This window comes from Pholcus phalangioides, unplaced genomic scaffold, assembly GCF_987345545.1.
Source record: "Pholcus phalangioides strain wild (caught in Gottingen) unplaced genomic scaffold, Ppha-v1.0 ptg000015l_1, whole genome shotgun sequence".
In the NCBI taxonomy this organism is placed as follows: domain Eukaryota; kingdom Metazoa; phylum Arthropoda; class Arachnida; order Araneae; family Pholcidae; genus Pholcus; species Pholcus phalangioides.
In genome coordinates, this window is record NW_028301608.1 from 13,694,406 (window position 1) to 13,982,763 (window position 288,358).

At 37.7% G+C, this 288,358-nt stretch overlaps 10 protein-coding genes and 1 non-coding gene across 16 annotated transcripts; 8 read left to right on the forward strand and 3 right to left on the reverse strand.

Moving 5' to 3' along the window:
- The first annotated feature begins 844 nt into the window (after positions 1-844).
- Positions 845-14,464, forward strand: LOC149075472 (uncharacterized). The gene is made up of 11 exons (XM_089242832.1): positions 845-1,349; positions 4,069-4,132; positions 5,706-5,825; positions 5,932-6,008; positions 6,114-6,281; positions 6,378-6,462; positions 7,107-7,169; positions 10,685-10,756; positions 12,069-12,146; positions 13,397-13,517; positions 14,273-14,464. Exons 1-11 carry the CDS (start codon positions 931-933, stop codon positions 14,374-14,376), a joined length of 1,371 nt encoding a protein of 456 aa, XP_089098958.1. The 5' UTR covers positions 845-930; the 3' UTR covers positions 14,377-14,464.
- Positions 14,465-15,388: 924 nt separating this feature from the next.
- On the reverse strand, positions 15,389-33,543 carry LOC149075473 (KAT8 regulatory NSL complex subunit 2-like). 3 transcript variants are annotated; one of them, XR_016194000.1, is made up of 11 exons: positions 33,463-33,543; positions 30,233-30,284; positions 28,950-29,179; positions 26,526-26,758; positions 25,414-25,519; positions 24,299-24,462; positions 21,809-22,058; positions 20,224-20,368; positions 19,260-19,424; positions 16,628-16,757; positions 15,389-15,676 (listed from the first exon to the last, which is right to left on the reverse strand). XR_016194000.1 is itself a non-coding variant. In XM_089242833.1 (11 exons), exons 2-10 carry the CDS (start codon positions 30,251-30,253, stop codon positions 16,680-16,682), a joined length of 1,392 nt encoding a protein of 463 aa, XP_089098959.1. In that variant the 5' UTR covers positions 30,254-30,284; positions 33,463-33,543; the 3' UTR covers positions 15,389-15,676; positions 16,640-16,679. The 3 variants fall into 3 exon arrangements, 2 of the variants coding, with proteins under 2 accessions (XP_089098959.1, XP_089098960.1); XM_089242833.1 differs by having other exon boundaries at positions 16,640-16,757; XM_089242834.1 differs by lacking the exon at positions 33,463-33,543 and adding an exon at positions 33,360-33,378 and having other exon boundaries at positions 16,640-16,757.
- Positions 33,544-33,794: 251 nt separating this feature from the next.
- On the forward strand, positions 33,795-48,216 carry 140up (RPII140-upstream gene protein). The gene is made up of 7 exons (XM_089242835.1): positions 33,795-34,068; positions 39,030-39,195; positions 41,693-41,781; positions 43,682-43,749; positions 46,587-46,665; positions 47,223-47,324; positions 48,073-48,216. Exons 1-7 carry the CDS (start codon positions 33,923-33,925, stop codon positions 48,149-48,151), a joined length of 729 nt encoding a protein of 242 aa, XP_089098961.1. The 5' UTR covers positions 33,795-33,922; the 3' UTR covers positions 48,152-48,216.
- Positions 48,217-52,053: 3,837 nt separating this feature from the next.
- On the forward strand, positions 52,054-79,908 carry wkd (TBC1 domain family member whacked). Of its 3 annotated transcripts, none has more exons than XM_089242837.1 (10): positions 52,054-52,147; positions 55,788-55,973; positions 59,334-59,433; positions 60,563-60,670; positions 61,953-62,059; positions 63,447-63,627; positions 63,741-63,815; positions 68,290-68,404; positions 69,596-69,750; positions 71,182-79,908. In XM_089242837.1, exons 2-10 carry the CDS (start codon positions 55,822-55,824, stop codon positions 71,317-71,319), a joined length of 1,131 nt encoding a protein of 376 aa, XP_089098963.1. In that variant the 5' UTR covers positions 52,054-52,147; positions 55,788-55,821; the 3' UTR covers positions 71,320-79,908. The 3 variants fall into 3 exon arrangements, with proteins under 3 accessions (XP_089098963.1, XP_089098962.1, XP_089098964.1); XM_089242836.1 differs by having other exon boundaries at positions 52,054-52,143; XM_089242838.1 differs by lacking the exon at positions 52,054-52,147 and adding an exon at positions 52,965-53,132.
- A 239-nt stretch (positions 79,909-80,147) lies between these two features.
- Positions 80,148-108,964, reverse strand: cad (caudal type homeobox). Its single transcript, XM_089242839.1, has 2 exons — positions 108,314-108,964; positions 80,148-82,373 (listed from the first exon to the last, which is right to left on the reverse strand). The coding sequence occupies exons 1-2, from the start codon at positions 108,879-108,881 to the stop codon at positions 82,051-82,053; spliced, it is 891 nt and encodes a 296-aa protein (XP_089098965.1). The 5' UTR covers positions 108,882-108,964; the 3' UTR covers positions 80,148-82,050.
- Positions 108,965-137,752: 28,788 nt separating this feature from the next.
- Positions 137,753-145,996, forward strand: LOC149075477 (mitochondrial fission process protein 1). 2 transcript variants are annotated; one of them, XM_089242841.1, is made up of 3 exons: positions 137,753-137,911; positions 139,479-139,606; positions 142,176-145,996. In XM_089242841.1, exons 1-3 carry the CDS (start codon positions 137,833-137,835, stop codon positions 142,458-142,460), a joined length of 492 nt encoding a protein of 163 aa, XP_089098967.1. In that variant the 5' UTR covers positions 137,753-137,832; the 3' UTR covers positions 142,461-145,996. The 2 variants fall into 2 exon arrangements, with proteins under 2 accessions (XP_089098967.1, XP_089098968.1); XM_089242842.1 differs by having other exon boundaries at positions 137,766-137,911; positions 145,726-145,988.
- Positions 145,997-154,043: 8,047 nt separating this feature from the next.
- On the forward strand, positions 154,044-168,506 carry LOC149075478 (uncharacterized). The gene is made up of 8 exons (XM_089245407.1): positions 154,044-154,146; positions 164,337-164,468; positions 164,555-164,840; positions 164,958-165,225; positions 165,333-165,479; positions 166,538-166,596; positions 166,737-166,795; positions 167,701-168,506. The coding sequence occupies exons 1-8, from the start codon at positions 154,131-154,133 to the stop codon at positions 168,192-168,194; spliced, it is 1,461 nt and encodes a 486-aa protein (XP_089101533.1). The 5' UTR covers positions 154,044-154,130; the 3' UTR covers positions 168,195-168,506.
- A 33,119-nt stretch (positions 168,507-201,625) lies between these two features.
- LOC149075479 (uncharacterized) lies at positions 201,626-214,835 on the reverse strand. Its single transcript, XM_089242843.1, has 9 exons — positions 214,199-214,835; positions 210,241-210,372; positions 209,362-209,459; positions 207,677-207,735; positions 207,174-207,498; positions 206,868-207,032; positions 206,617-206,684; positions 204,046-204,139; positions 201,626-202,006 (listed from the first exon to the last, which is right to left on the reverse strand). Exons 1-9 carry the CDS (start codon positions 214,288-214,290, stop codon positions 201,885-201,887), a joined length of 1,155 nt encoding a protein of 384 aa, XP_089098969.1. The 5' UTR covers positions 214,291-214,835; the 3' UTR covers positions 201,626-201,884.
- A 2,796-nt stretch (positions 214,836-217,631) lies between these two features.
- LOC149075480 (lysozyme C, intestinal isozyme-like) lies at positions 217,632-224,704 on the forward strand. Its single transcript, XM_089245408.1, has 5 exons — positions 217,632-217,815; positions 218,685-218,776; positions 222,797-222,854; positions 222,952-223,027; positions 224,363-224,704. The coding sequence occupies exons 1-5, from the start codon at positions 217,680-217,682 to the stop codon at positions 224,457-224,459; spliced, it is 459 nt and encodes a 152-aa protein (XP_089101534.1). The 5' UTR covers positions 217,632-217,679; the 3' UTR covers positions 224,460-224,704.
- A 7,045-nt stretch (positions 224,705-231,749) lies between these two features.
- On the forward strand, positions 231,750-285,181 carry dtn (transmembrane protein 132C dtn). The gene is made up of 11 exons (XM_089242844.1): positions 231,750-231,989; positions 260,980-261,375; positions 261,470-261,914; positions 265,779-265,946; positions 270,130-270,328; positions 271,466-271,609; positions 271,758-271,960; positions 273,397-273,505; positions 277,712-277,942; positions 278,037-278,228; positions 282,848-285,181. The coding sequence occupies exons 1-11, from the start codon at positions 231,920-231,922 to the stop codon at positions 284,162-284,164; spliced, it is 3,474 nt and encodes a 1,157-aa protein (XP_089098970.1). The 5' UTR covers positions 231,750-231,919; the 3' UTR covers positions 284,165-285,181.
- Positions 254,953-255,024, forward strand: TRNAA-GGC (transfer RNA alanine (anticodon GGC)). The gene has a single exon. It is a non-coding gene; the product is annotated as a tRNA-Ala (tRNA).
- Positions 285,182-288,358: the final 3,177 nt, after the last annotated feature.

Below are 288,358 nucleotides of genomic sequence, written 5' to 3' on the forward strand. Positions count from 1 at the left end.
ATTTCTAACGAATCGGTACATCGGGGACTATTGATATACATTGTTTATATGCATGGCCCTAACGTATTTCTGTTGTCAGCTGGACTAGAGAGTTTCATGTTCTTGATGGGATACCGGCAGTGCCGTCTTAACGCATGGGCGGCCCACCCCGGCGCGGCCCAGGGGCCTCAAGAGAAGAGGGCCTCACAAAAGTGAGATCTGTTTGAAATTTTCTAGAATTTGCCAGGTGGGCGTCAGAAAAACCACTTGGCCCAGGGGCCCATAATGCTCTTAAGACGGCCCTGGATTCAGGCTCGCATTTGCATAGATCACGTTACTGCCACAGGAAGTTCCCACACAAAGGTTAGCGTACCAACCCCTTGGTGAGATCTTTTTTTGTTTATGGGGGACATAAGTGCCGTTCCAACGCCATTCATGGTTTTTCACCGCACCGATCACAAAATTCAAATTTTGTGAATCAACACTTATGTATTAGCAACTCATAAAAGTGAATATTGCTATTTCAATTTTTCGAAATTTTGCTACTGTAATTGTAACCGTAAGAGCTACGGCTGTGTTTTTCTCTTCATGCCCGAGCGCATACTTTGAAACACCTGTACCTAGAATTTCATTATCATTCGTTGATTTTTGCGGCCACCAGGTACACGTGTATCAGCAAGGTTATTTCATGACCACTCTGGCTATTCAGGCCGACAATCATCACCACACAAAATAAAATAGGAATATTTATAAGAGCACTAATGCTTATTCTTTAAACCGTTCGTTTTTTTTTTTTTTTTGTAGATAACGAGCGTACCGTTGAGAACTGATATGGATTTCGGCATCACCTGTTCGATTTCTGTTCAATTCAGCGAGAAGTATTGATGCACCAAGAGCAGCAAATATAATCTTTCAGTGTCTTTTTTTTAAACGGTACTGAGTTCAAGCGCGATGAATATCCATTCCGTATTTTGTATCTTACTTTTTTCGTGCTATTCCACGTGTATCATCGGAAGCGATGGCAATCATCGGGAAGATGATCTCCCAATCAATTCATTAGTACGTGATTGTTTTCGACGTGATGATGGTGACATCTCCGAAGTGTATACGGTGGAGAATTTCACAGACGCTCGTTTGTTTTACGAGGAATACGTTCAAAAGAGAAATCCGATCATGTTACGGGCGGCAGCGAACGAATCTCTAAAGGACTTCGACGTGGAGCAAATGATTGATCTCCCACAAGCGTTTACCATTTACGTTGACGTACGACTCGGCGATCGTTTATCGGATCCGATGTCGATTCGGCAAGTTTTTCGGAACGTTTTGGATAAGGACGTTTCGGTGGACGTGCCTATCCCTACAGCGATAAAGTAAAGTGCAATTTTTTTTCATTGAATAATTATGGATTAAAATTTTTTTTTAAATCAGAAATTATCTTAATATAATAAATATTTAAACTTTTAAATAATATTTATTTTTTGACGAGCCCATTTAGTCTTGCCATTTTGAAAATGAAATGAAATTTCTGTGCTCAGTTGGAGAAAAATGTCACATGAGTCACTTTTCTCAAAAAATGCAGTTGTTCGCATTCTGGAATCTCACTCATCAAAATTTAGGAAAATGGCAAAATTTCGTCTTTCTCTTTCAGTTTGTGAGGAAGCAACAGAGGCACAAATTGTAATAACTCAAAAAATCACAGTATTGCATTTTGGTAACATGTTGCTTACAAATTTGCCATTGCGAAATTTTGAAAAAGTAACAACATTTTGCCATCTCAGTACAGATTTAATCATTGATGAAAATTTTGTCGTTCATTAAATTGATCCTTTATCTACCATAGGCATATAGGTAATATTTCAGTGAAGTTACGGAGGGCACATTTAATAAGGGGGGTGGAACAGGGGCTTGGGCAGCCCCCTCCTGATAACTATACAAAAGTTGTAGTAAAATTTGAATTTATTTTGCAGAAAATGAAAAATATACAAATAAATTATAATTATCAATAATTACTAAGTTAATCATTAATTATTAGTAATAAATTAATTTCATAAATTTAAAGCTCGCTCATTCTGAGAATCAGTCTGATTTACTATTGATAAAAAAATTTCTGATGAAATTCAGTAAATTTTATAATAAATTATTCTCTTATTCTATATAACTGTGAAACCAATGGAAACTGCTTAGAAAGAATTCTGGTCCAGATTTGATTTTTCTGCAGATATACAAGCTGTCCAGCTCTTCGCACGATTAGAAAGAATGTCCAAAATGAATGAGAATTACGATCATATTTTCAGATGCCGATTTCATTTTTCACTAATCAGTGTCTTGGTGGGCCACCAAAATGTCACCAGAGGGCCACGGGTTGAAGACTCCTAATTTACCACATTATGAAAAGTAGAATAAGAAGAAAACGATAATGAATGTGCAGGGTGTATTTTTATTACAGGGAGATTATTAAATACAGTGCAGTATTCGCTAAGATAAGTTAGTTGAAATAAGTGCAGTATTCGCCGCCTGGCAGTCGAGTGGTTAGATAACTAGCTTCTCACTGTGCAGGTCTGGGTTCGAATCCCGGTTCGGGCATGGATGTTTACTAACACTAACAAATTCCCTGGACAGATCATGCTGATCCCTTGGGAATACGTGAGGATCACGTTATTATTATTATTCGCTAAGATATTCGAATTCAAAATTCGAGAAAAGTTAAGAAAGAACCGCAAAAAACTAACGGACCCTTTTCCAACTTTTCCCCTTTTTTTGAATTCGAATGTCTCAGCGAATATTGCACTTAGAAACATGGAATTTTTTGGTTGGCCTCAAGACAGGGCAACAACTTTCTAACTGGAAGTTAGAGCGCGGGGGACCGTATAAAAATTTAGATGATTTTTTGATTTAGTTACACACTATTTTCAGTCTCAAAACTGGTACAGGGTAATTTTTGAACGCCTATTGAGCATTTTTAAAGTGAAATCATACCTCAACGACGGACAGTTGATGAGATAAAGGCCGTGCTAGCACTTACAGGACACCCTGTATAATGACAATAATAAATAATTATCATGTAAATTATTTGGTAAGCCATTTAATTAAAATTTAAAAAAAACAGTTTTTCAAACAATTAATCGATACATAACAAATTATCTAAACTGGTACTTTTAAGTACCAATAGATGAAGAGTTAAATATGGAAATTAAAATGTAAAAGCACAATTAGTGTGATAAATTTCTCAATTTGTTACGATCTTCCCCCATTAACAACTAATCATTTATTTAATAATGGTATATCTACGTATCCCTTCATTTAAAAAAAGAGTTAACCTTTTGTATTCCACGGTTCAGAGGGGCATTTACAGGCGGGGCCTAAATGGGCCCACGGACCGTATATAGCCCACGGCAGCAAGCAAGGAAAAAAACCCCGTAAATCCGTCTCTATCTCGAGAGCAGTGACCATGTGAACGATCATAACGGGAGGGGCCCCTTAGCCCCGATTTTTTCCATCTGTACGGGGGGGGGGGGGGAATCGAAAATTCAGAAAATGAAAATCATGAAAATTCAGAAGATGAAAATCAACAGCAGCAAAACTTCTTTACGAAAGTAACCCTCCATTTCTCAGAATACTGGCCCTTCGTAAAAGTGCTCTTGAATAGAGAGGTTACAAGCAATAATTTATTTTTTTAAAGTTTACATAAACTTATGTAACCATGTAGTAATTTAATAATCCCGACTGCAACTACAATAGACACTTAGCAAGACGGGGCAAGCACGCATTTTGGCACCCCCGTATAATTTTCAAGAATTAAAAGGGCGAATTAAACACCCTCTGATCCGCCGGCTTACCCCCTAGTTATGGTCCTGATTCTGATGAAATAAGCGTTCAAGATTATAATTTAATTTAATTTTGGAAATGATCCCCCATCTCACACTCGCGCAATGTTATTCAAAGAGTTCCGCAATCGAACGGCTTATTTAGAGTACTAAATCAACTGATACTTTAAAAAGAAAAACGGTATGCATACTTCAATATTTATTAGCATGTACGTATTTCGATTTGTTTACTGAAAATTTAATTTATTTTCTTTCTTTTTGACAGAGCCTATCTTATATTCCCGGTTTTCTTGGAATGTGATCCAATCAAAAAAAACTTGCTTCATACAGTAAGTAAAACAAACTTATTTTATAGATCGACTTATTTGCACGAATAGTTTTTTTTTAAATAAAATGAAACCCATCAAAAAGTAGGGCCGTCTTAATAACACCATGCCGCCGTGCCAAATGATTTTTCCGAGGTCCTATCTGACAAATTCTAGAAAAATCCAACCAATTCCCATTTTTGTGAGCCACTCCCCCCCCCCCAGGACGTGCCTGGGTGGGCCCCCCATGCGTTAAGACGGCACTGTCTAAAAAGGCCACCTTCCATTACAAGTATCCCTCGCTTTACGCGATTTTTAGAAGTTGATTTTAGGAATTCCAACCTCCAAAATTAGGCTTGGAGTTCAACTAATCCTGGAAATGGGGACTTGCAAATTGAATATGTATATACTGCATAACATAGTTAAATCCTTTAACGAGATGAAATACGTTGGATTTGATGTTGGTGAGACAAATATGAGAGAAATTCTGATATAACTCACCAGATCTCACTGATGAACAACGTTTGACAATGCTATGAGAAATTTAATCAAAAAATGCGGTTCCAGCGAAACTAGAATTTTCATATTTGCGAGAAATATGCAGAATTCTCTGGTTTTGCTACGAAAGTTTTTATAAGACGAAAAATGTGCTGCTCGTCAGCCGAATCTCGACTGTTCCATTGAAAAGAGTTATCAGCCTATCATACCAGGCTCTTCAGGAAAGGAAAACATCCACATTCACACCAGAATCAATCAGAAGCATTGAAGGCAGAAAAAGTATTAGTTTAATTCTTTCATATCGGCTAAATAAACGGGATTTATTCATAAGTGTGAATAACTAATTCGTTAAAAACATTCCTTTTGTTCAATTTTTTAAATCGTTCTGAAGAAAACCCCAACCCCACTATTCCTGTTAAATTCAATTCACTTTGCGCGATTTCGTCTTACGCGACTATTTTGCGGGACCAATCAATAGTGTAAAGTGAGGGAAGCCTGCATTCAGAAAACTGTACCTTAAGAGATGTAGGCACCTTTAAGAGTTGGATAATGTTTAGGGAAAATTTACAGAAAAAAAAAGTTTTTGGAAGGCAACCCTTTGGAGCAGTGCCGTAACTAGTCATTCCCGTGGCCTGTGCAAGAATTTGCATTTAGGCCCTTCTCGGCCCCCTTTCAAGTGGGCCCTGTACGGATGCACCTGTCTAGTAACGGCACTGCTTCGGAGAATTCTATGGGTTTTCCAATTTAGAGTGCGAATGTGTGAGCCGATCTTCCATTTAAAAAAGTCTTTCCACAGAGAACAATCATGCCTAAGACATTTGAAAAATTCTAGCATAATACAACAAGTAAAATTACATAACGAGTTATTTACTTCTGAATTTGGAAGAGAGATGGCAGCACTTCTTGAAAGCAAAAATCATTCCTCGGAAACAAACTCTACGTTAGCTACAGAACATATACACGGCACATTCCGACGTGTTCTAATTCGTCAGAAGTTCCTCAGAGGAATATGTACGAGGTGCATGCGCGGGTGTAGTGATTGTCCTTCAAAAACGTTTCACTGTGCTTGATTGAGAAAAATTCTTGACTTCTCTTCTAGAGACTGAAATATTCTTCGAGGCAAAATAATGAGAAACCAGTAAATATTGGAGAAGACTCCTTATTATGCCAAGTGATGGGAACAAGTCATTTGACATTCATAGATGATGGCAAAGCGGAAGTGAGTTCAACAAATGGCCTGAAGATCAAATTACAAGTAATATTAATATCAATCTAATATCAAATGAATTGAGGATTCAAAACATTTTATAGCTTTTTCTTTGCAGATCAAGAAACCACTGGAACCGAATTGTTTCAAGGCATCTTTGACTTCTGGAGACTGCCTGTACTTACCAGCTGGTTGGTAAGGTCAAAATACTTCAAAAAATTATGATAATCGATTTACATGTGTAATGGGAAAACCCCCAGTATTTTTTACTATGTAACCAAATTACTTTTTGATGTCCAGGTCTTATAAGAAGTTCAGCTCTGACAGAAATCTGATGATATGGATAACTTGGAAAAAGTCAGATTCAGATGTGGTTTGTGGTACAGCCTCAAACACGAGTCTGATTTCCTTGGTTTTCCCCGAAGATCCACCAATGGATATAATTTCCTTTTTCGAATTTGGTGAACTGTAAGTTCTATTTCACGATTAAAAATGATAGCATTGTCTACGTATCAAGAGAAATTTTTCCATGATGGTTTTTTTCTCCCCTCGATCGCTGTGTAGTCACCATGTCATAGAATCGTATTTCATGAGAAGCTCATCCAAAGAAAATCTCACTTCAGATGTCTTTCAAGTGCTCTTCAAACAGGTATTCGTTTTTACTACTCTGTATTTGGGACTGGGACCATTTGGACAACCATTTGTAACAAATTCGGAAAAAAATTATCAGACCTTAGAATAAATAAACATCTCAAGAAAGAAATTTTTATATTTTCAAAAGCTTTAATGAATTTTGAAATATTTATCGAAAATATAAATAGGTAAGCAAGACAAAATTTTGAAATACCTTAAAAAACCAAATAAATCAAGATGAAGAGAATGCTGTTTATTGTACACAGAAATTTTGCATATGCTCTAGGACGGACCAAGTGGGTCCCTAAGAGCTGCATAGTGTATGTATTGTTTCGTTGTCTTTCATTTGTATTTTGTATTTCATGGTACGGTGTCAGTGTTGTGTTGTTAAAATAATAAAAAAAATATATGAAAAACAGTAATTAATGAGACACTATATAAACAGCTAAAGTATATTTACAGTAATTTTTATCAACTAATTGGCATATTATTTTATGCATATATTTATTACATTGCATGTTTAAACTGTAAATTTAGTAAAACAGTACATTAACATCATCTAGGACTCATTTTACTGAAGGGTGTATGATTTTTGGAATAATATTTTGATATATAGAATTCGCTTAATTTGATTCTCTTTCATTATGAATTTCATTTCAGGATACGAAGATAAATAGAAAAATAAACTGGACAGACGATGAATGCAATGCTGATGTAACACAGGTATAATGTGTGCATTAAATACTTTTAATTGATGACAGTAATAATTTTTCTTTCCACATGAAACATTAACTTGGCCCATGAACATTATTTTAAGTATGCATTTCATACTTAAAAATTTCGTACAGGTTCAAAATATATAAACTATACATATTACGCGTTAAAGTTTTATGTTTAATGTCTTATATAGTAATTCTCGGAGTTTCTGTTGTCGCTGTCAGACACATTTCCAAACTTGAGTGTGAAAAGCTGCACCCTCACATAGTGATCCCAACTCTTACTGTCATGAGCAGGGTCTTTTTAAAAGCACCATAAGCCCTCAGGCCAAGTGATTTTTCTGTGGCCCTACCTCAGGCAAATTTACAGCATACTCCTAAAAAATTTCAACTATATCTCATTTTTGTGAGGCCCCTCTTCTCTTGAGGGATCCGGACAGTGCTCTGGTGGATCCATGCATTAAGACAGCACTAGTCATGAGAGCATCACAGGTGGCTGCAAGGACAGGGGAATCGCAACTCTAATCAGCAAGAGTAAAGGAAAAGAATTATCATCACTGAGCTACGACCTTCTCCTGTCACTGATTTTGGCTCCTGCAACATTACATAATTTTTGAGAGAGAAAGAAACAATTCCTGAAGAAAAAGAAGTCTCTTAGTTGATTTCTAGTCCGACTCTAGTCTACGAGTGTGTTTTATTCTTTAGAAAGTTAGAAGTTACTTTTGACCAACTGTCTCCTCCATGGTTTTCAAAAGAAGTCAGCAAACCAAGAGGTGTACAAGATGTGATTCAGAATACAGAAGGAATCAGAATTCAGAATGTATTAATGGCATAGCTAAAGTAGTTCCTGCAGAGCTATAGTTCTCAAATGATGCCAAGTACCCTATAGCAGTGGTTCTCAAACAGGGGCCATATGGCCCCAAGGGGGCCCCCAGTATATACCAGGGGGCCACGGAGGAAAATGTCGCAAAAGGGGGGAAAGAGATTTATTAAAAGAGTGACCAAAAAAATTTAATTTCAAACAAAATGCGAACAGTATTTTTTTTGTTGGCATTAGAAGAGATGGGGCAACAACTTTGTAATTGGGTTTTTGAGCACACTGTGTCCATATAAAAAGTTAACATTTTTATTTGAATCCCTATATACACATCCCTTGCACCATGAATGGCATATCTGAGTACTACACGTTATTTGGATAATTTTTCTAATTGAAAGCATTCCTGTAGGGCAGCAGTTCTCAACCGGTACTCTGTGGAGCCTTACAGCTCGAGTAAATTAAAAAAACCTATAAACTTGAAAAAAATAATTATTAATATTTTTGATAATAAAAAAAAATCAGTATCTTTGATGAATAAATAGAAATAGGACTACAGGGCTCCGCCATAGAAATTATACACCAGAAAGTGCTCCATGGGTCAAAAAAGGTTGAGAACCACTGCTGTAGGGTGAACACGGTTTGCCAGTAAAGTACCATACGTCTTGTTACTTATGCACCCTGTACATTACATACAGTAGTGTCTGTTATGTGAAATATTGTGATGTGTTTAAGCCACCTCATAGGGTGCTTCATTCGCCTATGGGAGAGAGGTCACATTATGAACCAAAAAGCCACTTGGAGATAGCTTGTCATTCAGCGAGACATCAGATTTTCAGGATGAATGTAAATCTCACCCTATCAAAATTATAATCAATAAACCGATAATTTTCTTATTTGAAATCTGATTATTTATAATTTTTGATTAGTTTGAAATTTTGATTCACCCAAATTCAAATTTACCCAAGAAAAACTAATTTGTAAATAATTCAAACTTCATCCTGTACAGTAACTTGATGACATTATGCCATCTTCAAGCGCAATGTTTATATTGAATATGAAAATAATTTATTATATATATTGTTAACTGTGTTGTATTATGTTTATTTTGCTTTTTCGTTATTTTCATAAATTAAAAATTAAATTGAAACATATATTTATACTTCAAACAATATTTGAACAATTGTCTTTTAACGGGAAAACGGGGGTGGGGGGGGGGGTAGGAAATTGATCATGGTCGCAAGGGGGCCACAGGAATGAGAAATGGTTAAAAGGAGGCCATGGGCAAAAAAAGGTTGAAAACCACTGCCCTAGAGTATAGGTTTCCAACTATCATTCTGTGAAATCCCACAATTACTTGAACCGAAATCTTCTTTTCGAGCTAATCACTGATGCTGAGAGACATTCTAGATATTCTTCAATTTTAATTGAACACAATTTCAGATTTGTGATTTTCAACCAGATGAGCCACAATAAATAAGCATGCTGCTACGAAACCTTAATAGTGAGCAGAGGAAGTGCCATGAGATATGTAAAATTCAAATCTCATTTCCAAGGGTGTCGCAAGCATAAAAAATTTGTATATCACATCCTTGCTGGATGCCTTTTTTTTCAAAGCAATCCAACAGTTTGAATTTGTTACAAAATAAGTTTCAAAATCTGAAAAACAAATTCTGTGTATGAAACAACACGATAACTCATGATCCTCAAAAATTTAATCCTGGCAATATTGGCGGCTTATAATTCAGCATTAATCAAAGATAATCTCATTACAACATTTATCAGAGATTTTTGCATTTAAAACCTAACACCAGATACAGTAGTGTCCAATAATTCAAGATGGGACTGAGGCCATGTCAAATTATTGAAAAACTTGATCTATCCCAAAAACAATAAAAAGTGCTTTGCATGTTGGCTTCCTTAAAAAAAAAAAAGACAAGCAAAAGCAGCGCTAGCATACTTTCTGATTTTTGATTCTTGAATAAGTTATAGACGAAATTTTCATTACTTGAAAAAAAACAGTCAATTGTTTTTGTTTGAAAACAGTGCTCCTTTTGTTAACAGCAAAGCCTAACCACTGTTCATACTGAGTTAGCATAAAAACAAATTTTCTTTTTCTTGTATTTTTTGAAGTAATTTTGCATTATCTCACGGAGATTACAAACAATACAGAGAGAGATCTCATGATGCTGTACAATAAGTTTAAAAAAATGAGGAACGTGAAAAGGTCCTGAAGATGAAAGATTGAGAAGAGTTGGGAGGGGGGGGGGTGTTGATGGTGAACGACATTGAGACTGATAGCTTTCAACTGCCTTCCCAATGATTAAGCAATTAGAAGAAAATGTCATTGTCTACCATTACGAAGAAAACTGTTAAACTTGATCCTCAGCTACTCTTCTGGAGGTTAAAACGATCTACCCTATGTACATCATAATATTTATGGGAAAAAGTAACAAACTTGGGTTCTTGGAGTGGGGGAGGGAGAGTGAGAGAGAATTTACAAGGAAACACGAAAATTTTCAGTGCCTTTGAATTATCCAGAAACTCAAACTCTTTCAGGGCTCGGATTTACGACACTCTACTGTATATCTCAAAACTATGCAATCCACTAAGCTATGCAAATAATGGATTGCCATTTTAAAATGAGAAAGTCTAATAATTTTCTCAACTTGAAATCACTGTGTGATGTCAGTTCTTTTTATTTCAAGATGTTTAATGCATTGGACATTAACAATGACGGAATACTTTCACGAGATGATCTGGATACCATAAAGCAGCAGGTGATTTTCTCATATATATTTATAGTTATAATTTGAATTCCAACAGAAAAATCATGAACCTGTTATATACTAACTACACCAGGGCTGGACAAGTGCCAGGCCGCCATGGTGACTAAAAAATTGGTATTGGCACCTAAAAATTTTCTTCGTGTAATTACTAAATTGCAGGCTGAGAGCAGCACAAAATGTTTGGAATTTATAGCAGCATATATGCCAACATGAAAGAGAGTCAGTATGCCCTGAGTAAGTCAAAAGTAGTATTGTTTTGGACCTTTTCCTAAGGGTGAAAATCTTTTGGTGTCACTTTTATCTGGTGCCTAGATTTTGTTGCAATTTGTCCAGCCCTGAACTACTGTATGTTAAAAAATTACTGCAATTTTTATTTATTATTATAATTATGAGGTCATGTAAGAGCAGTTATTTATTTGCAAACTGTGTCAATGTTTAATTAAAACCTGATCATGAAAAACATTTAGAGATATCTAATTCTTATAGGATGGCACCTAGACTACTGCGATTTTGATTACATTTTGTCCCACATTTACTTACCATGGCTTTCAAGTCAAATTAAAAAGTACAAAATTATGTAGAATTATATGTTATGGCCACAAGCTGGCAAGTGAGTTAACCCGACAGTTGGAGAAAACAGCTGAAAATCAATCCCTATATAATACTAATATCAATCCCCTAAGGTAGTGATGGGCAAACTGCAGCTTGCTTAGAGGTTCTACTGGCCTGCCACTGATTTCAAAATAATAGCATAGAAATGTTAAATTTCAGTGTTCCATTCAGAAATCCATTTAAGGGGTTTCCTTTTATGCATATGAAAAATATAGTTTGTGAGAATTTAAAACTTTTGCATATGCAAAAGAATGAAACACATATGCAATAAATATGCATAAATTTACTAAATTATACTTATTTTTTTCACAGTTATAAAGGATAAACCATTCTTTCTCATTTCCAGTGAAACTGTAACAGTCTTCACACTATACAACACATCCTATTTCATTTCCAAACATAAAAATTCCAATTATGAATCAATGTCTGAATATGTCCTGGCCTGCAAAAAATTTTTCTTTTTGTTTTTTTGGCCCGCTCATAAAAAAGTTTGCCCATGACTGCCCTAAGATATAAAGTAAGTGGAGTGACACATTATGTGGGTTGGAATTTCCTTAAAAAGTGGCCTAGTCCTTTGGACACTGGTTAAAATTGCTATATAGTTATAGAGCCTAATAGTATTCATAGCATGGTTCTGTTAATTTAATTCAACTTATATTGCAGGGTAATTAAAAAAAATTTAATCTCACAGGATCTGAAGATTTTGTCAAAAATTATAGAGAAAATATATTCTAAATTCAAAGGAAGTGAGAAAGAAACAAGTGGATTGGTAAGCATTGACACATTTCATTTTCACCAATGAGCGTTTGAACCATTTTGATCTATTTCACTGATTTTTGTGGTGTATCAACGAGTTCATAACTATAACAAATTCTTGTCATTTTTGTGCTATAAGCATTGAATTTGTAACTTTTTAAATATGGCAGAGTAAAAATATAACACTTTTAATGTTTATTTATCATAGTGATTTTTCACAATGTAATTTTGTGTGTTGTGTGTGTATACCTTTATTTTAAATATATATTTCTCAACAGCAATTCCCAAAGTGCTAATTTTTTAAATAAAAAATTCAAATAATTTTTTTTTTAAATAAATCTAGAAAAAATTCCTCCACACTTTATATTAGTTTCACAAAATCATAAACACCAAAACTAATGTTGAAAAAAAAAATACTGATGAATTTTTCTAAAAAATATAGCCATACATGCCAACATTGGCTTAAAGCTTGTCAGTAGTGATGAATGTTCAGCTTTGCCATGGGATGGGGAAGGGGGTACTCCCCAAGAAGACGATCATAATACAATAAAAAATAATCACTCAAATTTAATTTTTTTTCTAAATTTTAGTTGAAAGTTAATTAAATACAGTACCTTATTGGCACTAGAACCTAGAAGGCTAAGGCCACATGAGCCCCGCCCTCCCGAAGCAACTTTCCGAGGTTGCTGAGTTCCTTAATAATTCATGAATATTCAATGCAATTCCAATGCCCTTGTGGGCTGTGTATATATATATATATATATAGGTCTAGCAACCCTAGACTTCCCCATTCACGTTTGGGTATCGAGTAGAGCGGCAGGTTTAGCCACGGGTTTCACAGATTGCCTTTCGCACACAGACAAAACTGATCGGCTCCGAGAGTTTGTCTTCTCTTGAACTCTCTCACATGCATACACAAATTCATTGTTATGGTAAAGATCTATGCAATTTTAAAAAAATAATAAAAATAAGTAAAACACCACAACAAACTCAAAGACCTGATTTTTTTAAACAGATTTCCGGTATTAAGAGTGTCTTCCGTAGCTCTGTAGTTTATTGCAACCATCTGTAGAAACTACGGACAATCTGTAGCAGTTGGCAACTCTGTAGAGCCAAAATAACAGTAAATGAATAGAAATAAGCTTGAATAAATAGGGATATATTTTAGATTTCTATCAAATCTTTAATACTTATTTTTAACCACTGAAAATGATTAACGCTACTAGCTAAAACTTAAAACAAATTGTTTTCAAACTTTCTCAGGAATCTATTTTCGACCTGACACAGATGTTAGTAACAGACATGGAACAAAATGTAGAGAATATGGTGAAAGATGAATTTGCCAAACTTTTCCAAGAAATAGAGGAAGTAGAAAAAGAAATTGGTAAAAAAAACCCTTTATATCTTAATTTTTGCTGCTTCTTAAAAACAGGTCATAAAATTTTACATTTAAGAAATGACACAAATAATTTGATGAAAATGATCATTATGTTCATATGCAAGAGATGTAAAATAATCATTGATTATTTCCACACCATGACAGGAATTTTTCACAACCAACAAAATATCAAGAAACACCGGGTGTCTGTAATTAAAGGCAAAATGTTTAAGTTACTTACTTCTTTAACTACCCACCAAACTTTTTCAAAGCTCCTTTAAATTTAACATTAAATTTTGCCATAGCTTTTGGTGCCAAATCACTAAAAAGTTTCATCAGCAGAAGATGTCCTTAAGAGTTCAACAGCATACTCTGTGTTGAAGAAATGAGAATGGCAATGGCTCTATTCCGAGATGTTGATACCCTGAATATATATATATTCTCAATTTCTTACCCATCTCAGAACAAGATGTTTTGAAAAGTTCATACCTTTTGATATGTTTCAGGGGGCTGTGGACAGGTCAGAAAATGCAAATTTAATTATAGTCACCCTATATTGTAATAAAATCTTTATTTGGAAAAAATAAGTTGCGGCCATTTTACTATAACTTCTTTTAGCAAATTTATAAATTGAATGCCAATATATGGCTCAAATGCTATACAAATGGTCTAGAACTCCTGTTCAAACCTTCCTCAATCAACATTATCAAACAAATTCTTGCATTCAAGTAGTATAACTGTTTTTGTTTCTTTAAATTGAGATGCACGAGAGCAAAGACAGAGACACATTTCTGAGACAACATCTGATGAACGAGACAACCATGAAAATGAAGAAATCATAGCATCAAAGAAAGATGAATTGTAAAAAGAAAATTGCACGCGAAAAGTGTTTCGATAGTGCAAATAGATCTGTGGGAGTTTTTGAAAGATGGATGAATAAATTTTGATGTTGATTTTATTTAGTGGCAATTGATATACGGGGTGATTATAAAAAAAACTATCCCGAATATGGGCCCCTAACTATCATGCCATTCACAGAAACTGAATGAAATTTTGGCATAAGGTATTTTGAGGTATGCGCTCAAGAATGATATGGAAAACAACAGTGTCACTAACAGTTACGGTTACAGTGAGAAAATATCAAATAGCAACACCAAGTTTTTTGTATTGGAATGCGATCTCCATACTGAAAAACACTAAATAGAATTGGAATGGCACCTGTAGCATGAAAATCCCTGGAGCTAGGCAAGGAATAAGTGAAAAGGACTTTGCCGTGCACCAGAGCATTAATGTTCGTTTCATTCGTCACACCGTTTCTTCGGCTGAGATCCCAGCCTGATTAGTCCTCCACAAGGTCATGTGGAAAATTGGTGAAACACAATAAAATGCTTTATTTTATGCTGCTTCTCTGTCCTTATTGGTTGTCCTCGCTTTTAGCCTATCTACCACCGGTGATTTTCATGCTACAGTTGCCGTTCAAACGCTATTTAGGGTTTTTCACAATGGAGATCACATTCCAATACAAAAAACTTGTTGTTGCCATTTGATATTTTCGAAATTTTCTCACTGTAACCGTAACTGTTAGAGTGACACTGTTGTTTTCCATATCATTCTTGAGCGCATACATCAAAATACCTTAAGCCAAAATTTCATTCAGTTTCTGTGAATGGTATGATAGTTAGGGGCCCATATGTCGGGATAGTTTTTATATAATTACCCTGTACTTTGTGGTGTCTCTCTCTCCCCCCCCCCCCTTCAAATACAGATTTCTAAGGAATTTCTTTTTGTATTTTGTTGAAACAGCTAAAAAAATATAATCACGTTCTTCCCCCTCCAAAACAATGACAAGTGAAAGGGGGGAAAAAACAAGACAATCATTTAAAAAATGCTTCAGTTTTTTTATGCAGAATGGAGTTTACAGATGGATAAACAATTCACTTTTTTTTCATATAAAAAGGAATTACTATGAACTAACGTAAAGTTCTTGTAACACATAGGAAACAGATGCATTTCAACTGAAATTGTTATCGATACAATTATGGTGTGCATAGGAGATTGGACATTTCATGTATGAAACATGAACACTTTTGAAGACAAATGACTAGCGAATAATTCATTCCTTTCTCCTACAAGGAGGTGAATCCATTACAACAGCATATTCTTGCCTATAAATGGAGGAGAAATTCCAATATGAGATATAGGTATTGGAGAAAACAATAGATGCAATCAAATACTTATTTGAAATATGTGTACAGATAGAGGATTTGACATAATGCTGGATGAGTCTAGTCACTTAAAGAATGCATGTCAGCAAAGACATCAAGTATAGTACAGTAGATTCAATAATTCAGCAGTGTGCTAATCTGGCTCGTCCAGTAATCCAGAGGTTTTCTTTTTCTTTTTTTTTCGAGCATAGGAGAGGAAAACATGTCACTGCATGCCTGCTCAGAAGTTTATATTATTTAAACAAACTTCCAATAATTAGATGATTTCAGTAATCTGGCATACCCTGGTCTGATATGTGCCAGATTAACGAGAGTCTACTGTACTACATTTTCGTTCATAATGTCATATTTTTTTGTCATAATAAATTTCATTTTGTATTTGCTGGCTTCAGTTACTGACCAATGAGTTAACAGTGAAAGTTTTAAAGACAAACGTAAAGATATTAAGAATCGTAATGGCATTCATCAATGAAAATGAGCTGGAATATACTGATGAATGCAAACAAATGGGAATTGTAAGAATAGCTTGGTTTAGTTAAAATAAATACTTTCACAGCGTTTGGCTTCAATTGCAAAACAAAAGCATTAAAAGACTGAGGCTAAAGAATTTTACAGCTTTTTTTTGTTGGATAAAAAACTGTCTAATGAAAAATTACAGATCTCTTTAATGCAAAATAAGTGTTATAAAACCACTTCCCTAAACTATTTACAATATGTATTGTTATAATTTTAAATACACAGAAAACCTTTTTTAAAAATATGGAACCTCTCAACAATGGTAACCCGCTAATAACAACCACATTTTTACACATCCATTAGTGGTCACTATTAGGAGGTTTCGCTGCATTACAAGACATATATTACCTGTACTTGATAAATAACATAGATTACCAAAAGTCTTACTTCAAGTTACAAGAATGGAAGAGGAAAAAAGTTTTCTGTTTTAAAATCTGTCAGAGCTGAAAAAATGAGTGCCATCATTCGACGTTGCTGAATCTGTTGATTCACCAGGTTCACCGAACTGTAAAAATTAAAAAAATGTATTGTATAGAATAAGCCCATTTTTACATTTTTTTTCTTAAATAAGACACCTGCAAAGAAATTGCTAGACGATAGCTGTACATGGTTTGAAACATGTAAAAGATGGAATTTCTTAAACATCTGTTTGTGAAATTTAATAGTAACTTTGTCTGTTGTAACCTTTGCTCAGTAGACCCACACTGATCTAGCACATATCAGACTAAGGTTATGTCAAATTACCAAATCAACCAAACTACCATTAAGTAAATGGGAAAAACTCATTTAAATTATATTAATTTCCATGCATATTTTTCTCCTCCACGCTCATAAGCAGTCTAGCTGTTTTGACAGATTATGTAGTCTACAAGGGCTAGGCAAGTCTCCAAAAACTTACATGCTAGACTTGAAATAATACACGACCATCTCAACATTTTATACGCTAGTGGATGAAAAAAAACCGAGGGCATATGGTTAAAAAAAAAAAGAAGAAAACTTACAGTGTCAGGATTTTTACATATATACATTGAGCGTGCCAGGCAATAGATTTGTCCAGCCCGAATAATCTACTGCATTTTTATTTTAACTTTTATACTTAGTTTCTGATGACAAAAATATTTTTGGAATATAATTAGTAAATATTTAACTTTCATATTATTAATTCATCATTTTTTTAATCTTTAACTATAATTTACTCATAGTTTTTGACTCATTTTTAATTTAAAATGCGAAAAAATAATCTCGATTCATATGTAGACTAGATTTTAAATTGTCTGAATATTATAAGGTCTGTTTACTGTTGACAAAAACTTGTTGAAAAATAGATTATTTAGTGAAAAACAGTCATCCCTCATTATTATAACAACCATTCCATTACAATGACTGGTAGGACAAGTTCCAAATATTTTCACATTAAAAACTATCATACAGTGGAACTTCAGTTAATGAGCAACTCTCATAACAAGCAAAAGTTTTGAACAAATTTTGACTCAGTAAAAGAGCAATGATTCGCATTATGAGCAAAAATTTTGCATTTTATTTACTTTTGCATTATCTTAACTGAGCTGATGGTTTTTTGCTTTTGCCCACACATGTACTGCCGGGATTATGAGTAATATTCTCCTCCACAGTTTCTGAGTAGTGTGCCTCACTCAGAAAAAACACATGAGCGAGCATGACTATTTATGTTACAAACTAGGTGTAGCATTGTAATTACGTGTATGTGTGTGGTTATGTATACGTGTTAAATTTTTTTTTTTTAATTTTGCTTGGAGAAAACTGTGCCCTGATTACATCACATGATTTTTTGGGGTACATTATGAACAGGTAAACAGGAGTAAAAATTGTTAAAATGATTTGAGGTTATGTTCCTTGGAGAAGACCATGGGACTGGAAGTGCATGAGGATGTCATTCAAGAACTAGTAGTAGAACATGGCAGGAGTTGACCGTAGATGAATTGATGGATCTCTTTTGAACGCTACAGCAAAAGTTTATATGGATGGTATCTCGTGTAAGGAAGAGAGAAATGAGATGTCCCTCACTTCAAATGAGATCCAAAAGATGTGTAGAATGTGGAAATCTGTATTGTGTATTATTTATTACATTATTGTGTTGTGTATTGTTCATTATGTTACATGTTATTGTGTTCTATTATTGATTGAATGCTGTTTTTATTAGTCACTGTTATGTGAATGAATAATTATGGAATGAATTATCAGAGTGTACCTTATTTCCGATGGGGAAGTTTGATTCGATTTATGAGCAATTCGGATAACAAGCACGTTGACGGAATGAATTAAGCTCATTAAATAAAGTTTCACTGTATATGTTTTCCTTTTATAATGACCATCTGATATAACATCAATTTTTGACAGACAAGATGGGTCATTATATAATGAGTGCAACTGAATTTAATTACATAACTACACCATTTTGATTAAGCACTATCAACCCGAAAATTGATATACTTAAAAATAACATAACATAAACATCAGCACTAGAGCTTGACGAATAAAAAAAAAAATTGTCTTATTTGTACGCGAGTGGCCCAGTGGTCAGATGCTCGTCTTCCACTATGAAGGTTGCCAGCAAGGTTCACGGGTTCAAATCAGAGCAAAGACATCAAAAACAAGTTCTTTACCTACCAAGCCAGGGGCAACCACGATGGAGATGGCAACTTCATTCCCCCACCCAACTCCACTCATTGGTAATTGCCATATGGCGATATATGACCAGAGTTGATGTGAGGTAAAGTAGTTAAATTTCTTAAGAGCCAACCAAGTATGGTTTTTGCCTTAAAAAAAAGGCATGTTTTTCAACTTTCTCAGAACTTATTAACCCTCCACACCTCTTCCGGCACTGTTATGAAATCAGGAAATTTTGTGTCATCCATATAAACCTTAATTCAGAGATCACATATAGAAAATTTTAGGCACCAACACTGATTTTTTAGTCACCATGGTGACCTGGTACACTTTTAAAGAACAAGGGAACTAACTGTCTTACTTGGTTCAATCCAAATAATGACCCAGGAGTAATCTCATCCAAGCCAAGGGAGGCTATGTCATCCATAGCTTGAAAATGATCAACATCCTCTTTTTCACACGGAAACACAGTATTTACACTTGCATATCCCACTGGTGGCTTAGAAAATATTGATGGAGCAAATGTCTAAAGATAGAACACGATCATTTATGATTAAAAATATATATATATATATATAACAAAATATACACTTCCCTGCTTTAAAAAAGATGCCTGAAAGTATCTAAAAAATTCCTTATTTCGTTTATGTGAGAATATTGAAAAGTACAGAACTTCCTGAATTACCAATTTAAGCCTTTGATAAAATTTGAGAAATATAAAATTAACATTTATAATTTGAAAAACCTGTGTTTTTTAATGGAACTTCTAACACATATATACTTGTATTAATATTACAATATATATAATTTCATCACACAGATGAGCATAAACCTGTGTATCACTACTATTTTCATACATTGAAGTTGAGACAAAAATCACATATTGTGCATGCAAAACCATTGTTTTTATCCCATTTTGTCTTTGTAATACAGTAAGACCTTGATACACGTCAATCATTTTTACCTTCAGCTCACCTATAACATTTGTTTTTGAAGGCCCCTTGCTAACATAATTAATAAACTGAGTTGACCATTGGCATACGCAGAATTTTCTCGAGGGGGGGGGGGGGTCCGATTTTTTTTCCTTTTCTGGGGGGGGGGTTTAAGTTTTTTTCTGTAAAATAGCACTATAATCTTGGCTCGGGGGGGGGGGGAGGATTAGAAACCCAAACCCCCTTTGCGTATGCCAATGGAGTTGGCTCGTAATTAAGTTACCCCCTTCCCGAGAATGGATTCCATTCAGTTCAGCACTCAGTTACAAGAAACAGAATTGGTCCTCATGATTAGAGAATATTCTTTAATGTACTTAAAGTCAATATACCCACCTTTTCATTAGTGGTGGAGACTGGTAGAGGATTTTGAACATGCACAATGCACCTGGAGTCATCTTCATATAAAGAAACTGGCTTCCTACAATCACCACTATTTCCTGGACAGTACTTGAATAAAACTTGCTTTGGATCTGAAGTAATATGTACAACTGTCATTAAGGATGAATATCTCATGCATCATCAAATTACACAACAAGTTTATCCAAGGCCAATGTGACTGTAAAATTACCATGTGAAAGAAATGAGTTCATTAAGCATCTCATTCGACTATTATGCATAATTTGATAATGGCAACTTATGAGGTAGAAATTTTTTACCTCATACAAAAGAAACAAATGATAAAAGTGCAAGTAAAATCATGAACTTGTTCCACATTTCAACACACAAGGTCTGTCCTCTAACCACTATGACACTGACCGCAGATTCCCCCCCCCCCCCCCCCGGACAGATTACCCAATCTTAACTCATGGTTTCTCAGTGAAAAAATTATGACTCAATCAGAATTCTGCTTTGGACTTATATGCAGGCATTCAGCATCATTCTGACCATAGAATCTGACTTATATGAACGTAATTTTGGGAGTCACAATTTGGTAAGTGTGATTCAGTTCAAGAAGATGAGTGCCAGAGTGGGATGGTGGTAAGATGCCTGTCTGCCACCGTGAAAGGTTGCCATCAGGTCCTAGGTTCGAAATAAGGGAAAAATAAAATAGATAAAAAGATATTTTCTATAACGAGCTTGAGGTGATCACCCATAGATGACGATTTCATTTCAAACCCAACTTGTTAATGGCAGTAACCTGAAGTATAGTGATATGGGCACAGTTGGTGAAGTGGTTCTAGAAGGGTGACAACCATAGTGTATGATGACAACTCCATGGGTTTTCCTTGCTATTTGTCTTGTTGTTAGTTTCTTTGTTCTTTTGTAATTAGATAGTTACTATAAAATACAGTATTTTTGCAATTCTGCCTGGAAAAGGCTAAGTATTTAGGGTTCATTCAAGTATTATGTCATCATGGATTGGGGGGGGGGGGGGGTTAAAAATGACTAAAAATTTGCTGACGTAATACTTGAACGGCCCCTTTATCTAGAGTTAACTCCCCTCCATATTTTATTCAAAAGGTAAACTACTCAGATTTTATAGTGATAAATTCTACATAAATAACGCACAGAAAGTGTTGCCCAAACTAAGATGAAATAAGCTACAATGCATTCAATTAAACTATTATTTGTTCCAGTAAATAAAAAATCAAAATGCAACTTGATTTGATAACATGCAATTTCTTTTTCAATCACATTAGAAATCAATTCATTAATATTCTCAGAACATTTTCAACATTCTCTTGAAAGCAGGGTTTTTTCACATTGTGTGTGAGGTGGGGGAGAACCTATAACTCTTTTTAGCTACTCAGTGAGACACTTTTTTTTAAGCATCACCTATATAAAATAGGACATGGAAAAGTGCATGTAGATTTTGGAACTCAAGAGGAGTCATCGCAACAAAAAGTATGAAAGCCTCTTCTACATAGAATGGTGAATAAAAATCAATATACATAATATACACTAAGAACCAGAAAGGATATGATCAGTGCAGTAGTTTGATAACACCAGTGCTTCATTTGTACACCGGCTTTCATTTTCAGTAAAAGCGCAAGACTTTTGTTTTGTAGCAACAGCCTTCAGTTTGCTATCACAAAGACTTTGTTTCTTCTGCATAAGCTTTCTTCGCAATATAGCCTCAGACCCAGAATGTTTATGGTACTTAAGCAAAGCTATAAGCTGTTCTCTCATCTTCTTCTCTTCCTTCGCCAATTTATTAATTCCAGCACCTGAAAGAGTATCAGAACAAAAATTATTGTCACGATTGACAAAGCTGATTTAAGATCCATTTTAAAGTGATAAAAATGGATTTTAAATTACTGAATCAAAATTTTTCAGCAAAATTCAAAAAGTAATGTTTAACAAGTATTTACAATCTATATATATAAAATTGTTTGTATGTATGTGTGTGTTCTCTATAGAAATCTACAATTTTACATCCATCGTCGCCAAATTTTACATATATGGGGACCCCCTACCTGAATGATAGGCTACTTCAAAAGTTTGTCAGAGCTGGGCAAATGCCAAAAATGGGTGAAAAACTGTCGGGCAGCACTCTGCCTCAAAAATCACTTTCAAAATGTTTACTTTGGTTACTGTGGTTCTCTATCAATGCGTTTCAGACACTTATATACCTTTACAATGGTTTATCACTTCTTTAATCCTGTCAGTATATGTATAACAGCTTATATGCCTTTATAGTGGTTTGTCACTTTTTCAAACCTCCCAGCAATTGCTGGGTATTATAGCTAGTATTAAATAAAATATAAGTAAAACTCTTCAGTACGGGCATATTTAATATGAAATCACAGCTGAATACAAGTTAATTGCATCACAATTTTCACGACAAGCGATAAAAAATTAGTTTTTTTTTTGTGCGAGTAAATTTTCTGTATCAAATTTAACATAGCAAAAGCACAATTAAAAACAATTTTTACTAACCTTTTTTTTATTAGTGTATAATAGTTAAATTTACCCTGTAAATACTAGTGTGTGTGTGTGAATTCTTTTTTTTTTTCAAAAATAGGTCAATGGATGATTGCAAAAGGGAACTGTATGACAGGCATGAGATAAAAATACCAGTGAATTTTTATGTAGCATGAGCTTTTGTCATTCCCCAAATATTTTGAGGGCTGACTTTGCAAACTGGTCAGACACAATATATTTGTTACATGGCTTACACTACAATTGCAAACATTACATAGTTATGATTCTGTGCTCAGATGGGGAAAGAGTCACTTTTCCCACAAAAATTGAGTTCTCATTCCAGAGTCGTTTTGGAAGGTGGCAAAATTTCGTTTTTCTCTTTCAGTTTATGAGAATATAACGGAGGCAAATTGTAATTAGTGAAAAGGCCAAAGTATCACATTTTGTCAAAATATTGTTTGTAAATTTGCTACTGGAAATTTTGAAAATGTGACTTATATAACATTTTTCCATCTGAGCAAAGAATTATAAAGAGAACAAAAGCTCAATTGCTTTTCGATCACTCTATTTAAGCAGTATTGGACCACTAATTTGACAATACAGGTAATTAAATTTTATTGCTACTAGTTAACTCTTTGTGCACTGAGAAATCTGAAAGTCAGACTTAACATTCAGAAATGACAGCTGCTCTGATGCAAACTTAAAAATAAATTATACTTCATTTAATTACAATTAATTAATAATTGATAATAATTAGAGACTATTGTTAATAATTAGAGACAATAATTTATAATCAAGAAGGTATAGAAGGAATCACAAGTAAAAAATCTATTATAAATATATGTCCCAGCATTGATTTTGGAAGCATAAAACAACTAATAGTTCATAAGTCTGATAAAAATGCACTTGAAAAACGTTCTGGTCGTTGTTACTAAATTACTTAAAAAATGCTTTATCTATCAAGTAAAGGACATTTCAAAATGGGGTTTTGTCACCTTTGCCATACCTCTTAACTATACAAAAAGCTGAATAGCGGACTATACTTTGTGCATCTGAGCATTTTGCACAGGGCCTTTTGAAGTCAAAGATAATATACACAGAAGTCTGTCATATTGACAACAAATTTGCAGAGAAAAAACATTGTTGGTAAAAAAGTTCAACATTAGCTCTTTAATGATCATTTGCAAATTATTAGCAATAGCAAGATTTTCGTTATAACAGACTTTTACTATATATATATATATGCAGAACTGCCAGTTGGTTAAAAATGGATTTTTTTTAAGCAGGACATATGTCCCGTTGCTGTACAAAGAGTTAGTACAACTACTTAACAACAGTGATTGTACGGCCTGTGTTAATTATTTTTCCCAACAATTTTTCTATAAAACACATTTTCTACTTGATGGGAGTGGTGAAATTTTTTGAGAAAAAAACTCATATGTTCCTAAATGGACTAAACTGGCCTTTCTCATTTGATAGGTCAAGGAAATGAGCTTTGATTTCACAAAAGCGTAAAAAAAAAGTACAACAATATTTTCATTACCTGGAATTCTTTTTTCATTTTTGCTTCGAAGCAAATAGTCTCGCCGTCTTTCTTTAAGAAAGTATTGAAGCAGTTTGAACTCTTCCAGATACCTGGAGTGCAGCTGAACAAGTTTGTCATAATATATCTTGATCACTTCTTCATATGTGTAAACACCTGCATGTCTGAAGATAAAAACTATTTTCAGAAAAAAAATGATTCTGAATACATTTACTAAGACAGTCATAGGAATAAATGAAAATTTAGTAATTAGTTTAGGGCACAAGGTCAGAATTTCATTATTCGAAATGTCTGGCTTAGAAATCTATATTGCTATTTGTTTTACTCTCATGAAGATAATTTTCCTGTGTATAATTAAAGTATGCATTTCAAACCCTAGATGAACGATCACCCTTCTTTTATGGACAATTTTTTTTTGTCCCAGCGGTGTCTGCAAAAGAGAGGTTATACTGTACTAGTCAAAAGTACTGAAGGATGTTTAGAGGTGTCGCCAGTTTGATCTTTTATGTGTACAAAGCTTTTTCCTTTTGTATGTTTCATGCTTATCAGTCAAACATTTCTTGTCAAGTTGGAACATTTTAAAAGAATATTCTTGGTCATAACTAGGATTACTTCGAAACTGAGATACTTGTAGGTCAAGTTACCAGTGTTATCTGAAAAAATAATTTTGAGAGTAATTTCACTTCTGTTCAAGATTTTAAGGGGTAATTTTGTAATAAAAGAGAAGGGATATATTTTTGTGGAAAACACAGAAATAACTATTAAAAATTTCCTAAAATTTGAAGTAGTATTTTCACTCATCAAAATTTTGAGTAAAATTGAATTTTGATGTGTGAGTCATGTATCTAGATGGATATGGGCAAACACTGCTCACTTTGCATTTGGCACTATACATTGTCATTATATTTTTAATTTTTTTTGTCTCGCAGCAATGCATGTACCCCTTTACAGCCCTTATTCTCGGATAATGTAAAAATATAAGAATGCATTTGTATACATATGCAGGTGGTGATATATATATATCAAATTTAATATACAAACTTTCAACTGCATTTTATGCTATATTAGAATGGACATGAATACATATTCAATCAAACACACATGAATGCACCTACTTAAGAGGATCATCTGTATCACTCTCATCCATGTCAGATTCACTCTCATCAGATTGTCCAAGCCATGTTTCAGATACCTGAGTTTTCCTTTCTTCTACAGATGAACCTAAAATTTGAAAAAATCTGATCAAAAATTAAATATATTTTGAGATTGGAAAATGGATTAAGAAACCTGAATGTGATGAAATTATGAACAGAACCCAGTGTGTAATGTTAAAAAGTATAATGAAAATGTTGGTGGAGATAAATTAAACCAGATCACCAATTAATACATATACACAGTGTGAAGCACCTATGTAATATAATCCAGGGACTGGAGAAATGTACCAACATACCATTATAATGCAATTATCATTATAGATATATTAACACCATGAAAAGTGCATCAAAACCAGATATTAATATCATTATACATAGGATTTTCACTGTGTATGCATTAATGTTTCAATGATTTTCAAGCATGACTTGTATAATTACAAAAGAACTACATTTTATTCACATTCTTTTCAAAAGAACAAAGTAACTAACTAAGCCTTGCCCTATCCTTTCATAAAATTTTATTGATATCTAGGCAGACATGCTACCATTGGCAAGAACCCTCTCAGCAGCAATGAATGTTGAGCTTAACCACAGGACGGTGGGAGGAGGCGGGGGGGGGGGGGGGGTGCTTGTCTTGATTTTTTTTTTTTTTGGCTAAAAATGAAAATGGCTTTGAAGGGAAATTTTTATGGCCATGTAGAGAGGGCATTCAACAAAATGTGATGCTAGTTATAAAAGGTATTTAAAAAAAGGAGTGCCATTTTATAGTGTGTTCAAGAAATTTATGAATGTTTTAAAACATATACAAAGAGAAGTCGCCATTGGGCATCAAAGTAAAAATTGGAATGTATATGCAAAATTCAGTTTTTTTCATAGAGGTAGTCTCAGAACTTTTTTAACATAGACAAAGAAATATATACTCATATACACTGCTGAAATCAGTTTTTTTTTTTGCAAAAAAAATAATTAAATATTAGAAAACGTGCATTTAGTGGGAGTGGCTTAGAAAATAGAGCAATTAAAAATCATTAAAATTTAAGCATCTTCTGAATAAACTTGAATAAAATCATTACCAATGTACTGAATATTATCATCTCGGTCCATAACAGGCTCATCTCTAAGCAATTTCTTTAGCAAAGCTAGTTCATGGTCAGGATCATAGTTTGGATCATGATTGCCATCTTGACAGTAACGTTCAAATAGGGACAGAATTGAATGAAGCAAATTTTCTGGATTTCTTTTTTTAACTTGAGGCGCTGGTGGTAATTTGGCAAGTTGAGCTTGCTTTAGATGCCAGGGGCACAAACTGCATGAAAAAATAGAATTAAATAAACACACAAAATTTAAAGGAAAAACTTGCAAAATTATAATTGAGATTCAAGGTATAATAGTAACATATTTTTTTTATTTACAGTAATTTATTTTGATATGAAATGAAGTTGTACAATTCATGGGTAATTGACTATAGGACATATTATTATTCAACTTTTATTATCTGCAAATGTGAACAAATGGGAATCAACTGTGAAAAGATGGCTAGAGTTGCTAGAGATGGCTAGAGATGGCTGTGGCTAGAGTTGAAATGATTGCTTCACAATTATATTTTACCAGTTAAAAATATCAAAAAAAATTTAAATGGTTTTATAAGTAGATGTTAGGTTCAAAGCTAATGAATACCAGAGAATTTATATCTACCATAATATTCTGCTTCATATGGAGATTGCAATTGATAGCTATATAGTAGCTTTTCTAATTCTTTAAGCAAAATTTAGAGTTTTCAAGGTTTCCCCCCCCCCCATAGGTTTCTATGGAAAATCATTTTATTCATTCAGAGTATTGCCCAAAAATTTAAAGATAAGTTTTTTTAAACTACAGAGGAATGCTATGAAAATGACAAAAACTGACCCGAAGGCTAAAATGAACAGCTTCAAAATTGGATAGATGAGAATTTACAGGAAGACAAGATACTGAAGAGAGATTTTTTTTATTTTTTACTATGTACACAATCAACACCAGCTAGTTTTAAGTCTGCTAAAGCTGGAGTTGACTCAACCCAGTCAAGTTCGTAGGTGTTCCCATCCATTTGTGATTTAGTCAGCTCATTTTTGTCTGATACATGCAGATAAAAAAAGATAAGCTCCTAGAATGCCAAACTGTTCAGTTTGATGCTAAGGGGCTGTTCAAGTATTATGTAAGCAAATTTTTAGTCATTTTTGACCCCTCCTACCACTTGTAAGCAAAAGTCAGCAAAACTCTGACCCCCCCCCCCCCTTGTCAGCAAAATTTTGTCATCAGCTCTGCCCCTCTGAATCTAACACATATTGGTGGGATCAGAGACGTTCACGGGGGGGGGCTTGCATTTTTTCAAATGCATTTGTTGCTCTCCGAATCTTTCGTTTTACATGAAATGGTTCAAAAACTTTCAGCAATAGAAGTAGAGGTACATCCGGAAAAAGATTCTGAAATGAGCATGAATTAATCTGGCTCAAGTGACAGTAATTCTGATGATGATTGCGCTAAAATTTAACTCACGTGGCTGTGTTAGGTTAGAATGTGGATCTATATCAACGAAAATATTTGTAAGCCAAATCCATATTCATTCAGTGTAAATATTATTAGTGAGGATATTTCAGCATAATTAATATATCAATGTTCTTTAAGCTATACTTCAGTTTGTAAGGAACTGCTGAATTCACATCGGAATAAAAAAACTGTTTTTTCCCCATTGACTCTGAATAGTTTCATGGACTTCTGTGATTTTTATTATTTTGCTTCATTTATTTTTTCTATATATATAATATAATTTTAGGACAATATAATGATATCATCGAGAGTAATATACAGTGAAATCTTGATATGAATATACTCATCGGATCAAGGAAAAATATCATTGTATAGAGCAGTTTAACATTAGAATATAAGCATTTTCAAACAAGACTTGAAAAAAAACATTGTTGTAGTGGGATTTATCGTTATATTGATTATTGTTGTAGCGATATCATTGTTCCACTGTATACTACACTTTTGGTAATGAATAGATTTCAAATTTCACGAGTCCAATCAATTGTAAAAGATGCATCATTGTCTTTCAAGGAAAAACTTTACTTAAGTCATTGTAATCAATTTTAAAGTAAAAGAAATACATTTTTACCAAATCAGAGACATCGCGAGTAGAAAATGCTATCCTCCAATACTGAAGGAGTGGGTTTCCCTTATCTGTATCTTCCTCTGAATATTCAGAGAAAAAACTATGCTTGTTTTCAGAGGGGGAATGGATATAGTACCAAATTTTCCCTTTTATTCTTATATTGTTATAATTGGCACAGATATGTATCAGATTTCTGATAAGCATGAGTAGATAGTACTGCCCCTGTGGTCTGTAGCAATACTTAGAAATTAAGGGCAAAGGCAAAGCATTTAAATATTATACTATATTTAAATACTATAGCTAGCTATGAGTTAATTTATAATTACTACAGTGTATTAAGCAAGTTTACCTTTCTCGCTTTTCATTTTTTGGAGCCGCATTGGTGCATCTTCTTTGGTTGAGTGGATGAATAAAAGTGCATTGACGAAAAGGAGCATCTTCATCAACTAGGATATGCGATATACAGTAGTCGTATCCTTCTAGTCGAGGCCTAAGACAATGACGATGCATATATTTACACAAAGGCTTATCTGCTGATGCTCTATATTTTTTGGATGCAGGAACTCGTTTGACTGAACCCTAGACAGAAGAAAGTTTTAAAAAAAAAATAGAACAAAGAGAAAAATCTTGAAACTACGGATATTGTCAATTTCCATAGTTTCAATATAGATAAAACGCACAAGGCTTTATCTCACATACAAATACAAATGCAACGCCACAACAGGCAAAATGCCCAACGAGGTGACTGATAAAAAGATGCCCATAAAAATATGGATGTCATATATTTCAAAAATACAGCAACCCAATTAAAAATGCAATTAACACAAATATTAAACAATATATACACATGATAAAATATTATACAACGCCCATAAAGAATAATTATGGTTGTCTTATTCTAAGAATTGATAACTTCTCGATTTACCCCAACATGTTTATATGACTAATATCTTAAATAATTGCACATTATTTTCAGAATATAGTAAAAGCAGGGCTTGACTTGACAAATTGGAAAAAATTTAAATGCCAGCAAAATTTCCTAGGCGCTAAGCATATTTTCCACAACAAAATTAATCCAAAGCAATTTATTCTTTCACTTAGGGACCCCTTTCCATGCTATCAGACACATTAACATAATTTCAGATAAGTCTCTGCTGTCTTCGGACTTAAATTTAGTTACAATACAAAAAAAGGCACTATTATCAATTTTTTAGTTACATGATGACCTGATGCCTAGGATTTAGCTTTGCTACAGAATTGTGCTCAAGGAACAGCAGAAAAGTATCATCATACAGGATTTATCGTACAATTTATTAACACAATGAAAAGTGTACTGGTACTGAAAAGTAATACTGTTACATAAGCGATTATTATTGTAGAGAAGCGATTCCCAACATGGGCGTTAATGTCTCCTGGGAGGGGGGGGGGGTGATGGAATGTCCAGGAGGGGGGGTGGTAGAAGCTAAGGGTATGACAGGTTTCTATGGGTTAGATTGCGTTGGGGAAAAAAATTTCTGAAAGAGGGGACAAATAAAGGGTGATGGGACAAATAAAGGTTGGGAAACTATGTTGTAGAGGATATCATTATACAAGATTCTCACTACATTGGATCAACAAAATAATAATACTCACAGTTTTCCCCATCCTGTGCATACTTATAAGACTTCAATAAAATCTGAAAATACTGAAATAAATATATAATAATAGTATTATTGAAAGAAATATTCCTTTTTAGATACACAGTGAATATAATTCATGAGAAATTGCTTCATTGATTGTAGAAAGAGAATATAAGAATTTTAAGTACAGTCGATGCTTGTTTCTATGAACCAGCACAGACTTTAAAATTGGTTTGTCAAAACCAAAAGTTCATAAATGGAAGAAAAAGTGAAAAAAATGGAAGAAAAAGTGAAAAAAATGTGAGAAATGAAAAATTAGTTGATCACACACAATTATTTGATAATTCCAAAAAAAAAAAAAAAAAAAAACCTTGCTTGTTTTTCATCATTACATTTGGCTGTAATTTCAGTCAGTAATCAATGATTTTAGCTTCCCCTTATTTCCATTTCAGGGATCTGTCCAGCCAAAATTTGGGTTCGTTTTCCAGACCCTTCACAAAAATCTGATTTGAAAAACGGACCCTTTACAAAATATAAATTAATGAAACCATAAATTTGACATTATATTTCTTTTGTAATAAATTAACAATTTTAAGGGAAGAGAAATAATCTAATATTTCACAAAATTAATGACAACAGCTCGGATTTCTGTCTTTGCATATATAAATAATTTTTTTTTTGCATATTTCCTATTTTTACGTGATAGAGCATATTTTCCCAATTTTAAGGCATATTTTGCAAATTTTTCATAATTTTTGATAAAAAGTCAATTTTTTCCTTGCTATTCTAAACCTGTTTCAGACTCGTTTTCTCGGTTCCCACCTCCGACGAGAGCTCTTAGGGCTAGGATTTTTATGCACTAAAAAAAATGAAACGTCGTCGCTGATTGGTAAAAAACCCAAAATTCAGGTTTTTCAACCAATCAGCAATGACACTAAATTGTTAGAGCATAAAAAAGTGTGTGGTTGTAAATAGATTAATCATCTGAATCAGTGTCTGTGATAGTAACTCGGGGGGAAAAATTGGCTAAAATTGGTAAATGAGGGAATTTTTTAACATTTGTGGGAAATTTCAAGTTTTTCAAATTAAAAGGATTATTTATTTTAATTTTGCGAAATGCTTTCCTAAAGCTAAATACAGTACTTGGCTAGGTATTGTCACTGATAGATGGCAGCACATTAATTCTGAATTTTTAGGGGAAAACTTAAACAAAAAATTTCTGTTCATACAATAAGTAATGGTTTAAAATAATTTAGACAGCATCAACACTATTATTATCATATTATTTCACTAAAAACTAATGTTATTTGAGATAGGAATGAAAAAAATTTTTAGGACATTTTTTTGTTTTATAGTGCATATTTAGTTTTTCAAGAGCATAAATGCATATGTTATAGAGCATATTTTAGAAATTTCTAAAATATAAAAATCTTAGCCTTATTAATGACCCTTTTCACAAAAATAAGGAAAATTTTCACAAAAACAGGACTCTACAGAAAAGTCTGGACAGACCTCTGCATTCATTGGTGAAAGTTGTATCCACAGCTGCACTTTCTCTGCTTAATATCTGAAAAGTCAGGCCGTGTCTTTTCTTGAATTTCTGCTGCCATCTATCTGATCTTTTTAAATACTCCAATTTTAATTTTGAGGCAAATAATTTCACTTGTTGTTTCAAAAGGTTTCCGTCAATTGGAATTTTTACCTCTCATTTTTCTCAGCCAAGCAACAAGTACCTTTTCAAGCTCCAGAAACCTTGATTTTCTAAAATAGTTTCAGCAGGGTGGGACCCAGCTGGATCCACTTGCAGCAGAAATGAACGTTTGCAGATCTGTGATTAGAGAACTTTTGTACAATGTACCTTTAGATAATTTCTATCTTGGCAAGAGAGTTCACACATTAATTTCTTCCTAAATCTTTTTTTTATATTTACTGTGTGTGTGTCAAGCACAATCTTTTTCATTTCATTGAAATTGTGAAGTGGAAAGTTAACGAACGTCATATATCATACCATTTCTCAAACCACCAATCATACGTAATGTACAAAGGGTGAATTATATTGTGAACGCATCCTCACTTCAAGGTCAAGCATGCAACCTATCGAATGTGGATTTTCATATTGGTGAACCCTTAACTTCCCTCCACTTTTATTGACCCTCACCCCCCAGAGAGTGAGGGTCCAGGTCAGTCATTGACCATGCCACTTGAAGAACAAGTAATTAGGTTGAAGAACAACCAAATGACTGATTTAAGACATGCAACCATGTGAGTGATCAAAAGAGTGACCTAAAGAACAAAATACCAGGTAAGTGAATGACGGAATGACTCACCAAGAAAGTGTGCAAGCAAGCGAGTGACTAAAAAAGTGTGCAAGCATGTGCAGGGCCGCAACTAGATGCTTGGTCAGCCAAGCCAAGCATGCATTTTGGTGCTCCCTCGTAATGTTGAAGTTAAAGAGTGAAATTTGCATCCCTTCTAGTCTAGCACCTGGGGCACCAGACCTCTCTTAGTTGCGACCCTGACCATGTGAGTGATCACTAAAGTGCACAAGCATAAGAGTAACCAAAAGAGTGACTTAGAGACAGAATCATATTTACAGAGAGCGGAGCAAGATATATTCTAGGCCAGAGGGGGTTCTTAAACTCTTTCCACCCGAGACAAACCTTTCCCCCTATTCAATGTTTATCCGCAAGCTTCGCTTGCTCCCCTGAGCTGTTTAACAAAGAATATTTTCGAAAAACCTCTGTCAGGGTCACCGCTCCGTGGCGCGCCCCTGACAAGGGTTGGAGATGCACCGGGATACACAGTTTGAGAACACCTGGTCTAGGAACTAGATTCTAGGGCAGCAAATTCGAAGAATGAGTGGTCAGACTAGAACAAGGAAAGGGCGGCAAAACTCGTAGCCTCTATGTTTATAGTCATTATCTCTGTAAAGAAGCAATAAAAACGTTCATCAAGAAAAAACAATTGAATTTCGAATATCCAAAGGTAGTCAAATGGTTATCTAACACTATCACATCTAATACATTGGATCAATATCTTGTGATAATTGAGCATCACATTTGATTTTTTTTCTCTTCACTACTTTATTGTGCTGTTTTTGAAAGGAAGACAAAGAAAAAGGATTTTATCAATATAAAAACCTTGAATGAGAACTTTTCCACCATTAATGCTAAAATGAATAGTCAAAATAATCATTTTTAAAATGTAAACACTTCATAATTGAAGGGATGAAGAGAAACTTACCAGCTTGTGTGTAAATGACCAGCCGAGTTTGAACACCTTTCAAAACAAACATGCGTTGCACTGATGAAATTTCATTTCCACGGACTTCAGTCAGCCTAATTCGATTGGTCAATATATAATCTTATATGACGTCATACTAAAATGATGATGCAAATGTTAGCGGGGACTAAATTAACTTTCTTCTATTTATATAAATAAAGAAAAATAAAAAAAAATTAGACATCTTAATTAGAGAATTTCTCAATATCAAAACCAATATTTTTAATTCAAGTAATTAATTTATAGTAAATGCCAACAGTTCAAAAACTCAAGTCAACGACGTCAGTATTATGCTTCATCGACATGTTGAAAAAAAATTTAACCTTGACAGTTGTATTTGAAGCACTGGAAAGTTTTTTATTTTGACGTTTTATGTGAATTTAATCGTTTTTCATATTTGTAAATAAATCTAGTTTTTTCGATGCATCCAAATTTGTTTTTGATAACTAAAGCTTATGCGGAAGAGGGACAACCCGTAGGACATGCTGCACAACAGAGAGAAATCCTTAGAAAACGATTAAGTGGCGGAACAGGATGGGATCGAGTGAAGAGGATGTATTCCTTCGAGTGAGTTCAATTGTAGTAAGAAAATATGAATTTTTGTTATCAACGCCATCGAACTGCAGTTAAACTGTAATAGTTCGAACCCCACCGACAGACCAGACACGACCCAGGCTCTGTCCCTCCCGGGAACCCCACCGGCACCACAGTGTTAGTGGACTGAAGTTGGTTTTCTGTGGTTCATAACTTCGAGTCGTGAACGCAAGTAGATCTCCCCCATTAAATCGTCTCCCCAGAGAGACCAACAGGCCTACAACTACAGGCCAATATTCAATCACTTCACTCAGTCAATCACCCAATCACTCACTAGTTTGACAAATAGATGGTGGTACTATAACAAGCATTACACAGAAACAAACTTCATGTTCGGTTCACTACGCGTACACACAAATTCCAACATATACTCATTCATAGAAAGACATCACTCTCCGTTGTTAATATAATATATACAGAAAAACTGCTTGCATGAAGATGTATTGATGTTTCAGGAAAGAAAAATTCATCCATGCCCTCACTGTCAGACCAGACATGACCCGGACATTCCTGCACTTACTGAGACTCTAACCCGTCTTTCATTTGCCAGATGAGTGCACTTCCAACTAAGCTATGAAGACAGAATATTTTCCCCTTGGAGCATATACATACATATTCTCCAAGATAGGAATGTGTGTGTGTGTGTGTGTGTCACCATCTTTCTTTTCTTTCTTTTAAACCAAGTACAACTCAGGTCTATTATACTATTACTATCTATGGATGATTTACTACCTAGTGAGTTGTGCCGGAACTGTAACTGTGTGTGTACCTAACAGTCAGAATGCGTATATAGTGTTGTGCTTTTCGATTTTTCAGTGCCGCCATCTATATTTCCAGAGTCGATTGAATTACATTTGTACGGTTTGTAGGTGTGTTGCTCTCTGTGGCGAAACTTTTTAAAGGGGAGATCTCTGCTTTGCATCTCTGATTCGCACCTTGAAGTTGGGAACCACAGAAAACAAACTTCAGCCAACCACCACTGTGGCGACAGTGGGGTTCGAACCCGGGACCTCGTGACGCGAGTCCGTCACTATGACCACTCGACCACCACAACGGCTATGCCACCATCTGGTGGCCTTGATGTCATTTGCTAGCTGGTAGCAGAATAGCAGAATTTTTCACCCACCATTGTACAAAGCCATTCAGCATATATTCCTATATAAATATGCTCCAAGAGGAGAATATTCTATATGTCTGTAGCTTGATAGAGCACTCATCTGGCAAACAAGAGACTGAGTTCGAGTCCCAGTGAGGGCAGAGATGAATTCTCCTTTCTTGAAACATCAATATCTCGTCATGCAGGCAGTTTTTTGTATATATTGTATGTAGTACTCATTCATTAGAAATGTATCCATAGAGGAATATGGATGAAGTGCATGTATGGTTTAATACTAGTAGTAGTTAAATTGTAATGCACTGAATGTTTATGAAATCTGGATTTATTTGTTTTAAATAAATTTCATTATTTTACTGATTGGATCATGGATTTTTTTTTTTTAATGATGCTGTTAAATTACCCTGGGGTATAACACCTTCTGGTTCTTAATAAGAATCCGCTTTTTAACTACATATACAATCTTTAGTTAAGAAGTGAGAGGAAATTTCGCAACCACATTCTTAACTAAAAATTATTTTCCTTCCGTAGTTAATAATCAAGTTAAGAAGTGTGTGTGTGTGTGAGAAAGAGGGGAGGGGGAGAGAAAGAACTTCTTAGCAGACAATTTTTTCTTCCATGTGAGATGACATAAATTCTTTAATAGAAGTTTTTTTATGTGATTCATTACGATCATATTTTAAAAGATGAAAGAAAAAAAATATTTAACAGATGCATTTTTATTGCTGGGTAAGGAATTTGTTAAACTTTTTAAAAGTTATTGAAAAGATATCTGAAGGTTGTGTGGGAGAGTTGAAAACAATGTTGGAGTCTACAGATCTATACAAACATATATGTTGGTAATAATCTGAGGCACATGCAGGGGAAGAGCAGGTTGTCCATGCAAATACCTTTTATATATGAAAATATATCCGCAAAGTCAACGTTTTTGTGGACATATTTTCATATAACTTCAGTTGTTATATTTACCACTATTACCATGGCCTTATAGATGATCATCCCTTCTTTCATGATATGTTCAACATTCAGACAATAAAAGCCATTATTGCTTCTCTTCTTGGTTGATAATTTTCAAGTCCTGACGGAATACCCAATTGTTTCTACAAACGTCAGACCAGATATATTCACTTCTTAGCTCCATCTTCACATCCTTCTATCATTATGGATCTATTCCATGCTCTTAGAAAACTGCAGTTATTAGTCCAATTTATAAGAATAAAGGTTACAGGGCAGATCTGAATAATTATTGTCCAGTATCATTAACTGATATATCATGCCAAGTTTTCGAGAGATGCATCATCAGTCAGTTACTTCCATTTGCCGTCGAGATGGGCCTAATCCCCCTCAGTTCAGTTTGGCTTCGTTCCCGGCCCCTCCTTGTCAGTGCAACAGTTGATTTGTCATGATATATGGGCTAGTGCCATCGATTCAGGACAAGAGATTGATATAATTTATGTCAATTTCTAAAAGGCATTTGATAAAGTAGACAGATTGCTACTACTGAGGAAGCTAGCTGGCATGAGTGTTCCTGATAAAATTGTGAGAATAATTCAAGTACTGCTATCAGACAGGGTTCATCAGTTTCGCATAGCCAGCATCATGTCCAGAGAATGTCAGATGCCAGGCAGAGTCTGTGTTAGGCCTGATCTTATTTATTTTGTACACTTATATCACTCAAGCTGTGTCACCCATCCCTCTATTGCAATTCACTGATGATGTGAAGTTATTCTCTCCAGTAGAAAACAATAGGGGTCTAAGAATTGCATGCCAATAACTTTTCCAGTGGAGTTGTCATTATAAACTCCCTATTTCAACAGAAGTGGATCAATGCATTTACGCAAGTGCACTGGTCCTGAATATTATCAACTAGGTAATGAAACGTTACACCAATAAGATACATGCATGGATTTAGGTATTGCAATGAGTCGCATTCAGGATTTTGCTGATCATTATCATGGCATAGTCTGCAAAGCTAACAGAATTGCATACATGTTATGTATGACATACCGCAAATATGATGCACATATGTTGTCATATGCTTTCTGTGTGTGTGTTCGCCCTACTCTAAAGTTCTTTTCGCAAGTATGGAACCCTTACAAAATTAAAGACATAAAGCTCCTTGAAAAGCAATAGATTTTCTTTACCAAATGAATAACTGGCATGAACAGCTGGTCTTATTGTGAGAGGCTTCAATTTCTGAGTTTGCACTCACTGGAATGGTGTAGAATCGCTGCAGATCTAAAGATGTGCTACAAACTAGTCCACCAAATGGTTTATCTACCACTGGGAGAACCTTTCTTTGAGATCATAGATAGGCAAGTTAACCTACATAGGCATCGCTTCCAAATAAGAATACCAACAACAAGAAAAGATTGCTTTTTTTATGGATTAAGATGGTGTGTGTCTAGAAATGGGACAGTCTGCCATCAGAATTTGTATGCGTCTCATATGCAAAGATTTTTGCTTTCGCTATTTAGAATTTCGACTTGGCTCTATATACGAAATGTTTTCCCTTCTGACTATATTATTTCTAATTATTTTTATTATTTATTCATTATTATTTTATTACTTATTATCACTTTTCCAGTGTAAGTGCATTTCATGCCTTCTGGGTTATTGTAAATATGCTAAAACTCAAAATTTCCTGGGAAGAAAGTTTTGTGCCCCCTTCAAAGGTCGATCCTGCATGTGCCCTGGTAATAATAATAAAATATCGGATCAATAAAAGTTTGGTGCATTTATCAATGATTATACATAATTCTCAAATTTTCAGTTCATAAATATCATGATCCATAGGTCATAAATACCTTACTAACATTTTTGTATTATGGGAACTTGTGTGTGTAGATTTGACAATTTTTCTTAGTTTAAAAATTGAGAGAAAATTGAATGTCTCCCACAAAATATGTGGCAGTTACTCGTATCTATCAGCTTCTTGTTGCGGTAGGGTCTTCAAAGTAGGTCAGTTGATTGCAGTAGTGCCGTCTTTATGCATGGGCCAATCACACATTGTATTAATATTCCTATTTTTATAACTATTACTAATCAGAATATCATGTAATGTGTATTTCATGTAACTGCACTTTCTCTTGTTGCCAAAAAATGCTATGAAATATGTGAAAGTATTATACAGACATCTGATTTTTTTTCTTTATATTAACCACCACTTTAATTGTTTCTTTTATTTTTCTTGCAAAAATTCATATTATTTTTCATTTGTTCGTTATTTATTCATAAATTTTGTTTTTGTTTGTTTTATTCATTATAAATTTACAATGTGTCAACCAGTATGGGTCTTGTGCCTCCTTGGCTGATTTTTTTTTCACATTTTGTATTTTTTTATAAATGAAATTAATAAATTTAAATTAAATTGGCAAGATCATTTTTAGTCAGGCGCGGGCCTCAAAGTAGATCAGTTATTCTGGGGGACCCCGTGATGTTCTTGAAACTGCTCTGGCAGTAGGATTTTAAAGTTAAACATTAAAGTACAATTAATAATGAAACTATCTCTTGATTCCGTTTAAGATAAGTTTTCATTTCACACAGTGTCAGTCTTAGACAGGTTACACTGTATTTGCTGAATAAGTGGGACCCTGGATTCTGTTGAAAAAATTGTTTGTTTTGACTCTATTCTCATTTTGCTGGTAGAGTTCTAGGAAAACCATTTAAAAAAAATAAATAATAATCATTCTTAGAGACCAAGAAAGCTGCAAACTTCTTTGATTAACCTTTTTTTTTAACTTCTTGTATTTATTTTTTAAGTTTATTATGCAGATTTTTCATAAGTTACTAGTTATTTACTCTACATTTATATTTTCAGTTTGATGCACCACCCAAGTCCTGAGTTATTGTACATAATAAAAGGAAGTTATCTAAGTCTATTTTTTGGTGCTATGATGGGTGGCATATCCCAGTTTGGTAAAGCCAGAGAAGATTTCCTGAGACGCAATGTTGCAAGTGCGTTTGAAAGTGAATACCTTGCTCGAGTGTGTATCAATTTAATTTCTTCATTTTTTTATATTGTGTTGAATTAGGTTCTCTCTATTTTACAGTAATATTGTGTAAGGCAAATACAAACTCAGCATGTCAGAGAACTTTGTAACTCAAACCTATTTGTAAATCAATACAAGAGATGAAACAATCTAGTATTGGTTCATACAGCGAAACTTTGCTACAACCATACACCGCAGAACCTGGTGTCTGAGACTATATGAGCCCTCCAATTATTAATGAATTTACAATGCAATTTACCAAACCATGTCCTTCATATGAGCTTGAGTTCCAGACACAGGATGAATGGCAGTTTTCAGGCCCTTCAATGATTTCTTTGTGTCATGCCTCTGGCTACAATGTTATATAGGATTTATGGTTTTTTAGGTTTGTTATCGTATTTATATGACAATTGTTTTTCAAGTCTTGTTTAGAAATGCCTATAGTCTAATATTAAACAGCTGCCTCTTATATAATGATAATATTCTACAATGATATTTTTCTGTGGTCTACTAAGTAGACCACGTTATTTATCTTGAATAATGTGGTCCATTAATAATAATAATCCACATATTATCTTGAAATATTATATCAAGATTTCACTGCATTAGCCATTACTCAGGAAACCTGTGGCAGAATGAAAATCCTAATAACACCACACGAAACACAGCATTTTGAAGTTTCGTTGAATGTGAGACAAAACATGGAGTAGGAGGAATGCATGAATATGTATTCATATCTATTCTTTGATGACAAGCAACCAATAATAATATAGCATAATACTTAAATCTGGGCTTCTTGATATATTCTAGGCACTAGGTTACCATGGTGACTAAAACATTGTCTTATTAGTATTGATACTGAAATGTTTCTATGTGTGATCACCAAATCCCAATCATCTGTACTTCATATATGTCAACATGTTTTCCAACATGGAAAAAGTTCCCAAAGTCAGGAAAAAAAAATTCTCTAAGAAATTCGGCTCTAGCGCCTAAATGTGCTTTTGATTATTATTATATCATCAAGGCCTATCTCAAGGGATTCATTTTTTACATTTTGCTCTCGCTAATATAATCCACCCTATGCCCATATGGCTCTGGTTGAGTCCATATATTAAAACAGTAATAGTGACATCTTGAATGGTGCATAATAATCTTTGGTTCATTTGACAGATAATTATTCTTTGATATACATTATAGATGGGTTTTTATTATTCGAAATATTATAGATGGGAAACAAAAGACATTTTTCAATAGCCAAAGTTTGACAAGGGCAGACAGAAAAAGACTTTGACTTCTTAATGCATGGGCCCACCTGGGCACGACTTATAGGCCTCACAATCATGAGATCTAAGTATAATTTTAGAGAGCAAACATACGTAAATATGTGTGTGTGTATTATATATTTCCAGCATTTTTAGGCGAGTTTTCTTTGAGCATTTGAGAGGAAAAACTATTGTTGTGCGGAAGTTTATATTATTTAAATGGGCTTTTTCAATTGACTTCTAGTCATCTGGCGATTTTTGTGATCTGGCACACCCTTGTCTGATATGTGCCTGATTAGCAAGAGTTTACTGTATTGAAATTCTACGGTATACAAAAACTTAGCTGAAACGGAGGATCAATTAATTTCGCAGCTTACTCTCCACAATGTACTAATCAATATAAAATAATTACACTGCTAAAAAAATGTAATGTTCTTATGGAAATTTTAATGTTTTAGAATATGTTAGAGCTGCTGATTCCAAGTCTAGCATTGGTTTTGTCAGATTGCTCTAGTTTTTGAGGTAAAGTGAAAATTAAACTCTAATGGTAATACATAAGCAGCATACAAATCACATTGTTGAGAGTATGCATTATCCTAAAAACCAAAGCCAATTTTACAAAATCAATGCTAGATTCAGAATCAGTGACCCAAAATGACTCTGCAATCATTGAAATATCTTTGCCTATGATTTAATGAATTTATGTACAACACCCAGTTTCAATGTGGTTTGTAGCTGCTTATGCTATTGCCATTGGAATTTAATTTTCGTTTTATCTGAAAAACTAGAGCCGATCTGACAAACAGTTGCCAGATTCGGATTCAGCAGCCCAATATACCCTAAAATCAATGAAATATCGCTGAGAACAAAATCAGTTTTGAGCAGCGTTATTATTGCTGGGTATTTTCTTTTCTATAAATAAAGCATGCTCTATCTTAAATAAAATTCAGTGGGGCGGGGGGGGGGGAGGAAATCTAGTTCAGTCACATAGTTTTTCTTCTACAAAAGGTATATAAAGAAAAAAAATTATTCAAGAATAATTGATTTCTTGTGAAAGGCAGCACATGAACTGCTCCTTTTTTATGTTCATTGCAAATAATATTTACCTGGGTTATAAAATATGTGTATATTTTACCTTTTTGATTTTACATACCATCATTACATTTAATTTTAGCACATTAGCATTATGCATTTCCCCTTCTTTATTTATTTTATTCATTCATTTCCAGAGGAAGCTCACTGATTCAATGTCGCTCGCAGCAGTTAGAGGAGCTTTTAAAAATGGCGTAAAATTTGGTTCTTTCACTGGGTCTTACTTGTGAGTTAAAATACTAATTGAATTAAAATACTAATTTTTGATTTTTTTGTTTCATTTTAATATTCATAAATATACAGTGCCAAATTATATAAATCTATTGATGTGGGGGAAAAGTTGTGTCCGAGTAAAATCTCATCAGTTGTTCATTGTACAGGTATGGTTTTAGTTTAAAAAAAATGCTCAAAATATGTTCAGAAATCACTCTGTTTCAGATTGGGGAGTGAAAATACAGGGTGTCCTAAAGTAACCAAGCAAAATCTGAGGCAAAGAACAAAATCAAAATTAAATTGTATAGACTTTGCCAATATTTTCCTAACCCATATCAATATCAAGACGAAAAATGTGCATTCTCCAACAAAAAATGCTTATGTCACTCAGTTTTCATCATTGGTCTCTTCAAGGATTAATAGATGTCTCATACAATGCATAAAAAATTTCATCTTTACAACAACAAAAATATCCTAGTGCCCTGAAAAATTGTAGTCAATTAAGTTTAAACATGTGAACTGTTTTTCCTTGTAATTATTTTGTTTTGTGAACTCACATTTTATTGTTTTTTGCCCTTAAGACTTTGAGTGTTGTCCCTGGTTTGATTGCATGGGTTTTGAACTTGTAAATACTTTATATAGCAACCATGGCACACACACAAGAGCCAGGCTGGCAGGGTCTGGGACGAATCTTATCATTTTTTGTTTTCTCGCACTATGAATTCACTACAGAGGGGGGCCTATCAAAGGTCCCAGTCTAAGTTCTGGGCTGCAGAATGTGGAGGCCATGATATTAACCTACTCCGTATTGATGTTAGAAGATATAGTCTTCATTTAGAACAAAAAGTAAAAAGGACATGAAAATATTTCTGTCTTAGCCCTCTCTGTATATAACTTTTTTTATAACAATGTGTTTATATTCATGTAATGTATTTTAGGCCTATATGCATAAGAAAGCACCCGACTCCACCCAGCCCCCTCATCTGGGGCAATGGTTAAAATTGACAGTGGTTGATAGAGTCTGGGCGGTGTGCTGTATGAAATGAAATGAAATGTTTTAACCCTCTCATAGGCAATGTAAAGATGTCTCACGTCTTTAAAAGCATATTATTTTGGCTATGATGAGTTCAACTATTTTTTAAAACTGGCTTCTTAGTGAAGCTTGTATTTTATTCCCTCGAACCAGTCAGATTGACAGGTAGTAGGCAGAGCCATCTTTTGCCCACATTAAGACAATGGGAAAGTAGTTGGCTTTCGAAAGTGTTTTCCTTTCCTATGTCTAATTCAAGTTTATGAACAAATATAAGTACAGGATATATAATATAAAAAAGTGGAATATATTGTTCTCTGCATTGGGACGTGGGAAACAGTCCCATGTATGGGGTGGGGAGGGAATCTCCTTCTTGAAAAAGATTATGTCATTTTTAATGTGAATCAGTGAAAATAGTGAATAGGTTAAAGGGTTGAAATAAATTTACGACATTTAAATTTTTTTTAGCAAACTGGCATGTGTCATTCTAAGAACACATTCCTCTAAATTTCTTGAATTTCTAATGAATTGGTAGATGCTGGAATGTGTGTGTGTATGTTTAGTGAACCTTATGAGAAGTTTTTTTTTGTTTCTGTGTAATGCATGTTATGTATAGTGTCACCATTGGCCATCAGTTTTTCTAACTATTTTGGCGTGTATGCTGCGGCTTGACCACCCCTGAAATACACAAACTTTATTTTTCAAATTTCAAGCAATTTTATTTTTCAATGCTGATTGAGCTAATGGAAAAGCATAAAAATTCATAGTCTAAAATTTCAATCATGATTATCATTTGAATATTCTCTGTATTATAAATAATATTGTCATTTGTGTCGATTGTTACTTTCCTGAAAAATTGTGTGAAGCTTCATTCTATTTCTAGGATAATCACTCTAACAGCTGCTAATTACAATAACAAATCAACTGTGTTAGAACACATAGCTGCAGGAGGTGAGTGTAAAACTTCAAGAACATATTTCTAAAAACTACATCAAAAATTATTCTTTTATGCGGTTTTTCCTATTTATATGCTAAAACCTCGTAAATTTAAAACCACTTTTCATAAAACACGTATTTGGCTCTGTCAAAGTTAATTAAAAAAAAAATTATCAGATAGCATGAAAAATCTATTTTTCCTTTGGTTTTATTCTTGTGAAGATGATCGTGATAGTTGTACCTAAGGTGCCTATAAAGGGGGAGCAGACTCATCATTCATCTTTGAGCAAACAATGGGTTTGCTTCTCCAAGTGACTTCTTGGAAATCATTGAAAAATATTATAGGGAACAGCGATTGGCTATAGTGATAATATTGATGCTGCTACTTTTGCTTAAAGATGGTGTTTGAGTCGGCCTGGTATATCAAGGAGCTCTAGTAATATCTATCTATTAGCAAAACTATGCGACAGAGTTTTCTCCACATTGTGAGCATAAGAGAAGTGACAAACCATTGTAAATGGATAAGCATGTCTGAAACGCATTGTTTGGCAACTTTGGTAACCAAAGTAAACATCCTGAAAGTCATTGCTGAGGCCCATAAACCCTATTTTCCGAACAGTTTTTTGCTCAGCTCTGAAGAACTTTCAAAGTAACCTGTCATTCAAGTAGGTCCCTGGTTCGTATGAATGCACAATTTGGCTGTGATTGGTCAAAAATTGGGGATTTGTATTGAGAACATACACCCATACATACAGACAGACACACAGAAAATCCATTATATTTACAGGGTGATTCAAAACTCAACGTACACACTTTTAGGGGAACTAGAAAACACGAAACAAAACAGAATCACATAGGAATATATGACCGGGAACCCCAACCTGATCAGCTGGAGGATAAATGACAATGCAGAAATGACAAACTAATAGTGGGTGGAAAAACTCTTTATTTTGCAATATTTTTACACGAGGACATGTTAAGTTTCACAACAAGTGCTCAAAGTTCTTACCATCTACAGTTATGCACGCTTGAGGGCACTGTTTGTCAGTGCTGTGCAGTCATTTGAAGTTACAATTGCATGAGGAGAGCATGCAACAATTTACGAATGTGGAAACGGTGGCTATGTACCTTGTGTATGGTGCAGTTGACAGTAACAGAAGGACTGCAGCATGGTTGTATGCAGTATGGTTGACTGCAGCATGGTGCCTGAACAGACTTGTATTGCATCATCAAATGTTTGGGAATTCACACCATAACCTGTGTGAATATGGAGCATTCTGCAGCAGCAGGCGGGATACAGAGTGGCCACGAATGACACGAACACCTGCCTTGGAAGAGGAGACATTGCAACAAGGGAAAGAAGCTCCTGGTACAAGCAAATGCCGTGATATTGCAGCATCTCAATCCAGTGTGTGGCACACATTACATAGGAAGCATTTACATCCTTATCATTTGCAATGGGTACAGTCATTACAGCCTGAGAATTATCCTCGACATATGGAATTTGCATGCTGTCACTTGGGCAAGTGCAACGAGAACCCAGCATTTCCAACCTTCATTCTGTTCACGGCTGAAGCCATTTTCTCTCGTGAAGGGGGTCTTTAATCAACAGAAGGTTCATTTGTGTGGAGCCACGACAACCCACAAATTATGCACCCACATGCTGCCCAACAACCGTTCTTCATGAATGTATGGGTGGGTATTATTGGTGATTACTTAATTGGGCCATACCTTTCACCACCCCGACTGGATGGCTGGAAATATTGCATCTTTCTGGAGGAGGTACTGCCGGAATTACTCAACATTGTTCCCATGTCTGTTCGGTGTGTAATGTGGTTCTAGCACGATGGGGGGCTGCATTGGGCATGGTGGACCCATCCCATGGCCACCACAATTGCTCAATTTATATAGCCTGGATTTCTTTTTGTGGGAGACCCTAAAAGCCATGGTCTACAAGATGCCTGTTGACTGTGACACTGACCTTGTTGTAAGAATCTCCGTCAGCTGCAGTTGAAGCGTGCATAACTGTAGATGATAAGAACTTTGAGCACTTGTTGTGAAACTTAATGTGTATACGTATTTTTGAAAGGGTTTGACAATCAATGCATTGCCCTTGTGAAGCGTGCATAACTATAAATAGTAAGAGCTTTGAGCTCTTGTTATGAAAATTAACATGCACACGTACTGTCCTTGTGTGAAGTATCACTAAATAAAGAGTTTTTCCACCCATTATTGGCTTGTAATTTCTGCATCTTCGTTTATCTTCCAGCTGATCAGGTTGGGGTTTCCAGTCATACATTCCTATGTGATTCTGTTTTATTTTTGTGTTTTCTACCTCCCCTAAAAGTTTGCACATTGAGTTTTAAATCACCCTGTATACATAGATTTAAGTGTAGTTTAGTATTACTATCAAGTCAGATTTCAAACATACAAATCAAAATTTTGTGTATTTTCTTAATGAATGTACAGTGAATATCTCTCTCTTAAAGATAATGGTTTATGTCTCCAAATTGTGTATATAATTACACTGAATATATACAAATAAATCTCTATAAATAAATTTTTTTCTCAAAAAAATTATTGATCGATAAGAAATTTTTTATTTTGAAAGTAACTTCAAGTGACAAAAGGCTGTATTGATTGCAAAACCATAGAAAATTGTATAGGAAAAAATGATTCAAAAGATTGCATTTTGTGTGAATGTGTTTAAGAGAATTTTGTGAGTTTTTTTAATCCTTCTATCATCTATCTGTACTTACCTTATAATATGAAGCAGTCTTTTCAGTCCACTTTCATGGTTGCTTCAGATTAATAAGTAGCAATAGTTAATTTTTTTTCAAATTTTATTCCAGCATTATTTGGAGGAGCAATGAGGGTCAGCTATGGATTGAAAGGAATGGTAGTTGCAGGAGGGCTTGGCGGAGTTTTAGGGTATGTATAATATGTATTTGGGGTTGATATTCAAAACCCTCTAGTTATGTTTCATTCTATGGGCCAGACAATGATAACATGTTGAACAGAATACAATGTATAGTAGAACCTCTCTGTCTTTGAACTCTATCTTGAAGGAAAAATGTCCCTGTATTACTGTACTAAATCGATGCATTTTCACCTCTCTGTCTCAAATTATTGTTTTTTTAAACTTCTCTAAATCTAAACCACAATGATTGTAGAAAAGAAACAATTTTTTTGCATAAGTATGGTTTTCTTCTGAAAATGAAAGAAATTAAGAGGAAAGGGAATTTTCATGGCAGAGAATTATTACCCATGGTGATAAGGGGATTTTATTGTCGTAAACTGCTCATGTACGAAAAACCATCACTAATTCCTTTATGTTCACTCATATTTTAAATACTGGTTACCAATGTGTTTGTCAACCACTTAAATATCTCATGAACTATCTAGTAGTGCTAGAATGTTCTTTTTATGTGTGTAAACTACAAAGCTTTTCGATTTTTATTTAAAAAAAAATTATTGTTTTCCAATAGTCTATTTGCAGGAGGAGCAGTTATTGGAATAATGAAACTATCGGGAATAAATTTTGAAGAGTTTCGTTTATGGATGCATGAATATTATGCAATAAAACTGAAGTAAGCTTTCATTTTTTTACTATTATTATGAAACTTTTGAATTTCGTTTGATTATTTTCCTCATGCCAATTCATTTATTTATTCAAATCTAATTTGGGAAAGATTTTTTCTCATTGGTATTGAATTATTTGGCAATCACAAGGATGCTGAATTTTTACAAGTTATGCAATATTTTCAAACATTGTACAGTAATAATAATCTTTATTGAACAAACCCCCTGATTAAATGACTTTTTTGTATTTAGCAAATAAAACTGTCAGACCTAACAGATTTGTTAAATCCAGGTTTGACTACTGTAGTATTAATTCAACATTCCATACAATATCCTATGGATTTCACAGTATTTTTATTTTTTTTAAATTTATAACTGACACTAATAAAATGTTTGCATTGTCACTTTCAAATAACTCACTCCTGATCAGAATATTTTTTTTTAGCTTTGTAATTAAATATGTTAAATTATATATTTTATATAAATACTGTATATGTGGCTCGAAGGGGAAGTTTATGACCATCACACACACACCCTCATTATATCGCACATGTTGAGAGACAAAGAAAAGGTGCAATATAATAGATGACTATATACATTGTAATATTAGTTGAATTTTTAATAGCAATTTTAATAAAGGCTCAAAATATCCACGTACATGTTATAACATAAAGCTATATAATTTTCTTATATTTAAGGGGGGGGGGGGCAAAGCATATACATATATTTACGGAAGCTTTCTTCTTTTATTTTCAGACCAGAGGAAGACTTTGATCAGGAATCTTCAGAAAATCTGGGTAAAAAAATTGCAAATATAAACAAAGTATTAACATAAAAGTTTTTAAAGAATACATTGGAAAATTTTTTTAGTAATAAAACATTTATTTCTCAAAGTTTTAAGCATTGTTATGCATTATTTGACTTGTCATATATTTCTATTTATTTATTACTTATGCAGCGATTAGATATAATATATTGCACGTCAAGTCGAAATTTAGTTATTTTGTCTTTGTTCCCCCCTTGCTGGAACACAAGTTTTCCTCCACAATTAATCAATCCAGACTTCAAAATTAGAATCAGTTTTTGTTTAAGGAAACAAAATGCAGTAAAACCCTTTTTTTTCAGACACCAATGGGACAAAAAATTTGTTCATGAAAAATGGATGACTGTTAATCAAGGGTTTGAAATGCATACTTTTATTATACAGTGAAACCTCTCGAACAGCTACTAACTAAAACAACGGCCACTAATGGGATAAGCAACATGACCAGAGATATGGGGGGCATGGGGGAATCCCCCCAAGGTGGAGTCGACTGATGTAATGTATGTATGTGTATATATAAATTTACATCATCGTGTGTTCCCCCAAGACTTCCAAGTTTATCTACCCCTGTGCCAAGCAAGTGTGGCCATTATTGGGAGGTTACCGTTGTTAAGAGGTTCAATATTTCTGACATAGACTGAATTTTTTGGTCACTTGTAAACTTATAATAATCCATGATATAATTAATTAGGGAAAAGAGGGGCCTCAGAAAAATGAAAAGAAATAAAAATTTTCGAGAATTTGCCATGTAGGGTCTAAGAAAAATCACGACCCGTGGGCCCATGATGCTCTTAAGATGGACTTGACTTGGGGGCTCTCGAAAAGATCTCTACCTGTACAGGAGGATTTGTTGGCTCCCCAGAAAATGTTTTTTGGTCATCAAAGCTTTTTCTGCCCTTTCTACTCAGATTTGGTGCTCTTCCTAGAGGAGGCAGCCCAGGGGCCACCCCTGCCATGACCCCCACATCCTGCAGCAGAGCTTTCCAGACGTCAGATTTATCACAAGCCTTCCTAAGGTAAATTCTTAGTGTGGAAAAAAAAATGATGGGAATAGTCCTGGGTCTCTGAGCTGGAACCCTACCCTTGTGGGGGTCATGGCCCTGAACTCATTAACCTAGTTCTTTGCTCTCTATGTAGAGAAAAATAATAAAATAAAAACATATGGTTTTATATATGGTTTTATCCAGGGCCCATTCATCGTAAGTTTCGGCCCCTTATATGTAATGTTCTTTGAGGTTATGTTGTCAGAGTTATGAATGTTTGTGTTCAACATGTGTTGCCATCTGTCTTCCATATTTTGAAGTGAAAATGGTGTGGCATCATCCAACAGTTACGAACAATTGCCATAAACTGGGGTGACTTTGTACCACTTTTTTGATGTTTTTCCTTGATATTTTCTCTTATACTTTGCTTAGGCTGCTAAGGAATTTACTAAAGGTAACCTCACATCTCAGCTTTCAATTTCTGGTTTTAAAAAAATTAATTAATTAATTTAATTTATGATGACAAGGAAGAGACAGGGAATTTTTTTCACTTGCCATTACCTTTTGTTGTCTACAACTCCCTAAAAAACAAGTTGTGGTACATTGTCACATCCAGTTTTATTGAATTTCGGATGTTAACTTTATTAGGAACTCTTTGAAAAATTATTTCTGCCCAAAATTAGGTCATTTTTGAATTTTTAAATAATATGGTCTCTGAAACCTAAAAAAACCCATTTTACAGACATTTTTAAGTAAAGAAAACACAAAACATTTTAATTTGCTGAAACTTAAACAACAATAAAGAAGAACTTGAAAACATAAGGTTCTTCTTAAAAAATAACATTATATAAATGTAACACTCATTTTTTAAATTCCACTACAAACTCTTTGTCACTTCTAATTGGTCAAGGTTTTTTGATTTTCATTATGATTGGGCTCCTTGGATACTAAATTTCATCGGCTGGGTCAGGCCATGATTAAAATTTGCAAACTTTCTTTATGGCCCTTACACACGCCATATTTCTGCCAAAATGCAATATTTTTACAATTCAAATAGGTATTTCTAATTGTAAGTAACTTGTACATAGAAATGTTAACTTATCTATTTTCCATGAAACACACCAGGAGAGGTTTACACGCACTTGAAAAATTTCGTGTAAATCACAATGTAACATAAAAAATTCTATAGACAACAGTTGACTGGCAATGATCCAATAAATGTGGTTGGTGAGTCATCTAAAGCTCCTGAATCGGCATGAAAATTCTTGTAACCGATACTTCATCCATATGCTTCCTGGAAACGCTTGCATCCTAAAATCTGTGAATGGCACATAGTCATAACCTAGGCACAAAGTCACCCCAATTTACAGTACCAATCAAAATGAATTCTTACGTATACTATGGCATTAGCTTACTTTGCACTTTCATCAAGGTATTCAATTTCAGGCTCGTCATTTAGGGGGGGGGGGCAAGGGGGCCCCCATGGCTTTTGAAAATACACTAAAAATGGTATACATATATGCACACACACACACATATATATATATATACATTAAGTACATGTGCTTTGCCCTTCCCCCCCCCCGGAAAAAGTTGAAATGACGACCCTGTGTTCAATTTTGCATTTAAAAATTCAACAACATGAGAAACTAAATATGCAGAACAAACTCATAATTTTTTACTTTGAAAATAAACATGATTAAAATATAAACAAACGATAGATAAAGATGCGGTGAGGATCTACTTTGTTCCAACTAGCATATCTTTCCATGAAAAAATCATTTAGATATTATTCGTGAATAAAATTAATGAACAATTATCATAGACTATGTTAACACATTTTTACAAACTAGTGAAAAGCATGAATTGCTGTCAGGTATTTATTTAATAACATGGAATATCAAATTTGTATGTGTTTGTGGGTGTCAAAACAATAATTCAAATTGGCTTTTCTTCTTGACTTCAGTGATGTAAAGTCTCTAATGAGATCCTCATACTGTAAATTCAAAGTCATGTTACTTTCAAATGAAAGTATTGAAAGTTCTGTAAGTTTTTCTTGACCCAGTACAGTTCTTAAGGAAGACATCAATCTTTTCAAAAGGGAAAACTGCTCAATTGCTTATGAGAACAGTTATAAAAAATTTTAGAGTTATCATCAAAATGTTCTCTGACGTTATACTATGAAAGGGAGGTAAATGACTAAAAAATATAAAAGGCAGAAATTTTTTTGGTCCTTGAAAATTAGTGGGCCCTGGGCCATAGGCGGAGATAGACTTGGAAGTCTGGGGGGGGGGGCAAGATGATGATGATGATGCCGATTCATCTAGACATATATGCATTAGATCTATCGACTTCACCTTTGATGGTCCCCCCCCCCCCGTATCTCCGCCCATGCCCAGGGCACGTGCATATGATAAACAAGCCCTGGTTTTACCACCTGTGAGCTACAAAATGTTGTCACCTCTTCTGCAGTTCTACTAATTTTTCTGACCCACTCACTCAAATTTGCCGCCCGTTCGAACCAGGGCTGTATCCCGTGTAAATACTCTTCTGCCTGCTGAATAGACAGGTGGATTTTGGTCGTTTGAGGCCCCGGGCGTATACGAAAATATCGGGCTCCTTAACTTAGAAAAAAGTTTAAAGTCGGGGTTTGCGGAACCCCCCTTCAGAAGTCGCGGTCCAGGGTGCGCTTCCGGTGGCTCTCCCTTAGATCCGCCTCCGTGAATGGAACGAATCTTCAAAAATTATGTCAAACAAAAGAAAAATTCACCATCACTAAACGAGTACATAAATTTATCACTAGATGGCAGTTAAGTATAGTGTGCAAATTGTTCGTACTCAAGCACTGAGTGTAATCAAGTCCGTAGTGTTAACACGCATTTGTTGCCATAAATTTAATGCGAAATAAAAAATAATCATTTACCAATAAGGAGGTGTGGACCGCTATTTGTGTGCTTTTCCATCAACAATATCAATCCAATTTGAGCAGACTTTGATTAAATACAGGATATGTGTTGATAAGTTAGTGAGTTTATCTTGCTGATTTTGAGTAGTTATCAAATATTGTTATTTCCCGTGTTTGAGCTTGTCCTTGATCACTCGTCACACTGTTTATCCGGAGCCATTTGTTTTTATTTTCAATGATATTCGAGTAGCCCAAAATTTTCCGTGTTCCCATTTGTCTATTAATTTTAAACAAATACAAAGTTATGATAGGGTAAATTTTCCTGTAAAAAAAAACTATTTTCTCTCTAAGTTTGCACGGAGAAAGTTAATGTCCTCCAATTTCCCAAATTTTGAAGTGCAATATTTTAGATGTGGGTGGGATCAGAGGCATATTTATATACTGGGAGGGTGAAGTGGGATATGGCCCAGGGCGGCAAATTTGAGGAGTGAATGATGAAAATTAGAGTAGAATGGGAGAAGGGCGAGGAAACCATGAAAAATTGCCTCTGCTTGGAGAGAGAAAAAAAGAAAAATTAACCATCACTAAATAGGTACATAAATTTATCACTAGAGCAACCAGGTCAGTGAGGAATCAAGAGTGACCTACTAGGAGTGGCCCGAAGAGTGTCCTAAAAGCAACGTTTCTCAACTGCCGGTCCCTGAAATGAGTCACTGGCCTGCGGTTCCATTGCTGTTTCGTTTTTCTCAATTTACTACCCATAAGCTGTGTGTATGACCAGGCCTTCCACTTAGAAAAATAAATTTACAGAGCTGCAGACTTTTCAAAAGATTGAGAACCGCTGTTCTAGAGGATGTATAAGCATAGGAGTGAACAAGAGCAGGGCAGCAACTAGATGTTCACCAAAGCAGAATGTTTTGCATTGTTCTGCAATGAACCCTCGGCTGACTGGAAATGTTCTACAGTAAAAATTCCCCTAATAGTGTTTCTACACTAAATTTTTCTTGAAATTCTTCCAGATTGTTCTGCAGTAGCACTGACTGTTCTGCGACGTACGTTGCAGACTTTGGCATATTCTGCTTTGGGGACCAAACAGTCAGCTGGGGTAAGCACTCATTTTCAAAACACTCTTGTAATGTTAAAGGGAAAAATTTGCTTTTCCCCACTCTGGTTTGTCATCTGAGGCACCAGACCTAGTTGTGGCTTTGAGCAAGAGAATGCACAAGCATGACGGAAAAGGTTTAGTACAATAACTTTCAGTGATTTTTTTCCTTTGGCGAGAAACATGCCGTGAAGTCTCCAAGAGTGAACTGGAGTCTTGCTTACACGTCTTTCTTGCGAAAGGAAAAAATTGCCAACACATTGATAAAAAGGTATGATAATACTATGGGCATTAAAACGAAAAAAAGAAAAGAAAATGAACAATGAGAGAACCAAATACAACCCGAGAGAATCTGAATAAAATGTTACAAATAAAACCAATGAAACGTGTTTAGAAAGAAAACAGTATGTATGATACAATATATGAACATATAAAAAAAGCTCCAAAATGTGTGTGTGCGCATTTATGGACTTAATTCGAGCACCGCAGTCTAATTACAAAAGTCTATTATTACTACAATAACCAACAATAAAAAAAGGGAGTGGCAACCTAGAAGCCTGAGGAAATAATAATAGCGAACGGAAACGCACAATCAGGGACAGGCTTAAGTATTTTGCGGCCCGATGCGACAAAAAAATTGCCGCCCCTCTGAGCAGAGGTTTTTCAATACCCCAGGGTGTCCATGGGTACTCTAGTGCCCGAGAACGACTGTAAAACTCCTTCGTAGTCATATAAAAAAATTCCATTTGGCAATAAATATGGACAAAAGTGTACGCTCCCCAGTGAAAAAATTACAAGTGCTTCCGCAGGCACTCGAAGATTTGGGGCTCTCAGGGCTAGAAAACCGATTGTCTCCTAAAACCTTAGAGGTTCTCTATCTTGGACTGAATTTTAAGCTATTGCTTTGCTAAGAAGTTGAAGTCAAAATGTAATCAAAACATTTTTATCCCCTTTTGCGGCCCCAAAAATTTAGCGGCCAGGTGCGATAGCACCCTTTGCACTTGCCTAAGTCCGGCCCTGCGCACAATGAAAAAATGAAAGGAAGAAAAGTGCCAACTGGTTATAAAGGAAATCTCTAAAAAATGTTGCTAAAGAAGAAAATGAATTACATAAGAGTGACCAAGAAGAATGTTCAAACATGTGAGCGAGCAAAAGCAGGGCTGCAACCAGACGTTTGGTCAGATGGGGCAAGCGCACAGTTCAGCGCCCATCCTATAATGTTGAAGGAGAGATTATAAAGAGCAAAATTTGAACCCCTTTCTGGTCCGGGCACCAGACCCACTTCTCCCCCCCCCCTCCCCAATTGTGGCTTCGAGCAGAGAGTGTAAGTGTGGAAGTGACTAGAAAGGTGGCGTCAGGAGAAAGGAACTAGATCAAAGAAAAGCCAGTGGATAAATTCAGGTTGATTCATCACCTGCCATTAATGCACAGTGTGACACCAATATTATCTCTACAACCAATAGCTGTCCTCTATTCCGTTTCTTTTAACGATTAGGCCTCACTTTGACCACATTGAACAAAACTGTTTTTTTCACCCTCAATGAGCCCACTAGGGATTTCTCAATGTGCCTCAGGGCAGTGTATGACAGAAAGAGTCACTTAGACTGTGCAAGCATGAGAGTGAGTGTGCAATCACGACCAAAAGTGATCTAGAGAGCATGTGATACTCTTCCATTATAACTATGCCAATCGATGCATTTTTTTGTCTTTGCGAATTTTCTTCAAATTTATGCCTCCTGTTCAATGTTTCTTATTTTCATAATGTGTATTTTAAATAATTTTTTTAAAAAACAAGGCGTGCCGAAAGAAACAAGCAGAAATGCACCAATTTAGTGTTGAAAATGTGTGGTATAGCTACAACAGGAGAGTACAGGATGGGAGTAGTACTGTATGTAAGTGAGCGAGAGGCAGTAATAAAAATTTTTGGATAAACCTATCCTTCAGGAATGTTCATATATCTCTACAAGATGGAAAGGGATTCATGTTTGGTTTTCAAAGGTCATAAAGTGCAAATAACAAATTTTTTTAAACCAGAAGTCTTTATAATTACAATTTTCCCTTTGATTGTGAAGTGTTGTTATAACAGACTTTTACTGTGTATCATAGATCAAGAAACGCTGGAGAATTGATATAGAAACTGGTTGTGTACATAATTATTATTTTTATTTTACCATCATTATAATGGTGTCTAACTTAATGATTCGAGTAGCTTTCGAAACTTATAAGAATCAGCTGGGATTAATGTTATCTCTAGGTCTTTCAAATGCTTGCACACTGGTTTGATCACTCCATTGCTCTCTAGGCCGCTTTTTTGGTCATTCACAGTTTGCAAAATTTCTAGGTCACTCACTGTTAAGGCAGAGTTGGATTTTATGGTTATCAGCTTATGGGCTGTAAAAATTTTTGCTTTCCTTTTCCCATTCTACCAAATCTTTTGACTTAAAATTTTCCTTTGAATTCCTTAAATTTGCTGCCTGTCTGTACTTGCGGCCCTGCGAATACACCACAGACCAGGTTGTAAAAGATTTAAATTTCATGTGTAGGAAACTGCTAACCACTGATATTAGAATACCCATTTGATTATTTTTTCTTGTGCATATCGATCCGGTTTTCCTTTATTTTGAAATATTGATATGTTTTTCTAATTTTTCTCTTCAGATTATGATCTCTTCTCAAAAGCAGGCAGCTTGTAATGGCTAGTTCATTTAATGATTCAGTTGACGACAGCGATGGAGATAATGCTGAAGATGGTGTTGCTCTGACTGAACAAAATGGATCTACTGTTGATTCAGATCAAGCTGCTGTTGATAGGTTTGGCTTCATCGGAGGAAAAGGGCTTAGCAGGTAAATGGGTTTTCTTAACTCATTAAAGATGATTGATTTTTAGAAAGAAAGAAAAAAACACAGTGGAACCGCTCCCACCATTTACTGGCAACGGAATTTTTTTATTTTTTTTAACCAATTGCGGTCAATTGATGCATGTACCAAACTATATGAATTATCAATTGAAGCAGCTAAATACCAGTCTGTTACATTTTTTACAAGATCAGGATTTTAGCTGAATAATGTTTTATTTAGCTTCTGTTATATTTTCCTTAAGTAAGTTCTTGTGGAAACCAACAGATGTAGTTGTTATGCCACTTTACATAGCTGAAATCCAGAAAAAAAAGTTTCCTCTGATTCTGCTATGACTTTTTCTTTAATCGTGTCTCCTCTAAAGTTCAAGAAACCACATAGACAATTATTCTACCAAACCTTTTGCTTGTCTATGGCAGTGTTTTCTCAAAGTGTGTATCACGACTCCTAGACTTGGGGGAATCACCAATTTCTGTCAGATATCTCGCTGTGAACTGTCAATATTAATGTTTGCCTATTCAGTGAGCATCATGGGTCCCCGAGCCAAGCGATTTTTCTGAAGCCTTACCTAGTAAATTCTAGAAACTTTCAACCAAATCTTATTTTTGTGTTGGGGGCTCCAAGCCATGGCAGGTGGGCCCATGCATTAAGACGGCACTGTCAGTGAGGTCCTCTTTTGGTACTATTCTGGGGAGTCACAGATAAATTATGACTAAGGCAAGGGATCTATGGGATGGCAAAAGTTTGGAACTGCTTAGCTTATGAGGCAACAGTGAAAGTTAATAAATGTGCCAAAAAATTCATATCTTCGAAAATTAATATAAGCAGTTATGGAGCATCATCAAGAGATGTTAAATTAAATTGACGTAAATGAACAGAACAGAATTAACCCTCCTTGACCTACTGAATTGTGGAAAAGTGGTGCTATATCTGTAGTGGAGTTGACTCACTAGGATTGGTTGTTTACCATCTGTCTAGAAAACTCCCACACTCTGGTTCCTTTTCTTCATTCTGGGGCTGTACTACCTCCTCATGCTTATTCTCATCCGATCCGAATTATAAGCATCGGTTCATAAGCATGACGTTAAGAATAATCCGAAAAACGATACCAAGGAATTATTCGTAGGCTCACTCCTTAACGTCACGTGACGTGAAAGAGGGAAAATCAAAGAAATCGCTTTCTACACAGGGAAAAGCAATTTTTTTTCCCTTTAGCCGATCGACCACTGACTAATCAAAATTAAGCTTGGGGTATACAACTACTACTATACATTTACTGAATTTTTTGTTCAACGAAGGTGGCAACGCAATTCAGTTTTACTAATTCTTTCTTCCATGTAATGCACGTGCAGAACATTTGTTGTTGGTTTTTTTCACATTCTTTAATGTTAAAAACGGAAGGTGTTAGCGGGGCTATCAGCTAGATACTTTTTTTTATTTTTTTTAAATGGGGAGGATGGAAAATAAGAGTATATGAAGAGTTATTTCTATAATTAAAATATATTTTTCAGCATGTAAATATTATTCAGAAAGATATTTCAGCATTCTAATTAATTTATTGAAGTTCTTTTTAAGCCGTATTTCATAAGGAACTACCGAAATCACATTGGGATAATAATGTATTGTCCTCCATTGCCTATTTTGATGGACGTGGGTGATTATTATACTTTGCTTCATTTATTTATATATATATATGTATATAATTTTAGGATAATATAATTATATCATCGAGAAATATACCGTGAAAAAAAATCTCGAAAAAATATAGCTGCAGAGGAAATTATCGTTATATCGAGCATCGTTGTAGCGAGGTTCCACTGTATACTACACTTGGATTTCTAATTGAATCCATCCAATCAATTACAAAAAGCCGACGAAATTGCATAGTTTTCTTTCAAGGAAAAACACCACTTAAGTCATCGTAATAAATTTCCAAGTCCAAGAAATAAATTTTTAATTTTTCATATTTTCTACTCGCCATCGCGGGTAGAAAATACGATCATCCGATGCTTAAGAAGTGGGTCTCCCCTATCCTTATCGTCATCCGAATATTCAGAGAAATACGATGCTTGTTTTCAGAGGTAGAATGGCGCTAGTACGGAAATTTCCCTTTCATGCTTATATTTTCATAATCGGCAGGGATACGGATCGGATTCCCGATAAGCATGAAGAGATAGTACAGCCCCTGATGTCGGCCACAAAAAAGTTGAGCTCCTTAAGTTGGCAGGTTCTGCTCCTGACTTGACTTTATTGCCGTTTCTCCCTTGTTACAGCAATTCCAGTTCTTGAAGATTTCTATTGCTCTCAGTGTAATGGAGGAATGAAATCATCTTTATTACTACTACTTTATCGTACATGCTCCATGCATATATTCCTCTGCAGAATTTCTAACGAATTGGTACATGCCGGAACACGTGTTCTGAGTATATGTGGGGCTCTCAGCACATTTATGTTGTGAAAGTTCTGCTTGTTTCATGTTCTTACTGGTGCAACCATTTGTCTTCCATAGTTTAAAGTGAGGTTGGTAAATACTCAAATTTTTGTGCTAATATAAGTATGTTGTAGGTTTGCCTGCTCTCTGTAAAGAGATGTTTTTAAACAGGGGACTGGCTTGCATTTGCACCTCAAAGTTAGAAAACCAACTTTGGGGCACAATATGTGAGCCAGTCTTTCCTCAGAGAGCTGGCAGACCTGCAACAATACTTATATAACATTAAAGTTGAAGCATTTATCATCTTTACTTCAAGCTATGGTAGACATATGGTCGACAACTGGCTGCACTAGCAAGAACATGAAACAAGCACAACTCTGACAACCTAAATATGTTAAGAGCACACATAATTTCGGAAAACGCATTCCAGCATGTATCAATTTGTTAGAAATTTTACAGAGAAATTTATATATTCATGAATCATATTTACTGGATGAACTTCAGTTTTCTTGAATTTGATTAGGTGGTCATTGGTTACCTTTTTTTCCCAACAACTTATGTCATAAGTTGTAAAAAACAGTTTTCCTATTGTTTAAGTCATGTACTATTTAGTTATGGACTTGACTACCTGCAAAATTTTGTGAAGGTTGGTCAAAAACTAGATTTGTATTTAGAACACACACACAGACTGAAAATCTGAAATATAGTGAGAAATTGAATTTTCTGGATGTTATGCCGAAACTAATATTTGGAAATAAATCACTTTTCTTTCCAAATATTAATTTCGGCATAACATCCAGAAAATTCAATTTCTCACTGTTGAAAATGTTCCAGAATTTCATTTATAGTTCCATTTTTTTTATTAGGTGCCCAGAGTTTCATTTCAGTGTGATGCTTAATTATAATTTCTTATTTAGTTCTTCAGCTTTACCAGTTGATGTGTTGCGACAAAGAGAACTAAAATGGTTGGATATGCTAGAAAACTGGAATTTGTTCATGTCAAAAAGATATAAAAAGGTATGTCATCATTTAAATCTGATATTTGTCTTGGTTGATCCGGTAAGGGTAGCTTTGTTATTTCAGATTATGAGTAGAAAATATTTACACACTTTTTATCATAAATGATTTTCTTTATTTGTACATAAATGTTTGTTGAAATCTGTTCTCTTGTTTGTACAAAAACATTAAAATATTAAGATTTGTAGCTATACAATATAAATAACTAAATATAAAATCCCAAGGCTACATAGTATTTGCAGGTTACATAAATTTTCAGTGGAATAATTTATTTTCTAGTTATTCTAAATCTATTGGAATTACTACAGTGGAACCTCTTGATAACAAGCATCTTTGGGACTAAAACTTTCTCTAACAAGAAGTGTCTGTTAATAAGTAGTAAAACACATTGAAGTTTGAAGTACAAATGACTGGATACCAAGCGAAGATAATTGGAAAGTAAAGTCACATTCCTCTGTGGGGAATCAAACTACCAACCTTGCACTTGCACGTTTCGTCCTATGTCGCCATCTGGAGGCGAATTTTGTTACGAGCTGCTGCTGAGTTAGGAGGCTGTCTATTGCTCAGTCCCGTTCAGCGCAAGGGAACACAGTGTTCTTAGAAAAGAAAATGTCTGTCCTCTGTAGTTTAATGGTAGAACACACGTCCGGCAAGTGCAAGGTTAGTGGTTTGATTCCCCACAGGAATGTGACTTCTTTCCAATTATCTTTGGTAACCAGTCATTTGTACTTCATACAATTAGCGAAGAGGTTCATTGTTTTGCCAAATTGAAGTCTGTTGACGTAATTAAAAAAAGTCCACTATTAGAGAATGTCCCTTAGGGAGGTTCTACTGCTTATTTGTTAATTACTTTGTAAGAACATGTTCTTTTATTAATTTGCTGGTTGAAAATCATTGAAGATTTATTTTGTAATCGAGAATAATTTTCAATTTCAAGTATGCTTTTCTTTCATCAGTCTGTAAGTTAGATATTATCTCTGTTAGATATTATGTCTGTAAGTTAGATATAAAACTCTTTTGACTGAGCATGTTAAGTTTGATATGTAATTGATTTTTTTTCTTGATTTCATGTTAAAAATTGTTCATCATGAGTTTGAATATTCCCCCCCCCCATTTTTTTATATTTAAGGTCAGAGAAAGATGCAGAAAAGGAATACCACCTTCTTTGAGAGCAAGGGCTTGGCAATACTTGTGTGGAGCCAAGTTCTACATGGATAATTATCGGCATAAATTTGCAGTATGTTACTTTTTTTAGATGTTTTTTGCATGCGAAATGCTTGCTCTGGTTTATTTGTTATTTTTTTTTATTTCTTGGTTGCGAATGAATAAAAAAAAACAGCGAAATAATTGAGCACGTTTCAAACTGAAGTGTAGCTATCACAATGGTAAAGAACGTTGAAAAACATTGGCCTTCTTTTTCCTTTAAAGTATTTAAAGTTTAGTGGAAATCTCTATCGTCTCCTCTTGTACAGGTGTTCAAAGTTCTCATTGTTTTCTTTTGATTTACAAAAAATAAGACAAAAAGAGAGGCAATCTTTGTTTTTATAAAATAATGGATTGCAATTAAGTTAATACTCAATTTTCTTTTCTCTTCTATTCTACTTTCCTTTAATTTTGCAAATGTAAAATACTCCAAGTACTCCAATTATTTGGATCACTCTGAGAAAAACAATCAGCAAAATCTGCATTTTAAGAGTTTCTTATCAGTGAATGATAAAAAAAGTGTGTTAGAGTAATATTAGCGGATACACAGACAATGCGCCACTAGTCTTGTCACTTTCAGTCTGATGGTTCATTTTAATACAGTATGTAAGTACAAAATGTAAACAAAGTTTTTAAAATAAGTTTTTTTACTAAAAAAAATAAACTTTTTTCATGAATTATCCAAGTATTCGGATATTCAGTTATTTAGATGGTGTCTGAACCCAATTGATCTGAATAATTGGACTTCTACTGTAGCTATCTTTCATTATGGTCCACCTCTGAAAGAGGTTGCTGGCTGTGAATCATTGAAGGATGATCTGCTGGGGCTGTGATTGGTTATTGGTTGGATTTCTCATTCAAGAAGTTCCCACTCAAGATGTTTTCCTATTTGAAAAGTTTTCTTTCCAGAGGCTTTATTTTATTCCTGTATCAAAACATTTCTTATTTAAGAAGTTTTCTCGCTATGTTTATAATGCATGCTCCTGACAATGACATATGATGCAGGATTTGCTGTATATGTAATTTAGAGGCCATTTTTGGTTTTAGAAATTTACCAGAATATGCTCCAACTGGGAAAAATATATGTTAATATATATATTTTTTTATGAGGCACACATAGTTTATGAAAATAGTTGATCATGATAATGCTCTATTACTTTTATGCTTTTAAAGAAATTTATGGTCGATTTTTTTCCTTGGCTTTTGGGTAAGGAATTAGATACGAGTTCCTGAAGTCTTCATTTTCATGTTATATGCATCCAAGTGTTGTTCCAGATACTGATGTATGATATGCATGGGTTTTATTTTAAACGCAGGAGCTAGATGCGTCACCTGGCGATCCAAAGTGTGTAGATGACATTAAGAAAGATTTACATCGGCAGTTTCCATCTCATGAGATATTTGTCAGAACTCAAGGACATGGGTAAGGTCTTTCTGTAGTTGAACTACAATAATTAGGGCATCATATAATTGGTACAGCAAAATAATCGTGTAAAGTGAGGTGAATTTAACATGGGTAGGATAGGGATTGGGAGTTTTCTTCAGAAAGATAAAAAAAATAAACCTAACTTCCAGCAGCAAAAAAATTATTATTTTTTGAATGAATTGAATTCAAACTTTTAAATAAATCTCCTAAAATTAAGCTTTATTAAATTAAAAAGTATTAATTTAATTAATACCTTTTACGTCTGTCTTTTGAGTAGGCACTTCTGATTAATTCTAGTTAGTATGGAAGTTTTTATTTTTTGAAGAGCCTGGTATAATAACTGGCTAACTTTTTTTTTAATGAAACAGTCTAAATTCAGGTGACAAGCTGCATTCTTCATCCCTATGAAAACTTCAATAACAAGAGAATTGCCAGAGAATTCTGAATATCCCACACAAATACTACAATTCTAGTTCCATTAAGATCTTTTTCTTTGATTAAAATTCTGATGGCACTGTCAATGTTATCAAAAGATGTTGATTAGAGGGAGATCTGGTAAATTGTATTTGAGCATTTGCCTTACATAACCCAATGGATTTTGTCATTTTAACTATGTCTTCAATTTGTTTGTCTATGTCTTCAATTTCGATGCTAATCATGTCCATTTTCAGGATTAACATCGAACTCCCGGACAAATTTCACAGGTTATGATTTCTAAAATCAAATTTTCAAAATCACATAAAGTGAAGGATACCTGTAATAAACCTCCAAATATAAAAAATTAACCATTTGGTTGAGTGTCATGTCTCATAGGAAGATTACTTATTTGATTGGATGTAGCAATCCAAATGTTCAGCTTCTTGGCAGAGGTGGCCCAGCCACTAGTCATTATGACATTTACATCAATGGTGTATTTGGTGATTTTATGTGAGCAGAAACATATATTTTTGCTATGCAGAGGCAATGGTAGTTGTTAAAGTGTCTAAATATATAATTATGTGTATTTTTCAATTATTTGTCTAAAATTTGGGCTCAAAGGTGTTGTGTGGCTTCAACTTATGAGATTTACTCCTGAAAATTACTCGTATCATGACATTCTTGTATCTCAATGTGGATCAACTTAGGGACGTAGACTACATAAATTCTTTCCACACCTCAAAAATATTGATAATTTATATAAGGACTGATCAATATTATACCATATTAAGTATTTTACGCAGAATAAAAATGAGATTTTCCTGGTGGAAACAGATTTTTAGTTGTCACAAACTGGGAAATTTATAAAAAAAAAATTAGTATTATATGTCCATTGTAATTTGTATTACCTTGTCCATTGTTTATGTATAATGAATACATCACTTTTTTTATTGCATATTTATTTCAGTCAAGCTGACTTGTTTAGAATTCTTAAGGCCTATTCCATATTCAATCCGGCTGTTGGTTACTGCCAAGCCCAAGCTCCTATCGCAGCTGCTCTTCTTATGCATATGCCTGCTGAGCAGGCTTTTTGGTGCCTTGTTGCAATATGCGAGAAATATCTGCCTGGATATTACAGTCCTGGATTGGTAATAATAATATTAGCTATTTAACCTTTCAATTTGCAGATATCTGGCTTTGTATATATGTTTAGACTATTTTCAGTGTGTATTTGCCTTCATTTTTTTTCTGTAATCTACAGGAAGCTATACAACTTGATGGTGAAATTCTTTTTGGGCTCTTGAAAAAAGTTTCGCCACAAGTATATCGACATTTGGTAAGCTTAGTACTGCATTTTAAATCATGTATAGCAAAACCTCTTGAGCAGTAATGCACAACCTCTAGCCCACAAAAGGTTTTCCAAAAAAAAGTATGAACACCATACAACACGATGTGTACCTAGGTTGATCATATTTACTCAATAAAAATATGGGAAATTGAATAAACAAAACAGGATATCGGAATCCCTACACAAAAAAATATAGGACATCACCATTTCTCTCACTGAAATAACTGAATACAAGTGGTGTGTGTGTAAATTGCACATTGGATTAACCTTTTATGTAATTCAGATTTATAGATTAATTTTTATAATTTTTTCCATTCTGATCCTTCAGTTTACACATGGTTCCCAACCTTTTTCATTTCGCGTACCCCCAACTGGCTCGGTTCCTTTCTGCGTACCACCACTAAATTCTTCAGGCATTCTCCCTCCAATCTGTTTCACCCATTACAGATTCCAAAAACTTCTTCAAAAAGGTACACGTTGAATTAAATGGTCTATTTTTTTAATTAGTTTTTATTTTTGAAGCAAACAAATTAACACAAACACTGGAAAAAAGAAAAATGAATGCGATATTTGGTGCTATTTACAAAGTTTTGAAAGATTTGGCTCAAAAGAGGATAAATACAAACTCAAATCCCCTGCATTCAATTTGCTTCTATGCTTATTTTTTATATAAACATACAAAGAAAACACCCGTTCAACAAGCTCTGTGCTAGCAAACTGCAACAAAAACATTGACTTCTAGAAAGTTCACTGTATTCGTCACCACGACGAGAGCACAAAAACTAACTTCTGCCATTGAAGAGGTTCTTCCAACACCTTCTATAGCTGAAAGCCTCCACATGAAGCTTATGATGTCACCAAAGTTGTCCATTTCCACGTATAGTCATTGGCCCCAAAGTAGAATGTTTTGCGTTCTGCATCGATCCCTCAGCTGACTTAAAATGTTCGGTAAAAATTTGCATCTACATAATAGTGTTTTTCTACACTGCAACAGCACTGGTTGTTCTGCAACGTATTTCACACATTTCAGCATATTCTGCTTTGGGGGTCATTGGATATACTGCAAAAAAAAAGGTAAAGATTTCGCATACGTCAGACTGCTATATCCAATGGCTGCAGGTGAAATAGATGACTTCAGTGACATCAAAGCTTCGCATGGAGGCTTTCTGCTATAGAAGGTGTTGATTCTTCAGAGTGGTATCTGATGCGAGCTCTAGCAATTTCTCCTTTTCTGGAATTTACAATGAATCCAGTTCAAAATACTCTTCTTTAAAAGGATTAGATACCCATTGATCACCCATTTCCGGCTCTGAAAAATATTTTTCAAACAAGGATTTTAATCCTTCTAAGTGCTTAATTATGTTATCGCCGACTGTTAAATTTAGCTTGGCTTGCGACAACAAATTGTAAGTGTTCTGAACACTTCGGGCTGTCGTTTTTTAATCCACTTTACATAAAAATCATTTTTTCCCATGGATTCAATTTTGTAGACAACTTGTAAAATGCTACTATTTTTTAAAGTGAAAGATTGAGTTTATTAACCTGATGGAAAATATCACTCAAGTATGCAAGACTTTGATCCAAGATTTTTAAAAGGATGCTCTTCCAAAGAAAGGGTTACCTCGTGTCGAAGTTCTAACACCCACATCAGGACTTCACCCCGGGCCAACCACCTAACTTTGGTGTGCAAAAACAAAGTGTTGTGAAGGCTCTCCATGCCATCACACAACAATTTAAACAACCTGGAGTAGCTAGGATTTGCTTTGAGATAAAGTTGACAACTTTGACTGCTTTATCAACAATGTTTCACCAATCTGGAGGCAAAGGTTTTGATGCAAGGCGCTGTCATTGACAAAAATAGCAGAGAGTCCATTTTATTTTTGAGGCGACGTCTGCTACGCGTGCATGAAGGCCTGAGTAGCAATTTTCCATGGATTTTCCTCTATCTGTGGTGAGCCCAATACATTTTGACCATTGAATTCCCTTTTCAATGAAATAATGATCAATTGCTTTAAATATGTACTATCCCTTTAATGGGTGACAAATAAGGAGATTTTCTTTGAATTCTCTAACACCAAGTAAGAGTGAGCCACGAGGAAGGAGAGCGCCAATCCTGATTGGAAGTTGGATGCGGGGGGTGGGGGAGGAGGGAAGGTGTGTACCGTGTATCCTGTTAATAACATTTTTCAAAACTCTGTCATGGGAAAAAATTGTTAGTAGGGAAATAATGCTTTATAAACAGAAAATCTTAATCAGTGTTGATAAGTTAAGACCACAAAAATATGTGTACTAAGTGGGTAAACGTTCTGAGAACATTACAATTCAATTTAATTTTATTCATAAACACAGAAAATACAGAACAATATAAGTAGGAAAAAATTGCTAAGAAGCTGAGACGTGGCTCTCATTAACAACCACATTTTTTTTAGGCATTAGTTGTAAGGATTTTGATTGAGAATTAGATAAAATAATAAATGAGAGAGAAAAATACAAAAAAATAAAGAACAAAAAGGGGGAAAAAACTCGAAAATGACAAAATATAAAAATAGCTAATGGTTTCGATTGCGGTGCAGCAACAATAGCAATTGGAAAGAAATTGTTTGATCTGTTTTCCCTTCATTTTATTCCAATATTTTGTTGAATTGAACTTAATTAAAAAGTCGAAAGAAAAATAAACAATTAATAAATAAAAAGTTGAAAGTTATGTTATGAAGGTAGTAAGAAAAAATTAAGGAGAGGATGCAAGCAGGATCTACTATATTCATGGAAAAAAAACTATAATGAACATGTGAGATAGATATTTATATTCATAGCTGTAACTTAATTTATATATTATGGAAATAATTCCTTGATTTCATTAAAGAATAAAAATTCAAGTATGCTTTGTCAAAATATAAGAAAAAACAGGACAGTTTTATAAAAAAAAAAAAAAAATCTGGATAGCGCCAAAGTTATGGTAATGTTCTGTAAAATGCAGTCATTTTGGTCACCCTATATATACTAGTTTCTGGCCTGTGAGTGGCAACAATATCACATACCTGGCCCACCGAAAAAGTTATGCACCCTTGCTTGTGAAACAAAACCTGTGACCAGTTTTCTGTTCTGAAAATTTTGACACGTGTATTTTGATTCACAGTTTTACATCAGGGCAGAGGAGGGAATATTTATGTTTTCATCTTTTCATAAAAAATTAAGACCACATCAGAATTAAGGCATCAGTAAGAATCGAACTGCATCATACAGGGTTCATAAGGTCAGGGAATTTTTTTTTACTAAAATAAGTCAGGTAAATCAGGGAAAATGGTCTATTTTTGCTGTAAAACCTGGAAATTTCAGACAACGACCTGGAAAATCGTCACGATTGTTGTCTAATCTGAAAAAAAAGATCGATAAAAAATAATAATAAAGAGAAAAACGAGGATTTCGTAAGTCTGCGTGAAAAAACGTATTGCAGCAACCTTATTGTAACTCTTTCTAGTGTTTCCAGAAACAGCATAACTACGCATCACATCGTAGAAAACCATGGGTACAAAGCTCAGTTGCAAGTTGACTTCAGTTAGGATGACGCACAATTTTTATTTGAAAATAATGAGTTGTAAGAAAACTTTAGTGGGCAGATGAAAACCTGAATCGTCAGTAGGCTGATTAGTTTGAAGCAGTCAAAAATGACCCGTATAAAGCATGGTGTCAGGTTTGCTGAAAAACTCTCAACTTGAGCAACATGGGTATATAAGTTATCCAGAACCATGCCAAGCATTGGAAACAGAGGAGTTCAGTGAACAACCCCCTATTGCTAAACTTCTCAGTTCTAGCGCTTATGCGAGTGCAACCCAACTGGAAAGCATTTAGATGCAGTGAAACCAACTATATCTTTGTCTAATTATGTCACAAAGGAAACAACAGAAAAGACTTAAATCTTGTATTGAAATTGCAGAAAAGGGAAATCTTTCATTTCTTAATTGTGTTCCATTTTTCTTTTCCATCAGAATTATGATTAGAATGATGATTCCATCAGATTATGAAAATGAGTTTGAACCCTGATCATATTTGATACCAGAATATAATTTTGCATGGTTGATATTTCATTTGCGAATGATAGAGAGAAATAAAAGTTGCAAGAGTGTAATATAATGTTTATAACTTTTTTCCCTACTTTTTGTGTTATAAATGCAATATGATAGTTTGTATAAGGGACCATTCAAGTATTACGTCAGCAGATTTTAAATAATTTTTGACCCCCCCCCCCCCCCCGTTTTGTCCGCAAAATTTCGTCAGCAGCTTAGAATATTTAATATATTCAAAAAAGGGTGTTGGGGACATAAGCAACTTTCAAACCCCCTTGTCATCAAAAAAGTCAGCAAGTTCGAAACCCCCCCCCCCCCAATGCTAACGTAATACTTGAATGACCCCCTAACCACTTGTAATAACTGTTTATTTTATTTTGTTTATTTTTTATTATCAGAAAAAGCAAAAAGTTGAGCCTATTCTATATATGACGGAATGGTTCATGTGTGCTTTCTCACGAACTTTACCTTGGGCATCTGTTCTTAGAATATGGGACATGTTCCTTTGTGAAGGTACATACAAGTTTGGTATTTTATATATATCAAAAAAATAGTTTTTATTTTATTTTGTTTCAGTAATTGAAAAACAAAAAAAATGTATAAAATGTCAAATTTTATGTGATGAGTTGATAAAACTCAGTAGTAACAAAGAGTCAATAAGGCCGTCATTAAAGTTTTGTAAAGGCTTTTTGATAAAATTTGAAAAATGCAACTAATAAGTGTATTTATTGGTTATATTTGAGTGAATGTAACCAGTAGGCTTATTGGTTGCTCTTCTCAAGTTTTGTAAATGATCTTTTATCAAACTTTTATAGTGTGATCCTGGCTTAAAAATTTTTGTGACAATTTTCTTTTTTAATTTCACAAATACAAACATATATATCAATGCATACACCCTTGCACCACCACTTCGTGGTGGCCTCAAGGGATGTTGAAAAGTTCTTCCAGCAGGCCTAAAGGAATTAGTTTATTAAATATGTTTTTAGCAACAATGCTATTATATTTATTAGATATGTTTTACTATATTTTTGTTTACATATTTTTGAATAAAAGTTCAGTATTAAATTATGTATTGTAAAGCTCAATAGAATATATCATTTCTTTTTTATTGGTGTACTCTGTGCAACATTGTTTTAATATACGTTTACAATACATTCATCAAAAGTGGTTTCATAATCTATACTTTCAACATTTAAATACAGTGAAACCTTGCTATGATGATACTCGATGTAATGATAAATCCCGCTAGAACAATATTTTTTCAAGAATTGTTTGGAAATTTCTATAGTCTAATGCTAAATAACTGCCTCTCAATATAACAATAATCCCTCGACAACGATATTTTTTTTCTTGGTACCCAGAGTATCATTATATTGAGATTTCACTGTATTACATGATAAGTTGATTTTCAGTGTAGAAAATGTTTAATATATCTGAGGGTGAGGTTTTAATGACATTCCTATGTGCTTTCACCTCATGATTATTTTGTGAATGTTATCACAAGTTGCTGAAAATTTCAGAAGATACAATTCAGAGTACATATTTTTTTTTGTCTATATATGTGAATGTTTGTAACTAGCCCATTTTTTTTTCTGTTTAAAATTAATGTGTGTTATAATGAAAAGATCAGAGGTCTATGGTCTATGAATCCTTAATGCATATGAATCTATGCACTCTAAATATCATTTATATATATTCTATTAGGTGTCAAAGTGTTGTTCAAAATTGCTCTAGTCATTCTGAAAACTGTTCTGAGTAAACCAGATGTATTAAAAGCTTGTCCAACTATGTATGAAACCCTTGAGCAGTTGAGACATATACCAGAGGATTTACTTGAAGAAGACTATTTGGTTAATCAGGTTTGTTGAAATTTTTTCTGTTTACACTGCATATATACAGTACAACCTGTCAAAGACAGATACTGTACGAGATGAAAATTTTCCAAAATCAAAAGATAATTCCATTGACAATTGGTGTTTTAATGTGCACTTTCATAAAATGGAATATTATTTAAGTATCTCGATGTTCTGTGTTATGCACATTTTCCTGTATATGCTTATAAACCACTGCCAAAATTTAGTTATAGCTCAGTACTACGAGATACAATAAATCTCTTTGATGGGAATTTAATTGAATTTATTTTTGAGTTCCTCTCAATTGTGTCATATACAACAAAATTTTTAGCTAAGAGGAAGATAATACTTAATGCTTAATGACATTTTTATTCTTACAGGAACAAAAGCAACAATGCAAAAAATTAGTAATTATTATTTTTAAGTTTACCACTTAATCAAATAAGAGAAAACGATTCCAGGTCTTATGTAGAAAATTTATTTTTAGCAAGTAAAAATTACTTTTTATAACAGAATAGTCTTTCTTCTCAGCAACTAGTATTATTTGTGTTTTCTAAAATGCACCAAATAGAGTTCTTTTAGAGCTCAAAAGTAATTTCTTTCTTTCTAGTGCTGCTATATTTTATGCCATGTTGCTTTTCTGAAACAAGTAACCATTATACCAATTGAAATTACCATATTATCCTGAATGTGATCCGCAGCAGCATATAATTCACAGATGTGAATTTTGCTACTTTGAGGAAAAAATGCTGTTGTATAGTCTGCATGTAAAAATTTCATTCATCACTAATGAAATCATGAGAAGTAGAAGTTGTTTGTCACATTTTTGTAAAAAAAAATATCAATTTTTCTACTTGCATCTCACCATCTATAAACTTTAAAAATTAATTTTTGACAAGTTAATTTTGAAAGTATTTATTTCTATTCAAACCACTTGGGAGAAAAAACCTACTTTTAAGATGCACTGGTGTACAATTCACACTAAAAAATTCCAATGATTTTAATGTACAATCTGCAGATTATACACAGGAAAATATAGTAAATCTAAACGACACCATCAAATCAATTTTCTCCAAGGTAAACATTATGAATGACTAACATGATGCTATAAATAAGTTGATGCTGTTGGAAAACATGTACAAACCATTTTAATCTATAATTGCATCTTTGCAACATAAATTATCGAGAAAACAAACAAATTATGAATTTTAGCAAATGCATGAAAGAAAAAATGAACTTCAAGAACATGGATGCTACTGTGGGTGTGTTTACAAACGTTCCTTTGCTTGTGTGAAAAAGCAAAAATATTTGTCAATATCGTAAGCAACCAGAGATTGGAATGATTTATATGCTCTCTTGAAATGCATCAATGAGGTTTATATTTAATGGCATGCATTGTGTATTATCATAATTTCCTAAAGTATTAATATTTTATAGTGCCTGAAATTGAACATCAGTGAGCATGACATGGAGAAAGAACATCAGAAACAAATTGCTAAGAGACGAACATTACGCGAGCAGAAAGCCATGCAAGAGGCGAATGGCATGACAAAGAAATCATCAAAGAAATCTTGATTTATACTTATGATTTTCAGAAGCACACAATCACTAGATTTCTGTAGTCCCTATTTGTGTCTTTCCCTTCCCTCCCATCATTTTATTTTACTTTAAAATTATTTAATTAGTGCTCGCTTAGCAAATATTTCTCTCCTACAAATCCACAAAGTATGCTTTTGGAAGCATCCTTGTTTGTTATTTTTTGTTTCACAGATTTATAATTAGATTAGATACTGAAGGGGCCTTAAGATAGCATCATGTTTCATAGATGTTAACTTTATGACGTATCTAGATAGTTGCCATTCTATATAAGTATTTCTATGTTCGTTTTTTTTTTAAGTTTCTGATGTTTTATATGCTGCCTTATTTATTTCATATCACTTTTATTGTAAATCCAGTATCTGTGATAGCATATTGTAGTCATTCATATTTAGAAATTTGTGTAAAGAAATAAGATATATTAATTTGGTGGATGAGATAAAATCGAACTGAACTACAAGTGAACAATTCTGTTAGTCTGATGTACTAGTGCAGGCATCATTTCAACCTGTTGCATGGCTATCAAATCAAACGAGTACCATTGTGCTCACTGAAGTTTCCCATACATACTTGAGCGTTGTGTATTTATCAATACCTAAACTAACCACCATAATCAAGTTGCATCTAAGGCAGTGATGAATACTTCACTGATGTTGAGCATAGACAGTGCTTGTAATTCAAATGATTGAAGTATTTTTTCCTCCTAATGGTTATCTTCCTATGCAGGACGAGTAGTATGGTTGAAGCATATTGATTGTTGGAGCAGTAAGAAATGTCAGTAAAAACATTTCACAGCCATCTGGTATTTTATTTCATAGGTACCAGCAGAAATTACAGTTGGTTCTAATGGGCATCTTTGAAAAAATATATTAATTTTTTTTTCATCTCCATCAATTGAATCTTTTATTATTATTATTATTATTATTTGAATTATTAAATAAAAATTTCTCATATGATTTATCATTAAATATTTTTGAACCAGTGCTGATTTCAAGCATGAAATTTCTATAAACTATTTTTGATGTAATGTAAATCAGTTTCATCAGTCTGGACAACTTTTTTAATGTAGTTAGTTTTATCTTTTTTTTTGAAGAAAATAATCATTCAGTTCATGTAGAAAAAATTACTTTTATGATTTTTTTTCCTCACCATATTGCCTGTGTACCTTTAGATACTCTTTGTCCAGGACAAAAACTGTCTTTTCCTTTCACAATGACTTAATCCTTATACCAGGAATCCCAAGATACCTTGTCTAACTGGATCTGCTTTATTTTTGTCATCCCAAAATATCTTGGGTTCTTAAGATGCTTTTGTTTTGGCATTGACAAGCTCAAATAAGTGTTAAAGTTGTTTTAAAGTCAATCATGTTTGTGTGCTATTCTTACCCCCCCCCCTCCCCGCCTCAGCAACCTATCAACTGACTTTGGACCAGTGGGCAGACTCCAAGAAATTTTGGTGTAGCATAAAATCAAATGAATCCAAATATTTCTACAGTAAATATTGAACTAATTTAATTATGTTAAAAGTTCACGTTTGCTTTAATTTTCATTATTTTTGTTTACAATTCACACATTTTTTAGAGAGGAAATGGTCATGCATGGGGGAAAAAAATGTCAAAGTATATAAAATTATTCACATTAATTTAATGAATGATTTTTATTGAAGGTCATAATGTCCTTTAGGAAGCTCTCTTTGCCAAAATAAATAATTTGGTATCTATTTAATATGTAGTTTGCCTTGCATTTTTTTCAGTGTTTGTCCTGGACACTTTTGTATGTTGTGGCATTTCCTTTTCTGGCCAGATTTGTATAAAAAAAAAGTTTTTTTGTTGATGAGGTTATGAAGATGATTCAAAATTGTGATATATGTCGTGCAAAATGTGTAACTAACCAGAGACTCAGAGGTTTAGTTAAAGCTTCTTAGGTTGTATTTCCCATATGTAATTTTTCATACATATATATATTCCAGTTTCTCTTATTCCTATTCATCATTTAAGGTTGTCTGATATACTTTTTGATGTAATAATATTTATATTTTCTATCTCTCTGATTAAACCAATTTATGCATATTGTCACCATTTGCTTGCCTTTCCTGTGATGTGATGCTCCAGTTCTTGTAGGTTTGCTCACTTATCGACCACACACAATAGGCTTGGGATGCATGTATAAATGAAGCATCAGTTTTCTGTTAAAACTGATACAGTGGTATATAATGAAATATGGGTTTTTTGACAGTGGTGCCAAACATAATAAATATATAAAGGAATCGAAAGACAGTGATTATGATGAAATTAGAGAGCACGGTTTGTGTTATCAGTGTTCTTTCAGGTTTATATCATGTTTTGTATTAATTGAATGTTAAATGCATACAGTAGACTCCCAACTATCTACAGGTTCCACCGATGTTTTTTTTTCTTTTAATTTAAAAACCTTTTTATAAAGGTCATCTATAATTAAAGTTTGTGTTCTGAGTAGTCTACAGCCTTAATTGCTTTTCAGAAAATTACGACAGTTTGGACAGTCTAAAATTTAGACCCTAAATCAGTTTCCCAAACTTTTTGTCCCAATTCTTTCTTCCATATATATTTTTTCTCATTACCCCTAACTCATGCCAACACATGGGATCCTATAAAGCGGCCTTTGCACTATGACTGGGTCCAGTTACCCGCCTTGGAAAAGCAATAATTTATAGCTTTCAATACAAAGGCGGCTTCTTCAAACCAAGGACAACTCAGGTCTATCGCCATAGGCAATTTACTACCTAGTGAGTTGTGCCGGAAGTGTAAGTGTGTGTACCTAGTGTTGTGTATGATTTTTCAGTGCTGCCATCTATATCTCAAAAGTGAAGTGAGTGTTGTGTAATGACTGAATATTTGTACTGTTTGTAGGACTGTTGCTCTCTCTGGCAAGACTTTTTAACGGGGAGATCGGCTCGCAAACCAACTTCAGCCGACCACCACTGTGGCGACGGTGGGGCTCGAACCCGGGTCCCCGCGATGATGACCATAGTCCGTCACTATGACCACTAGACCACCACAGCAGCTCAATACAAAGGCTGTAGAATAATGATGGAATGGGAGGTTTTCTCCCCCACCAAGCGTCTTTGAAATTTCTGTAAAAGTAGAGGATGGCATTTAGAAGTCTGTGGTTTATGTCCAACAAAGACTTTTCATTATCTTTCACCTTAATTATCTAACGCTGCGTCTGGACCCAGTCATAGTGTGAAGGTCGTTTAATATACCCATAGCTTCTATCACATTGAACCATTTCATATTGCCTACTTTGAAGAAGCAATGGTTAAAATGAAAAGATGGGGAAATTTTTCGAAGTCTCTAGATTTTTGCATGAATTATGGTGTGGAATCAGTGTTTGTGGGAGTTTCATTAGCAAAACACATTCTTTTAACCTACTGTCATTTTAGTGAAAGTGTAAATATAGAAATGGTTTTTTAACTGTAATTATGTAAAATAGTACATGACTTTTCTAGTGGTGAATGTTGGAACTAATTTTTTATACTTTTAATTTTATCTTTTCATTAAGATATTCCCAAAGTTTCATAGTTTTCTGATGGTATTTAAAGCTGTAGACAGATCTGAACATGCCAAATTTCATTATGGGACTCTCTTTATTAACAAAAAAATTTGTGTAATAAAGTTAATGCATGCACTGCATTGAAAAATAGCAGTTAAAGAACAAAAAATACTTTGTATTGTAGTCAAATTTTTTCTGTTTTGAATCAAGTTGCAGGATATTTGCAGCCCAGATAATGAGCAGTCTTCTGTATTCAGGTCGGTCCAAAATAACTTTAAAAAAATTTCCCCTGCAATACATTAGCAGTGGTAGTGATTTGATATTTTGTTATATAAGGAGTTCAGCAACTTATGTTTATCTTAAAATAATCAAAATATAGAATTTTGTTTATGGAATATTTCCTCTTGTAGATCTTTCAAATTCTTCAAATGAGAAGCACTCCATTGGCGACACTGAATAAACAGATTTCTCTTATTTCATCAATCTGCATATCAATTTTGATGAGCATTTAAAGTAAGATTGAATTAAAACACTAGAATTTTATAATCAGAATTACTACTGAAGGAAAAAAAGATATTTGTGAAAAATTATCAAAATGTTATGCCCCTTTGTATATTATTGATGTACATTTATATACAAGTATTGTATTTACATATTTGTTTATTTTTTGTTGCACATTATTGTTGAATGTGTTTGATTGTTAAACGAAGTTTATTGTATCTGTTTTGATCATGAACAGAGGAATGTGTCCAATGTACTGTTTTGTTGTTTTTTTCCCCGCATTTTTTATTTTTGGGTAATGTTGCTATAGTCCATGTCAGAGATGTAAATGCCATAATAATTTGATCTTTGCAGTATGTATAGCCAATACATATTTTCCAGTATCAAAAGCATTTGTGCCTTGAAAGATGAATATATATTGTTGATTTTGCTATACTGTGTACTCGAAATAGTCTTTATTTTTAGTTATTTTTCATGGAGTAGTGAATGATTAGATTTAATAGATATCAATTGGGTGATGATCAATGGTTCTGACGATTATGAGAAAGGTATTTTCGCATGTTCTCTTGGCAAATTTATGATGTAGGCTTTTTTTTTGTTCTGGGCACAGTATTCAGAAGACATTTGTGCCATAAAAATAATAGGATCTCTAATAAAACATAGCACGTGGAAAAGCTTTTTTTTTATTCATATATAATTTCCGAACTTATCAACTCAGCATGTTTTGATTTTTGATAGTATTTGAATTTTCATATTTATATTGTGAGATTGAATTTAAAGTGTAAATTTTTCATGGAATTGTTTTTTTTTGCAGACCTTTGTCTTGTAATTTTCTTTATATTTCATAGTGGCTGTTAGTGAGAATGTATGTTCAGTGTTTGTAATTTATCCTCTTCCATGTTTTTGAAGAAATCGGGATGCAGTAGAAAACCTCGATTATCCAGTGTGATGGTAAAGGAAATTATCAGTCAGGGATAAACAAAAATCAATGTTAAACTCTTGAGAATAAAAATATTTGTAACATTACACACTGTGTAATCATAAAATAAGTCAAATTATATAGTTTCCCATTCAGCCAGCTTTAAATTAGATATTTGTTTATATTCTCATGTGTGTGTGTTATTCATGTCAAATGACCACAATTTAAATTAACGACAATGAAAATGCATTAAAAATGTGTGTAATTACAGTATATTCTCCTGCACTAGCATGCCAGGAAACAGCGGGGGGGGGGGACCACCATGCTGGGAATATGTATTTTTTCCAGCGTGCTGGGGAATTAGTCTGAAAAATCGCGTCTTCATTGTAAAAATCCTTTGAATTGGCTGAAATCCTCACTGTGATCCTTATTAAACCTTGTTTATCCCAGTGTGCTGGTAACAGGCCCCCCCCCAATATTTCAGAAAGCTGGTGTCTCGTGAGTTTTATGACATGCCAGCTAATGTGGGGAGTGATACAGTACGTAGTTATAGTGACGGACTCGCGATGCGAGGATCCGGGTTCGAACTCCAGAGTGGTGGTCGGCTGAAGTTGGTTTTCTGTGGTTCCCAACTTCAAGGCACAAATGCGAGCCGATCTCCCCGTTAAAAGTCTCGCCACAGAGAGCAACAGTCCTACAACGATAAATCATTCGATCATAACACTTCGCTTTCACTCATAGTTAGAAAAACTGGTGGCAGATAGCAGCACTACACATAAGCATTACAGAGAAACAAAAAGAAAACTTCACGTCAGGTTTCACTACACGTACACGCACATTCCCACATGTACCGATTCGTTGGGGGTTGTGTGGGCGGGGTGCATGTGTGGTGTAGCAGAGGTACATAGGGCCTCCAAAAAATGGCTCTGGGATCCATGATGTTCTTAAGTCAGCCACCTTGTTAGGCAATTTGCCTGTTGTGGCGTTGTATTTGTAGTTCAGTGCCGTCTTAAGGCATGGGCCTCACAAAAATGAGATCTGGTTGAAATTTTCGAGAATTTGTTTCGTAGGGCCTCAGAAAAATCAATTGACCCGGGGGCCCATGATACTCTTAAGACAGCCTTGCCGTAGTTACCATACAAACGGCCTAATTTCTGGACCAAGCATCTGTGCATCATCTTGGACTTTCATGATTTTGCCCTTTCTTTCAAACTGAGCACAACTCTGGTCTATCGCCATGAGCAATTCACTACAGATGGAGTTGTGCCGGAAGTGTGCGTGCCTAACAGTCTGAGTGCATATATAGTGTTGTGTCTGATTTTCAGTGCTGTGATCTACATTCAGAAAAGTGAAGTGTAATGACTGAACAGGGTAATGATAAAATGTATGTATAACTGTAATAATGAACTGCAATCAGGGGGGGGGGGAAGCAGGTGGATCTAGTGCCCTGAGCAGCGTGCTGGGGGGGGGGCACCAATTTCACCCTTCAAACACCAACATTACAAGAGGGTGCCAAAATGTCTCTTGCCCCACTATCTAGTTGTGACCGTGCGATTGAATTTGTACCATCGTAAACCTGCTGCTCTCTGTGGTGAGACTTTTTAATGGGAAGATGGACTCACCTTCGTAACTCAAAATTGGAAACTACAGAAAACCAACTTCAGCTGATCACCACTGTGGCGACGGTAAAGGCTCGAACCCAGGTCCTCGTGATGCAAGTATGTCACTATGACCACTCGACCGGCTCACAGTTTTGTTCTATAAATTTTAATATATTCGACAGTATATATTTGATACTAAATCAAACATCTTTGACAGCATTCACTGGAGTCTTAAATCCCACTTTTTCCTTGGTCGCCTTAGCAGGTTCTGACTTCAGGTTAAGCCGTAAAGTTTCAGGGGATGTACCACCTTCTGATTCTTTATAAGAATCCGCTTCTTTTGTTTTTTCACATGCTTCGGTGTATGTAACAAAAAGCCAACATTACAGAAGTGGTGACCATTTTTAATATTAATGTATTATCCGACCCCAATATTGTTATTTGACCACGAAACAGCTATGCAATATATGTGGAGAGGGGTATGAAAGGTTGCTTACGTCATCAACCACCCCTTTTTGAAGATACGAAATATCCTAACCTGCTGACGAAATTTTGCTGATGGGGGGGGGAGGGGGTCAAAAATGGCTGAAAATTTGCTTACGTAATACTTGAATGGCCCCTTATGTATAATGTGGGATTATACAAATGTTAGATTCATGGTATATGAGCAAAATTTATCAACTTACCAAAATAGCCGGTGATCATTCATATAATAACAGCTCTTTATCACTTTCACCATAACACATATAGCATAGCCCAGTGAATGTTGGATGAATCATATCGGATGATCAAGTATGAATATGTTCGTTTTTTACTGCAACATGTTAAAAAAAATATGTATTTATCATTTTTTCTCAACCATATTCACATTTGCTGAAATAATCTCCGCCATTTTTTCAGGCTAGTATCACTCTAAAATTCCTTTTTCCTCTTCCCCCATCTTAACAAGTTGTTAATTTTTAGCTGGGTGCTGATTGGTCAATGGTCAAATTCCCCAAAAGGGAAATTTTTAGGCCTGTCCATTGTCACATGACCTTAAGAATAACTTTTAACAATCACACCGTGGTTGCATTCGGAGCTCGATTCTTAACGTGATTCTTACGAGCTAATTCTTGCGTATGGATAATTGGTTATTAAGAATCAGGTGGTGGTACACCCCCTGGTGTCATAGTAAATAGAGTAAACTTATCACCCTTTTTGTTCCAGGGCACCAGATTACCTGTGCTTCCCTAGTTGTGACTCTGACTCCGGTTAATCTGCTGCTTAGATAATCAGGGTTCTACTGTAGGTCCTTAAGTTGCCTTAAAAATGGTTGTCACACAACAGATTTTTTTTTTGTTGCTATCAGTTTTGTTTTCACATATGAATCAAACGAGTATGTGGGAATCCTGTGTTTTTTTCATGGGTTCTCTATTACTCCATCTCTTTTTGTATTGATTACTGGTATGCCTTCAATGTTCTGATCATTGCACAAATTTTGTATAACAAGCATCGTCTGTTTTTGTTAGTATCCTGTGGATTTTTTTCATATTTCATATCATTTTATGTTATTTTCCACCATCATATGAATGTGTTTCATTTCTTGTGCATCACATAACAGCACATCTGTGAAATCTTTCACCGCTTTCATTATGTAAACAAAAATCATGAAACACTAGATGTATATAATATATACATGTTATAGCATCACTTCATATTTACAAAGCACATGTTCCTACCTCTAATGGTCTTTGTAGTCCAAGGTTAAAAAAAAGTGGAGATTTCATTCATACGAATATGTTCTTATCTATGTATATCTTCCTTTATAAAATACATTATTGTATGCAAGTGTGATTACAATTTTGATTATTTTTTACACTTTTGTTTGGAATGAGCAGTATTATGTTATAATATCATCCATATCCTGCTATTATTTTAGACGGTTTTGCATAGTTTCAGTAGTAATGTTTATTTAGAGTTTATGTTTGCACTTTTCTGAAGAAATCTTGAATATTAAAAGAAATGTTTTTTTGAGAAATGCTTATATATAGTTGTTTTTTAATAAACATTTCATCAACCTTATATTCATCGAGTTTCATTGGGGGTAAAAATGTATATACATTCCTTTTTTTGGTTTCATGAAATGAAGTTATATTTCTGCACATTGTTATAGAATAAACAGAACGACACATTTTTTGGGATTGCCATATTTTGAGTTTTTTTTTCTTCAATACAAACAAATTCAATAAATCAAAAAAGTCAAAGAAAAATCCAAAATTTTTCAGTTCAACAGATTTTTAATTATAGCACAATATTTTGATTCTAGATTAAATATACGTATTTCATTTTCCAGCTTATGTATCACAAACTGGACTTTGCACATTTTGCTTCCATAGATGCAGTTTCTGTTTGATGGCATGCATTTCATAATTCTTCATTTCTCCAACGACAATATTTGACAGGTTTTATATATATATCTACATTTTTAATGACTCAGACTTGTTTGCATGCATTCTTCTTTTTTAGTTTTTATAATGCTCCTCACACACATCTGAAGAGCCAGTAATATGATAGTAACTTTAAGGATTCGAGGTATTGAAATTTTGAGCACTATGTCTATTAACTAGATGAGCAGTAAAATCTATAAAGTGTGTAGGTTTACGTAAATTATTGTATTTTATTTGCTAAGGAAATATTTGATAAACAAGGTGGTTATAATTAATTTTAATCTGTTCCAAGCTGTTTACACCTGAAACTGTTACATCGAAAATCAACAAAATATGTTGCAACTGTTTATGAGAAACGGGGGGGGGGGGGGTAGAAGACCTTGACAGAGAGCAAGAAAGTTTCAACCAACACCACTTAGATGTTTCCTATGTGAAGTGATCCATTTTTGGATGAAAGTATTATCTGCCATCAACTCTACAGAACCTGCTGAAATCCACCACCTCATAGATTGTTCTGTTGGTCAGTATAGATGGGTGGTCACATTACAAAATACACCTGCAATATATAGTTTTGAATTCAGGATTAACCAGTAAGGAACTCGTGGTCATTTCACCAGGCAGTCACGTGTTAAGACACCTTCCTAGTGGGAGTGAAGAGAATGAAAGTGGACTGCAAAATTTTCAAGATTGATCCTGTTATTAATCATGCTATTTTAAATTTAAAGCTTCAGATGGTTGCTGACAGTGATGGCCATCAGAATGAACAGTTTTCCTGCCTTGACATCAATACTTTTGTTTAACACTAGGTTTACCAAGGGGTCATTTTGACACCTCTGAGAAAACTTTTCGTTAAAAAATTGAAATTTGTAAAAAATGCTTTACATTAAAATATCGAAAATGAATAAATAATAACTAATTGTATAACTGATGTAATTTTATTGAGGTTCGTTTTTTCTACTTTAACTTCATAATAGATAGGTCAATTTATATTTTTTCTAATTAAATACCGAAAGGAATCATTTTGACCACTTTGGTAGCAATAGGTATGTGTCAACTAATGGTAAACCTAGTGTCAATGTTAAATTACAAACCTTTATGTGCCGTCTTGCGGTGAATTTTGAAAATAATTTTTTGCAGTACCCCATCCTTTCATAGAAAGACATTTTGAACATTTCATCCTGATGAATAATTGCAGCTGTAGACAGCTCGAAACAAGTGAACTTTAATTATAATCTATAAAGACACCCTGCACATCTGTCAGAGCAAAAAAGAAAGATAATATTTATTATGTAGAGATATACATTAGAAGGAAAATATTCAAGTACTTATTGAATTTTTTCAGCGAATTTCAACCTGATTAGAATCATTTTGCTTCGATTTGTAGCGATATATTCACTGATATTGGTGCGAAATGTTCAAAGTAATACAAAATATATAGATTTCAATTTCTCTTGAAATTTTTGGTATTACGGATTCTTTTATGAGAATTGTAGCAACTGGCATATTCATGGACCACAAGCAAACTGAGTAAGTTTTCAATTAACTAATTAATAAATATACAAGTCGACGAGTTCTGTCCTGGTCTTTGTCCTGCATTTGTCTCTGACAAAGTTATTTCTGAATCTCGTCAGTCGTCGCCATTAACAAGACATTCATTTTTCCTAAAAGTTTTCAGGGACTAGAGACAACTTTTTTTTTTCTTGTGGATAATATCGAGTGTGTATGACGTAGCTTCATATATCAGACTCGCACAAAATTGGCTTGAAAAAGTTCAACGTGGCTGCCATGGAAGCAGCTGGATGGTGGTGGTGATGCATCAAGGGGTCATCTTTATGCTTCTGCAGCATCTCGTCTTTCTTCTTTGCTTGTTTCCTCTCCTTCGCCCTTCGATTCTGGAACCAGATCTTGACCTGGCGTTCCGATAGCCCCAACAGTGCGGCCAGTTCGGATTTCCTCCTGATCGTGATGTAATGACTGTAGTGGAATTCTTTCTCGAGCTCCAGTCTCTGATGGTCTGTGTAAACGACTCGGTATTTGTCTTTCGTCCTCGTCTTACCTGCGGAAAATATAAATACGTGGTAAATACTCGGTTTCGAGATTCAAAACAATTTACACGATAATCTGAATGTAAAGTTTCATATCATTCAGGAGTAGGGTTGGAACTGGGGGGGGGGGCAACTACTTCAAGCGGCAAGCTTTAGGGGGCAGAACATTTTTTAGGTAAGACCAAATACACTGAAAAATTACGAATTTTACAGTGGTGGGGGTTGACAAAATTATGTTTGCCCTTCCTCCTTTACAAAACTCCTAGTTACGGCGGCCCTGTTAACAAAAATGCTAGTTAAGAAGTAGACGAGAAATGTTTAATACATACGAAAGCATGCAAGATTTCACAAATGTGATAACCGTGTAGAACCATTCTCAACCGAACAAGAACTGGGGGGGGGGGGCTGTCTGTATGTGTACTCCCATGTGTAAGGCATAAGACATTTTTTCATATTTAAAAATGTTAGAAATTTAAGCTAGGGTGTTGCTAAGCAGCTAAACTCTGAAATTCGAAAAATTGATGGCAGCACTCTCTATAACAAGTATATTACACAGAAACAAACTTCACTTTAAGTTTTCTATCCTCCCCCTTTGCGGCATTTACACTTTCTAAAATCTTTATTTTGGAAAAAAAAAAAAAAAACGATTTCCTTTACCTATTAAATAGTTTCATATCTTCCCCAAGATTTAATCATTTTTATTTGTGATTGCAAAAAATAGTAAAACAGTTGGTAAAAAACATTTAACACCTATCTGATTCAAAATATTTACAGTAATTGGCCAAATGAAATCAATCATTAGCAACACAGCATCTATATCCACTTTTAAGAAAATCGTGAAAAAAGCATCTTTTTAGGTCAGGTCAGGCATCTTTTTAGTATTGACAACATTGAGAGAACATTTTTTTACAAATTTGCATTCACCAACCCCTTTTCGAAATCATGTTACTTTCTATTATTTGCCACGGGTTACCTGTTCTTAATTTTTTTTACCACCTTCATAACATTTAACTCTTTCACCTTTTTATTTATTTATTGCTTATTTTTCTTTTGACTTTTTAATTAAGTTCAATTCAACAAAATGTTGGAATAAAATGAAGGGAAAGCAGATAATTTTTTTTTCCAATTAACTATTGTTGCTGTGCACCGCAATTGTCACCATTAACTTCTTTTGTATTTTGTCATTTTCCAGTGGTTTTTTCCTCTTTTTTGTCTTTTTCTTTTATTTATTATTAGTTTATCTAATTCTGAATCAAAATCCTTCTAATCAACTAATGTCTAAAAAATATTTTAAAAAAAACGTGATTGCTAGTAAGAGCCACGTCTCGGCTTCTTAGCAGTTTTTTTCCACTTGCAGTGTTCTTATTTTCTGTGTTTATGAATAAAATTGAACTAAATTGAAAAAATTCACAACACGTACACTTTTATTCCAACATGTACCAATTCGTTAGAAATTCCGCGGAAGAATATGGACGAGGTGTATGAGTGGTTTAGTAGTGGTACTTAAACTCTGAATCAATGTTTTTCAAGCTGTGGTCCATGGAATCATTTTCATTTATTTATCTTGCATAAAAGAGGCATTTAGTATTATAAAATTGTAATTTATTACTTTAATTTTTATTATTTGTAAATTATTTTTTAAAAATACAGATTTCATATTGGGAGTGGTACGTGGTGAATTGACATTTGCTGCAGGGTCTTCTCAAGAGCATCATGGACCATGACTGGGCATCACTGGGCAAAGTGATTTTTCTGAGGTCCCTACCTGACTAAATGCCTACTTACCAATTTACATGCCCCCTTCATGAGGCTCCCCCATGCATTTCAGGCACGTTTCGTCCCATGCGTTAAGATGGCACTGGGACTGTGACATGAAAAGGTTGGTAAACACAGATCTAAATCATACACGTAGTCAATGTGTTTTTAATTTTACGACCATTAATGTTTTGAAGATTGATGTGACTGCACCCTTCATATCTATGTAGGTTCGACCCTGGGCGTTTTTCTTATACGACTCTCTACGGTAGATATGGAAGTCACATTCAAAGATAGCCTACAACATGGATACCATACAACTCAGATTACACAAAATTTATTCAAAGGTTCCGCAAGGGTAAAAAAAAAGTAGACAAACGCTGATCTCTACCCAGTAGAAAGATCCATTTCCAATAAGCGCACCTGGTTATCACAAAAGTCAGTTGGTAGTTCAGAAATCATTCGATCAGAAAGATATAATATATGTACATTTATGGTTGTATGGGCGATAGGAAGGAATTTTATGTCATACAGGTACACGGATAATGTTACAGCGGGTCAACACCAGGGACATAGAAAACGGGTGCGACAAAGAAAGTCAACAAGTGAGAGAAAAAAAAAAAAACATTCAGTTGCGTATCACACACTTTCTAAATACAAAAGGGGGGAGGAGAAGCCACTTCGTAGTTCCTATTGCTGCAAACTATATTTTATCAGCAGTAAGAAACGGTATCTGGATTTCTGTCGGCTCTCTCTCTATTATTTTTTTCTTAACTTGAGGGGAGAGAGAGGGAATGCGTTCATCTTATCCTCGTTCGTGTTTGGAGAGTCCACAATTTGCTCGTGGCCGCTTTCGCAAAAGATAAAAAAGAGGGCGAAGAAGAAAACGTGCCGCCATACATTACAAAAGGTGTGAAAAAAAAAAGCATGATGTGTGTCTTAATAAAAGAAAGGAATTGCGTAATTTATTGTACAGGGTGATTCTAAATTCATGGGAAAAATTTTAAGAGGTGATATAAGACTCCTAAGCAAGCATTTTTGGTCATAGAATATGCAGTCGAATCGCAACAGCAAAGGCGGTAGAGGGTGTTTTTAAGAGTTCTTAGCAGCACTTCACCAAAAGATGAATATATTTTTCCATCAACCATTCGAGAGTGCAGGGTATTGTAACCTGTAGATCCTTCTCCTGGTATAACTTGGGTAACGCGAATTCTCCCATAAGTCATAGTCAGGACTGACCAAATCCCAGGGGCTAGGTCACTATGAAATGAAGAATAAGAGAAATTGGTATTGGCGCCTAAAATTTTCTTTTCGTAGTTACTAAATTGCTGGCTGAGAGTAGCACAAAATATTTAGAATTTATAGCAGCATATTTGCCAACATGTGAAAGAGGATCACTGTGCTCTGAAAAATTCAAAAGAAGCATTATGTTGGACTTTTTTCTTAAAAAGGTAAAAAAATTTTCCGTGTCTAAAAAATTGTTCTGGCGCCTAGATTTTTTGTTGTTTGTCCAGTCCTGGTCATGTGTGTCACCCTGGGCGGGGTGCATGTGTGGTGTAGTAGGTAGGGACTCCAAAAAAGGGCTCGGGGATCCATAATGTTCTTAAGTCAGTCACCTCGTTGGGCAATTTGCCTGTTGTGGCGTTGTATTTGTATTGTATTGTATTCCTTGAAATTCTTCAATCAGATTTCAGCATATTTTGCTTTAGGGGCGAAAAGTTTGGTATATTTACAGAAAAAAAATCAAATCTTGACCAGAATTCTTACTGACCGGTTTCCACCTTAAATCAATGAAATAAAAATTTATTAAAATTTTCTGAGTTTCATCAGAAATTTTTTTATTAATAGTGGTTGAGGGGAAAACCTCGGAACAAATTTGTTGAGGAATTTGCTATTTCAAGATGAAAGATGGGTTTTTTTTTCAGCATCAGACTGAGAGTCCTGGGTATATTATTGAACAAACCTCTCAGAGTGAGCGAGTTCTAAATATGTCGAGTTAATTAATAATTAATTATTGTTCATTAATTAATTATTTATAATTATAATTTATTTACATGTTTTATTTTTTGCGAAATAAATTCAAATTTTACCATAAAAACTTATCTTACATAAAACGTGGCTTATGTAACTTTACGGAAATATTGATGTGGCCCTCGTCCCCAAATCAGAATAAGCCGAAATTCGCAAAGTACGTTGCAGAACAATCTGGAAGAATTTTAAGGAAAAATTATAAAAAAAACACTATTGTGGGGATTTTTACCACAGAACATTTCCACTCAGCCGAGGACTCGGTGAAGAGCAATGCAAAACATTCTGCTTTGAGGACCCTTGTATGCAATGCATTCTGCATTGAGGACTCGTACTCTAATTACAACTACTATTAGCAGTAGTCTGAGTGCCCACGAGGTGCATATATGGATATTTCTATAGGTACTATTATAGAAATGGTTGCAAATACTGGAAGGGGAGAAGCTTTGCTCTATGGGCCCAATGCGAATTTAAGTTGAATGAGTTGTAATTAAGTTACTAAAAAAATTTTTTTCTTCAGTGGTATCTGCTCTAATGGATGGGCAGATTGGGCTCGAACCCATTGATACGAGTCAAAAATGGCCCTCCTCTTCCTCCCCAAAAAAATTATTGCGAATGTTTATTTATATCCATACATAGGATTTTTTACTCTTCAATGCGTAGCTTTGAATGTGGGCAAAGCGTTTTTCAACGGGTGTAGGTCGATTGCCCTCACTATGGATTGTTTAGGAGAAAAAATTAGTCGATTGCCCTCATTCCTATTCAAAAAAATACGTTGTTTGTGAGCTCACCCCACCTCAAATTCCTTAACACGACAAGTAAATAACCTTAATCTATATTGTTATTAGGTACGTTATCCTAATAACATAATACTCGGACAGCAAGCGAAACGTCTTTCGCACCTCCATCTTTTTTCCGTGTCCGGAAAATTCACTGATAGCAATTCATCGACGAAAAATTCCCCGACAGTTTTACATGAGTGAATATACGAGTGAATGAAAGAACGAGTGATCAAGTAAACGAGTAAATGAATGAGCATTGAGTGAGCGGATATATCACCCACTCCTTAGGTCACTCACTTGTTCATCGGGTCACTCACTTCATAGATCAGTTACTCACTATTCGCTCATTCTATTACTAGGTTGCGAAATACTAGGTCGCTCATTCTAGTTTAAGTTTCACCAGTTAAGTACTCACCAAGTTTCTCACTCTGTCACTCACTGACTAACTAGGTTGCTCACTGTCACACACTCAATCACCACGTCACGCACTTACTCACAAAGTCACTCGCTCACTCACTAGGTCACTTACTCGACCTCTAGGTCGCTTACTCAATAGTTTGCTCACTCAAAAACACTATAACCATTCTTTCACTCCTCACTAATTACTGTATCATTTACTGACTCTGACTCGTTCGCTCGAACTATAGTCGGTAAATCTTTTTTTCCTATAATAATATTCGACAGTTGGTAAAGGGCATGTCAAACAATAGAAGATTCGTCCAGCCCTGGTCCCTTACATGCAAAACAATAAATAAGCAGTACGATATACTGTATATTGGAACGGCATCAAGTTTTTAAACGTTATTTCAATGCTCATCAAGACAGACGAGATATCATATTAACCGATATTTCACTATATCCGATTATTTTATATTGGGCGTGACTTATCAAAACCACCAAGTATTCTGTAGATTTTTGAAAAATAATTTTTGCAGATAGCACAGAAACGATATAGAAAGTAAAAAGATATCACAAAAATTCATACGTGTGAAATCAGAAAATGTCATTTAACGTCAAAGATAGATGACGCTGCAAACCAAAACTGATTTATCTTGGCACGTTTCATGGCTTAAAGTTCACGATCGTGGAAGAGAAAATCGTATTAACCGATATTTCAGTATATCCAATTTTGTTGTAAGTGGGCTAAATTTTCTTAAATGTTATTGAAATAATAAATTACATACGTATTAAAAAAATGTTTTCCGGAGAAAATAAAAAGAAAATATCGTTCACGCGTACACATAGATTAAAATGAAAAAAATCATGTACAATTAACAATAGATGCCGCCATTGAAACCGAAACTAATTTCGATTGGAACGCGCAAGTAACGAAACCGAAACTTGATACGGACATTAATGCAGTGATTGCAATATTACAAGTTTAGAAGAAAAAAATAAATAAAAATTATTTTAACATATATTGGATTGTACCAAATTTCACTCTCATTAAACTCAAATGTAAAAAATTTAATTAAAATATTAACTCATTACTTAATTTTTTCAAAACAAAGAGAGATAAATATATTATTCACATATACATCAATTCAGAAATTAGTGTTTTAAATCAACAGCAGGTGATGCTAGTAAAAACCTTTTTTTCTGGCATAAGCATCAAATCATTTTTTAAGGTATCCTACTACCTTTCTCGGCACTTTTCTATAAAAACAATGGTGAGAACAATAATAAATTCTAGACCTCTTATGTTATTTTCTATGAAAAAGTCATTTTTGTGTCAAATTTTAAGCTAAATTCATGTAATAATCGAAACGCGAATGTAAAAAAAATTTCATAAATGAAATGCTTTGTTATTTTTCACAGTACTTTCAGCTAGTAATGATACAGGTTATGGGCCAAAATTCAAATTATTCTATGATATGATCATAAGTTACACCCAAATCTATTGATGCAAGTGTGAATTCTTTGAAATTTCATTTAACATATCGTGTTCTAAAACACTGTAATCAGACAAATACATGTGATAGACCTTAGATTTTGGTTCATAACCCTTAACAATATACATGGCCCGAAATAGAGGAGGCGGTGTGGGGGGGGGGGGCAACTGCCCTGTTCGGAAAAATTTAGGGGACGACAGGTTTAGGTGGGAACAAAGAACACCGTTACAATATTATCGAATTTTGAAGTTGCGGCAAATTAATGTTTGCCCCGGGCGACAAAAATCCTAGCTACGGTCCTGCAATATATGACAGAATAGCATATTAAAATTTTGTATACGATACGTCAATAATGGATGTTATTCGATACGTCATTTTTCATACGTCATCCATTATTGCAGACCGGGCATACAAGAGGGTCTGGGTTCGAGTCCCATCGGAGACAAGATGACTTTTCTTTCCGAATTCACTTTAGCATAATATCCAGAAAATAAATGTCTCCTTGAATCGGCATTTTCTTCCAAAATGAAGTTTTATACGTAGATACCTTTTAATGCTCTTTCAATTCTTCCAAATTGTACATAAATGTTGATATGACTACTGGTTACTCAAGTAATAAGTATGAGAAATTTAAAAAAATCTCCAACCCCCATCACCTATAATGAATAAAATGAGACTGAGAGCAATTGACCCGTTGCGGGGACACGTTGTAAATTCAAAGTCATCCATTTTGAGGGCAATTGACCAATCCCCTCTTTTTAAACGTTCATTACTGCAGCCAGTTTGAAAGTAAAAATTCAGTCTTCTTCTAATATTGCTCCATCTGGTAATTTTTCGAGAATTTTTAAAAAAATCTTTGCATAAAGTACATTAAAACCTCACTTTGCCGGCGGGACAAAAAAAAAAATTGTCTGCAAAAGAGGGGCGAGCGTTAATCAGGGATCTGAAATCCATACACTTATTATACACGGGGAAATTATTGTTTGATCATAAAAAAAGGGTGACAGCAACTGAGGGGTGATCGTTAAGAGGGGTTTTACTGTATTTGCTTCAAATATTTCTGGGAGAAGCTATATAATAGCGTTTTTTTACACATTTGAAACTGCATCTCTCATAGAATTCGCTGCGATTCCATAACATACTAAAAAATAGCTATTGTGCGTATGCTAGATGTGGTTATCATTTGAATTTTGTCAGAGAATTTCAATTATAAGAGTGATTTGATTAATTTTTTGTTAATTTTTCTAACTGAATAAGATAAGAAGCAATAACTAAAAAAGAAGAGATGAAATAATGAGAAGATTATATATATAAAGTCATATTTTTAAATTTTAAGGTCATATTTTCATGTTTTTTAGGTGATTAATGATTGGATATTTTTAAGATTTTTAGGGCATAAAAATCCAATCCCTAATTATAACATTTATTTTTAAATACGATACACTTGTCAATGCAAAGACAAGAAACCAAACGTTATAGAAATACAGGTTTCATGTTTCTCTACCATATTTCAAACAGGAATAGTCGAAAAAATATAATTTATATTTCATATTACCCGAATGTACTCTATCAGCAGTGCAATTCGTAATAGATTTTTTAAAATTACTTTTTCTAGCTTTCAATACGTGTTAGTAACTATGGGAAAAAATATCAGCTAGAAAAATAAATTTAAGGGTTAATACATACATTTTTTGGGACTCAACGGGCTCTGCATTTAGTTGAGACATTCATGTTTTTTTTTCAAATTCGAGATATTTTGTCGTTTTATTTTTATCCATAAATCGCAGAGAAACATTTAAAAAATGTAGCATAAAATAGAAATTCTACCTTTTGTGTAAATTGTGGTAGATCATATAAATTCTCCCCCTTAAAACATTAACTTCAGTTTTATTACCGGAAAGAATGGTTTTGTTCATTGAAGTACAGAATGTTCTCATTTTACCCCAAATATTTACTTCGGGAGCGATCCCGCCCTCGCTTCTATATTTGGAGGAGGAGGAGTAGGTTGTAGGGCCGATTTGTGTTGGAAGGTGCACAGTTTAATAGTTTGGCATTGTGGGGGGGGGGGGGTGTCACAAAACATAACCGCAACTAGAAGGAGAGGGAGAGAGAATGTCTCGGACCTATTTGTCGACATGATAAATGGGCGCCCACGTTCAGAGGGAAAAAGCCGCTGATCGTTGTGGCCCTCCCCGTGTACCACTAGCAGTGCTGTTTGTTAACGACCCCCCGGGGACACACCATCGATACATTTGTTCGAAACGACCGGTGGGGGTCTCGGCACAGTCTTTCGTCATCCAAGGCGAAAGGTTCCACGGGACGTATTAATTCTCGTTCACGGCTCCGTAATCCAACAACTTTTCTATATCCAGTACAAACATACAAAACTTGGGCGGTTATCGTTTTTTTTTTGCCACGTTATTATTATCATTATTTTTCCGACAGTTATTTCTGTGCGGAGACGTGAGCTTGATTTTTCTTTTACCTACACAGTTACCGTCACGGACAACCCTCCAAACTGGACGATAAACCTCTGAGGATTTGTACGCATCACGAGTGCACGCAAAAATTGTAAGAGTACTTATGCATAAATATACGACGGTGAAGCAAAATACGAGATTTTTAATAGACTTGAAAATCAAGCCCCTTCACCATAAGTAAAATTCTAAAAAAAGTATTGTCCTATATATTACTATGTGTCCAGCAAGGCCTGTTTCTCGCGTTTGATTTCAGTCGTTGTTCATTACATTTCATACATTTAATACAATTTATACATTTTAATGTTAAAGTATTTTATTTATCCGAAGCCCAACCTCAATTATTCGACATTTTCACTTTGACTCGAACCACCCACAAATCTTTGGAAAAGTGGCATCATTTCCATCCATCGAATTCACGTAATTTATCTAGATTGTAAAAAGCATACCGTCAAACCGAAAGATACCCAGGCCACATCGCCATATGGCAATATCGGCTCATTGTCCACACGGACTGGATACCTCTGGCAATTTATTCATAAAAAGCATACATTACAAAATATACATTACAATCATAACAACTATAAAATCATAATCTAAGTGTAAAATCAATTGCGAGATCACAAATCTACGTATACAATCGGAAATCAAGCATATAATCCTATATATTCCATATTAAATCTTAATTCGAATATGAAGTCCTGAATCACATATTGAAATTAATAATAAATCAGATAAAATTCATAATCGATTTCATCCTCAATTTAAATCGGTCGATTTCCATGACATTATATTGGTCTTGTGCTATCAGTCAGTCTTCTTTGTAGTTGATCAGTTTCTTTTTTCTTTGTGAGCGGCGAGGTGGTGCAGTTTGTACTTGTGCTATAGGCTGATAAGGCGTCCGTGGGATCACTTTGTCTTCATTGTCTTCTATCCATCTAATTATTTTCTTGACTTTATTTATTCTACTTTTGTTTTTAAAACTCTCTCTGATCCAGAGTGTGGCATTTTCAGCAGCGGGCACAGCCATGTGCTTTAGATGTGCAGTTAATGTACATGTTGTCAAGTAATGGATGGGAGTGCCGATTTCACCACAAAGGCAATGATCTGTTCCTCGTTTTTTGAAGCGGTGAAGGTAATTTGGAAAAGGTCCGTGATTGGTTGTAAAAAATACAAGTTCTCTGCTCCAATTTTTTGCATTGTATGAAACTTTTGGTACTATTTGTGGACACTTCTTCCAGTTTTGGCATCATTCCATTGGGTTTGCCATAGATTGAGTATTTCTTTTCTTGCCTTTTGTTTCGCTGTTGATGATGGTAATAATATTTTAATTAAATGGGCGCCATTGATTGTCGCTGCTTTGGCTATTGCGTCTGCTTCTTCGTTCCCCCACTCACCCACGTGCGCTTTGATCCAAGATATGCGAATTTGTGGGTTCAAGTCCTTCTACTACAGATATTTCGTTACTGAGCAGCTGTAGTTATTTGCATATGGAAGTATATATATATACAGTAAAACTTTGTTAAGTCGTCACCCTGATAAGTCACCACTCCGGTTAAGTCGTCATTTTTCTTCAGACCCTTCCAGCTCTCATAGACCACAATGTAACCCTCGTTTACTCGTCTCTAATTTCGGTTAAGTCGTCACTATGAAAAAGTTTGCGAAAGAGAAACAGACTATTTTTATGGCTCCATTAAAAAAAGAGCTCGTTAACAGCATTGCCATATGCTTAGAAGTCACCATAAAATTCTATATACCCAAACGGAACAGTTTAAGTAACGAAAGTTACGCTGGGGAAGTTTATTTGCCGAATAAGGTTTTTGGAACGTTGGGGACTGTTCAAGCTAGATGTCATTTCTGCCTGGGCTCCATTGGAGAAACTGGACAAACCGCGAGACACCCAAGCTGTGTCGCAAGAAGCAACGTAAGCACTTCGCGCTGCCCCCCCCCCCCAGTTAAAGTCAAAGTGCAACGCGGGCACGGATAATAAATAATCATAGAAAGCATGGGCTCTAGTAATTTAGGGCTTCAAATTTAAACAAAATATATCTTTGTTGAAAAAAATCAGACATTCTTTCACAGGTCTTCTGTTTACTTTTCCCTGCACAGGGTCCCCCCCCCCCCATGTCAAAAGTGTTAGAGATTACCCTTTAGTTGTATTAGGAACTACTGATAAAGAATTAAAACACTAAAATTAAATTTGATGTACATTAATGTGCAATATAGAGTTCTGTTATGAAAAAAGCTACCTAACAGTTGCTCTGTTAGTCTAAATTAAAAAATTACTAGCATAAATCAAAGTGTACCAGTACATTTTACCACAATAAGTAATAAGAGATCAAAAAAAGGTTAAAAGTGCTATTATTATTTCTTTTGCAATCTATAAATTTTATTAATATTGCTATATTGATTCATACTTTAATAAATGTCATATTACTTTAAATTTATACGATTTTCATAACATCGCACATTAAAACTGACGGAACTCCGCTTAAGCCGTCATAATTTTTCGATAACTTGAGGTGACGACTTATCGAGGTTTTACTGTATATGTGGGGATGTTTTTGAAATGAAATATACAAATACAAATACAACGTCACAACAGGCAAAAGGCCCAACGAGGTGGCTGAGAAAAAGATGCCCATGACAAATATGGATGTCATATATTTCAAAAATACAGCAACCCAATTAAAAACTAAAATTATAAACAGTATTATGCACTAAGAAAATATGCATTTTATAAACCTATCCGTTTTTTTTTTTGCTTTTTTTTTGCATGTGATTTTTTTTTAATGAATATATTTTCTAATTTTTGGTACATATTTCGGAATTTGACTTTTCGGGACCTCTTAATGCATATTTCGGCCTTTTTAATGCATATTTTAGCATTTTTAAGTGCATATAATCCGTGCTCTAGTTATCACTAAATTAGAGTCTGAGCAGAAGAGAAAATTTTCGAAATTATATTTACATGCCTACAATGGCGTACGCAAAGGGCCGCCCCCCACTCAAGCCGAGATTACAGTGTTATTTTTCAGGAGAAAACGTAACCCCCCCCCTTCCTTGAGAAGAAAAAATATTTTGGTGATCATGTGGTGCCGATGTTATTAGACGCCTTCAGAAGAACCAAAACAAGTGACTAAGAATTAAATTCAAAACGATCTTGAGTGAAATATTTATAAAAAAATCTCTTTTTTTTTTAAGTGGTTTCAAAAATTTCCCTAAAAAATATCGTTAAGGCCTGTAGAGAATATCGTTTTATCAGAAGGAGTTTAACATTGGACTATAGGCAATTCCAAACACGATTTGAGTTGTAGAGGGATTTATTGTTGTATAGAGTACCGGTGTAGCGAGGTTTCACTGTATTAATTAACAATGTTTACTCGTAACTTGGGTTATTGCAATTCGAGACATTAGTAACATCACTTTATTTACTTAACTCGAGTCAATCGCTTATTTTGAAGTTTTTATTGGATATTTGGTTTTTGGACAACTCCAACAAGCATTTTGAATAGAAAGAAAAAAGACATTAAAAAAATAAGTTATTACTTTCCATAATGATAATCATTTACAGAAATTATACACAGAAGAAAAAAGGAATCCGCGTCCATTCATAGGCGCACAGGTGCACTCTCTCACTGAAAAGAAGATACACCATAATAATAATAATAATTGTATACATCCTCCAAACTCACGGCCGGAGGGCGGAAAAATCAGTGAAAAAAAGTGCTCATAATGTGACAATGGGACAATAACAAAGCCATTAGCCGTATGGCTCACTTTCGATGGAAGGATCACTTTTTCGGAAACCACAATCACCATGGGTGGGCCCGGTCGGAATGGCCCTCGGAAGCACCCTCTCTTTTGTTGGGAACGAGGAGATGACAACTCCCCTGCGGGGGATACGCCCCCCTCCCTCTTTTTTCTATCTTGTTCTGGACACTATACATCCCAGCGGTCTAGACTTGGAAGAGTGCCGAAGTGGTTTTTTTAAGTGGATAGTCATCTCATGGGATGAAAAAAAAAGAGAGAAGTGATCGAAAAAATAGAGCAATCAAGGGAGATATCCAAATCACCGCAGACACGATCCCAATCCCGATTAGCCGTTTCATTTCCATCTATGAAAAGGCGGCATCGCTTGAGACACATCGGCCTATGAACTGTATAGGCATACAGAGTTGTTTCATGGCGACATCGATGTCATTACAGGAATCTTGATCAAGATATCATTTTCCTAGGATTTTATGGTTTTCTTTCTTTATTTACGTCTACGAAACCAAGAAACGGTGCGGTATCTGATGTAATACGTACAAAAAGTCGGCTGTGTCCTTGAGGCCGCACAAAGTTAACTTCTCTATTCTTTGTGATATCATTCTCAAAAAGTCTATGTGTCTCTCTCAGTGGTCAAGGGAGCCGAAAAACAATCTTCCGAGCCAAACAGAGAGGCTCCCTCCTTCAAATTATTTTCATTCATTCTGAATTTTCTCGTCAATTTTTTTACTATGCGCGCAATTTTACGCGTAGGAATCCATCCATCTCTCTGCGGTTTTTTTTTTTATGGTGATAATTTCTCTTAAATACAGTCAAACTCGGTTATAACGACATCAGAGTTTTCACGAAATTTTGTCGTTACAACCGAAGACGTTCAAGACCTTTTTTTAAGGAAAAATGTAATCAGAGACTGTTAAATACTTTGTATGAAGTTTTTATTTCTTTATGATTGGGGCAGGACCGTAACTGGGGGGGGGGGACAGCTGCCCTGGGCGGAAAAGTTTAGGGGCGGCAATTTTAGGGAGAGAAACAAAGAACACCGTTATAGAATTATCGAATTTTAAAGTTGGGGGGGGGGGGCAAAAATCCTAGTTACGGCCATGGATTAGGGTGACCAATTTGACAGAGAAGAATATGAGAGATTAGGATAATATTAATACAGGATATATCACCAATTCTCACCAATGAATTCTCTCTCCTGATTCCAGTAAAGATTGGAGGAATTAAAGAAATTTTCTTTCATAATGCAGTCGACGTTCTTTATAACAACCACACGTTATAGCGACCATTACATTACAACGACCCGTCACACACACACACACACACACACACACACACACTGTGTTTTTATTATATAAATTATATTATGGTAATTATGGCAAAATAATACTCATCATCTCACATATTTGTCAGGTTTAACGTTTTGTCTTCGATTTTTTTGGAAGTTTAATTATGATTGCGATGAGTGTGCCTATTCTCTACATGTTTTTGATGAGAATTGGCGATGTCCCGTATTTTACGAATTACTATTTAAGATCCCAGTTTACCGTAATTTTCTCAATGAAATATGGTCATCAGATCATTTAAATATTTTTTTCGTGAAATAAATTTTTGTTTACTGTGTTTTGTAGTAGCTCTTTATTTCCACTCCTTCAGCAATTTCAGCAGCAATTAGCAAATTGCATTTAAAGCAATGAATTACAATTTTGCAAAATTTAGTGATATCTCGTATGTAGAGTCGCAATATTTCCCGCATTCTCCTCCATGGTGTATGGTGAACATAAGTGTGAAAGCATAATTTTATTTGAATCCATATATGTGGATATTACCAATATCAATTACAACGGATGAATAATTTTATCAAGTCTGTCTGAGGGCCACCTATGCCATCGTCACGGACCATGTCTGGTCCACTGACCATAGATTGTGAAACACTGACTTATACACAATTATTATTTTATTATAACGTTGCAGCGATTGCATGATTCTCGGGCAAGGGAGCCACGGATATCAAAAAGTTTGAGAAACATTTCTTCAAAGAGTACATTCACCATTATAAACAAGTAATTATCAGGACAACTAGATTTAATTATACATAGTATCGATTGCTGGTGCAATTATGTGTCTTAAATCGAATAAACTTAGTTTTCGTTGATTCGATGAACCATTAAAATGCAAACTTCGAACAATAATTTTCATTTTTGAGGACATATTCATTCAGACGTCCATTTCTTCATGAAATATTAGTCAGCAATACGCTAATTGAAGAAACTAGCTGTAGAGAATATGTCTTCTATAGAAATATGGCAGTTTTGGAAACTGCCGAATTTTGTATTGTATTCATAATCGGTCACTTAAGAAACAATTTCAAAAAAAGCCCTTGGCAGCCATCATAATTCCTAATTGCATCGGGAAAAAATGAGTTTCTGGACATGTGGTGCCGATTAAGCATTCGGAAATCGTTTTCTTTTTTGTGCTCTCTGTTACTGACACATATGGTGCAATGGCCCGAAGCTGCGTCATAATTAGGAGGAACGTTTTTCTCGTGGGAAAATAGTCGAAACTCGCTGAAATGAGATCTTATAACCAATCATGTTGAGAGTGCAATATTTTGAATCATTGTTCCAAACCCATTTAAAGCTCAACATTGGTCTTGTTGAACGTTCATAGAATTAACGAGTCGACGCTAAATACCGCGAGTAATCTGCAACCTGTTTCAATGTATGAGTGCAGCATTTCTGGAATTTCGCAGAACTCCGAGGTTCCCGGCGACATCGCTAGATAGATATTATTTAAATGTTTCCTTAGAACGGGAATACAGTTTTAAGCTGAATAAAATATTTATTCCAAGGGTTTACTAAGATCGAGCATCTATCTGCCCAGGCTCAGCCATTTAACAACCTTTTTTATCATGCAACCTTTTTTTGACAACCTCTATATTATCTATAATACAGTATGGCTAATCCTCTTAACGGTATCCCCTCTCCTCCGATGATTCCCCCCCCCCTTTTACGGCCAAATAATAATTACACTTGTCTATTTAACGTATGCATTTCAAATCCGGTTTAATGGTCATTCCCCCTTTACGAACGAATATGTTTGTCCCGCCGGTGTCCGCAAAAGAGGGTTTTACTGTATCTGCATCGTACAGTAAAACCCCTCTTTTGAGGACATCGGCACACCTATGTTCAGAGCTATCTAAACTACCACAAGGAAGGACCCGTTAAAAACGGGTCATTGGGGGGGGGGGGGGGCGTGCTTTGAGTATCAATCAAAAAACAAAAAAAGAATGAGTTTGTTGGGTGGGGAACCGGAATTTATCTCGGGTTTGATTCGGGCCCCTTGGACATGGGCCTCCACTAACCCACAAAAATAAGATGATAGCTCTAACATCAATGCGTGTCATCGTTATCGCAATTTCGTTTCAATTTCTTTCACCCTAAATATATCAGAAAATCAATATAAGGGACTCGTTAAAGATCCCGGCTGGGGAGCGGGGGGGGGGGGGGGTTGCAGCCTGTTTATAACTCTGGGTGACGTAAATGCCATTTTGAAGGGTATTTCACGATGTGGATCCCATTTAAAAGGACGGAAAAGTGTGAGGCGTCGCTGCGTTAACATTGTAAACATGCGAATATGGATATGAAAATTCATTATCACGAGAATGTATTGGAAATGCGATACAACACGAACAAATATTTAAGAAGCAGTTGCTGTGTTCCGGCCGCGTGCGTATCCCTTCGCCGTTAAGAAGTCTCATGTAAGTACATACACTGTCGCCAAGAAAGGCCACGGGACTTCCTTTCAGTTGTTTTTTATCAGTTGTTGCAGATTAGAGACAAGTTCTCGTATTTGAGCGGCATCATTCGCCTTAAAGATAAAAATAAAAATGAGAAGAAGGGCGCTGAAAGGTAACGGTTATTTATCTACATGATTTGCGACACCCGGGACATTACACAGTGTACCTTTGTCGCGTTACGAGCTTTTAATGTAAAGTCACCGCTTTTCCGATAATCATTTTAGTAAACTTTTGATATCATTTTCTCGCTTTCGCAAAAGACAAAAGATTAGGAGAAAGAACCACGTCCACGTCTGAACACACAACATCTAGCTCATTGTCCTGTTGTTGCCAGACGCCTACACCCCCCCCCAGACGCATCATATCTATCTTTACTTTTTTTTTCTGAAAAACATTCTTTTTGATGCGTACTTTTCGCATAGAAATCCGGAACTTTGATAACAAGGAGAAATTTTAATGGCTTTTTTCAATCACAGGCACATTTACAAAGAAACTAAAAATTGAGCCATATACAGTAGGGCAGGGGATGGAGAGTCCTTAAACCTTTCGGACATAGAGGGACAAATTCACACTTTCTATGAAGCCCGCGGGCCACCGCACCAAGTCCTACTGCGGTATTTATAATTGCAAGAGAATCCAGATTTTCAAGGACAGCAAAACAGTTGGTTCATTGATAGATTGTACAACATGATTCGGAGTTAAAATAAGGGCCCCCAAATGGTTTAAGAGTTTTGATTAGTATGAAATCATTTTCATACTTATTAATTTTTTGATTAATTATTTCTTTCATAAAATTCTGAAACTAGTTTACATGATTCTGAAATTATTTTTTCAGTCTGAAAATATTTCAGTAATAATTCTCAAAATATTTCTTTAGTAAGCTTGTGAATTCTAATTACTATTATTTTTTATTAAGGGCTTGGGTTCGAGTCCCGGAGGAGATCAGATGGCATTTCTTTCCGAGTTCACCTGGACATAAAATGCAGAAAATATCTGTTTCCTTGATATATTGGGGCTGAGAAAAAGCATTGTATCTCTATTAGGACAATTGGGCAATTATTTCCTTTTTTTGTAATCGCCTTTTAATGTTCCTTAGCTATTAGCTGAAAATGGTTAGCAGAGCTCGGCGAAAAGCTCCGAGGGCCATGAGTCGAAGCCCACTGCAGTAGTTTCCAATAATTGGAATCTCGGAAGTTCAAGGTTCCGGATAATCCGAGGTGATTGAATTTTTCGAAAATCCTTCTCAAAATCACATTCTTTCTGTTTTTCGCCAACGACGAGTTTTGCTTCCTTTTTCCTCGGAATGCCTGAAATTTTGGTTTACGGGGGAGTTTTGCCCGCTCATATCTCCGTCCACGACTGAAGGAGTTTTGCTCTTGTTAGAGAGCATGCCGTGAGTTATCCTCTTATCTTCAGTGGGTCCTCTGACTCGAATTTTCCGCAGGCCCGTCTATATTAAAAATTTGTAGTTTAAAAAAATATGTTTTTTCATATCAGGTCTCCAGGGCTGGAGCCCCTGTTATGAAGAGGACATGGATCTTGGCAGCTTTAATGAATTAAGCCCGTGAATCAAGTATCGAAAACCTAAGCATAAGTACGAATACGTACGTCAGTTGGAACGAAGAAAGCCAATAAGGGTCACTGGCAGGGCGGGCAGAAGTTCAAAGAAAATGGGAGGGGGGGGGGGCCGATTCAAAAGAAAAGAAAACTGGGCAAAAATTCAGAAAAACGCAAATGTAGAAAAGATGCCTGATGTCGGGCCCATAGGCCTTTACGGGGACCTTTAATAGACCTTAATAGACCTTTGACGGGGAGCATGAAAGGATTTCTCATCAGGGTCTGTGCAAAAAAAGGAAAAAAATCATACCAATCCGGGGCCCCAGGTCACACATAATTCAATATTTGAAATTCTTTATTGATTTGTGAGGGGGGGGGGCGCCTGAAAGTTCTCCAGCCCACTATTTATTTATTTTTAAAAGATAAAAATTTGCCTTATACGAGTCTGTGAAAAGTCTGGGGGGGGGGGGGAGCGATCAATAAAGATCCCAACTTATGATCCTGGCTCCAGGATGTAGGCGTAGGCTATGGATCTACCTTGTACAGCGAGAGTAGGCCTACTGGCTTTGTACTGGACTAGCTGTCTGTCTTCACGCATTGGTCGTCTTTCAGCCATAGGTTCCCACCAAATTGAAAAAAAATAAATGATCAGAAATTTTCAATTAAAAAACAACAACATAGAATTAAATTCTGAAGTCGTTACAGCGCATATTATTAATGCAGGGCTTGACAAACCCTTGTCGCTAGATCACCATGACAACCAAAAAATTGACTGGGACATCAATTTCTTTTATTATTATTTTTTTTATGATGATAACTTAAGTCTGAAGACAGCCCAAAATTATCGGAAATTATGTTAGCGTGCCTGCTAGCGCGGAAATGAGCCCCTTAACGCTTCGGACGTGTCAAAGAATACAATCTTTTTGACAAACTTTGTCATGAAAAAAAATTGATAGGCCTGGATTAATGTTTATTTGACATTATGATACATGGCAGTGATTTTCCACCGGCCCCCATTGCCGTATAAAAATGGAAATAACTTGTTCGACGTGAATGCATTGTTTCCAACCACGAATATACGGTATTTATTGTAGAAATCATACGCACCCAGAACGCTCGATGCTCGTGTCGATTTCGTACTTGCGAGCACTTGATCAACGTCTCACTTAAATACCTTGTACAAATTGGAGGTTGTTTCAAGGATTTTCATGCATACGTATGTCAAACTTGCCGTAAGGGTGCTCTTCTTTTGATCAAGATTACAGGCAGTGCTCGCGACTACAAAAGGTTGAGTTATATCTTCTTTTCGCTACAGATGTGTACATATGTATACCTCATTTTTAACGGATTTAGATGGTTTTCAATGATTCTTTTTTCAAGATAAGACCGGAGATGAGGTATACATATGCGTACTTAACTCAAATAGTTTTAGCCAGCCGTTCTCAACCGGTGTTCCGCGGAGTCCCAGGGGCTCCGCAGCAGCTCGAGGAAAGTAAAATAAATCAGTAAATTGATTAATAAATAAATAAAAAGGTCTGAAGGATTCCACCACATAAGTTATATATTAAAAAGGGCTCCTCGAGCTAAACTCGGGGCTCCGCCACAGAAATTATACGTTGGAAAGGGCTCCGCGAGTCAGAATAGGTTGAGAACCGCTGGTCTTAGCAAAAATATCGATCCAAATTAATTTTTTTGATTTTTAAAGGACATTTTGACATAGAATAAACAAATAAGAAACAACTAATAATTTAACATTCAAATAATAATAATAATTAACAGTTTTGGTTCACGTATGAAGAGGATACAGTATTCTTGAAGCACCCGGTCTCCAGTGTAAGAATGACACAAAATTCTCTCATTTCATAATGATGCCTCTTCCAACATGAAAATTGGCCATCAAGTCTCGGAAAAATCGAAAAATATTATTTAGGATTGTTTTTCTGGGGTAAAAAAACTATTGTTGGCTCTCGAGACATTTGTCTAATGCCTAATTTTTTTTTCAATTTGTCAAGCTCCGCTTTAAGTTTAGGATCCTCCGAAACCCATTACAACACGGTGTAATGGTTTCGGCACCTCGTGTAAATCACACGCAATGCGCCGAACTGCGAATTTATCTCGGCTGAGCAAATTTCTACCGTGGTTTCCTGCGTATAATCCGCAGATGAAAATTATACTCTCCTGAGAAAAAATATCTTCGTATTTTCCGCTGGTGAAAATTTCATTCACTAATAACGATACCTTGAGATATAAAAGGGTTTTTTGTCACCCTTTTTCTTTTTACACAATATTTTGATTTTTCTACTCGCTCTATCTACAAACTGCATTGTCTATAAAATCTATGAAAAATTATTTTTCAAAAATTAATTTTTCTGATATTTATTGCTATTTTTTCAATGTCTCAGAAACAAAAGCTCTAGATCAGCGTTTCTCAATCTTTCTGAACCCAAGGACCAGTGAAATATCTGAGATGATTTGACGGACCTCAAATTTACAGCACGAGTTGCGTGACCACGTGTCCCGTATTTTACAGCACATTCCTGCATTTTTGTCATTCCGACTTTATACAATTGTTTCGTTTTTTTAACGAAGCTAATTCGAATTAGTAATCTTTACTTAAAATGTTGATTGATGATAGCTTTCAAAACTTATAAATTATACTATAATAATTGCTATTATATTATATTATACTATAATAATGAAAATATTGATGACATCCATATTTTTATGGGCATCTTTTTCTCAGCCACCTCGTTGGGCATTTTGCATGTTGTGGCGTTGTATTTGTATTTGTATGACTAATATCGAAGGCTCATCTTACACACTCTCATGATCAACGTTTTTTCCTTCAACTACGTTTCAAGTTATCGTTAGTTTCAGTAGTTCTTCATACCTCCCCCCCCCCCCATTCATAATTTTTAGTAATTTCAGCAACAATTAGTGATTTTACCAACTTATGGCAATGTTTAAGAAAACAACTGGCAATATCCCGTATTTTGCTGTATTTCAGCTCAGTTTCCCATATTTTTCTCAATGGAAATGGTCCCCAGTCATGTCATGATGAATGCTTTTTCATGAAATACATTTTAGTCAACTGTGATTTGCTGCAGTCTTGTTTTTTGAATCATCATCAATTTTTGGCAATAATCAGCAAATTTGTCTTAAATCACATTTTTTTTGGCTGCAATTTACTCCATATTTATTATTGCGATAAACAGTATTTTTCTCAATTAGATATGGCTACTCTAGGTGTGAAAGTCTAATTTCTATTTGAACCCATAAGAATATTACTAAAGTCAATAAAATTTATTGCTGGAATATTGCTGAAATGAATAAGAACATTTTTTTATTTAGTTAGAATTAAAATTATCAAGTCTGAGTGCGGACCGACCCACTTGTACTATCGTCGCGGACCGAATCACCTGCACATACTGTATTACATAATTTGTAAAATCCCAGCCGCCACGTCACCACGATGACTATAAAATTGGCATTGACGCCTAAAATTTCTGTATGCTATTACTAAATCAGAGTCTAAAGATCGGTACACACTACTCTGACGCGATGTGGGACCACGTCACGTCAGAGTTGTGTGTGCAAGCCTTTAGAATGACTCAAAATTTTCTGATTCCAACATGAAAAGGGGCACCAGCATGAAAAAGTCTTGAAAAATCGAAAAACACACATTATTTATGACTGTTTTCTTTGATAAAAAAAAGCTGTGTTTTTTAAATCTCCTAAAAAATTTGTCTGGCGTCTAATTTTTTTTATCGATTTGTGAATCACTACTATACTACGCACAAAAAATAGTGCCTGGACTCAATTGGCCTCATGGTGAAACCAAGAGGCATACGGACCCCCCCCCCCACCTCCGTATATTTATTTTTTTTTTCAAAAAAATTAAATAGTTAAAAAAATACATGCGGTTTTAATCGTATGAATTTTTAATTTTGTAATTTTAACTCTTTAAGCGGCTAAGTCATAAGTTTACGCGACCCGCCCTCTAAAGGCATGCGCTAATTCTGAAGGTCGGAAGTTGCGAATGAATCCAGCCCAGCAGGCTAAGGAGAGAAGCGGCTAAGCAGAAATCACTCCTTTTTCAAAATGCCATTTATTTTTTTAACGAAATAGGTATTCTTCCGATTTTCAGGAGGTGTAAATTAAGGGGGTATGTAGGGAAAAGTGTTTCATATTGGGAAATCTGCTTTGGAAAATGCCTGGGCTTGTCAATGCTAAGAAAAGATGCTTTTAAGGTGGCGAGATATCTCGTCAATGGCACTTAAATAGTTAAAATGCTTCTGGAAGGTTAGTAAGTCAAAGTTGCTGTGGAAGAGATTTCTTATCTATTCCCTCAAGCTCAATTTACCCTTAAGAAGAAAAATATTAATTTATTATTTGTCTAAGAATTTACCAGTGAGTGACCCTACTTAGACCGGGGGGGGGGGGGGGGTCTTCAATCTTTCAGCCGTTCTGGGGCCGAATGAAAACATTCCATGAAACCGCGGGCCACCAAGCTATCTCGTGATATTCCCCGTTATCAAACAGGGTTCCCCTAATACTTTTATTTACTGTGAAATTACTTCCTTCGTTTCAAATTTGAATATTATTTGTTTTGAAATAATTTTCACCGGTTCCGATTTTTTTTTTACATTAGTCATTTCTTTTATGTCTGAAATTTTGCCGATAATTCAGAAATTATTTTTTCATTGGTTCTAAATTGTCATTAATTATGAAATTATTTCTTTCTCCAATTCTCATGAATTATTACTTTTAACCACAAATCACAAAATAATCTAAGCATCACCAAAACATTTAAGCGACCAAATTTTTTTCAAAGAAAAACAAATCAAAATAATATTTTTTTCAAATTTTTTAGGACATGGCGGGCCCCCTTGATAGATAGATACGCTGATGTGAAAAAAATCCAAAAAATTTGTGTTGTCTGTCCTTACTCCACAAAAAAATTTAGTAAGAGTATATAGAAAATTTTTGTCCAGCCGTACTTTTATCAATTCTGAAATTACTCGCAACAATTATGAAATTGCTTTCAATAATTTTGAAATTATTTCTATTAGTGTAAATAGCAAATTATTTCTTTCAGTAATTCTGTAACTATTCTTCCGTTGATTAAAAATTTTCATCAATTATGTGAAATTGTTTTTTTTCAGTAATTCTAAAATTACTGTTTTCAATATAATTCTGAAATTATCTCTTTTCAATATAATTCTAAAATTATCTCTTTTCAATAATTCCAAAATTATTTCTTTTCAATAATTCTAAAATTATTTCTGTCATTAAAGTATCTTTCAGTAGTTGTGCAGATTCCGTTATTATGAAAATCATAGTGCACATGCCCTATTTCGACATAATTATATGAGATCATGTCTCAAAAAGTGTTTTTGGCACCCCCCCCCCCCATGAATTCATTACGACTGCCCTTTCAATGTACCAAATGCATAAAATCACTATTGAATCTAGAAAGTATCACGAAGTACAGATATCAATGGCCAGCGCTCAAAAAGTTCGGAGAACCATTCTTATTCTTATTTGGCCTGCAAGCCATGGGCTAAGACCGAGGCAAATGTCAAAGATTGGTTCAGCGTACGGCCCCCCCCCCCCCCCCAGTGCAACCTTGCATAGAAATTGACATTTCCAACGCATTGCTCAGCCTGAAGGATCATGGGGTGCATTAAAAAGGATTGTCTTGAGCAAGTACGCGTGTATGGTTACAGTGGAAGGCGAATAATTATAATTCTGACTATTAATAGGAAGGTGCGAGCAGCTCGTGCACAAATTATTGATTCTCATAACGCCGACGTAGTCTTGGTAAGGGGAACCACCTAAAAGCTCTTCCAGGGATGGTGGCTCAGCTCAGGGCCGCAACTAAGGGGGAGCTGGCGGGTCTGCTGCCCCGGGCGCTGAACAAAGGAGGGCACCAATTTAACCTTTAACCCTCTCTTTCAGCATTACGAGGGGGCGCCTAAGTGCGTACTTGCCCCCCGATGACCAAGTATATAGTTGCGGCCCTGGATCAGCTGGACCAAAATCAAGTAAACTCAGTTGATCTCGAACTGTGTTTCGGAAAAAAAGGATTTTCTCGGGGGGGGGGGGGGGGAGGAGTTATAATTCCCCCCTCTTCATTTACAACAAGAAAAGATCATTAAAATCTCGGCTTCACAAAGCTCGAGAGGGGTGAAAAGGGTGAAATTTGTGCCTCCTCTAGTCTTGCGCCAGGGCTGCTTTCCCCACTTGTTGTGGCCCTGTCCTCACTCTAATATTCTACATGCCCGCGACGTCCTCTAGGCCAATGTTTTTCAACATCAAAGAAATCAACCGGACCGCGGGCCTTCCAAAGGTTGAGAGCCACCATTCAGTCTTTCTCAGGGCCGTGGCCTGGTACCGGGTCCTGAAGGTGCATGTCTGGTTTAATAGTGATACCGGGTCCTGAATATATTTCATTATTTCAATAAAAATACCGTATCTATAATATTGGAGAAATACAAATTTTTTTTTTTTGGGGGGGGGGGGGGAGGTTCTGTGCAAGGGTTCCACATAAAACACACAGGCTTACTTGGGTACGGCCCAGTCGAGTGAGTCTGATGACGTTACATAGAAATTAATATCAACTGTGTGTGTCAGACTTGTACGGGAACCTAAGTGCATCTTGTCCCGGGTGCAACGGTTCCATGGAAGTCTTCAATTTTCCCCGTGAACCGAAACGTTGAAAACCTCGGCGATAAGTCATTTATATACAATGGATCCCGCTTATAACGTTTTTTGAATAAACCGTCTTAAAAAACATTGTATGCGGGGGAAACGCTTTAGACGGGAAATCTCGGTAAGTATTAGTATATTGGGAGTTAGGATCATGAAAATAAGTCGTATTAAGCGGGATCCATTGTATATACACAAGCAGCAAAAACATTTCCTCATTTGTATAGCATATAACAGAGATCTTCAACATTTTATTCACTCTCGAGCACCAACCATGTCAGAAGAGCATCGATATGCAGGGTTTACGCAGGGAGGGGCATAATCCGTGCAAGACCGTTCACGACGGTCAAAAACTAAAATACTTTTAAATATCTTTATAAAATGATTCAAACATCGAAAGGAAATACATTTTTATGCTATTTTAATCAATTTCTGTTAATTCAAAATGCTTTTTTTTTGAAGGTTGGTAACCGAGAATTCTCTTGAAAAAATTCACATTGTGCCCAGGGCCGCAACTAGACGCTTGATCACCCGGGGCAAGCGCGCATTTTGACGCCCCCTTGTAATGTTGAAGGAGAGGTTTCAGACTGAAATTTGCGCCCCCTCGGGTCTGGTGCCCGGGGAACGAGACCCGCCGGCTCCCCCCTAGTTGCGGCCCTGATTGTGCCCGCAATCAAACCGGCAGTGCCACCTCCAAAGGTCAATCCTGGGTACGCCCCTCAGTGCCGTCTTAAGGCATGGGCCCACCCGGGCACGGTCCGGGGGTCTCAAGAGAAAAGGGGGCCTCACAAAAATGGGATTCTGGTTGTGATTTTCGAGAATTTGCCTGATAGGGCCTCAGAAAAATCATTTGGTCCGGGGGGGGGCCCATGATGCTCTTAAGACGGCCCTGACGCCCCTGACATGGTTCCCTCTAGGAAAATAAAATAAATCATTGAAATTTAGTAAGTTAATAAAAAAAAGAGGCCGTAAGGGGGCTCAGCCATGGGAAATAAATTATTAAAGGGAATCACTGGCCAAAAAGTTGAAAAAACTTAATTTACGGCATCAATGAAAGAACTCTCGATCACGAAATTGAGCACAATGCTCTTGTGGGGCTTCTTGTAATGCTCAGAACAAGGATGAAGATGCCTGCGGCATATGAGATTTTATAGATTTTATTAATGGAATGTGTCATACCTGGATTCGGTTGACTCTGATAAGACGTCTTCTTCATCCATTCGAACGGGCTTCGGGCCGGCTGAGGCCTACTCAGACCGTTCATCGTAGAACTTATGCCCGGTGACTCGGAACCGCTCAGTCCATCACTGGATACTGCAGCTATAGAAGCCGCAGGACTCGTCTGTCCATCTGGTCCGGCGTTGTCGGCCGCGTTCATGTCCGGCATCAGGACCCCAGTAGCATTCATGGCACAATGTACACTTTCGGTGTTATTACTGTTATTTCTCTGAAGGTGATAGTTCGGGGAGTAGTTGTAAGAGTGCTGTATGGTCGCGGGACCTCGGCCGCCGCCGCCGCCGCCTCCGCTGCAGTTCGTCGCGGGCTGCATCCATTCCTCGTACTGCCTAGCGCAACCGGAATTCGAAGTATACATCGTAGGCCAAGATACGGCTATGCTGGTCTGGTACGCCATGTCCGTAGCCATCGGGTCAGTGGTGTATTGAGGGCATGAACCGTTCGAGTACCCGTAGTGTTGCCCGAAGCTATACGCTGCCGTACCGTGATGTGTCCTCGTGCCTGAGAACATGCTGTTGCCGCATTTGACGAATTCAACCAAAACTTTCCTCAAAGAAGGTTCCCAGCGCACCAAATTTTGTTTTTTGTCGGAATTTCAACTTCTTTTGCTAGAAATATACCTCTTTTTTTTTTTTTGGAGGTCGGGTACCGCCCATTAACCGAACCCACAAATCACGGAGCAGATTCGCATCTGTCTGGGGCGGAGTTTGCTAGGGATCCTGTGAATCGTAAGAGCCAATACCGTGAGAGATCAAGGTATTCGGGGAGGAGCTTAGTTGTCAGAATCTCTCAGGCAAACTTTTTCTTGGATAAGGGGGGATGATGAAAAGAGAAAAAAAGATAAGAACTTTCTCTTTTATTTTGGGTTTTCTGATTATTCTCTATTGTTTTATTCAGGGAGGAAAAAAATGGTTTTATTGATAAGATTCTTTTCTGATACATTTTCATTTAATACATTTCTATTAAACAGATTCTTCTATTCTATTACAGTTAAACCTCTCTTTTGCGGACACCGGTGGGACAAAATAATTCGTACGTAAAAGAGGGGGGGATGACCGTTAATCATTTGTTTGAAATGCATACTTTTATAAAACAAGGAGAAATTGTTATTTGGCCGTAGAAGGGGGAGTTGACCGCATCTGAGGGCTGTTCGTGAAGATTGGTTTTACTGTATCATACTGTGGGCCCATCATCGGTAACGTCTTAACAAGTGGGCCAGCGGGTCCTAAAATTGTTGAAGATTTTCATTAACTATGAATTTTCATCAATTCTGAATTGCTGTTGTTTCTGAACTTATATTAATTCTGATATAAAATCTTCCGTTAACTATGAATTTTCGTCAATTCTGAGATGAATACTTTCATTAATTTCTCTGTGAATTTTCGTGCATTCTGAGATGAATTCCATTAACTATGAATTTACATTAATTTTGAGAAAAATTCTCCCATGACTATGGATTTCCATTAATTCTGAGATAAAGTCTGTCATGTGATTTTTCTCTATTAGCCCACTGTATTCTGAGGTAAATTTCATTAACTATGAATTTTCATTCACACTGAGATAAATTTTATTAACCCTGACATAAATTTCATTAACCCTGACATAAATTTCATTAACTGTGAGATAAATTTCAATGACTGTGAGATAAATTTTACTAACTCTGAGATAAATTTCAGTAATTATGATATGAATTTAAATCAACTTTATTAAGATAACCTCTTCACTCCAGAAGTACACGCATGTGTAAGATTATTTAATGGTTTTAAATGGTTTTTAATGATTCTTTTTTCAAGTTAACACCTGAGATACACACACAACTCAAATGGTCCTAGTAAGATATTGGCCCAAATTAATTAATTAATTTTTTTTCTTTTTGAAGGGCATTTTGACATACAATGAACACAAATCAATTAAAAAAAATTTTTTTTTAATAGTCAATTTTGGCGCAGATATGAAAAGGATAAATTCTTTCATTGACTATGAATTTTCATCAACTCTGAGATAAATTCTTTTTATAGCTCTTAATTTTCAAAAATTCTGAGATAAATTCTTTTTATAGCTCTTAATTTTCAAAAATTCTGAGATAAATTCTTTTTATAGCTCTTAATTTTCAAAAATTCTGAGATAAATTCTTTTAATAACTCTTAATTTTCATCAATTCTAAATTTCTAATGATACTGGATCTTTAAATAATTCTTAATCTTACATAATTCCAAACTGCGCATGATTTTGAAATACTTTTTTTCATCAACTTAAGTTTTCACAAAAATTCCGAATTTCGAATATCACTGGATAAACTCAAATTATTTCTTTCATTAACTCTGAATATACAATACTTTTGAATTTCGAATAATTCTGTATTTTTAATACAGTATTTCTAAAATTATCTCGTTCAGTATTTTCGAATTTTTGTCGAATTTTATTGGGTTCATATTTTTGTGTTGGTATTTTTCAGCATTTTGTACATTCCTTGTTAAAACTGCCATGCCCATTATCCTTCAGTAGTGTCCTTGGGTTAATATTTTTGGCTGGCACCCAGCACAAGACTGTTAGCGGGCACTTAAGTTGTTTCAAAAAACTATTTTTTACCGCCATTGATCTTTTATGTGAATGCTACAATTGTCTCACATTTTCACTCATTTTGTGAACAAATATAAATGACATTATTTTTCCATTGCTCACATTGAGAATTAGTGACATCGGATCAAGACGAAAAGACTCCCTCCCACCCCAGGACCGATACCCAGAATCAAACAAGGATCCCTTGAAATATTGAAGAATTGAGTTATAATAATTCTAAATTCATTCCTTTCACTGACAATGAAATTATTCGTTTTTCAATTCTGAATTTTCGTTTTTCAATTCTGAATTTTCGTTTTTCAATTCTGAATTTTCGTTTTTCAATTCTGAATTTTCGTTTTTCAATTCTGAATTTTCGTTATTAAATCTGAAATTATTTTTTCATTAATTTCGAAATAATTTCTTTCATTAATTATGAAATCACTAATTTTATCAATTCTGAATTTTCATTTATTTTGAAATGATTTTTTCATTTATTTTGAAATCATTTTTTCATTAATTCTGAAATAGATTTTTGTCTTAAATTCAGAAATTATTCCTAATACTGTATGTAATTCATTATAAGGCTCTTCATTTTTTAGCAATTCCGAATTTTCATTAATTCTGAAATAATTATTTTCATTAATTCTGCATTTTTATATATATAAATCTATATTAAACATCAACTCCTTCTCCCCTTTCCTTTATTTCTGAAACTATTCAGATTCTTAAAATTTCATCAATTCTGAAATTCTCTCTGTCAATAACTTTTGTTTAGTGTTAAAATATTTTTTTATCGAATATATTCCAGCATCTTTCTATAAACCCTATAATTATGTATGTTTTTTTTGGGATGATGAGCACTCAACCCCCGGACATAAGCATTGGAACCTTTGGGACTGAGTCTATTTCAGCCCCCAATATGTTTTGTGTGAGCCCCCACTCCCAATAACTAATTAAAATACAGTTTAATGCACCCCTCCCAGATACGGGCTCGAGTCCCGTAGATACGGGACGACTGGCAACTTCCAGCCCTCTCAGTGTTTTCTTCATGTCGGCACCTCTACCTTCAGAACTCATTAAGACGGCTCCTGCATTGAAAAATACTAAAAAGAACCATTGAAATGTTTTCTCAGCCCTGAAGGTTCGGCCTCTTGTTCAGCTCTGGTTCGTCCAGACACGCATGTTGTTGTATGTAGTTCGGCTGGTATTTATATCTCTTGCATGAGGAATTCAATCACGTTAGCCAGTCGCCATGTTGACCAGCAAAAAGGAACGGAAAGTCTAGTTCTTGGCTATCTTTTTTGTATTTATAGGACAAGAACATGAGGACAAGAACAAGAGCCTTGGACCAAAACAACAGCTTCAGGTGTTTCGTCGGTCCCTTTTCTACTCAAAAAAAGTATTTTTCCTCTACCTTTGAAATGGTGATCTGTCTGCTATCGATGACTATATCATTGTACCTGTGTTTGGAGGTATCTTCAGGTACTCATTGTACCGGTTCGCTTCGGGGCTCTTGCATTTGTGGTTTCTTCACCGATTGTGTCCTCAAGAGGGCGAAACTTTCGAATTTTCTCCCCGGAGATCCCAAAAAGAAAAGCTGTTTCTGTCTGTATATTGTTCCGGCAATTCATCGGCTAAGATGAAAGGTCGATTCTGCTCAGGTATATTTATATTGGCTCCTGTTCACTTCCATTCAGGTGACTTCTCTTTCAAGGTGGACATCAACCGCTCACTTTAATCTATTCTTCTACCGCCGAATATATGCTCTCGAGTTACGCTTCGAGGCAATGGGAGAGGCCATTGCCTTTAACCTATGTATGCGAAACAAAAGAAAGTGAAATTGCTCTGGTGGCCACCCATGGGACACGAGACGAGTCCAAGGTGTGTTTTGCCTCCCTTTGGGGACAGAGGTCTTGAAACTTTTTTGGAGTCGAGAGAACCGTCTCCAATCTTGGATTCTTTAAACTCTATACCAGTGATTCTCAACCTGGAGTTATGTGGCCCTCTTGCGATCCTCAGATTTTATACGGGTGAAAATCAGTAATAAGTCACGATAAGTCAGTAATGAGTCACGACAAGTAGTGAAGAGGCCACAGAGAGAGCTGTGAAGAAATAAAGCTTTCAAGTGAAATAGGAAAAAATACACCTACTTTCAGTGTCCATGGAACCAGAGCCAAATTCATCCGACCCATGCGGCCGCACGGGGAGCCACTCCAGGACGGGTGATCAAGGCTGCAACTAGATGCTTGGTCAACTAGGGCAAGCACAAATTTTGGCGTCCCCTTGTAATATTGAAGGAGAGATTGAAAAGCGAAATTTGCGACCCCCCCCCCCCTCCCGGTTCAGCACCCGGGGCCACAAATCCGCCTGGTAGCCTCCTAGTTGCGGCCCTGGGGGTGACAATTCCGAGTTGAAATGGGAAAACACCTTGTCGACAAAAAAAAAAATGGTCGGGAGATGCCAAAAATCGGTCCCGTACTGCATAGGCGCACGCAGAATGTTCTCAAGGAGGGGGGGGGGGGGGAGTTAAATTTTTTTTTCCTTCTCAAGGGGGAATTTTTACGTTTTTTCCTGCAAAATATCTCGGTTGCCATACTGGTAGATTTTTCTGCCGCCACTGCTTAGTCCGGAGCCTCATGTCATGATAAGATCTGATGTTACGATTTCCGAGTGTACACACCGAGTGTACAAGGCCGAAACACACTACACTGACGTGACGTGATTTCACGGCATGTCAAAGACGTTGTGAATTCTGATTTGTGGAAATTCCACGTTTCAGACTCTATACCAGAATGGTTTTTTATCACACGAAATAGTAGTTTTAGGAATTCAGCACACTTCGGACATTGGCCGTAACAAATCTAGAATACAAAACGGAAAACGAACTAAAACGGAAATAAGGGGTACAACATAACGTTGATTGGCCGAAGACGTTGATGACATTCTCTTACTTTAGAATAGTTTTAAAGGCACGTGGATAGGATTTATGGCGGCCATAAAATCATACAGACTCGTGGTTCATTTGCGGTGAGTGCCGAAGATGGAAAAGCCATAAAATAAAAATTAGAAAAAGAATTGTATTTGCTGGTTGGTCCTCTTTCCATATTTTGACCAGATGTCAAACGAATAGAAAAAGGGCAGCTCGTTGTCAAAATTGAGGGGGGAAAAGTCTCTTTTATGTATAATTTTTCTTTCCTCGGGGCAACGGAATCCGTCATTGAAACGCGAACCTATAAAAATTTACACTTTATTTTCTCTCAATTGTAATAACAATAATAATGACGAGATTTTTATTGGTTTTTGACTTTTGCTGTCATTTATTGCTGCTCCCGCGATAATTGGAAAACACGTTTATGTACACCTTTCCTTTAGCTTCGGGTCTATTTGTGAAGACGGACGGAATTAGATGCACAGAAGACATAGGGATCATACATAGGTGATATCGTACGTATTTCGCGTTTTATGTATGGATTTCGTGAGAGCAGCGATTCATTTTGATTATTGAGAAATATTTCAATAAACTGAAGTTTTCAGAAATGATCTTAGATCCAGAATATGACTTGGGAGATGCCTGGAGCAGATATTGAAGCCCTTGCCCCACCTAGACAAGGATTTTAAAATTTCCCTACGACCCGATTTTGATATGGGAGGGGGGGGGGGGAGACTCTGGGCAGGAATTACGAGGGCTCCGCGACTATTGATGTTTCGAGGCACCTTCCCCCCAGCCTAACTAGTTGGAAGTACCAATTAGTTAGGCTGTGGACCAGTGTTTCTCAACCACCGGGCAGCAGCCCAGTACCGGTCCCTCCCATCAGCCAAACCGGGCCGCGAATGATTTACTGTTTCATTTTGCCTCTTTTTTTTTCCCCATGAGTCGTATGTATGACCGGGCCTTCCACTACAAAAAAATCAATCAACCGGGCCGCGGGCTTCCAAATGTTGAGAATCGCTGCTGTAGACAGTGGTTCTCAACCTTTTCAAGCCCGCGGTCTGGTTTCATTCATTTTTGTGAGTCGAAGCCTAGGTCAAACACACGAGCAACGGAAAATGAATGAGGAAAAATATGAAACGGCTAATCACTCGCGGCTCGGTATGAATGATATCAGATCCCTATACTGGGCCGCGGCCCGGCGGTGGTTCTCAACATTTTCAAGCCCGCGGCCCGGTTTCATTCATTTCATTCATTCATTTTGTGAGTCGAAGCCTCTGTCAAACACACGACCAACGGAAAATGAATGAGGAAAAATATGAAACGGCTAATCACTCGCGGCCCGGTATGAATGATATCAGATCCCGGTAGTTGAGAAACACTGCTGTAAAGAAAAGTTATACTGTTTTTTTAAACATTTTTCGAATTCGAGAAAAAGTTATAATGATCTGGAAATGGGACCAAGGCCGTAGGGAGGGGGGACTAGGGGGCCCGGTCCTCCCGAAATGTGAGAAAATGACTGAAAAAAAGGGGAAAAGATGGCCAAATCTATTGTTCTATTACTTTAGTCCCCCCCCCCCTCCCAGAAATGCAAATGGTCCTTCTCCGAACGACATTTCTGGGTATGGGCTTGCCGCAGACAACTTAAGTGATGCGCAACTGCACTACTATGGGTCACTTATGTGATCTTGGTAATGTACTACTTAGTTTTTTTATACAAAATTAGAGATTCGAGTTCGCGAGCCACATCAGGTGACTCCGGGGGCCACATTTGGCCCACGGACAATGGGTTGAGCACGCATACGTTGAAGAGCATACATGATGGCAAAACGGAACGGATTCGTTTTCGAAACCGAATAGCATTTCGGCTTCACAAATCGAAACATCAATTTACGTTGGTGGGTTTAATCAAGAGCGATGTCTGATAAATTTATCGCAGTATATATGTGTGTGTGTGTGTGTACGTAGAGAGAGAGAGATCCAATATATATATATTTCCCAGCGCCTTAATTGAAAGTTTGTTCGAGGAACCATCCCAGAGATCGGAAAAAGCTGTTGATGTTCCTTCTCTTCGCCCCCTTTATGTACTTTTACTTTTGTACCGCCACGTATATACTGTATATACAGAGGAAAAAGTCATAGCCATTGGAAGATTGCATCCTTGACTGATGGCCGGCAGGGCCTCCTCTCTCTCTCTCTCACTCGTGGACAGATTTATTGACGCCCAGGGGCAATTGGTTTCGGTGCCCTGGACATTTAAGCTCCATCCCTCCCCCCTTTCCCTAGATTCTTGATACTGGCCAGTGCTGGCCAATGTTTTTATGACTTTCAATGTCGATTTTGGCTTGGGATGGAAATGTCTTCCTTCTCGTTGCCGAAACTTGTGCTCTTAATTAGAGAATTCTTTCTTTTCTCCTACCGATGTCATAAATCCTGCAACCAAATCATCATCGTCGTGACGAGAAGGAGGAGACATCATGAAATCCCGGTGAATAATAATAAAATTATTATTATTGTTGTTCTAATATAGGAGACAGAGAGAGGAAAATATAAGGATTATTTTCTCTATTATTTCGAAATAAAATCTAATTAAGATTCAAACAGGTGAAATCGCTTCTTTAAACCAATGTTACTTGAATTTAATAAACTCGTAGCCTCATTTGAAAAATATTTTATTCTCGTAGCTCTTTGTCTTACACAGGGCCCCCTTCTCTAGGAATGAGACCCCTTCTAGGTAATGAATCAATTTTTTTCTTCGGTAAAAAAATTTACAGTTAAATAAAATTAAATAAATACGATCATATATGGATCCCTGGGAGTTTGGCAGGTTTTCTTCTTATCTTGGTTATGTTGAGGGCCGTCTCAACATCATGGGCTACTGGGCAAAGGGATATTTTGGGAGCCAAGTAATTAGTAACAACAGATATATTTACTATTTATTCTCGGAAACTATAATACGTACCATATCTCGTCATGTAGACTCCCTTATAAATACGAGTTCCCGTGATGTGTCCAGAAGCGTACGCAGGATCAACCTTTGGTGGGAGGGGAGCGGCACAAAGAATTTCTTTCAGAGAAATTTTAAGAGTCACTATCACTCAAAAAAATTCACTTCAAAAAATTTTAAATTAACAGAAACTGTGATTAAAATAACATTTAAATGGTATTTTAATTCGATATTTTAATTTTTTAGGAAAATATTTAAAAATTTTACATTTTTGGTTGGCTTGGGCCCTCTCTGAATGTTCCCATTCATCAAGATGGTTTTGTTCATATTCGGCTGCGTTCTGAAAGTAGCAGCACTTTTCATTTCATTTCATATTTCATTTTATAACTTTCCACTTCCGCTTCAGTTTTTATCATCTACATTTTTTCCAAAGCTCTCTATGGGAGTCCTCCCCCCCACCCCATAGATATACTGCTACAATGGGATCTTTGGTGGCCATTACCCAGGCCATGCTTCTCACGGGCTTCTATAGTGAATTTATGACGCGAAGAAAAAAAATGATGAGAATCATCTCAGTCTCCCAGACCAAAGACCTGTCAAGCCCCCCCCCTCCTTGACAACCTGCCTTTGGGGGGGGGGGAACATAGGAATGCCCAATTTTCCCTGAGTACGCCTCGCTCTTCTGCCCTGGGGCGGTGATTCCCAATTTTTCTTCGTCCACGATAACCTTGTAAAATTTTAAGTAAATCGATTCTTACGGCACTATTGCCCGATTTTGAGCCACTTTGGCAGCACCCTTTATTACCGTGACACGCTGGTGGAGCCGGGGGCTGCCACGTAGCACCGTTTGGGAATCACTGCCCTCGCGAAAAGCACTCTGGTGACTCTTGTAGTAGTTATACAAAATTGAGTAAAGTTTACATAGTGCAATATTCATTATATAGGTGAGTCCGGAGCACCGGACTCGACCGCTCTTCCTAGGGACAGTTCTAGGGCTGAGTGACCGTATTAGTCCACACAGAGTGCCAAATCGGGGAAAGGGCAAAAAATAATTGCTGAAAAATGAAAAAAAATGTTTTGTCTGAAATATCTAAAAATATAAATGTATTGGATGAAATTATTCGTAGAGAAAACTGATTTTTGATGCATTTATTTTCCAGCTGGGAATACGGCTGCGGGTTTTCGGGGTCGTGTTACTATAGTGCACATATCTTCAACCCATGGTCCAAAGGCCAAATGTGGCCTCCGGTCTCATCTGATGTGGCTCGCGACCCCAAACTCAATTTTGTAAAAACGAACTCAGCGGCGCTTTTTTACAGATAACATGAGTGATTCACCGCACAGTTAAAGAGCACTTGAGTGATTCCCCGCACAGTTAAAGAGCACTTGAGTGACTCGCGATACAATTCCAAAGCACTTAAGTGGACCGTGGCACATTTATAGATCACTTGAGTGATCCATAGCACACAAGGGCGTAGCGAGGGGGGGGGGACTTGGGGGTCTGGTCCCCCTCCGAAATGTGAGAAAATGACCGAAAAAAGGGGGAAAAAAGGCCAAATCCATTGTTCTGTCACTTTGGTTACCCCCGAATGAAATTTCTGGCTACGCCCCTGATAGCACATATAATAGATTACTTTGAGTGGTCCGAGGCATATCTATATATCCCTTGAGCGACTGGTGGCACATTTACATTTAGTGACCCACGACACAGTTCCGTGAATTGCAGCATACTTCCAGAGCACTTAAGTGGCTCGTGGCACATTTACAGATCCATGAACGACCGCGACACATTTGCGGGTCGTTTGAGTGACTCGCTACCCAGTTTACGGAGCATTTGAGTGACTTAAACTTATTTCCAAAGCATTTGAGTGGCCCGCGGCCCATTTCCAGATCACCCAAGCAGGACCATAACTAAGGGGGGGGGCAACTGTCCCGTGTGGAAAAATTTAGGGGGGACAATTTGAAGTGGGGACAAAGAACACCGTTCTAAAATTAGCGAATTTTAAATCTGTGAGGGTGGCAAAAATCCTAGTCACGGCCCTGTACTCGAATGACCCGTTTCACTCTTTCAAATCACTTAGGCGGTGACATGTTTTCAAACCAATGAAGTGGCACGCAGTGCCGTCGGCACGGCTCGGGGGCCTCAAGCGAAGAGGGGCCTCAAAAAAATGATATCTGGTTGAAATTTTCGAGTCTTTGTTTGGTAGGGCCTGAGAAAAATCAATTGGCCCGGGGGCCCACACTTTCCAGAAGGTTGAGCACCCTTGCTATACACGGATGGGAATATTCTGTTTCGAGGAGCCCCAGATCTTCCATATAGGGCCGGGGTTCTTAACCAATGGGTCGCGTCCCAAATTTGGGTCACAGGAGCTTCTGAGATGGGTCGTGAGAATCAACTTACAATCCGGTTATAAATCCATTTGCTGCCCCACTAGTTTCCAAAAGCGTTTAGACGATTTCGTCGCAGTCTGAGACCCAAACTTTTTGTGAGACCCTCAATAGGAACATTAAGCAAACATTAATGTAGATTCTTTAATTTCCTCAGCTCATACCAGAGGCGGAGACGTGCGGAAAACAATGGGGGGGGGGACTGAAAGTCACCAGAGTCGGTCCGTATATGCGGAATTCACATGCGTTTTCAGGAGGAGGAAGGGTGCACTGCATTGTTTTTTTTTAACTACTGGAAGTGGTTCACCACTCTCATAAAATTCATTGTTGGGAGGCTCAAATAACCTCAGCCTCCAGGTTCCAGCACCCGAAAATGACATGATGAAAATTTGAAATTAGTCAAAGAATAACCTAATTCTAAAATAAATGAAAAACTCTTCCATAACGATTCCAGAAAATCACCCTCCCCCATGTGCCCGTTGTGCTCGAGTGGCGTAGTAGTAAGATGCCCGTCTTTCACTATGAAGATTACCATCAAGGTGGTCCATGTGTGGGTTCGAGTCCACGCATAGAACATCAGGAGCATGTTCTTTACCAACCGAGCCTGGGGCGACCACCGATGGAAAAAGCCTTCTTTTCCCACCCAACTGTTCTAGTTGGAAATTGCCGTATTGTGATATATGACCGTAAAGTAGAAAATAATTCCAGAATTAATGAAAGATTAAACAAATGAAGTTTATTTGAAATTTATAATAATTCCAGAATTAATAAAATTTTCAGAATTTATGAAAAATATAATTTTTATCATTAGTGAAACTTTCAGTAATTTGGGGTTTTTCGGAAATTAGGGAAATTTGGTTAAAGTTTTTTCTTCAAATTCATTAGTTTTTAATTTTGAAATTTTCTATAAGTTTTTAAATTAAAAATAGACCGATGCTTCGCGTTTATCATGTTTTGATTATGGGTTGCAGCTGACCCTGCTATAGGGGGTAGAGCCGCCCTTCACAGATACGGGGCCGGTGCGAAAATTATACCAGGGGGCCCTCTAGCTCCGATTTTATATACTCTGCGGGACTCCAAATCAGAATATGCCGACATCTACGACGTACGTCGCAGAACAATTAGTGCTGCTGCAGGACAATCTGGAAGAATTTTAAGAAAAGCGTAGAAAACACTAAATTGTGTGGATTTTTACACCAGAACATTTCCTCTCAACTAAGGGCTTGTTGCAAAGAATAATGCGTAATGTTCTACTTTTGGGGCTGTGGGAGACAGGGCCGTCTTAAGAGCATCATGAGCCCCGGGCCAAGTGGTTTTTCCGTGTCCCTGCCTCATAAATTCTAGAAAATTTCAACCGGATCTCATTTATGTGAGGCCTCTCTTCCCCCGAGGCCCCGGTGAGGCCGTGCCGGGGTGAGCCCATGCGTTAAGACAGCACTGGATGGAGAGAAGAATCGGCATCCAAAAATTCACGCATTATCACAAAATATACGAGAATGCTGAAAAATATCTACACAAAAAAAATATGGACACAATTAAATGCAAATTAACAAAAAAGTTATAATGAAAATTTCACCGTAGAAAAATTCAAATCGATGAAAGAAATAATTCCAAAACCAATTGAAATTAGGACCGAATGAAAGAAATTATCTGAGAACTAATGAAAATTCAGAATCGATGAATCGAAAATAAGAAAAAAGGTAATTGTTTTTCTGCAGCTTTGATAATTCCAGCACCTACGAAACTTCAGAATATAAATGATCGAAATGATTCCAGAATTGACGAAAATTCAGATTTTATGAATGAAATTATATTATTACCCCACCCCTCCAAAATTGGGGGGGGGGGTGCGACCGCACCTGTCACGCACCCTTAAAGGAGGCTCTGATAGGAGAACACTACCAAGTGTTAGCAGCGGCGCAGCGGCTCTGAAAACAACGGTGGTCGTGGAGTGTTTAACTTTGAGTCATTTAAAAAAATTGCCGTAATTTGTTAAGACTATACGCAACATTACAGGGGGAAAAATGGTGATTAGCAACCAAATACGTTTTGAATTCTATAAAACTTACAATAATACAGCGGTTCTCAACCGGTGCTCCGCGGAGTCCTTGGGGCTCCGTGTGCACTTCCCAGAGGCTCCGCGGCGACCCGAAGAAAATAAAATAAATCAGTAAATTTGATAGATAAATAAAAAAAAGAGACCTACAAGGGTCCGCTGGAAAAATTATATACAAAAAGGGCTGGTCAAGTTAAACAGGGCTCCGCCATAGAAATTGTACACTGAAAAGGGCTCCGCGAGTCAATAAGGTTAAGAACCGCTGCAATAATATATTTCTAAACATTTTTAACTTCGCGCGTATTTTCCCCCACCTAAATCGAGATTAATGGGACTCGTGCTGCCATCTAACAGCATGTAAGTATACTATTATTGTTAATATTCGTCGCTAGGTGGCAACTTTAGCTGTGTTTTCTGCGTAAAAAAACGAAGCATCGCGGAGGGGAAGAGAAAATGATTTTTTTCAATTATTCACATATGTTCCGGAGTGGGCGATATCACTGCGTAGGATTTAAAATTGATGAATTAAATTTTCTTCTTTCTCTAAATATCAAAACACGGGTCTAGAGTGGCGTATTTACAGGAGGACTTGACCCAGGGAGGCAGATTCGAGGAATGAGTGGCCAAAAAAATTATTAGAATGGGAGAAGGGCGGCGAAATTTGTGTAACCTTCAATAAATCTACCTCTGGCCAGATAGCAAGGGACGGATTCGGTGACTAAAAAAAGTGGCCTAGAGATTTCGCTAGCACGTGAGTGAGCGGAAGAGTGACAGAGTGAGCAAGCATGTGAACGACCACACGAGTGACCTACGGAGCGTGGACCAGGTCAGTGAGTGACCTAGATGTGCAAGTATGTGAGCGACCAACACAGTGTGCGAGCATATGAGTGACCGAAACAGTATCAGAGCCATCTTAACGCATGGGCCTGCACACGCACAGCCTCAAAGCACAAGCATCAAGATAAGAGAAGGCCTCACAAAAATAAGATTTGGTTGCGTGCTTACCCTAGCTAGCCAAGTATCTAGTGGCAATCCCGCTCTAGCTCGATATAGTAGCTTCTATTTCAGACTCCCAAGACATCATGGATCTGAGCCCATAGGCTGGGAATCTTTCTTAGAATTTTTATCGCAGGACCGTTCTATAATAATTTTTTAGTGTAAAAATATAAAGAAAGCGATAGAATTCATCCGCAGGGTCGTCTTAAGAGTATCATGGGCCCCCGGGCCAAGTGATTTTTCGGAGGTCCTACCTGGTAAATCCTAGAAAATTTCAACTGGATCTCATTTTTGTGAGGCCTCTTTTCTCTTGAGGCCCCCGGGCGTGACCGGGTGAGCCCATGCGTTAAGACGGCACTGTTTATCCGTAGTCCTCATTCCATTCTAGCTATTGCCCTGTTACCCTTTTTCATGTATAGGGCCTAGTGCAGTAACCAGAAATTTCTTTCGGGTGGGGAGTGCAGTTGATGGTTTCGGGGGGGGGGGGAAATCAAAGTGAAGAACAAGACTTAACCATTCACCATATATATTAGCTATTTTCTCACATTTCGGGGAAGGTGGACCCGAATGCCCTGGTTATTCTCCCCCCCCCCCGCTACGGTCTTGTGAGGGGCACGCTCAAGGCCACCCTTATCAGGCGCGGGACCAGGTGCTATTAATGATTTCAGGGCTCTGATTTTATATATTTTGTGATATACGTATATTTTTCAGTTCTATTACCATAAGTGCGGAGGACCCCCCCCCCCCACATACAGCGGGTCCCAGTGCGACCGCACATGTCGCACAACCTTGAGGATGACGCAAATATATGAAATATTGTGTCACTGACATAGGCGTACATTGGATTTTCTCGGGGGGGGGGGGGGCGTGTTAATGTTTTCTTCTGGGGGAGGGGGTAGTGTTTAATAGTGTTTACGTTTTTTCCAGCACGATAAATCTCGGCTCGGGGGGGGGTGGGGTTCAACTATATATCGCGCAATACTGTTAACTACACTTCCAGAATTAGCTTCCCGCTGGTTCCTTGCCCCTTGGGAGTGAATTGCCAGCCTAAGGGCTGCCGCTGTGGTGGTCGAGTGGTCACAGTGACGGACTCGCATCGCGAGGATCCGGGTTCGAACCTCACCGTCGCCACAGTGGTGGTCGGCTGAAGTTGGTTTCCTGTGGTTCCCAACTTCGAGGCGCAAATGTGAGCCGATCTCCCCATTAAAAAGTCGCGCCACAGAGAGCAACAGGCCTACAACGATAAATTATTCAATCATCACACTTCACTCATAGTTAGAAAAATTGGTCGCAGATGCCAGTAACTACACATAACAAGCATTACACAGAAACAAAAAACTTCACGTCAGGTTTCACTACACGTACACGCACATTCCAACATGCACCGATTCGTTAGAGGTTCCGCAGAGGAATATGGACGAGATGCATGTATGGTGTAGTAGTAGTAGTTTAAGGGCTGCCCTTTTTAGCCTAAGAAGGGTGACGGAAGACAAGATTGTACGTGGGCGTGGTTTGTGTATGTAGAAGAAAAATGTAGGTCAACTCCGTGAACATGTTGTCGGTGTTAACTACGCTTGGGAAACCATGCAATTTCTTAGGCAACGAGTTTCTGGGGCCCCCCACTCCAGGTAAGTTATTAGAAAGATATTATACAGTCGAATCCCGTTTTAACGAATACCGTTATAGCGAAATTCCCGTTTTAACGAACACTTTTCTAATCCCGCGGATAAGTTTACATAGGGATATTTTTAAATAACATGGAATTCCTTTATAACGAAATTTCGTTAGAACGAAGTGATTTCTACGGTCTCTTGGAGTTCGTTATAACGGGATTCGGCTGTACAGCGTCTCCAAGTATAGGATTTGAATCTACTCTCGTGGGCTCTCTGCTGAGCCATGGTACGTTCCCTCCCATCTCGATATCTAGGATATTGAATTTTAAGTACCATAAACACTCACTTTTATAATAACAATGTATTTTGGCTCGTTAAGCGAAAGTTTGAACAATTATTCAGTCTGAACAATGAATAAATTAATTTTCACGCCAAAAGATTGCTCTATTTTTCATCAAAACAATCACGAAAAAAATCCCATTCGTGGGGGGAATCTCTTTCCGGTAAAATTCTCGTCACCGATCCCCCCAAGTCACCTAAATTTCGTTTTTTAAAATTTTGATTTCAATTCAATTAAAATACATATTTCTGAGGGGGGTGATTCGGTGAGAAAGTGAAAATATATATTATTACACTGTAGAAATTATCGTTTTGAGATTTCACATGGAGAGAGACGCCATCTTGTGTGAGGCCGCATGTCGAGAGTTGGTTGGCAAAATCCTAAAATCCGAAGGAATTGATGTCGTTTCTTTGATGGCGTCGGGATTTTACGAGGTATGTGTGTATTATGATGTCGATAATTATCGTTAAACAAGATTCAATGAGGTCTAGGAGCGGATCTAGGTGAGGTTGATCACTCCTACCCTCCGTAAGTGCCAGGAGCAGAAAATAATAAGGAAAAGTATATGTCCCATAAATAAATACGGGCTGTATGCATAGGCTCCGGAACCCGAGGGCTGAGGTCGAATAAATTTTGTGTAGGATTGAGGCTCCCAAAAAGTTCATGAATATATAATGAAACGTACCATTCCGCCTCTTGCGTGCGGGCTTGAGTCCCGTATATACGGTACGAATGGTGATTTTCAGCCGCCCCCCCCCCCCAGTGTTTTTTCCTGTCGGCGCCTCTGGATGTATGGTCACTGAGAACCTTCACTACCACATCATTGATACAGTGATACAAAGAGGCGCAATTATGTTTTTGTCGCCTGTGGGTTCTACACGAATTTCCCACCCTTCTTCCATATTCTAGTCTAATTTTCCCAACTACCACTACTACTGCGGGTTATAGCGCCACCCTGTGCTATAAACTGGCTTGCCTTCTCCACTCCTGCAAGTACACCTTACCTCTGAGTCACTCTTTTAGTTATTCCCATGCTCACACACTGTTTTGGTCACTCACATGATTGCTATGATCACTCACGTGCTCGAAAATGCCCAAAATATGACGTCATGAAAAAATATAAAACGTCATAAAAATCCGAGCCCTACTAATCACTAAATTGAAATTCTTTCTGTCATTTCTACAGACTCATGGAAAAGATGAAGAACCAGTAATTGTCGGTAAGTCTGTATTTTATGATCAGCTCCTTTTCTTTTCGGTCAATTCGTAATGCGCTATTCAAAATCGATTGTCGTGTATTGGATTATTATTAATATCGACCCAACGGTATTGTATTGATTAAGGTAAAAACATGAAGCCTCGGGTCTATGTCCTAGGCCTCACCGACAGAGCCTTGATCATCATCCGGGAAGTGTTTAAGGTGCCCGTCGACACAGCGGAATACGAGATATGGGCCGTGACCGACGTCGAGTTCAAGCTGGGCTGCAGCCACAGCAGGACCATCATTCTTTATTGCAGTAGCGGGCAGGTTTACCAACTCACCATCTCGGATGGGATGCCCGAGGACTCTTGGTCGAACTGGTTGCACAGGATCAACTGCCTGCTGCCGTGCGGCCGACAGGACGGGCAAGAGATATTGCGCACCTACGGGTTGTTTCGTTTGATATGCGAGAACCAGAACCCATTCGATGTAAGTCTTGTTAAATTTTAGGGAATATACAGTCGAACCCCGTTATAGTACCCCCCATGTCGCGCCAAACCCGCTTAGCGCCAGAAGGTTTCCGTGAATAAATCTTCCACTGCAAGGCTTAGCACGTGTTAAATCGGGATTCGATATAACGCCAAAAGCACCAGAACTCTACGAAATAACTGGTGACATTAAATCGGGGTTTCACTGCACTTATTAATTTCCTTACATTCCTTATATCACAGTTCCAACGGTACGAATATTCAATCATCACACTTCACTCATAGTTTGAAAAATTGATAGTAGATGGCAGCACTATAACAAGCATTATACAGAAATAAACTTGACGTTAGGTTCACAACACTACACACTCATCCAAACACGTGCCAATTCGTTAGAAGTTTCGCAGAGGAATATGGACGAGGTACATCTGTAGTTTAGCAGTAGTAGTGCTAGTGGTTTCCGAGATGGGTCGTTCAAATTCATTTACACACAGGAATTCTTGAGTTATGGGTCGAGACGCAAACTTGATTCGGGGAGGCTCGAAATGGTTCTCATAAATCCACTTAGAGACAGGGATTATTTTTTAAAGACAGGTCACAACCCACAGACTTGATTAGCGGGGCTTCCGAGGTGAGTCATACAAATGCACTTACAGCAGTCCTGTCTTAACGCATGGGTCCACCCGGGCACGGCCCGGGGTCCTCAAGAGATGAGGGGGGTCACACAAAAATTACATCTGGTTGAAATTTTCTAGAATTAACCAGGTGGGGCCTCAGAAAAATCCCTTGGCCCGGTTGCCCATGATGCTCTTAAGACGGCCCGGACGCACAGTCCTGTTATAAATGCACTTATTGCGTCACTGGTTTCACTAATTTCGAACAACAAACAGTACCATGTGTCGTGAAGCTGATCTTGTTGATTTTGGGTCGCAGCTGAAAAAGTTGTTGACAGCGTATTGTCTTGTTTTGAATCTAGGAGATCCGACGACTTACAAAACTAAAGACGACTCTCAGCCAGGAAGATGCCTGCAGAGATTTGAGTAAGAGCTTCACTGATTTTATGTGATTTTGAATTCTGCCGAAAATATATTCTCTTCAATAGAAATTACTAAATGTTTTGCTTTGATCCGTGTTAGTCCGGACAATCGATGGCCATCATCGACAACCAGAAATGAAAGAGACCAGCCATCCTTTGGACGCAACCTTCATTGGTCGTCCGAAAAGCGTTGAAATGGAAGACGTCAAAAGTATCAGATACGAAAAGGGTATGTATACTTAAGGTATCCGACTACGTTGAAAACGTCATTTTGGAAGAAGATTTGGATTTTAATTTTTTTATTTTTTATAAAAGCCCTATTTGTTGTGATTCCAAAACAGGCCTTCTTTTGTTTATATGATGCTTAGAATCAAAGTTACGTTCATTTTAGTGTTGCGTTTTTACATACGCAGTATAAGTAATACGCGAATAAAGACTTTAAACGTGTTTTACGAAGGATGCTATTTTTGACATTTTACTTGACTTTGTGACATGATTTGTAAGAATTTATGCATTGCATCCTTACGAAATTTTAATGTGATATTCTGCTATATATTGTTGAGGTTATGAACCAAAATCTAAGGTCTATCACATATATTTTTTGGATTACAGTGTTTTATAGACAAAATGTAGGATGAAATTTCAAAAAATTCACACGTACTTAAACATATTTTGGTGTAACTTATGAACATATCATGCAATCCTTTGAATTTTGATTCATAATCTGCAACATTACTAGCTAAATGCACTGTGAAAATCACAAAGCATTTTATTAATAAAACTTTTTGCAATCGTGTTTCGAATATCACATGAATTTTGCCTAAAAAACGACTTTTTCATAGAAAATATAATAGATAGACCAAAATTTGTCGCTGTTTTCACTATTTCGAGACACTTTCTATCAAAAAATGTATTTAAAGTTAACTCCAGAACCATTTTTTCCTTCAGAACCAGAACCAGAAAAGTGACAGGAAAGGTAGTCGGATACCTTAACTGTCATAAGTTACTTAACTAAAAATAATTAGAAAGAAATAAGAGTTTAATTTGAACTAAAAAAAATGGGGTTTGAATTGAACTAAAGAAATACAGAAAGAAATCTTTCTGTATTTCTTTATGTATTGACGTTCAGTCGCCAAGTTCAACTGAACGTCATGAGAGTAGTCCGGTAAGACTATCTAGCAAGTTTGCCTCATTTTGAGCCACAGCATCTTATTTGGTTATTTTGACGTAGAATCGTGCAGGTCGTGATTGGATGGGGGGGGGGGAGCATAGAAATCGCCAACTCTATGCCAGATCCATAGGCCTGGAGATAGACTTGAAAGTCTGAGGGGGAGGCACAGTCATTATTATTGATGGGGGGGGGGGGCGGGGAGCACGGTAATGGTGATGCCAATTCATATATACGCATATATGACGATCAGTCGTATCAACAATATATGTCGATCAGTCGACTCCACTTTTGACGCTGAGGAGGGGGGGGGGTCGGCACCCCTTACCCCGTATCTCCGCCCGTGAGAATGGGCTTCTTGCGTAACGTCACGAGCAGCGTGCGGACGGAGTCCTTCTATCTCTAGGAGGTGCTGGTCACTGGGCTGAAGTTATCTTGGGCTGAAGGGGGGGGGGAAAGGCCGTCTATCTCTCTCCCTCTTTCTATTAATAATTTTATTTTATAATTTACATTAGACCGGGCAATTCATGGTCAACAACAGCGTATGGTAGCGAATCGACCTATTCATCCCGTGGGTCATCCATTTGACAGAAGCGGCGCTGATCGTCCAAAGCGCATCAGAAGCACCGAAGATCACTTTGATGGTTAGTATCTCGTGCGCATGCTTCATATCAATTATTTATATAAATTAAAGTAAATGAAATAAACTATAAATTACTTCATATAAATTACTTTGCCATGGAATCAAACATTATAGAAGAATATTCATAAATTCCAAAACGATCAGAATTAGTATATAGTTTCCCCATTTGAATATGAATCGTTTAACATCTGAAGTCGTAATTTATATCAGCTCGGACTATCGACAGCCAACGCCGAAAACTGGAGACGGAAGCAAATCGACCAATTCACCAGAGGTATCTTCCGCACGATAGACGCTTCGCTGATCATACGAAGATTGACAAGAGGGAAGATCAAGATGGTGGTATGTAACTCTTGGACATTGGCCAACGGTCAACTCTGGGCAGTCTCGACTCGTAGGCACAGCCATCAAGAGCATCATGCCCCCACCGAGCTACCCCCCCCCCCATAATATGGCTAGACACAAACTCCTGTTTAAAATTTACAAGAAAAAATAACCGAATCTTATTTTCACGAGGCCTTCGGACCTCGCCCGATTGGGCTCATGCGTTAAGATGGCACTGCACAAAGGCTCAGCCCGGCTACGCTCAAAAGCTTGGAGTGGGGTAGATGAGAACTGGAGTTATCATTAAAGATTCATCCGAAGAGGATGTCACTCTCCTGTCTCGATGTATGTACGAAGGTTTTAACAACTGGCTGATGCGAAGATTGAATTGAAAGAAACAAAACTCAACTACCTCTGCAGGAAATCGAACCCACGTCCTCTCATTTATCGGGTGAGGGCGCTAGACCACTACGCTACAAAGGCAAAACCTCTTTTCTTAGAGCTCGTTTGCGTTGAACGGGGCATTACATGAACAGTCAGACCTAACTGCTACTGTGGTAGTTGAGTGGTCATAGTAACGGACTCACCTCGCGAGGTCCCAGGTGCGAACCCCACCGTTGCCGCAGTGGTGGTCGGCTGGAGTTGGTTTTCTGTGGTTCCCAACTTCGAGGAGCGAATGCGAGCCCATCTCTCGTTAAAAATGTCCATCGAGTCCGTAGCCGAGCCCATCTCTCGGCCACAGAGAGCAACAGACTTACAAATGTAATTCAATCATTACACTTCACTCACTTCACTTCTGACATGAAAAATCAGACCAGTATGAAGGCTCACACAAGTGTGTCGTTTCTGATTTTTCAGTGCTTTGGCTAGTGTGAGCTGTGGCTCACACTAGCCCTTGGTCACTATACCAAGAGCAATGATCGCCAAAAGTTGGAGGCTATTAAGTATTGTAAGGCTGGTCGAAGAGACAGTGCCGTCTTAACGCATGGGCTCACCCGGGCTAGGCCCGGTGACCTCAAGTGCAGAGGGTCCTCACGGAAAATGAGATCTGCGTAAAATTTTCGAGTGTAAACATGTAAATTGGAAGGCGCAAATTTATAACCACGGGGAGCCTCGGAGAATTCACTTTTTCCGAGGACCCAGAATGCTCTTAAGATGATCCTGCGAAAAGAATGACCAGGACATTCCAGACCCTAGCGCCTTCCTCTCCGATCTTCTAATCAGTTTGATCACACATTGGTCGAAGAACGCCGACATTCACAACACGCGTTGGCGTACTAAATTTTTATGGAAGCAAATATTCGACTAGGAACACTCGGTCAAGCTGGGCCAGTATGTAGCCATCCTATGCCGCTGGTACTTCATTGCAGCGGAGAGGGGGGGGGGGGGAGGGGAAGGGAGACAAACATTGAAAACAAATATTTATGAATGATTATTGGGCTAGGCTGGACACTAGAATGGTCCTAGCATTAAAGCTTCAACCACTGTGAAAACAAGATCAAAATACATTTACTGGGTATTTTATTAACTTTCGTTTATACATCTCTTTCCTTTGTAAAATGAAGTATTAAACATTTGCTGATTTGTTTAATTTTCCCCTATTTATTTCCCATCAGTCGAGTTTATGACCACGCCTTCCCCACAAAAAAAGAACTCAACCAGGTTGCGGGCTTCCGAAGGTTGAGAACCACTGGTCTAGCCATAGAGTAATAATAGTAGTATATATATATCTTCAGTCTATGGGTCTCGCACACCCCCTGATTACGAGGGTACGGTGGTTCGATTCTCCGCAGAGGCTGTCGAATTTTCTTCTCTGAATTCATCTTAAAATAAAGATCTTTAAACCAGTGGTTCCCCCCCTTTTTATCGAATCCATGCTCCACCTAAATGTCTTGCAAAACCCCTGATTCTATCTTTTGGAGACGCGCGGGAGGGTCTGCATGGTTCCCTCTCCTCTAGATGATCAAAAACTTAATAAAAGAGTTCATCCGGGAACCCTAGGCAAATATGAATTTTTGGGGCGCCCCCTTATATCTGGCCTTCTTTGAGGCAGAGGCATACTCAAGGGAAGGTAGCAGGGGGGCCTAAAATACAGAAGGCAGCCAATATTGTGGACCCTGGGAACGTGCTCCGTTTGTCCATGCAAGAAACAGGACCTGGGTTCATCCACTCTACATAAGCTCCACTGACCATGCGAAGGATATCCATGAAGGTGACGTCAAAAGTATTGAATACACCAAGATGGAGATGTTTCAAACGGACATGTTTATTCCTAATACTGCGATTAAAATAACTTTTGAGAACCGATATTCACCAGAAAATGTTGTAATCAAATTCATAATAAATAGTCTTTGCAGTTTTCCAAGCAATCATCTCGATTAATTATGATTGTTTTCTAAAGAACCCTCACAGGTCAGGTCCCAAGACGAACAGCGACGGTTACCGGCTGTCACCGCTACTTCATCGGATGAAATGGGAAGAGCTGTCGACGTCAAGAATTCCGAAATACGATTGTGGACTCACATCGACAGCGATGGGCGACCCACGGACAGCAGCGACTCGTTCAGTTCTGAGAAACGCGCGACTCCTTTCCCCGGTTCTGCCATGAGATGGAAATCACCAAAGAAAAAGAGATTGCCGAAATCTCCTGTTGCTAGTTCAGACGTCAACGCCATCAAGATGCAAAAAGACGACCCGTTCTTTCTGAATACGTTCGACAAACGGGTGAGCTAATAATTGACAGCACACTTGATGGCCTATTAAGTTTCAATACAATCAAAGGACATTTGCTTTAACCATTGGCGTACGCAAGGGGAGGGGAGGAGGGTTGGGGTTCTAACTCCCGTTGACCCAAGATTATAGTGTTATTTTGCAGGAAAAAACGTAAACCCCCCCCCCTCAGAAGGGGAAAAAAAAAATCTGAAACCCCCCCCTCGAGAAAATTCTGCGTAGGCCCCTATGCCTTTAACCCCCCCCCCCCCAATGTTTCTTTTCTCGCTCCTTTTTTCAATGAAATGCATTTTTTCTTCCCTCATTCAGAAATACACTAAGAGTAGAAACAGTATTTTTGAGGAAACTGCGGGGGGGGGGGGGGTGATCAGAAATTCGAGAAAATGTCTGAATTCCGAAAAGTTGTAGACTTTTGGAAACGTAGTGTATTTGACATCAGGGTCATTTAAACAGCGTCATGAGCCCCTGGGAAAAATTATGTACCGATGACCCACCCTGCCTGGCTGGAAATGCATGCCTACCAATTCAAATATTTACTCTGGAATATGATAGCACCAGATAATCATGAGGAGTGTGACCCAGGCGTTAAGCCGGTCTTATTTGACCTTCAACACAGAAACAGTAAAAACTGTTGTTTCTCCTTCCGTAATAGGTGATTGACTATGTCGTGGAGGGCGGGAGGCCTCACAAATCTCTGGACACGACTGGTGAGTGAATAAAATATTCTAAAAACTCCAAAAAACTATGGTTACCTCATGATATTCATGTGCTCAGTGGTCGTTGCTGAAACACACACACATATATACAGTTAAATCCCTTACAGGAAAGTCCCTTTATCCTTGAATAACTAGCGAACCGTTGATCCTAGAGGCAAACGTTCAACAGAAAAAGTATCGAAATAACGTATACACCTCAGACACGTTCGTTATTCATATTGCAAGGAGTTGCATAGTTATTAAATTGGAAAAATTTAATTTTTAATTAGTCACCTTTATCTAAAAACCTCAATTAGAAAGTTAATATCTCTCCCCTGAGAAGAAAAAAAAACCCCATGTTTTTAAGTGCAATATTTTCACTGAGATAGTTGAATTCAAAAATCGTTGATAATGAGGGAAAGAACCTCATGAACTAACGGATAGGCTTATTCAACTCTTTATATGTTATTTATCCCTTCCTCATTTTCAGTTATTTCGAATTCAAATGTGTCAGCTAATATTGCACCTAAATACATGGTTTTTTTTTTGTTTGTCTCAGGCGAGAACAGGGCAACAACTTTCTGACTGGATCTTTGAAGACGTGGTGACCAAATACAAAGTTAATTTTTTTTTATTTTGATAACTATAAAACTCCTTGCGTAGATGTATCTACGCGTCATTTGGGCACTTTTTCTAACTGCAAATATGTCTCTAGTATCAACGGTTCGTGAGTAATTCCAGGATAAAGGAACTTTTCTATCCATTCTGTGGTTTTTGAAACAGACTCTGTGCCTGATTTCTGCCTGAGCAAGACAGGGGCATTTATTCGTTGTCTATAATGTACAGATCCCAAAGACAAGGAACATACATTCACTAACGTAAAAACCATACATTTTCGACCCTTAATCATGAGGGATTTCCTTTAAGCTTTGTTACCTAGGGTTTCTCTCAAGTCAAAGCCCGACCTTGCTTTGACTGGAGGAACTTTGAGGATGAATTGTGAGAATGTGTATCATCATTACGTTACGATGATCTGTCTGTTTCAAACGATGTGGAGAAACTTCCGGAAAATATCCCGGCTCACGTGTATTATATGAATGTTAGGAAGATGCTGTCATGCATTTTTCAACTTTACACCTCGTCGACAAAGACGTGAAACATACTTCAACTTTTTGAAGTCCAGCAAACCCAGGTGTTACCATTGTGGGTCGTGTGGGTATCGTGCTGGACTCTCACCATGAGGATCCAGATTCAAATCCTGTTTGCGGCACAGTGGTGGTCGACTGAAGTTGATTTCCTGCGCTTTCCAGGCAGGTTCTAGGTACGAATTCGAGAAAGTCTCTAATTTGAGAAAATATCTCCGCAGAGAGTAGGCATACCTTCAGCATGATACTTACATGACATAATAACCCAAGCATTTAGCCTATTTGCTTCAAAATATGGAAGACGGGTAGCACCACCAGCAAGAACACGAAACAAGCACGACATAAATATATAAAGGACATGAATACATAAAGGACATAAATACACATACACTCAGAACATGAACACTCCGGCATGTACCGATTCGTTAGAAATTCCACATGTACGACAAGGTGCTCAATCTTTAGGAGTGGGCCACGACACTGATTTGTACACGTGTCACAGGCTACTTAATTAAGTGATCTAGAAATGTGCCACGGCACACTCAAGTGATTTGGAACTGTGGCACGAGTCACTTAAGTGATCTGTAAACGTACCGTGGGACACGGTATGTTTATTTTGTGTTACAATAAATTTTCACTTTCAAAACTGGCACAGGGTAACTTTTGAATGCCTTTTGAGCATTTTTTAAATTGGAATCATACCTCTACGACGGATGGGTGATGAGAAAAAGGCCGCACTAGCACTTACAGGACACTCTGTACAAATTCGCCATAGAGAATAAATTTTATCATAATCATAGTCTATTATCTTGCTCTATTTTTTTGAAGTTGGGGAAAGCACGGAGCAGCCCAATAAGAAACCCGAATATGCCTTTACTTGGACTTACAAAGAAACGCCCGAGAAAGAGAGGCGCCAGCGCCAGCAGGAGCTGCAAGAACAGCAGCAGCAGGCCGTAAAGATGGACACAGCGAGCAAGAGGTCTCCAGCTGCCCAGGCCCGAACACCGACAAAAACGGATGAAAGTGGTGCCCCTCCCGAAGATTTGAAGAAGAGTAAAATCCCGTTGCTGAGGACAATCGCCAGGTTCTCCATTCCTGAAGAGAAGCGATTCCCTCTTACAAGAAAGAGTACGAGTAAAATCCCTCTGATGAGGACAATCGCAAGACTCGGGACAATGTCGATGCCCGAACACGAAGAAGAAGAAGATAAGGACGAAGACGAGAAGCCACCGGCGTTCCTGAGTTCACTTGCGCAGAGCGATTACTATTACCACTGGGACGTGATCAACATGTTGAAAAAGTCTCGGGCCGCCAAAGGATGAAGAAACTTCGGTGCGACATCACTTGAAAAATTTCAACTTTTGGATTGCAGATTAGAAATTTGTTCAAAATAAAAAAGAAGCCCCCCGTTAGAATGTGTCAATCAAATTTGGGAATTAAGAAAATATGGCTGGAGGTTTGTTTCGTAAGTTTTTAATCATGGTTAACCACCATCTATTGGCTGAGGCGCATTTATGATTTGCCGCTTGACGACTACACGAATTTTTCCGCCCTTTTCCCTAAGCTGGTCTAACTTTCCTAACAACGCAATCCTCAGATTTGCCGCCATATGCCGTAGCTCGCTAAGTCTAAGCCCCTGTAAATACGCCTCTGTCTCTGAATCACTCTTTTTGTCACTCACATGCTTGCGTACTCTTTTGGTCACTCACATGCTTGCGTACTCTTTTGGTCACTCCCACGCTCATACGCTGCTTAAGTCACTCGTTTGGTCATTCACATATTTGTACACTGTTTTGGTAGCCGCATTCTTGTACACTTTTTTTTTTCACTCCACTCCAATACTCGTGCACTCTCTAGGTTACTCGTTTGGTCATTCAAATACGTGTTCACCCTTTTCATCACTCTCATGCTCACAAACTCTCTGGGTCACTTTTTTGGTCAAATGCCTCACTTGCCCATGTGAAAATCGGGCCCTGCCTGTATCATAATACAATGTACTACAAATTTGGCGCCCTCTCCAGAGTTTTTGTGACAAGCCACCCAGCTGAAAGAGAAAAATATGGCAAAAATGCAATAAGGATGTGCTGGATCGAATAGTCACAAGCAAAAGCCAGGGCATAGACAACCATTTTTTGGAAAACTGCCATAAGTCTTTGTCGGTATAGTAGTCGATGGCAGAATCAGGATACCAATATTTAAAAGATGTGGTGGACTATGGTGCTGGAAACTTTGGGAAATATCGAAGGCCCAGACAAATTCACCACTTGGACTGGGGAAATTTGTAAATATTACATATATTCCTCACTTTCGATTTTCCGTACACTGGGGTTTTTCTTTTCCATTAATTATTCTACCCTCGTACACCTTTTTCTAGCAACTTTTTAATCATTTTCTAATTTTGGTAGCATTATGTATGACTGACTTTTGAAAATAAGTGTGTATAAGACATTCCAACTCTACTCTGGATTTTCGACTATTCATTTTTGATTGGGCTAATTCTGATTTGCCTTAATATTGTATAAATCATTACATTCTTTGCAACTTTATCTGTTGAGCACGTACTTGAATAGAACTCATTAGTTTATATTCTTGTATTTTGCATGAAAATTTAACTTTGCTGATTATATAAGATTCTAAAATTTTTGTAACATCTTTTTTGGGTTTTTTTTGTGCTACGACTTCCATGTAGTGTTATTTCTCCGTTTTTTCCTTCTATAAGTTATGTTGAACTGATTTTGGCGAATATGGTGTCATCTATGGTAACAGCTGGCTGCTGGTGTTGTGTGGTTGTGGCGACAATGTTCTCTGGCTTAATTAAGAGTAGTCTGACGACCGAATTGGAATTTTTCCTTTTGTTTTTTACACATACACGCACTTTTACACTATTTGACTTTTTTCTCTTCGCAGACCTTCCTGGTCAGTTCGTTATACAGACCGTCGGCCCTTGCGGGCTGTGTATCGGTTTGAAATTCAATTCTGGTCTGGTTTGGTCCTCATTTCGTAGTTTTTGGCAGCAGCTAAGTGTTCACATGTCGTTATTTTTTATGACATTTCTAGCGTCTTCATATATTTCGAAACATCTCCCCTCGTTTTCAGGATTCCGAAATAAAGTATGTTCCCTTTACTCTTACGGGGAAAAAAAATTGCTCGTGAAACAAAAATCTGTGCATCAGGCCCGGGGTCCTTACAAAAATGAGATCTGGTGGAAATTTTCCAGAATTTGCCTGGTAGGGCCTCAGAAAAATCCCTTGGCCATAGGCCCATGATGCTCTTAAGACGGCTCTGGTGTTCCTGATGAAAATTGTTATAATCAAAGCTCTTAATTAGAGAATATGCTTCCCTATTGGCTGACAGGGCTCCAACTCCGTGGCAGCGCATCGACTTTGCGGCCATCTTAAAAGCATCGTGCATCCCGGGTAAGTGATGATGTTTATAGGTGCCCCTATATGGTTTAAATCCACAGCCTACCAGTTTACATTCTTTTTTCTTGAAAATCGTTCTAGCACATCTCGAATAATCGTGAGACCCTCCTCTACATCCGGGGCCCCCGGGTGAGACGGCTTTTTTCCCATCCCAATACAACAGGGAAATAGACATTTTCTGCCATCACGCCGAGGTAAACTTGGAAAGAAAAGCTATCTGGTCTCCACCGGGACTCAAACTCAGGTCCCATGGCCTCCCACAATGGTGGGCTGACAGGGCTCTAGCCCTGCCAATTCGTTAGAAGTTCCACAGAGGAATATGCAAGAGGTGCATGTCTGGTTCTGTAGAGCTCTAGCCCTGGGGCCCGGAACAATTACTACCATTTTTTGTTTTTCACGGTATAAATTGAGTATAGAAGGGCACTCCAGAAAAAGTCGATTCTCCGAGAAATGGTTCTGCTTTGGTTGTTAAACAGTTGTTGATGTTCTTCCATCGGTATAGTGGGACCATCTGTTGCAAACACGTGCAAGTTACATCACCTAGGGCACGTGCTCATGCATCCTCATTTTCAAATTTCGAGAGAAAAATGGCAGGTTGGAGCTTTTGCTGCCATCTATCAAATAACAACAAAACTACGTACTCCGATTGGGCGAAAAGTCTCAAGGCGTTGAGCTGGTCTACACTTTTCCAATTTTCTGAGTCACAGCCGTCCTTATTTACGAATGCCCTTGTGTTTTCGACTTCCTCTTCGACGAGCAGCTTTAAAATTTCGTAAATAATGAACGCGGAAACGTACGAGAAGGATGCCGGAAAGAAGGAGGTCGATATATACAGAGATACTCCTCTACGCCTCCTTGGTAGGTATTTTATGCATTTTATTTTTGTCCTTGAGAGATCCAAGGTGAATTGCAACTACTACAAATACTCTATACCTTTTAGTATAGGTAGTGCCGTCTTAACGCGGGGCCCACCGGGGCCCCAAGAGAATAAGGGTCTCAGACAAATGAGAAGTAGGTAAATGCTTCGAGAACTTTTCAGGTATGGCCTCAAAAAAATCACTTGGCTTGGGAGGCCACTGAGTATAGGTACCCATGAAAGACAATAACTATCGGGAGGTTTCCGATTTATGCATGGGGAACAGTTATACTATAATCCTTTTTTGGCGATTTTTTTTCTCTGGCAAAAAATATGTCGGAAAGTACAACGAGAAGCAATGCTCTCTTATTGCACGGAGCCCACCTGGTCACGTCCCAAGCCCTTATGAAAATGAGATATGGTTAAAATTTTTGAGCGTGAGCATGTAAATTGGTAGGTAGGGCATTTCTAGCCAGGCAAGGACCTCAGAATAATCACTTTGCCCGAGGGGCCCATGATGCTCTTGAGATGACCCTGACGAGAAGTCACCAAGAGTGAAATAGAGTTGTGCTTTCTGACATCTTTCTTTCCAAATAAAGCAACTGGCAGTTAAAAAAGGATAATGCAATGACTACTAAAAACAAAAAAATGACTGCAATAATGAACAACAATGACAAATGAAACGTTCTTGGACTAAATAAGGGATTGAGATTAAAAATAAAACGTTCTAGACCAGAGGTCTTGAAAGTTTTTCCAGTCACCACCACTGCCTGCACCCATCATCAAAAGCAGAGCACCCTTATGGCAAGTTTGATATACGAATGCATGAAATCAGGATGATTTACATCCTTGAATGTAATTTGTACAAAGTGTTTAGTTTGATTGTTCATGAGCACAAAATCAAACATGAGCATTGGGCTGGCTGGGTACTTCAGAGAGCACTGTGGGTGCTCAAATATGAAATGTACAACCTGAGAGAATTCAAATGCAATCCCGAGAACAAATTCCAAATGAAATATTCCAATAAAAAAACTGAATGTAACATGCTAGGGAAATGGCATGTCGACATGATATATAATGAAAAAATAATAAAAATAAAATAACAATAAGCTTTAAAATGTGCTGACAGACTGTATTAATTCAAATGCGGCGGTCTATACTTATTATTGCTAGGACCTCTAAGGAGGGGGGGGGGGGTGGTGATGATGTCACCTTCAGATGATAACCAACTGTAAAAAAAAAGGAATGGCAACTCAGAAGCCTGAAAGAAATAATAATAGTGGGAAGAGGGGAAAAACCACCCACACGAAAGAAAATGGCAGACCAGGAAGAAAAGTGCCAACAGCCAAGGGCATAGCCAGAAATTTCGGTGGGGGGGGGGCACTTTCATTTCGGGGGGACCAAAGTGATAGAACAATAGATTTTACCATCTTTTTCAGTCATTTTTGCACATTTTGGGGGACCAGACCCCCAAGTCCCCTCTCGCTATGCCCTTGCCAACAGACTAGAAACGGAATTTCACTGTATTTATCTCGATGTGCCCTGATATTTTTTATTTCTTTATTTCAGGTTATGCAAATGAAGTTGGCGAAGCTTTCCGATCATTGGTGCATGTGAATGTTGTCAGGAGTAGTTATGTATTGGCTTTTAGTTATGTTCTTGCCGATACAAATGATAAAGTGAAAAAAACTTCAAAGGTATGTATCATACACGTGGAATGTATATATGTGTGTGTGTAATTTCTTAACCAAATCAAAATTATAAAATGTAATCTATTTTGTTATTTAAGTATGATGATCTATATTTCCACTTAACTGTGCATATATCTCGTAAACATTCCATTAATATGGTGATCTAAAACAGTGGTTCTCAACCTTTGGAAGCCCGCGGCACGGTAAATCTCTTTTGCGTAAGTGAAAGGCCCTGTCATACACACAATTAACAAGAAATTAATGGGAAAATGAAACTGCGAATCACACTCACGGCCAGTGTGACTAGTGTCAGGGCCCGGTACTGGGCCGCAGCCCAGCGGTGGAGAAACACTGATCTAAAACAGGGTGCACACCCTCCAGCCCATGGGCCAAATGTGGCTCATCGAGGGATTCCATCCAGCCCGTGAAAGGTAATCTGATAGAAAAGTATCAATACACAAAACACGATAAACACCTAGGCTGGTGATATTTCATTCTTAAAATTACGGGAAATCTGAATCCTTACAGGATATTGCCAGCCGCTGTGCTGGTCGAGTGGTCATAGTGAGGGACTCACGTTGCGAGGTCCCGGGTTCGAGCCCCACCATCGCCACACACAGTGGTGGTTGGCTGAAGTTGGTTTACTGTGGTTCCCAACTTCAAGGCTCGAATGTGATCTGATCTTCTCTTTAAAAAGTCTCGCCACAGAGAGCAACAGACCTACAAACAGTAACAAATGCAATTCAATCATAACACCACTCACTTCACTTCTGAAATATAGATGGCAGCACTGAAAAATTAACCACAACACTGCACACACACACACACACACTGTTAGGTACACACACACAGCTACACTTCTGGCACAACTCACTAGGTAGTAAATCGCCCATAGATGGTGATAGACCTGAGTTGTGCTTGGTTTGAAAGAAAGAAAGAATTGATATCACCAATCATTGCTAAAAAACTGTTAAAGGCAAGTAATGTTGCGAGTTACATCCGAACAAATTGTCAAAAGCAAATAGTATTGTCAATTACAAGCTTGGTTTCAAAAATTCACGTAAGCCTTGCTGGAAATAAGGGGAAAACAGGATGTTTTGTAAAAAGGCTGGGATGGCTAAAATTACAGGAATGTCCCTAAAAATATATATTTCAGGAGTGAAGTGTAATGACTGAATACTTGTACTGTTTGTAGGCCTGTTTCTCTCGGTCATGGGCTGCTTTACAAAAGTGGAAAATATCCCAACAGGTAGCATACGGGTATGGTGTAAAAATATTCAGATATTATGTTTCCTTGATCAACATTCTGCATTTAAATTTTGGAAATATTCCGTTTTGAAAGAAAATTAGTGTAAATGTTAGATTTGGATCAAAATTAGAGCTGGTAGAGTCTGAAAATTTTGTTAATTCTGTGCGACATGTTGATTTCAGAAGGTTTCACCTAGCCTAGGGGGGTACTCTTACTATTCTTTCATGAGTAACATAAGAAACACAATCTGCAGTGGAAACTCCCATAAAGGACACTCCCTCCACTAATGGACACTTTCTTGAATTACATTGGCAGGACTCAATGTATTTTACTATCATTTAATGAACACTCCTCGTTAGTGGACAAAGTTTTTGGTCCCATGAGTATCCATTGTCGTGAGGTTCTACTATAGTATGCGACTTTAAAATCGCTCTGAAAAATATGCCGTTTAAAAAAAAAATTCCTTTAGCACCAGTAGGACAACTGCTTTTTTATGTTCCCATTTGAGTGAAAAATACCAAAGTGAATGAACAAGGTGGATGTTTCCTTTTTAGTATAAATGACAAACTTTAGTGGTTTTAACTTAGCGACCAATTTTAGCATTGTGATTTTAACCAAAAATATTCCGGTTTGAATAAACTTTGTTGCATAATCTGGCAGAGCTCATCCCAAAGATTCAGAAATTGTTGAAAAGTGCATTTTGAAAAGAAGTGGAAACATTTCCTTTTGAAAATGAGAGCTCCTCATTTGTTAACACTTTAAACGGCAATAACGTGATATCTCGTCTCCATAAAAAACTTTTATTTTAGCATTGATAAGTCGAATATTTTGTAAAAAGGATTTCTCAATGGAAAGCTTTCCGCTATACCTTTTTAATTTGCACCTGCTGAAAATCGGAAGAAAACCTACTTAGTTAAAAAAGGTATGACATTTTCAATGCCTTAATGATTTCTAACTGCCGCTTAAAGGGTTAAGCACATCTGAAGTCACCGAAACAACCTTCAAAATGCCATATTGTTTTTAATGAAATAAACGTTTTTCCGATTTTCAGCAGGTGCAAACTAAGGAGTATAAGGGAAAAACATTATGAAAACGTGTGATAGTGTGAAGTGTTCTATTGAAAAATAAACTTTACAAAATACCTGGACTCGTCAATTCTAAAATAAGAGGCCTTCAAGGTGATGAGATATCTTGTCAATGTCGGTTAAAGGCAAAACAATCCTCATTGCCTTTTTATTAACTTATGCAAGTAAATATCATCATATTCTGAAATATATTCTATTCAAAAAATATAATCATTTAACAGAAATATTTTTCCCCCATAAGACTCTGGACTCACAAGACAAAGATCGTATGAAGAAGCTTGTCGTATCTGCAGTTGACACTCTAGTCTGGCAAACCTTAGCATCTGTCGCTATACCAGGGTTCACCATCAATCGTGTATGTGCCTTATCCCTGTATATCCTTAGGAAGCGCACAAAGCTCCCATCAACGGCTCGGAAATGGACCACAACTGCCATAGGCTTAGGTTGTATACCATTTATAGTAAAGCCAATAGATCATTCTGTTGACTTCCTTATGGATTATTCATTCCGTAAATGGTTCAGTTAACATTTAGTTATGTGTTTTATTTTGGTCTTCCAACTTTTCTTTCCCTTGTATATGATCTCCATTCGATTTTTAAACTGAGATCCCAATTCATTGGTGCTGCATTTGAAGAAAAAGAAAAGCGATATGGGAAGATACAGAAGGATTGCAAAATCATATACTTGATTTTCCTTTGTAATTAAGATAGAAATATACTCATATATATAGCAGTTATAAGGATGTGAGTTGAATCGAGACAATATATTAACTCAACATTCAACAGTAGTTAATGTCTGTGCCTTTTAGAAGCATTTTGAAACTTTTAATGTGATGTAGTTCATAGTTTTATGCAGACTCAATTTTTTAATCACCAACATAGATATCTGTGCATACCACTCATATTCACTAATTGATCCTCAAATAATTTTAATATTCACAATCATCCAAATTTAAATTACTCACCTGAAAATTGATTAATAATCAAAAATTCGAAATCTGGATAATTTTATAATAAATCTGAAAATTGTGCCAATGTGGAAACAAATGCCAAACTTCAAAAATGATTGCAAAATGTGTTAAAAAAAAAAATTGGTACAGTGCTTGGCCAAAAAAAAGAAAAAAAAACACACGCGCGCGCACACGCACACGCACACACACACACACACACTTTTATGGATAGTAATAAATGAAAATTAAACATGCATACTGCAGTGGAACCGTGATATCTCGACACACAAATAACATGACAACCACGGTAACTCAACATCTATTATTTCGGGGGGGGGGGGGAGAGAGAGAGAGAGAGAGAGAAATCCTTCTTATTCGACACATGATGAATAACACCTGCTCAAGTCGACTACAATCTGCACTATATTATCAAAACTAATTTTCAGAAATTGCCCATTTGTTGATTAGTCTGAAAAATTTTATGACATTGCTCACTTGTATTTCAATTTATTCTGAGGGTTTGTGAATTGATATGAGTCTCTCTCACATCTTTGGGCAGGGTTACTTTCCATATTTCCTGCTGTTCGGTGTGTATTTGAAAACTCTCTCTCTCTGTGGACTATGAAAGCCACAGATATATGTGAATGATTCTGAAATTTTTGAACGAGTGATGATTAAGAAAGCTAGACCAAAATGTTTCAAGTGAGAGGTGGAATGTTTGCTTATTTTGACAATTTCACTGCTGATTCACAAGATCTTCTAGCAATCAAAACACGATTTTTCCACTTGTTTAGGAATATATAATTGCCAATATGGAAAATTTTCATAGAAAATTACAGGTTAAAATTTTTTTTATGAATTTATGTAGATTATGATGCAATAGGCCTATAGAATTTTTCAATCTATAAGCCATTTTTAAAAAAATCATTGAAGATGAGATGAAATGAAACCTCACTAACTTGACACACACTTAAGTCGACATGTTTCTCAATATCCCCTGAGCGTCAAATTATCAAGGTTTCACTGTATTTAAAAACTTATTTTTGATTATATATTTCACCAACCTTTCACCGAGATCTTGATGTGAATCCAGTAAAAGCTGAATGAACCCTTCGACCGCTCATTAATTAGTTTCAAAGACAGCTGTCAAAAGTGTTTCGAACCCATGGGTTCTCATCTTGAGTCTCGTAGGAAATTTTGATTTCTGAAACAATTCTAGGCGGGTGCTTGGACCCACTCCACAAATTTCTTCACAAAGCTTTTGATTGAATTTAGGCACAGGAGACTTTTTTTTTTTGGTGGATGACAATCAAAACTTCTGAATAATGACGAATCTTTCATTGCTTGAGACAAATGTATCAAGTCATATAAATGTATTACATCATTCTAAAACATGTCATCACCATTAAAGAATAAAAATATCCATTGATGAGTGAATACGGTCATTAAGTATGCCAAAATATCCAGCAGATTTGGTTTTATTGCTCTCATTTGATACCCCTGAGATTACAACACCTCATCATGAGACTTTCACAATAACTGTAATAGAATGTGATAGGACTTTTTTTTCTTCTTTGTCCAGGCAGTGTGAAAAAAATTCCATGATCAGTGGTGTCTCAATGAGTGAGCCAATATTGTCTAAAAACACAAAGAGAAATGCATTTTAAATTTTGTAATTTTTACACTTCAATGTTCCATTATATTTTCTTATTGGTGCTTTGATTCAGTGTTTTTATACTAAAAGGGAGTTTTAGTTGAAAGGGCCCCTAAAATATTTCGGTCCTTAATCTATTAACTTGTTAAGAGGCGACTTATGTATTACATGGCTCAGCTCTTAAAATAGTGCCTTGATTTTAAGCAGTATGTATGTCCTCTGGCCACAGAGAGCAACAGGACCACAATGATACACTCATAGTTAGAAAAACTGATGGCAGATGGCAGCACTACACATAACAAGCATAAATGGAAGCAAACTTCATGTTAGGTTCACAACACCTAATGAATTAACACAACTGAATTAATATCAGTTTGGTTCTGTGAGCTTTTGAAAATCTGCCACAAAAATTGTGTACCAAAATTTTCTTACAAGTTAAACCGTCATTCTGAATTTCAGTATTTAAAAAGACATTTAAAAATTTTAAAATCTCGCCACTCATAGCAGTTGTTTAACAGATCCACTCATATTGGGAATTTCTACGTAAAATTTGTGAGACATAAAATTTGGCAGCATTCTAGTAGACTAGTAGTGTCACTAATACCAACTCTACCATCTGAATTGTTGCGAAGTCTATTATTTGCTGTGGCAAGATTTTTTCCAAGTGGTAGGTAGGCTCTTGTTCACACCTCAAAACTTCAACTAACCACTACTGTGCTATCAGCAGGGGGGTTTGAACCTGGATTCTCTCAATGTGAATTGATCATGATATCCACACAGCGGCACTAATGCCAAGAGATGCTTGAAATGATATAAGCTCAGTGTGATGATGTATGTTTAAGTTCGCTCTCCAGAATAAAATTTTATTCAAACCACGATATATATTTTACACAGAAAAAAAGCTTCATTTAATGATGACCATGGAAAACCTAATGAGCTACATAACTCCCGAATTTAACTTTTATTTAAAGTTAGATTTATTTGTTCTTGCTAAGCAATGGTGATTCTTCTTGTGTAAGTGCTCATTTCAATTGAAATACGGTGAATTTTGCTTCAGAAATTCTATATAACATTTTCATCACTTTTGTAATTTTTTCCGCTCTTGATTTTTAATATAAAGCATTATGAAAGATATACTGTATTAAATATATTTTTGAGTACATTTCACAATGTAAGACTATTTTTCAGTACAACAAAATGCCTTATGAAATGTATCGCCAAAAAGCTGTCAAGTGATATGTTTATAAGAAAATTGAAACAAATGCAATAAGTCCATATATTTACTCTCTCTGCTAGCAATATAATTCGTTCCAGTTGTGATAAGAAACATTTAGATCTGTTATTTTATGGGCAATGGTCTGTAAGATCATATTGAAACTGTATGTAAACACTTGGTTTGACTCTTTCATTGTATAGTTTTCCTTTGTACAAAAGATTAATAAATTTATTGAAATGTATCAAACAATGGATTTATTATTTCCATTTAAATTAAGGTTCCTACTCAGTATGTCCATAATTTCCAGGATGGAAGAATTTGATGGCTCTCTTTTATGATCTGTGTTTATATTTTCCAGCTTCAGCAATAAATTGGGATTACAGGTATAATTTCAGTCAAATATTTTTTCATCAAAAACTGTCCGGCAATGTTCGTAGAAAAAAGAAAGATAATAATACTGCCCAACACTGATTTTGTTCTCAAACATAATCTCAATGATTTTTGGGTGCTGATTCCGAATCGCATTGGTTTTGTCGGATTGGCTCTAGTTTTCGAGATGAAGTGAAAATTAAATTTCAATGGTAATGCCATGAGTATATAAGCAGCATACAAAATTTGTATGTATAGGCTCTTGATAACCCGGCCGTACTCTAGTGTTCGGCCTGTCCAATAATCCAGCGTTATTTAGGCGGGTTTTCTTCAAGCTCCCTATAGAAGAAGAAAAACATGTCACGCATGTCTTTATACAGAAGTTAATATTATTTAAGTGAGGTTTTTACAATCGATTTTCAGTAATCCTTTCATTTCTGTAATCCCGCACACCCTGACCTGATTATGTGCCGGGTTAGCGTGAGTCTACTGTATATGTAATACTGCATCTTTTTTACTCGTCAAATGTAGTGAAGAAATGTGCTGAAAAGAATGCTGATATAAGAAAAAATATCAATATTTTTTTTGTTGAATTACCAATGAAGCGTCTCGACGAGGGAAAGAACAGAGGAGCTCCGAATATGTATTTCCACCATCTACTCTAGGGTGAGATATCTCGCTCTTGTACGGGAAAAGGTTTAGAGAATGTCGAAAAGTAATAAAATTCTACGGAGCACTTCGGTGTTGAAGTTACATATGCAAAATTATCAGCTTTGATTCGGTAGTAATAGTCTTACCTTTTTAAAATTATAATTTGAAGAAACATGAAAACCAAAGATTTTATGTGATTTGCAGTCAAAAAAAGCAAATCGGTTAAATTTGCAACTCAATTTTATACCGAAAGAAATTCTGCCCGTAACATTTGGAGAAATTTTTCCGAGACATCGATGGTTGAAAACAGTATTGTAGTAGTAGCAGCAGCAAATGCAATTGAATGCTGAAAAATTTGACAATCAGTCTACACATTCTGAGTAAGTTTTATAAATCATCATCTAATCAAATAGAACTTCAACAAATTTAAGCTGTAATTTTTTTCAAAATCTATTGATTTGTCAAGACAATGTAGAAAAAGTTCAAGAATTATCCACCAGGTGGCATTTTAGTTGTAATTATCATGTAGGGCATGTCTGATTTAGTATACCTAGCCACTTGTTCCATCGCTCTAGCTTCATCCATTCAAAAGTTATGACCACTTGAAGATCTCGTGTACAGCGACATACATGCAGTCTCTTACAATCATTTTTTGCCTCTAAGAACCATTTTGGAATGCCCGAGAGCAAAAAAGGATAAATGCGAGAGAAATAAAGAATCCAGGTAATTTCACATAATCTTGAATAACTCCTGAAATATGGTAGATAGAATCGTGAAAGTAGCGCAGTGGTATAGTAATACGAGTACGCGCCTAATGATAAGAAAAGTTAGAACGCCACCTGGCGGAAAATTTAGGAACTTTCGTGCTATCTTGAAATCTAAGCAAGATAGGCAAAAAATAGTTAACGAAAAAACATACATGTACAGTAGACTCTCGCTAATCCAGCACATATGAGATCAAGATGTGCCGAATTACCGAAATCGCAAGATTACTGGAAGTTAACTAAAAACCCCATTTAAACATAAGCGTATGCAGAATTTTCTCGAGTGGGGGGGTTTCAGTTTTTTTTTCCCTTCTGGGGGGGGATTACTTTTTTTCCCAGCAAAATAACACTATAATCTTGGCTCAAGGGGGGGGGGTGGTTTAGATACCAACCCCCCCCCCTTTGCGTACGCCAATGCATTTAAATAATGTAAAGTTATACGCACAGACATGCAGTGACGTTTTCTTCTCCTATACCCGCCTAAAAGCGCCGGATTACTGAACTGGGTAGATATCAAGATTCTATTGTACTTGGTTATAAATATTGTATATGATGGCAACGAAAAAAATTAGTGTACCTAAGTCAGGCGCAATAAATACTCGGTATTTTGCGGCTTATTCGAGAGTTATTAATCCTTTATAAGTTGTGGTTATGTGAATACAGTATCATATTGAAGGTCTGCTTGCTCTTTGCTGCAGTGGAAATCAACGATTCTCCTCCTAAAAAATGCCAATCTTAAAAAGCGCAGCAAAGCAAATGGCTACATACTGCGCACGGTGATCCAAAACCAGGATTACGAGGTCTGCTATTTTGCATTGGGACAAATGTGATGTATTCTATCTCCACTACTCCTTAAAAACGTTCCCTCTTTTTTTCTTGCCATGAGTGACCTTCATCGCAAGGGATTTGGAGACTCCAAAGCAGTGGCTCCAAATCTAAAAATGACATTTTTAACAGTATAGGCCGATCAGTTGCAAAGCTCCAAAATTCTTGTAGAACGGGGGGGGGGGGGATGCAAATATGCATTGATGCTCAGGGCCGTCTTGGGCATCAGAGCATCATGGGTCTCCCAGGCCAAGTGATTTTTCTGAGGCCCTACCCGAAAATGTTTTTGAAAAATTCAACTACTTGTCGTTTTCCCGAGGCCCCTCTTCTTTTGAGGCCCCCCTGGCCAAGCCCGGGTGAGCCCCATGCGTTAAGACAGCACTGTTGATGCTAGTAAAATGCTTTAAAAAAAAGTGAAATACAGTATCTCTGAATACATACTCAAAAATTAAGAGAGATGAAATTAAAGTTAGTCTGTTTTCAGAGAAGCACTAACCAGTGCTTACGTGTCCCCTAGGGGACACCAGTATCGATTGGTGAGGGACAATGCAAGGTTATGGTGTCGCAGGGAATTTTTCTCTAATAGGGTTGTTAATAAATGGAATAGCTTACCCCCGGAGGTAGTAAATTGTAACACAATTGACACGTTCAAAAAGAAATAGATAAACAAGTTGGGGTAAATCGAGAAGCTATCCATACTTAGAATCACAGACAACCATAAGTATTCTTTATGGGCATTGTATAATATTTTGTGATGTGTATATATTTGTTTATAATTTTTGTTAATTGCATTTTTAATTGGGTTGCTGTATTTTTGAAATATATGACATCCATATTTTTATGGGTATCTTTTTATCAGCCACCTCGCTGGGCATTTTGCCTGTTGTGTATTAATTATTATTTGTATTAATGAATCTATTTCGTATTTTCTTTGTGCTTAATTCAAACAATATTGAGTTCCAAAAAAAGTCTGCTATTCGATCACCAATATCTTCACGGTTAAATTAGTATCTCACTAAGAAATCTTTGGCGGAGCACAGTTTGGGAACCACTGATTTAGGAGAATCCCTGTTTCACTCGAGACCTGAACCCCGTTGTTGGCCAGGGCTCAAGAGTCCTGGTTCTGTTAAGAGGTTGCTGGCGGATTTCGGATATTAGTGCCAGTCGGTGTAATGGTTAGAGTACGGGGTTTGTGTGTTGAAGGTTGTGGGTTCGAATAGCAATATAATCCCACTCGAATTCTTTTTTTCCGCTGTGGTGATCGAGTGGTTATAGTGACGGACTCGCGGTGCGAGGATCCGGGTTCGAACCCCACAGTGGTGGTCGGCTGAAGTTGGTTTTCTGTGGTTCCCAACTTCAAGGCGCAAATGCGAGCCGATCTCCCCGTTAAAAAGTCTCGCCACAGAGAGCAACATTCCTACAACGATAAATCATTCAATCATAACACTTCACTCATAGTTAGAAAAACTGGTGGCAGATGGCAGCACTACACATAACAAGCATTACAGAGAAACAAAAAACTTCACGTCAGGTTTCACTACACGTACCCGCACATTCCCGCATGTACCGATTCGTGGGGGGTTCCGCGGGGGGGGGGGGGCATGTGTGGTGTAGCATAGCAGTAGTAGGTAGGGCCTCCAAAAAATGGCTCGGGGATCCATGATGTTCTTAAGTCAGCCACCTCGTTGGGCAATTTGCCTGTTGTGGCGTTGTATTTGTATTTGTATAAATATCTCCACAAGAGGTGTAAAAGGGCTAAAACCAGGGCTTTGAAGCTAACAATTCCGCTTTCAAAAATAGGGGGAAAATATTAGTTTTAAATAATGCTGGGAATCGATTAAAATTTTTTACTGGTTAATAAAAAAATTTTAATCGATTAATCGAATTTTTTGTCGCAACTATACAATATTAATTGCTGCTATAAAAATATTTTTTATTCGTTTCATGCACCTATTCGCAAGATGTAAACAAATGTAGGAATACATACATTAAATTGTTAAATTAACTGCCCACTCGAAGTAATTTAAAATGCATAACATATTTCGTCAAATTGGAATTTCTTTCCTTGGATCTTACTGTTTTTTTTTTTAAAATCGGTTATCAAAAAAAATTTTTATGACTTTTTTACTATATGGAAACCCACAAAGGGCATATGTGAGGAGAAGAGCTGATATTGTGCCAAGAAAATACGAAAAACTTCTGTTCATAGTGGAGATAATAAATTTTAGGCTTTGAACTCAATTTGAAACTGGAGTCATCAGCTTTCGTTGAATCGAATTGCATCTCTCCATGCCAAAAAAAAGGGATAAAAATATAAATTGGTTGAAATATTTTTAAGTACGGTCACTTATCCAGAATATTATAAGTAGCAAAGCCGTAGCGAGAGGAGGACTTATGGGGTCTGGTCATAGACTAAAGATATAATATAATATTATATTATTCTTACTCTGTGGGTCTGGTCTCCTTCCCGAAATATGGGAAAATGACTGAAAAAAGGGGAAAAGATAGCCAAATCTATTGTTCGACACTTTGGTTCTCCCCTCCTGAAATGCAAGTGGTCCCCCTCCGAACGAAAGTTCCGGCTACGGGCCTGATATGTAGGTATATAATTTAAGACATCCAATCGGTTTTGTTGATAAAATCAAGTTAAATTTCAAACTTTTAAGCAGATTTTAATCGAATTAATCGAATCGATTAACTCAACTAAAATTTTTAACTGCGATTAACGATTGATGGATTAACCGAAACTATTAATTGGACCAGCCCTAGTTTTAAACAAGATTTTCATCGATCTTTCAACACTTTTCCAATTAAGTAAGCAACCTAAATTATTCAAATCATTATTTCTTGATCCATTTCGGTTTGTAACACGAAACTTATATAGGGTTGGGCTGTGTCAACAGAGTGCCCTGGGACTTGGGTTGAACGAGGAACAATGCGCTTGGATAGATTCAGCTTGAGTACCTGTGCGTCGACCCGGTCTCTAATGGATATTGTCCTATTCGATAGATGGCCCGCAGTTGTTTGCCTCACGAAAAGTCTGTCGTTTGATGATTTTCCGCCCTTTCTTTCTTTTCAAAGTGCCTTCAAGGGGTCGCGGCATGAAGTCAAAGGCCGCCGTTATATATACAGTTCTAGGCACAGGTCTCAACATCACGACTCACTGTGACTTTTATCTCGTGAGTAATAAAATGCGATGTCGGCTTTAAGCTCAAAATCATTTCATATTTATGAATATTTTCTCTCGGCGCCACTAAAGACGCCTTTTTTGTTCAAAATTACCGAATGGTGCCTATGTAGTGATAAAATATATGCCTAAGTATTCCAGCAATTCGTTTGTCAGCATTAATATGTGCCATTCGTGTGATTCATAGTTTCCCAACCTTTTGTGTCCCATCGCCACTTCTCTAGAAATTTTTTTCTCCCATCGCCCCCAACGCAATCTAACCCATAGGATCCTATGTTAAACCCGTAGCTTCTACCGTCCCCCGAAACATTCCATCGTCCCCACGGGGCATTAATGCCCACGCTGGGAATCAGTGGTGTGATTGCATATCATTACATCAGTGCATAATTTCTACTTGAGAGTAGGTCTGTCTCAATGATTTCAAGGCAAGGACGCTAGAGGGAGGGGAGCGACGGGCAGGGCAAGGTGCCATTTGCTTTTGTGGTTTTCTACACCTATCTACCCGATACGTTCGTGTCGTCTTGAGATGTACTGCATTTCATGTGCCATATCCTACGTCAGACATTTTCAACCCCTTGCTCGCGAGCACCACGGTGCTTCCTGAAGTACCCAGAGTGCTCGATGCTCACGTCCGATTTCGTGCTCGCGAGCACTTGATCAATGTTCCAATTGAACATTTTGTACAAATTATATTCAAGGATTGACATCACATTAACTATACGCATTCGTTTGTCAAACTTGCCATGAGGTGCTTCTCTTTTGATGATGGGTGGTATTAGCAGTGCTCGCGACTGGAAAAAAGGTTGATCTCTGTCCTGTTCATGTCCATGCTTTTAGGATTCGGTCAACACAATGTTTCAAACGTCATATTTCAAATTTTCGTTCCAAATACTTGAATGTTATTCTTCCTCTTCTCGACTTGCAATCAATCGTGGATCAAGAGAAAGGGGTGATTGGTGCGATCGCATCTCCCAAGAGTAGAATAATATAGAATGAATTTGTCTGTCTCGTAAAAAAGGGGTTGATCCAATGCACCTTATAATAAGTCACTTCTCCGACACATCGCCCTGCGGATCCGCTTGCTTCCAATTTAAAAAGGGCCTGCCTCCATTCACAGCTGAAGATTTCTGCCTTTGCTTAGGCAAGGATCCAGTGGGGGCGGGGGGGAAAGATCACACCTTCCAAGAACCGAATGATATGGGAAAATTTGTCACGATTCAAAAAATGTACACAATTCACCCCTCCCGACACATCGTCCTGGATCCGCACCTGCTTGCAATATATCGTGAATTTATAACACTCTGCCCCTCCCCACTTTTTTTAATATCTGCCCCTCCCCCCGTTATTTTTTAAATTTCGGGACCTCCCTGAATTTTGCCCCACTGCTTTTTAATCTGATCTGAATTTCTGTCTCTTCTTTCTCTTTTTTTTTTTTTTAAATTTCTGCTCCATTCCTCAGTTTCTCAACTTGTTCAAATTTCTGCACCCCACCTCCTGTGTTCAGGACTCTGCCATGAAGCTGGACTGGAACGGGATAAGTCCAGTGACAAAAGTTCTGGCGTTCAATCATTCATTGTTTCCCCCCCCCCCCCACTTCCTCGATCTTTTTCAAATTTTTTGATGTCTCCACCTTGACATTTTTAAAACTTCTGCCCCTCGTCAATACCTGCCGTCTTAACGTACAAGCCCATCCTGGTACGGCCCGGGATGGCCATAAGAGAAGAAGAGGCCTCACTAAAATGAGATATAGTTGAAATTTTCGAGAATTTGCCACGTAAGGGCCTCAGAAAAATCTTTTTAAATTTCTGCCTCCTTCACCCCCCTCTCCTTTTTTTTTAATCTGAATTTCTGCCTCTTCCATTGATCTTTTCTGAATTTCTCAACTTGATGATGCCCTTTTTAAAATGTCTACCCATCTTTCCTTCTCTTTTCTGAATTATTGCCCCCTTATATATTTTTTACTTTCTTTTTTGCCCTTCTATTAATTTCTGCTCCCCACCCCCTCCCTTCTTCTGAATTTTTGCCCCCAATTCCTATTGATCACATTGATGCACAAATCAATATACTTAGTTCAGAATGACATTGTTGACGAAGTTTGGCGACGCCCCAGGAAGCCGTGACGGGCCCACTTCGGGAACCACTCCACGCTAAACAATACCTTTTGAAAACCTTAGAAAGTTAATGACACTACATATAGAGTGTGAACGAAAAGGATTAGAGGATTATATCAAAAGGTGAAGAAACACCTGTACCAGGAAGAGTACTATGTACTTTTCTTCAATAGGTATCTTTTGTACGCCAACATTGTGTATGAATAGAGTACTTGAGGAAGAAGAGGAGGAGGAGGAGGAGAAGAACTGTTTGGCTAGCCGCTGACCAATGACCTTTCGTGGCCCCCTTTTTATTCCCCTTTTGTGTCACTCTACCAATGTGTTCAGGCCCCCGAGCAGGGCGACGGCGGCGGCAAGTTCTTGAATGGCTTGTCTTGGGGGGTTCGGCTTCACCGTCTGTAAAAACTCATCTTTTCTCATTTCCATCTAGTCTTGTGTGTTTGTGGCCGTCAGTCTATCGAGCTTTGGATATGGACAAGGAAACTAGTAAGCTCAATTCATAACACTTTTTTTTTAATCATAATAATAATCTGAGGAAATATAATTATTAATTTATAATAATAAAAAAATTGACTTATGATTGCAAATCAATGTTATTGGTATAATTTTTGGTGTTGATGGTGGATTATAGACGTTCTAGTATTACCGATATGTGATTATTCGTGGTACTTCATTCAATTATTATTATTATTATAAGTTAATACGTAAAATTATGAATTATATAAAAACTATACCGTTTTTCGGCTGGGCCTGTTCCTCATAAGTTCGGGCCCTGTATGGATTTTTGGGGCTTCTTATACGTAGTCTTCTTTGAGACAGCGTATTCAGGAGAAAGGGGCAGAGTGGGGAGTGTCTAAAATACAAAAAGGGGTCCATTTTTGGCCCTGGGCACATGCGAGAAACAGGCCCTGCTTTTTAAGTATTACAATAAAAAGGCTCAGGGGCGTCGGAAGTGTTTCAAATTTTTGGGTGATTTCTGAATCAATTCCGAACTCAGACCCGTGTCAAAAACTACTTTGGGTGCTCACCTCCCACATCGCTTCCAAAGTTATTACAGTGAAACCTTTCTCAACGGACAACTGGCAGATGCAGTCGCCAATTTAATTAAGTTTTATTTTCAAGGCTTCAATACGAACACCCCCTTTTTACTGGCGATTTCGACTGGTGTCCACAAAAAAGGGGTTTTACTGTATAATAATTCATTATTTTCTGTGAAGTTTTCTTAAAAAAAATTAAATATCTTGATAAAGATGTAGGTATGTGTACAATCTCATTCGAATAATAATAATATTTTTTTAAATTTAAATGCTGAAAATTCTTTCGGAAAAAACGAACTAGTTGAGATTTTTTACAACATCCAAGAAAAAATGATAAACTTATCATAAAAATTAATCTATCTTGAAAAAGACATGAAAATCTCTCTCTCCCATGAACATGGAAATCCCCAAGCAGGGCCAACTCAATCGGTAATAAATTGCCCATGGCGATAGACCTGAGTTGTGCTCGGTTTGAAAGCAAGAAAGTGGTTGAGGGCATCAAAATTATATTTCCACCCTACAAAGATCCTAGTTACGGTCCTGTCCTCAGGTATAAAATATGTGAAATAAATGTCAGAAGTTTTCATAAACTAAGGTATTTATGGATACATTGAAAATATTCATTCCTTTCAATACAGTGAACCCCGATATAACGATGCTCTAACGATAACAACAATAAGAAATATCGTAGCCGAAGAATAATTGTTATATCGGGAGGCAACATCGTCATCAGGTCCCACCAAATTTATACTGTTGTTGACATCTTTTCTAAATCTGCTGTTTATTAGAAAACGCTCCTATTTACGGAAATTATAACTGATTAGTTGAAAAATAAAATTGAATTCAGATACATTATCCCTGTAAAGCAGGGGTCTTCAATCTTTTTCCAGTCGCGAGCACTGCCTGTGCCCATCGTCAAAAGAAGAGCACCCTTACAGCAAGTTTGACGTTCCAAATGCATGAAATGACGATGATTTCAATCCTTGAATGCAATTCCTCAGAGATGTTTAATTGGAACGTTGATCTAGTGCTCGTGAGCACGACATCCGACGCGAGCATTGAGCGCTGTGGGTACTTCAGGGGAGCACCGTGGTGTTCGCGAGCAACGTGTTGAAGATGCCTGCTATAAAGCATTGGGCTTTTTACTGCATTACACATTTGTGTCTTACACAGAAAGTAGGAAAACCAACAACTCAATCAACACTTTTTTCGGTGATTATTAGAGCCCGGATTATATGCAAATGCATGTGTGCATATGAATCTGCATATTTTGGCTTTTTTAGCATTAATGCTTATAAATACATAAAATCGAAGAATTTTCAGAATAAGTGCATATTTATGAAGCTCAATCACTTTTTAAAAATAATTTTCAAGTGAATATTGCTCATAATATTTTAATAGTATCAGGTCTCCCCTGTCGAAATTCCCTTGTTACTGGTATTTCGTTACTCAGCAGCTACAACTAACTAAAAATTAAAAATGCCAAAATAAAAAAAGTGTGTGGAAGTTATTTGCATATGAAAGTTCACATATGTGGGGATATTTTTTAAAAATGAATACGAACTATTTTTTGGTACAGATATTTTATGTTAAAACCTGCATATTTTAGCATTTTTAAGTGCATATTTCGGCATTTTTAAGTACATATTTCGGCATTTTTAAGTACATATTTGCATATTTTTAGAGCATATTTCAACACTTCCCGTGGTGCATATAATCCGGTCTCTAGTGATCATATAGTGATAAATATTAATGTAATCAGAGATCAGGGCTTGACAAATGGCGGCTAAAAAATCGGTATCGTGTCTTGAATTTTCCATGTTTGATCACTGAATAGGGGTGTGAGGCATAGGCGCCAAAATGAAAAAAACATTGAGGGGGAGGGCCGTAACCAAGCTGGGACAACCTAAGCAGTGCCCCTGGGTCGCAAGCCGAATGAGGGCCCCCCACAAAAGTTTATATTTATTTTGCATAATAATAACCCTTTCAAGAGGTGCCCTCAGGAAAAGTCTGCCCCGGGACCCCGAGAAGGCATACTACGACCCTGGGGGAGGGCTGAAAGTTGCCAGTTGTCCCGTATACACGGGACTCAAGCCCTTACGTAGGAGGGTCGGGAATGGTATATATATTCATCAACTATTGGTACCGGTGCCTATGGTGTGAGGACAACATTAAAATTTTTCAGAATTTATTTCAGCACGCCTACTAGCACGGAAAAGGATCACTAAGTAGAAAAAAAATATTTTAGAACCTTTTTTTTTCTTGGAAATAAAAATATGCTTGACTCCAATGAAATTTGGCTGTCTGAGAGAGGGGCACCTAAATTTTTCTTCAATTTGTTAAGCCTTATATAAGATTCCCCTCGGAAGAAAGAACGAAAACAAGTGACGAAATTAAGATTAAATTCAAGAGACAATAATGAGATAAATTGGGAACGAAATGTAAAAAAATATCGTTGTATAGCGTTTTCCAAATCTCTCCAAAAAATATTTTTATAGAGCAGGGCATGACCATAACCCACCACATCCTGAAGCAGGGCCCCTGGATTGGGATCTTTTGTATGCCCCCCGACGAGACTTTCACATGGGCCCCTTTATGATTAATGTATAGCGTGAAAAAGCAAAAAATTTGTGAAAATTGTCCCCGGGGCTGGAGCCTTGTCAGCCCACCCCTTGTGGGGGGCCATGTGCATGACACATTTCAAAAAGATCTAGGCACCAGAATAATTTCTTAGGCTCCGAGCATGTTTACCCCCACAAAAAACATATTAAAAATAGTATTTCCTTCGACTTTTCCAGGACATAGTTACCGTCTTCGTTATTGATAGATACGCTGATATAAATTCCAAAAAAATTGTATTGTCCTCAGATTCCAATTTAGTAATAATAGAAAATTTTAGATACTAATTTCTTAGTCACCACGGTGACCTGGCACCTGGGATTTGTCCAGCCCTGTTATAGAGGGATTTTTTTGTAGTGAAGGATATCGTTCTATCGAGAGGAGATAAGTATACTGCTATAAGAAATTCCAAATAAGATTGGATAAAAGTATATTTTTTATAGCGAGGTTTCACTGTATGTGTAAAAATATTTTTTTTATATACCATGTTTATTATTATTTTATCCTGACAAAAAAAATCTCACGGCACCCTTACCTCTGTGAGGTGGCATACCCCTTTGAAACTACTGTATTACAGCGGCAAAGCCGGTTGAACACTCTTAATGCAGCTTTGATTACAGTAGAACCTCTCAGTAACGGGCACCCTTGGGATCGAAAATTTATTGACATTACTACCAGACATTACATTCAGGAGATGAGGGTAGAAGTTCGAGAGTTTCCCGGAAAAGCCGGGAGACTTGGCAGCACTCTATGATAAGCAAGCTTTATGAAATAATAAGTTTACAATCGGTATGTGGAACCTCCCATAACGGACAACTCCCATTAACGGACTTTTTTTTAATTGCTTCAATGTGCCCTAATGTATTTTAGTAATAAATACAGTGGAGTCGGTATAATACAGTGGAACCTCCCATAACGGACAACTCCCGTTAACGGACTTTTTTTATTTTAGTAATACATTAGGGCACATTGAAGCAATTAAAAAAAGTCCGTTAACGGGAGTTGTCCGTTATGGGAGGTTCCACATACCGATTGTAAACTATTATTTTATAAAGCTTGCTTATCATAGAGTGCTGCCAAGTCTCCCGGCTTTTCCGGGAGGCTCTCGAATTTCTACCCTCATCTCCTGAATTCCCGAAAAATTCTCGTATCCCTCGAATTTCAACCGTGATTGTAAAAAAAAAACCTACTTTTTTGGGGGGGGGGGAAAATTATTCCCGACGAAATTTATCTGGAAAAAGGATTATTTCTTTCATTTTTAATCCTTGAAATGACGTCACAAACATGAACACCCAACGGTGTTCTTTGTTTCCACCTAAAATTGGCTTCCCCATTAAATTTTTCCGCCCGGGGCAGTTGCTCTCCCGCCCCCCCCCTCTAGATCCGACCCTGACTTAAGTGACCTGGGGTGCTGTTTCAGATTAATTAAGTGACCCGAGGCCACAACGCCTATCCAGACACCTTGAATGATCCGTGGCACGTTCCCAGAAAATTTGAATAGCCCGCAGCACATTTACAAATCACTTATGTGGCCCGTGACACGTTTTCAAACCAATGAAATGTCCTGCCCTCTTCAAAAAGTTGAGAATCACAAAAAAAATATTTCATTTTCGTGGGAAAAAAGACAAAATTCTCCAATCAGATATCATTCTCTAAAGTTGGCAGATGGTTTTAGGATCTCTACAAAATAGATTGAGCGGATTTCTCCAAATGTTTGGACTAGGAATTAGCAAAGTTATCACCTTCGCGGTACTCTCTTGGGAATGAGATTGAATTTCAAACATCTCTCGGCACCTTTTCCCCATACATTACAGACACTTGTAATGAAACATGGATGCACCTTCTTATCGACCTGGAGGGTCATATTTTAACCAGGATTACTTTTTTGCGGACGAATAAGAGATAAATCAATGTTCCATAACCTTTGCTTGCCCATGGCTTCCTTTGGACAATATTTTCTTTCCCGTGGACACTCGTCTTATCCAGGGTCCTATCATACTCATCCATAAGCGAGACCCTTTATACTTATTAAATTGATTTTTTGAGTATATTTATAGTGAATAAAAATTTCATGAATGAGTTCGGTCTCTGAAACCCTTGGGCTAGAGTTCATTGAGCTTCCCTCTTGAGGGAGGGTTCTATGCGGGACCGTCTCAACATCATGGGCCCTCAGGGAAAGTAATGTTCTGGGTACCCACAGCTCCCACAAAGGTGGAGCTGGCAAGGATTCAACCAGGTCATCCGGTACAGTTCGTATCATTTTGCGTTTTTAAACGCTGTAAATTTACAATACAGGGGCCCGTAAAAAATCCTGGCCTGATAGGCCGTCAGAGATTTTAGCCTAGGGGTTCGGCTGCGTGGTGAGTTTGCATGCTGGAGGCCGCCATACTTGCTGGAGGTGACAGCTTATATATTTGCAATTTGCATGGCTAAACTCGAAAAAATCATGGTACGGTACCAAATCTCATCAGTACGAGGCACCTTGTTCATGCGAAAGATGGGACAATGTGAATGTCATCGAATTGCTTTGAGATAGAAAAGAGGTGTCGTGAGGTACAGTCGGCCCCGCTTAATGGGATATCAACGATTCCAGCACACGATATACAATTATGCAGGGAACAATTCAATTGCCATTTTACAACGTTAGTATAACAGTTTGTGTATTGAAAACTGATGAAGGATCAGTATTAATAAAGCTTCTCGAATAAATCAGACATCAAAAATGAAATGAAATTATATGTAATTACAATGAAAACAATACCAAGATTTTTACTTTCCACTAGGAAAGTTAGCGCCCCCTATTTGCTCATTAGAGAACAAAAATGAAATAGTTAAATAGACGTATTGAAGACAACTTGAATACTTGGAGGCCAGTACCTACTCTCAAATGCATTTGTCTTGACTTAACGTAACATATTTCCCATTAATTCCAAATGTTTCATTCAATAAAAACATTTATGTGTATAATGGTTGATATTGTATAAACGTGTGAAGCGTAATATTCCATATCAAGCGGGGGAATCTTTAACATTAATGTTGGTAAATAAAAATTTTATCCGTATAAGCGGTTCCGACTGTATTTGAAATTCTTATTTTATTCTTGAAGGTGTCGAATGAATATAACGAGATGAAATGGAATAAATATTGAAGCAGGAAAAACAAATTTAGGGGAACCTTTTCTCATTCAGGGCTCTGACCCCATCGTCCCACGTAAAGGCACCCATATTATCAATTCCTTGTGATGGCTACTGGAACAGTTATTTTCCATCCCTCAAAACTCCACCTGGGTAGTGAAAATAGCCTTAGGGGGTAGATAAGTAAAAGGGTGCTAAAACATGGTAACAAAATGGACGTTCCGTTCACGCTTTTTTCTTTCACTGTGTCGGCGACGTCTTTTTTTTTGTTGAGGATTATCTCTGACAGGAGGGTGCGGCGTCTGATGGTGACAGAATAACAACAATCAGCATTTGCTGTGTGTGTCCAGTCCAGCAGCAGAACTTCAAAAGTGTTTCTTGTCGCGCCAATTGGTCCCTCGGGGTACGATGACTGACTGACTATTGCTTTTCCCACCACTTCTGTCTATCTCATCAGCAGAAGCTTTCGGGAAATCTTCAAAGGGTGTCGTCGCCCTTTTGCTTCTTTTCAACACCCCCAGGAGCATAAAATTGGCGCCGGTATAGGCACCGAATCAGACAACGCTCTTGTTCTTTTGCCTGTAGCATCAGCAGCTGATGATAAGACACACAATGGCGGCTTCGCTCATTATACAAATTAAACTGAAAAAACAACATCTGCGTCATTAATATCTCGCGTTATTGTGCTTTTTATGTCCTATCTTCACAGTACGAGTGTACATTTGCTAACTGCTTAACTCTGATCGTTCTGATTATATTCAGGGCCGCAACTGGAAACAAAAATTTACTCCGTTTCCCGGGGGGTAAGTACCCAGTTTAACTCTACCTCCCACACAGACGGATACAGGGTAGGGCAATGGGGCGATCGTCTCCCCCCCTCCCGTTCAGTGCAAAGATTGGCATAGGAGGAAGAGTGGAGGTGGACATTCGCCCCCCCCGTACACTATACACCCTCGGTGATTCGCCACCCCCCCCCCCCCCACCTTCGAATGAGGAGTCTGTATTCCCTTATAACAGGCATCTTGCCTCCGTTGCTTGCGAGCACCACTGTGCTCCCTGAAGCACCGAAAGTGCTAAATGCTCGTGTGTGATTTCGTGCTCACGTGCACGTGATCAACATTCCAATTGAACAAATTCCAACCTCATACAAATTGCATTCAAAGATTGGGACAATCCTGATTTCATGCATTCATATGTCAAACTTGTCGTAAGGGGTGCTCTTCTTTTGATGATGGTTACAGGCAGTGCTCGCGACTCGAAAAACGTTGAAGACCTCTCTGGCTTATAACCACCCAGAGCCCGACTTTGATGTGCAGGAGGGGGCATGGTGGAGCATAAATTATGGGGCCCCTGTGATTAAGCTCAAATACGTATTGTAAGTCAATGAATATGTGTTGTTTAAATTTTGCCCCCCCCCCCCCAAAAATCTCCTCTTAGTATGAAACGAACATGATCTCGATGATCTTTCCCTGTTCAGTGCCCTAGGCCAGCGTTTCTCAACCCGGGCCGCGGCTCCCTGTTTGACCCTGACATCAGTCAAACCGCGTCGCCGTGAATGATTCATCAGTTTTACCAATTTATTTCCCATTAGTCGTGTATATGACAGGGCCTTCGACTCACAAAAAAGAAATCAACCGGGCCGTGGGATTCCAAAACTTGAGAACCACTGCACTAGGCGACCTACTTGTCCTTCTTTAGTTGTGGTGCTGCTTATATTATTTAGATTTTCATAAAAAATATTTCACAATTGAAGTGTTGCAACCTTGTTTTATATCCATAAATTAAATTAATACAGTAAAACGCCTCCTAATGGTCTCAGATGTGGTCACCGCTCTTTTACGGTCAAATTATAATTTCCCTTTCATAATAAAAGTATTCATTTCAAACCCCTGATTAAGGGTCACTGTCTTTTAAGGGACGATTCTTTTTCCGACGGGTCCGCAAAAGAGAGAGGTTTTATTGTATTTTTCATTCCTATTTTTATAAGTGTGGGGCCTGAGTGAGGGGGGGGGGGGCTCCGTGTGCCTCAATCCCTCTCACATGCCTAGACAGGGCCGCAGCAGGCCCTGGTCAGCTGAAGCAAGCACGAGTTTCAGCGCCCCCTTATAATGTTGAAGGAGGGGTCAAAGGTTGAAATTTGCACCTCCTTTGGTTCGACGTGCAGGGCACCAGACCCACCTGCTATCCCCGTCCCCAACTTCCCAGTAGCAGCTCTGCTCATTGGCAAAGACGATAGGTGTTATCCGAGGGTGATGTCACTCTCCACTATCCAGACGATCACTCAAACGCTAGGTCTTGTCTCCAAGGCCTAGTTTGGACTATTGATTTTCTAATTATCAATAGAGAGAGAGAGAGAGAAGAAAGAGAGCGAGCAAAAATTAAAATGATGCATTTAGTCTTGGTCTCTCCAATCAATCTTCCCTTGTAGGGGTCACAATTAAATCTGCTACTTGGGATTTTGCGGCTCTCTAGAATATCTATATACAAGGCAGTATAGATAGTCCCTATCACAAGAGACTAGAGCTCTGAGGATGGACGATTTTCTATTTTTTTGCATAAGAAAACGAGGAGGGGGGGGGGGGGGGAGAAGATGCTAAAAGTACTGGCTGGGAGGCATATCAAAAACCCTGGTCTAAGAATGGTCCCTCTCAGGTTAGGATTCGGGAGAGGGGATGATCGGTCCTCCCCAGAGCGAAATAGTACTGGAAGAAAAAAGTCCCGTAAAATAGGGGTTGGGCCAACAAACCTGCTCAATAAATCGCTCCTCGCGACACATTGCCTTGGATACTTGGATCCGCACCTGGTCTCTCTTGTGCGTAGTATGGGTCTTAGTAGGGGTGGGGGGGGGGTGAAAAATTTTCAACACTGTATATCTAAAACTAGACAATCTAAGCAACAATGGTAAGAATTATAAAAGCAGTCGATGTATTTTATTCCCGTTTTACGGCTTCTAATATTTTGCGGCCCTCAGATAATTACCCCCCCCCCCTTCAAGTCCGACACTGGCTATGATGCTCTTGGAGCTGGAAAATAACGTAGAGCAAGGATTTCATAACTTACGTTTGTGGCACCTCTGGTTGATCTTGAGAGAAGCTGTATATATTAGATATATGCAGGATGTTCAGAACTCAACGTACTAACTTTTGGGGGAAGGTAGAAAACACAAAAAAATAAAACAGAATCACATAGGAATGTATGATCGGAAACCCCAACCTGATTAGCTGAAGGATAAACGAAGATGCAGAAATGACAAGCCAATAATGAGTGGGAAAAATTCTATTTAGCGATACTTTACACGAAAACAGTATGTGTACATGTTAAGTTTCACAACAAGTGCGCAAAGTTCTTACCCATTCACAGTTATGCACGCTTGAGGGTGCTGTTATCCGCTGGAGAAATGCCGGGTATATTTGAATGCGTTCAACAATTAATGCGTCGCAGTTGTAGAGCGTGCATAACTGCGGATGGCCAGAACTTTAATGTCATCACCACTTTTGTGAAACTTAACGTGTACACATACGGTCCTCGTATGAAGTATCACCAAATAAAGAGTTTTTCCACCCATTATTGGCTTGTCATTTCTGTATCTTCGTTTATCCTCCGGCTGCTCAGATTGGGGTTTCCGGTCATACATTCTTATGTGATTCTGTTTTGTTTTTGTGTTTTCTACCTCCCGTAAAAGTTTGTACGTTGAGTTTTGAATCACCCTGTATAATATAGAGGCAACTGCCTGGTTGGAAATCACTAATATTTTTATACAGTGCTTGCTGGCTTGCTGTATAGCTTGAAATTATCTCACGGTGATCATTATCACCTCTCTAAGATGACGTGGCACACACCATTGTGATGATTATTAATTTGCGATTGCGATAATTTTTTTCTATAGGTCACGACTTTGATGTCTACGACTTCAGCTCGTCGTCATCTTCAGACACTTACGACCAAAGCCACGAAGTTGATTCCACGGTGATAACCGAGAACGGAGCCAAACAAAACGGGACGGAATCGACGACTCATGGTATATAAGATACCTTCGCCCTGATTCAAGTTCTATAGAATTCATCCCTTGCGATCAAATCTCTGAAGTTATCTTTTCTATTACAGCAATGAACAAACTGCCAGCATCTGCATCGTCATTCACATGTCCAAATGTCTCGGGGTCAAAATCCAACGGTTTCATGATTCCCGGATGCATGCCATCAGTGCCGCTCCCTCCGGATCACTCGTTATACGATGCCAATAGAAATGCTGCTCATTCCAGTTACCCCGCAAGAAAACCAATTGGTGAATGTAACAAATCGGAGGGTCCTCAAATACACTTGTACAATAAGGACATTTGGGATGAGTTCGGAAAATACGGGACGGAAATGATTCTCACGAAAAGAGGAAGGTATACTTTCATGTTGCAATTGAATATTTCGTGCACGCTCGTAGTCCATCATGGTGATGTAGATGAAGCATGCTATATATTTTCCCATTAATATATAACTTTTTTCGTACCTCGAAGGCGGATGTTCCCGATTGTCAAGGTGTCACTGGAGAAGTTGGAACCAAACGATTTTTATTTCCTGATGATGGATGTGGTACCAGTAGATGACGTACGTTACAAGTTCGTGGGGAACCGGTGGGTTCCCAGCGGCGAGGGCAGCCCGTACCCTCCATCTAGGTTGTATTTGCATCCCGATTCGCCGGCCCTTGGATCCAAGTGGATGCGGTCACCGGTCAGCTTCTATAAAGTGAAGCTCACCAACGATGCTCTTGATTCACGTGGAAATGTGAGTGATGACATTTTGTTTATGCATTCATCTTTTAATTGTGACTAATTAATGATATTTTGTGACTTACAATCAACATTGCTAATCTTTTCTTGTCATTTGTACAGATGATATTGTCGTCGATGCGCAAATACATTTGCAGAGTTCATCTACTCAAGGGAAGTGACGTCACTTTGTTACGATGCGGCCAATATTCGACATTTGCATTTCCGGAAACGACTTTCATGTCCGTTACCGCTTATCAGAACAATAAGGTAATTTTTATTTAATAAATATAAGGTGTGGTAAGGGTTGCAGAAACAAAAATGCACAGCTTCATTCCCCAATATTTTATGCGCAAATGCAAATCACTCACACCCCCGCATGTGTCCCAACAAACAACCGATCTTTCCACCAAATTTCACTGATAAGAGTACGGTAACACTCACCCAACAGCCATGTGAAAGGATTCAGGCATGATTTGGATGCTGATTTAATGGTTATTAGTGAAGGATTGGTAGCTCTCATTATAGAAGTTTATCCTCCAGATAAAGACACTCGCTGACGAAAGAATAGGATCTCTGTCTTCTGCTCCAAGTTAGTTCTTTTTCGAATGATAAGTAGGGCTGCAATGATCCCCGGAATAAAAAAACGGCCTTCTGATTAATAATGAAGAGGCTTTCATTGACTTTGGAATGATTTTTTTATATAAATTCTGTGGTGTTTGGTCAGAACATGATATCTCCAAAAAATGGTTTTTTGATCTAAAAGTAAGTTTTGCTAATTATAACTAATTAGAACTGAGAAAAATGCACAAGTAACTTGCTTACGGCTAAACAATATGCTGATGTGTGATAATTTCATTTGTATTTATGCTTTTGTGTGTATGCTTTATTTTTGATTTTTAAATGACAATGAAAAATACTTATATCCCAAAAATGTGATTTTGTAGTTATCATGTTCTGACCAAACACTACAGAATTATGGAATTGTTTCTTTTTTCATTCCTTTCAAATTTCTATTAAGTTTTGCTTAGTGTGCTCATATCTTTTGCATAGATATTTTTCACCGTGTTATGCCCTTTAAGGGTGTCAATCCCCCAAAAATATTTAAAATCGGGGGGGGGGGGCTCCAAGGGTCTTGAAAATGTCCTCATGCCCTGAAATCGTTAAGATGTCTTTGTTGATAATACACGTTGAGTGTGATGACACTCATCCCCCTCTCCCGGGTCCATGAACCCAGGTTGATGAAGGAGAACGACGGATGTTATAGCTAGTTTTAGATAATGGAGAGAAACAATTTATATTAATTGTACATAAATAATAATTTTCAGGTGATTCAGTTGAAAGTCGACAACAATCCATTCGCAAGAGGATTCAAAGTTCCAAAAAGGTGTGTTTTTGATCTGATAGTGCTAAAAATGCGATAATGAATGATTACCATTCAAATAATTACTAAAACACTAACACATTTAATAGTAATAAACTTCTTTTAGTTTCCTTTATGAAATAATTTGGTTCGTCTTACGGCAGGTTGAAGAGAAAACTCTCGGCTGGTGAAGAAGGGAGCGATTCAGATGAATATTCTTCAGGTACGAGATGACTTCCAAACACTTTTTCCAACCAAATATTCGTTAAATGTCAATCACCATTTTTCGATCATAAATTTTATATTTGTTTACTGGGTGATGGGTATAATGGCACCTGCTCATGCATATCTTACTCATGCTTAATGGTTAGGTTTCCCCGAAGGCAACCGAGTCCCCCTGGGACAATGTGCTTACCTCACCGAGTGTGACAAAGCCTGGGTGTCTTTCGGCTCCTATCACTCAAACATTCGATGCACCTTAGAATGTTGTTTTTTGATTGTTTTTTGTTTTTTATTGTGCAAGAACCATCACGGTGCCAAGAACCATTATGCTGAGCGAAACATTGATCAAGCGATGCAATGACTTGTGGTAGAATTTGCGTTACCCAAGTTGCACCACGAGAAGTCCTACCACATTACAATATCGTGCATCCTCGAATGGTTGAATGGTTGATTACTTACACTTATTACAACAAATCTGTCAGAAAAATATGTTTCCTTTTGGTGAAGTGCCGTTGTGCACTCTTTAAAAACACCCTCTACCGCCTTTGCTATGGGGGATTTGACCGCACATTTTAAGATAAAAAATGCTTGTATAGGTGTCTTATATCACCTCTCCTTATGAATTTAGAATCACCCTGTATAATGCAGATCAGTAATATATTAAAAACAGCTTAAAGGCCTATTATTTTTAAAAGTATAAGAAAAATGTTTTCATTAAAAAAAATGCTAGTGCTTAAAATGATTTAATCAATATTAAAGTCCAGGTAATGATTAAAACACAATTGAATTATATGTTCACAAAAATGTATCAGAATTTTTGGATCACCTAACGTTAACTGATTGATTCGAAATATAATGCGAGTCAATATGCTTCAGATTTACGTATACTTTCATGTACATTAACAGGTAGCACCTCTAGAAATAGTGTAAGAAAAACTCCGAAGAAAGAGCAGGACGAGACCGAGCAACGATCCGAGACATCATCCAACACCATCAAATCTTACAAAGGCTGCGGCTGTGAAAATTGTCGCATCAAGGACTTGTCTTCACTCACCGCGGCATCCGGATCGACCAGCAGCAAAAACAGCTACGACTCAGTCATCAGGTCGATGTACACCGAATACCCCTTCGCTCCACCGCCACGGGTCCCTTATTATCCGTATGTACCTGCTGTACACCCTTTCTACGATTCGTATTACCGACCGTCCAGTTTCGGTCATATGCCACCACCAGCTTTGCCGTTCTATTATAACCCTTACGCCTATGAGAACAATGATATCCTGAACGGGTCACCGTTCTACGACCCACGATACCCTGCCTTTACGTTGCCAACGAAGGCATCGTCGTCGTCTACTCAGGAGTCAGGTGTTGCTGGACAGTCAGTTGATGGCAACAGATAATGGCGGCAGTGAGTTTGCAGCCAATGTAAATAGCAATTGAGAATTTCGATCTCAAACGGAGAGTTCACGGTACTATTACGGCATAATATTTACAGTTTGTACGGAATTCATTCGATTGTAGTCATTATTTATTGATGAGAAACGTCACCAATTATATTACTCCAGAAAGATTGCTCATTATCAACGCATATTCAGCAAATAGCAATTTTATATGTTTGCTTGTGCGTGCGTTTATATGTAATATACAATATATGTATTTAGAGGGAATGTTATTGTGCAATATGCGGAAATAAAAAATGTTGTTGATCGTGGAAAAAAAATCTGGATTTTAACTGAAGAATTTACGAGTTTCCTTCACAATTCTCTGAAGGGTGAGTCCACGCTACTTGAGTGGACTCGTGTGTGACTTCTGTTTGTCGCTTAGACCAGTGGTCATGGCCCCCACATCCTGAAGCAGGGCCCCTAGGCTGGGATCTTTCACGGGGCCCCCCTTTAAAATGAATTTATAGCGTGAAAAAACAAAATTATTAAAATCCTCCCGGGCCCCAGGGCTGGAGCCTTGTCAGCCCACCCCCTGTGGGGGCCATGCCAGTGGTTCTCAACTTTTGGAAGCCCGCGGCCAGGTTACATTTATTTTTGTAAGTGGAAGTCCCGGTCACACGCGAATATAAGAAAATGAATGGAGAAAGAAGGAAACGGCCACAGACACTCGCGGCCCGGTAAGAATGATGCCAGGGCCCGGTGGTTGAGAAACATTGGTTTAGAGTATTTTGGTCTACTTCAGTTATGTTATGTTTTTGACTTGAAAAGGTCTGGTCTTTTTTTTTTGTTTAAAAAGTACCTATCTAGTTGCTAGGTACCAGCATACTATTGATTTAAAAACATAAAGATTGTTTTTCTAGTCTTTTTCGAAAAAAAAAGATATTCTGAGGCAATGTGAGACTAGGTCGTTCTAGACTATAAAAGACCACAGCATTTTTTTTTATTTATAATTTTTCAATTATTGGTGTAAAGTAACCCATATAAGAGCGGGTTACCTTGCACCACCTAATATAATGGTTATTTCTAAGCAAGACCATATTTTGGAGCTCTGTGGACTCCCTTAAAATTCATTGTGTTACTTCACGGGAAACTAACAGGAAATAAATTTTTAAGTCTTGAATGGAAAAAAATGATCAAAATTCACAAAAATGCAACTCATCTCATTAAACATGGAAAAAACAACTAATATGAATGCAATTTGGTATTATTTTATCAAAAACATGAGACACAAAAATACTTCAATTGCACGAGCTGAATTCTGCCTAGGAGGAAGTAAACAAAAATACTGTGGGATTGCTTTAAACTAGTACTTTTTGGGTAGTGCAAAGTAGCCACAGTTTTGCTCAAAACATTCCCATCAAGCATAAACACGAGCGTATACAGACACAGATAGGGTGTCCTATAAGTCTAAATTCGGCCTTTCTCTCATCAATCTTTCATCGTAGAGGTATGGTTCTAATTTAAAAATATATATGCTTATAAAATGTGTTCAGGAATCCCTCTGTACTAGTTTCGAGAGTGAAAATATAGTGTGCCATAAAATAAAAAAACATCTAAAATTTTATACAGACACCGTCCTCAAAAACGCAATTAGAAATTTGTTGCCCTGTCTCTTCTGAAACCAACAAAGAAAATTGCAGTTTCTTAGTTTAATATTCGTTGAATTCAAAAATCGGGGATAAGTTGGGAAAGAACAGCATAAACTAACGGACAACGCTTCTTTCCCTCATTTATGCTGAAACTTCTCTCCGATTTTTGAATCTAAAGTTCTCACGAATATTGCGCTTAGAAGCTTAGATGGGATTTGGTTTTTTCACACAACCCCCATGGGACACAGCTTAGGACATGGATTTTTCTTCTTTCTTTTTTGGCCCCAATAGACAGGACAACAATTTTCTAATTGGGAGTTAGAGAATAGGCGGAGACCTTATAAAATTTTTTCTTTATTTTTTTATTTTATGGCAAACTGCATTTTCACTTTCAAAACTGGTACAGAGCGATTCTTGAACAAATTTTGAGCATTTTTTTTACACTAGAACCATACCTCTACGATGAACGGTTGATGAGATGAAAGCCGAATCAGGACTTACAGGAAATCCTATATATACTAAACCAGTCCGATTACCTTCCTTCTTATAATCGCAAAGACAAAACATCAAAGCTTCTTGTGGTTCAGCAAGTCACTACAAGCCGTCAAACTTAAATAGTGTGGACCTACACGTAAGATTAAGATTTTGAAGAATGTGTAGCGATGCATGAACGTGATTAATGGATAAATTTTGATTTCCGTGTAATTTTTCTTCTGTTTTTGGTTCTGCATCTCGACAACGAGAGCTCCGCGAGCAAAACCACCAGTGATAAGACCAATCCCAACAACAAGAGACACGACGCACCAGCGACGTCATCGATTTCAAGGGCTTTCAGTTGATCGGCGTTCGCGTCGGAGATCAGAGCAGACCTTGCTTTTTTGGACAGAGAAATGTTCCTTCTCGTCTGAGGCATGTCCGTGTGCTTCTTCACCCAATGGCTCACCAGACCAACCTCTTGTAAGCGTCGAATCCTTTTTTACATGTAAAATAAGACAATATAAATGAGAAAAATTACGAGAGTGCTGATGCGCGCGATTCATCCATCCCACTAGCATCAGAGATTAATATGTTGAAAGGATAAATCTGTCATAAGAATACAAACAAAATCAAGTTATCACACAGACCTCTCGAACCTGTAGGTCATGAGCACCGCGTGGTGCTCTCTGAAACATCCAAGAGTAAGTACCAGTATAGCCGGCATCCCACGATTCCAGCGTCATCATGCAGGATAGGGAAAGGATAAAAAAATTTCTTTTCTCGACATAACCACAAAACCGCTGCCGGTGTGAAGGAAATGCCGGTTTCTTTCGGAAATTTTCAAACAAACACGCTAGGTGTGGGGAAGACATTGTATTAGCTTTCCCTACCCTGCGTGAGGAAGCTAGAATCGTGGGATGCGTGCTTTAAAATATGCTCTTTTAGTTATGAGGTTCCCCATTCAAGAATCCAAATTATTTTGTCCTTTGTTCTAGCACAGTAGTTTCAAGTTCTTCCTATAAATGCATGAAAGCCTTGCGAATCCCTAGATCTAGACATGCGTGGATTGCTTACGCCATGTAATGCGTAGAAGGTGTACGAAACCTCTTGAAATGTGTAGATGTCTTGCTATCCGTAGAAATGTGTGTGTAAAAAACATGCAAACTTACGTATTCATAAAAATGTGTAGAAGTCATGAGTATTCGTAGAAATGTGTAGGTGTCGTCCGTATTCGCAGATATGTGTAGATGTCTTGATATGTGTAGATTTCGTGATAGAAATGCAAATATGTCTTGCGTATCCGAAAAAAATATGTCTTGCGAGAGCCCATCCGGGCACGGCCCGATGCCTCAAGAGGGGAGTGTTCTTACAAAAATGAGATATAGTTGAAATTTTCGAAGAGTATGTATGTAAATTTGGCTGGTAGTGCTTTAGAAAAATTATTTGATTCCCCCCGGGGCTCATGGTATCTTAAAGACGGCCCTATATATCCGTAGAAATATTTAGAGGTCTTGCGAATTCGTAGAAATGTGTAGAAGTCTTACGTGTTCATAAAAATGTGTAGATTTCGTGCGCATTCGTAAAAATGTGTAGGTGTCTTGTTATTCGTAGAAATGTGAATTCTGACCACGACGTTTGAAGTGAACAGACGTACTTCTTCCGCTGAGCAACCGAGCGTGAAGATTTGATCGCTATTGGGGGGGGGGGGGGATGAGCTGAGGCTTTTTGAGCAGACCAATTAATTTTGCCTGGGGGTGAGCCCCTCCCCAATAGTTACTGAACATACAACATTCTACTTCTTGCGTACCGGTTTGAGTCCCGTATTTATGAGAATGGGGATTTTTAGCCTCCTCAAAGTCGGCGCCTCTATCCCTAGGCGTGCGCAGTTCTAGAAATGCATAAATCGCGTGCGTACACCTTTGGAATTCGCAGGAAGCTTTCATATCCGTAGATATATATATGTGGAGCGCATGTGCAGCTCTCGGCGTATGTAACTCTTGAAATGCTCAGGAAGCCCTGGTGGGGCCGTGGGTTAAGACGGCGCTGTCTGTATAAAACTTCCAAAAACCAGGATCCGGAAATTTCAACTCCGAAATTTCGCTCCCGGCACGTTTCATCCCCCGCACATTTCACCCCGACATTTCGGGGTGAAATGTGTCGTGACTCATACGGTCCCCTGACCGTATGAGTGACTGAGTAAGTAAGTGAGTGCCTGTATGAGTGAGTAAGTGAGTAACAGTGCCCGAGTGGCATGGTGGTAAGATGCTCGTCTACCATCGTGAAGGTTGTTGTCTGGGTCCCGGGTTCGAACCCAAGGGAGGATGTAGATAAGATATTTTCCCTAACGAACTCGAGGCGACCACCGATAGACAGCGCCTTCACTTCCAACCCATCTCACTTACGGCAGTAAATTGCAATATAGCGATATGGCCAGAGTTGGTGTTTGGTGAAGTAGGAGTAAGTGAGTGACGGCATGAGAATGTGAGTGAATGAATGACCGTATGAGTGACCATGTGACCGTATGAGTGAGTGAATGACCGTATGAGTGATCATATGAATAAGTGAGTGACCGTATGAGTGATCATATGAATAAGTGAGTGACCGTGTGAGTGAATGGTGAATATGCCACTCAGTCATCCACACTGTCAGCGCTGGTAGAATGTCAGAGGCAAATTTCCGGGTGTGAATTGTACCAGAGACGAAACGTGCCAGGGGTGAAATGTCGGGGTTGAAACTTCCATGAACCCCAAGAACCATAGAGAGCGCACTTACATGGCATTGAACTGCTGCTCATAAGGGAAGTTCTTCCTGAATGCCCAACATGGCCGGATGACACGCAGTGTTTCCCCGAAGTGCAGAAAATGCTCCACGCCGAGTACTTTGGACATGAACCGAGTGCCACGATGGAAATTGTACATTGCGAATTTACCTTCGAGCACCTTCCGGATTCCACTTTCCATCGAATCGAATAAATTTTCCTTGTGGTCGCGGATGTGCTTGGCTATCGGTTCCAGTTCTTTTTCCATACCCTAAGATTAGACAACATTATTTCCAAAAGCCTGTTTTGGAGTTCAGTCATTTTTCTCCAATTTCTAGAGAAGTACTGGACAAATTCTGAAATTTCTGTCATATTTACTTTATATTGTTACTTAATTATTATTGTTAACCATTCCCAGTGAAAATTTAGTCACGAGTGCATTTAGGGGGGACCACCAAAATATTTAATAAGAAAAAGATATATTTGATCAAGCCTGTATCAGAGAAAGGTACAAATAACTTGCAACTTGAAAAAGAAATATTGCAATGACTTTGTGCAATACTTTTGTGCATTTTCATGAGAATATAAAGTATATTCACGAAAATATAAATGTTTTGCATAAAAATTCCAGTTTTCATCGCATGATTTTTGCTCATAACATGCCGAGTTTTAAATCAATTTTTACAAAATTCATAGAAAACATGACGCTATACATGAGAAATACTGTACAGAAATGTTTTTAAAATTTTGAAAAATCATTATTCGAAGAATATTTTTTTGGTAAACTATTATTAATTGTGCATGCGCAAGAAATATAAATTTTATTTTTCATAATTTGATTGTGAGAACTTGTGTAGAAATTCCAGTTGAATGTCATGAAAATTCAGGAAGATATACGCAATATTGTGAGCTGCAGTTTCGAAACTTGCTGATAGCAACTGAATACATCACAAGAGATTTTCCACAAATAGTTATTGATTATTTTCTGTTATTTGATTATTTCGAGAATAAGTGAAGTCGCATGTCTGATGCAATGTAAGAGAAGTGTTCTAGCATAACAAGCGTGTATGATGTGTAATAATGTCTAATAATGTGTTCATAAACAAACTGAAGCCAAAATGCAATTCAGTTACTTTTAGCAAGTTTCAAAATTACAGCTCACAATATCACGTATAACCTTCTAAATTTTCACGACATTCGGCTGGAATTTTCATATTACGTTGCACTATATATCTGGCAACCAAATTATGGAAAACGAGTGGAAGTATATATATTTTTCATAAAGTGCATATTTTTTGTGCACGTGCAATTAATAATCATTTATTAAAAGTACTTTTATCTCATTGAAATAATAATTTTTCACATTTTAAACTTTTATGCTGTATGTCTCATGTATAGCGGAATGTTTTCTTAAAACTTTATACAATTTGGTTTAAAACTCCGAATGTTATAAGCAAAAATCATACAATGAAAATTTTACTTTTTATATAGAAAACATTTATATTTTCGTGAATATAAGTGCTATTCTCATGCAAGTTATTTGCAGCTTTTTCTGTGATACAGGCTTCACCAAAAAGTTTTTTTTCTTATTTAGTTACTTGTTTGTCCCTTAAGTGCACTCGTGACTAAATTTTCACTGGGAATGGTGAGTACCAATATAAGGTATATATGACCGAAATTTTAGAACGGTTCGCCTAGTATTTTTCGAGAAATTCGAGAGAATCTCTAAACTCCAAAAAAGGACACAGACTTTTGGAAACATAGTGTATATATATGTCATGGTAAGTGTGATAAATCCGGTTAATTACGCATAATCCCGACCATTTTAGCAAGTTTGATAAATTTTCCTGAATTTATTTTTTTTACTGGAGAAACCAGTAACGTCATCGTTCCGAACGTCATCGAAATAATTCCTATTTGATGAACTCTGAAAGTGGACCTCGATGTAACGAACTCCCTTTTAAGAAATTTTACGATCGTATCTCGATATGATGATCTTTCCTTTAACAAATTCTACTAACATACCCCCGATATAATGATCTCCCATTTAACAAATTTTACGACCGCGCCCCGATATCACGAACTGCAATTCAACAAATTCTTTGGTTTTAAGGAATTTTTACAAGTTCTTGCGCGTATACAATCAGACCCCAATATAACAAACGGATTATAACGGATAATCAACGATTATTAGCATTCGTTCGCCCCAAAAGGGGCATCTCTTCGCTTGTATAAATTCATCGCTCTACTGTACCACGTTGCATGCGGGATTGTCGTATTCTCATCTACTATATGATGCTGAAAATTTTGTTTTTTTATTCCGGTTAGTCCTTTTTCTGTTTACAATCTATACCATGGTTTAAATTTTTATTTTATACACTCTTGTCAATAATCTTCCGTCAATCCCGCATCCATCTTTTGATCGTTTAATGTATATTTTCCCATGTTTTTACCATTCCACCTATAATATTTTTCGGATTGAATCGCCCCACCACGGCCATTTTTTTTTAGAGGTTGCTCCATCCTATTTCATTGTATTCCCCCCCCCCTATCACCGGATAAGGGGAAGAAGACTCCTGCTTCTCTTGATTCCCGGAGATATCGAGTTTAATTCTGGTCCTAAAGTTCTCCACTCACCCAAAACTTCTCAAATACAAACTAGAAACAATTCCCTTCCTGAGGCAGCCAAAGCCCCGGATAATTCTGATTCTTCCATCCTTCTTAATATACAAGATACTCAGACTATTCTCAATAAAAAAAAAAAACTGACACTTCTCTCACATAAACAGGACTCTCTTAGTATCCAACTAAACGGCTTATCTCAACGATTAAGTGCTGTTGAAGACAAATTTTTTCCCATCGTAGGCCTTCAGAAACGTATCGACCTGGGCCGCAACTAGGGGGGAGCAGGCGGGTCTCGTGTCCTTGGCGCTGGACCAGAGGGGGCGCAAATTTTATTCTCAAACCTCTCTTTCAACATTACAAGGGGGGGGGGGCGCCAAAATGCGCACTTGCCCCGGGTAACGAAGCATCTAGTTGCGGCCCTGGTATCGACCTTTCATCTGACTTCTCTGAATTTCATTCTTCCCTTGTCAGCAAAATAACCGATCTGGAGGGCCGCTCCCGTCGTGCCAACTAAATTTTTCGTGGCATCCTGGAGGGATCCTCGGACTTGCGGGAACAGATTTGGAGGACTTCCCGGAAATTCTGCGATGCTGGTTTGAAAGTCAAACTATTTTTATAACTTTGCCCTTATCAATAACACTAAATACATTTGGGATCCACCACTAATTATATCTTCCCGATTTCCCGATCTAATTGTAATCCTACTCCCCCGTCTGACTTCCCTCAATCTTTTTACACCACCCCTTTAGGCCTCGCTCCCCGAACTTCATCACCTCAAGTTCCCTTGTAGCACCCACAGACTAATAAGAATAATATAGAGCGCGCGCGAGGGGTTACAATGTGAAGCAAAGATCCGGAGTCACGTGACTCCGGTCAAAAGGCTGGTCAGGGAACAGAGGCGTCGGAAATGTTTCGAACCTGTGGGTGCTCGTCTTGAGCTTTATATTGGAAATTACGATTACTCAATCAATTCTGGGGGTGCTCAGACCCGAGCCACAAATTACAGTGGGTGCTCGAGCACCCCCGGCTCCGACGCCACTGTCAGGGAATCTCGCTGGCAATGCTTTCCTTATGGCTATTCGTATGACGATCTACACGTGCTGTCTTATTTTTGATTAGAATGGTCAACACTTGCGCAGCTTTCGGATGTTCTGAACGGTTTAGGAAAAGGGGGCCAGTATCCTTTCACAAGGGAATACTTTTTCGCTTATTCCCCTTCTTATAAATTCAAAATTGGAATATTAAATTGACGATTCAATGGATTTCTGACGTAGTCTCAGTTTTTAACGATTCCATTTTGGATTTAATTCAATTAAAGTTCCAAGTTTTGGTAAAATTCAAATGTCATGAGCCATTATTAAATGTTTTAATAGAATTTTTGGTAATAAATGATTGAAGTAATGAGTTTTATAAACTTTTAACTGAAATATACATCTCCGCAAGATTTGGCGAGATTTGGCGAGCTAGTGAGTTTATTCCAGTTTCGCTCAACTTGAAGAAAATATGCTTTTCAAAATGAGGAATTTATGACAAATATTTTATTTAAATAGAATGTAATGAAAACTCATCCTCTACACAATGGCAGTTTTGCATAAAAATGTATAACTACCTCCAAAAATGGTATTTTTACCTCTCTTCACACCTGAGATAAAACTATTACAGAAAAGAAATTTTTTTATTGATTAATTTCTGTTTGTTGTATGTGAAATTGCCCTCAAACAAGAAAATTAATTAATTAATTGATTAATTAATTTTCAGTCAAAATCCTTATTAGGACCATCTGAGTTAATATCTGAAGTCACTATGTGTACCTCAGATATTAACTTGAAGAAAGAATTATTCTAAAAACTACTTAACGCCTAAAAAAAATGAAGATTCACATATGTATACTTCTGGAGCGAAGAGGATACACATATGTCACATGTAACATACATTTACGTACTCTAAATTATTACATATATACGCTACACGAAATTTCATTTCTTATAATTTAGAAAAGTACTGACGATAAGGTATCACAATTTTCTTGAAAAATTCATTTTATTCCTGAAATATTACGTAAGTGTTTACATTTCTGTGTGATAAATTTATAAAAGGTTTTCAAGAAAATGTTAGAAATGAAACTTTTACTTATTATTTAAATATTTCATGACTGAATATGGTATGAATTCGTCCTAAATCAGCTAAATTAGCAGCACATCGGGCTTTGTTAGTAACATATACAGGGTGAATAGGTAACAAGGCGTATGACATTTTACTGGTGTGTGAACCGTTCATCCTAAAGGTATACTTCCGATTAAAAAAGTATCCAAATCACGTGTAGTCCTCAAACAACTCTAAATGCTGAAAAACCGTTTTACCTGCATTTAACCGCTGTTATAAACAGTTAACTTTTTTTTTTATTTCAATAACTATAGAACCTACAAGAGTTGATCAACTTTGCCCAAGAATATTAAGAAGACACCAACGAATAAGGCCTTCTGCGTTGGTGTCTTCTTAATAACTATAGAACCCTTTGCAACATGAATGAAATATCTGAGTACTACAAGAAATTTGGATTTTTTTGGATATTTTGAATTTTTTTTCTAATTGGAAGTATGCCTTTAGGATGAACGATTCTCCAGTATAATGCCATAGGCCCTGTTACCTCACCCTTCATATCTCATGAAGCAAACTTCTCATTAGACATCTCATTAATTTGTTTCCAACTGGAAGTCACCTCAGTGTATTTTATGTGATACTGTGTTTAAAAAAAATTTCCCCACTAAATATTTAAATAAGAAAATAAATCGGAATTTGCGTACCTGCAAGTGTAGAACTGGAAACGTGCCAAATTTCGTGCCGCAACCGAAATTCTTCGTCTTCATGGCATGCACGAGGTCCTGGAAAGATGAGATAGGTGGTTCCCGATCCGGGATCGCCATGAAGGATAATAAAAGACCAGCGTAACTCGTCCTCATTATCATAGTATACCACAACCAGACGCACAGGAATATACGGACGCTACGTCCTTGGAAATAGGATTCACGGCACCCTGGGGAAAACAACACACAGAAACTAAATTCCAAATCCACCATTATGATCAAATAGACCACGGCCCAAGGACCAAATATAGTCTCGGTGTCACCTGATGTGACCCGTGACATTAAAAATCAAATCTTGTAAAAATGAACTAAAAGGCACATTTAGATTTGGTGATCACTTGTGTGACCTGCACGCCGCACATACACACACACCTTTTTTTTACAACTGCGGACTTGAAGCTGAACAAGTTCATGGACTGGAAAATAAATTGAAGAACGTTTTGCGGACCAGCAAAAAAATAGATAAAATAATTTGAGAAACGACGAAAATTTTAAATACGTATGCGAGAGAACACTGGTCTAGATCAGTATTTGCCAACCTGCACAACCCGGGGGTCCGTCAATATTTTTTAAGGAGTCCGCGGGATCATTTGCATTTACTATCATTCCATGAATGACATAATTTTTGCTGTGAACTTGTAATTTATTCAATTTTTTATGATAAGCAAGTTATAAGAAAACAATACATTTTGGATTTTATGGGGGGGGGGTGACTTGAAAATTGATCTCGTAACGTTACACGGTATCAACGTAACGTTGACTTTCATTGCAAGGTGTCCACGACTTCGAAAAGGTTGGGAGAACACTGTTTGATCATCGGTTCCCAGTGTGGATTGCCGGAACCCCCCCCCCCCCCCCCCAGTGTTCCACGAATTTTTTACAGGGGTCCACAGTCCAATTGTAAAATTATAAAAAAAAAAAAATTGAAGCTAAGTTGAAAATAAAAATTAATAGTATAAATAAATTACTTCTCAAAAGAAAAAGTTAAAGAAATAATAATAATGCGCAAAAAACACAGCTACAACGTTGGTAGACTGCAGTATTAATATTGTTATGATTTGGCAAAAATTTAATTGTGGTGACATCTCTCGGTAGGAATATGAAACGTTGTTTTAGTTCAGGAAGTTCAGGAACTGCTTACTAGTATTGGACTTCATTGTTCGGGAAAAGAACGAAATTTCTGTCTACAGGCCTGGGTCAATGGCAGACACCAAGATTTCCAGGGGCCCTAAAACTAAAAGTGGAGGTCTTTGGCAGCATCATGTTTTCTGGTCTAAAACTGAAAGTGGGGGTCCATGGCATCAGCGATTTCCACATATCCCCCCCCCCCCCCCGCCCGGAAAATCTTGGTGTTAGCCATCGACCATTCATAGCAGGAGAAACTACAGCCATATATTAGTGAAAATGATTCCTACTGCAGTGTACAAGTTGTAGCGGTGTTTTTGCACGCAAATTTTATTAAAACTATTCTTTGAAGTAATTTTTTTTTTCAACTTAACATTTATTCATTTTTTACAATTTTACAATGGGGTCGTGGACCCTCGGGGAAACAGGCATCTCCCAATTTGGGAACCGCTGGTCTAGATCAGGAGTTCCCAAATTGGGGTTTCGAACATAGAGTTTCTCGCGGAACCGTTGATAGTTTTCAGGCGGTTCTCTACGGAACAAACTTCTGATATGCACCACCTCTTAATGGCATACGCTGGATCGAACTTTGAAGGGGGCGCAAAAGGGTTTTGGGGGGGGGCGGGGGTGCAAAAATGACCCTCCCGAGAAATTTTGAGTTATCACCTCCCAAAAAGTATTAAAATTAACAAAGATCGGTTAAAATACACATAAAAGATATTTTCTTTCGATATTTTAATTTTTTTTAAACCGATATATTGAACTTGTTAATTTTTGGTCGGCTTGGTAGGAGGCGCGGTACTCCTATCCCCTCCCCCACATGCTTAGGACGCCTCTGCTCTCAGCGTAGATCTCTGCTATCATCGTAGCAGGTCTCTACTCTTAATGTACATATTTATGGTCATAAATAATTTTGCCAGATCTTATCGTGGGACCCCTATTCAACTGAGGCCTCTGCATGGCCTCTACAAGGGGCTGGGGCTGGCAGAGCTCCAACCTGGAGCCCGAGATTATTCTCATCATTTTTGTTTTTCACACTATACGTTCATAATAGAGGGTGCCCGTGAAGAGTCTTACCTGGGCCCACCAAAGATCTCAGCTTGGGGGGGGGGGGCGCACTGCAGGATGGGGAGTGGGTAGAGGTCCCGCGCCGTGCCCGATTGAACTCATGGTTAAGACCCAAGAGGTTGGAGCCCTGTCATCCTATATACTGAGAGGCATATTCGGTTTTTTACACTATAAATTCACTATAGGGGAGAGCCCACTAAATATCTCAGTTTAGGGGACCTGACTTCGAGGGGGGGGGGGCATGGTGAGCACAAAGATGATCATGGGAGGTGGGAGAAAGGAAGAGAATTTATTCCTACATGGAATGTGTCCTCAACTTTGTTTTTTTCCAGATGTGGGCATATTGTCTTTTATTTCACCTGCATTGACCTGCTTCTCTGCGCATAGAACCTGAAAATAACATACTGCCTTATACAATATAGGGAATTTTTTTTCTGCGCAACAAAAAATCTGTATGTACACAGAAGCATTCTCATCCTTAGTCCTTCCCCATACTCTGAATGTCCATATTTTGTGAACTTATTAATCATGAAAAAAAATGGTGCCATCCTTCGTTACTTTTGTTCGTAGCCAACAAATGGGTGAAAATAAAATTTTATCAGCCACAAACTTACCTTTCAGGAAAACAACTACTCAGTACACAATGTACCATATTGGGAAACTTCATTAAACTAGAACCCCTTCTGCCACCTATCGAACTATCAAATAAAAAGCATAACTGTTATTCGAATGGAATTGGGCAACCGTTTTTTATTAATGTGCCACATAAAAACACAATATAGTATGATAATAGCAAATATTTTTAAACAATAAAATTAAACAAACTATAAAATTTGCTACAAAATTTTAGCAGTTTATTATTATGTACAGTAAAATAATATTAGTACACACGAAAAGTATAACCTTCTGTCTCTAGTAATTATAATCGTAAATCATATTAGCGTGTAAAGGAAGTATTTAGAAACGGCTTGCATGATTTTCGATTATAATCACAAAGAGGGCTCGACTGATAAAGAGACATCGTATCAGAGAGTACCGTCATTTAGGTAGCCTAGGGGACACTTTACGCGTGTTAGTAACATTACTTTATTGTACACAAACATCAACTGCTGAAATTTTGCAACTAACGTGATAATTCAATTTATATTACTACTCAAAAAATATTAATATCATATATTGTTTTTTATGCGGCACATTATTCTTTATCAATTCCATTTTGAAGGATTATTAACAGTTGCGTTTTTTATTTGATACGTGGCAGAAAGGGTTACAGTTAAATGATATTCCTCAATGTAATACATCCTGTACTGTATAGTTGTTTTCTGAAAGGGATATTGTAGCTGATAAAAAATTTTCTTTTTACCCATTTGTTGATTACGGGCAAAAGTAACTAAGAAAGCATAATTTTTTTAATGGTTAATAAGTGTACAAAATATGGACGTTGAGTCTGAGAATGACCAAGGATGAGACTACTTCCGTGTACACAGAGTTTCTGCTGCGAAGAAAATAATCCCTATATATTGTATATGATGGAGTGTATTTTTTTTCCATTCCGCACAGATATCGAAATTCTGTGAGCAGAGGAAACAGGAACAAGGTGAAATCAAAGACAATATGCCCACTTTCTAGAAAATAAAAAGGATCTTTGGTACCAACGAAATAAAAAAAATTATTCAGTTCAGCGGGACGGTTTTCCTTCATTTAAGCCTGATTTTTCCATGACAGTCAAGCAAGGACACCAAAGTCAAGCAATGGCAAGGACCACATAATTTTAGGCTCTCCGATGAGGGGTTTGCCTCCTTTCCCCCCGGCCGGATGCAGATTCATTGTTTTGTGGCCTGTGGGCTTTCAAATTTTGCCTTACTTCATTCAATCATTCTAGTATAGTTTTCATGACTACTCATTCTCCTAAATTAAACGTCTCGGACTATAGCCTGATCAAACCCCCCCCCCCACTACCCATACCGTAAATATATCTGTGTGTCACTATCTTTCGGTCGTTCACATGCTTTCACGCCCTCTAGGTCACTGTTTTCGTCTATCGCTCACCAGATCATTCTTTTGGTCATTCACATGCTTGTGCGCTGTTTTGGTCACTCACATGCTTCCATATTATCTAGGTTAGTCATCTAAGTGGTCTGGATTCTTTTTTTTTTTTTTAACGCGACACTATCTTGCTAAAATTCAAAACAAAAAATAGCTTCGTGAATATCAACCAACAAGAAAATTTTCTTCTTTGAAAGCTCTCCGGGATCCGGGATTTTTAAGGGTTCCGTGGTATTTGATCACGTGGAACCGTCAAAAAACTGTCACGGAACTCCAGTTGGAAACCCCTAGTCTAGATGATCCCTATTTATTAGAATCTGCAGAAATCTAATGCCGTGCACCCATTGGGACACCCATTCCCTTCAAAATAATTTTGAGTATCAAATTGTTTTACCTTGATTAATCAACGAGCAGTATATGAACCAAGAAGTCCTCCTGAGTGATGTTTTTTTAAGCTTCCTCCTCCTATTCTGACTTTGCGAGGACAGAAAATAGAGAGAAACGACAGCTACGAAAAAACTCGAAATGACAGCGATCCATACCTATAATGATCGTAAGTCGAAAATTACATGATTTTAATAGGCGGAAAAAAAAATTCCGATTCATCAAAAAAATCTTATTCAGAGACACATTTTCACGGTTAATACAGTGGATCCTCGCTTATACGACGTCAAGAGGCCGTTTCAAAATAATCGTCGTATAAATGCCTAAGTCGCATAACTAAGATTCCTTTGAACCCCCCCCCCCCCAAGAGGCATACAAAATTAATATTCAATTTTTATTTGAATACTTTCAAATAAATTCAATGTGTTTGATTGATTGCATCTTACGTTTTCACTGTCTGCAGCGTATATGCTCAAACCCATGGTCGCGGGTTGAAAGGCCTCCGCACGGGTTGTCACGACCATCTGAAACATCATTAATGGCTACCTAGCTAGTTTGCCACATTTTATATCACAGCATCGTATTTCGTTTCTTCTCATTTTTGGCATATAATCTTCCTGGTTGGTTCAGAAATACCGCATGGTGATTGAATGTGGGGCATAGAAATCGCCAATTCTGAGCCCGATCGTTTATTTTCCGCACGGCGATAATATTGGCACGAGAAGGGAATTTTTTTGCCCGAATAATTCTGAGAGAAAATGGACTACTTTCTGACGTCATGAATAGCGTGTGGAGGCCTATCTCTAGGAGGTGCTGGTTGAACGTGGCCCACGGGGTCATCTAATCCGCGATCCCACCCAGTCCGCGAACTCAAACCTAATTTTGTAAAAATAAACTTGGCGACACATTTCCAGATCACGTAAGTGTCCCGCGGCACATTTTTAGATCACTTACTCACTCGCGGCATGTATTTATAGATGACTGAATGACCCTCGGAAGTTCTAGAGCACTTAAGTGACCTGCGTCACAGTTCTAGATAACTGAGGGACTATAGCCTCCACAAGGGTAGAGCTGACAGGGTTCCTGCCCCGGGGCCCGGGTCGATTACCATCATATCATCATACCAAACATCTGGCTTGGGGGCCCCCAAAAAGATCCTGGTCTGCAGGGCCCTGCTCCAGGATGGGGGAGGGCAATAGAAGTGATCCAAGTCCTATTTACAGGTCACCGCGCCACAGTTTTAGAGCATTTAAGCGACCCGCGGGACATTTTAAGATAATTCAGTGACTCGTGGCACATTTACAACTCAGCGCTGCCCAGTTCCAGAGCACTTGAGTGACTCGCGGTACATATTCAGATCACTTTAGTCGCCCGCGACACATATTCAGATCACTTTAGTCGCCCGCGACACATTTCTAGTCAGTGAAATGGCTCGCACTCTCCTAAAGGTGGAACACCCTTGGTCTGCAGAAATTGCGCGCATTTGAAGGATAATAAATGACGTTTTCTTAAAAGATTCCGAGTTCGAGTGAAAGTGAAAGCGTCGAATGATTGAGATTTTGAGACGAATAAATGAATTATTTTAAAATGCATAGGAACCAATTGAGACCGAAGCTAAACATCATATAAATATGAAAGTCGTATAACTGAGCGACGTATAAACGAAGTTCCAGTATATTATCTACCTCTAAATGAAAGAGCACAGAGATAATAAGAGTTTTCCACCTCCAAAAGATATAATGACGATAATAATAACATTATCTCATCTTTGTTCGATTCCAGACATTGAATTCCTGGTGAAAAATTCTTCTCTTTCCCGGAAATTCCGGCAGAAATTACAAATGGTGGGCGAAAAGCATCCACATACACCGATAGAAGGTTATCCCACGTCTCATTAATCGTACCCCCTTATTACTGCTAAAAGCAATTATCTCAACATGGTCGGAAAATTCCATCCACTTAATTGGTTTCTTCGGTAAAAGATACACTGTAGTATGTAAGTTTCGATGCTTGAGATCATTAACCAAGAAAGTGATTATTTTCCACTGTAATTTCATACTGGGGTAGGCCATTTATTAAAAGATAGACGAGCACTTCGGATAGGGGGGAGAGATTCACTTTTTCTCTTAACAATATTTTTATATTATATTCTAGGTAAAGCCGCTCAGCCCTCACGGGGCCCTCCGAGACCCCTTGCCCATCTGGAAGTATCTATCTACCAATTTCATTCCCACTTCCGAGGATCATAGTACTAGATCGGGGTGACCAACAGCTAAGACCAATCTTAGATCAGACAAGGTAAAAATAATCGAAAATTCAAAATTTAATAATTTTTGTAAGGTGTTAAACCAAATTTGTGATCGTGTTTTTGAGGTGTTCTCGTTCCAACAGCGGAAAATTACTTACATTCATTATTATTGGTGACGAAAATAATTTGATGTGATACAGTTTCTCGAGGAGGGGGTTCCAAAATTTCTTTTCTTCTGAGAGAGGGAGTTAGAACCACAAAACTCCCTCCCCACTTTGCGTACGCCAATGCTGTATTATCACCACATACTGCCTTTTCAAATACACGAATTGCTTGTAAAGCTTGACACAGTGGCAATTTTTTTCGCCACCTCGTTTGGCAAATTGCCTATTTTGTCAAAATAATAGTCAAAGAAAAATTAGAACAGATGTTTCATTTATCAAATTCAACCTTGAATGGATTTGGATGAGAATAATTTACGGAAAAAACTAATTTGTTGATGCATTTTATCTGGCTGGAAACGTAACCAAATACAGAATAAACATGTTTATGAAGATGAAAGAGGAACACAAAATGCCCAGAATAAAAGTTTAGCGACTAAATAAGCCCGTATTTTACGACATTACCTTCTGGTGTAAACAAATGTGCGAGTTTTCCGGGTGATTTTACTGGTGCGGCTTATACACCAGTGAAACTCGTAACGCTGCAGCTGACCGTTATGTTGGCCCCTCGAAAGGAAAGAAGTTCGCCACCCCTGTACTAGATCACATTACCATGTAGCTCCTTAAGAACTTTAGGACCCCCGGACAGTCCCCGGGTGGGCCCATATGTCAAGACGGCCCTGATTCTAGTTTACTTAAGTCCTAGTAACTAGTTATTTAAGTCCAATGGTTTTCATTATTTTTGTACGGAAGAGGGTGCACGTGTAATTTTTCACTGAGGCGTCGGGCAATGCAATCAATGTCTTAATTTCTTGTCAAACACTGCTACTTCATTAACTATAACAGTGGGGAAACATTGTTCTAAACGAATGCACTCTGTAATTAATACGAATTACACGAGTGCATTCGTTTCAGTGCGATCACTTTCACATCACGAATCGGAGTTATGCTAATTTCAGTTTGAGCATACGTCACAGTTTTTATGGGGTGCCCATCTTCTGTTGATAAGGCATAAACGGTGTTTACAACTCGAAAGAAATAGTAGACCCCTTTGCCCGAATATTCAAAATTATCCTTACCTGGAAGGAGAACGGGAGTAGAAATGCCAAATATCGATTTCGGACACCCGGCTTGAGAGTGACCAGCACGAGCTCTTCCGTAACGACAGGGATGGAGAAGTCCGCTATGGCTGTCCTAGGCACTGATGGTGCTACAATGGTCGTGAAATCGGCTTCCTAACCAAGAGAAAATTCAAAACAAATGACATATCGATCAAATCATCTTCGATCCTTCAGCTATCATGCTCAATGAGGCATTCTCATTAAGACATGACCACACTCGTGTCAAGGCTGGCTCAATACGTTCCAAGCGCAAGTAGTGTGGCTGCCTCCACCACTGGCAATGATCGTCGAATGTTGGAGGCTTGAAGGTATTGGAAGGCTGGCAGAGGGGCATTTATGGATTTGCCGCCTGTGGGGCTACAATTTTTTGCTGCCCTTCTCCCATTCTAGTCTAATTTTCTTGAGTACTTTTTCCTCGAATTCGCCGTTCCTGGGCAATAACCCCCCGATCCTCCGATCCTGCAAGTACGCCTGTGTCTCTAAGTCACACTTTTAATCACTCACATGTTTGCTCTATGTCACTCTTTGGTGACATGGTTCCTTGCTACATGGGTCATGCTTTTTGTTGCTCACTGACACGGTTCCTTGCTTTATGGGTCACTCTTTTTATCATTTACACGTTTACACATGCTCTAGGTCAGGGGTTCTCAACCTTTCTCGAGTCACCAGCACTGTCAATGCCCATCATCAAACGAGGAGCACTCCCTTACGACAACTTCGACGTACTTATGCCTGAAATCTGCATAACTGTAATCCTTTGCAATTTTTACAAGGTGTTTAATTGTATGAAGTGCTCGTGAGTACGAAATCGGGTATGAATTAGAGCACTCTTTGTGCTTCAGGTGCTCACGAGTGACTGGTTTAAGATGGTCTAGTGCTCTAGGTGTGAGTCTTTTGGTCACGCGTGGGTTTGATTGATCAATCAAATTTATTTATTTCATTTCAATTTATTTATTTATTTTATTTATTCGAATTTCTGATTGCGCCTTTTGCGATATGATTTTATACAACTTTCTATGATTATTAATTATCCGTGCCCGTTGCACTTTGACTTTAACTTGATTAATTTGATTCTTCGTTTTACATAATTTTTAATTTCCTTTCACTATATGTAATCTTTGACGTATCAATAAATTTTGGTTTTGCCGGAGACGCCCTGGACCTCCCCCTTCGGGGGTGGGCCGAAGAGCTTACGTTGCTTCTTGCGACAGAGCCTGGGTGTCTCGCGGTTTCTCCAGTCTTTTGGTCATAAGAAGTGCTCTAGGTCATTCTTTTGGGTCATTGACATGCTTGCACACGCTCCAGGTCACTCTCTCTCTGACCGAGTCCCCTCACAATGTAGGTCACTCTTTTGGTCATTCCCGTGGTTCAAACTCTTTGAGTCCCTTTTTTTGGGGAAGAGGTGGATTTATTGTGTGAGGGTTATATATATATATATATATACTGTATATACAAATTTTGCCTCCCTTCTCCCGTATTTTACTAATTTTCTTGGCCACTCATTCCTAAAATTTGCCCCCGGACCCTCTAAACTAGCCACTCTGGGATATGCCCGCTATATATATAAGCCCCCCTCCCCCCGACACCACTGATGGCTGGTCGAGTAGTACCTTCCAGCTTCCAGCCCAAGTCAAAGGAGCCGTATTCCTTCAATCTCCATCTTCCAATCTGTCTGGCACACATTGGGTCGAAGAACGCTGAATAGTCACAATATGAAAAGTGTCCTGGAAAAACCGGTTCTCAAGGAAACAGTTATTTTCCGGATATTACGCTGAGGTGATCTCGGAAAGAAAAGTCATCACGTCTCCGCCGGGACTCGAACCCAGGCCCTCTTGCATACCGGGCAAGCATGCTACCATCTACACCACTGGAAACACATGAATCTGCCTTCCTAATTTCACGCACTGTGTCGTGAGGCGCTGAAGTAGAGGCATTAGTAGCCTCTCTTAACTTCAGGAAATGGCCCCCGGGTGGGACGGTTTTAGAGGTTTCAGCGCCTCACGACACAGTGCGTGAAATTAGGAAGGCAGATTCATGTGTCTCCAGTGGTGTAGATGGCAGCATGCTTGCCCGGTATGCAAGAGGGCATGGGTTCGAGTCCCGGCGGAGACGTGATGACTTTTCTTTCCGAGCTCACCTCAGCATAATACCCGGAAAATAATTGTTTCCTTGATATCTCTGGCTGAGAAAAAAGCCATCTATATCTCTCTAAAACCGGTTCTGTTGTACTTGGGATGGCACATTCGCCAAGGGATATTGGGCCAAGCTGGGTTAGTGTGTAGGCTGCTGCTGGTTCTTTGCATCAGGAGAAGCATCAACTACGACAGTGTTTCCCAAAGTGGGCAATATCGCCCCCTGGTGGGCGATGGAAAGGTCCAGGGGGGCGATAGAAGCTACGGGTATGACATAGGATCCTATAGGTTCGCTTGAGTTGGGGGGCGATGAGAGAAAAACATTTCTGAAGAAGGGGGCGATGGAACTAAAAGTTTGGGAAGCTATGATCTACGATATTGGATTTTTATCATCATCTACAAATATTTGAAGCAAATATTTGCGAATGACTATTGGGTCAGCCTTGACACGAGCGTGGCCATGGCTTTAGCAGATATTTTGCTGTTAAAGAGCACATTCAGGATGTAGGTCAGGGGTGCACAATCTCTGGCCCAGGGGACAAATGTGGCCCACAAAGGGGGTTCTATCCACCCCGTGAAAGGTGTTTTGGTAGAAAAATATTAGTACAAAAAACATATAAATGCCTAGGCTGCCCGTATTTCTTCCATAAAAATACGGAAAATCGGTATCTTAAAATTCTTTATTTCAAAAATTTAAGTAAGCCTTGAAAACAAGAGAAAAAAACGGGACATTTTATAAAAGAAAAATGGGGACGGCCAAAATCGATCCGGCCAAATTTTGTTCCCTAAAATACGGGTGATAGAGTCACCCTATACATATACGTTTCTGACCCGCGAGCGGCACAAATACCACATATCTGGCCCACAGACTGAAAATGTTGTGCACCCCTGATGTAGATAATTACCTGGTTCGCCAGCATACCGAATATACCAGTCCACGAACCATTTTTGAACATTCCGATTTCGCCATCAGCTGGTGGTACAGGTTTCAAACTAATGAATGATATGAAAAGTTATTTGAAATAATTATAAAACTTTAATGATATTCAATGTAAAACCTCTCTTGACGGTCACCCCTCTTTTAGGGCCAAATAATAATTTCCCATTGTATAATAAAAGTATACATTTCAAACCCCTGATTAACGGTTTCTTCTCTTTCACGGTTGAATTTTTTTGTCACACCGGTGTCCGGAAAAGAGAGGTTTTACTGTAGAAGTGAACGAATAAAGTAATCGTTGAATCATAGGGTGTTCATCCGAGTTGCCGGTGAATATCTTCTTAGTGCAAAATCAACCAGCCATCCTCCATCGCTACCCACCACCACCGCAAGAATAGGCCTGGCAGGGCTCTAGCACGGGGACCCGGGTCAAAACTTATTATTATTTTTCTTTACTTAAAAAAATCACTATGGAAGAGGCTTACCAATCTCAATACAATGAGCCTCGCTTCAAATTGTGGGGGTCATGGGTGAGCAGCGAGATGCCCGCGAGAAATGGAAAATTTTATTTCTCATGAAATTTGCTCTCTAAAATTATTTCTTCCAGATAGTGGGCTGGAATAAATTCTCTTTTATTTCACTTGCACAGACCTGGTTTCTCTGCTGACAAAATTTCGATATTTGTGACAAAAAAATATGCTATCTTACAGAATATGGGGAATTTTTCTCTTTTTTGGTCTGCAAAAAATTCAGTGTACTCAGAAACATTCTCAGTCATTCTCAGACTCTAAACGTCAATACTTCGCAAACGTAATCACCATAAAAATGATGCTTTTGTTACTTTTGATCACAAGAAATAAACAGCTAAAAATTTCTCTCATGCAGAGAGCAGGCAGACCTTCGGCATGATACGTACATGACAAGAAAATTCAAGCATGTACGATCTTCCCCTTAAAATGTGAACGACAGATGTCAGCACTAGCAGAACACGAAATGAGCACGACTCGGACAACACGAATACGCTAGGGTCACATATACACACACGCAACGTATACCGATTCGTTAGAAATTCCGCAGAGGAATGTGTACGAGGTGCATGTACTGTTAAGTAGTAGTCATAATTTCTAATCACAAATTTAGAGAGGTGATTTTTATGGGATGGAGGGAGGGTTTAATGAGAGGCCTTAGGGAAATTGGTAAAATCTGATCTCCTTCGAGGAGATCACAATGGGATCTGTAGGAGGGGAGAGGGCCGAGATATTTTAGGGTAAAAATTGCAAACCATTTTTGATCTGTAAGAAGTGGCACAAAATATTTCAAGGTTAAAATTGAAAACCATTCAAAATGAATCTTTTAACCACGCGCGCATCCAATATGTGTCACCGGAGAGAGTGACTCATTATTTATTAGTGGTCACTTAGCCGCTGTGGTGGTCGAGTGGTCATAGGGACGGACTCTCGTTACGAGTTCTCGGATTGGAATCCCACCGTCACCACAGAGATCGACTGAAGTTGGTTTTCTGTGGTTCCAATCTCCAAGGCGCGAATGTGAGCCGATCTCCCCTTTAAAAATTCTCGCCACAGAGAGCAGCAGCCTTACAGAAAGTACAAATGTAATTCAATCATAACACACCACTCACTTCACTTCTGAAATATAGATGGCAGCACGGAAAAATCAAACACAACACTACATACGCACTCAGACTGTTAGGTACACACACAGTTACACTTCTGGCTGAACTCACTAGGTAGTAAATCACCCATAGATTGTGATTCACCTGAGATGTGCTCGGTTTGAAAGAAAGTGGTCACTTTTGTGACCACGTATTTTCCACGACAGGTCCATTTTTCCAGATTTTATCTAGTTCGACCATCTTCAACCTTTTACTCGCGAGCACCGTTGTGTTTTTAAAGCATCAACAGTGCTCAATTCTCGTGCTCGCGAGCACTTGATCAACGCTTCAATTTAGCACTGTAAAAATTGCATTTAAGAACTACAATTAATGCAGATTTCATGCATGTACATGTCAACGTTGCCGTTCGTTTGATGATAAGCATAGTCAGTGCTCGCGATTCAAGAAAGGTTAAAAATCCCCTGAATCTCTAGTTCTTCGGGGATCTTCTTGGTCGGGCCGATATTAAACGTAGTATAGTGAAACCCTCTCTCTTAACGGTCACGCCTCTTTCATGGCCAAAAATAATAATTAAGTTTTATTTTAAAAATTTACACATAGAGGGAACCCCTCTTTTATGGACGGATTTTTCCCCCGCAAAATATGGGTTTTACTGCGCTAACAATATTGTTATCCTCAATTTGTGTTCCGGTACTTTCGGGTGCCTCCGGAATGTTTTGAGAGTTAAGCAGAGGCACCGCTAGACATCTAAAATTTTTCGGGGTGCCCTGAACGTAAAAAGTTTATGAATCTTTAATTTGGATGACGTGAGATATTTGAACTATATGACTTGGAAATTTCAGTGAAGATGTAAATTATATACTCGAACATCATCTTGCTCATGACAGCGTTTGTTATGTCAAGGTCGCTTCCTCTGAACTCGAGTGTGCCGTCAACTCCTTTCGAAAGCATCAATATAGGTGCGTACTGCCAAAAGATAAAACAATTTCAAATTACTCAGTGTTTATTGATTATTATTCAACGTCGCAAATGAAATCGAGAATCAAATCGCATGTACTACACGGGAAGTCATTAAACTTTTTTTTTTTGCCTTTATATTATCACTAAGCCTTTTATTGATACTTATAAGTAGAGTGGCCATATTAAAAGGCATATTTTATTGATGCGTAACCCGCGTTGAACAATGAATTCTCGCGATTAAAAAAAAGATTCAAAGTGATCTTTCTTTAGCATACTTAGTAAAATGAACATTTTCACTAAAGCGATGAGTTATATCAGCGTTTCTCAACCTTTCTGAACCTAAGGACTTGTGAAATGTATGAAACCGTTCGACGGACCAGTTGTGTCTCGTATTACGGGACGTTCGTGTTTGGTTTGTTTGTGTGTGTGTGTTCCGAATTTTTTTTATATTTTTCCCTTTTTTTTTTCAATGTTGCTTATTTCAGTTTGTAATGTTCACACGAAAATCGTGAACAAATAACGTGTTCATAGTTTTTTATAGTAATTATGTGTCATAATTTATAGATATAAATATTATTCAACTCTTAGTCAGGTTCATTTTTTTACTCAATTTTTCAGTGATTTTTATTTATTTATTTATTTAAAAATACAAACTATAGGCAAAAGCCCAGTTACAGTTTGCTTATATGAATACAAGATAAAGATAAAACACACACACACACACACATATATATATACATATATATACAAAATAAAAATTTAAAAATATACATCATCAGTATTACTGCATCTTAGAAATCGGTACCATGGAGAATTTTTCAAAACATTAGAATTATAGAGGAACATAAAAAAAAGATTACGGCATCTAAGATTGATTCGTGGGCAATAAAAAGTAATAAGGGTTAGAATATCAGGTGCATCAATATCAAAGTGAAGAATTTTTACAAAAAAATCTAGTAACTCTAGCCACTATTGGGGATTTTGTCGACTTGTGACAACGTTTTTGATCACAATTGACGTCTCTTATTTTGCCGAACTTAAGATCTCAATTCCTCTTATCTTTCTCAATGAAGTGTATGGTCATTTAGTTATTTGAATGTGTTCTTCGTCGAATAGTTTTTGTGAAATACATCTCTTTCGGAAAGCAACTTTCCCAGCCTTCACCCATTTTACCAGTAATTCGTGAATTCGTCGTAAATTTGAATTTTGTGGCTACAATTAGTGATATCCTGATTTGGGATCGCAGTTTACCGAGGTACGGTGAATCTAAGTATGAAGGTGCAGTTTTTATTTAAACCCATACAGGCGTCCTTCGCTTTACATGATTAACTGGTTCTACAAAATGATCGCGTAAAGCGAGTTTAATTTAACAGGACTAAGATATGGATGGGGGGGGGGGGATTCTTCAGAGAAGTTAACACAAAGTAAACCTAACTTCCAGCGGCAGAATAAAATTTTATTAGCAAATTAATTATGCAAACTTATAAACAAACCTCACCACAATTTATGCTATATGAATGAATTTAATTAGCACTTTTTTATTTTGGTAGCTGTTATTTTACCGCTACTTCTGATTGATTCTATAGTGAGTGTAAATGTTTTCTTTCCTGAAGAACCTGATATGATAAAGGCTGATAATAATTTTTTCAATGAAATCAGTCGAGATTTAGCTGACAAGCCGCATTCTTCGTCTGTTTATTAAAACTTTAGAAATAAAGCTGGAGAATTCTGAATATTTTCTCGCGCGCAAAATACGTATCGAAATTCTAGATCCATTAAGATCTTTTTCTTGGTTGCAAAATTGACAATTGATACATTGACAATGCCATCAGATTGTCAATGTGTTACTAGACGATGTTCGTTTATGAGATGGGTTTGAACGTTTCTTCCATATTTGACTCATCTAAATCAACAAATCCAATTGATTTTGTTACTTTAATTGTGCCATATTTCTAGTTTGCAAGCCCATTTTAAAGATCAAAATAGGCTTGAAATTAATCAGACTACTTTGCTTGCTTAATCAGACTACAAACCAAATTTTGAGCTTCGCAATTTCTAAAATTAACTTTTCAAAATCGCGTTATAGTGAAATCCCGTAAAATGACAGATTCCTGTAATATCAATTAAAACAACTGAATAATTTTTCATGAAGTTATAATTGAATAATCAAGTCCGCTGGCTGAGAAACGCTGAGTTATATAAATACAAAGGCCGTAACAGGCAAATTTGCCGAATACTATGAAAAAGTAATAATTTTGCACCGGAAAATAAGTCTCATATAGTCATCCTACTTATAAGAAGTTCGAGGCACCAAAATACGAAATTTGAAAATACGGCACTATAATAAAAATTCAAAAAGTAGAGTATTTACCTCTATTACTCCCCACCGCAAAGTTAAATTGCGCAGGTTAATGAATTCGTTTCGTGTAAAAATATTCTTGAAAGACCTCTTATTTGATAAGGAACCTTTTCTTGGAACTTTTATGGAGTATTGTAAAGGTAACTGGAAGCAATATAATAACGAAAATTAGCTATTCGAGATTGTAATACAGGACGTTTCAACAAAGTGTCCGAAAGGAATGGAAATTCTACGACTATTTTAAAAATTTTAATAAAACATGAAAAATGTTAATCAAAAAAGAAGGAAACTTTGCTGTGATGGTTGAACTCCTCAAAAATGATTATTGATTGTTATGGGGAATTGATTAAGGTATTATATGCCCCTTTCCCCCGTCAAAAAATTATCAATTAGTGAAAATTGGCGCCTTCTGTCTACTCTACCGAAAGAAATTTATATCGTAATAGGAATGACACTGAATGGAAATTCGCTGAAATAGCAGTGATTAAAATTTTTGATTTCCAGAAGGAAAACTTATGAGACATTTTAATGAGCATAAAATGGCGAAAACCAAAAATTTCAATCATTGATATCTCAGCGAATTTTTATTTAATTATTATGGAATAAATTTTTTTCGGTACCACAGAGAGAGAGAGAGAGAGAGAGAGAGGCACAAATTTTACTAATTGACAATTTTCGACTGGGTGATGTATAAAAATTTTAATTTTGATATTTTCCTCTAACATTAGTTTTTTGTGGCAAGGTGGGGGGGGGGGGTTTCAGTTTATCATATGTAATTGCAATTCTTTTACTCTTTTATCTGATCATTTTTCATATTTCGTAGAATTTAGATTCACATTTCGGACACTTTTGTTGAAACGTCCTGTATAATATTGTATTCGGGAATACAACTCGTACACAAAACTTTACATTGATACCACTTGATTCATAGAAATAACTGTAATAATTATTAACTCACGTTCTGTTCGATGACGTAGGTCCAGAGATTTGCCCGGCATATTTCTTGGAGAAGAGCTGGCGTCACTGTTTCAGAATGATCCGGGTCGGGTCTTCTTTCCTTGAAGATCACCCATTTTATACGCCCACAAGTTTTGTTGTAAATCTGTGAAGAATTAATGATTAAGAATGATTAGCCGAGATTAAATACATTAAAAACCAACTCTCTGAGATCTCTCTTCTTCCCCAGAAAACATTCCTTTCAGAGAGGTTGAGTGAATAGTTCCGGACCAGGAAATAATGGCCATAAAGAGAGGTTTCATTTTTATCGATTCAATGGAATGAATACTGCATAGAGTAATGTATTACCTCGATCCATTTGTCGAATGAGCCACCAACAGAGCCAAACAGCACGGATATCCGAATCACTCCCATCTTTAAGTGGTTTTCGATCGTCTTGATGCTCAATTCTGGATCGTCCAGACGCGTGAAGGTCGTCGCAATGTTTTTCATGTACAGATCATTCGCCAACATGTTCGCTTCGTGTTCTGAAATAAGATTAGCCATTTACCATTAATTTTGAATGCAAAAAAAAAAAAATGTTTGTTTAATGAAGTTTTTGTATGCATATTATGACCAATGTCCGGAGAAGGGATTGGGAACAGTGCCGTCTAACGCATGTGGAAAGGATTACTCGGACACAGCCCAGGGGGAGGGCCCACACAAAAACGAGATCTGGTTGAAATTTTCGAGAGTACGCATGTAAATTTTCCAAGTGAGGCAAATTTACATATAGTATTACAATATTTTAATAAATCAACTGGAACATATAGATAATATACTGGGGAAAAAATCATCAAGATAGGAGGGATCAGAGGGGACATATGTATCCTATTGGTGTTTTTTAGTGGGACACATATGTCCTAGTGGTATTGTAATAATGATCAAAATACAAGGAACAACTAAGTTATTTTTATTCAATTTTGCAAAAGAAATTAATAAAATAATAATATGCCCACGAGATATATTATATTTGTCCTAGTGGTAGAGAAATTGTTAAAAGATCATCCAAACAAAGAGTGGCCAAGTCATAAGTTCCAGATTTTGGCAACATGACGGGGTTATAGCCAAAAGAAAAGTAAGATGCCTATAAGCGTCAAAGGCGTGCGCCGAGTTGGAGTCGTAGCAAAATGTTATCTGTTCCCCTCTCTCCACTTCCCCGAGAAATTGCAAGTTGCTAAGGGCGGGGGAAAAACTAGGCAGAATTTCGGACACTAGCCGTAATACATAAAATTAGTTATTAAATCAAATTTATGAAAAGAAAAATCTATCCAGCTCAATTATTCATTAAAATTCAAGATTTTTACATATATGATATAAGTTATGATCGATAACAATTATTTATTGACCGATAAATTTTTTTTCATAATGAAAAATTAACCTACCTTGTCTAGTGGAGTAAAATATTCCAAACTCATTTAGGTTATCTGCAGTTGCCAAATCGACCAAGCTTCTAGATTTCCAGGTTGAATAGGATGAACATTCTGCGAAATTGAGATTTTTTGCATATGAGTATCCACATTTTTATGTATCGGGCAGTGGGTAGTTTATGTCTGAAGCAATCGTAGCTGCTGGTCTACTGTTTGTTTTTCGTAGTACTATTACTGGGAATAAGTACACGGTGATTATAATTAGAGTACCCGTACTCTGAGTAGTTTTTCCACAAAAGCTGCTCATCCGAATACAGCAAAATTTTCAGGTTATCTTGAGACCATGGGAGAGTGATTTATGCTCTATAAAAATTGAATTTTTTTCCCATAAATCTCTCTTCCATGGTCTCATTAATGTACCCAAAAAATTTGGGTGTATTCGGATAAGCAGTTTTTGAGAAAAACTACTCAGAGTACGGGAACTTTAAATTATTTATAATTATTCATAATCACTCTGCATATTGACATTGAGGGGTAGCCCGACACCTGAAATCGATTTTCCAAAAATGACTTCAAAAAATTTTTCATTCGATTGCAAATCCAATTCAAAAAATTTTGTGTCAATTGGCTAATTTGTTCTTTCAAAGCAAAAGAAAGAAATAATAAATTATAATGTAAAATGTATTATACAAAAACACTTTGAACGAGGTTTTCTCAGAGTTCTGAAATTCACCAAAAATTCTGAAATTTTGCAGAAATTTTTATTCAACTTATTAAAATGAACCTCGAACTTGGATGTCTGCTATTCCTTAGAGTTTTATGAATTTTTAAAGTTTGAAAAAATATATAAATTTCAAAAATCCAAAAATTATAACATTTTTTTAAAAATACTTTCCATTAGACAATTGCTAAATCCGAGGGCCATTTTGCTACAACATGTCCGACATGTAGTAGTCACACACACACAAACATTTCTGTAAAATTTAAAAATTTTTGGTGCAGTTTGTTTTCTTTTTAATCGTACGATGGCTCAAAAACTGCAATCGGAGAAAATCGCGTTCAAATTGTTTTTTCTTGTAAATTTTACACGTTAGTTTATTAGTAGTTTCTTTTGTTTTAGAAGATCAAATTGATCGATTGACACGAAATTTTCTCCTCATTTGATTTGCAATTGAATTAAATATTTTTTATAGTCATTTTTGAAAAATCTACTTCGGGGGGTCGTGACACCTCCTATGGTTGAATGAGCGACAGAGTGAGTGACTAAGTGAGTGACTATGAGTGACGAAGCGTATGATCGTGACGAGTGACCAAGTATCAGAGGTCAAGTGAGTTGACATTTAACCCCGACATTTTCCCTGTCGTGACCATATGAATGACCACATGAGTGGCCGAGTGAGCAAATGAATGACCATGTGAGTGACCAAGTAAGTGACTATGAGTGACCAAGTAAGTGACTATGAGTGACCAAGTAAGTGGCCAAGTAAGTGACCAAGTAAGTGACCAAGTAAGTGACCAAGTAAGTGACTGTATGAGTGACCAAGCGCATAACAGTACGAATTGCCGTATGAGTGATCAAGTACGTTGGACATTTACGCCTTGACATTTCACCTGTCCTGACCGTACGAATGATCACTCACACTCTCATACTCATACGATCACTCACTTGGTCATTCATACGATCACTCACTTGGTCATTCATATGGTCACTCACTTGGTCATTCATATGGTCACTCACTTGGTCATTCATATGGTCACTCACACATTCATTAATACGATCACTCACCTAATCACTTGGTCACTTTCACAGTTGGTTACTCGTACGATCAGGGTAGACGAAACGTCAGGTGCGAAATGCACCGGGGACGAAACGTTGCAGAGGCAAAATTTCAAAATCCCAATAATCCAAAGGTTCACCTATACATTTAGGTGGCTACGACCCATAGGTCCATCCAAATTTGATTTTTTTTTTTTTTTTTTACGGTCCTGTTATAAATTCACTTATTAGGTCACTGGTTTAACTAATTTCGGAAAAAAAAACCCAGTCCCGTTGTGTGGTCGCGAAGCTGATTCTATTGATGATTTTGGGTCGTTTGGCTGGAAAAAGGTTGAGAACTCCTCTGGATTAACCCTACATGAGCAAAGCTTTGTATTCAATCGAACGGTTTTTTTCCTTCACCATATCAAACATGAAACTAATATTTACCTGTTTCATCCGACCTAAGAATTCCGTAAAGGATGAACAGGAAGACGATGTTGATTGAAGTAAATTTTACCGACGAACAAATATAAGGAAACATGACAATCCCGCAACATTTGTCCAATAAGAACAAAAAGTGGCGATTCTTTGAAGCTCTGTGTGCACATATCTAGAAATACCATCCCTAATATATAGTACGACGCACTATTTTTGCAGTTTTTATTTTTGTGTGGAAGTAATTATACCTTTGAGAACCTCGAAGCCATTATCGAATGATGAATAAAGGTATGAGAACATGTAAGCAACATGTTTAGATTGTGGGAAAAGTCCCTCATAATGACTATAATTTGAGAGCGGACATTTATGTAACTTTTATTTCTATTTATATGGAATACGATTCTCTTGAAGGAGATCATGCTAAATGGAGTGACTTTAATGCTTAAAGTCATGCAAATGCAATTATTGGAATGCGATGTATCAAAAAGGGGAGGATCGTTGTGCTTGTTATCAGCCGTTTTTGGACGTTATTTTACTGATTTTGATTTTTTTCTCCATCGACCACGTGCTTCGAGGACTGATTCTCTGTTACGTCGTGATCGCGATCGATAAATTTTCATGTTCAAATAATTCATGAGGAAATACAGTGAAAAAATACAGATAAATATTTAGTTCAATGTTTCTCAACCTTTCTGACAACAAGGACCAGTAAAATGTCCGAAAAAAAAATTGACGGACCACTTGTGTCCCGTAATACGGGACATTCCTGTAATTTTTGTTGTTTCGATATTTATATTACGTTATACATTTGTCCCGTTTTCCCAGCTGCACTTATTTGAATTTGTGATATCTTAGGTAGTGAATACATAGCGTTTTTTTCAGAATATAAATTATATGATTTTAATTATGGCAATAATTATAAATATTCATCTCACATATTTGTCAAGGGTTTAATGTTTTGTCCACAATTTTATCGGAATTTTAATTACGATTGGCGATTGTGTTTACTTGTGTTAGATGACAATTGGCGATGTCCCATATTTTACGGGTTACTATATTTAAGATCCCAGTTAACCGAATTTTTCACAATGAAATATGATCATCATATCATTTGAGTATTTTTTTCGTGAGAGAAGGAATTTTTGTTTAGGGGAGGATCGTTGTGCTTGTTATCAGCCGTTTTGGACGTCATTTTACTGATTTTGATTTTTCTTTCTCCATCGACCACGAGCTTCGAGGGCTGATTCTCTGTTACATCGTGATCGCGAAAAAAACTGTATTGCCAAATAGTAGAATCTAAAAATACCAAACTACAGTATATAGCACGTGAAAATGGCAAGGGTTCACCGTGATTTCCACGTATGCCACCCCATCCCACAGAAAGGCCCTAGTTGGCGATCTTCGTGGGCCTCTCTATAGTGAAATTCGTCAAGGCACCTACTACTTTACCACGCACCAACACTGGTCATACCGACATGCAACAATTTACTACCAAACGAGTTGGCTAGGAATTGAAAGCGCCATCTATCGTCGGTCACCTCAGGCTCGGTAGGGAATATAACGTTTTTGTATGTGTGTGTGTCCTTCCCTAGGATCGAAACCACGGACCTGACAGCAACCTTCACGGTAGTAGACGAGCATTCTACCATTGCGCCACTCGGGTGCGCGTAGAGTGGAGCCCTTCTGGGAGGGAATACCGTGACATTTGTGCAAAAATCACTGCTCTTTTATTTTTAAAAAAACCTAAAAAAAGTACCCGAGTTAGGATCAATAGTTCCTTCATTTACCGTCGGAGACAGAGGCGCTGTCTGTCAAAATTTTTTCTCACGAACAGTATTGTTACCTAGCGACTGTGTTGGGAAAGAAATACTGTATTATTCAGCAACAATGCTTCCTTAACGACCTTGAGCAAGGTAAGCGTTCAACAATGTTACGATATGTGACCCTGAACTCTCTTTTTTTTTTTTTTATAATAATGATTTCCGAAGTTTCCCCGATCAACAATCATATTTTACAACAATGCAATTATCTAAGCAATATAGATTTTGAGATAGAGAACATGCATGGGATCAATCCTCTTGAACGGAAACAAATAGAGCAATGGAATTAAGATTCAATTTACAAACTAATCATGTTTCATCAGATTACATCATACGAATGCCCTCTAGCGGTAAATTCAAGAACTTTTTTGCACTTAATTTCACTTGCTTCTTCTTTCGTACTTGCGTACTTCTTTCGCTTTAACTATGAAAATGTTTATAGATTACCTTACTGTATGTGTATGAATCAGCGATATCTGGTAAGGGCGACCCTAGTTTATAATAAAGCAATTGAATATATAAAATTACCAATTAATTTATTGAATTTTTATTTTAAATACAAAAATGCTGAGAAAAATACAGTGAAACAAAATGAATTTATTGCCGCAATACAAATAATAGAATCGAACTGTGATTTTAATGATTCGGTTTTTGCGAGGAAAAATAGAAATTCTACAACAATGTTTATCTGCTTTTGAGATTCATCAACACAAGAGGTTGCGGCCCATCAATCGAACATGAGATCTTATGAGATATGATGAATTATAAAAAATGTTTTCTAATAATTATAATCGTAATCATCGATTTCTTCTTCTTCCTCTTCCGGTTCTTCTTCTTCTTCATCGTACACATCGGTAATGGCCGATGTATTTGTGACGTAATATGTTCCTTCTTTTTGTTCTGAATTTATGAAAAAAAAAAATCAAATTAATGAGATATAAATTTATTGCTGATTACATTTGAATTCGATACACCTTCACACGTAAAACAATATGCGATTAAATAATAATAAAATGATAACAATTCAAGAGGGTCTTAAAGTGGTGTAATTGGCATTTGCAACAATTCTGCCCAAGTCCAGAAATACAATCTCGAAGTGCTCAAAAGCATGGTTTACAGAGGGCTTGGTGGGCTATAGCCCAGGGCGGCAAGTTCGGAGAGGGTGGGAAATTTGAGGAATGAGTGGTCAAGAAAATTAGTAGAATGGGAAAAGAGTGGAAAAATTTGTATAGCTCGTAGGGGCGATAAAACCATAAATGCACCTCTGTCTAGAGAGCGGAGGAGTAGATCAGTATGCACTAAACGAGGGATTAGAACAGTGTACAAGCATGTGAGCGATTCAAACAGTGTATTAGTAAGTATGAAAGTGACTAAAAGAGTGTCCCCAACTAGAGAGGGAGGGAACTACCGAAAGAATGACCTGTGTAAGCATGAGAATAACCAAAGGAGTGTGCAAGCGTGGGAATGATTAAAAGAGTGAGAACGTGAGCAAGAATGTGAGTAGCCAAAAAGAAGAGTGACGTAGAGAGAAAGCGGGGGAGCATGTCAGTAAACGACCAAAAACGTGTCAAAGAAAGTGTGCGATAATTTGAGTGACCAAAAGAGTGTCTTATAGACAGCGACGGGGGCTAAGTGGGCTAACGGGACAAGTAAATTTCGCTAAATTTTATGACTTACAATGTTGCTTGTCAGTTGATGCTGCCATGTATATTTGAAGTGGCAAGTTATCCGACACTGTGTGTCCCGTATTTTTTTTTATTTTTAACATCTCCCAATCCCCCGAAGGTTTCCAGGTAACGATATTCCGTGGCTCACCATCCCAAGGCTTTTAGTGGGTTCCTTATATTCACTTTCCAGTGAATATGTAGTTTAAGAAATGAAAAAATATATATATATACAGGGTGGGCAAAACGTCCGTAGAAGATTAAAAAATTCATAAAAACCGGAAAAATAATCGAAATAAAAAACGGTTTGCAGGGTGAACATCGCTAGGTCCCGGGAATTTTTTTGACAGGAAAAAAAATAACGAAAAAAAGACGAAAGGTGGCGCTGACATACACAAGTCAACGAAAAGATACGCAAATAACGCACAGAATGCCTCCAAATCGTTTATTACAGCAGTATGTGTTCCACATGACCACCATGAGAATAACACACTGCAGGCGAATCACAAATCCAGCAATGGCAGAGTGCAGCAGGTCCGGATGCACACATGGCACCCCTGAGCGGGTCGCATCTTTCAGTTCCGACAGTTTGGATGGACCGGATCGATACACTCGAGATTTCAAGTATCCGCATAACAGAAGTCTGCCGGTGCAAATATGGAGACCGAGGAGCTCATGGGAACCTGCAACGCCTGCTAATGATTTTGTCTTCCCCGAACGTCTGTATCAGGAATACCTTGACCAGAGTAGCAGTGTGATTAGTTGCTCCATCTTGCATCAAAGATGCGATCCACCTAGACGTGTCATGTATACATCCGAACCTGCTGCACTCTTCCTGCCGTTGCTGGATTTGTGACTCGCCTGTAATATGCTATCCCCTGTGGTGGTGGTCACGTGGAACACGTACTACCGTATCATTGCCATTCATTACTATAATAAATGATTTGGGGACATTTTGATCATTATTTGCGTATCTTTCCTTTGACTTGTGTACGTCACCGCCACCTATCGGCTGTTTTTTAGTTTTTTCTGTCAAAAAAATTTGACAAAAAGTTTCTACGGACTTTTTGCCCACCCTGTACATAAGACCAATCCTGTGTAGAACCGCTAAACTATTTCCATTAACATTTCTGTTCTGTTTTGAAGCACACCTCGTAGACCCTTTTGCAGCCCTCTTACGTGTCACCGGAGGTCCACGGACTACTTTTTGAAAAGTCCTACAATAGAGAGACGTGTGTCTCACGAAATGGTGCTGAATGTTTTCTCTACCATTACCTAATATTTTTGGCAGTAGCTCTTCCAGTATGGTCACTCTTGCTTCTAAATTCAGTATGCTCTGCTTCGTTGTCTGTAGTGACTCCATTATGACCTACATGAGAAGAAGAATACAACTCTGACCATTTTGCTTGAGTGAAATTTAAGTTTGTAGTTACATCTGGCCATTCATTGCCAGTTAATCAGCCACGCAATTTCGATGCCTTAAAAAATACCGTAATCCGTGGCTACTTTGCACCTACTTTACACCAATCCTGAAAAAAAGGATTCAACACGTTACCTAGCGGCTAATCTAATGAATATTTCCAAATAGTTTCGGTTCTGCCTGACAGGAGACATTATTGGTTGACTCTTGTATTTGAGGTTACTGATGCATTCACCATTTTGTGAATGAAAATTATTATTTTTGGAAGAAGTTCCAGCTGAAATCGAGTAAAAAATAGTAAGCAAACAATTTTCAAAACGGTGGATGCATCAGTAACTCAAAAGCATGAGTTGACCGATATTGCCTCCTGTCGGGCAGAATCAAAACTAAAGACGGCTTTTCTCAGCCCAATACATCAAGGAAATAACCTTTTCTAGATATTATGCCGAGGTGAACTCGGAAAAAGAGGTCCCCTGGTCTCTACTGAGAATCCAACTTAGGTCCTCTTGCAAACCGGGCGAATGCACTACCATATGCACCACTAGAGACTCCTTCTCCAGTGGGGCATATGGTATCGTAATATCCAGAAAAGGTCTATTTTTTTTCCTAAATGTTATTTGGCTGAAAAGATCCTTCTCACTCTGTCAACCGCCCCACCACCTGGCGGGTCATTTGCTGAAGTTAAGTTAAGCTACTTGTGCCTCTACTTCAGTACCTTAAGCCATAATGCGTGAGATGAGAAATCAAAATTGTTTGGAAAATATTCATTTTTCATTTGGAATAAAGCTGCTATGAAACATCGAATACTTTTTCTTTTTTCAGGAGTGGTTAAAATCACCCCCGTAGGTGCAAAGTAACCCCGGATTATAAATACTAATACAAAATTAGAAAGCACAAGAGGCAAATTGCCCAACAAGGTGGCTGGAAAAAGAGGAAAAAAGGACAAAATAAAAATATATAAAAATAAATAGTACTGTATTAGAAAAAAGCAACAACATTTTTTTCCACATGTTGCCGTAGGCCTAAATGCAGTTACCCAAAAATAATAAGCCAGAAAAAGTAACTAAACAACTAAAATATCTGCCCATAGAAATATGTAGATAGAAACGATGTAACTCTCCGCTGTATTCTCCGTATGAATATGTATTCATCCACAGGCTCTAAGGAAAGAAAATATCTCTCCTCTGTAGCTCAATGGTAGAGCACTCGTTCGGACAGTGAGAGGTTGGCGGTTCGATTCCCCACAGAGTAATGTGAATTCTCTTTCCGAACTTCATCTTCATCTCCGCTTGGTTGCCCAGGCTTTTGTACTTCGCATAAAAATATGGTTGCATTCTTTAAATATGTATGGCTTCTCGATTACTCCTTAATCAATCTTATTACTCCTGATTAATTTTATCATATTTTCTTTTGAAGGTGTCTATCGGGGGGGGGGAAATTCGCGACATCAGAAGATAAGCTATTTAATGCATTAACAACCGTGTTGGCAAAAAAAAAAAAAAAACTCCCTGTGACACACAACAACCTAAAATTACCATTAACTAATCGAAACTAGTGTCTCCGAGTCAAAGCATTTGAAAGACGGTGTGAAAATATTTCATGGTCCATCATATCGATCTCCTTGAAAATCTTACATATTTCAATCAAATCTTCACGACGCCTGTGCTGTTCCTAAGAAAACATATTCAACGAATCAGCAATGAGACTTGCATAATAAACGCCAGTGCTCTAGCGGCTCTTCTTTGCACTCCTTTCAACCAACTCTATATTATCCTTCTGAAGACAGGGTCTCCAAAACCATACGGCGTACTCGAGTCCAGGACGAAGTCTTAGGAACGAAGTATTACGGTATTAGGAAGGGAAATTTCAGTTGAGAACGACTCTTCTCTGAGAAATACGAAGACAACACTAATTTATGTATGCACATTAAGGGCAGCGTACATACTGGGACGAAAAGGTACACGATACAAGAATTACGAGTGGGAAGGAAAAATCGCATAGAGGTGAAGGAAGAGATGCTCACACATAGTAAAGGGGGCGGAGATAGAGAAAATGACCGGAGGGGTTCTGATATGGCGAGATCCCTCCGCAAAAGCACGTTTTTTTTAAAGGGGAGAAGGTAAAAAACGTATGAATCAACCAATAGCGAAAATCAACAGATCGAAGTGAGAACAAACGTGTTTGTTCAAGTCGCGCACCGCCTTGCGTACCCTCTTTCTCCCCTTCGTCTCGCTTTTCGAGTACGAGCGGAGTAGAACAAAACGATACAATTGTTTTCGTCGCTAGTCTCTATTATACACTCCCGTACCTCTTGACCTCCCACTATGTGCGCGGCCTAAATATTCTAGAAAAAAAATATATTCATAAGCAATATCAAAGCAAGGGATATTTTCTTTAAAACTGTTGAGAGATTCTGACATTATTACCTGCATCACTGGTACATTTTCGGGAAAATCGAAATCCTCTTGGAAATTAGCACCTCCGGCAACAAACACTGAAGTGGAAAAAAGAAACAAACGCAGAAAATGTAAATTTGATAATAGACACATGGGATATTCAATTAAAATGTTGAACTTATTTCGTAATTTCAGAGAATAATTAGCCGTACGTGCCGTCATGGATCATTTGTGATGCGCTGGTAAATACTTTATCTGCCACTGATTGATCTCTCACTCACCTCCATCGCTGGTGCCCCTAGAACTCAACCCTGGAGGACCAGGTGGCCCAGGAAGTCCTGGTATCCCTGGAGGTCCCGGTAATCCGACTAATCCATCGTCACCGCGATCGCCTTTAAGACCGGGCAGTCCTGGAGGACCGGGGTCACCGTCTCTTCCTCGACCACCTGTCGAGGTATTTCAAGAAAAATTAGCAATGAAAATTCCAATTATATGTATGAAAATATTTTTCAACTGAATGAATGAGAAGTATTGAATAATTATTTTCATGGTGTGCCGCTGACAGTATATATATATATATAATTAACCTTTCTCTCCTACAAGGCCGGGGAGACCCGGCTCGCCTTGCGGTCCAGGTGGACCTTGCACTCCAGTGGTCGTGCCCTCGACTTCGTTTATGATACGAGTTTCTCCAGGTTCTCCTTTGGGTCCTCTGTCGCCTTTCTCTCCTCTGGGTCCAGTGGGTCCTAGTCTTCCGGGCGGACCGGGTTTACCAGGCGCCCCGCAGGAATCGTCGCATTCAGTCTTTCTGGTCTTAGGCGGCGGTCCCCTTCCGTTCGAAGAACGACTTCCCGGAGGACCGTTGGGTCGTAGTGAAGGACGGTCTTGTTGAGCTCGCCAATCAGTCGATTGCTATTATAAATGGATCATTGTTACTATTATTATCTCTGAATTTTTTCCCCCACGTATTGCAACTAAAGTTATAATTGATATTAATCTATTTATTGATTTCATAATTTAATAATTAATGACTATTTAATTATTTATTAATATTAAACTAATTATGATGTAATCAATTCTGATAAGGTACCTTTTCTGTTCCTGTCGATTTAGGACGATACGAACCATTTGATGTGCAGTTTTTACACTCTGAAATATAGAACAAAAATCATTCTTTGCTCAGGTAAGTGAGTCTTTTATATCTAATGAGATTTACGCAATACACAGGGTAGATACTATCGACCACGGCCGTAACTAGGCAGATGCAACAGGTGCATCCGCACAGGGCCCACTTGGAAGGGGGGGGCCCAAAATCGGCCTAAATGCGCCCAAAAATGGGACAGAAGGGGCCTAAATTCAAACTCTTGCACAGGGCACATGAATGGCTAGCTACGGCCCTCTATCGACCGCGTAATAATTGCACACGTGATTCCTTGTGAAAAACTAATAATGAAAACAAGATATACTGAAGACTGGATGTTGTGAAGATATTTATTATTTTGAGATGTTAATTTTTTTTTTTTTTTTTTTTTTTTTTTTAAGGAAGGAAAAAACTCATCTCTGCCTCTACCGGGAGTCGAACCCGGGTCTCTCGAACCCGGTAGAGGCAGAGATGAGTTTTTTCCTTCCTTAAAAAAAAAAAAAAAAAAAAAAAAAAAAATTAACATCTCAAAATAATAAATATCTTCACAACATCCAGTCTTCAGTATATCTTGTATTAACAAGTGGAGAGCGACATTCATGTCATAATAATGAAAAGTATTTTCAGTTTTTTGATTTGACCAATAATTATCATGTTCGTTGTAATTATTCAGTTTTTTGATAAACCATTCAAAATTGATGATGCCACTCTTTCGAATCCTGCTAAATTCACTGAATGTAAACTAAACGTATAACTTGGCGTAAACAAGAGTTATTAAGAAAGCTAAAGCTGTGCCAACTAATCTTCTTCCTTGCCCTTTCCCACAAAAAAAAAAAAAAAAAAAAAAAAGGACTTGAAAGTGAAGGAAAGAAAATTATTACATTTTTTGGTTAAAAGTATTGATTTGATCTATTGGAAAAATTGTTTTCCAATACATCTCGTTTGGCTATTATCATACGATCATAGCCTTGTGATAAATTTGTCACTATAGTGGGGCAAAGGTAATGTGTAATGACAAGGTAAAAATCACTTTAGACCAGGGGTTCTCAAACTGTGCACCGCGGTGCCCCGGTGCGCCTCAAACCTTTGTCAGAGGCGCTGCGGAGGTGCGAACCTGACAAAAGTTTTTCTAAAATATTCTTTGTTAAACAGCTCTGGGGAGATCGCGGATAAGCATTGAATAGGAGAAAGGGGCGCCGCGGGTGGAAAAAGTTTGAGAACCCCTGCTCTAGACGAAGAGGATAGAGATCCAAGCGTGAAAGAAACTAACTGAACTTGGCTTCTAACGGGGTTGAATATTTCAGTCCATTTTCAATTAGCTGCAACCCGTTGCATGGGGACGATTTTTTTCCGTTGGGTGTTTGGCGCTTAACCGACCGTTAGAAAACTGACATGTCACAAAATTTCAAAACGTTATAACTCCCTTAATATTTGTCCGACCCTAAAAATGGAAAATACTTTTCTGTATTAGTTTTTCACAAGGAATCGCGAGAATGACATTATTGGGCGATCGATAGTACACATCCTGTATAGGTCCATAGAATGTTTTCAGTGCATTTGCGGGTCATTTATCAAGTGGAAAACTAAATTGCAAATCTGAAATCTACCAAGAAGACCATGGAAAGATGTCTCACCAGTTTCGCAAGCTCGTCCGATGAATCCCGGACAGCATTTCCAGACAACTTCATTGACAATCTTGTACGTGGTCACGTAGCGAACTCGCGTCAGGACTCTGCACAGGGCACGAAGAAAAACAAAGGATAATATACATGACTTTTATGTGATACGAAATGTTGTATGTACTGTACTGCCTGCCATACATGATCGAACTATAGAACTACAGTCAAACCTCGTCAGCGGGTCACCTGGATAACACATCACTCCGCTTACCGGATCACTTTTTGAGATATTTATTGCCCTCTATAGCGTTCTTGCGATATTAAATTCCCGATAATGCGTCTCCACACTCCGCTTAAGGGGTCAATCTACCGATCTACTGCAATCAAAATGGTCTATATTGAGCTTTTGCGAAATTCCACGATCTTGGGATGGGAGGAAAAATTAAGGTAAATAAAAATATTATAAACCAGTGCTATATTAGCTTTAAAAAAAATATATAATAAATTTCCAAGACTAAACTCATTTGAACTCAACGAAAATTTGGTTTTATGCGTGTGAGTGCATCAATCGGGAGGGCAAATAACGTGTTTATGTCAGGCTTACTCCGTTTATCGGATCGCTCAGTTTACGGGGTTTGACTGTATACTTGACAGATTGCAGCAGTTATTGCATCCAGTTCATTCACATGCTGAATTCAATCACACCATACAAGACCGAACTAGTATGAACAGAGCCGCAACAAGGGGGAGCAGGCGGGTCTGGTGCCAGAGAAGGGACAAATTTCACCTTTTTACTCCTTCTTCAACATTACAAGAGGGCGCCAGAATATGTGGTTGTCCCGGCTGACCAAGCATCTAGTTGCGGCTCTGGGTATGAAAACATGGAAATCTTACCTGTAATTTCCTCCGCAATTCTCACGGTACGGCCAGTACCAGCATCTTTCGTACTGCCTACCTATAAACGTTTCTGTACCATTGGGTTCCCGGCAAGGTACTCGCTTTGTGGCCTGCACCGCGCACCAATTACTGGATAAGTAAAAGCATAAAAACCAAAAATCAACATAAATGAAACGAAAGAGTGGTAAATAAAATCAAACAAAAGAAATTTCTTAAACGTGAGAAAATCATCCAGTTAGCATATAATGAATTAATTTTCTTTTTAATTTTTATATTGTATTAATGTCATTCAATAATAGAAAAAAAGGGTTATGTGTGAAATTAAATATTCTTCAGTTTAACAAAATTTCAAAAATTATCTATATACACCAAATATATATTTGATTTTTTTTATAAATAATTTTCTAGGCAGGTTTCAAAAGCTCATTGTGAATTCGAAACATGAAAATTAACTAATTGAAATTCCATTTCAATTAGTTTCCAGAAAAAAGTTTGTTATTAAACTTGATTTGTTTGACGAAACCGATTAGATATCTCAAATTACTTTCCGTTGTATAACATTTTAGATGAGGACCATATTTAAAACTATTTGAATCAATATTTTGATCAGATTTTTTGGCATGGTGATTCAATAATGATTACAAATAATGATTTCAGTTTCTAATTGCGTTTGATTGGATGTTTCGGAAGACAAGGACCAAAATTTACTGTCCCGTGAGTGAGCAGCAGTTTTTTTCCATATTCTGTCTAAATACAGAGTGGTTATAATTAAATTGACACTACTCAGACGTATGTAGTGCTCATTCTGATGGAGGTATTTTGATGAGACTAGGTGGACAGATGGACCATCGGGGAAAAGAAAGATTCAACCAAAGAAAGTTAAATTTTCTAACACCAGGTGAAAAAGTGACGCTCTTTTATCACAGTTATTCCTCCCTCCCCCCTCCCCCATTGTTCAAATAACGTATATACCTCAAGTTTTAAGTATATCCCAATTTTCAATGAAATATGTCCACCACAACGGACGCTACATAGGTCGGAGTAGTGTCAGTATAATTAAGCTGAGTATTCAATTCATAAACATACTGACACTTCTCCGCCATATGTAGCACCCGGTGTGGAGGACATATTTCATTAAAAAAAAATTATATTTGAAAAGTATATTTAATTAAATAAATCCATTCATTAATTCAATAATTAATTCCTAAGAATGTCTCCCTTGTAAACCGTAAGCTGCTCTTTCAGTTTTTTTCCCTAGGAGTAGAGTTTCTGCGCCGTGAGCAACGTGAAAACGCTGATTGGTCAGAAAACTTGAATTTCGGATTTTTAACCAATCAGTGATTTAACTCTGCACGCACCGTAGAAAACCCTTTAAGGCTTTAGCTGTCGTACTTGTCCTTGTATTCCTGGTATATACGGTATTTGGACTATGGGGGAAAAGATAACTGAGATTAAAAAAACGCTTCTTTTCACCTGGTGTTAAAAATTGGACTTTTTTTGATTGAATCTTTCTTTTCCCCCAATGGTTCATCTATCTACCAAGTCTCGTCTAAATACCTCCATCAGAATGTGCGCTACATACGTCTAAGTAGTGTCAGTTTATTTATAACCACTCTGTACAAAGTGTACAAGTCTAAATACAAAATATAATTCCGTTTCTATAACAAAGACAGCAGGAAGTTTGCCTGTTGTTGTCTTCGTATTAGTATTTGAAAAGCATCTCCTCCTCCATCCCCAAATACCATTTGGGAGCGTCTAGAAAAAAATAAGCAAAAGTGTGAAGTTTGTTAGTAGTTTCGGTAGTTTCGAAATCGGTGACCAATCTAAAGTGATCGATTTAAACGAAAAGATCCACGTGAAGGAATTCCAGGATTCGACAAATACGTTCAGCACATTAAATTGCTTCATGTTGGCAGCTTCAATTTTTTAATTTATCCCTATATTTGTTTACATCAGCGAATAGAAGAACAAAAATTATTTTTATAGCATCAGTTAATATCACGTCTATTCGATGAAAATTCGATTAATCAGTCAATTAATGAATCAAAAATCAATTAATAATTAAAAGGGGAGTCCCTCAGGGCTCAGTTTTAGGTCCCTTATTGTTTCAAATATTCATAAATGACTTTTGCGACATTGATATATTTGGTAAAATTATCTGCTTCGCTGATTATACGGTGGTCATGTATGCAAGTGATGATCCACTAGAGGTATTGAACCAAAAAATAAATGAAGATCTTTTAAAAATTCGGAATTGGTTTCTTATTAATGATCTGGAAATTAATATTGAAAAGAGCAAATACGTGAAATTTTCCCTACGAGAAAATTCTCCTGACCCTATTCAGTTGATATACCATACTAACCAATGTAATCTCACTTCATGTTCATGTAACTGTCTTAAAGCTGTCAAGAGTATTAAATATCTCGGCCTCTATTTCGATAATAATTTAAAATGGAAATCACACGTAAACTTTCTACATAATAAATTGAGGTACATGATTTTCAAGTTTTTTCATCTCAGAAGTCAGGTTAATAAAGTGTTCATCAGAAATTTGTATTTTTCGTGATTTCAATCACACATATATTACGGTTTTTGTATATATGGTGGAGATTACAATAGTAATATTCGTCCTATAATTAATCTACAAAAAAAAGTAATTCGACTAATATATAATGACTATAACACCCAGTCTAATATTCTTTTCCGTAATGCTGACGTCTTAACTGTTCGTCAGCTGTACTTGCTAAAAGTTGCAATTACTCTGTTCAAAAAACAATACCATTTGCCCATGCGCACTACAGTAAATCCACGTAGACCAAATTGTATTTTTTCTATTCCACATGCACACAAAGATATTTTGCAAAAACACTTCATTTTCTTAGCGCCAAGGTTCTTCAATTCGATACCTTATGAAATGCAAACAATTACAAATCTGCCTCATTTCAAAAGATAGCTTAAAGAATATCTTCACTCAATAAATGATATTGAAATTTATTTCACATTGTTCCATTACTGCAAATCTCATTAATCCCTTTTAATGTCTAATTGAAGTAGCACTCCGAAAGCCAGCCACAATATGTACATGTATATACACACACACATTTCTTCCCCCCCCCTTTTCTTTTTCACTTCAACATAATGAACACATTATAAATATTTACTAATTAATTTCAAAATACTTGTACTACTAATTAACTTGATTTTGTATTTATGATTATTTGTGTGTTTGAATTTATGTATATATATATTTTTAACCTGAAACGTTTAACCCATGAAACGTTTGTATCAGTTTTTAATTTTTTTTTCATGATCATAACCCCAGTATTGGCAGCCATTTGCCTCTTGGGTAGTGTTATTTTTGCGAATGTAACTGTTATTTAATAAAATAAATTGAAATTGAAATTGAAAAAAAAAAACTTTCGATTAACCAGTTTAACTGATATAATATTAATCGATATCCAGCTCTAGTTTGTGCACACTTTGAAAAACTAACCGGCACGTCCACGGCAAAACAGGTTCTCAAAACATTTCAAGCATTTCTTACAGGATATGTTCGTAGCCGCTGCGAAAAACCGGCGGTTACGTTTCAGGAAAAAATGGGTTTCTAAAAGAACTCAAGCATTTTGACAGGAAACGTTCGCGCGTATACACTTCGAAAAACCGGCTGGTACGTAAACGACAGTATGGATTCCCAGAACAACGGGGCAGTCTATTCTTCCCCGCACAAGCATTTTATACAGGATAGGCCAGTATACGCTTCGAAAAATGAGCTACCACGGGTTCACGACAAAATGTCATTTACGTCACTAGTGTTTACGTCGACGACAAAACGGATTCTCAAAAACAACTCAATCATTTCTTACAGGATATATTCGTTACTACGACAGACTAACCAAAATACGTTCAAAAGTATTCCGAATTCATAAAATGAATCGCCTCAAAATGGTTACTTACCCATTACGGTCAACTATACCCTGGCATCTGGCTTGCCGAAGCATAAACAACATCAGTCCAAAACACAGAAAACATTTCCTCTCGATTACCATAGCAGTTTGATCGAGTCCTAGAAGTTTTTTATTTCAATAACGGAATCAGAACGAGGGGCAGTATCAACGCATGAAACTCGTACATGAAAGACCGGAGGGTTTGTGTGTATACGCCTTAAGCGTCCGTACATGTGTTATTCTATCATTTAAAAAAATATTTCGGAAAGATTCACGCAACTCATCATCATGATCACCCCGAACGCTCACAATCTCTGTGGCTCCAGCAATCACTGTAAATCAAAAGACCCTTTTAGTTCAAGATAAAAATTGAAAAAAGTGTCTGAGAGCAGCAGAAAAGAAAGCCGAAAAGAAGCTTGTTTGTTTGAATTATGAAGACGGAATATATATAAAAATAAAAGTAATCAAAGACTAACATGTCTGGTATCGTCTTTCAAACGGCTACGAGATCCATTTGTTAGTGAGGCCTCTTCGTTTCCAGTCGAAAGAAAGATAAGGCTCTTTGGGCTGTAAGGACGATGTTCTTTAACCTGCGGTGAACCCTTAACTTTGATAGCTTTGGTTATAAGGTCTAGGCCAACCATTTCAACTTCTTATTTTTTTTCACTCAATGTCTTCGGTGTTTTAATATCCTTCTTCTTTCGGTTATTAGTTTTTTTCCTTTCAGTTTCTTGGACATGTATGGCACCATGTTTCCGACATCACGAACAGGGAGGGAAAAGTGATAAAAAAAATGACACTAAGTGCTCCATTTTCTTTCTTGTTAGTTGAAGAGTTGAAATGATGGAGATTGAAATGGTAGGAAACTGTGAAATCTGAGTCGGGAATATTTATTTTACGGATTGAAATGTCACCACGAAAGAAAATGTGTCGTTATTGGCAATGCTTAGGATGACCATATGACCTACATTTCCTCTATTTTAGTCATCCTGACTCTTTTTTCACGTAAAAATGGCCTTTTTTTTGGTATTTTGAACGAAGAATACTTGAATTTTTATTCCACTTAGAAATCAAACACAAGAAACATAAAATTATTTTTCCAATGTTAATGTTATTATGGAAAAAATTATTATAAAAATGTTATGTTGAAATTTTTTTTCTTTTTCTCGTTGAATTCATTTTGGACCACTGCGCTTTGCAATAGTGCTTCCTTTTTAGCCATTGCGGCTATAACTTAGCTGTAATTGGCAACTTTGCTTCGTTTGGCGTCATTTTTGGTGACAACTGGTGATTTCTCATATTTTTCTTGATATGAGTAAATATTGTTCCTCTCTCTAATTAATGAGAAATCGTCATGTGCCTTTTTGTCTAAAGCGTGAGAAATATTTTATTTCATGAGGCACCAATGTGTGGCAATTATTGTGATGGTAACAAAATCGAGGAAAACAAGTCTCTGTTATTTCAGGCAGCTTATGCAGAATCGATGTTTGAAGGGGAGTACAAGAAATCTCTTCCAGAGAAATTTTGGGTTATCCGTTTGTTTTGAGTTACTTATCTTCAAAAAGCATTTTAAATTTAAAGAAAATTATTAACCCCCTACACGTACAAGCTTTTGACAACAAATTTCAATGAATCGGGTACCTGAAGAATCGGTGATAAAACTCAATAAACCGGATTTTTTTTTTCACATGTTAAAAATGGAGGAGGGGAGAAGGAGTGCAGTATATTTTCCTTTCACTTCTCTCTTTCTTTCTCCCCCCCCCCTCCCTCCCAATGTTTATCTTTCTCTCGCTCATATACGTATAGTAGAAATATATGTGGAAGAGAAATCACTAAACAGAAGTATACGGGGTGATTCAGAAAAGATAGGAAAAACTTTAAGAGGTGATAGCACACACCAATGCAAACAATTGTCATCAAAGAATGCATATTCTAACATGAAACGCGCTAGCATGTTTCGAAACGGCCGTTCCACAAACTTTAAAATGACATTCCTGTTGAAATTTATCGGGAGATAAAGAACACACCATGCATGCAAATGAACCTGGGAGGGGGGGGGAAAGAAGCAACCGTAAGCAAATCTGTGTCACAGTGCATCAAACGGGAAGCGAGAAAGGATCCCGTTCCGTACAGCTGCCAATGAAAGCGCGCAAATGTGTTCGGATTGGGCAACCTCCGATGGGGGAAAACGCTAACTGTACATTCGTGCTGCCTCAGTGGTACTTCCGTTTGTAGCTCCGTAAATGAGTCTAACTACTAATCAGTACTACTAAAGTGCACCATTATCCCGTACGTTACAACTGCTAGAACGGTTGCACTCTGGAATAATTTCACAGGTCTGGTGCCCACGCCTTTTATTCACTGTGACACCTATTTTCATATGGTTTCTTCTTCTTCCCCAGGTTGCATTTGCATGCGTGGTGTTCTTTTTCTCCCGGTAAATTTCAAGAGGAATGCCGTTTTAACGTTCGCGGAGCGTTAGAAAAGTGCTATCGTGTTTGCGTTTCATGTTAGACCATGCATAAGCTGATGACAATCGTTTGTATTTGTGTGTACTATCACCTCTTTAAGTTTTTCCCATCTTTTCTGAATCACCCTGTGGAAAAAAACGCGAAGTGAAAAACTTCCGTTCATAGAGTTACAATAAAGCTTCGCGATGATGAAACGAAGTAAAAAAACCAGGGAGAGCTAGAATGAATTCTTTCCATTTGCGTTGAGACGAGATACCTCGTCTCTGATCATTAAAGGGTTAAAATAGCATTCAAAGTTGTTTTCTATCGATATCTCAATTTTTTAGAAACAATTATATTTTTACATTTCGATCGTCATCGTACCCACTCTACTCCTTTACGAACGCCCCTCTGGTATATGGAAATTTCAAAAGACTTTTGCCGAAGATAAGAGACACAGCAGGTCGTGGATTGTCAAAATGGAGCAAAACAAAAAAGGGGGAGTGCTCGATTCAATAACTTTATAATGAACAACAGTGTGCACCAGTTCGGCTGAATTTTCTCCCATTTGGCTCCAGCTCTTTGTCTGAATAGCCGAATTGCGCTGCAAACACAATAGAAAAGCTACCGGCAACCCTTATTATAAGTAAACAGAAAAAAGAAACCCATGAAAGAATCATGCAACTTGGCCAGATATGCGTATCATTCATATTTTTGTAAATAGGGTGCTATTCGGAAAGAAATTTACGTTCATACATGTCAGAAACTCTTTATTTTCTTTTTTTGGAATAAATAATTACTCAACTCTTTTCTTCCCATACAATCTCGTATTTCCCTGATTTCTCAGTGACGTCGTCTGTATTGTAACCCTGTGCAGATAACAGAACCAGAAATTCAGGTAGACGCGCATCTGAACTCAACAAATGTTTTCCTCCATGAAAAATAAAAACAATGATGAGATTAGATAATCGGTTAATAAAAGTTATAAAGATAAATTACATTAGTAGTTGTTCGCAGTATTGTTATTTGTTCTGCAGCAAGATGGTGTCGACCGCGAAGGCTGTGCTTTTTCTCGTATTGCTGGTTACGACCACGTGCTCGGCCAAGGTTTACCAGCCATGCGACTTGGCAGATGTTTTGCAGAAGCAAGGTCTGAAGACGGAAGCCATTGGAAACTGTGAGTTTTTTTGATACATTTAAATTATTCTTTTGATATTTAGTCAAATCTCGATAAGTCGAGTGTGCAGCGGCCGACAAAACTTTAGTTCGACTTATCAGAAAGTAATGTTTCTCTCATTCACGGTTTCAGAGTGGGAACAAGAAATATTTACTAAAATAGCCATTGCCATTTACGAATATCGTATTAGTGAAACATGTCAAACGATTTTAGATGAAGAAATTCGAAAAGATAGGTTATTTAATTTAATCATATTTAATTATTCAATGAGAAGATTTAGAAATAAATTAGATGTTCATACTGTATTACAAAAACGGTCGCATAAATAATTTATTTATTATTTATTTATTCAATATTGCTTGGCCGAGGCCTATACAAGGGAATGCGGTGGTGAAGTTTGATAGAGACGATTGATGTTGCATAGGAAACCAGAAATGTCATGTATAACGGGAGGTTGTTCTATTCGGTTATTGTTCGAGGAAAGAAACTAAATTTGAAACAATCTGTGGATGCAAAGATGGCTTTCAATTTTTGTGAATGATACTCATATCCTTATTTCGTGAGACAGTCATTCACTTTTTGCTAGCCGACAAATGAATCTGCTGAATACTTGTTTCATAAATGCTGAGTTCTGTTGCTAAATCCTATTGCTAAATGCTAAATACTAAGTTCTATTACCAAATGATAATTTATGTTATATTTCTAAATGCCATTTTTTTTTTAAATTTATTTCTCATTCCCGAAAACTTCGACTCAAAGGGGGGAAAAAAATCGAGTTATCCGAGTTCGATTTACCGCGAATTGACTGATATTATAGCATAGAGAAAAGTTTACCATGTGAACGTAATATGTCTTTGATTCTTTACTAGGGGTGTGCCTCGCGAAATTCAGCAGTGGTTTCAATTCTGGTATTATCAAGGGTCCTCTTTCAGACAATACCTACGGATACGGGATATTTCAGGTAAAAAGAAAATTATGTCAATATTATTAGTTAGCTAATAATTATACAGGATGGACATTACACAGATATTACCGACATTTCATAGAAAAATCAGTATTATAGATGAATACGAATTTCTTATACGAGTTTGTAGTATCACCAGTCGATGCGCTGTAGGGTCATGTGGGTATCGTGCTGGGAATCGCATCGCGAGGATCCAGGTTTAAGTCATGTTGACAGCATAGTGATGGTTGGCTGAAGTTTGTTTTCTGCAGTTTTCCAACTGCGAAAAGTCTCTCCGCAGAGAGCACACCCCCAACACGACACTTCCATACCATGAAAATTCAAACATTTGCGTCAAGTTCAAGCATTTTCGTCAAAATATGGAAGACAGATGGTAGCATCTATAACTACTACTTGATCCTACCTACACTTCGTACACATTCCTCGGCAGAATTTTTAACGAATCGGTACATGCCGAGATGTGTGTTCTGAGTGCATGTGTGTGAGCCCCCTAACGTATTTATGTTGTGAGAGCTGTGCTTGTTTCGTGTTCTTGCTGAAGAAAGCGAAACATGCTAACTTTGACAACATAAACATGGTTAAGGGCCACACATACAAACTCGGAGCACTCATTCCGGCATGTACCATTTCGTTAAAAATTCCTAGGAGGAATATTTTCGAGTTACATGTATGGTTAAGTTGCATTCAGACCCCTCGATGCCAGGCGAAACCATGTTCTGGGCTGAAAAAGTACCGCTGAATTTACATATTTATTCTCTATAATCATCATAATACGGGATCCCCTTATCAGCCTCCCCACCCTCTGCACTTGAAGCCTCAGGGCAGTACCCTGATGTTGCCATACATTAAGACGGCTCTGGTCAAGAGAATTCTGTTCTTGATATACAGATAGCTAATTCAAAAAGCTTAAAAATCAGGATTTTTTTTTTGTAGTTATCTTGTAGGTCCCACATTAATGTCTGTCAAGCAGTCTATCTATCGCCATGGCAGATTGTCATACGTCTCCATGCCAGTGACACAAAGCACCATCTTGGATAAAAGTTAGCACTGCTTTCATGAAGTTGCCTATTCGTATGGGGCCTATTTCATTACCCACCCGGAAACAAGGTATCACAGCAACTTTGGAAGCTTATGGTCCATAGGTCGTCGTGCACGGGTGGGTCGGTTGTCCACCTCCACCCACCCGCCCAAGTCAACATAACACAATTTTTTTAGCGAACGGAGGGTGATCACCCCCTTCACCCTCCCCCTGTACCACCTGTAATGTAGGTGAGGCTACTTTACATATTTTTTTTCGTAAAAAAAAAAAAGGAATATATTACATTGCCATTGAAAGTCTCAGTAATTAAGCAACATGCATTGCTGCTGCTAACCCGGGACGGCTAATTTTTTTCTCTCAACATTTTCCAGGTTAGTTTCGGAGGGGTAAGGGATGTAAGAAACCCTAATTATTCATATCTTTCGGGTGAGCAAGAACTATAGAACATTTATAATCGATTCCAAAAACACTTTTTGGAATGAAGATGCATGCAACAAAGTTGTGTGAGTAATGCACAGACATCTGTGACGTTCATTTTTCCTATGAAACCATAAAAATCAGTGCAGTCTCAACGCATGGAGCTATCTGGGCTCGGCTCGGGGATGGGGGGGGGGGGGTTCGAGTGTAGAGGGAGCCTCGTGATGATCAGATCTGCTCAAAACTTTCCACAGTAAATTATTAGGCAGGTATTTTTGGCCAGGCAGGAGCCTCAGAAAAATCACTTTACCCGGGAGCCCCATGATGCTATTGAGACGGCACCGATAAAAATATCTATTATTTACTTGTTTATTCCTATTTTATTTACTTTTATTTTATTTTTTTGCGTTTGCCCTGTAACATAGCGATCTCTATAACTTGAAGATTATACGGGATGATTCTAAATTCATGGGACAAGCATTCAGAGGTGATATAAGACTCATAAACAAACATTTCTGGTCGTAGAAGGTGCGGTTGAATCGCAATAGAAAAGTTGGTAGCGGGTGTTTTTTTAAAGAGTGGCCAACAGCACTTCACCGAAAGCAAATAAAGTCAAACTTAGTAACTCTGAAGTCCAAAGTCACTGGAAAAAAGTTCAAATTATGCAAACTTCGAATTATCCAATTAATCTACCCTTTCCCTGTAAAATGACTATAAATTGCAACTTGATCATCGAAATTCAAAAAGTATAATGGTTATCAATTAATTATTAAAATTTTATCATCACTTACGAAATAGTTTCCCAAATTTTAATAACCTATAATTATTATAATTTATCTCAGCTGCTGCATTATTCCACTGTTCTGGAATCAGCCGCGGCAGAAATTCTTGACCATGTTCAAAGCCTGATTTACGAAAACAGTTCATGATCATCAGTTATGAAACCGCTTTCCAAATTTTGCTTACCATTCTTATGCTCTCTCTTTATCAAAGAAATACATAATATAGTTTCATTAACGTAGTGCAATTTGTACTTTCCGATACTTTCCATGCTCTTACTAACGGGAAAAAGATTCAGATTTCGAATGTTATACCTTTATCCTACAGATTGAAATCACAATTGGTATTAAGTGCTCCACAGTCTCGATGCACTGCAGCTGAAAATTGTTAAAATGAGTATTAAATTGTCAAAAAAAGAGAGAGGGGAACAGAATTTCCAAACTTTTGTCTTTAGAAATTTGTTATTTAACAACTTGATCGGGAAAAGCAAAATCTGCTTTCTTGTATAATTTCTCCAAACTAAATTTTCTCATGCAAAAACAATGATTTTTCCCCAAACGTCGAATCATCCAAAATATTAGAAAAAAAAACCGGATTAAACAAGTAATTTTAACATTAGATTGGATAGAAAACTCAAAGGGAGTTCGTAAAAGTTCGAATTATCCAAAATTCGAATTAACCACGTTCTGCTGTATCATATTTTTCTGACGGATTTGCTGCAATAAGTGCTACCAACCATTCCAGGATGCAATGTATTGTAATGTGGTAGGCCTTTTCATGGTGCAACCTGGGTGGCGCAAACTCTACCAGAAGTCATTGTACCGCTTAGTCATTGTTTGGCGCAGCAACTTTGATAGTCCTTGCTTGCACCAATAAAAAACAATCCAATTCGAAGGGGCATACGCACCCTCGAATGGTTGATAGCACATATCACAGCAAATCCGTCTGCAAAATATGATATAATGAAACCTCGATACAACGGCAAGAAAAAATATCGTTGTAGAAGAATAAACGTTGTATCGAGAGGTAGCATTATCATCAGGCGGCGACAAATTTATGCCGTTGTTGGAATCTCTCCTGAATTGGCGTTGTTAGTACCACCATAAAATGCATTTATAAGCATTTATTCGATGGCCAAAAATTCTAATTGATTAGTTGGATGAATAAACTTCAGTTGATTTTTCACCCTGTAAAAGAAGCTTCCATCGCAATATTTTTCCGTACTACACAGAAACAGCTTCACGAAAATCTCATTAACAATTTCGGAGGGCACATTGAGCAAGATACCCGTGTTATTAATCATCGTCGAAAAAACAGAAACTGATGAGGAATTTATTGAAGGTGATTTTGAGTGCAATATAAAAATTATCTTTGTGGCAGAGAAAGGAGAGAGTTTTACAATTTCCTCAAAAATATCGTTATAGAGGGATTTTTCGTAGTGAAGTATATTGTTGCATCGACAGGGGATTTTAACACATTAGATTATAGGCAATTTCAAACAAGATTCGAAAAAATATCGTTGTAGAGGGATTTATCGTTGTAGAGAAGTTTCATTGTGTTTGTTTTTGGTGAAGTGCTGTTGAGCACTCATCTATAAATACCCTCTACCGCCTTTTACTATTTCGATTCGACCGCACATTCTATGATCAAAAATGCTTGTTTAGGTGTCTTATATCACCTCTTGAAGTTTGTCCCATGAATTTGGAAGCACCCTGTATATTAATCGAGATTCCTGACTATTCCGACGAGAATTTGATTGATATGGATACGTTTCGTTTCAGATAAATGAGAAGTACTGCAAACTAAAGGGAAAAGAAAATTGCGGAGAATCATGTTCGGGTATGTTGATATTAAAAAAGTAATAAAGAACGAAATTGTGTGATAAATTGCTAGACGAGAATTCGGAACTTATAAGTCATGGTTTTTACCACCATAGCCCTCGCCAAGGATGACGTAATGCCGAGTATCCGTTGTGCTCTGAAGATATTCAAGAAACAGGGATTCAGCGCTTGGTAAGCTGTACTGTAATATCTAATGTCAAATGAATTGGATATAACTGAGGAGATCCGTATTTCTTCTGAATATTCCCATATTTTATACCGTGCCAACCTTTTTTTTAAAAAGTAAAGATATCCAGTTTTTCCCCATTTTTCGACAAAGCTTACCCAAAATTTCATTCTTTATTGAAATTGACAATTTTTGAGGGGAAAACCTACACGTACCGGTTAATATACTAAGGTGATATTTACATTTGTATCTGTTTTATTATCATTATTATTGTTTTTATAATTCAAAATGGTTCACTTTGCACATTTTTGACTTACGTTGCATTTGCTCAACGCTGTGTTTAAATTTTTTAAATTAAGCTTTCAACGGTCAATGTTTCCAATTAGGAACATCGGTTTTATTGATCACAGAAAAATATTTTTTGTCCATGAAAGCACTTCATTTTTTTTTCTTGAAGGTGTGAGAGGTTTTTACTTGAATTACGAAACAGAAATATCAACCACATATGCTATTAATTAAATTTTTAATTTTTTTAAATCATGTATTTTAAAGGAAAAATAAAATTTAATTTTTTGTTTTTAATTTTAATGTTTTTTCTATCGATATATGGGCAGAAAACATAAAGGGAAGGTTTTTAATCAATTTTTCGATTAATATATCTAAACTGAAGGATCAGAAGGAGAAAGAGAAGGGAAAAATTAAAAAAAAATTAAATTAAATCTGAATTCGTGTGATAAAATGTTAATTTCACTCAAATTTTTGTACGAAATGTCCAGTGAGAGAGAAGATAGAAAGAGTGCCATTAAAACTTGTTTACAAAGAAATTTCTTTTTTTATGACTTTTCAAAAATGAAATTTTTTGAAATTCTATCCTGATTTTCAATCTGGAAATTTTTTTTTCCATGGCCATGAATAGCAATAAATTTTTAAAAATATATAAAATAGTTTTTCTTAAATTTTTTGTCAGAGAAAAACATGAGATTCCCAAGTTCATAATTACTAATTGTTTTAATTAAATAAATTAAATATTATATTAATATTAGATTACAAAGAAAAACATGCTAAATTAATGTAATTTTTTTCAAACTTCTCACGCCTGTTATTTAAGTAACCAGTTATTACATATTTGAAAAATTGCGTAATTTGGTCATGAATTGGGGAGTGATCAAAAATGAGTCAAATATAGTATTAAAGGATGTTGGCCTGACACAAAAAAAGCAAAATATTGAGAAAAAAAATTAGGGTTGTGAGTGGGAAAAAATATTTATTGATATTTTAATGTGTGTGTGTGCGTGTGCGCGCTTTACATATATTCATAACTATTTATTTCTATATTCTAGGAGTGATTGGAAGAATGATTGCAAAGGGCGAGACGTCAGTCAATACGTTCGCAGATGTTCCTTGAAGAAAGGTTTCTCCGAAGAACTCAGCGGCTGAATATACGTATTCTTTCGATCAATCATACAGTATTATATTACAGTACACACTCTAAGTATATTAATTTCATCCAACTCTCTGAGCAGTTTATTTGGCAATTCGATTTCTCGACTCCAATTTCGAAGCTGATATACAGTCAATATGGAGCAAGTGATATCTTCTCGTGTAATCAATTTTATGCCTACCTTTATTAAATGTTATGTACTGTAGTTTTGTTTAAAATTAAAAATAAATAAAGTAATATCAGAACCTCCTTAGCTGCTAATTTGTATGATAATTATTTTCTAGACCAGGGGTTTCCAACGTAAAGTTTCTCCATAGACTTAAGATATAAATTATTATTAAAGTATTATTACTCTGTGAGTTTCTCGCGGAACCCTTGATGGTTATAAAGCTGTTCAGCTTAACCCTTGATGATAATGAGGCTGTTCTACGGAACTCGAACTCAAACAAAATTTTACATATTTATCAAAAAAAAAAAAAGCCCCAGGAAAAAATGAAAGAGGGCTTAGACACCGCTTTTCAATCAGGGGCGTACGCAGGAGCTGCCCTTGGGAGTGCAAAAATTGTCTTTCCTCAAATTTTTGAGTCACCCTCCAAAACGCATTAAAGTTAATAGAAATTGGTTAAAATAGCATATAAAAAGTATTTTCTTTCGATATTTAAATTTTTTTTAACCGAAATATTGAACCTTTTATTGATTTTTGGTTGGCTTGGGGGGGGGGGGGCACGGTCCACCTATCCCGCCATCAATGCGTAGGTCTCTGCTCTTAATATGCAAGTCCCTACGTGGCCCTAAAAGAGGTTGGAGCCTCATTCTCGTCATTTGTGCTTTTCACACTATAAGGGCATGGGTCTCCGTGCCGTTCCCGATTGAACTGATGGTTGGGACCGAAGAGGTTAAGAGGTTGGAACCTAGCCATCCTATTGGGAGGCATATTCACGAATCAAGAGTTTTGATTATAACCATGACTAGAGCTTTAGTACAAGAACTCTAGCATATGCTTTAAATAATTATGAAAATGCTTGAAATAATCGTGACGCTGATCACTGAATCACATGGTGTTTATCTGAGTTGTCGTTTTTTTACACTATAAATTCACTATAGAGAAGGCCCCACTAAAGATCTCAGTATAGGGGGGCCTGTGACTTCAGGATTATGGGGGCATGACCAGCATGGAATGCTCGCGGGGAGAGGAAAAATATTATTCCTATATATATAAAGTGTATCCTCTAACTTTGTTTTCTTCCAGATAGGGGCATATTGTCTTTTATTTCACCTGCACTGATCTGTTTCTCTGCGCATAGAATTTCGATATCTATGCAGAATGCCAAAATCACATGCTATATATGTGCAAACCAGGGAATTTTTTTCTGCGCAACAAAACACTGTATGTACACGGAAGCGATCTTTTTCTTAGTCATTCTGGTATATTTTCTTCATCTCGTACAACTTTCTATAATTGGGTTTTTTAGAACAATAATCGAATAAAAATGTCGATATTTTTTTGTTATTTTGCAAAACACTGTATTTTCACTGTCAAAACTGGTACATTTCTGAATACATTTTGAGCACTTTTTAAATCGGAACCTTATCTCTACGACAGGCCTGTAACTGAGGGGGGGGGGGGGGCCACGAGCCAAATGGGGGTTCTCACAAATAATATACACTTATTTAGCGACCTTTTCACGCCACCCCTAGAAAAATTCTGCCCCGGGGCCCCCGAGAAGGCACGCTACGGTCCTGCTCTATGACGAACGGTTGATGAGATAAAGGGAGCATTAAGACTTACAGTATACCCTTTATATTCATTTGATACTTGATTAAATTTTTTCAGGTTCTTTCCGAGTCATGCTCTTTACAGTATCAAATCAAAGCGCTACATGCTAATAACACAAGATACAAATGTAAACAAGTTGCGAAACATTTTGGGTACCGATCGCAAACCGAAAAAGAAATTTTTTTCAATGCAAATTTCGTGTGACATATTTTTATAATCCAGCGTTTCTCAACCTTCCTGAACCCAAGGACCAGTAAAATGTCAAAAACAATGCGACGGGCCACTTGTATCCCGTATTACGGGACGTTCCAGTATCTTCTGTTGCTCCGAATTTTTTTTTTTTTTTTTTTCATTTTTCCAGTTTTTTTCAACAATGCTTATTTAAATTTATTCCCTTAATAAAATCGTGAATAAACAGCGTTTTCATAATTATTAAGTATGATAATTATGGCTATAAATCAAAATATTTATCTTACATATTTGTGAGTATCAACGATTTTTTCCTCAATTTTTCAGCGATTTTAACTGCAATAGGGGATTTTGGCAACTTATGGAAATGCTATTGATGGCAACTGGCGACATCCCGTATTTTACCGTGTTTAAGATTCCAGTTTCTCTTATTTTCTTCAATCAAATATGGTCATCTAATCATTTTGTTTACTGCGATTTGTAGCAGCCCTTTATTTCCCCCACCCTTTATCCATTTTTGCTGTTATTAGCCAACTTGTTTCGTAAATTGTATCTTTTGATTACAATTAGTGATATTTCGTATTTAGGATCAGAATTTCCTGCATTTTGAAGATTTTACAACGTATGAAGGTACAATTTTTATTTGAATCCATACGTTTATTATTAATATCAATTATACGAATAATTTTTTATTTAATTATTAATCAGAATCGAATTACCAAGTCTACCATCGTCGTGGACCCTAGGCATGGCTCCCCATATCCTAGAGTAAGGCCCTTGGCTGATATCTTTGGAGGGCCCAAGCCCCACTTCTCACGGTCCTCTTCTATAGTAAATTTATAGAAAGAGCCGCCCTTAAGGGTGTGGTCACATCATTCCCCGTGTTTCCGATAACAACAATTTCTTTCATAAATTTTGAATTTTCATGCATGGAGAAACAATTCTTGAATTCCGCATTTTCATCTAGAAAGAAATGATTCTGGAATTATTTCTTTAATGTATTCTGAAACTATTTTTTCTCGTTCGCTCTGAATTTTCATCATTTCTAAAAGTACTTCTTTCATTTGTTCTGAAAAAATTTTCATGAGTACTAGAATTATTCTTTCCATTTATTCTGAATTTTCATCAACTCTGAAAATATTTCTTCCATTCATTCTGAGTTTTGAATTCCCCTCTCGTGGGCTAAAGGGCAACTCAATTATTTTCCCAAGGGCCCCCGCGTCTAGTAAGGGTGGCTCTGTTTATAGAAAAATGAAAAAAAATATGATAGTAAAACTGTCCCGAGTCCTAGACATGGGCTCCACAAGGGGTGAGCTGACAAGGCACCAGCCCGGTGTGATTTTAATCATTTTCTTGTTTTTTCACGCTATAAATTCATCATAAAGGGGCCCCGTGAAAGTCTGGTCGTGGGGGGGCCCTTAAAAGATCCCAGGGGCCCCCCACATCCTGAAGGGGCCCTGCTTCAGGATGTGGGGGCCATGGTCCTAGAGCTGGAGCTTGTCAGTCCTTACCATCCTTATTCCTTTTATCGGGCCATGACCATAGGTTGAAAAAACGCTGCTATAGGCGTAAGGGAAAAAAATAAGGAGTGAAAATGTTGGAATATGATTCATATTTTTTAAAGAACTGAAGAATTTTCAATTTTTCTCATCATTTCAATTTTCCTGAATTAATAACCGAATCAAATGTTTCAAATTGTTCAAAAACGCGTATATATTTCATAAGCATTATTTTTCTTTTTTCAGTATTAAATCAAAGTAAAATTTCAATATTAATAGTGTCGCCATCTGTTAGGTAAAAAGGCAACGAAACTTCCACAAACCGTTATTTCTTTTTAAAAAGGGAAAAATAGAATTTCCCACTTTTTTTCTGCTCACCTGTAAAGATGTCATGCCCCCCCCCCCCCACATCAGGAGTCTTCAACCTTTTTCTAGTCGCGAGCACTGTCTGTATCCATCAACAAAAGAAGAGCACCCTTTTCTGCAAGTTCGGCATGAAATCAAGATGATTTCAATCCTAGAACGCAATTTGTATAATTGCAACGTTGATCAAGCACTCGCGAGCACGAAATCGAATACAAGTATCGAGCACTCTAGGTGCTTATGGGAGCACCGCGGGGCTCGCGAGCAACGGTTTAAAGATGCTTGCACTGCATCTTAGAGCTGGCCCTAAGGATCAATATTTTGTAAGGGTACCTCATATTTAGAGATTTTTCTAGGAAGAATTTGATAAATCGAGTTAAAATCAGGGCCGTAAGTAGACTGGAGCTACCGGGGCACTGCCGCGGAGCCCAGAACTGAATGAGGCCCATCAAAGAAAAACACATTTTTATTTTGCATAATAATAACCCCTGCAAGGGGGCCTTCAAGAAAAAGTCTGCTAGAGAAGGCACGCTACGGCCCTGACTAAAATAATCAATTCGTGCGTGATTCCCACACGGGCAAACAGGGTCATTTAACATTGGTTTTGGGGGCGTCCGGGACTCACTTCTCCCTCCCTAATCAAAGCCGAGCACTGTCATCTTAATATCATCTCATCAGCCTCGTTTACATGTGCAAGATTGGGGGCTGCTTTGGTGATTATTACCTGCATGACAACTTTTTTCCTCATGGTAGGGTGACCATACTTCCCATATTTGTCAGGACAGTCCTGGTTTTTCTGGCTGTCCCGACTTTTTTGCAAAAAAGCATTTTGTCAAAACAAAATTGCAGTGAAATTTATGAATTGTGGTGTCTTAACGGGTGATTTAACCGAGTCGAAAGTAGCCCCAAACCCAAGTGGTTGAAAATCTCTTTATACGCATATACAAGATTCTCAATATTCTATAACAGGGGTTCTCAAACTGTGCTGCACCAACCTTTGTCAAGAGCACTGAGCAGCGAAGCACAAAGGTTTTTCGAAGAGATTCTTTGTTAAACTGGTCTGGGGAGCCACGAATAAGCGTTGATTAGGGGAAAAGTTGAGAATCCTTGCTCTATAATACAGTGTATACACCGGGCCGTCTGAAGAGCATCATGGGGCCCAGTTGATTTTCCCGAGGACCTACCTGGCAAATTTTCGAAAATTTTAACTGATTCTCATGTTTGTGAGGCCCCCCGGGCCATGCCCAGGTGGGCCCATGCGTTAAGACGGCACTATGTATACAGTCGGTCCCGCTTGTAACGTTCCCACTTAGAACGTTTTCCCACTTAGTACGACTTATATTTGTGGTCCCAACGCTAACTAATTCTCATCAAGATTTCCTGTTCAAAGCGTTTCCCCGCTTACAACGTTTTATCATGGCGGTTTTTTGGAAAACTTTAAAAGTGGGATCTATTCTGCTCAACAGGATCCCTAAAAAACACTTGTTAGTTCATTAGAACGGTCCTGTCCCGCAGCCATGGTCATCAGACGCGGGACCCCCCCCCCTCCCATGGTAAATAATCGGGGAAACAGCCTTAAGCAGATGGAGAATTTTCTTCAATTTTTCCAATATTTTTCCACATTTCCATTATTTAACAAACTAGTTAAACCAAACACACTCCAATGTCTTCCCACATATCTTCGAAAGTTTCATTAGTAATTTGTTTCAGTGTTTTAACCAATAAAAGATATTTCATTAAAACTTGGGAGAGCCCCTAAAACATTAAAACTTGGAAGAGGCCCCTAAAACTGCTTAGGCTCTTTAGGCCTGAAATTCCTCAATTTATTAGTAATGCGGTTGAGTTTTTGACCGCTAAAAGAAATTTTACGAAAGAATGGAAAGGCCCTTAAAAATGTTGGGACAGTGAAACCCCTAAAACACTTCAATCTTTTTCTTCATATTTCGGAAAAGTTTGTTATTGGTACAGTGGAGTCTCGATAACATAAGGTAACCGAACTGAGACTACCTCGGTCAGCAATCCAAGGTGGCTTTTCCGATTTCCCGAAAAAACGGTGTTCCCAGTGAAAGGGGGGGGGGGTGCGTTCCATTCCTACCTATTTTGCCCTCAACTCACAGGCTAAATTCATCACACAACTGAAAAGACTCTGGTTAAGGAAGGCTGACAGGGGCTCCAGATCCTAAGGAGGGACCGATATTAGTTTTTTTTGTATTATAAATATACTTAAAATTTTCATGGGGATCCACCGAAGGACCCCAATCCAGGGATCAAAGATCCCCTTTTAACTGAAACTATTCGCGTTCGTGAGAAAAATGGGACAAAGCGAAGCAAACTAATGTTTGGAGAAAAACCGAGGGGTTTTGAAAAATTCCAGCACCTCGGATTATCCGAGATCTCGGAGATTCTCGAGATGCGAATTATCGAGACTTTACTGTAATTTAATTCAATTCAATGTTTTAAAAAATGTTTCATTAAAGATCGAAAGCATATGCCGCTCGAAAAAAAAAAGAAATTGGATTTTGGGAACTCATTATATATATATATCCTATATATATAAATATTCTAATATTTTTCTCTACATTTCACAGTTCAGTTTTTAACCACTAAAAGTCATTTCATACGAACTTGAAAGAGGCCCCAAAAATGTTTAGGCCCCGGGGCCTCAGACTCTTTATAACATTTCCTCGCTTCCATGCATGGAAATTTAACGTAAGCCCAAACTCAGTGCCGTCTCAATAATGAAGTTTTAATGAAATATCTTTTATTGGTTAAACACTGAAACAAATTACTAATGAAACTTTCGAAAATATGTAGACCGACCCGTGCATGAGACTCTGTGGCTTCAGGTACATATAGGGTACCATAAAAATGAGATCTGGTTAAAATTTCCGAGAGTAAGTCCATAAACTGGTAAGCAGACATTTGTAGCCAGATATGGGCCTCAGAAAATCACAAAGCCACTATGCTCTCAAGACGGTCCTGCCCAAATTATCATATCGATTTTTCAGTAAATTCGTAATGAAAATTTTTCCACTAGGGCCCAGTCAACCAAGATTTCCCACCGTGGGTCCCACGGTCATCTCTCATGGTGACATCATGGATTAATTAATTTATAATAAAAACACGTTTGTATAGAGATACAAACTCTACATCCCTTGATAAAAAAAAAATTAATCAGCTCATTAGTATTCATGTAACACACATACATGTTGATCCTTGATACTGATATCAGACGTTAGATTTAACATGGACAAACATGTGCATGGGAAGACGGAAGGTGTGTGGGAAAGACCTCATAGCAACATATAACATTACGTGATACGTCCCTCTGTGTACAGTGCCATTGATGAAATTGCGAGGACTCCCCCCCCCCCTCACCATTGTACACGAGTTGGAATAGGAAAGAGGAATGGAGATAGAGAGGGGGGGAGGGTGTCCTCACACACAGTGGCGCTACTGTCACTTTCACGGGGGAGGGGAACGGAATGGAAGCAGCTCAATTGAACAGCCACTGCAGTCGACCGCCATGACAGTCATCACTGAAAATGGATAATCCGGTGCTCCTTGGTCCTCCTAAAGAAAGTTGATTATTCCAAAATGTTTAAAGAATAGATGATCAAAGAGTGAAATGGCCGTGAGTGGATCAAGCTCAAAAAGATTCATCCTCATCCCCTTTACGGTGTATTTCATTATCTGCGGTGAGTACTGTATATACTGCTATCTCTCGTAATCTTTTCCCATCCGTGGCCCCCCCCCCCTCTCCTACAAGGGCGGGCTCTAGTCTGGTGGAGGAGGGGGGAGGGCTTCAGATACCAATCAAATATTTTGAAAATGTTCGAATTATTAATTTATGGAAACCAATATAAGGGGTCCCATTAAAAGTCGGCGGCCCCGGTCAAAAATCGTTAACCCAGATGTAGGATATCTGGGGCTGGAGGGGGACTGATGTAAACAATAATGTGATGATTCAAGATTGTTTACATCATGATAACATGTCGGGAATAAGTGGGAAAATCACTTGGCACGAGAGTAATCTCGTTTGAATTCAAATTAGACGTAAATATTTGGCTCCTAAAAAATTATTGAAAAGTTTTTATTAATATATAAATGTGCGATTTTTTTTTCGATACGACATTTTACTACAAGTCCCTGGGCTGCTTGAAATTGATTAAATTTTACGTGCGGTTGTTTTCACTACTTAGAAAATGACTTCAGAACTAATACGAGGATTTCGATATAGCTAATTATAAGAATATTATAATTAGCGTAATTATTAATTTATTGTTCATTATCTTCGTTATATGTTTTCGAGACATTCACACATTTCTCGCTATCTGTACAAAAAATGGCAAAAAAAATTTATATTTCCAAAACTTTTTTTTTTTACTTCTCCCTTAATATGATATTCAGTGGCATCTCTCTCTAAAGCACCCTTTCGTGTTCATCAGCCGCATCATCTCGAGGAGGGGTACCGAAAATAGGTCCCACATGGGTCAAGTAGAGATTTTTTTTTTGATCCGCCCCTGCTCAACAGGGCTACGAGTAAAGCGGGTACCATAAAATTTTACTGAACTTTTATTAATATACGCAATATTTAAATGCGTAAAAATATTAAATGTGTTTGTGCACTCCCCCCCCCCTTCTACTCAAGGGCTCCCGTAACGTCTTATGACCCGTAAATTTATTGATATGGCCTTAGCTGCACCTATTCCCATTGTCTCTGAACGGGGAAAGCTGACAGGGCTCGGTTGTGCCGTGTTAACGCATGGGGCCCATCCGGGTATGGCCCGGGAGGGGGACCTCAAGGGAGAGAGCGGCCTCATGAAAATGAATCTAGTTAAAATTTTCGAGAGTAAACATGTAAATTAGTAGGCAGGCATTATCAACCAAGTGTGAAGTGCCTCAGAAAAACCATTCTGCTTGGGGGGGCCCAATGATGCTCTTAAGACAGCACTAGTCCAGGATTTGTTGATGAGACTCTCAACGATCGGGTGAGGGTGTCTCTGCGCACAGCGCATTTTCTTCTTCTTTTTAATTGAGAGCCCAAATTTTTGGAGGACTTGGGCAAACTCTTCACTTGCGTGAATTCGAATTATGTTAATGAATAATTTTGAAATATTTTAACCATTCATCTTCCCTAGGGCCCGTACATAGGCGGAGTTAGACTTGGAAGTCTAGGGGGGGGCAAGGTCATTATTGCTGGGGTGGGTGGCACGATGATGCCCCCCCCACGCCGCCCATGGGCCCGTAACAAGAATCCGTGAAGAGATTTCAGGAGGACCGTGAGCTTTGATGTTTTTGCATTGTCATATACTGAATATTATTTTGTAAAAGGTCTTCATTTTAATGAATATACAGTGGCATCCTGACAAAGAGGGTGCCCACAGTCTTGAATCAAACAGAAGCACCAAATTACTGAATGTTTTTGCTAATACGCATAATATAATTAAGATATTTAATACATAGAGCTCGGTGTCGAAAAAAAAATGCTTGAGTTTTAGGGCCCGAACTCGTTTAGACAGTCTTTGATAAAAATGAATACTTATATACAAAATTTAGATGAATTCATGCGATAATATTAATTTCATCCGGCCTCTGGAACTGTAATGCAACTGATAGACCGGAGTCGACGAGTCAAAATTGATTATAACGGTTGTGATAGCGTCCATTTTAAGTTACGCGATATCTTAGACGAGCTTTTAAACGGCAGTAACTTAGACTGAGTCAGCACGGGGTCGTATGTTAATCATAACGACCGCGGCCATCGCCACCATGTGATACCAACGGGAAGGAGGAAACACGATAGGGCTCTTATATAATCCACAGTCATCACCAAGAAGAGAGAGAGAGAGAGAGACAGTGTATCCATGTGGACATCTTGTTAAAGAAGAGGAAGAAGATGAAGAAGCAGCGTGGGAAATGCCAAATAAAGACGACAAAGATCATAAACAGCGATGCAGGAGGCTCCTGATGGGCCACATCAAGGCACATGCACACACAGCACAACTTGGTGTGCTGCGAAAAAGGAAAGAAAAACATCATTTAAAAGCATAGGAAAATGTAAAAATATATGCCAGGAAGGGAGGGGATTCAAAAAAGAGGGGTAGTTTCCTTCAATTCATAAGAAGGTTCTTATTGTGCAACAGCTGGTCCTAATCTGTTGTACCAGAGCTGATGCTGTCACCTGTATTTAGGTTAGAAAGACCATGCTGATGACTTCAGCTTAGATGGGCACCAGCACTTCCGAAAGCTCTTGGATAAACACGTCAAAAGAAACGTGAAAAAATTAGTTGAACAAGTTTGGATTTTCAAATAAATGATCAATTTGACTAGGCATAGGACGAATAGCGATTTGGCCGAATATCGATTTCCTTAAAATTCGTCGCAATTATAAATAAAATTGGTGCTTTTAATTGAAATATAAAATTACTGGTAATTTCACATGATTGATATTGAATTTTAATAATGAAATTTATTATTTAAGTAAATATTAAAATACTGGTGATTTTGAAAGATTTTTATTGCCATGATATTGACAATCAAATTTAGTATTTTAATATTATTTACAGAAACACTTTTATTTTCAATTATACAATTTTACATCTAATTAACAAAATGTCAACCATTATTTATTCTCAACTAGCAATGAATGCATCATAAGATTTACGACTTGGCCGATGATCCCTGGCCGATAACATGATTAGGGATCATCGTCAAGTTACCTTATATTTTTGTGATAATTATGTCCACATTAGTTATGGCAACCCATCAAACCGCAGTCAGGATGCGGTAATCATTTTTTTTTTGTTCCAAAATTTGGCAGAAAAACTATATTTTTATACAATTATTATTATTTTTTCTCTCAAATTTCACTTTTTTTTCCTCTCGTCACATGGAGCTATATGATCCAATACAGATACTATATTATATAGACATGTATCACACTTTTCCGATTAAAAAAGGGGGGGGGGGATTCGGCTCCTACCGGGCCATCTTACATCAGCACATAGAGCTTTGGCCAGGGATCTCCGGCCACTTCGCGAAATAGCCAGAAAAAGTCAGAATTATTTCTGCAATTCGGACTTTGGCCAATTTGAGAAGCGGCCGGCCCCGCCGTAAATTTGCCTCATTTCGGGTTTTGGTAGTAACATATACATATTCATATCGTGGGCAGAGATACGGGGGCGGGATGGGCGTGGGGGGCATTGCCCCCCCCCCCGCATATGCATATGTGAATTGACATCATCATCATCGTTCCCCCCCCCCCCCAGAAATAATGACCGTGCCCCCAGACTTCCAAGTCTATCTACGCCTATGATTCATACTCACTTCCACCTCATTGCAGTGGGATTGCATATTTTCAGTTTCACGTTTGCCTTACACTAGAAATTCGTAATTGTAAAATTGTGACGTAACCTCTTTCACAGAAAGGGGTAGTTATACACTACACATTAAAATATAATCAGTAAATTTTTAATTTCTGGGAAAAATGTCAATTAATAAAATTTTTGAAATGTGTGCGCTTGGATTTGCGCAGATATTCAGCCGAAAACCTAAACATTATTCGGCCGAACCGAATATCCGGCAGAAGAGCTGAATACAAGTACAAATACAACGCCACAACAAGCAAAATGCCCAACGAGGTGGCTGAAAAAAAGATGCCCATACAAATATGGATGTCGTACATTTCCGAACTACTATTACCGAATATAGAAGTCGAATAATCACCCCATCTCTAAATTTGACATGAATCATGGTCGGGTGATCAGGCGCAGACTTATTACAGTCGATTCCCGTTTTAACGAATACCGTTATAGCTGATATCTCGTTGTAGAGAAAACCCCATGGGATTCCATGATAATAAGATCTTGTTTATATGATTTTTGAAAATATGTAAATTGTTAGGCTACTACTACGACACCATATATGCACCTCGTCCGCATTCCTCTCCGGAATTTCTAACGAATTGGTACGTATTGGAACGTGCGTTTACATGTTGTGAACCTAACGTGAAGTTTGTTACTGTGTAACACTTGTTATGCAAAATGCTGCCTTCTGCAAACAATTTCTCTAACTATGAGTGAAGTGCAATGATTGCATAATTGTACCGCACTTGCAGGCTGTTGCTTTCTGTGGAGAGACTTTTAAAGGGGAGGTCGGCTCGCGCATTCGCGCCTTGAAGTTGGGAACCACTTCGAAGAGGGTATACCACATTAGACTACTACTACTATTACAACTAATTAACCGCACATCCACTTCGTAAACATTCCTCTGTGGAATTCTTAATGAATTGGTACATGTCGGAAGAACGTTTGTGTGACTGTGTGCATATGCGTGGCCCTAACATATTTATGCTCTCAGACTTATGATTGTTTGTTACTGGTGCTTCCATCTTTCTTCCATGTTTAGAAGTGAAAATGGCAAATGCCTGCATTTTCATGTATCGTATTGAAGATCTGCCTGCTCTCTGCGGAGAGACTTTTTCAAATGGGAGGCCGACTCGCGCGCGCGCATATAGGTAAGAACATAGATATAATATAGTATAACAAATAATCTTATGTCTATGCGTAGAAAAATCGGTAAGCTGCCGTTTCCAACCGGGGGGCGGGCTCAGAACAACCCTTTGCCCTGAGGACTATGGAAAAAAAGACAGATTGAATTAGGAACTTGCACTTCTGGAAGCCATCGAATATCAAAGTGACAAATAATCATGAAATCGCCTAAAGATTAATGAGATATCAGTTGGAAAAATTTTTAAAGTGGAATTTGTATAAGAGTTCGTTGTATTTTGATCGATTCCAATCATGGATCGTTTGTTTTTTCCTCCAGTGTAAAAGACGTATTGTACAACCTCTTCTTTTCTTACTCTGGTTATCCAAACAAAATAAATGTAAGAAAAAACAACACAAATATATAGAAGCATAACATTAAAAAAAAAAACCACAAACACACCTGAAAACAACAAAAATACGTAGAAACAAAAATGTATAACAGTTCATTTATCAGCGTCTGACACGTATTGTATACCCACGTTGAGTTGGCCTCTGGCTACGTCATGAAACGTCCCGATGGGCCGATTCCATTTATCTTCTTTCGATAAAAAGGTCGCAGGGAAAACGAACTGGTTAGTATTTTCCGTCAGCGTCTTTTGCGCTATTTCAGTGAGGTTTTTTTTTTTATCCTTTTCCCCCGTTTACCCTCCTTGCAAAATGAACCCTCCCTTCGCGCGTCAAGGTCAGAGGCCAACTCAGTATGGGCATACAATGCTTTGTTTTGCGTTGCTCTTGTGCTGGACACGAGGAGCATCGCTTACGATCGTCCAACAGTCGTCAGCCAGCATCGAAATTGATTATTTTTCCTGGTTACGTTGTTCTATTGTCCTTACCACTTTTTCACCGTAATGTAACGCTCGTACAAGCACCTTTTAACGGTGATGTCCAGATTCGTCTTTTCCCGTTTCGTCCTTTCTGCAGAATAGCACCGTTTCATCTTCCGGTGATAACACGTTAATGAGGGGTCCGACAACATGCGGAATTGCTCGTTGTTTCTAATGTACTTGATGTCCATTTGCTAACTAACCTCAAACTGAAAAAAAAAATTATTACTTTAAGCGACTTCAAAAGTGAGTAGCGCAAATCATGCATAAGCCAGAAATAAGTTTTTCCCCCCTTTTTCATTTCGAAAGTATGAATGACGCAGAGTTTATCAAAAATAATTTATAATTCTAATTATAATTCTGATAAAATTCTGGAATGAAATAATTTCTGAATTCTTCCAAATCGACGATTATGAATAATGGCCGGTTAATCTAATTCGCTTTTGACATCAAATTTACTAAGGCAACGGACAGGCGATTATGAATAAACACCGGTAAATGAGATAGATTCGTATTGGAGCTCATATACTGTATACGTGAAACGGGGGTATTAGGTTCAAATAATAGATTTTGTTGAGCTAGAAAAATTTAACTTCGATCTGGAGAATAATTTTACAGCTGCTATGTTGTTGGTTTGCCTGCCCCCTCCCCCCCCCCCCATCCTACAGCCGATCCTCAAAACTAGGATCTTTGGTGGGCCTTGTGTAGTGAATTTATGTGAAGAATTGTAATTATAATTTTAAGAATTGTTTATTATATATCAAATACAAAACAGCCACCTATTCAACGTAGACGGAATTGGAAAAAATGTGTATGTGGATACACTGCATTAATCTAAATTTTTCTGGCAAGCGAGTGGTATGAGTCATGCAGCGCATCCATGTTTACTCAAAAAAAAAACTACAATGATCGATATTTAATCGCTTGCATGGAGATCCTTTTTAAATGAGTTAAAATACTTTCTTAGATACTTTTTTAAATAATTAAAATGAGTTTTAAGCTCCAAAGAATTATGAAAATTTTTTTTTTAAACGGAAAGTTATTAAATTGTGTAATGGAATTTTTGTGCTCAATGTTTAATTGTATATATCGGAGATGTCGTGATTTGATTTTTAGGGAGTGATTTGAGTTTTAGTGGCTGATTTTTAGTTATTTTTCATCAAAAGAAAAAATAAATAAAAGCAAGTTTAATTTTTAAGAAAAACTTACTAATTTGCATACGACCGAAAACTCAACCGTAGCATATTTTTTTCTATTCTGCAATTTTTGTTGGAATCGGTTTTTATTTACGATGACCGTAATTTTTAAATTGCTGATTTTTTTTTTTTATAAAAACTATTTCATTCTAATGGTTTCGATAGTGTTTTTCCTTCATTATGATGGAATTTCGATCAGAAATACACGAGGAATCGTGACCGTTTTACAAAACGCTTCCATGATTGGGGAATCTAGTATACAGTGTATTTTTAGGAGATCTCTATGTTAAAGTTCTTGTTGTATCAATCACTCGCATTTCTTTCTGTGTTCAATCACGGGCTGTTTGTCTTGATTGATATAATAGTTATACTCTAACGACATAGGCAAGAAGAGATCGGATGAAACGGGATGATTTTGACTTAGGCCGGGATTACACTATAAAAGTTGCAGAAAAGTTCCTTTACAAAACTTGAAAAGAAACAACCAATAATCCTATTGGTCACATTCGTTCAAATGTAACCTATGCTCTTATTTGTTGCATTTCTCAGGTTTTATGAATGAACTTTTGTAAAAGTTTATCGCGTAATCCCGGCCTTAAGTATGAATCGGGAAATGACAAAACGGTACCCAACCAAAAGTTGTTAACTGGGCTCTATTTTTTTAAAAAGGACATCACCTAAGAAAAAGAGCCAATAAAGCTTTTCATTCGTGTTCAGCAGATCAAAACCATTCGAAATTACAGTAGAACCTCATAATAACGGACTTCACTTATAACGGACAGTTAAAAAAATTGTAATAATAATAATAACAACAAAGGTTGTTTATTTTTATCTGATGAGCTTAAAACTCATTTTAATCATTTAAAAAAGTATCTAAGAAAGTATTAACTCATTTAAAAAGCATCTCCATGCAAGCGATTAAATATCGATCATTGTAGGGTTTTTTTTTGAGTAAACATGGATGCGCTGCTGACTCATACCACTCGCTAGCCAGAAAAACTAAGATTAATGCCGTGTATCCACATACACATCTTTTCCAATTCCGTCTACGTTGAATAGGTGGCTGTTTTGTATTTGATATATGATAAAAAATTCTTAAAATTATAATTACAATTCTTCACATAAATTCACTACACAAGGCCCACCAAAGATCCTAGTTTTGAGGCCCGGCTGTAGGATCGGGCAGGCAAACCAACAACATCATACTTACATAGCATGAAAATTCATTTCATTGCAACATCTTCATTTTAAAATGTGGAAAACAGATGGCAGCACCAGCAAGAACACAAAACAAGCTGAACTCTGACGACATAAATACGTTAGGGGCCACACCAAAGCGTATTAAAGACTATTATTAAGCGTATTAAAGATTATTAATACGCTTTGGGCCACATATACAACTCAGAACATGCTTTTCAGCTTGTACAAAGGAATGGGCACGAGGGGCATTATGCAGTTTAGTAATAGTAGTAGTAGGATGTACGGGCCGGCCATGACTGTCATTTGTGTAAGAAGATGAAGCCATATCGACTCAAATTGGAGCTAACACTTCCCTAACACATTGGATATTATCAATACGTGCAAAGAAACAAGAGAAATTAGTTGGAAAAGACAAGACAATCGTGCGTTGATCACAATCAACTCCATTTCCGAATCACTACCAGGAACGTAGAAGTGTGTGGGTTCACTCAAGCTGACCTTTACATTAACATAACCGCACGTCCTACGTGATTTTTCCACGAGAGACATGCCGAGGGAAATGTCTTGACATTCTTTTGTGTCACCATCTGTGCGTAGCTCTTTCTTCGGGGAAAAACAATCGATTTTCATCCTAGAGGTGAGTTAAATTTAGATGCAAGTTTGAATGTAGCGACGAGATATTTTCGGAAACATCTGCGTCACACGAACCCTTTCATCGATCCTTTTGTGACTTCAATTCGTGATTTCAATTTTCTGTTGCATATAACTGATAATGTCGACAAAACAACACGCGAGAGACTTTTAGCGTGGACGCGAATAATTAAGTCTGAGTGAGAAATGAATGGCATCGAGTTAAAAACAAAACCTGGAATGTCTTTAATACCGAACTTCAGTGGTGTGTGTGTGCGGAAAATCCATCGCTAACAATTCACCGAAGGAAAATTCCCTAAAAGAAAAAACTCACAGCTGAGAAAACTCACTACTGAGAAAATTCACTGCCACGCAATTCACCGCTTGGAAAAATTCCTCGACAAAGTGACATAGTGGATGAGCGAGTGAGTGAGCAGGTGAGAAAATGAACGAGGGTGAGAGCAAATGAGCAAGGGAGTGAGCAAATGGACCTAATGAGTCAGCAGATGAGTAAATGATAGAGTGGGTTAGAAGGTGAGAAAATGTGCGAATGGGTGCCCCTCAATCCCTGGTGTTAAATCGAGGTTTGAAAACTGGTGTTGAATGAGGTTTATATGCATATACAGGATGCCCTGTAAGTGCTAACGCGGCCTTTATATCATCAACTGTCCGTCGTAGAGGTATGTTTTCAATTTAAAAAGTGCTCAAAATGTGTTTAAAAATTACTCTGAACCAGTTTTCAGAGTGAGAATACAGTGTGTCACAAAATAAAAATCTAAATTTTTATACGCCCCCTCCCCGTTCTCTTAGAAAGTTGTTACCCTGTCTTTTCTGAGTCCAACAAAAACAGATCCTATGTTTTTAACTGCAATATTCGCAGAGATATTCGAATTCAAAAATTGGAGAAAAGTTGGGAAGGAACAGCATAACTGAGGGAAAGAAGCGTTGTCCTTTAGTTTATGTCGTTCTTTCCCAACTTTTCCGTTTTTGAATTAAAATATCTCAGTGAATATTTCAGTTAAAACATGGGATTTATTTATTTGTTTCCGTGGGGCTCTGAAAAGACAGGGCAACAACTTTCTAATTGGAAGTTAGAGGACATGGGGAACCTATAAAAACTTATATTTTTTTTTATTTTGGGACACACTGTATTCTAACTCAAAAACTAGTACAGAGTAACTTTTAACACATTTTGAGTATTTTTTAAATTGAAACTCATACCTCTACGACAAACTGTTGATGAGATAAAGGTCACATTAACACTTAAAGGGCACCCTACATTACTACTGTACCGCTCACCAATTCCAGTCATATATCGCCATATGGCAATTTCCAACTAGTAGAGTTGAGTAGGAAATGAAGGCGCCATCTATTGGTGGTCACCCCATTCTCGATATGTAAAGAAGTTTTTATGATGTTCTTTTGGCTGGATTCGAACAAATTGACCTTGACGTCGACCTTCATAGTGGAAGACGTCATCTTACCACTGCGCCACTTGGGCACAACCCTGCATGTACTGACATCATCTTATCCCATCTTCTGAGCCCTTCTAGTTTCGAATCACCTATGTGCTTAGACCACTTGTTCTAGGAAGAATCTGAAGCACCATGGTGCATTCGAAACCGTCTTAAAGTGACCATCCAGGCACAGGTAGAGATCGTCAAGGGCAATGGGGAAAGGGTCTCATAATAATGGTCTCTCATTTAGTACTAAGATTTTTAAGAGTAATTATGTGAATTGGTGAGAAGTGACTTTCAGCTGGGTAGAGGGACCCCAGAACTCCCTTTGCAAGCCTGCCAGAACTAATGTTTATAGTGATCAAGATATTATCATTGGATTCTTCCATAAACCTTGAGCCTCTCTCTGGACACTTCTTTGGCGTGACAACACGTCAAGGCTGTCCTGTTTCAGTGGAATTATTATATTTTGAATGTGTGAGAGACGATCCAAGATTATATCAGTTTCTAGGAGATCGCTTACAGGGTCATTACTTGCATTACCAAATACATTTGCCAAGAGAATGCATCCAAATACACAACGATTCTTGGTATAATCTCTGTTTCTCTACTTACAGCTCGATATAACGGCAGAACCTCACGGAGCAATAGTCCATTACCGATAAATCGAAACACGGGAATTATTTTATTTCGAGGGCATTTACCTGGAAAACCGTGAGAAACTTTACCGCTATGATGACCACTATCACAAGACATAATGATGATAATGGTAATGATTCGTAGTCGGTCAGCCGATCGATCCTCTTCGTGAAAGCGCTCGCAGTGAACTGAAACGATCAAGGGGATTGGAGGGCACGCCCTTTAACAAAAACCAATTTCTATGTAGTGTTGTCCAGCAGCAGCAGCAGCAAGCAGAAGCACTTCCGAGTGGACGAGGAGATAGATATCTGCCTCGAATTTCACACAAAAAAAAAAACCGACCACGCACACAATCACCGAAAAACAAAATTATTGCGTGTGAATTTTTCACGAGAGAATTTGCGAGGCTCGTGAATATATTAATTTCGAGAGTAAGTGACTACTTCTACAAAAAAGAGCAATCTATAATTTTTGGAATTACTTTGCTGTGCCTGTGGTTTGATGCGTGTCCGGAAAATTCACCGACCAACAATTCACCGAATAGAAAATTCATTGCTTGGAAAATTCATCCACAACAGTTCGACGAAATTAGAGGAGACTGCAAAACCGGCTGTCATTATATAGAGCTAACTTGCTCTCGCTCACTCACTCACTAGATCACTCAGTCAATCACTAGGTAGTTCATTCTATCACTCATTCACTGCGTCGCTCCCTCTGTCATTCACTCACTGGGTCACTCACTCACTAGGTCACTCACTTATTCCCTAGTTGCTCACTTGATCACCAGGTCATCCATTTACTTCACAGATCACTCACTCACTTATTCGCCTGGTTAATCGCTCACTATTGCATTCGATCAGTCTATCAGTAGGTCAATCATTCACTCCCTAGGTTTTTCACTCACTTATTCGCTGGGTTAATCGCTCACAATGTCGCTCGATCAGTCTCTCAGTGGGTCGGTCATTCACTCCTTAGGTTACTCACTCACTAGGTCACTCATTCTATCATCAACTCATTAGGACATTAGGGTGCTCACTCTGTTACACACTCAATGACTTGGTCACTCTCTCACTAACTAGGTTGCTCACTCAGTTACACACTCAATCACTTGGTTGCTCACTTACTAACTAGGTTGCTCTATCTCTAGGTCACTCCCTCTGTCACCCGCTCATTCACTAGTTAGCTCACTCACCAACACTAATCACTCTGTCATTCACCAACACCAACTACTCTGTCACTCACTCATTAACTACTGTATCATTTACTGACTCCCTCACTCGTCCATTTCTCGCTCACTTACTGGCTCACTGACTCGTGTGTTATCGGCGAATTTTCCCGTAAACTTGTTTGATGCTCAATGAAACTCAACTATAACGACATCAATGATTTCACGAAATTTTGTCGTTATAACCGAGGTTGACGTTTTTAAGACCTTTTTGACGGAAGATATATATTTGCATGAATTTTTTTTTCATTATGAATGAAGTGACTATATTTCATCTAGAAAAATAAGAGAACTTGAGATAATTAATATACGGGACATAGCCAAGATTCTCTGAGATTGTGAGATGAATACTTATATTCATATTCATTACAACACAATTTATGTGAATTATGCAAATTACCTTCTTCCCTGATTGTAGTATAGATTGGGAGCTGAAGCAAACTTCGTTGAAAAAAACGGGACATTGTTATGAAAAATGATCGGAAACGCTTCGTATGGAAACATGTCAATGAGCATGTCGGAACGTCAAACATGCAATAAATCTTTTTATCAACGGTTAGGTATAAGGGTGGATTCACATCTGCAGACACTCACCGTCTCGTGTCAGACGGGACAAATATTATTTAACATAAAACCAATGAACGTATTCATATCTATAGTATCGTGGCCGCGCAGGCTCAGACAAGCATTTTTATGGTAAAGAATGTTTACTAAGTCTGACACGACACGGTGAGTGTCTGTAGATGTGAATCCACCCTAAATGGGACAGCCGATGAACATTCAACATTCCCTGCGTCTGATCAGCTCTAATCTCAGGAATTTCTTGGGGGGAAAACTTCAGAAAGTGACGAAAAATCTGTTGTTATATACGAGGCAGTTCCTTTTCCTCGACGTCGTAAGCAAAGTTCATTAACATTATTCTCTACGGGATCAGTTCTGGACATCAATTATTGATGTTATAGACGAGGTGTCGTTACAACGGAGGTCGTTATAACCAAGTTTGACTGCATTTGAGGTTTCCATGTTCAACTACGAAAGCAGAAGAACTTCCTAATGAGCTGCTCTGGAACGAAAAAGCGATGACACAAAAGTGTATCGATTGCTTCTGACACGTGACCTGGCGATTTTCCTTTTTTTTTCCTGATAATGGCCCAAACTCTTCGTTTTTTCTCTCTCCAGAAATCCGATGCGAAAAAGCAATTTTTCATTATTTCTGAGGAAAACCTTTTTTTTGTACGCCACTGAAGTCTGTAAAACCCCGCATTGCGTGAGGTTTGATACAAAGAGATGGGGGCTTGCGTTCCGTCTTATCGGCATTTTATGATCGTTCAACCGTAGGCTGAACTCGGTACGTAGTACATGCTCGTCTTTAAGCTTTCAACTTCGTAAATACAGTCAAACTCAGTTATAACGACATCAAAGGTTCTGTGAAAGTTTTGTAGTTATAACCGACGTTGTGTGATGTTTTCAAGACCTTTCAAGTATGAAAAATGTAATCAAATACAACCAAATGCAAAATTATACATTAGAAGTTTCATTACGATTAGGGTGATCATAATTTTCCGAGGAATATGTGATAAATCGGAATCGTTAGCAAACATCGGTGATTCCCAACGTCGAGGTGCGAATGCGAAGCCAATCTCTCTATTAAAAAGTCTCGCCACAAAAAGCAAAAGCCTATAACGGTACAATTATTCAATTCTTACACTTCACTTATAGTTTGAAAAATTGGTGTCAGATTGCAGCACTATAATAAGCATTACAAAGAAACAAACTTCGTTAGGTTCGCAACACATATACACACAAATTTCCCGCATTTCCTGGGTCTTCTTTGACCATCTGCTTATATTATATCCCTTCATTGAGGCAAACTAGCAGGGCCATGATCTCGTTAGGAGGAAGAGCATCATAAACACGGGGAATCACCTTGTTCTCACTAAATATCGAAATTGCTAGTTATTACTTATAAACAGTCTTGGCGCCATAAAGTGCTACATCAAGTCCGCAGTGGATGAAAATGTACTCACGAGAAAAAAAGATTTTACAGGGCATATTTGCTTAATGAATATTTGTATCTATGCACAGTCCATCGCATTATAGTACAATTTCTAAATCATGGAAAATATCTTCGTTCTTGATTTTGAAGATTTTAAATTCAAATACAGGGTGTCTACTCTTATCGTTGTTCAATGGCTAGTTCCTGAACTGTTGGTTTTTTTTAGATACAACAGAAGAAACGTTTCAAATGATGTTGGCCGTCGTCTTAAATGCCGTTTAAATAGCAAAAATTATCAATAAAAAAAGTTACAAAATTTACATTTTTTTATGGTCCCCTCGTCCTGTAACTTCGAATAAGAAAGTTAGGACAACTAAAAAAATTTACATGTTTCTGAGTGCAATATTCGACAGGAAATTTGAATTCAAAACCAGGGAAAAAAAGTAAAAAGAACAGCAAAACTGATGAACAACTCTTATTTAACTCATTTATGCTGTTCTCCTTGCATTTACCGATAATATATATGATCTCACAAATAAATGCTTAAAACTGCTAGGATTTGTTGTGAGGAGCAGCAATAATTTCAAATCAATCGCGACACTTTTCAGGACTTATGTGTTCCCGAAACTAGAGTACTGCACTATTATATGGAGTCCTCACAACAATCTAGACTCACTGATTCTAGAGAGAGTCTAGAACAGATTTCTACGTTATATGTTTTACAGGCAATTTCACGTCTACAACTGAACAACTGAACTGCGACGATTTTTTCATTTCCAATCATTGGAATGCCGAAGAAGAAGTTACCTTCGCTTTTTGTATAAAATTGTCAATAATATAATTGATGACTGCTACCTTCTTCAACTTGTTGATTTTTCTGTGCCAACAAGTTCAGCGAACTTTTCGCCTTCCTAAACCCCGAACAAATATTTTACGACGGTCCCCTATTTTTGAGATGTGCAATATATATAATCAGTGCGATTCGAAAAACCCGATATGTTCAATTCAACTATAAGGGAATTTCTTAAAAATTATATGTGAGTATTGAATATTCATGTTGTTATGTTTTTCCATATGTATTTCTATTGTTGCAGTCGTTTTTGATTTTTGTAGTTTGTTGTATTTGTGTTTTTGTATTTTTCTTCTCTGTACCATCTCTGTAATTGGGCAATCCTTGCCTGTTGAGACGTGAATAAATAAATAAATAACCAATATAAACTGGTAAAAATAAAATTTTATCAGTAAAAATGTGCCTTCTAGAAAATATTGAAAATAAGTGTGCAGTATACGTTAAATGTGTGATAAATCGGCTATTATGCATGATAACCGGTTATTATGCATACTTATCAATCGTCTTGGTAAGTTTGATAAATTTAAAAAATCGGTAAAAGTGATAAATTTATCACTTTTACCGGCGATTATGCATAATAATCAAGGAAATTCGCTTACACCTTGATTCAAAAATAAACTTTTTCCCCTAATCAACACGGCTTCCGATCATCTTTATCAGTAACTACCCGGTTAGCTCTCTTCATACACGATTCATCAAGCAGTATCGACAAAAACATCAAAACTGATATAATTTTCTTGGATTTCACCAAAGCTTTTGACAGGGTGCCCCACAATAAACTCCCGCTTAAACTCCAAAACCTTGGTCTAGGTGTTAAACTACTTAAATGGGTGTAAGCCTTCCTCACCAACCCCAGCCAGTTTGTCTTTTTCAAGGACCAGAACTCCCATTTCTCCAGGTTAAGTCTGGCACTCCCCAGGGTTCGGCCCTCTCGCCATTATTATTTTTGATCTATACAAACGATCTTCCTGATTACACCAATTGCCATATCAGACTCTTTGCAGATGATTGCGTCATCTACCAAACAGTGCGTAACGAATCTGACGAGGCATCCCTACAAAATAACCTCAACATTGCACCGGAATGGTGCTCGTCATGTCAATTACCCCTTAAGTCTTCAAAAACAGTTTTTATGAAACTTACTCGAAAAAAAACTTCCTCTCAATTCTTCTCACTCTATCAATAATTCTCTAATCAACGAGGTTTCCTATTATAAATATCTGGGTGTAATTATTTCTGCCGACCTCCGTTGGAATCTCCATGTTGATTACGTCTTCCATAAGTGTCTCCAAAAACTCTATTTTTTCTTCGTCGAAACCTTAAAAACTCACCCGTCACATCAGACATCTCTGTTTTCGAACTCAAACCTACATCCGACCTGTACTCTCATATGCCTGTGAAACCTGGGACCCCCATACTCTCCCCAATACAGACAAATTAGAATCTATTCAAAATAAATCCGCTTGCTTCATTTCAAACTGTTGGTCATCCTCCTTCTCCGTTACTGAACTCAAGCGGAAACTCAATATCCAACTGCTTTCCACCCGTAGACTTATCTCTCGATTAACTTTCCCTTTCATGGCCAGTTTCATATCGACACTTTCAATTTTTTAACTCCAGCTTCGTACTTTTCCAATAGAATTAACCATTCCCATAAATTTAAACCCATCTTTGCATCCACTGATTGATTCAAATTCAGATTCTTTCCTCGAACAATAACCGATTGGAACAGTCTTCCACCAAAAATTATTGATTGCACAACAGTTTCCGATTTCTTTTGTAACATCAACCGTCTCTTCAGTCAAACTTCATCACCTCATTCCCTTGTATAGGCCTTGACCCAGCAATATTGAATAAATAAATTTACCTCCATTTCATTATTCCGATATTCACGTTATCTCAAAAATTATTCACTTTATCTCACTGCCATTATCTCACCGTCGTTCATGTTACATCACTCGCATCAGCCCCCATTTCTCTCTCTATTTGTCTTCTTTCGTACTCTTCTTATCTCACTCTATTTCATTCTTCTTTTGATCTCATCATCTACTTATCAAACTCTCTTAACATTTCTTTCATTCACCATAACTGTCCCTCATTATCTAGTCCTTCTACTCTGTACCTCCTCTCTATCCCAATTTCATTCTTCTAAATTGGCTATTATTTCACCAATGTTCGCCTTATCTCAGTCCGATCATCTCCTTCTTTCGCTTTATTTGGATTCTTTCGCTCTCTTCTCTTCGCATATATTTATATCCATCTCTTTTTCTGATCTCATACCATTTATCTTACAATCGTACTCCTTACCACACTGCAGTTATCTCACTGTCGTTCATCTATCATTTATATCGCTTTATTTGTTTTCTTTTGTTTTCTTCTTATCTCATTCCATTTCGTTCTCTTCTTACCTCAATCCCTTTCGCTCTCTTCTTATCTCACACTATTTACCTCCATTTCATTCTTCCGATCTCATTCAGTTTATCTTAAAAGTTATGCACCTTATCTCACTGCCGTTATCTCACCGTCATTGATGCTATATCACTCCCGTCATCCCCATTTCTCTCGCTTTGTCTTCTTCTGTTTTCTTATCTCACTCTATTTCATTCTTCTGATCTCATAATCTGCTTATCAGACTCCCTCTTTATTCTTTATCTATTTCTTCCAACTATATACCTCCTCTCTATCCCAATTTCATTCTTCTGGTCTCACTATGATTATCTCACCAACGTTCATCTTATCTTATACCGATCTCATGTTCATTTCTTCCACTTTATTTAGATTTTTCCGCTTTCTTCTTTTTTCACTCTATCTTCATTTCTTCTGCTCTCATTCTGGTTGTCTTACAATCGTGCACCTTATCTGACATCGTTCACCTTGTACCACACTTATTATCGCCATTCCTTTAACTCTATTCATCTTCTGTCATTCTTTTTTTTTTTCTCTTTTTATGTCATCTCACTCTATTTATCATTTTACTTATCTCACTCAGTTAATGTTCTTGTTTTATATTCATATCTCACTTTTTTTTTTCGAAAGCCAGCGACTAACTTGGAAACAAATCGACTAACTAAAATGCATAATCTAATGTAAGCAAACAACGTGATAACTAATGAAAATCATTTTCGTACCGGTCCCGCGTACAAAATAAATTAATAAAATTCATTGTTATCCACGGAAAAACTTACCGCGAGAGTTGATTGATGAGCCCCGAAATGGACAAAACAACAACACTTTGACTCTTTTCTAGAAAGTTCTGAAAATTTTTATTCATTATCCTCTTCTTTAATCAGGTTTAGTCTCCGTAGAAGGAATAATAATAAAAAATACCGTAAAAAGGTCATGTTCGAGGGAAAATAAATTGAATAAATTTGCATATATTTTTTTTTTCCTCGGAGAGAGAAAAAAAATTAAGATGAAACGTCAACCGACATGCATACATTGTGTCTACGTACAATGTTGAAAGAAAACTTGGAAAATCTCATTAGGAAATTTTCCCGAAGGGAATGTTTTTGTGTTTTTATAGCGTTCCACAGTAATACAAACTTTTCACTTTTGTACAACAAAACAAACACATTTTTTTGGGGGAGGGGGAATGTATTTTTTTTTTGCGTATTTATGTTTTAATGTAATAAAACATAACACTTTAATTTGAGAACTGGTGGCTTGGAATAGAGAAAGATAGAGTATTTCTTAACCTTTTTCCACCCATGGGTGCCTGCCCTTTGAACCATATATCATTTCCTTGCCCCTCCCCGTCCCATCATACAGGAAAATGAGTTCCTTTCTACTTATTCAATCGATTTTCTTAGTAATTGAATTTTCAGAACTACAAGTTTCAGTAATTTGTAGTGAACAAGAACACGAAAGAAGAAAAATTCTCTAAAATAAAATACGTTAGGGTCGTGCATATACGCGCACAATACGTTCCGGCATGTACCGATTCGTTAGGAATTCCGCGGAGGACTGTGTGTAGGAGGTGTGCAGGCGCGAATGCGCATCAACGCGCCAACTTCAAGGCGCGAATGCGAGCTGATCTCCCCGTTTAAAAGTCTCACCACAGAGAGCAATAGGCCTACAACGATGTAAACATTCACTCATTACATTTCACTTCTGAAATATAAATGGCTGCACTGAAAAATCAGACACAATACCATATACGCACTCAATCTGTTAGGTTCACGTACTCAACTTCCGGCACAACTCACTCGGTAGTAAATTGCCCACGGAGATAGACCGGACGTTGGAAACCCCTGCTTTAGAGAAACTGTTCCCAACGGTTTACGGAAATTTCTCTCCCCTTATATTTTTCGTCCCCAGTACATTTCAAGCCCTCGGAAATTTCGTCTACCCGGACCATATAAGACACCGAGTGAGTGACAAGGGGGTGGAGCTGACAGGGCTCTAACCCGGAGACTCAATATGATTCTCTCATCATTTTTTGCTTTTCACACTACGAATTTTATAATAGATAGGCCCATTAACAGTCAGACCTAGAGGCCTGCTAAAGATCCCTGATCATTTGATCATTTTTGTCGCACCACGGTCATTTTCTGCACACGAGGGCTAATTAGACCGGGACCTACAATTTATTGCCGATTCCGAACGGCAGGCTTGTTTTTTATACTCGTCGAGAGGTTGGTGCGCTAACCCCTCGATGGGGGACTCCCTGCGGTAGCAATTTTTTGCTGCGGTCAAGTCGCCGTTTTTTTGTTGTACCCCTGTGTCAGGAAAGTTTTCTGGCTAGGACGAACCGGGGATCGAACTCCCGACACCTCTAAACATCCTTTGGTACTTTAGGCGAGTATCTTATCGACCGAGCTACCGCGCCCCTAAAGATCCCTGGGTGTCCCGTAAAGTGCTCGTAAAGTCTGTAATCCAAGAATCTTCACTTCTAGTGGATAAAAATTTCCAAACTTATTACAGTAGACACTCGTTATAATGACCCCACGCTATAGCGACCATTCCATTCAACGACAGGTAGGATAAGTCACAAATATTGACTTCACAAAAATGACTATCATATATGTTTTACGTTCGATATAACGACCCTCCCAATATAACGTCTGTTTTGATGGGCCGAAGGGGGTCGTTATATCGAGCGTCGACTGTATATTCTGATGACCCGGAAAATGACAGTCATCAATCACCAATCAATCACAATCTTTCTTTAAGCAGGGTTTGTGGTTACAGCAAGGCACACACTTATGGGTACAGCTTCTGGTTCAAAAATTCGAATTTTATAAAGAAACGTGCGCGTGTGTGCACGGTTTTGTTTTTTCTCGAATTTGGCTTTTTCGCGTTTAAGAAATTTACAGGTTTGGTAGTGTTTTGCCATCTGCAGGAATTCTAAGATGTTTTTTCCCGTTGTCTTTGAGAAAGGGATTTTCAACATTTTGCATAAGTGAGGACTCTCGGGCCTCATCCGAAAGCCTTGGATGCATAGGAGGGTCTATTGATCCAGCAGTATGACTTTCAAAAGAAAGTGAGTAAACTGGTATGTGTGGTTTTCAATCAAATAAGGCACATGAACATCACTTGCCCGGGATGCCCATGATCCTCTTAAGACGGGCCTAAAGTCTATACGTTGGCACAAGATAGGAGCCCTGTCAGTCAAAGAGAAGCGTATTGACGAATCAAGAGCTCTGATTACAACCATTGCCAGAAGGATTTATTTTTCAACTAAAATAATCATGATGCACTAATCACATTGAATCATAGGGTGTTCATCCGTGTCGTCGGTATCTTCTGAGTGTGAAATCAATCATACATTCCCCCCCCCCCCTCTATCCAAGGGTAGGCCTGACAGGGCTCTAGAACGGGGACTCGGGACAAATCTTATTATTATTATTTTTTTTTTACACTATATATTCATTATAGAGGAGAACCACCGAATATCTCAGTCCAGGGAGCCTGGTTGAGATATTTTTCATATACCCCCCATTTGTCGGGGAGTGGGAGGGCATGGATGAGCCCAGGGCCGTCTTAGGAGCATCATGGGCCCCCGGGCCAAGTGATTTTTTTGAGGCCCCACCTCGTTAATTCTAGAAAATTTCAACCGGGTATCATTTTTGTGGGGCCCCTCTTCTCTTTAGGCCCCCGGCCCGGTGGGCCCATGCGTTAAGATGGTACTGGGTGAGCCCCGAGATGCTCGAAGGAAAAGGAACAACTTTATTATTGCATTAAATGCGCCCTCCAACTTTTTTTCCCCCAGATAGTGGGCGCATTCTTTGTTAATTCACCTGCACAGACCTGTTGTTTCTTTGCGCACAGAATTTTGATATCTCGATATGTGCGCAAAAAAGCATTCACTTTCAGCCTCTAAACGACGTCAATACTTCGCAAACCTATTCACTATGAAATAATAATGCCTTCCTTTCTGTATTACTTTGTCCACAACCAATAAACTGGTAAAAATAAAATTTTATCAGTAAAAATGTGCCTTCTAGAAAGTATTGAAAATAAGTGTGGAGTATTTTTACGTTAAATGCCATAAATCGGCTATTATACATGATAACCGGTTATTACGCATACTTATCAATCGTCTTGGTAAGTTTGATAAATTTATCACTTTTACCGGCGATTATGTATAATAATCAAGTGTCGTTGGTAAATTGGATCATTTTTGTCACATCACGGTCATTTTCTGCATACGAGGGCTAATTAGACCGGGACCTACAATTTATTGCCGATTCCGAACGTGCAGTGTTTTTTATACTCACCGAGAGGTTGGTGTGCTAATTCTTCGATGTGAGACTCCGTGCGATAACAATCTTTTTCTGTGGTAATGTCTCTGTTGTACCCTATATCAGGAAAGTTTCTGACAAGAACGAACCGGGTATCGAACTCGCGACACCTCTAAACATCCTTTGGTACTTTAGGCGAGGCTGGGTTACCATACCCTGAAAAACATAATTATAAAGTTGTTGCCCTGTCTCTTCTGAGGCCAATAAGAAATCCAAGTTCTAATTTTATTATTCGTTGAGATATTTGAATTCGAAAATGAAAGGAACGTTAGGAAAAAAACACCATAAACTGACGTATGTTCCCCTAATTTATGCAGTTCTTTCCACACATCTCTGATTTTTTTAAACACACACTATCTCGTTAAAATTCAAAACAAAGAACGGCTTTGTATAAGTATCAGTGACAATAAAGTTTTTCTTCTTTGAAAGCTCTCCGGGTTCCGGGATTTTTAAGGGTTCCGTGATGTTGGGTGATGCGGAACAACAAAAAAGGTATCGCGGAACACCAGTTGGAAACCCATGCTCTAAAGCAGTGTTTCCCAAAGCGTGCAATATAGCCCATGGTCCAGGGGAGGACGATAGAAGCTACGAGGATAACACACTTCTTTTGAAATCACAGGCTGCGGTCTCCGGCCCTTATGTCCCACTGGGCGCACGTGCAATTTTTCTCCCTAGTCATTGGGATCAGCTATACATTTTAGTCAAATGGCTTGTATGTTGCATCGAGTTTATGGCTGTCTTCATGGGGAGAACGACGCGAGTGATTCGATACTTGCGAGCACGGGGAGCCATCACTATAAATCTTTGCTAACTGTTTTCCAGCACAACCCTGCCTCTTTTGAGGTAACGGAAGAGTATGGTGCTTTGTATCAGTCCGGGGTTGTGAGCGGTTATATCATCTATCTATCTACGAGGATAACATAAGATCTTATGGGTTGGCTTGAGTTGGGGGATGAGAGGAAAAAAAAATTTAGAAGGGGGCGATGTAACAAAAAGTTTAGGAAACTGCTCTAAAGGTTCCGATAATGACCGATCATTTAATCTTACATATAGAAACGTCCTCTCCACTTGTCAACACAAAATTCATCGAAAGACTGGTTATTTGTGGAGATGAAGATTACAAGGAAGAAAATTCATCACTGCCCCCACGGGGACTCGAACCTCGGTCTCTCGCTTGCCGAGTATTGACATGTGGAATCTTGTATTGACAAGTGGAGAGGACGTTTCTATATGCATATGGCCATCTGGTTGGCCTTTGTCATTCTCGAGCTATTAGTTGATTGTTGACGCCATCCATGTACGGTGCCTTTCAACATATATATACGCTCCAAGGTTGAAATATTCTATCTGCTTCCATAGCTTAGATGGTAGAGCACTCGTCCGGCAAGCGAGAGACCGGGGTTCGAGTCCCCGTGGGGGCAGAGATAAGCTTTCTTCCTTGTAATCTTCATCTCCACAAATAACCAGTCTTTCGATGAATCTTGCATTTAATCTTAGTCATTGTCAAGCTCTGTATCGATGCCGATAAAGATCAAGTTTGGCCTTGAGCTATTTCCGTAGAAAGCAGTATATAAAGGGGATGAGCTTTTATTTATTTTACATCCATAAAATCGATGCGCTCATACATTAATCTGGAACTGCCGTTCGAGGCAACGCGCAACTGTCCGGGAAACTCTCGTGGCCTACTTTCCAGGCTTCCTGTAAACGTCTTGGCATCGATTCAATAGCGATGAACTTTGGGCAGTTTAATAGTTCCAAGGCTGACCAATAAGTAATTACTTTGGCCTAAATTCGGATATAGGTTGGCTGCTTCGGTGTAGAATTCATTCCAGTTGAAACACCGATGAATATGAATCATCCTATGCAAACAATATTAAAACTCTGTACCTAAAGATGACCCTAGTGGGAGGCTGGAAGGGTTTCAGCTTGGAAAGGCTCTTGGATATATAAACCCGATTTTTTTTAATCCGTTCAAAGCCATGCACATTGTTTCTCCTGTAAAATTAACTTGACCATACGTCCCGCATTTCAAGAAGCTATCTCGTTTTTTGTGGTACTAAACTATTTCACGTTCCCCAATTATGTCAGATAAATTTTTCCACATTGTTGATGAGCCATCATATTTTCTTACTTTTATGGTAATTTTTTAAATTAATCTAAAATTTTCATCATAGAATTAAACCCTAACGCCAAAACACCTACTCCAAGTTTTCCAGATCAGGGTTGTCTTGAGAGCATCTTGGGCCCCCGGATAAGCGATTTTTCTAAGGCCCTACTTCGAAAAACTTCAACTAGTTTTAATTTTTGTGAGCCCCCCATCGTTCTCTGGAGTGCCCCAGTGGGACGATGCGTTAAGATGGCACTGTCCCAGCGCAAAAGCGAGGGGAGTGCAAGTAGTGTTCAGGTGCTCCAGGCTTTGGCCAAATGAGAATCCAAATTTTTTCTGTAGCCGCTCCCGAAAAGTTACTGGAAGCGGGGAGTACCAAAATGCCCAATTTGTCCCACGTAATAAAGCCATTCTTGTTTCGGGAATTACCGCCCAAGGTAGTTTTAGCAGCAACGTGGGCCAAGTGACTTACCTGACAAATTTAAACTAGTTCTCGTGCTTGGGAGGCCCCTTGGGCAGCGCACCACTTCTATCACAAGGTCGTATGAAACGGGCTTTTAGTTATTTTGCGTATGTTGGTAATATTATTTCCCTTATAAAAATATCAACTGTTAAAATTTTGCAGTAAATTTGTTAATTTAATTTATATATTTTTTTCAAAAATATTTATAAATATTATAGTCTTTTTTTATGCTTACGTTATTTTTTATCAATTCTATTTGAAGAATTATTAACAGTTGTGTTATCTATTCGATAGGTGGCAGAAAAGATTCTAGTTAAAGGATGTTTCTCAATGTATTATATACTGTATAGTTATTTTATAAAATGGATATTTGGGATAATAGGGATTTAATAGGGATAAATTTTATTTTTACTCGTTTGTGTTGGTTATGGACAAAAGTAACTAAGAAAAACACACAATTTTTTTCATTATTAATAAGTTTAAGAAATATGGACAGTTAGAGTCTGAGAATGACTAAGAATAAGAGTATGTGTATCCGTGTACATAAAATACGAAACATCGATAATTTTTACCAAAAACTTTGCCGTAAGTCGGCAATATCATCAATTATTGCTTAAAAATTATCAATTGGGGGGTAATGAACAATTACTGGAAATTGCAATGAATTAAATTGTTGGTGGCAGAAAATTTTAGATCATGACAAAAAAATATGTTCAGATGTGTGAATATTTATATTTTTAGTCATAATTATGATAATACATAATTAAAACATAATTATGCATAATATAATACGTAATGAAAATTATCTTCATTCACAATTTCAGTAAAGATTGTAAATTCAACTATGTTTTTCGTTAAAAAACGTGACTAGAGTGCATAAAAAAAGTGAGAACAGCAAAAATTACAGGGGGAATATAGTATAACTTAAAATATGAGGCATTCCTGCATAGTATGTACTTTACTGATGAATCTTAATGTCCCGTATTTTATGTAACATATGATCACGTTACTCGTGTTGTAAGTTAGTGGGCCGTTGAATTGTTTCAGACGTTCGACGGCCGTTCGACATTCGTCGGATTGTTTCAGAATTGAACAGCCACCTCGTTGGGCATTTTGCCTGTTGTGGCATTGTATTTGTATTTTAATGGTCCTTGGGTTAAGAATGGTTGAGAAACGCTGCCCTATCTTGTATGAGGTAGTGTAATATTTCTTTCATTCCGCACAGATATCGAAATTCCGTGCGTAGGGAAACAGCAGGTCTATGCAGGTGAAATTAAAGAGGATGTGCCCCACTATCTGGAAAAAAAGTTAAAGAGCACATTTCATCTGGATCAAAAAGGATCCATAGTACCACCGAAATAAATAAATTATTCAGCTTAGCAGCATTATTCCCCTCATTTTCCACGAAATTCGGGCGATTGACAAGGGCCACATAGTCCCTCCGATGAGGGCTTCCCCTCCCCCCCGGATGAGGATTTACCGTTTTGCGGCCCTTGGGCTGTACAAATTTGGACGCAATTCATTCATCCATTATAGTCTAGTTTTCTTTCATTCCCACAAATTAGCCGCCCCGGACTATAGCCTGCTTTGCCCTCCCCATACCGTAAATATGTTTGTGTCACTATCTTTCGGTCGTTTACATGCTTTCACGCCCTCTGGGTCACTGTTTTCGTCCCTCGATCATCGGATCATTCTTTTGGTCACTCACATACTTGCACAATGTTTGGTCACTCATATGCTTCCACATTCTCTAGGTTAGTCATCCAAGTGGACATTTTTTAAACGCTACACTATCTCGTTAAAACTGAAAACAAAGATCAAATTTGCGAATATCAGCAACACGAAAATTTTCGTTGAAAGCTCTCCAGGATTTGTAAGGGTTCCGTGGTGTTTGATCATGCGGAACCCCAAAAAAACTGTCACGGAACCCCAGGGTTCCGCGGAACACCATTTGGAAAACCGTGATCTAGCGTTGTAATTTCTTTCTTACCTCGAAAAGACAGTATTGTTACCTCTTTTGTCTTCTCTTGGTGAGACCTTATCACTATGACGTAACTGCATTCACCAGATAGATAGATATATTGTCTCGGTGGGTGTTTTTTACTCTGTAGTAATAACATGGGCAGGCCGCGCTTAATTATGAATGTGCCGGCCTCGAACGAAAGCCACGCTCGTCCTCGAGACATAAAACGAAGATCGCTTTTATCGATCGGTCCAACCGGCGACTCTCCCACATCGGCAAGCAAAGCTCTTAAAAGCCATACAAAAGGGGGAAGCGAGAGAGGCTCTATGGCGACTAAAGCATTGACTTTTTGTGCGTTGTGTGTGTTCTGAGAGATTGGGGGGTGAGAGGAAAAGTGGTAAACGGGAAAATGGAGTGATTCATGTGGCTCCATCCATTCCGGAAATGAGATCTGGACATGAAAATGCGGCACCAGGAAAAGAAAATTCTAATATGGGAACAGCAGCAGTGTAAAACTCTCTCTCTCTCTCTTCCCTCTTGGTGTGTGTGTGTAGAACTGTCCAACAAGCCACTCCCTAAATCACGTGTTGTCTCACAGTTATGTTTTTTTTTAGTTGCAGTATTCACCATTAATTCGATTTCTTGTTCACCGTGGGTTTTGGTAATTGTTGCAATTACGAGCGAGTGCTGTTCGCGTCTCTCGCAATTTCCTCAAATGATTCGAATCTCGTAGCTTTTAAATGGTATTATAATCGAATCATTTTTTGACACGTTTCCTCTTCCTTTATATGAAGATGGTACCTCTTGAATCTCTTCCGCCGTCCCGGGGAGAAAAAACAAAACAAAAATGGCAGTAAAAATATGAACTGCCTACGTGTTATTTTATAATTTGTCAATTATACAAATTGATGTTGAGAGAATTTAGAACTCAAGAATTCATAGAATGAATACATTTTTTGAGGAAATAATGGGCAAAAGTCAATAAAATTCAGTATGATTAGTATTCAGTATATCAGCGGTGAGAAACTTGAACAGTTGTGAAGATGGCATCCAGAACTAAGCTAATGTATAACGAGGAGACCATATGACCGGTATTTTTCACAGAATGTTGCCAGTAATTTTAGCTGTTTTCCCGTTTTTTTAATAAAGCAAACTTGTGAAACTTACTGAAATAATAATTATTTCATTATAAATTATTTAAATATCAATTGTTAATGAAGATAATTTCAAAACTTATAAAATTTCATCACGATAAATATTGCTATATTAATACATACAGTCGGCCCCGCTTAATCGGATAATATACCCCTTACTTTGCACCTGCTGAAAATCGGAATAAAGCCTACCCAACCGCGTTTCGTAGAGGGTTTAGTGATTTCTGTTATATACCGCTTAAAGGGTTAATATATGATAATTTCAACTACTTTCTACCCGCTTAATCGAATATTACGCTTCACACGTCAACTGTTAATACACATCAACCACTATGCACATAATGTTTTTATCGAATTTGGAATTAATGGAAAATATGCTATTAAGTTAGGATTACAAAAGAAAACATTTGAGAGTAGGATTCGAGTTGTCTTCAATGCGTACATTTAATTATTTTATTTTTGCTCTATGTTGTATCAATAGAGAGCGCTGACTTCCCTAATGAGAAGTAAAAACATTATGTATTGTGATCATTTGGAATCGTTGATTAAGCGGGCTGACTGTATATTAACTAATATTAATATTAATATATTGATATATGACAAATATTACTATATTAATAATCATCTCACACATATTTTTCATGTTCTATACTCTTTTTTTGTAAAATACGTTCAAATTCACTGTCATTTGAAATGATACTTTATTTTCCTGCCCATTTTTAATTTTTAGTGATTTCAGTAATGAATAGGCTGTTTTTTTGGCAACACACAATTGGTTTGATCTACTAAATTAAACATACTAACCTCCTACAATTTTCTATATTTTTCTCTGTCAAATATGGTGAGCTTATATTATAAGATGTATGGTCACCTCTGACAGATACGTAGATCGTCATAGTGTCGAGACCGTGGGTGACTCCTCGTGTAAAGGAGACCGTGGGTGACTCCCCGTGTCAACGGGACCGTGGGTGACTCCCCGTGTCAACGGGACCGTGGGTGATTCCCTGTGTCCCTCACATCGAAGCTTTTCTTACCTCCTGGATGGGCGTCTCGAAGTGGTTGAAAATTCATAATTGCTCTTCTCCCAAATGCTGCACCCTAGGCATGTTCAATCGGGCTCAAGTCTGGAGATCTGTTTGTTTTGAAGATGCTCGTCTACAAGTTCGCTTGAATGTGCAAGAGTGTTGTCGTCTTTAAAAAAAAGAATTGAGACCAAACTGCACCTGAAAATCTCTGGTCATATTGCTTCTAAGATCTGTAATTCTGCGCAGTCTGGGGGGGAGGGACCCTCTGTCAAATACGTCGAGCGGTAAGCAATCAAACGCCTGCTCAGACCATGACAACTCCTTTTGAATTAAAATATCTCAGCGAATATTGCAATTGGAAACGTGGATTTTTTTGGCCTCAGGAGAGACAGGGCAACAAGTTTCTAATTGGGATTTTGAGCACAGTGTCCGTATAAAAAGTTAAGTTCCTATTTCAAAAACTATACAACCCCTTGCAATATGAATGACGTATTTTGATTTTACATATTATTTGAATCAACAGTTCGCAGGTATTTGCGGTGTGCGCTGTAAGCTATGCACCCTGTATTTTCCAGTTTTTACTTTGTATTTGTGAGAGATTTGATGAAAATGTGTTTGTTGTCTTAACTTTGAATACCAGTGTGTATTATTACTCTGCTTGCAGTTTGCGATGCTGTTTCCGACCTGAGCCTGGACGGTCGAGACGTGGGCTTTTTCCTGCGCTCTCAAGATTCTTCCCAAGACTCGAGCCGCGACGAATCCGAGAGGTTCACCCTGCTCCATTCCGAATCACCGGTCACTGTCAAATCTCAGTTCGGTCCGTTCGTCGTCAAGCAGACAGTCTTGCCTTTCGTCAGCCAATTGGCGTCTTTAACCAAGAATGCGACGGCGGACACGGAGTTCGAGCACCTACTACCGGCGTCCGACGTCGACATCGGCGCCCACATCGTGACGACCGAAGTCCGGAGGGACCGTCCGGTTCTGAGGGTCCTCTTCCACAGCAGTAGAGCGTCGGACCCGAAACTAAGAAAAGTCGGCGGTCACGATGATCCGAACAAAAGTATATTTGAAAACACACTTTTACACTGTATTTGTATTCCCGCAATATATTTGTTAAAGTGTACTGATCTGTCGTAATTTCCTCCCTTTCTCAGGTTCCGACGGCCTGTGCGTCGCTCTATACCTCCACAGCCAGGGTCAACACCTGATGACGGCCTGCAACCCAGGCTCCAGCAGAGACGGGATATGTCTCGCGCAAGCGACTCTGCCAGCTGCCTGGTGGCCGCCTTTGGAATCCCCAGCCTGGAAGAGCGTCAAGACCCAGAAGACGTGGGTGCGGGTCGAGTACGCGGCACTCCAGAGTATGTCCCTGGAATGTACAGACTCTTCGCTGCCGGTGTCTGTCCCTCCTGGCCTACCGAGCATTTATCTCGCCGACATCCCGCTGAGTGCTGCTCACGGCAGTTACGAGGAGGTCAAGAGCGACGACGTGGTTCGGATCCTCGTGCCACAAGCCCCCGTTTTCCCAAAGTCCAAAGTTTATGTACCTGTTTATTTGCAACCGAATCCTGTATATCCGCCTTACGTTTTTGTTATCAGGTAATCATATAGTAAACTAATTACTGATATAACGGAAATACTTTCTGGATATTAAGTAAATTGCTACTAACATTTAGCCTTTCTTAACTTCAGTTAATGGTCCCCAGGTGGCTGCAGCAGTGCGCCACGCCACCGTGCGTAAATATTCGTCGCGGACACTCAGCAGCAGAAACTACAGCCATCAATCAGCGAGAATGTTTTTGAACGATGTAGGACATTTTATCCAGTACTAGTAAATATTATGCGATAGCAATGCAATCTACTGGACTGGAAAAGAACTAAAACGACGTTTCATATCGAGAACTGTCACCACAAGAACAGTTTCCGTCCAATCATAGCAATGCTACTGCTGCAGTCTGCCAACGTTGCAGCTGTGCCTTTGCGCGTAAATTTAATTAAAACTTTTCTTTTTAAGTAATTTAAAATATCATTTTTTATTTTTTTTTATTTAGCGTAATAAATTTGTTTTAAAATTATAAAAATGGGCCATGGACCAACCAGTAAAAGGCCATAGATCCCTGGGGTGGGGAGGTGCAGGTACCCCCATTTGGGAACCACTGGAACCTGATTTCGATTCCCGGTGGAGACCTGTAGACTTTTCTTTCCGAGTTTACTTCTACGTATTATCTAGGAAAGAAAATTCTTTCTTTCTTACATTGCGCTTAGAAACTACTTGATAATTTCCCATAAACCCACGTATATCAGCGGTAGTCCCCCCCCCCCCACCCACCCAACTAAGAGGAGAAGAAGAGCCCAACCCGAGCCCAACTCCGGTTTATCGCCATGGGAGTTAGATAACAATTTGAGTGTGTATCTAGTGTTGTGCATGAATTTTCAGTGATACCATCTATTTTTTAAACTATAAGTGAGGTGCAATGATTGAATATTTGTACAGCTGTAGGCCTGTTGTTCGCATTCGCGAAGTTTCCTCGAAGTCTCGAAGTTGGGAACTTCAGAGAACCAACTTCAGCTAACCACCAATTGTGCCTCCGGTGGCCTAATAAAGATCAGGACACAGGAGGCAGCCTGAAGGATTGACCTTAACCTAACACATAACCTGAAGGATTGACCTTAACCTGACACATAACCTGAAGGATCGACCTTATATTTCTCGCACTATAAATTAACTAAAAATCAATGTATGAGGTCTGCTAAAAGTCCTGACCAAAGAGCGGGACCAAAAATCATGCCCTAGTGCAGTCGTCTTCAACCTTCTCACAGTTGAGGACCGGAGAACGCAATTGAAAACTTTGTGGAGCAGCGGAAAAATGGACGAATTAATTTGCGGACCGGCAAAAAAAAAAATGCGAGACACAATTCACTGACCTCTAACGATTAACATATAAAAATATATAAAAACCAATGTGTATAGACGGAATGTGTATAGATTGCATAAATCTAAAATTACGTATCTGCTATATAGATTAGTCGAAATTTTTCGCGGACCGACAGAAAATTCTCACGGACCAACACCGGTCCAGCGATTGAAGAAGACTGTATCGTTGACAAATCAATGTATGAGGTCAGCTAAAAGTCTTAACGAGAGGACTGGTTAAAAAACACGGCCATGTGCAGAAAACATAGTCGAATAAAAAAAAAAAGTTTGAGAAACATTAGAACTTTAGGACGTCAATGAACTTGCCCGTCCGTCCCTGTCAGAGATAAAACTACCTACTGCTTAAAGCTGCGCTCATAGTGGAGCGAAGAGGTACTAGTTCCTAAGAATTGCGATTAGGAAGAAAAAAAATGCATAGGGATGGAGGAAGAGATAGAGCACATAGTAAAAGAGGAGGAGGAGGAGGATAGAGAAAATGGCCGGAGGGATTCTGAAATGGTAAGAGGATGATGATGATCCACAAAAGAGGGAAAGACAGAAAAGGATAAAGGGACCAATCAGCCGATAGTTAAAATCAGCAGATCGGGGGTGAAAACAAGCATATTTATTCAATTCCCGCACCTTGTTGAGTGGCCTTTCTCTCTCTTCTTTTATCTCGCTTCTCGAGTATGTGCTGTTTAGAACAAAACAATACAATTTACTCGTCGCTAGTTCCTATTATGCACACCCATACCTCTTGGTCGTCACACTATGGGCACGGCCTAATGCGAGGGAAATATTTAAACGGAAAAACCGTTTTACTCGCATTTACAGCCGTTCTTTTCCCAAATTTCCTCCGTTTTTCGAATTCGAATATCTCTGTGAATATTGCACTTAGAAACACTGACTTTCCCCCCTTGGCATCAGGAAAGACAGGGAAACAACTTTCTAACTGGAAGTTAGAGCACAGGGGGACCGTATAAAAATGTATATTTTTTTAATATTTTGTTATACACTGCATTTTCACTCCCAAAATTGGTACAGGGTAATTTTTGAACGCATTTTTAAATTTAAATTATACCTCTGCAATGGACGATTGATGAGATAAAGGCAGTGCTAGCACTTACAGGGCACCTTGTAAAAATATGCAAAAATCACTTCGAATGATAGCCTCATGATTTGATAAAGAGATCATATCTACCTGCAATTTATGTGATTATATTTATTCTAATTACTGGAATCAATTCAAGCATATAAATTGCCTTTTATAGAGTCTTCCGAGTCTGAACGAGTCTTCCTTGACCATAATAATATGAGTTTATAGGCAACGCGCCAGAAATAAAATCGGATCTGGTAAGATACTGGCACGTACGGAAACAAATTCCGGAGTATGATGGTAATGGGAAGCACAATATCAATGGTTCCTTTAATAGTGTTCAACGTTTATGTCACATAATATATATAAATGGTTTTTGGCTCGCATTCAAATACGTCGAAAGGACAAGTATAAAAGTCTCACAATAATCTTCGCATCAAATAAAAGTCTCAAACAAACGTCAGATGTTGACATCGTTTACACTGGAATAATTACATGCAGAGTGATTCCCATAATTCCCTCTTGCCGCATTTTACTAAGGAACCACATACTTTAAATCAGAAAAAGTAACCAAATAACGTGTATAGCTCAGATACGTAATTAAAGTTGCTAGGGGGTTGTGTAGTTATTAAAATATGAAAATTAACGTTTTTGTACGGACACTTCTGTAATCAAAGTCTTTCTTGAGGTCGACAAAAAATTTCTTCGTTTCCAAGTGCTATATTCGCTGAAATATAAGGTATATTCGGATTCGAAAATTGGAGAAAAGTTGGGAAAGGACAGCATAAACTAACGGACAAAGCTTCGGACAGCCCTCGTTAGGGCTGCAGGCTCCGAATCGAATAGGGTCTCTCAAATCATTGAATAGTTTGTTTTTTTTTGTTTATTGACATTAATTTTTCCTATTTCTTCAATGTTTCATTTTATTTTGTTATTTTTAAACTCGTGCTTCACTACTGAGGGAAATTTGTTGCAAGGTTTAAAAGGGCTCCAAAAATTTTTAGTCCCCATTACTGAATTCTTTAGGCCTTGCACATTGATATACATACGCCTAACTCAGGGCCGTCTTACGAACATCATAGACCCTCCTTGAGCGAGCGCATTGATTGTTTTCTGAGGCCCTTGTCTGATTATAAATGCCTGCTTACTGATTAACATGCCTAATCTCGAAAATCTTAACTTAATCTCATTATTATGACCCCTCTCTTTGAACTCCGGGCCCCCAGACCGTTCCCGGAGAGTCCCATGTATTAAGACGGCACTCGTCCAACTGAGAAATCGATGTTTGACCATTAAGACCAAAAATGGCAAATTGTAGGTGCCTCGCATGAAATTTTGAAACCACGAATTTTCCACCGTATTTTAATTATAATTGCGATTTCTCTACCATCATGAATATAGAATGAAGTTTATGTTTTGAATTGATCATACTTCTTCGCTCTCTTGTTCAAAGGGCTCGTGTAAAGAGTGGCCTTCGAATATTAGGAGCCCAAGTGTATCAGCCTTCACAGTGGAGCATAACCGTTGAGCTCAATCCCAGGCAGACCGTGGCAACAGTGACGGCCTTCGTCAAGGACACCTCCACGGATTCACCTGACAGCGACGAGTCCTCGGAGAACAAGTAAATATGCATTCGATCTATATATATTTATATATAATGAGAATCCTGACTGACTCACTGACTGATTCATTGACTGATTCACTGATCATCACCGAGCCGAAACCACTGAAGTTGTGAATATGAAATTTGGTCAGTAGTTTCATTTCATGAAGAGTAAAGACCCACTAAGAAAGGGTTTTTCGAAATTCGTCACCTTAGGGGGTCATAAGGGGGTTCAAAGATTATATAAAGAAATCATGCCGAGCCGAAACCGCTGAAACTATAAATATGGAATTTAGCCGATACTTTCATTTTATCATGTAAAGACTCAGTAAGAAGAGGCTTTTGAAGTTCAACCCCACTGGGGGGGGGGGGGGGGTTATACTATACCACATGTTTCACTGACTATACTTGAATGTTTCCAGTGACTATACCACATGTTTCAGTGACTACAGGTTCGAGGGTCTTTAGTCGACGTTGCAATGGCTATTCTAAATGTTTTCGTGGTTTTCATAGATTTTTAGTGGCAATACGAGATGATTTCGTAGCTTTGGTCGCTGTTTCAGAGACTTTGAATGAAAATAATATACGTGTACTGTACTGTATTAAAAGGTCAAAGGTGTTAAAGTCACGAACATGTGAAGCATTGTCTCAAGACCAGGATCTTTTTCCGGGGCACCAGACATGCCAGCTCGCTCCTTCCCTACTTGTGACCCTGTCGCAGACGACAGAACGTCACAGAGAGCAACAGGTCTACAGCGGTACAATCATCATACTCCTAAACCGGGTTTTCCTAGGAGCAGGTTTTCTGTGCCGCGTGAAACGTGAATCGCTCAGCGCGACACGCCATCCACTCACCAATGAAAAAAGCAATATTGTCTGTTTTTCTACAGAGCGCAATACGCCTCACGCCAGCGCTTCACGTCGGGCGGGATCGGCCGACTGCTTCTGAAGGAGTCAAAAATACATATTTCGCCACGCGTTTCGTCGATCTTTTCTTCACTCTTGTTGTGTTGTCTTTCCTTTCTGTCTCCCTTTTTTATTGTACAAAATTGCAAAAATACGTGGATGAACGCACGACAGAACGTCACAAAGAGCAGCAAGTCTACAACGGTACAATAATTTCACACACTTCACTCATAGTTAGAAAAACTGATGACAGATGGCAGCACTACACACACATAGCAAGAATTACGCAGAAACAAACTTCACGTTAGGTTCACAACACGTATACACACATTGCGCCATGTACAAATTCGTTAGAAATTCCATAGAGGAATGTGTACGAGATGCATGTGCGGTTAAGTAGTAGTAGACGACAGAACAGATGATGCACCACACTAGGAAAACACAAACGCGTAGCGTGATAAAGTTATACGTTTCTGCCAACGCTAAATGGTCCTATTCGGTTCACGCGGTACAGAAAAAAACCTGCTCCTGGGAAACATGTACTGTATTAAAAGATCAAAGGTGTACTCATTAAAAGCTCGCGGCTGTCCCCGCCGACCTTTAATGAGAATAAAAGTGCTACGCGATTCTGAGCTGCGCAAAAGCGGTTTTGTATGAGGGCGGCTACACAAAATCGAGCTCAAAAACCGGTTTTTCTGGGGGGTTGAAGCTGCCTAGTGCTGCAGGTGTGGATCCGGCTTTATTTAGAGCTTTGTGCGTGTATTCTTGACAACACTGCATCTCGCTAGTACTTATTGTACAATTTTTGACAATAAACAGAGCAAAGCCTATTTATTTATACTTCAAAGATAAGTTACCCCCGATGGCACTTTTTCTTTTGTGGTTAAGTGCTTCAACAGCTGCATAGTTGTCTGATAGATCACTGATCTTCTAAGAAAAATGTAAACGTGTAAAATAGTATAATAGTTTTCAGTGGTTACCAGACCTCATCATGTAACTGACACTTTTTGCGTATGAACAGTCTGCGGATGAGTACACCATTTCCAAGTATTCAAGCGACAATTGCATGTTATGACGGAAATCGAATAATCCATAGACAGTGTAAATTAGACGCGAGAAAGAAACCGCATTTGGTACGAGACAGCCTTTGAAATCAGATACGGCGGGAGAGGTGGTAATTATTATTATTTCCATCTAAAATCTTGGCCAGATGCTGAACTGTCCAAAGAGCCAAATACACGAAGAAGGAGCCACGCTGAAGAAATAACAAACAAAAGCCTCACTATATTATTCAGATTACGTCGTACGCAACCTGAGATATATACGCCATTTTGTTTTTTCTCCTTCCGTTTCCTAACAAAGTAGCCTTTGTATAAGACGAGGCCGATACGTATATCGTATGTCAAGTGGGAAATACGTGAAATTGTATTTGGGAGTTGAGCGGCTGCTGTGTGTACTGTACACCGCCTTCAAGATTTCTAGACCATGGGAGGTTCGAAAGATATAGTGAGTGTGTCTATCGGTCTTATCTATGGGTCGTGCGGAATACTCAATTAGCGATCATATCTCGCCAAAAAAAAAAAGCAGGTAATAATTAATGATACAATGTCGGAAAAAGTAGCAGGTACCACTAACGTATATCATTGGATTAAAGTCCACCTGCCTTCTGAGATACGTAATTTTTCGCTGTTGGAATACGAATTTCGCCAATGGAAATTTATTGCGGTATACGTGTAGAAATATTAATGAATTTACTCGCCGAAGGAGATTATGTGGTTTACCATGGATTTAAATATTCCAACAGTTGTTATGCCATTAATTTACATGGACAGTGAAGGGACACTGTATCTGTAAATAATTTTTTCTTGAATCCATTTTGCCATAAAACTAGGTGTTGAATGGAGCATGTGCATAGTCTAATTTACTGCGTGTGAATTTCATTCATCAATTTTGAGGTCTTAAAGAGGCAGGGGGACCTTAAAACTGGGACCGAAAATCAACAACGGGATCAGCATCGTGACCCATGGGACTGTTTGTTTTACAAACTTAATGAGAACAGTAGCGCAATAAGTGCATTTATAACAAGGACTGTAAGTGAATTTGTACGACTCGTCTGAGAAGCCCCCGTGAATCAAGTTTGAGTCGCAACCCCCGTAGATTAAGAACCCCTTCCTTAAGGAGTTGTTTGTCACGATTTGTTTCAGGGGGGGGGGGGGGAAAGACAATTTTTCTAATCACATCCATTTTTTCTTTTTTGGCAATTTATTGCAATTTTTCCAGACTTATTTTTAAAAATTATTTTTCTCGAATTATTTTTAAAATTACTCATTTTTTTTCCAACCAAAGCTGTAGATAATAAGCAGTCATCTAAAAACCCGTAGTAAGATATTTCAGCTGTTTTTTTTTTTTTGGCTATAATGTTTTTTTTACGCAGACACTATAATAGCGTTTCAAAAAGTTGGAAAACATGCCTCTCCAATTTCCAACCAAGTTAATTAGCTGAGCCATGGTTCCCAGCGAAAATCAGAGAAATGAAGAATATGCCAATATTTGGCAAAAATCCCGAAAATATACTAACATTTGGCAATAATCACGAAAATGTACTAACATTTGGCAATAATCACGAAAATATACTAACATTTGGCAATAATCACGAAAATATACTAACATTTGGCAATAATCACGAAAATATGCAAACATATGGCGGAAGTCAGAGAAATCCGCAAATATTTAGCAAAGTCAGGACAATGTGCACAATTTTTGGCAAAAAATGGGCACATATTTCATAAAAATAGGGGGGCGGGATAATTGATCTTAGATCAGTGCTTTGTCAAAGATGATGCGCGTATACTGTTTCAATTAGGAAGGAAAATTTTCGATTTTTGGTCAGGGAAATGATCAAGCAGATTTTGAATCCTGATTTAGTGAAAGTATTTTTATATAACATAACTATAACTCTGTCACAAATCTTCCCCTTAAACGACGTTAAGGGGGGGGGGGGTTTCGGTCCAAGGGCCTAAATTTGTGAAAAATGCTCCTTGCACCTGCCAAAAAACAATCAAGGTTCAACAGGAATAGCTTTAAATTTTTGATTTTGACCCCGTCTATATCAACTGGTTTCACAGCAGTAATCTGAAAAATGATTGGTGGAATGCAGACACAGATGTTGTACTTGTACCTACAAAAGTAACGAAAAAATACATTCATAAATAACATAATTAATTCCAAAAGTGTTTATGTGTTATGGATATATAATGCATTCAAATTCTTTTCTAATTTTCTCTAACAAATTTAGAGCCCAAGAGGTGTTCACGTGGCTATTCGAAGTGGACAGCGATGCCAGCGACGGAGGTGGCCGTATCCAGTGGCAGCTGAGGTACATGCTGGACTCGAGTATGGCCGAACAGTACGACTTCGACGACGATAACGTCCGGATCTCGTCACGCTTGGACATCAGAAAAGATGACGTTCAAGCTGTCATACCGATCGCCAAGGTCCAATCTTTTTCATTCTCCTTTGTCTATAGTTGGTTCAAGTGCAATACAACCATTCCCCGACATGCGAACGTCCGATTTTCGAACTTTCAATGCTATTAACAAAAGTATTTTGGTATCCTTAGGAAGTTTTGGGATTTATCTTGGTGGAGAAATGTTTGGCACAAAACAGTTCGAATTTCATAATAATCACCAACTAATTATGTTCTGGTTTACCCCCCCCCCCTTGACGCCAAGTACCTTGCACGCCATGCATTGCATACATACTATATTGTGGATAGATATTTTTTAGTTCTTTGCCAAAACAACTTTCACCCACGCCGTTTCCAAATTTTGGCCAGTGCCGTTTCAAAATTGGCCAGTGCCGTTTCAAAATTGGCCAAAGCAGTTTCGAAATTGGCCAAGGCACTTCCAAACTTGAATACCGTTAATTTTCCACACTTCAAAAGCGTTTCACTACCTCAACTACTTAACCGTACATGAATCTCGTACACATTCTTCTACGGAATTTCTAACGGATCGGCATATGCTGAAATGTGTATTCTGAGTGTATGTGTGACCCTAACGTATTTATGCACTTGATGATCGAGTTGCGCTTGTTTCGTGTACGGGCACGAAATCTATCTTCCATTTTCTGAAGTAAAGATGGAAATGCCCGAATTTTAATGCTATCTCACACAGTATCGTGTTGTAGGTCTGAATGCTCTCTGCGGAGCGATTTTTTTTCAAATGGCAGACCAGCTCGCATTCGCGTTTCACTACCACTACATCGGTATTCTTCGAGGCACTACCAGGAATTAATTATAATTTCAAATACATCGTTCTCAGAGCACCCTTTCTTCACGGCACCATTGCACATTGTAGCCGGGGAATCGCTGCCTTAACTTAATGCACATTCCCCCCCCCCCCAAGACGACTGGAGACAAAAATCCAAATCATGCAGACCTAAATTACCACGATGTACCATTTAAAAATTAATGTGCTAGACGCTTATTAGCGATAATTGGCTATTTACAGACTTGAAATTCACGATTGCGTCTTACGGAACAAACGTGTTCGTAAGTTGGGAAGTGGTGACCGTATTAAAACGCAGTTCCGTTGCCAATCTTTTAAAATTGATTTGATTTCTTCTTTCAGTCGAGAAAGCTATTGAATACGGCGGTGTTGAACGGCAGGCAGGTATCGCAGCCGATGAGAGTGTTCGTGGTCAGCCAGGCTGGTAAAGTTGGCGACGTCACCCTGCAGTCATCGTGTCACGCTTCTGACGAATCCATTCTAAAAGTAAGCCAATTTTATTCTGTTCTCTGGAGCACTGCTTTACAGGTATGAAATTATTATATTGATTGATGCAATCCACGATTAACCTTCAGGTTCAAATATGAGTTTGAAAATTTTTTCCAAAAAATCTGTCTCTTTTTTTTCTTTTAAGGTGTCGCCGTCGTGCACGTCAGTTTACTTGGACGGGTCAGAGATTCGCGGATCACAGAATGCATCGGTCGCCGTCAAGTATGGCACGTACACCGGCCAGGCCAAATTCCTGGTGTGGATGCCCGAGCTACCTCTGGTGGTCCGAATGTCTGACTCGAAACTCAGCCAAATCAAAGGGTGGAAGACCCCTCAACTCCAAAGAAAGTAAGGTCTCGTGAGTTTATATACAAGGTGTCCCAAAATTGACGGGGCCCATTCAAAAAATGAGTTGATAAAAAAAAAAAGAAGAAAAAAGAACGGGAATCGCGTGATAGAAATGCATCGTTTGGTGGGTGCATGGACAAACAGTAAATTTTCAGTCAGTGAGAATTTCACAGTCAGTTTCAGAAATTTTCCAACAGATAGCGCTGCAGTCCCAAAACTAAAACGCAATATGTACTGTATTATCAAAATATCTACCGTTTTGCCGAAATGATATAGTATAGTTTGCAGAGAAAATTGACCTCTTGTTTATACAAGATATGCAGAGTAAACTGGTTGCCGTGCAGAGATGATGAATACGAAAGAAAAATTTTTACATTTTCCTCCACTGGGACTTGAACCACAGCACTGTCCCAGTACGAGCGAACGCGACACCACTATGTTTTTGGAGCAATGAGAAATTTCGTCCTTAGAACATAAATATGATGAACGATACAGTGCAATGAACGGTTTCGAGCAATCAGGTAATAGCCCGTAAACGAGATCAAGGCCACCAGAGGGCGACCTGTATGTAGAGGAAAATGTCCTCTCAACTTGTTAAGACACGATATGCAAGAAACTGGTGGCTATGCAGAGATGATGGGAAAGAAAAATTTACAAATCGCCCTTTAGTGGCTTCGACGTCGTTTAGGAGCTAATAGCTGATTGATTGTCAACGTTCGTCGCACAATACCGTTTAGCAAATATATGCTCCAAGAAAGCAATTTCTCATTGCCTCTGCAGCGCAGTGGTAGCTCACTCGCCCGGACTGGGAGAGGGCTATGGTTCGAGTCCCAGTGGAAGCAAATGTGAATTTTGCTTTTCTAGTCATCATCGCTTGCATATTTCTTGCATATCTTATAGCATGGTATAGTCTCAAAGTATTTATCTTAGAAAACCGTGCAAACGCTTCAGCCGGGATAGCCTGAATTTAATTCAGACAGGATTTCTCGAAATTAGTTGCAAAGTTTGTTAACAGATGGCCCAGCAGTCTGGATAACTAGAATGCGGTACGTATTTCGAAATCACGGCTGAGATGTTTGCATGGGGTCTCTCTTTTTTTTCCAAGATCACACTATGTTGTTGCTGCAAGTGGATAATATAAAATATCGTATTTTAGTTTTTTCCCAAACTGCAGTGACATCTGTTGCAAGAATTTGTGATTAATTTTGAAAATCTGTTTGAAATTCTGTCTGACTAATTTTGAAATTCTTCTGTCTGAACTTGATGTTTTTCCTCAAGTACAAACGTAGCAAAAAGGAAAAGTTCCATCACTTCCCTTTTTTAAGTTATTTTTCGAATGAGTCCGAAAATTTTGGGACACCCTGTACCTACAGTATTTACTTTGCTGAATGGAAATTTTAAGATAATCATCCTAAATGTGTATATTTTATTTAAAGGAAGTTCTTGTCGCTTCTCGGCGGGGGCACCTCCGGAAGGAGCACCTCACAATACGGGAATTTCGTAAATTCACCGACATCGGACAGTGACCGATGGATGGACAGAGAGGTCAGCCAAACTCTCATATACAACAGAACGAAGTTGTTTTCACAGAAATGCTCTCTCTCTGAAAGGAAGTTGGATTCGTTTTTAATAACGAAACAAAACAAAAAATTCGACAGAATCATCATATTTTGTCCCATATGTGGCACTGAGTGCTGGTAGCCAAGAAAAAAATTAACTATTTTGAAAATCAAATTTTTCTGCGCCTTTCTGTGGAAACTGCGTCGATCTGCCACAGATAATTTGCAAATCGTTGATTTTTTTTTACTTCTGAATTTTCCGTGCTTTTGGATCACCCTTTATATACACTCAGTGGCCAAAAAAATAGGAATAACCTCCTCACTCAAGCTTCGATTCGTCCGTGCAGCACGTGCGCTGACGTAATAAACCGGATTTTCTGGTAAAAAGCTTTCTCCTGCAGCTTTTATGAAGCACCAGTTAACGATGCAATGTGCCTATCCATGGGGAAAACAAACGATTTGAGTGACTTCGAACGCGGCATGATTGTGGGCGCCAGAAGGGGCAGTTCCAGTATCTCCGAAGTCGGTAACCTTCTTGACCTTTCTTGTACAACAGTACCTCGAGTCTTCCAAAAGAATGGTAGCTGAGCCAAAAAACTTCGAGCAGAAAAAGCGAAATAGTGAGTGAAAATCGCTTGTGAACGAAAGAGGTGCCAGGCGGCTGACGCGCATTGTGGCCAGCAACAGAATACAAGGCAACAAATTGCAGGATTTCAGGATCAGCAAACTATATCCGTACGCTCTACAAGACGGATCTTGAAACGAATTGGTTTTAATAGACGGCGACCAACAGGAGTACCCCTTTGATTTCCCTGCACAACTGAAGAAAACGGTTTTCCGACTAGAGAATGCCGAAATTGGACACTTGATGAATGAAAGAAGGTCGTTTTGTCTGACGAGTCAAGATTTCTTCTCCATGACGTTAATGGCAGGATCCGTGTGTGGCGTAAGCAGCACGGGATCCGGCGTGCCACATGAAAATTGTTCAAGTGGGTGGCGGCGGAATCACACACAGTCTGGGGAGGATTTTTCTACTGTTGGCCTCTTATTTTCATTGAAAACATCCGTCAATGCCAGCGCCTACCTGCACATCGTTGCTGATCACGTGCACCCGTTTATGGCCATAATGTTTCCTGATAATGGCTATATCCCCCCCCCCCCAGCAGGACAATATATTTCCACCCTTCCACGGGGCTACTTCACCAAACACCAACTCTGGCCATATCGCTATATTGCAATTTACTGCCATTAGTGAGATGGCTTGGAAGTGAAGGTGCTGTCTATCGGTGGTCGCCTCGAGTTCGTTTGGGAAAATGTCTTATCTATATTCTCCCTTGGGTTCGAACCCGGGACCCTGACAGCAACCTTCACGATGGTAGACAAGCATCTTACCACCATGCCACTCGGGCACCTTCCACGGGGCTGGAACTATCTCAGATTGGTTTGAGGAACACGATTCAGAATTTCCAATTACTTCAATGGCTCCCTCAATCACCCGATCTCAACCCGATCGAGCATTTGTGGGACGAGATTGAAAAGGTCTGTTAAAGGTCCGAAACACTACCTTCTCTAATCTGAGAGAATTAAGAGCTGCCATTTCGTTGGCAAGGGCTAATATTCCTCCTCAAAGGTTTCGGCAACGTGTCTGTAGAGCCCATGCTTAGAAGAATACAGTATCTGTGTGCTGTCGTCAAAGCCAGAGGAGGTCCCACACAATATCAATTGTAAGTAAGAGGGTGTTCCTAATTTTTTGGTCACTGAGTTTATTTGCTTAAAAAAATGGTTAGTACCACCTAGCCCCTGGATTCGTTGGGGGGGGGGCATTGTGGCACGATCTTGTCTTCCCATGCTTTCCTATGGGAAAAATCTCCTTCCTTTAAGGAACATTTAAAAATTTTCTATTTACTTTAGGCACTCAATTTTTCTTTCTCATATACTACGGATATTTTTATACAATTAAACACGAGCATTTAGGGTTTTAATAGTTGGGTTTTTTCTTTATCGAATTTTAACTTCAACAACATGCAATTTTTTCAAAAATCATCTAAATTTACCCATATTTGGTACCATAAAAAATTTTTAAATTATTCTAATAAAACAATCATCGTTTTAAAGTATCTAACACCATAGTGTTGAGAGACGCAAAGTTTCAAGACATTCGAATGAGCGGTATTCGAAAATGTTCTTTATCTAACAAAAAACTTGGTAGTTTTTTTGAGAAAAGAGCATTTTAAGAGGAAAACACTAGCATATATGTTGCCGTTAGTTCGAAGTACCGAGTCTGGGCTCATATCATCATTGCCTTTTTCCATTTGGGAAAAGTGTAAGTTCAAGGATGGAAATTTGCCCACTTAACAATTTAAAATATATATACACAATACCTGACAGCAGTTTATATTAAAATATTTGTAAAATATTCCCAGTACAGGGGTAGAACAGCGCCTGAGTGGTGCAGTGGTAAGATGCTCATCTTTTACCGTGAAGGTTCATGCATTCGAATCCGAGGAAGAACATCAGAAACAAGTTCTTTATCTTCACCTACCGATCCTGAAGTGACCACCGATAGATGAAGCCTTCATTCCCAACTCCACTGGCTAGAAATTGCCGTATGGCAATATATGACCGAACTGAATTGAAATTTTTTCGCCAGTCCCGAGGCACAAATTTTTAGGCCGCTCTACTGGACTTGGAAGGGACACCTTAACGGTGTTTAATTTTTTGCTAGTCAAATGCCACCGCAACTGTACAGCACCTGAAAGTAAAAAGAGAAATTGTCCCAGGCCAAGACGGAGCTCCATTAGCCTAGAGCACGCTTTCACAGGATTGGCTGATATAGTTAGACGCAGAAAATTTCATAGTATTCGAAAATGTGTTTTTTGGAGAATTTGCGTGCACCAACTCCCTTAAGACAGCCCTGTTTCTGAAGCAAATGCAAACTACTGTATCTGGTTACTTTTTCTACACACATATAATCATGAACCAATCACTAATTGAAACGCATAGTTTAAAAAAAAAACTCCAAAATGCATTGTTGCAAAAAAAAAATTTTCCCAAAACTCATTATGGTTGAAAACATCATCTGAAATCCATTGTTGGCAGAAAATTGTTCAAGATGTTTTGTTGAGGGAATATAGATGCAATTGTGGAAGGAAACAATTCGCATTATTACCCAAACACTGTTGAACTTGAATTGTGAACTTGCTTTAAGAGTCGGCATTTTCCCAGAGCCTCATAATTTAAAGGGGCCCCAAAATTTGAACAATAAAATTGTTGCCCAAACATTTTCGAAGTTGAATTGTTGCTCAGACATTGTTGAGGTTGAATTTTTGCCCAAACATTGTCCATGTTGAATTATCGCCAAAACATTGCTGACATTAAATTGTTGCCCAAACATTGTTGACATTAAATTGTTGCCCAAACATTGTTGACATTAAATTGTTGCCAAAACATTGTTGACATTAAATTGTTGCCCAAACATTGTTGACATTAAATTTTTGCCAAAAAATTATTAGCATAAAATTGCTTCCAAAACAAATTTTTTTGTTGTTTCAAACAACACACACACTTCCAAACAAACATTAAAACTAGGTTTTTCTCAAGCATTGCTAAAATTACATTTTTTTCGAAACATTGTTTAAATTAAATTGTTGGCCAAAAATTGTTCAAAATTGCATTGCTTCCTAAACTTATTTAAAAATAAATGTTGTGAAGGTAAAAAAATGGTCACGATGCATTTGTTCATGTCTAAATAATTGTTTGAAAACAACTACTACTGGAAACAATACATTGATCGGAATGCGATGTTAGGAGGAAAAAATTGCGCGAGAAGTTTTTCCCGACAAAATGTTCAATAAGAGCAAAAATATTTGGAAAATTCATTGTTGACTGAACATCGTTTAAAAAAATTCATTGTTACCTTAACATTGTAGAAAAATAATTATTGAAGAAAAAATTTAAAATGCATTGTTGCTCGATCTCACGATTTACCCTTTACTGTTACGAAAAGCTTTATTGGAAACTTGAATGTTAAAAATTGCATTGTTGAAGGTGAAATTGTCCAAAATTGGTTAAACATTCATTTAAATTGCTTAAAAAGGGGGAAATTATAAATTACTCTGAGTATCAATTAATATAGCTTTAGTGTGTTTGATAACAATTGATTGTTGTATGATTATTTTTTTCCACCCTGAAGAACCTGGATGTGGTTTGTCGCCTCCGTTACCAACAAGCCCGAGTAGAAGTTTACACGCGTTTCTTCAGCGTCGACCACGATTCCGGCAGAGAATCCTTCCTGTTGAACAGGAGGACGGAACTCCGGGTAACTGACGTCGTGGCTCCATTCCTCAGGGTAGCTGACAGCAGGATCGCCTTGCTCAAGGGCAATGTCGTGCAGGGAGTGCTGAGTGGACGCACCGAAGTTCAGGTGAGCGTTCAATAACGCAAGTCATAAATGTCATAATTGGTATCATGAAATTCGGTGTGAACCTTGACAAAGTATGTTCGATGGATGTTCGTAGGTGCTGTCTCCGATAACGGGTCGAGTGATAGGTGCCAAGGAGTTCCGGGTCGGTACGGAGAAGGAGACCATAACTCATCTCGAGATATCCGTCATAACTGGACTCAGGCTGAACGTTCAGCCTGATGAGACGACGCCTGGAGTGTTTATCGCACGCAAGAGCGTCAGCCATAAGCTCACCACGCAATATCAGGTGAACTCTCGTGTTTTGTGTTTTTTTTACCTTTCTTCAATGCAAGCTGGTACAGGAGGGGGGGCTATCACGTTATAGGTGCATGACAATGAAATCTGCCTGAACCCCGTTAAAGTTGAAAAATATCATATAAAGAGTTCGTCTTAACGAGGTTTGACTTGATGTGAATTGGTGGGCTGATATCTAATGTCAGGGCGTCACTTTTCTCTAGCCTGTACTTGATGCATGAGATCATGGCCCCGAAATCTTGTAGTGGGGCCCCTTGGCTAGGTTGCTTGGCAGCCCAGGGAAGATATTTGAGCCCCCTCCACCGTAGTAATTATAATGAGAAACCTCAAAAAATTATAAGAACTGAAACTCTTGTGTGAAGCCATGGTTAAGAAGGTCATGCATGTCCATTGTTTTCATAAACTTGTTTTCAGCGTCTGAGAGCCAAGTAAGTTGACATGTATCCGGGCCAGTTCTAGGAATTTTGTGACCAACTGAAGGGCCTGATTTCGCCATGAGGAAGCGGGACGTCAAAATTAAAAGTTCCGCTGCTCAAAAAGAAATGAAAGCAAGCGTTCCGAAAAAGGGACAATGGTAAATAATAGGTGAAGCATAGGCAACGTGAGCTCGGGAAGGCAGAATTTTTTAATCAAAATCTTGATACTCCTTTAAGTTGGGTTATTCACTTGGGCTACTGCGTATTTGACTGCCCCTTAGCGTGAGAACCACTAAATAAAGGCCTACCTATTAAAAGTTAAGGTACCGGGAAACATGCCACGGCGGTAACTTTTCACGGGGTAAACGCTTTCTATGCTCCAAATCAAGGCTGAGGAGTCCCAACAAAAAATTCGGCCGCAACATCCAGTTACCTTGAACAAGGTCCTTTGACCATAATTATTTTTACTTCGTCGGGATTGACTTGAGCTAAGGCGACTTCTTGATCGATATATTTTAATACAGTGGAATCTCTTTAATACGCCTCTCGGTTATACGAATTTCACATTTATACGACGTTTGGCCTAGGTCGTAATTGGTTCCTATACATTTTGATGTTTAAATATTTCATTTATACGACGCAAACTTCACTTATTCGACGTATCCACGTCGACTTGAACTCCAAATCTTTGGAAAAAACGTCATTATTATATTCATCAAATGCTCGTGATTTTTGTAAACAGTCAACACGCGTTGCTGAAACAGTTCTTATTGCACATTGTCACAGCAAAAGCCATAAAATTTGTCGAGTGATTGTTGACATGTACGAAAACAGCCATTAAGCTGCATGATAACAATTTAAAGTCGACATTCAAGTGACTTGTTTATTTTTGTTTCTGAAAATACGCAAACGTGCTGAGCCCCAAAGAAACAGGTTTTAATCGTTTGAAAGAGAGCCATTATGTCCTTAAGTTAATTTTTTTCTCTCCCAGTGTTTTCAGCAGCGTTATCCCCAGAAGATAAGAAAGTCCACACACACACATTATAAGCATTTAAAGGGTACAGGTCTGTCAATGAAAATGATACAACAAATTTCTAATTCAGAATTAGCTCATAACCAAATAATGTACAATGACGCTAAAAGAAAAGCAGAAGAAAAAGTCATCGAAAAATCATGCTAGTAGAAATTAGAGCTGCTTGTCATTTCGAAAATTTCCCGATCCTAAACATTATAAGCATGTATATAAAATGTATACAAGGTCAACATATTTACATTCCTCGGTATGTCGGAGCAATAGATTTGTCTAGCTCTGGTTCGTACATTCAAAACATAATAAATTAACACTACGAATTATACATTTGCAAAAAGGAATGCCCGAAAACGTTCAGGACTGACTCGAAAAGGTGAATCACGCGACGGAATGAAATATTTTAGCATTAATGTTTCAGGCTCATGAATGCAGAAAAAAAAATCTCATTAACCGATATTTCATTGTATCCGATTATTTTATGTGCACACAACTTATCGAAATAATCAACTTTTATGTAAATTATCAAAAAAAATAATTTCTCGGATAAAGAAAACGATAGAAACCGAAAAAATATGACCGAAATTCACACGTGTGAAATTAGAAAGTAGTTTTTTTAAAGTTGTGAGCAGATGACGCAACTAAAAACACGAACTAATAACGACGTAACAAAACACGAAACTAATTTATTTTGGTGCGCAAAATACCGAAACCGAAACTAAACATAATTTATCCACCAAGATGAATTCAGAAAAAGTTATGTTAACCGATATCTTTTTTCATCAAATTTCCTTATAATTAAGTTTAACTGTAATAAATTTTATCGAAATGATTTACAATGAATATATTCAAAAAAAAGAAAGATAAACATACTTGCTGGAATATGCATCAGTTCAGAAATTAGTGTTTCAAGTCAACAGCAGGTGTCGCTAATAAATTATTATAATTTTTGGAATGCGCATTATTAATTGAAACTGAAATGGTTAATGTTGAGAAGGTCCATTATACGTATAAGCATTTAAAGGGCAGGACCCAACACCATGGGCCTTCGGGCAAAGTGATATTCTCGGGCCCCTAATTAGTTGAAAGTGCCCGTGTTACTAGTCCCGTATAGGTATAGTCCCAACACAAGTCTACAAAATTTCAAAAATTTTCTACTTCCGAGATGATAACAGCCATTTCCTAATTAATTCAATGTGCCGAATACGAATATGACAAAGAAAAAACTGAATTGGCTACGGTTTTTTTGTAATGTGTGCGCATTATTGAGAGAAAATGTATATATACGTAAATATTACACTGCTCGACAAAAAAAAATCTTTTTTCATGTTCTTAAGGAAATTTTAATGGTTTTATGATATATTGGGCTGTTGACTCTGAATCTGGCATTGGTTTTGTCAAATTGGCTCTATTTTTTCAGATAAAAGGAAAATTAAATTTAATAGTAACACATAAGCATCATATATATATATATATATATATATAAATCACATTGTTGAGAGTATGCACATTATCCCAAAAACTAGAGCCAATTCGGCAAAACCAATGCTAGAGATTCGGAATTAGCACCCTAAAATCACTGAATTATCTTTGGCAATCATTTACTATATTTTTTTATAGTGCACAGATTCAATTTGATTCGTATGCTGCTTGTGATATTATCATTGAAATTTAATTTTCACTTTATCTCAAAAACTAGAGCCAATCTGCAATTTATTTTTATTGTCAGATTCTTGTTCAGCACCCTCGAATTAGTAATATTTGGCTACTTTTATTTCTAAAGCTTTTTGGCTGTAGACTAGTGAAAGCATAGCACTAAATCTCATTATCACGAGGCCCCTCACATGCACTTGAGGCCCCCGGGCCGTGTCCGGGTTGGAACATGCATTAAGACGACAATGGGTGCAGATCTGCCAATACGGAACACACACACAGTATCAGTTCATTCAATCATTTCCAATGGAGTTTTAGTTGTGTTTTGCTTGCTGATTTTTTTTCTATATATTCAAAGGAATATTATATGAATAATCGACATAAAGCAAATTAAAAGGTTCTGCTAATTTTATTTCTTTAAGCGATTTGAATTCAACTAAGCAACATTCATCAACATTCCGAACGGCTAACGAACATTTTCGTTCATGTGAATGTGCTAACATAAAACAGTCACGTCGTAAGCTAAATTTTAGCCCCCAATCGCCATCAGCACTACTGTAACGCGAACTCGATTGACTCATATCCACCTCAGAATCTTTTTCCTAGATGTACCTCCACTTCTCTTTCTAAAGACTAAACCATTTCATATGAAATTAAAGATTCAGCTAATAAAACATGCATTGAAAATAAAAAAGAGCCCATGTTTTTTTTTTCAGAGCACGCGTTCTTTCAGTGCAAGACTCTGAGCATCAAACTGAACAATCTGGACATTCTAGCAGCTTATCTTCTCCACCTGCATGTATCAGACACAGAAATGAGCTGACCAAATCACAAATGTGTGGATCGGGACACCTACGAACTTGACTGGGTTGCATCAAGACAAAATGCTCTTCAATATTTTTCATCTTCCTGTAAATTCTCATTAACCAATTCTGAAGCTGTTAATTTCAAACTTCGGTCAGTTTTTGTTGTTTTTATATCCCGCTACTCGGTGTTTTAAAAACCTACATTTAAAATGCGGACAGTACCTGGAACGAATTAAACGAAAGCCACATAAGTTTCCATAGAAACCTGTGGTGAATTGCTTTTCAGCTAATGAACATGATTCAAGAACAAATTACCTTCGTTAGTCGAGGTATGACTGTAGGCCTACTGAATTTTCATCGCACACGCACGTGATTCCGGAATTAATTTTTCCTCTCATTAATTTTTAATTATTTCTCTCATTAATTTTCAATCATTTCTTTCATTAATTCACATTTTTTATCAATTCTGATTTTTTTTTTTTCTGGTATGCTCATATTTTTGTACAGTTATTTTTGAATACCAGCTCCCGCTTCCTAAAATATATAAAATTCCGAGCTCTATGGAGTCCCCCAAAATGTTTTAAGCTTCCGAAATAATAACGACGTCTCTAGATACATGATTATGAGGCTTTTCAGGAATAACCATCATAGTTTTTGAAATTATGTGAGAGTTGGGGATTATTATTATTTTATTTATTTTCTCTTCCAGGAGGGCTTGTTAGATATAAGGATTCACTTTTCCGATGGCCTCTCGACATCTATCGCGGACATCATGGACTCGGACTATCGGCTTTCGGTGGACACATTCGACAGCGGTGTGGTGGCATTCGCGCCGATGGCTGGCCTGCACCACCCGCGCGTAATAGCCATAGGAGAAGGAAAAGGTGATCTGCTACACATAACTTTGGAACTGGCCGAGAGGTGTCAGAAGAGAAGGAGCCAACCGTTGGCGATGGCCTACGCGTACATAGACGTCGATTTCAGCAAAGAGAGGGTCGTTCAGAACGACGCCCGACTGAAAAACAGGGGCGACCCCAACAGAGGCAGGAACGACAAGGGCAGCGTCGGCAAAGAGATCTTGGGCCAGCCGAAAGACGCCAACCATGACCTGAATTCGATCCTGTACCAGGACGCCGTCAGCCCGATGAGCAAGTCCCACTTCGAACCCGCGGTCCAGGCCAGGCAGAATCTGGTCCACCCTTCGGAACTGACTCCCTTGGAGATAAGCATGTACGCATTACTCGGCGTGTTTTGCGTCGCCATACTAGTGTTCCTCGTGTCCTGCTCGGTGTTTGCGGTCCGCTACCGCCGGAAGCAGGTGCCGCCGGCCATCACCAACGAGACGGTTGCGCACGCCCACGACTGGGTCTGGCTCGGTCGTGCGACCCTGGAACGCACGTCCGTCAACACGCGCTGTTCGCAAGCCCTGCTGCCGATGGCCGATTTCAACGGTAACCACACGGACACCACCGGTGGCGGCGGCACCACGCCATTGAAAGTCCAGAAGCGTAACAAACCGGACAACGGAGGCCGACAGATAGGCAGCGGCTGCAGGGGTAGCAACCTCTCTTTTCCCGGGTCGGAGATCAGCATCAGGATAACCACGAACCCTCAAGAACTGAACGAAGACGAGACGTCCATGGCCGAGAAAGTCCTCGCGGCCAATAAGACTAACAACAACAGCGGATCGTCGCTCCAAGACTGTGCTAACAATGTCCCTACCGCCACCAACAACGGTGGATCGGCTACGATCACGAGGGAGAAGCGGGTCAGGATCGTCACGAATCCAGTTCCTCCACCGATCTCGTTGACGAACCCCTTGAAGCACATACCGGCTCACCCGGCACCACCGATCCCTCCACACAGGAACCATCCGGCTCCACCGGTTCCACCACACCATCGTCATCTCCTGGCCAAATTACCCAGGGGTGGAGCGACCGATGCCGAATGGGAGGCCGTCACTCAGGGAATGGATTACGACCAGCTGATCGAATACTTCGAGAATCTGAAGGAATCGAACGCGTGAGGAGACTCTGCAAAAATCCAGATCAATGAAGGCAATAAAAGATGATTATCGATGAGCACGAGCACCACCAACTAACAGCATCTCGAAGTCATCTCATTAACCTGGGAAGTCTTGTTTTCGGGGCTGTATAGGCTGTATACACCGCTTTTGTTTTAGCGGGGCTGTGAATCAATATCTAGTCAGACGGTACGTAAGACGGGGGTATGTTCCGTACACGGACGATGTACACAGTATGTACCAGTTAATTCAGTTGTAATGCCTGAAGATATATATATACATAATATATAAATAATGTTGAAGCTAGTCGCAAAGTACGTATTTCGGTTGCCACCATGCAGCTTTTTTTTTCGACAAAAATTGGAAAAGTGTGACATATCCGTGTTCATTTTCCTCGTCCGAAGACATGCAGGAAAATGCGTTACATGTACAAAATTCGTAACTGTCATTAGTGTAATTATACAGCTAGTCGAGAAGGACATCTATCCGCCGTTTTATTTTATTTTATTGTATTTTTTTGTGCGGTATCCGTTCTGTGCATTAGGCTAACCTCATTAGCCACCCTTGGCAACAAATGGAATTTATTCCTCCTTTCCAGAATGTTCCTTTTTTTCGGGGGCTTGCATGAACATGTTATAAATAGGATGACTAGGACTGGACACCTTTACAAGAATCATCAGTAGGTTATAGTATTGTTACAATTACCCCCCGAGCGATAATGGGCAATTGCCCAATTATTCCTTCCTCCCCGTCTTGAGCAGCATTTCTCAACACTTTTTGCCTATAGTGTCTGTGGTTATAAGGGATTATCAAAATAATAAATACATGTTCTAATGATCCCTTCAAGCAATATCCTTGTTATAGAGCCCAATCCTAACCCATAGGATTCCATGTTTTATCTGTTGCGTCTAACACTCCATCGCCCACCTTGGAAAGACTGTTTCTAAATATATATTTCTCGGTGAAATCCCCCCGAGTACAGTGCGTGCTTTCTGGGGGCTCTTCGGAATCAGAAGCTGTAAAAAAAAAAAATTTCCTAGGAGCAGGTTTTTCACGCAGCGTGAACCGTCGGCAGATACATACAACTTTATGACGCTGCGCATTTGGGTTTTCCTAAGAGGGCGCATCTGCTATTCGGTAGGCCTCGTACCACACCTTTTAAGCACTTTATAATTTGAAATAAATTTGTGGGAGGAAACCTTTTTTTTTTAGGACAATAAAAGGAAAAAGTGTGGGATAATTATTAATTATAATTAATTTTTAATTGCAATGATAATTCGATTTATTAATACATACGATTATTATTTATAATTACATACGATACATTTATTACTTCGCAAAAGATATAAAATTTTAATAACAACCTAATGTTTGATTTTTTTAGTAATAACATTTAACAATTTTATTAGTAATACACAAATTACACTCCAGTATTTTAGAAAAAAACGCACCGTGATACAAAAAAGTCATGCTTGCTTTTTTCCCCATTGGTGAGTGGACGGCGTGTCACGCTGGGAGTTTCGCGTTGTACGCAGCGGAGGAAACCTACTCCTAGGAAAACTGGGCTTTGGTGTCGCAAGTCGGAACATTCGTGTTTCTCCTCACGTTCCCTGGAACTGTCTCATAAGAGTTAAGAATTAGTTTCACGAGCTGAAAAGTCAGAAATCTCTGTTTTTAGGGGAACCCTTGTGGTAATATCCGTGCACTAGAAGTTATACTGTATCTATGTTCTTGATCCCTTGAAATAACGCTCGTGATGCAAGGAACCGCTGAACTCCTTTTAGGGAATCATTGAATGATATCTATATAAAGAACCTTCGAAATGACGCTCGCGTTTCAGAAAACCCGTGAAAAAACCCTCGTATTGTAAAGAAACGCATAAACACGCTGTAAGAAAGAATACAAATATTTGTGCGAGGGAACCCTTGAAACAAAGGTGCCGATGCCAAGACAGGAAAGCGGGGTTGTTAGACGTCCCATACATACGGGAATCGAAATCTGTGTTCATGAATTACTACTGGAAATAATTATATATCGCAGAATTGCAGGCACTGCTCTGGAGTGGCTATTGGCCACCAAGCTCTTTGATAATATGTGTGAAGTACAGTATAGCTTGGTGGACCTGCGGGCCTCGATAAAATGTTAAATGTGGCCTTCGCAGTATCAACTGTTGTACAGATTCTCTTACTTCGCTCTTGTTAGGGAGTGAATCCCTCCCACTACTTTTCAATAAAATACTTTTAACTAAAATCACGAGAATCCCCGCTATTCAATGCTTTCACTTGTGAAGCCCCCTAGCGATGACCTTGTGAATCACGGTTGAGAAATACTGCTCTAGAGACAGTAAGTTGAATGTTCCCGAAATATCGCATATGAAATTTTCGTCAGTGTATGTGTGAAATATATACATATAATAGGTACATGTTATACTGTGCACTATGATAGTTGTCGACAACAATTACGTGTAAAAAAAAGTGTAAAAATTGTATCTTTGTTTTATAATGGAAATATGCTTTTCACATGAAAAAACTTTTTTTCTTTTCTTTTCTTTTTTTACACGGTCTAAGTTTTATCAAGCGTTTGCTTTCACTCCCCACATGTGTAAATATTTATACATATACAGTAGAATCTGGACTATCCGGCCTAGTCTCTTGGCACCACGACGTAGCCAAATCATCAGAGCTGTCGCCAAACTTCGCGACAGTTTGTTTCTGATTTGGCGATATTTACCAAGAAATGCGTTAATTTTCATTTTTCCCGTAAGATAATGACTATTTATCGGCGAAAAATGGCATAATAAGTGATAAACAAGAATAAGAACTATTTACATAATTTTAGTAACAATATTTATAATTTTTGGACTTCTTTTTCCTTTAATACATTTTTAAAACGTACAGTACATAGCAAATATTTACATTATGTGTGCATGCGTTTATGCGTAAAATATTGACCTGTACCAAGAGGCCCCAAAATATGAATAAGAGCGGTTTTTGGTATTAAAATGGTGGTTTTTTGATGGTATGGTGGGGATAGAAAGTGAGCATTTATAGAACTCCGGCCTATCCAGCTTTTCCGTTATCCACCCACCCTTCCAACACATTAGGCCGGATAGTCCAGATTCTACTGTATATTTTTTGTTTCCCCCTCCCCCCTCCCGGAATATATTCTCTTTGCACGTAAATTCCGCAATAAAACGTTTTTCTTTTGTTTCCTTGTTGATTATTTTGAATGTGTTTTTTAATATGACGTCTTTCTATGTTTTCACAAAGCTGAGCTGAGCTAAATACGGTATATGGTTTCATCGGTGGGGCCGAATATGATTCCACCAGCACTCGGGAAGTGCCGGAAAAAGGCTGTGAAGGATAAGAATGTGGGGGCCAGAAAAAGTGTGTGTAAGATGGAAAGAGGAAAAAAGGATAGAAAAAATTTGACAGTTCAGGAAAAAGTGGCAAAATTAAGTTTGAGAAAATATCTCCAAATTATTCCCGAAGAAGAAAAGTGGAGCGGCTATAAAGTCTTCTTTTAAAATTACTCAAAATTACACGAGGGAGGCATAAAGCATGTTTGCCCGACTAAAAGAGTATCTAGTTGCGGTCCTGAGTAGATTATCCTCTAGTCCCGACAGCGCCCCACAACAGTGCCGTCTTAACGCATGGGTCTACCCGGACACAGCTCTGGGGGCCTGAAGAGAAGAGGGGCCACAGGAAAATGAGAAGTGGTTGCATTTTTCGAAAATTTGGCAGCTAGTGTCTCAGAAAAATCACTTGGTCTGGGGGGCCCCATGATGCTCTTAAGACGGTCCTGCACACCCTTCAAGTATCTGGGAGAATGGCTCCCCACAAGGCCCGGGACAATTCCCGTTATAATTTTTTCCTCCACGCTATAAATTCACTAAAGAAAGTCCAGCCAGAAGTCTGGCCTGTGGGCCCACAGGCCAGACTTCTGACAACAGTCGCGATGCAGCTCCCTGGAAACCAGTTAGGAACTGCTCGCGAGGCGACTGGACTTTGAGGGCTGGGTGCAGTGCCGTCTTAAGGCATTGATCCACCCCGGGGCCTCAAGCGAAGAGGTGCCTCACAAAAATGAGATCTGGTTGAAATTTTCGAGAATTTGTTTGGTAGGGCCTCAAAAAAATGAATTGGCCTGGGGGCCCCCATGATACTCTTAAGACGGCCCTTGCTGGGAGGCAACTAGTCA

Bases quoted from the DNA above. Each gene is read 5' to 3' on its own strand.
- dtn (XM_089242844.1), top strand. From the start codon at position 231,920: ATGGCCGTGAGTGGATCAAGCTCAAAAAGATTCATCCTCATCCCCTTT. The intron at 261,376-261,469 runs GTATATTTGAAA...TCCCTTTCTCAG, and splicing joins TCACGATGATCCGAACAAAA to GTTCCGACGGCCTGTGCGTC. The intron at 270,329-271,465 runs GTCCAATCTTTT...TTCTTCTTTCAG, and splicing joins CTGTCATACCGATCGCCAAG to TCGAGAAAGCTATTGAATAC.
- cad (XM_089242839.1), bottom strand. From the start codon at position 108,881: ATGTTCTCAGGCACGAGGACACATCACGGTACGGCAGCGTATAGCTTC. The intron at 82,374-108,313 runs GTATGACACATT...TATTTTCCGCAG, and splicing joins TCAGAGTCAACCGAATCCAG to GTAAGACGAGGACGAAAGAC.
- LOC149075473 (XM_089242833.1), bottom strand. From the start codon at position 30,253: ATGCACAGGATGGGGAAAACT. The intron at 20,369-21,808 runs CCTTTCTGGTTC...AGTTGTACATAT, and splicing joins AACTACTGCACTGATCATAT to TACTTCAGATCCAAAGCAAG. The intron at 16,758-19,259 runs GTAAGACAGTTA...TAATTTTTACAG, and splicing joins CATTATTTGGATTGAACCAA to TTCGGTGAACCTGGTGAATC.
- LOC149075480 (XM_089245408.1), top strand. From the start codon at position 217,680: ATGGTGTCGACCGCGAAGGCTGTGCTTTTTCTCGTATTGCTGGTTACG. The intron at 218,777-222,796 runs GTAAAAAGAAAA...GTTTCGTTTCAG, and splicing joins ACGGATACGGGATATTTCAG to ATAAATGAGAAGTACTGCAA. The intron at 222,855-222,951 runs GTATGTTGATAT...TTACCACCATAG, and splicing joins TTGCGGAGAATCATGTTCGG to CCCTCGCCAAGGATGACGTA.
- LOC149075479 (XM_089242843.1), bottom strand. From the start codon at position 214,290: ATGGTAATCGAGAGGAAATGTTTTCTGTGTTTTGGACTGATGTTGTTT. The intron at 210,373-214,198 runs GTAAGTAACCAT...TTACTTATCCAG, and splicing joins GGTATAGTTGACCGTAATGG to TAATTGGTGCGCGGTGCAGG. The intron at 207,499-207,676 runs GTACCTTATCAG...CATTTATAATAG, and splicing joins AATCGACAGGAACAGAAAAG to CAATCGACTGATTGGCGAGC.
- LOC149075472 (XM_089242832.1), top strand. From the start codon at position 931: ATGAATATCCATTCCGTATTTTGTATCTTACTTTTTTCGTGCTATTCC. The intron at 4,133-5,705 runs GTAAGTAAAACA...CTTCTCTTCTAG, and splicing joins AAAAAAACTTGCTTCATACA to AGACTGAAATATTCTTCGAG. The intron at 12,147-13,396 runs GTAAGCATTGAC...AAACTTTCTCAG, and splicing joins AGAAAGAAACAAGTGGATTG to GAATCTATTTTCGACCTGAC.
- LOC149075478 (XM_089245407.1), top strand. The intron at 164,469-164,554 runs GTATATAAGATA...TTTCTATTACAG, and splicing joins GACGGAATCGACGACTCATG to CAATGAACAAACTGCCAGCA. The intron at 166,597-166,736 runs GTGTGTTTTTGA...GTCTTACGGCAG, and splicing joins GGATTCAAAGTTCCAAAAAG to GTTGAAGAGAAAACTCTCGG.
- 140up (XM_089242835.1), top strand. From the start codon at position 33,923: ATGCATCCAAATTTGTTTTTGATAACTAAAGCTTATGCGGAAGAGGGA. The intron at 41,782-43,681 runs GTGAGTTAAAAT...TTCTATTTCTAG, and splicing joins TCTTTCACTGGGTCTTACTT to GATAATCACTCTAACAGCTG. The intron at 47,325-48,072 runs GTAAGCTTTCAT...TTTTATTTTCAG, and splicing joins TATTATGCAATAAAACTGAA to ACCAGAGGAAGACTTTGATC.
- wkd (XM_089242837.1), top strand. From the start codon at position 55,822: ATGGCTAGTTCATTTAATGATTCAGTTGACGACAGCGATGGAGATAAT. The intron at 63,628-63,740 runs GTAATAATAATA...TGTAATCTACAG, and splicing joins GATATTACAGTCCTGGATTG to GAAGCTATACAACTTGATGG. The intron at 69,751-71,181 runs GTTTGTTGAAAT...AATATTTTATAG, and splicing joins AAGACTATTTGGTTAATCAG to TGCCTGAAATTGAACATCAG.
- LOC149075477 (XM_089242841.1), top strand. From the start codon at position 137,833: ATGAACGCGGAAACGTACGAGAAGGATGCCGGAAAGAAGGAGGTCGAT. The intron at 137,912-139,478 runs GTAGGTATTTTA...TCTTTATTTCAG, and splicing joins TACTCCTCTACGCCTCCTTG to GTTATGCAAATGAAGTTGGC. The intron at 139,607-142,175 runs GTATGTATCATA...TTCCCCCATAAG, and splicing joins AAGTGAAAAAAACTTCAAAG to ACTCTGGACTCACAAGACAA.